This window comes from Gigantopelta aegis, chromosome 3 (assembly GCF_016097555.1).
Source record: "Gigantopelta aegis isolate Gae_Host chromosome 3, Gae_host_genome, whole genome shotgun sequence".
Taxonomy (NCBI): domain Eukaryota; kingdom Metazoa; phylum Mollusca; class Gastropoda; order Neomphalida; family Peltospiridae; genus Gigantopelta; species Gigantopelta aegis.
The window spans coordinates 5,767,910-6,010,692 of NC_054701.1; the positions used below are offsets into that span (position 1 = coordinate 5,767,910).

Below are 242,783 nucleotides of genomic sequence, written 5' to 3' on the forward strand. Positions count from 1 at the left end.
GGTGGGACGTAGCCCAGTGGTAAAGCGCTCACCTGATACAGGACATACACACCATACAAGACGCTTTTAATATAGGGGTGGGACGTAGCCCAGTGGTAAAGCGCTCACCTGATACAGGACATACACACCATACAAGACGCTTTTAATATAGGGGTGGGACGTAGCCCAGTGGTAAAGCACTCACCTGATACAAGACATACACACCATACAAGACGCTTTTCATATAGGGGTGGGACGTAGCCCAGTGGTAAAGCGCTCACCTGATACAAGACATACACACCATACAAGACGCTTTTAATATAGGGGTGGGACGTAGCCCAATGGTAAAGCGCTCACCTGATACAGGACATACACACCATACAAGACGCTTTTAATATAGGGGTGGGACGTAGCCCAGTGGTAAAGCGCTTACCTGATACAGGACATACACACCATACAAGACGCTTTTAATATAGGGGTGGGACGTAGCCCAGTGGTAAAGCGCTCACCTGATACAAGACATACACACCATACAAGACGCTTTTCATATAGGGGTGGGACGTAGCCCAGTGGTAAAGCACTCACCTGATACAAGACATACACACCATATAAGACGCTTTTAATATAGGGGTGGGACGTAGCCCAGTGGTAAAGCGCTCACCTGATACAAGACATACACACCATACAAGACGCTTTTAATATAGGGTGGGACGTAGCCCAGTGGTAAAGCGCTCACCTTATACAAGACATACACACCATACAAGACGCTTTTAATATAGGGGTGGGACGTAGCCCAGTGGTAAAGCGCTCACCTGATACAAGACATACACACCATACAAGACGCTTTTAATATAGGGGTGGGACGTAGCCCAGTGGTAAAGCGCTCACCTGATACAAGACATACACACCATACAAGACGCTTTTAATATAGGGGTGGGACATAGCCCAGTGGTAAAGCGCTCACCTGATACAAGACATACACACCATACAAGACGCTTTTAATATAGGGGTGGGACGTAGCCCAGTGGTAAAGCGCTCACCTGATACAAGACATACACACCATACAAGACGCTTTTAATATAGGGGTGGGACATAGCCCAGTGGTAAAGCGCTCACCTGATACAAGACATACACACCACACAAGACGCTTTTAATATAGGGGTGGGACGTAGCCCAGTGGTAAAGCGCTCACCTGATACAAGACATACACACCACACAAGACGCTTTTAATATAGGGGTGGGACGTAGCCCAGTGGTAAAGCGCTCACCTGATACAAGACATACACACCACACAAGACGCTTTTCATATAGGGGTGGGACGTAGCCCAGTGGTAAAGCGCTCACCTGATACAAGACATACACACCATACAAGACACTTTTAATATAGGGGTGGGACGTAGCCCAGTGGTAAAGCGCTCACCTGATACAAGACATACACACCATACAAGACGCTTTTAATATAGGGGTGGGACGTAGCCCAGTGGTAAAGCGCTCACCTGATACAGGACATACACACCATACAAGACGCTTTTAATATAGGGGTGGGACGTAGCCCAGTGGTAAAGCGCTCACCTGATACAAGACATACACACCATACAAGACGCTTTTAATATAGGGGTGGGACGTAGCCCAGTGGTAAAGCGCTCACCTGATACAAGACATACACACCATACAAGACGCTTTTAATATAGGGGTGGGACGTAGCCCAGTGGTAAAGCACTCACCTGATACAAGACATACACACCATACAAGACGCTTTTAATATAGGGGTGGGACGTAGCCCAGTGGTAAAGCGCTTACCTGATACAAGACATACACACCATACAAGACGCTTTTAATATAGGGGTGGGACGTAGCCCAGTGGTAAAGCGCTCACCTGATACAAGACATACACACCATACAAGACGCTTTTAATATAGGGGTGGGACGTAGCCCAGTGGTAAAGCGCTCACCTGATACAAGACATACACACCATACAAGACGCTTTTAATATAGGGGTGGGACGTAGCCCAGTGGTAAAGCGCTTACCTGATACAAGACATACACACCATACAAGACGCTTTTAATATAGGGGTGGGACGTAGCCCAGTGGTAAAGCACTCACCTGATACAAGACATACACACCATACAAGACGCTTTTAATATAGGGGTGGGACGTAGCCCAGTGGTAAAGCACTCACCTGATACAAGACATACACACCATACAAGACGCTTTTCATATAGGGGTGGGACGTAGCCCAGTGGTAAAGTGCTCACCTGATACAAGATAGTGCAGATAAACACCCCATCTAATACAAGACATACACACCATACAAGACGCTTTTAATATAGGGGTGGGACGTAGCCCAGTGGTAAAGCGCTCACCTGATACAAGATAGTGCAGATAAACACCCCATGTAATACAAGACATACACACCACACAAGACACTTTTCATATAGGGGTGGGACATAGCCCAGTGGTAAAGCGCTCACCTGATACAAGATAGTGCAGATAAACACCCCATCTAATACAAGACATACACACCATACAAGATGCTGTTCATATAGGGGTGGGACGTAGCCCAGTGGTAAAGCGCTCACCTGATACAAGACATACACACCATACAAGACGCTGTTCATATAGGGGTGGGACGTAGCCCAGTGGTAAAGCGCTCACCTGATACAAGACATACACACCATAGAAGACGCTTTTCATATAGGGGTGGGACGTAGCCCAGTGGTAAAGCGCTCACCTGATACAAGACATACACACCATACAAAGACACTTTTCATATAGGGGTGGGACGTAGCCCAGTGGTAAAGCGCTCACCTGATACAAGATAGTGCAGATAAACACCCCATGTAATACAAGACATACACACAACACAACACACTTTTCATATAGGGGTGGGACGTAGCCCAGTGGTAAAGCGCTCACCTGATATGCACAGTCAGAGATTAATCCCACTGGGCTATTTCTCATTCCAGCCAGAGCACGTCTGGTATATCAAGGGTCATGGTATGTGCTATCCTGTCTAAGGGATGGTGCATATAAATGATCTCTTGTTACTAACGAACAAATTTAGCAGGTTTCCTTTCTAAGAATACATACTCTGCTAAAAATGAAATGAATAGGTGATAGGGAAAGAAGAAAAGTGTTTGATTAAAAAAAAATATCAGTTTTTTTACAATGTTGCTGAATGACCATGTTTGTTAATGTTCCTGCAATGGGACAGCATGCCCAAATGCACCCTAAAGCAAATTTAACACATGTTGTGCAACAACTGCAGGAAATTGTCATGAAATGGTCAGATTTTGGCGAATGCACGTGAAACTCGGGGAAAACATTGGGGTAGTGATGGGTATTTATGGGATGCAATGCTTGCAATGATGCCTCATTTCCATTTCGACGTAGATGAGTGACAAGATGCCAAGACTAAGCCTGCTGAGTCATGTTTCCTTCTACAGCGACGTGATGGATAACGTGTTTACAGATGCTGCAATGAACGTTTTGCCAACAACTGCGTCGCCAAAGTTGACAGATTCGGTGGAGGGAGTGTCATGATGTGGGGAGCCATCTCATACACCGGCAGAAGTGAACTTGTGTTCGTACAAGGTAACAACCTGACAGCTGTATGCTACGGGGATGAAATTCTTCGCTGTCACATGCTTCCCATTTTGGATCGACATAGAGAACTCTTTCAGCAAGACAATGCCAGGCCGCATATGGCATGTGTAACAATGAATTTCCTACAGAATGAAAACATTAATGTGCCCCATTGAACATTTATGGGATGAACTGGACAGACGTGTACGCCAGCGTGACCCAGAGCCTCAGATACTTCTGCAACTGTCACATGCACTGCAGGAAGAATGGGCTAGGATTCCACGTACCCGGATTCAGAGACTCATTCAGTCTATACCAAGGAGATGTCGCACAGTGATTGCTGCTGGTGGTGGCCACACAAGGTACTGATTTCAGCGCCATAGTGTTTGGTGACGAAAATGCCTCCACTGCCGTTAGTCCATAGCAAGAACATTGTCACAATGTGAAATTTGATTGTGATCATAAATAACAAAATTATGGCACTTTGTATTAAAGAGATAATTCCATGAATATTTCGCGTATGTGTTTCTCTTTTGACAAAGTATATGTCAAAATTACTAAATGGTTGACATCCAATAGCCTTATGATTAATAAATCAATGTGCTCTAGTGGTATCGTTAAACAAAATAAACTTTAACTTTAAGATGCTTTTGATCAATTAGAAATGTTTTCAAGAATAACAGATAATTTTGTGTAATGAAAATGATGAAATCAAATACATAAACCTGTATATATATCTAATTGTAGAAATATCATCTAAATGTGAGAGATGAAACCTAATGCTGCCACACAGGCTATTCTTTTTTTACACAGCCATAAAGGCCATGTATTCTAACATATCACCATTCTCCAATACCCTCTATTTCTCGTTCCAGCCAGTGCTCCACAACTGGAGTAACAAAGGCTGTGGTATGTACTATCCTGTCTGTGGGATGGTGCATATAAAAGATCCCATGAAGTGGCAACTGCGGGTTTCCTCTCTCAATATCTGTGTGTGGTCCTTAACCATATGTCCGACGCCATATAACCGTAAATAAAATGTGTTGAGTGTGTCGTTAAATAAAACATTTCCTTCCTTCCTTCCAATACCATCCCAGTGTTAAGAGTAATATCAGTGGTGGGCCATTCCATGGTAATGATTTACGCCAGGACGTGACATTCTGACTCTAATGATCTCCTTCACTAAAAATCCTTTTTAAATGGAAATGCAGTTTTATCATTTATAGACTCATTACATATAGTAGTATAAGCATGTCAGGCCTAATTGTGTTTTTTTGTATAAAAAAAAAAAGACTTATAAAGTGAAATGAAAAATGTGCCAGGATGTGACGAAAAATGGACATCACTTTTTTAACACTGCAGAAAATTAGAAAACTCCGCTCTCCTGATAGAATGTTTGCTTATTGAAATACACTGTTTAATACAATATCCAGTCTATTTCTAAATGCTGTATAGCAATTTACTTTAAAAATATTCATTATAATGTAACATTTAATTTTTAAAATTTCAGTAGGAGCCAGGACGTGACGAACCAGGATGTGACTTTTTGTCCACTTCACTTATACAACTAATAAATGATATGTATATCAAATACTAGTAATGAAACACTGTTAATTTATGAAATCAATGATATTTACTAGATTTAAGTGTTTTTAATCATCAAAATAAGTGCATAAAATCCTGATTAATTGAACTGTCGTTGTGCAAAAAAAAGAAGAGTTCTCATACAATATTCATATAATATACTTTTATAACCAGTAACCATACTGTCAACAGCATTGTTTATCCTGATGTTGCTAAGTCTGGTGATTTTTGTCTTACCTTTACATTACAATACATGCACAAACTAAAACGATGAAGTATACATGTAGGTATAACTTTTTCGTTGGCTGCGACATCAACTTGTACAAATGTAGATACATTTCTCATAAATTACATGTCCTGCATCAGTAAAACTTTATTTATAGTTCTATCTATGAATATATTCACCTCAGTGCACATCAAAATTAGTTTTTCAACTTTATTATTTAAATTTTTTTAACATGCATTGAGATAGATATCTACAAATACACTATCAATGACACTGAATAAGTTTGTGGTAGGCCAGACATTTAATTCTGTAGAATTTTTGTTTGCAATTTACCATATATTTTATAATTATTATATTTTGCCTTTTGTTGGTATTTTTATGATGATCTGATTTAATTGGAATTCAAAATATGAACCCCAGTCAGTACAGAAATGATAGTTTTTGGACAGTTTCTTCTTTCTATTCATCATTATCTGATAGGCCAAACTATCAACAATGTACATTAATATAAACTGTTGATGGGTGACAACAGCAAAATCTCAACAACATAATTGATTTGAATCCCCCCAACCCAAGTTTTATCTTCTACATATATCTTTATCAATTACATCCTTCACTGAAGAAATGTGGGTTTAAATATATTCCAATTCATGTTTGGATACCTGTATCTGCCAAGGAATAAACTTAAGATTTTAGCAGCACATTGTATTTGAACAATTATTTGACACAATATTAATTGTATGTGTACACCAGTTTGGATTCACAAAATGGAACATTTCTTTAAATTGGTGGATTATCAATAATTCATTGTTTGGTCAAAACATAGAAGCATAGAATTAACTGATAATAGTATTTTTGCATATACATAAATCCATGTTAAATATTTGAACATGCTCCCCCGAACGTCCAGTTTCTCCATTTCCGATTCTTGATGGTGAGAGGAGGTACATGTGCATTATCTAGTCAGTTTTGCCAATTTCTCTATATAGAGAGATTTAATACATTTTTAATCTTTACTCAATTTAACATGCCATCTTGAATGTTACGTCCTGGCTCAATGTCACGTCCTGGCTCAAAGTTTGAGGTGGTTATTTTAATCATTTAGTACAACCAGTCATCATTATACCTTTTATTTATACTTGGAACATTAAGGAGGAGGAGGATTAAAAAGGATTTTTATTTCTGAAAAATAGTTTTTAAATAAAACTAACTTTTATATGTCAAATCAGCCAGGACGTGACAATATATATTTTGAAAAATAATTTAATATACTCATTATGATATGAAAGAAGGCAAAGTAGTATTTTCATATGTAGTATATTTTAGATATGATGTCCTGATACCTAATTTTTACATTTGACATAACAGTATTGAAATATTACCAAAAAACAAATGTCACGTCCTGGCTTACAAATATTATTTTTTCAAATAAAACCATCATTAAAACCCACAAAACATAAGTAAATTGGCAATAAAAGTATATCTGTATGTGCTTAAGGGTGTTAACTTTGAGCTATAATAAAAACTTAGTTTAACAGATCATTTTGAAATTTTTACACCCATGGACCAAATACCACGGAATGGCCCTGGTATACAAATCCAGGTACAGTAATGTACTATCATTTCCAGCCAAACAAATAAGTAAAGTTAAGACAACTGCTCCCCACTAGACACAGCCCGTAATGTATTTAATTATGAACACCAGCTACTAGTATGCCAATGTGAACAGACTCCAGCTATAATATAAATGCGATATCCTCCCAAATATATAAAACTACCTATGCCAATGATAGAACTCCCAGAATCTTATTAACCCTAACACCATCATACCATCATATATTCCACTCTCCAGTTTAGATTATTGAAGACATATTTTATTAACCCTATCACCACTATACCATCATATATTCCACTCTCCAGGAGAAAGATTTAACATTATTCATGCCATATTTTATTAACCCTATTATCACCATACCATCATATATTCCACTCTCCAGTTTAGACTATTCAAGCCATATTTTATTAACCCTATCTCCACTATACCATCATATATTCCACTCTCCAGTTTAGATTATTGAAGCCATATTTTATTAACCCTATCACCACCATACCATCATATATTCCACTCTCCAGTTTAGATTATTGAAGACATATTTTATTAACCCTATCACCACTATACCATCATATATTCCACTCTCCAGGAGAAAGATTTAACATTATTCATGCCATATTTTATTAACCCTATTATCACCATACCATCATATATTCCACTCTCCAGTTTAGACTATTCAAGCCATATTTTATTAACCCTATCTCCACTATACCATCATATATTCCACTCTCCAGTTTAGATTATTGAAGCCATATTTTATTAACCCTATCACCACCATACCATCATATATTCCACTCTCCAGGAGGTCACCACTCTTCTCAAGGGCAAGGAACTCTTCCATGGACAAGAAGGTGTAATCAACTCCATTTGCCTCCCCTGGCCGTGGTTTTCTGGTGGTACCTAAAAAATATCAGAATATGTAATATATTAATATGAACCCGTATATGTATTTGTTTAGTTTTGAAACTCACTTTTCTCTTTCACTTTCCTATAAAAGAAAATGCTATATAGACTTATTTTTAAAAGGTAGCTGGTTAACAGAGTGGATAGAACCTTCAACAAGTTTGTTAGGATTTACCAATACAGTGAAGCCCCTTTAAACCAGACACTCTGTAAGCTGGTCTGTCTATATGTTAGAACCTCACAGGGCACGGTGTGTGTGTGTACAGGTTAGACAGAACAATACTCACAAGGTACGGTGCGCATGTACAGGTTAGAAAGAACAGTACTCACAGGGCACGGTGCGCATGTACAGGTTAGACAGAACAATATTCACAAGGTACGGTGCGCATGTACAGGTTAGAAAGAACAGTACTCACAGGGCACAGTGTGCATATACAGGTTAGAAAGAACAGTACTCACAGGGCACAGTGTGCATGTACAGGTTAGAAAGAACAGTACTCACAGGGCACGGTGCGCATGTACAGGTTAGAAAGAACAATACTCACAAGGTACGGTGTGCATGTACAGGTTAGAAAGAACAGTACTCACAGGGCACAGTGTGTATGTACAGGTTAGAAAGAACAGTACTCACAGGGCACAGTGCACATGTACAGGTTACAGTGCGCATGTACAGGTTAAACGGAAAAATACTCACAGGGCACGGTGCACATGTACAGGTTAGACAGAACAGTACTCACAGGGTATAGTGTGCATGTACAGGTTAGAACAGTACTCACAGAGCACGGTGCGCATGTACAGATTAGACAGAACAATACTCACAGGGCACGGTGCGCATGTACAGGTTAAACAGAACAGTACTCACAGGGCACGGTGTGCATGTACAGGTTAGACAGAACAGTACTCACAGGGCATGGTGTGCATGTACAGGTTAGACAGAGCAGTACTCACAGGGCACGGTGTGCATGTACAGGTTAGACAGAACAGTACTCACAGGGCATGGTGTGCATGTACAGGTTAGACAGAGCAGTAATCACAGTGCACGGTGTGCATGTACAGGTTAGACTGAACAGTACTCACAGGGCACGGTGTGCATGTACAGGTTAGGACAGTACTCATAGGGCACGGTGCACATGTACAGGTTAGACAGAACAGTACTCACAGGGCACCGTGCGCATGTACAAGTTAGAACAGTACTCACAGGCCATGGTGCGCATGTACAGGTTAGACAGAACAATACTCACAGGACATGGTGTGCATGTACAGGTTAAACAGAACAGTACTCACAGGGCATGGTGTGCATGTACAGGTTAGACAGAGCAGTACTCACAGGGCACGGTGTGCATGTACAGGTTAGACTGAACAGTACTCACAGGGCACGGTGTGCATGTACAGGTTAGGACAGTACTCATAGGGCACGGTGCACATGTACAGGTTAGACAGAACAGTACTCACAGGGCACCGTGCGCATGTACAGGTTAAAGAGAACAATACTCACAGGGCACTGTGTGCATGTACAGGTTAGACAGAGCAATACTCACAGGGCATGGTACGCATGTACAGGTTAAACAGAACAGTACTTACAGGGCACGGTGCGCGTGTACAGGTTAGACAGAACAGTACTCACAGGGCACGGTGCGTATGTACAGGTTAGAAAAGTACTCACAGGGCATGGTGCACATGTACAGGTTAGAACAGTACTCACAGGGCATGGTGTGTGTGTACAGGTTAGAACAGTACTCACAGGGCACAGTGCCTATGTACAGGTTAAACAGAACAGTACTCACAGGGCACAGCGCGCATGTACATGTTAGACAAAACAGTATTCACAGGGCACGGTGCATGTGTACAGGTTAGACAGAACAATACCCACAAGGCATGGTGTGCATGTACAGGTTAGAACAGTACTCACAGGGCACGGTGCACATGTACTGGTTAGACAGAATAGTACTCACAGGGCACGGTGCGCATGTACAGGTTAGAAAAGTACTCACAGGGCATGGTGCACATGTACAGGTTAGAACAGTACTCACAGGGCATGGTGTGTGTGTACAGGTTAGAACAGTACTCACAGGGCACAGTGCCTATGTACAGGTTAAACAGAACAGTACTCACAGGGCACAGCGCGCATGTACATGTTAGACAAAACAGTATTCACAGGGCACGGTGCATGTGTACAGGTTAGACAGAACAATACCCACAAGGCATGGTGTGCATGTACAGGTTAGAACAGTACTCACAGGGCATCGTGCACATGTACAGGTTAGACTGAACAGTACTCACAGGGCACGGTGCACATGTACAGGTTAGACAGAACAGTACTCACAGGATATGGTGCGCATATACAGGTTAAAGAGAACAATACTCACAGGGCACTGTGTGCATGTACAGGTTAGACAGAGCAATACTCAAGGGCATGGTATGCATGTACAGGTTAAACAGAACAGTACTCACAGGGCACGGTGCACATGTACAGGTTTGACAGAACAATAGTCACAGGACACGGTGCGCATGTACAGGTTAGAAAAGTACTCACAGGGCATGGTGCATGTGTACAGGTTAGAACAGTACTCACAAGGCACAGTGCCTATGTACAGGTTAGACAGAACAGTACTCACAGGGCACGGTGCGCATGTACATGTTAGCCAAAACAGTACTCACAGGGCACGGTGTGCATGTACAGGTTAGACAGAACAGTACTCACAGGGCACAGTGCACATGTACAGGTTAGACAGAATAATACTCACAGGGCATGGTGCACATGTACAGGTTAGACAGAACAGTACTCACAAGGTACGGTGCACATGTACAGGTTAGACAGAACAGTACTCACAGGATATTATGCGCATGTACAGGTTAAAGAGAACAATACTCACAGGGCACTGTGTGCATGTACAGGTTAGACAGAGCAATACTCACAGGGCATGGTACGCATGTACAGGTTAAACAGAACAGTACTCACAGGGCATGGTGCGCGTGTACAGGTTAGACAGAACAGTACTCACAGGGCATGGTGCACATGTACAGGTTTGACAGAACAATAGTCACAGGACACAGTGCGCATGTACAGGTTAGAACAGTACTCACAGGGCACAGTGCCTATGTACAGGTTAAACAGAACAGTACTCACAGGGCATGGTGCATGTGTACAGGTTAGAACAGTACTCACAAGGCACAGTGCCTATGTACAGGTTAGACAAAACAGTACTCAAAGGGCATGGTGCATGTGTACAGGTTTGACAGAACAATAGTCACAGGACACGGTGTGCATGTACAGGTCAGAACAGTACTCACAGGGCACAGTGCCTATGTACAGGTTAAACAGAACAGTACTCACAGGGCATGGTGCATGTGTACAGGTTAGACAGAACAGTACTCACAGGGCATGGTGCACATGTACAGGTTTGACAGAACAATAGTCACAGGACACAGTGCGCATGTACAGGTTAGAACAGTACTCACAGGGCACAGTGCCTATGTACAGGTTAAACAGAACAGTACTCACAGGGCATGGTGCATGTGTACAGGTTAGAACAGTACTCACAAGGCACAGTGCCTATGTACAGGTTAGACAAAACAGTACTCAAAGGGCATGGTGCATGTGTACAGGTTTGACAGAACAATAGTCACAGGACACGGTGTGCATGTACAGGTCAGAACAGTACTCACAGGGCACAGTGCCTATGTACAGGTTAAACAGAACAGTACTCACAGGGCATGGTGCATGTGTACAGGTTAGACAAAACAGTACTCACAGGGCACGGTGCATGTGTACAGGTTAGACAGAACAATACTCACAAGGCATGGTGTGTATGTACAGGTTAGACAGAACAGTACTCACAGGGCACGGTGTACATGTACAGGTTAGACAGAACAGTACTCACAGGATATGGTGCACATGTACAGGTTAGACAGAACAATACTCACAGGGCATTATACGCATGTACAGGTTAGACAGAACAGTACTCGCAGGACACAGTGGACATGTACAGGTTAAAGAGAACAATACTCACAGGGCACGGTGCACATGTACAGGTTAGACAGAACAGTACTCACAGGGCACGGTGCATGTGTACAGGTTAGACAGAACAATACTCACAAGGCATGGTGTGCATGTACAGGTTAGACAGAACAGTACTCACAGGGCACAGTGTACATGTACAGGTTAGACAGAACAGTACTCACAGGATATGGTGCACATGTACAGGTTAAAGAGAACAATACTCACAGGGCACTGTGTACATGTACAGGTTAGACAGAACAATACTCACAGGGCATTATACGCATGTACAGGTTAGACAGAACAGTACTCGCAGGGCACAGTGCACATGTACAGGTTAAAGAGAACAATACTCACAGGGCACAATGCACATGTACAGGTTAGACAGAACAATACTCACAGGATATGGTGCACATGTACAGGTTAAAGAGAACAATACTCACAGGGCACTGTGTACATGTACAGGTTAGACAGAACAATACTCACAGGACATGGTACGCATGTACAGGTTAGACAGAACAGTACTCGCAGGGCACAGTGCGCATGTACAGGTTAAAGAGAACAATACTCACAGGGCACGGTGCACATGTACAGGTTAGACAGAACAATACTCACAGGGCACGGTGCGCATGTACAGGTTGTCTCGGATCGTCTGCTGAAGGTCATGGTCTATTGATCCCTTCTGGAACCGCGCGTTCAGAAACACTCGAAGATCCTTCGGTAACAGTCCTGAAATAAACAATTATCAATGTAGTCCTGGGTTGGAATTTAGTTCAGTCTTGAGAGCTCACCTGAGATTCTGTGCCATAAAGTCTCATATTTGAATAACGATATTAACACACAATAGATCATGATTTAAGTGGCATAATTTTAGTTTAAAAATATTTTTTGAAGAACAATGTAATGTTCTTGACTTTCTTGATTTGAAGTAACCTCCTGATATCCTGAATGACTGTTCTTGATTTATTACGATACATGTCAAAGGCTGTGGTATGTGCTGTCTTGTCTGTGGGAAAGTATATACAAAGATATTTTGCTACTACTGGAAAAATGGAGTGGTTTGCCTCTGAAGACTAATACTGTATGTATCAGAATTACCAAATATTTGACACTTAATACACATGATAGCTACATTTGTACATGTACGGTACTAGTGCAAGTATCACGTTATTCTGATGCCCGTCTACAGTCTGTCTATTATCAGCTGATGATGGTCAAGTTAAAAGTTAAATTTTGTTTTGTTTAACAACACCACTAGAGCACACTGATTTATTAATCATTGGCTATTGGATGTCAAATATTTGATAATTCTGACAGGTAGTCTTTAAGCAAACCTGCTACATTTTCCCATTAGTATCAAGGGATCTTTTATATGCACTATCCCAGACAGGACAGCACATACCATGACCTTTGATTATAGCAGTCATGATGCAGAGTCAGAGAATGGGTCCATTGATGTGATTCGATCCTTTGACACCAGCACCTCAAGCAAGCGCTCTACCAACTGAGCTATATCCTGCCCCTTTGTAAGATGGTCAAGAACTCGGTATTTTTATTTCATAATGGCCAACTAACTTCAGGTCTTCTTTAGCCAAACACCAGAGATGTGTGCTTTTCATTACAAAACAAATGGCAAATCTAATCTAAAAGCCACTGATTTTATTTTCAGAGGTACATTTTTTGGTTTACATTAAAAAAACCTTTGAATTACTAGGATGACCAGAAACACACTGGATTTGACAAAGTTGACCATTTAAGCAAGAAATCAATGTGCAAGTTAATGGTGAAAATGGCATCTTCCATTTAATAATCATTGTCTGAAAACGAAGCGATCATGCAATGTTTAGTATTGCTTGGAGGACATAGAATATAATGGGTCTTCACATGCTCCTTACAAAGTGAAACATGCAATGATTTCTCAATTCCAAACTCAGGGATTGAAATAAGTCGATAACGGTCGTTCAGGTTGTCAGGGGTTACCACATATCAAGAAAGTAAAGAATGGTACTTTGTTCTGGACACATTATTATTAACCGAAAACTACACGATTTAAATGTGTATCATTTGAGAGTTGTTCTAACAAACTACACAGACATGTAGTCAGGAATCACTACAAGGACAGTGATGTGAATGAATAAAAACATATCAGTATGGCAAGGGATTTTACAGTAATAACAATGGGTATTGTAAATTTAGAAACAAGTCATAACGTATATATGTTATCAAGCCCTTGACATTTGGTAATCTGCACATGGGTTACCACACACAATGATTATTTTGATGCCTGCAAACTGAAACCAGCTTTTTATCATGATGGTGTGCACAAGGTCCATAAAAACAGAAATATTGGACACTGTCTAATAATTAATCAGGGTTGGTCTTGCTTTAACAAGTACATATTCTACATGTTCTACATACTGGACAAGTTACAAAATTTTAATGTTGAGTATTATTCATGCAATATAAACAAGAAGAATACTTCCAATACTGGTAAAGCGTTTGCTTGATGCACAGTCGGTCTTGGATCGATCCCCATCACTGGACCCATTGGGCTATTTCTCGTTACAGCCAGTGCTCCATAACTGGTGTAACAAAGGCTGTGGTATATACTATCCTGTCTGTGGGATGGTGCATATAAAAGATCCCTTGCTGCTAATCGAAAAGAATAGCCCATGAAGTGGCGACAGCGGGTTTTTTCTCTCAATACCTGTGTGGTCCGTAACCATATGTCTGATGCCATATAACCGTAAATAAAATGTGTTGAGTGCGTCGTTAAATAAAACATTTGCGTCCTTCTTTCCAATATTCTACACATGACACATAACATATACAGGTATGTACTTTAACCACAGACCAAACATCTCATCACCTTATCGTCACGGCTCACTGACTTCCATTTTCAGAAAGCTCATAAATATACTGAGAACATTTCTGCCAGGCTTATTGCTTAAAATAGTAAGTGTGTATTACATGTTCAGGTTCAAGTATTTATTTATTTTCAAATGCTAATGATCCCTTTACATATACCCCACATATTGTTGCATGGGTTACTGCCTCAAAATAGCAAGCACAACCCCTGCAATTGCCCACGGCAATCGGCAATGCCGGGGAGATGGCCATGGAGTTTGTAATTCTCCATGGAACTATATATGGAGTTTTTTTCAGTGGCATGGTTTTTTGGCCATGGACATTTTGTTAATTACAGGGATTTAAGTATAGAGGCATATACATACATATTTATAAATACATATACAAATTAAAAACACAATTATCCTAAACTATCGAATTCTGTCCCCCATCGAATTCCGTCCTATATAACTTAATAAGCACAAACTTTGTCTTTAATAGCACTGCATATGTATCAACTAACCAAGCCTCGATCAATCAACACTGAAAATGAGGGTGGAAAAAGGTAACTTTTGTTTCTCTCCCTTGTACAGTACCGGTGATTCTATTATTGCATACAGGAACCACATCCAAAGGTTATAATATATTACAACCTTTATAAATGAAGAGACTAAGATTTGACAGATCGGTAATGAATGTCATCTACACGAGTTCTGTCTATATTTAGTAACAAGCCACATGACTGACACTCTTAGTGTGTGTATGTGTGTGTGTGTGTGTGTGTGTGTGTGTGTGGGTGGGAGGGGGATGGAAGGTTGTTTGTGTCAGATCCACAACTGTTACTAAGAAACAACATTAGTAGATTTGTTACTGTTTTTTTCAGTCACCTACAAAAGTTGTTAGCACAAACAAACAAAATTCCTATATCATGAAAATTTATTGACTACTTGAAAAAGCTGTTATGAATGGCATAACTGTTTACAAAACATCTAAAAAAAATCTAATTCTAAAGCAAACTCTAAAGAACAAAAAAGCAAGGGGAACTTTCTAATCTCGAACACAGTGGTGTTAGTCGACAACCAATGTTCACCAAAAACGTGTACATATGTTCATAATTCATTTACATTTGCTTTGTTGACAATCTGTTGTGTTGTTGTTCCCTCAATTTTATGATGGGTCTGGTCTTTCATACATTCTGTGTTTGTGACGTTCACATGGGACGGATTTCGATGGTGTTAAAAACATTACAAATATTCACTTCCTAGTGGGAATTTTACATTCGTTGACAACAATGGTAAGTAATTAAAAAATGTTTATTATTATTTGACTTTGTATTGGACAAGGTAAACAATGATGTCATTAAATTTATCCGGTTGTTGGATTGAACATGCGCAGTAGCGTTTTCCTGTTAATGGGATGGAATTTGATAGGTCCAGGATACAGTTCTTTTCACATCAGAGATGTTATTGCCATGGCAAATTTACTTTGGGTTGATAAAGAACTCGATTATGATAAACGTGCTTGGTGCAAAATTAATGGGTTTATTACCAACATTGCTTACAATACATGGTTACATAAAATTGATCATATTATTTCATGCTATTGTCATGGCATGGACCATAATAATGTTATGGCACATTTCCGATACCACTTATCTATACCAATTGCAAACGTCTGGCATATCAAAGGCCGTGGTATGTGCTATCTTGTCTGTGGGATGGTGATGATTCCTTGCTACTAATAGAAAAATGTACCAAGTTTTCTTTCTAAGACTATATGTAAAAATTACAAACTGTTTGATATCCAACAGCTGATGATTAATAAATCAAGGTGCTCTAGTGGTGTCATTAAACAGAACAAACTTTTTATCATGCAAAAAACAAATATTTTCTTCTAATATGAAGTAAACAGTAAAAATAAAGTCTTGCATGGTGACCTAGTAATAGTATGCAACACACCTCATCCCTAGATATACTTGACTGCAAGGTTTGATGGTCTTGCACAACTTAGTAAAGAAGACATGATAGGATTTCCTTTAATGTGCAGTAATATGTAAAAAGTAGGTCACAGTGACCTGGTAATGGTATGCAAATTATGTGTGTATATACTGGAACATGTAATACCTTTAATGTTGTGGATCACAGATCAAGGTCAAGAAAGCATGTCTATTTGTACAACACCAGACAGAGACAATGACACCATCAGCAACTGGCATAGCAAAAGATTATTCTATAAATGAGCAATGATTTCTCAACACCCAATTTTACATTACATGTAGCAGTGCATGTTCTGTGTATAATACGGTATTGCCTTCTCTGTGCTGTGTGTGACAAAGGCTGGGAGTTGGCAATTAGCAGTTTGAAAATAGAACTTTACCAGATTCTCCTCCCCTCTATTACAGTACACAGCTGGTGCGAACTTGTCCCGGGACTGAGTCACCAGAGAGATCTCATTGCATGGGAGGTTAAAAAAACAGCTGTTCTGATATCTGATAGCTTTGTCAGCAGCCAGAACCAACAGCAAAACAAAGTTGAGATCTTCTCATGAAGGATAAGCTTGTTATTTTCTGTTTGTGTTACTAACTATTTGGGAAGTAGTTTGTTATGTCAGTAATTCCTTTTCTTTACACAATTATTGAAATTCTAATAATTCTGTGATGGCAGTTTATTACAAATAACAAGAATGAATAAATGTTTAATGATACCCCAGTATGAAATAAAGAAAAAAACTAAATAAAACAACAACGAAGTAACCTCAACAATGATAAAAGTGTACATTGCAAATTAAACTTTTTGCTGTTTTCACAGTTATCTTCCTACAATCACTGTTGCAAATTCTGAGAACTGTTTATTACCAGATACATTAGTAATACTATTGTTTAATAATGTCTTTTTTAAGAGTAACATCATAAAGTAGTACCTTTGAACATGCATAATACCCCTTGCTGCTTATCGGAAAGAGTAGCCTATGTGGCGGCAGCAGGTTTCCTCTAAAGAAATATGTCAGAATGACCATATGTTTGACGTCCAATAGCCGATGATAAGATAAAAATCAATGTGCTCTAGAGGAGTCGTTAAATAAAACAAACTTTACTTTCATTAAACAAACAAATATTCCAGAATTTCCTTATTTCATTAATTTTTGTCCATTGTACAGACCTGTACATGTCACTTACCTTAAACTACATGTACACAAATGTACATATACATGTCACACAGATATCTGAAAGAATGAGTCGTTTAAAATCACTGAATAGATGCACATTGTTTTACCACTGTCAGTGTGTCAAGTGGTTTGACTTGTGTTACGGACATTACAGTAACACCGACACACGACACACAGGTACATGTACAGGTATGGTCTACGTACAGGTGTCAGTGATCAATCACATACACGGTTCATTGTCCAGGTGTGTGTACCTGTCCACTAATGACACTCAACTTTTGTTACCTAATTAATCTTGTAGGCCTGACCATCGCAAGTATTTACGGTACACCACACACATTGTACATTTGAATACACGTTACGTATAGTACCATGAAATCATATCTTTCATAACAACAGACCACTGACAGCAGTGTTAAATTTGCAGACTGTCATTAACTTCAAGTCAAAGTTTGTTTTAGCAACACCACTATATATATTCATTTATTAATTTTGGATGTCAAACATTTGGTCATTTTTTGACGCGTTACAGGAAACCTACTACATGTTTTTTCCATTACCAGCAAGGGATTCTTTTATATGCTCTTTTCCACATACAGAACAGCACATACCATATTCATCAGAAAAGACCATATAGTTACTAAGCCCTGTTTTTAAAACTCTTGTACTTTTTTACTACCAGTTACTTGAAGCTGTGTGACCGGCCTCAGTGGCGTTGTGGTTAGGCCATCGGTCAACAGGCTGGTAGGTACTGGGTTCGGATCCCAGTCGAGGCATTGGATTTTTAATCCAGATACCGACTCCAAACCCTGAGTGAGTGTTCCGCAAGGCTCAATGGGTAGGTGTAAACCACTTGCACCAACCAGTGATCCATAACTGGTTCAACAAAGGCCATGGTTTGTGCTATCCTGCCTGTTGGAAGCGCAAATAAAAGATACCTTGCTGCTAATCGGAAAGAGTAGCCCATGTAGTGGCAACAGCGGGTTTCCTATCAAAATCTGTGTGGTCCTTAACCATGTGTCTGACGCCATATAACCATAAATAAAATGGGTTGAGTGTGTCATTAAATAAAACACTTTTTTTTTTTTTTTTTGAAGCTGTGTCTACCTGTATCCTTTACATCAACACAGGTCACCACACACTAGTAAATTATGCTTATTTCATTGCCTGTGTAACTACTCGAAACACCCCAACTGCCCAACATGTCCCAACTGGTATATCCTGGATTGCTACATGCATGCCTGTAATACAACTACCAAACAGAAAACACAGCTTGAAATACAGTGGAAAATATTCCACCAACTAAAGTTTGCTTTGTTTACCGACACCTAGAGCACATTGATTTATTAATCATCTGCTATTGGATGTTAGCCAGTTGGTAATTGTGAGATATATACATTTTATTTACCGACACCTAGAGCACACTGATTTATTAATCATCTGCTATTGGATGTTAGCCAGTTGGTAATTGTGAGATATATACATTTTATTTACCGACACCTAGAGCACACTGATTTATTAATCATCTGCTATTGGATGTTAGCCAGTTGGTAATTGTGAGATATATACATTTTATTTACCAACACCTAGAGCACACTGATTTATTAATCATCTGCTATTGGATGTTAGCCAGTTGGTAATTGTGAGATATATACATTTTTCCATCAGTAACAAGGGATCTTTTATATGCACCATCCCACAGACAGGATAGCACATACTACAGTCTTTTGTATGTATACCACATTACCAGTCATGGTGCTATGACTAAAACAAGAAATAGCCCATCTTAAACCAGAGATACATGTAGTGTTTTCCCTATAAAATTGGCAAGTGACTTTTGGGGCATTTTCAGGACACTTTATTTTTCATTAATGAATGAATGTATGTTTAATGACACCCAGTGGTGTAGCGTGAATTGCCAGCACCCGGGGAAAGGCAAGTATTGTGCCCCCTAACCAGTGGACCGTTAGCACTACCCGAGTCCATTCCACCAGTCCAGAATTTTGCGCCCAGGACAACCACCCCGGTGCTACGCCACTGATGACACCCCAGCACACAAATAGAGATCGGCTATTGAGTGTCAAACAAGGTAAGTACATCTATTTTTCATTCAAGATGTAAAATTTATTCAAATAAAAATAAATGTAATTAATTAATAAATGAATGGCAAAATATATAACAGGCATATTTTATTAATAATTAAAAAAATTAGCGTTTTATAAAGACAATATTACAATTAATTATTGAAAATGGCTTTTTTAATCTCAGGGCAGCATGGCATTGGTTAAAGCAAGATGACGCTAGACTATGGTGCTGCACCATGCTAAAACAAGCTAGGGAAAACACTAACGAGAACTGAATTCAATTTATATCGATACATGTGTTCTGCAATTGATTCTCAATTTCTAGCTTTTGCTTCAAGATTAAAACTTTTAAAAGCAAAGATTGCTTCCCACTTCACAGAATTAATTTCAACCTTAAATTGTAGATAAATGTACATTAACTTGAAAACTGTATTTATAAACGCAAAGTTAAACATGAAACAAATAATACATGTAGGTAATGTATGGACAGCGATTGACATTAATTGTTTTGTCCGAGTCAGATAACACCTATATGTATCTCTATTTTTTACGGCGCCAAATAACAAGAGTGGGTACAGCGCTCGTTTGATGTGTGGTCAGTCTGGGATCGATCCCCATCAATGGGCCTATTGAGCTATTTCTCATTCCAGCCAGTGCACCATGACTGGTATATCAAAGGCTGTGGTATGTGCTATCCTGTCTGTGGGATGGTGCATATAAAAGATCCCTTGCTGCTAATCAAAAAGAGTAGCCCATGAAGTGGCTACAGTGGCTTTCTTTCTCAATATTTGTGTGGTCCTTAACCATATGTCCGACGTCATATAACCGTAAATAAAATGTGCTGTGTGCGTTGTTAAATAAAACATTTCCTTCTTCCAAATAACAAATTTATGACCATGTCATTGTTGAAAAGCATGACGTGTATCAGAGAAAAACAATTGTGCAATTGATATATATACTGAACAAAATAAGAAACTTCCGCTAACTTTGCTTGAACATAACTTGATGAAAACAAACCAGGGGAATAATTGTTATATATGTGTTTAAAGAGTGTTCCATGATGCATCGTTTGGTGCAAAAATCATGGTCATAGGTTAACAGAAACTGGGAGAAATTTTGACCAAGTGTGGTAGGGGTTAAAAAAAAAAAAAACCCACTTAATAATGGGTATGACCACCTCTTGAATTGACCACTGCAGTGCATCGCAGGTGCATAGAATTGACTAAAGTGTTGATTTTTGCCTGTGGAATACTGTTCCATTCCTGAATGAGCACTTGACGAAGTTCGTTGACGTTAGCGGGTGGGATGGGATGACGCCTCAATCGTCTGTCCAGACTATCCCAGACATGCTCGATGGGGTTGAGATCAGGACTTTTAGCGGGCCAGTCATCAATGAAATCAATGTTATTTGTCCTAAGAAAATTTACAGTGTCTCTAGCTGTATGAGAGGTGGCATTATCAAGCTCAAAAAGCGAGATGTTAGCGTTGTTATGGAACAGAGGAATGACGTGATGAGCGAGAATGTCATCGCGGTAACGTTGAGCATTTAAATTGCCATCATTGACGAATAGTGGTGAACGATAACCATGGGCAATGGCTGCCCAGACCATGACACAACCCCCGCCCTCGAAACGATCTCGGTCAAGAACACAACAGTCAGCATAGTGTTCATTTCTCCTACGGTAGACGCGCACCCTGCCATCACCATGTTGTAAAGAAAATCTGGATTCATCCGAAAAAAGAACGGTATTCCAGCGTCGCCGTATCCAACAAGTGTGTACACGTGCCCAATTAAGACGATGACGTTGCGTTAAAACGCATCCGACATAAGGACGTCGTGCATGTAAACCGTTCTCCCGCAGACGATTACGAACAGTTTGCCCACTGATTCGGTTATTATGAAGCCCAGGTGTGTTAGCAGCAGTAGCAGTGGCAGTTTGGAATCGATTGCACAAATACGTGTTCATGATATAGTGGTCTTGACCACGCGTTGTAACACGCGGACGTGGCAAGTCGTTGGTGCTTCCTGTCATTCGAAATCTTACGCGAAGATTATGTATCACTCGACTAGAACTCCCAACATACCTGACATTTGTCTTGGTCCCAAGTGTATCTGGTTTAGACAGGTTTCACTGTACTGTGAAACCCCTCCAAACTGGATGCTCATTGGAGCAAGTAAAAAGTCTGGTTTATAGGGTGTTCAGTTTAGAGAGGTTATGTTCTGTACTGATATTAAAAAAGGACCCTGAAAAACATTCGGTTTTTAAGGGAATTCCGGTCTACAGAGGTTTTGGTTTTGAGAGGTTTCACTGTATAGGAAAAAAGCTGTAAGAGATCACAAACTATAAAAGGGTTCAGGAGTCCATGATTGTAATACCGGTACTAATAACAGGGTTCGAATTTCACCACAGCACTGACAGCAATTGCCACAGTTGCCTTCCTTACTTACCGTTGACCCCCGAAAATTGTACGGCGTCAATGACAAGAAAAATGTCACAGTGCCTTACCTGGTTTGCCATCATGCCCTTTGGAAATTTATATATTTTTAAAAAACCCAGCATTTTATTATTTAGTGTAGACTACACAAAATGTAACATAAAATTTTTATTATAAACCACAACATTTACAGTGGTATCCAAATGTAAATAAACAATTAATAATGTATAATGTATAACATAGAATATATATATATATATATATATATAAATGTTGTTACCTGCTGTAAATAACGTTATATCTTGGATTAATTATAATATAAAATCATGTTTGGTACGACAGGTTTTGATTAGGGCCGACAGAATTTGTAACTTGCTGGATGTCCTGCAAGAATTTCAGCCAATTTCGACCATGATGATGATATTTAATTCAATGGCATTTCTAGTAGTTAGTCACAAACATAACATCTCATTCTTGGCCATCAGCACGATGTGTTGTGTGTACAATGTATATAGGCATTTGATGATATCCATTGATATGATCATCCACAAGTTTACTCAAACATCAAGTTCAGTTGCGTTTATTTTACTTTAAAAAATATAGAGGAATAGCGATAATATGTGCACATAGTGTTAGTGATAGAAGAAACTGTCTTCTAGTCAGTGTCAGTCTGTAGTCTCATAAACTGTCTCAGTGGCAGTATTATCAGCCAAGTCTCAGCCTATGTCTACAGTGCACAATTCAGTACATGACTACTCATCCTGTGATTCACTGAAAATGAGGATTATTCACTAAAGTTATGTTGAGTTATCCAGCAACCTGTTTAGGCATTTGTGCTGCTTTTCCACCAACTGAGGGTATTTTGTGTGCATTATCTTCAAAAATGACAAAATAATAGGATCCCCCAAAAATAGAAAATCGACCCCTGTAATAACGTCTTTATGAGAATGTTATGATGGAAAGTGGCAGTCCTCATATCATACCAAACACCTAACAATGTTTCATTGGTACATGCTAGTTTTACCTTGCAAAACATTTCAAGTCTCTGTTTTGCAGAACCAAGGCTAGATCTGGCACTCGCCAAATACAAAGTTTAAAAAAGATTGGAGAATTTTATTGTAATCTCATGAAATATATTCATGTAATAATTGATAGTTTGTTAGAAAATAACTAGGATTGGTGAAATGTTCTACTCACCCTGAGCTGGCCATGAGAACTACAATTCTGAAAATGATACTGGTTTTGTCTAAGTGACTGATAACACTTTTATTTCACTGATATTTTAAGATATTTCACTAAATGTTATATAATAAATTTTAGTTTTATAAATTAATTTAACGCATATACAAATTATTAATATAATTTCAATTATTTTCCAGATTTTTAGTTATTATTTATCAATAATACATTTTGTCAAAAATCAGATTTAAAAAACCATTTGCTCACAGGAATGTTGATTTGTGAAGTGGCTACAACATTACAGTTTTTAGCTAATAAAATATCTTTAAATAAACCACTTTTAACATGCAAATACATGGGCAGGACTTAACCCAGTGGTAAAGTGTTTGCTTGATGCGTCGGTGGATCCATTGGGCTATTTCTCGTTCCATCGACTGCTCCACAACTGGTGTAACAAAGGCCGTAGTATGTTCTATTGTGTCTATGGGATGGTGCAAATAAAAGATCCCTTGATGCTAATCGAAAAGAGTAGCCCATGAAGTGGCGACAGTGGGTTTCCTTTCTTAATATTGGTGTGGTCCTTAACCATATGTCGGACGCCATTTATAACCGTAAATAAAATGTGTTGAGTGCATTGTTAAATAAAACATTTCTTTCTTTCATGCAAATACTCTATATATATATATCTCTCATATTGGCTAACCAAACTTTTTTCCAGTATGAAAATGGGTATTTTAGGTAAAAAAGAACCCCAAAACAAGCACATGCTACAAAAAGTCTAGTAAAAGTAATTACATGTACATTTATTGATGCCTTGATATAATTTTGACAACTGCTAGCTCTTGAAAGCCTATAGTATGTTCATACATAGCTTATACTAGGTCACGAATGTGGGTATTTATACAAACAAGGCAATAAATTATTGCTTTGTAGTGTAAATACCAGAGGCTGACTTGCGATACTTATAGGAGTGAAATGGACCATTAAGTTACAAGTATACAAAATATGCCCAAAAGCATCCCAATTACATACACCTTGCTTCAATAAAAGTGAATGACATTTATAAGAAATTTATCTTATTCAGTTTCAACATCCATTTCTCTACACTTTGATGTGCAGTATTAACTTGTAAGTTAAATATATACATGTGCATATGTGCATGTGTGTGTGCGTGCGTGTTGTGTCGTCTATAAATGATATACTCCAATTCCAATTAAAGAGGATTTTTAGTGAAGGAGATCATAAGAGTCAGAATGTCACTTCCTGGCTTAAATCATTAGGTAGTACCAACCATGAAAGGATACAGGGAACATTTTGTTTTCAAAATCTTGATCAGCGATATTTCTGACAAATTGATTAGCAACTACTGTTTAATGTTTTAAAATTCTTTAGCGATCTCTGAAACTTGTGTACCGAATCATGATGCGCTTTAGAACAAAATGTTCTTTGTGGTATCAAAATTTTAATATCTTAAATGGGTCCCCATCAAGGTCTGCTGTATATAATTGTAACCAACTATGTAATTAAAAAGTAATCGTCTGATGAACAATGATGAAATTTCAAACAGTTGCACACCCTAGCACATAATATATAATGTACATGTATACATGTATGTATTTATGTAAGGACTGTCAACTACACATAAACCTACTAATGTGCATCTGCACCAAAATAGTTCACAGTGACATTCCTGTTATATTTTGAAACTTGTTTAACTTTAGAAATCTCCAACACAATACACATCTATCATAAACACCAATTCAGGGTCAACATCATGTATAGCTGTCATAAATACTAATTTAGGGTCAACATATGTACATTATAAATACTAATTTACGGTCAACACAAGTACATTATAAATACTAATTTAGGGTCAACCCAGTGTTCATCTGTTTAGGACCAAAGTGCCAGGCCCACCCCTTGTCACTTTATTGTAGTGCAGTTTTTATTGTCAGTGTGTAATTAATCTAAGAGCTTGATGCCCAACTGTCAACAGAATGTTAAGACTGGGGTCAGAGGTCAAATTGTTCAGGAAATACCATAGTAAACCAATCATAAAACAAAAGGCTAGTATATCTTGTAAACATACTTCAATAGCAGTTGGTATTTTTAGTTAATAATTATAATAAAATTTTAAACCAAAAGAATACACACTGCAATTACAACAGGAAGCAAATTGTAATAACCAGGTGAAGCAGTTTTAATGAGTTAGAATATGATTTGTTTTAAAGGTTTAATATTCAACAGGAAAATGTGCATGTTGACAAGTTAATAAGTACATACATACATGTACTTTAATTGTATACTGCAGGGAAAGGTCTTTGTATCGGCTATACCTGTTGACTGATCCCATATGTTAATGGGAGAGAGAGAGAGAGAGAGAGAGAGAGAGAGAGAGAGAGAGAGAGAGAGAGAGAGAAAGACAGAGACAGAGACAGAGACAGGCAGACAGACAGACAGACAGACAGACAGACAGACAGACAGACAGACACACACAATGTGTATATGTACAAATGTGTATGACTTTATAATCTTTCCCACCATAATCACTTTTCGGTCAGTCCATATAATTTCTACTTAGGTTTAACTGATGTTCTGGTTATGTGAATTATATTTACAGTGAGTTACCTAACCATAAGGCATTGTGTTATGGTGCTGTACTATGAGCCAGATATTTTTTTAGGAAACTGATAGTGCAATGAGGTACTATATAGTACTTTTAATTTATCCATTGATGCCCTGTGCATCAAGTGTTAAATAATTAGCCTACAACATTTTAAAGAAGCAATCTGAGAACTAGTACTGTTAAAACCATAATACATGTCCTACTGGGACCAACACATTTTCTTATCTGTTAAGTTCAAGAGTTATAACTGTGAAACATGGATATACATTCCTTTTTTTTTCAGTTCTGTTCCATAAATAAATTTCCATGAAAGTTAAACTTGATCTGGTCATTACTCTGTCAAAAATGGATAAATCACAATGAACGTCAAACTTGATCTGTAACTGTACAGAATAAAAGTAAATTTTTATATAAAATTTCAGGTCAATATCTTGAGGCATTGCAAAAAAAAAAACCCCACCAGACTGGAAATCTATGTGTGACAGACAGGAGACAAAAGATATATATTGTTTGATATTGAATATTTATAAGAATAATGTACTTAAAGGAGAACTCAAGTCAAACATGAGCCTCATGCCTTGGAAAGATGCATACCTGGACCACCAACACATACTGACACTTTAAAGGAGAACTCAAGTCAAACATAAACCGTATTTGTTGGAAAGATGCATACCTGGACCACCAACATACTGACACTTTAAAGGAGAACTCAGGTCAAACTATATATATTTATATGACACTTTAAAGGGAACTCAGGTCAAACTATATATATTTAATGGGGGGGGGGGGGGGGGGGGGGGGGGTAGGCTTGCATAAAATAAATATATTGACCAGAAAGGAACACAGTATTACTGTACAATGAGTGTGCTACATTAAATGCATGTACTTGATTTATTAAGTACAACAATGTTCAGATATTTACTAAGAACTAAATATTAAAATATTAACTAAGTTTAACAACTACCATATATATTTAATATGTTTCATTATTTACACACACACATACCCCTCTCCACCCACCACAGTACATATTTTGCCCTGCTAGCACACTCAGTGACACTGGTAGTTAAAGTGTGAAGTAATCTTAAACTTAAAGTAGTGTAACGTGATACTGCAAAGGCAACTGACATTGATTCTAAATTACCCAAGAAAACAATGACTAATTAAAACCAAGGGTGTGAACTGTGTTGCTATTTTTAGCTCACCGACAAGGGGACATTCCCCGTAATTACCTGAGCGGACAGTCTTGATCATCACAGGGGCTCCATTTTGACTGACCTGCTTCAGCCAGAGGCTTGCGTCACGTAGTGTGTATCCCGACACCTTCTGGCCCTGTACCTCCACCACGATATCATCTTTGTGCAGTTTCTCCCCATGATAGGCTATCTTTTCGTGATTAATGTCGCCCAAATAGCAAAACAGCCCACTATCCGCCCCTCCTTTCAGAGTTACGGTCGTTAAACTTTCTTCGTGTTGCGCCGAGGCTATAGTTTCGTGTATTTGTTTACTCCAATGTGAATGTCGCAAATCTTTATCCAGAGCTGGGGGAGGGGCTTTGGGCGGGGGTTGCAGTCTGTTTCGCATCATACTGGACGCCCAAGTAACATTTTCCACTTGTTACCCATTAATTTTTTATTTCTGTATGACACACGTGTGAATAAAAACACATCCTTGATGACATTTCTAGAAGTGGTAACAACACAGGCAAGACATTACGGGGCAGAACTTCCTTGGCAGGTGCCCCCAAGCGCCGACGATCGGCCCTGTCGGACCTATTCCTAGGCGAGTAGCTCTCACATGTTTGCATCATGGAGGGAATACACATGTGGAAAACTGCCACATAATCCAAATAATCCCATAGTTTATACGAATTACTCGGTGGGAATGTTGATATGTCTACAATTCAAACTGCTGCCATTCGATACATCGCTTTCACGCATGCGTGATCCATGGTCGCCACAGCTCCGGATGTCGTAAACACGTTATTGTATGTCGTAAACGGTCAGCTAGAAAAAAAAAAGAGGGTGGAATGCTTTTCAATTTGTTATATAACTAACTGAAACAACGTAACAATGACTGACGTGATTGTAATCACAAGATGTATGCATACTTTATTGTTTTATTTTTGCAAACTGACTAGTTAAGCCATCGGACATAAGTCATAAGGCTGGTAGGTACAGGGTTCGCAGCCCCGTATCGGCTACCACCCAGAGCGAATTTTAACCCAAAAAAAAAGAATAAAAAAAAAAAAAAAAAGTAATTCTTATATCATGAAATGGATGGTTTTAGAATACAAAAAAAAGAAGAAGAAAAAGTAATTCTTATATCATGAAAAGGTATTTTAGAAATGGATGGTTTTGGTTATACTCATAATGCACAGTGGGAGAATACAAACTTGTCCTTCCCCTTCCTCTCTTTTTTTTTTTTTTTTTTTTTCAATTATATATATATATATTTTTCTATTATTATTTTTAATTTGTTTTGTTTTTTAATTTTGTTTTTTGTTTTTTTGGGAGGGGGTGTTTGAATTTGATTTATCTATATATTTTTAAAGAAGTCTTATTTTTATATTACACAACAACAAATTAATTATATTTCATATAGCACAAAGTCAAACAATTGTAAATAATAAATTTTTTAAAAACCTATATACAGCATACAATTCTACAATAATGATTCGAAGCCCCCAACCTTGACATTGCTCTTCTTTCTTGGGACAATAATTTTTTTTTTAATTTACAAAATCTTTCTCACTAACCACTAACAACTAATCATCCTGAACAGACAGCCCTGATAGCTGAGGTGTGTGGCCACTACACCGACGTCTCTCTCACTAACCACCAACAACCCACCCAAGCTGATGTGTGTGGCCACTACACCGACGTCTCTCTCACTAACCACTAACAACCCACCCAAGCTGAGGTGTGTGGCCACTACACCAACGTCTCTCTCACTAACCACTACCACCCACCCAAGCTGATGTGTGTGGCCACTACACCGACGTCTCTCTCACCAACAACCCACCCAAGCTGAGGTGTGTGGCCACTACACTGACATCTCTCACTAACAACCCACCCAAGCTGAGGTGTGTGGCCACTACACTGACATCTCTCTCACCAACAACCCACCCAAGCTGAGGTGTGTGGCCACTACACTGACATCTCTCTCACTAACCACCAACAACCCACCCAAGATGAGGTGTGTGGCCACTACACCAACGTCTCTCTTACTAACCACTAACCACCCAAGCTGAGGTGTGTGGCCACTACACCGACGTCTCTCACTAACCATCCACCCAAGCTGATGTGTGTGGCCACTATACCGACGTCTCTCTCACAAGCTGAGGTGTGTGGCCACTACACCGACGTCTCTCACTAACCATCCACCCAAGCTGATGTGTGTGGCCACTACACCAACGTCTCTCTCACTAACCATCCACCCAAGCTGATGTGTGTGGCCACTACACCAACATCTCTCTCACTAACCACTAACAACCCACCCAAGCTGAGGTGTGTGGCCACTACACTGACATCTCTCTCACCAACAACCCACCCAAGCTGAGGTGTGTGGCCACTACACTGACATCTCTCTCACTAACCACCAACAACCCACCCAAGATGAGGTGTGTGGCCACTACACCGACGTCTCTCTCACTAACCACTAACCACCCAAGCTGAGGTGTGTGGCCACTACACCGACGTCTCTCACTAACCATCCACCCAAGCTGATGTGTGTGGCCACTATACCGACGTCTCTCTCACAAGCTGAGGTGTGTGGCCACTACACCAACGTCTCTCACTAACCATCCACCCAAGCTGATGTGTGTGGCCACTACACCAACGTCTCTCTCACTAACCATCCACCCAAGCTGATGTGTGTGGCCACTACACCAACGTCTCTCTCACTAACCATCCACCCAAGCTGATGTGTGTGGCCACTACACCAATGTCTCTCTCACTAACCATCCACCCAAGCTGATGTGTGTGGCCACTACACCAACGTCTCTCTCACTAACCACCCACCTAAGCTGATGTGTGTGGCCACTACACCAACGTCTCTCTCACTAACCATCCACCCAAGCTGATGTGTGTGGCCACTACACCAACGTCTCTCTCACTAACCATCCACCCAAGCTGATGTGTGTGGCCACTACACCAACGTCTCTCTCACTAACCACCCACCTAAGCTGATGTGTGTGGCCACTACACCAACATCTCTCTCACTAACCACAAACAACCCATCCAAGCTGATGTGTGTGGCCACTACACCAACGTCTCTCTCACTAACCACAAACAACCCATCCAAGCTGATGTGTGTGGCCACTACACCAACGTCTCTCTCACTAACCATCCACCCAAGCTGATGTGTGGCCACTACACGAACGTCTCTCTCACTAACCATCCACCCAAGCTGATGTGTGTGGCCACTACACCAACGTCTCTCTCACTAATCATCCACCCAAGCTGATGTGTGTGGCCACTACACCGACGTCTCTCACTAACCATCCACCCAAGCTGATGTGTGTGGCCACTACACCAACGTCTCTCTCACTAACCATCCACCCAAGCTGAGATGTGCGGATAGCACAGCGTGCTTGAACTTTAATTGACTAAAAGCATGGCAGAGGTAATAAAATGCGTCACTGAATTCTACACACTGTAGCATATATCTCTTCCATGCTGTTTGATGCAGTAGAATAACGGGTTGATAGTGTATTGGAAGTGAACCCTTAGCTATGTACTGGGCCTACTATGGCAGACTTTTTATTGTTATTTTACAACTGAACGTTGATCTGTCATGGTGATGTTTAGTGGCTGCATTATATTTGATTAGAAGCATCAAAGTTGATTGACAAGTGCTTATTTACATATTTTTATTTATTGTTGAACTTATATCATCTACAATCCATGGTTGCCATTCTAGGCACACAGCTTGCTATCTGTGTTGTCTGTCCAAAGTTAAAGTCAGTTTTGTTTAACGACGCCACTGGAGCACATCGATTAATTAATCATCAGCTATTGAACATCAGACATTTGGTAATTCTGACACATAATTTTCAGGATAAAGCCGCTATAATTTTGTCATCAGTTGCAATGGGTCTTCTGTATGCACCATTCCAGTCAGGACAGCACATACCATGACCTTTGACATTGGTTGGCATGGTTGTCTGTCTGCTGGTAAAGCACATGCCTGATGCACGGTCGGTCTTGGATCGATTCCCGTTAGTGGGCCCATTGGGCTATTTCTCGTTCCAGCCAGTGCTCCACAACTGGTATATCAAAGGCCATGATATGTGCTATATAAAAGATTCCTTGCTTTTCTGCAATATTTTAAGCAGTCACATTTTCATACAATTAGCATAAACACAGAAATGGTCAATACTTTAAAAACTCTGGATTAACAGATGCATTAGTCTTTTTCACTCAGAATTTGGTAAGAATACTACACTGTTCTTTATTATGTTTTATCTAATGACACACTCGGCATATTTTAACTTTCAGTTATATGGCGCTGAAATTAATGTTACGGACCACATAGATAATAGAAAGGAAACCCGCTGCCGCCACTCCATGAACTGCTCTATACACATACAGACGAACAGAGGCCGAGATAGTGAGTGTGCGTTCGTATGCGTCCGTATGTTAATGTATGTAAGCATCTCTGTTTAATGTATGTGTATGTGTACAAGTGTGTTTATTTGTACATGCATGTGTGTTAATATATGTATACATGTATGTATGTCTTTGGGTGAATGTGAGTGTGTAATCTATATATGTGTAAATATATGTATGTGCACCTATATGTGAATGTGTGTGCGTGTTCGCGGGTGTATGTACATGACATTGAGTCATTTGTGTACGTACTGTAAAACTTGACTAGTGTTTTCACAATCTCCAACCCCAGGTCAATATCTGTTGGTAACCTGCCTACATTACTCGACACCACTGGCGGATCCCATGACACCGTCCACACTTTTGAAGTGCCCTTTTAAATGACTGTGTTTTGTTGTTAAATTCATCATATTCAATATACAGATCTGGGGGGACTCAGCTCACTTCCCTTCGACAAATCAAACTATCCTTTTTAGAATTTTGTCATCTCCACCTTACGAAGTCATGGCTCCGCCCTGGACGCTACCTAACTAAATTAGTTTGTAAGCATATGGACCATACATTGGTTTAGTAAAAAGTTTGTTTTGTTTAATGACACCACTAGAGCCAATTGATTAATTAATAATCGGCTATTGGATGTCAAACATTTGGTAATTCTGACTTGTAGTCTTGCAAGAATCTTTTATATGCACCATCCTACAGACAGAATAGCACATACCACTGCATTTGATATACTATTTGTAGTGCACTGGCTGGAATGAGAAATAGCCCAATGGGCCCATATCAAGCGAGTGCTTTACCACTGAGTTACATCCCACCCTTGGTTTATTAACACATATACATATATTTCACCTCTTTTGAGAAAGAATACACAATAAGACCAGTTTTCAGATAACTTTATTTTCGAACATAACAAATAATATAAATAATATAAATATGTAATATTTTCGAACATTACAACACTTAAATATAAAAACTAATATACAGGATGGGAAAGAGGGGGAACTCTGCACACAACCCGTGTTGATGCTACCTCCACCATCGGAGATACAGGTGCCTCCGTCGGAGCAGCCTCCCTGAAAGGTAACCGATTCTCTGCTTCAGCCGAAACAGAGAACTTTAGTGAACCAGTGGTGCCAGCCGGCATCACTGAACCACTAGCAACGTCATCCTTTTTCGTACAAACAGTGACCCCGGACTTCTCAGAAGTCGGCGTCTCCTTCGATTGGAGGACAACCCCCAAGGTTGCCTCCTCGCTCTTCTCTCCCTTTCCTTTCCAAACATCCCTCTTCCTGTCTGCCTCCCGGACCTGGTGACGAAATTTCGTCCAAATGGATAAGGGCTATGTCATGCAGACCTCACTCAAAAGAACAGGCCCTACAGGACCCGACACAACAAGTGCGAGTCGAACCAGGGAAGCTGTTTGCCACAGCCGGCTTTGGCACACACGGTTAACCTCGCAGTTGAGCCCGATGAGGCCATGTCAGACATTCCGAAAACATAACCCCAATTATCCCAAAAACAAAGTTTTTCTTGGTAAGGGCTATGGAAAAGAAATAACAAAAATACACTTTAATAAAATGTTTCACGTGGTATAAAAAACGGAAAAAACTAAAGTTTTGCAGAGCTTGTTAAAAGTATGTCCACAATGGAGGACTGCAGAATTGAAAATGATGGTCTGCCCATGCACGGATATGGATATACATCTAGCAAGGGAAGACAATTCTGCAGTGGAGGAGATGACTCAGGTTGTATAGCAATGTTGTGCTAGTACAGTAAGTTGAATAAGACTAATGTAGAAAAATATAATTAGCGGAACAGGTAGTAATTTGTCTTTAAAGTTAGGGTAGTGTAAGCACTGACATCATCAATTAGTCCATATTTTTGAAAAATGAACTTCCCACAGCATTTTGGAAACTCATTTTATTTGACATAATTTGAGGATGCTGATGTAATGAGTATATACTAAAACATGAAATATAAGGTCTAAGCTTCTAATTGGGGTGCATTGATTCATAATATTAATAGTTATTATTATTTTTATATGTCTAACACTGATATGTGTTACCTTTGAAGTGTTTTAGTTTAATATTATACTTTTATATAAAATAAATTCAATATGGCTGCCAATATAACCAACACACTAACGAAATTATACAAAATATTATTTCAGCTTCTAGCTGTCTGGGCGACATTGTTATTTGAAAAGACATAAATCTCTGTTTCATTGGATTGAGATACCATTTAACCTGATTCTAAGAACTATTAAATAAAATTCAAGATGGCCACCATGAACCAACTGAAATAAGAAATGCAATATCTTGGCTTCTAACTGGAATACATTAACAATATTAGTGGCTATAAACCAGACAGAATAAAACACGAAGTTTTAACTCAAAGTTACTCAAATGGTGGCCTTAAAATGCTAAATATTTTGAATTTTATGATAGCTTTAAAATCCACCTGGATTAGCAGACTATTTTCAACTAACGCAAAATGGAAAAAAAAAATTGAAGTTAGTACGAAATTATCTGTGCAAAAACTTATTACGTGTGGGGATTATTTTATCAAAATACAAAAAAAACAAAAAACAACTCTTTCTGGGAAAATGTTTTACATAGTTGGTGGCTAATTCAACAAAAACTAATTCCCGAATGTAAAAGTGAAATAATTAGAATTAATATTTGGTTTAATAGTAAAATAACTACTGACCACAAACCTATATGTTATGAAAACTATATTAAAAATGGAGTTATATTTATTCAAGATTTAATGGATGAACATGGTAGATTTTTAACCTATGAAACATTTAGATTTAAATTTCACATACATTCAAACTTCTTAGAACAGGCATCTTTAATCAAAGCAGTTAAAACCTTTATGCATTGCACATTGTCAAGTATCAACAACCAACAGGTTAACACCTTAAATCCTATATTTCCTTTTAAATTGGAGTTATTTTTTAAAACTACTAAAGGGTGCAAAGAAATGTTTAATATTTTAAACAAATCGACAATAGTGCCAACTTCCCAAAGAAAATATTATAATTTAGGTTTCATACTATCATTACAGGAGTGGGAAAAAGTGTATAATTTACCATTTATATGTTTAAAAGATACAACTTTACAGTGGTTTCAATATAGAATTCTACATCGAATAATCATGACAAACACGTTCTTATATAAAATAAAATACATAGAATCAAATCTTTGCGATTTTTGTCATAGACAACCAGAAATATTGGAGCATTTCTTCTGTGACTGCTCTAAGAAAGAAAGAAAGAAGTGTTTTATTTAATGACGCACTCAACACATTTTATTTACAGTTATATGGCGTCAGACATATGGTTAAGGACCACACAACAGATTTTGAGAGGAAACCCGCTGTCGCTACTACATGGGCTACTCTTCCAATTGGCAGCAAGGGATCTTTTATTTGCGCTTCCCACAGGCAGGATAGCACAAACCATGGCCTTTGTTGAACCAGTTATGGATCACTGGTCGGTGCAAGTGGTTTACACCTACCCATTGAGCCTTGCGGAGCACTCACTCAGGGTTTGGAGTCGGTATCTGAATTAAAAATCCGAACCCAGTACCTACCAGCCTGTAGACCGATGGCCTGCTACGACGCCACAGAGGCCGGTATGACTGCTCTAAAGTCTTTCTTTTATGGAAGGAAATTGAACAATGGATTCAGGACAAAGGTGAACATACACAACTCGATAAACAGACAGTCTTGTTTGGAATCATAAAGAGGGAAAAAAGCAAGATGGTATTTATTAATTGGCTCATTATCAATGTTAATTACAATATATATAGATCTAAAATGCAGAAACATGGACCTAAAATATATGCTTTTTTAAATATTTTAAAAGATAAAATAGAAATTGAAAAATATATACTTCTCAAAAATTGTCAATTTCAAGAATTTGAGGAATATTGGGCACCTTGGTCCAGATACCTAGAAACAAGACATGGCAATACAATGTTCTAGAGGTATTTCAATACAAATATGTTTTCTCTTTCGAAATTAAAGTATTTAATTCACTCTTTCTTTCCTTCTTCCTTCCTTACCTTCTCTTTTCTCCCTTTACTATTTCCTTCAAATCTTTCCTCTACCTCTATCTTCACTGTTAACCCCACATATTAGTGAACTCCATGTTTTCATGTATTCATGCTTATTAATATTATATTGATTCTAATTACACTATATTATATATATAAATAACGTTCATATGTACTTATAACATGGATGTAAGGTAGTGAAATCAGGGCCCCCAACCCTGACACTGTCATACTTGTGTCTGGGGACAATAAATAAAAAAAATAAAAAAATAAAAATATTAGTGGCTATTCCTATGTTTTCTATATGACATGATTTATATATTATTAGTCGGCAATGTTTTAAGCAGTCAAATTTACATAAAATTAGCATAAACACAGAAATGACCAATGTATTAAAAACTCTAGATTAACAGATAATGTTATGGCATTTTGTTTAAATAATTGTGGAATGGGAATTCCATTTATCTTAGTTTCATAGAATATTACATGAAAGTAAGTATTTGGCTATGTTTTCTCCGTTTTATTTGACAACCTGTCATAACGCTGTAGTATACTGGAAATATCTTTATATTTAAAGGAGAAGTATTATCAGCTGTCAACATTTCTTCAGCACCCTCAAATTATTTAAGATCAAATGACTTGCTACTTCAGGCACAAAATGCATCAAGTGTTGTTATAATGCATCTTGAAAGATGTTTTAAGTAATCTTGTACATGCATATAGGAGTTTTTGTTAATAAAGTAATGTAATCAATCTGTTTCACTCAGAATTAGGTAAGAATAATGCATACGATTAATAGTAAAGTTAATAATATGAACATATGAACAACTTCACAATAACCAGTATTTGTTGTTTTGCAAAACAAAGTTTACTAAATAAAGTATAAGATGTAGAATAACAATGCAATATCATCAGCCATAAACATTAATGACTGTACCAAAACGATTTAGAGATCTCTTTGTATTAGCACTGTTATTAATGTGTTACAATGCCGGAATAAAGTACTGCTATTTATAATTGATTTTTGTTTTGATAATTCAGCATTATGAATTTATTTATATATTTATTCACATTAAGTATTAGTTTATATATTTGTTTCCTTGTGATACATTATTCACATTTTTATTTTGTGAGTCGGCTTGTTATCCCAAACCTTAAACAGTAGATGAATTCATATATCCTGGTCTATACCACTTAAACAGTAGATGAATTCATATATCCTGGTCTATACCACTTAAACAGTAGATGAATTCATATATCCTGGTCTATACCACTTAAACAGTAGATGAATTCATATATCCTGGTCTATACCACTTAAACAGTTTTATACATCTATTTTCTAGATATCCCATTATTTATGATTAATCATTATGGGTCAGTATGTTAATAGCAAATGTCATCTATAATTAAAACAAATGAGATGCAGTATTTTCCTTATCACAGTCAACTAAAGCAAGAGCCACATACATCTAAAGGTATAACATGCAAGCCTGTTTAGTATTAAAATATATCAGGATTGCATTTTTGTTCAAGTTTATATGTTCCCTAAATTGCTATGGGTTGTATGACTAATTATTTTAACAATTTCTTTTTCTTTGCTTTTTGGGGATGCCAAGTTAGTCCATCTATAATGGACTGATAACAAAGGGCTTGATGTGCTGGGGGAACATATAATGTTCCATGAATGTGCTAAGTGACAGATTGAAAAGGTACACGTGCAAAATCAGATTCTGACCATCTTATTTTAAAGTCTATAGCACCAAATCAAATCCCATAGATGACAATAGCAAGCTGCTTCACGCAACCTTTCAATCAATCGTTAAATCAGAAAAAAATATAAATGCTAGTTTGAGATATACTAGAATGCATCCTTGACTACCCCGTTCCATACAGAGATTGTGGCACTCTACACATATGTTTCAAATGCACTAGTACCACATGAAGAAACACTTATGACAACAGGTTCTTTCACAGATCTCACGAATGACAGGCGTGACCATATTTAAAACGCTCTTTAAAGTTCGACGCACTTCGAACTTTGTTCGGGTGAGATGCTGTTTAACATTTTACTACCTACAGTGGCTTTAAGGAGGCAAGAAGTCAAATAGCATTTTCAACATTTGCTGATGTTTTTCTCACAGGCCTTAACAGTGTGCATTTGGTTTATACCAAGGCATATTTATTCGTTTCATTCATTTTAACTTGATTTTCGTGCATATATCCAATTAAGGTTCAAGCATGATGTCCTGGACACGGTTCGGCTATCCAGGCTGTCTCTAAAGGACAGTGGATGAAAAATTAATTGTTGGTGAAAGGTCGGTGTAATGGCCCTACACCCCTCCTGGGCTGTTAAACGCTGGGTAGGAGCCATTACTGGGGTGCGTACTCTGTACATACCAGCCTTTAGACCGATGACTTAACCATTATATCATTACATCCAGTACTGTAAGGCACATTGCACGTAAAATACCGTAATAGATATTGAGAATGAAATAGAAATCACAGCAAGTAGGAAGTAGAATACATGACATATTTTTACTGAAAAACACTGCATATTAAAATGGTTTACAATACGTTAATATCATTGAATTTTATATTCACATTAATATTGCAATACTTTTGAAGTGTTAGATAGCTGTTACAGTTATTCTCATAACGTTTAATTCAGATACCGTAACTTATTTTAACGAGTGTATTTTCAACGTTGAATTTACAATTGTTCCACATATTATATTGTTCTATACTTTTTATGTTATTTTGTACTACACACAAAGTTGAATACACTTGAAACTAAAACTTTTGCAATTTGTGATGGGTCTTTCACTATTTTGCCTGGACTATTGGGAACCTAATAATCCCATCAAAAACAATAGGTTTCCAGCCTTGGCTTTGGAACCTAATAATAATCCCATCAAAAACAATAGGTTCCCAGCCTTGGCTTGGAAACCTAATATCAACAATAACAACAAATAATAATAACAAATAATAAATCATACAACTAATAAATCAAGTGTCTTCTAGTCCTACTATAGTTATATTACCCAACATGAATGTTCGAAGTTTGAGCAAGGTGTGTACCCTAGTATGTACCCTAGCGCTGCCCTGGTTCAGCACCTGTGGTTGTGTGTGTTTCTTTGTCTCAGTGTCAGTGACTGTGTGTGTGTGTGTGTGTGTGTGTGTGTGTGTGTGTGTGTGTGTGTGTATCTCTGTGTGTGTGTGTGTTTCTTTGTGAGTGTTTGTTATATGTTTGTGTGTGTCTGTGTTTGTGTATTTCTGTGTGTATGTGTGTTTCTCTGTATGTGCGTTAGTCCAGAGGATTAGCAAAAAATTGTGCACTTTGTGATACAAGTATGAAATTTGGCACACAGTTACTATGGCCCATAACAGTTTATTCCAAAACTGGACCCCAACTGGATTTGACCTGTGGCGGCCATGGTGGCCATTTTTCAAAATGGCCGACATGCGAATTTTCAATGTCTCATATCTCGGCTAATAATACAGATATGAACTTGATTTTTGTGTCTTTACCTATGTTTTCAGGGCCAAAGAATCAAAATGTGACATTATTTTGAAAATATCTTATGTCAGCCATTTTGTTTTCCAATATGGCCACCATTTTGAGTTAAACGTTATAGTTTTCTTAATATCTTTGCTCAAAATAATGATATACATTTCATTTTTGTGTCTATACTTATGTTATGGGGGCCAAGGAATCCAAATATGAAATTATTTTCAAAATATCTTGTGTCAGCCATTTTGTTTTCCAATATGGCCGCCATTTTGAGTTCAAATTGATATCTCGGCTCAAAATTATGATATACCCTTGCTTGTGTCTATACCTATGTTTTCAGGGCAAAGGAATCCAACTAATTATGACAATATTTTGCATGTTGGCACTCAAGATATGTTTGTAGAAACATTGTCAAATGTTCATTCACATCCACGGCACCCGCATAGTGTTGTGCATGGCAAGTCTGCCTTCTTGCATTTACACTGTCCTCTGCATACATATCGCGTGGTACATCCACACTTGATGACTGCACGACATGCTTCACCAGCAGGTGGAAGGTCCATCCATTTGATCTTCCACTGTGCATTGGACGTCTCCCAAGTCCACCCAAAGTCTGCTGGACTTGGTAACTATGGTGCTTTGATCATTGCTTGACCCCATACATGACCTGCCTCATATCCTACTCGCAACAGATGCTGGGCTAGTGCGTCTTTGGTTGGTGGAATGTTTTCAGTGGCTCTGCCTTTCTGAGTGAATAACCTCTGTCTTTCACTATTAACGCTACTTTCAGGGCTCCAACGGTCATACATGATCACCACTAATCTCTCAATTGTGGGAAGAACATTCAGGACATTATATGTGGTTGGCATATTGGCCAGTGTGCACAGAGCTGTTGTGGCATCGTCGAAGACATTCCACGCAGACCAGGCGGTACGTTTTCCTTTCCCAGCAGATGTAATGTCACATCCAGTCACGGTGTGGAATGCAGGAAGTGCCATGCATTTATCGTTACCAAGTGCTTGAGCCATGGTTGTTGCATCGAGATACCGGAATGTGGTGCCTGTACCAAAAGCCAACCATAGACACTCACAACCAATCTTCTGGGCCAGACATATGCTTATGACTACGACATCCGTGTCCACAGTTCTGAGAAGAATCTTCTTCATACCATGTTGAGCTCCGTCTGAGGCATGCACGAACATCCGTGTGTCTGCTTCCTCATATGTACAGGCCATCAACCCTGAAAGATTACAGGGGCAGACGACAACACCTTCTCACCATGGGTAATTATCACCATTCCTGGGAATGCTTCATTCACAACATGTTCACTGATGAGGTGAAAGAGCTTGGCACTTTATTCTTCCCTTCAACACGCCTTCGGGTACCTTTACCCCTCTTCTGTCTTGTGCCAGCTTTCAAGCTGTTCTTTCTGTAGATATCAAACACCATATCAACTCGCAGCACTTTGCCACTAAACTGCTTATGGATATATTCCATGACCTTCGTGGCATAATCATTGAATGACTCCGATGTTCCTGGTTTTATCATGTTGATAATGGCAGCACCATCTAGGATGATCATCTGGGCATCATGTGGTTTGACTGTCATGATCTGGTACAAGATTTTGAACACATTCCAAGAGATTTGCCTTTGTCCCACTCTTCATGTCTTCATAATCAGAGAGGGAAGGTGGATATGACTGGTTTTTATGTGAGAAGAAATCTGCCATGTCTGTTTGCCGTACTTGACAGACAGTGTATAAGGTTGCGATCACGTTTCAGATCTGTCACCTGCTTTTGATGTGGTGATGTCTCTTTATGCACATGTCTTGCAAAGAGCGGGAGTTTTGCTTTTGTGATGGTGTCATGAAGGAGCGTCGTGCGGTCAATCAGGTGGTCTTGGAAGAAGCTGTCACACCTAGATTCCCAGTCTGGAGCTCCACGCGGTAAGACGTGTTTGTTTTGCTGGTGCACATTGCACGTGCTTTCGTGTGCTCGACTTGGGAATCCTTCATTTCGTTGTTTTTGTCAGCGAAATGAAGTTTTCTACTGGGATGTATGCGGCCATTGGAACTGACTGAACGCTGGAACGCTTCTCGTTTCGACAGTCTGCACCACCAGGTTGGATTCTTTTTTAGCGAGATTCCTCACCTCCACATCATTTCTCTGTCTGACTATGTTGACTTGTTTTTTCGTGACTCGTATGACGGCCATTCTGCAGAACGCCACGGTTGTTCGCGTTTAGTCTCTACATGTCCGAGCCTGTCCTAGCAGCACTGGAAGATTGACCGCCCCACTCTAAGAAGAAATAGGAAGCGGGGTCGGCCCCTACTACTCTTTTCTAGACTTTACTTTGCTTTATAGTGATACCATCTCGTATCCTCCGGAGTCGAGTCCGTCCGCACCACTATACCAACCCATGACGACTGGACTATACCCTAGTCTGATACTCTCTCTCGTTCAGACGGATCCGGCTTCTCAAGATCTGTATTTCAGCACAGCACTACACCTTCAACATCTATAGGCTGTCAATCTAGGGGTTTTCTTGACGGGATGCAACCCATCTCGTCCCTATAAGTTGTGCACCCAAACGGCCTTAACGAGGCCACTCAGTGGACATATTGATCGGACTTTAAACTTTTAGATCTGCGTTCAAAAGTTTATGTCGAAATTACTCTCTTTTTTTATTATTAAATAGTCCGATCCTCTCTTCTTTCTCTTATTTAATTTTGGACTGTCCTTCTAAAATGCTCCAAATTATATAAATATTCGGCCGAGCAGTCAATTCTTTTTATTTTTGGCTTGTAACTTTTTTTTTCTTTTTTTTTTAAATTTATTCTATTAACTTTTTTTTACTAATTGCTATTTTCAAAATTCTGCCCATTTTCAACTCTACCCCCCCCCCCCCCCCCTCCATCCCGAGTCAGGTCACCGATCTTATCGGGGGTCAGATTCGGGATGGGCGTGTTCGAAACCCTAGTGGTATATGGGCACGTTAAACAAGTTATCATCATCATCATGTCACACCTTTCCTGTCCTAGATAGTTAATCTTTTGGATGGAATCTACATGGTACAGTCAACCACTCTAGTGTCAAGAACCAGCAGATCTCCACTAGTGTCCATAAATGGGTTACCCATGTCTGACATAGTCTTGTTGCTTGTTTTCCTGTAATATACAACATGAATGGAATATACATAAACACGTTTGTCATGTTTCACAATATAACATATGGTAAAAACTGTAGAAAATATTAGCTAAATAAAATTAACGTTTTATTTCCTAATGTTTTTAAGTTTTACCATTTTAAGGTTACAATATTTTAGTATTTTGTCCCCTTACTCTGTTCCTAACGCATGGATGTATGGTTGACAACGATGCATGGTTGTCGTGGATCAGTATAATAATTATTATAATCAAATTACCTGGTGTATCTTCATGATGATGAGTCTGTGTATCTGCGCCTGTCTTGTGTAATGCACCAGTGAACTCTGTAACAACCCGGGCCATCTCAGGACCTGCTACCATCCATCTTAGTAGGGCTGTCGGTTTCTCAGTCAGGCCGACTGCTCCACCTTCATCCTTGACACAAGCGTTGTTCTGCTCGTGGCTCTCATCTAAGGATATATTTGAGAAAGGACAATTAGATCTGTTCACTTTGAAGTTACCCTTGCAGAACTCTGAGTATATAGTGGGATGCCTGTTGTGTAGTGTCAGCATATCCCGTAGATGAACAGATATTTCCCGTGCGTAATGGTAATGGTCTAGGGCATCAGTCCTGTCTTCGGTGTAGGCATCTTACCGGAGTTTGTAGAGTGCACAAGCGGTCACTTGGTGAGCCCTTGCTGTCTTCTTTACATGGGAAGCCTTGAGAAAGCTATCTGCTGTACCAGGATTAGCTACTTCAGCCTGTGATATAGCTGCTTCGGAGTTGGTCACTGGCGAAGTCAGAGGCTAAATCCGAAGTGGGCGTGCCTGAACCTCTGTGGATAGGGGCACGTTAAACACAGTTTCCTTCCTTCCTATAGCTGATGTCCAGCCACTCCCATCAAGTAGGTCTCCCAAGCATTTCATCAATTTCAACAAAACCATCAAGTCTATGTCATTATTTTGAGCAAAGATATTAAGAAAGCTATAAAGTTTAACTCAAAATGGCAGCCATATTGGAAAAAAAAATGGCTGACACAAGTTATTGCGAAAATAATGTAATATTTGGATTCCTTAGCCCTCATAACATAAGTATAGACACAAAAATCAAGTGTATATAAAAATTTTGAGCCGAGATATTAAGAACACTGTCAATTTTAACTAAAAATGGTGGCGATATTGGAAAACAAAATTGCTGGCACAAGATATTTTGAAAATAATGTCGTATTTGGATTCCTTGGCCCTGAAAACATAGGTATAGACACAAAAATCAAGTTCATATCTGTATTATTAGCCGAGATATGCGACATTGAAGATTTGCGTGTCGGCCATTTTGAAAAATGGCCACCATGGCCATCACAGGTCAAATCCGGTTGGGGTCCAGTTTTGAAATAAACTGTTACGGGACATAGTAACTGTGTGCCAAATTTCATACTTGTATCACAAAGTGCACAATTTGGCTGCAGATGGGACTTAATCCTCTGGACTACGTGTCTCTCTCTATGTATATGTGTGTGTGTGTGTGTGTCTCTCTCTATGTATATGTGTGTGTGTATGTGTCTCTCTCTATGTATGTTTTTGTGTGTGTGTCTCTCTCTGTGTGTGTATGTGTGTTTGTGTATGTGTGTGTCTCTGTGTGTGTGTGTGTATGCGTCTCTCTCTCTCTCTGTCTCTCACTCTCTCTCTCTCTGTCTCTGTCTCTGTCTCTGTGTGTGTGTGGTGTGTGTTTGTGTGTCTGTCTTTCCATCTGTGTGTGTGTGTGGTGTGTCTGTGTCTGTGTGTGGTGTGTGTTTATGTGTGTCTTTCCATCTGTGTGTGTGTGTGGTGTGTCTCTGTGTCTGTGTGTGGTGTGTGTTTGTGTGTGCGTGCGTGAATATATTTGTGTGATGTGTCTGTGTATTTGTAACATCGGTTGACAAATAATAATTGTGTATTAATATATGAAATATTTGTTAGTTATATATAAAATCAGAACATGTATGATATGAATAAAATTAATACTAAGAATGTACAATGTATACTCTTCAAAAAAAGTAGGGGAACCTGAAATATTAAAACATATGTTTTGACCACAGATATCCTAGTAAAGAACGTTCAGGTCTGTTTATCAATACACTGAAACACATTCCATAGTTTGCACATGCATCACGCAGTTTCCCTGTACATGTGCGTGGGGTGTCATTCTCGATTTTGACAATAGGAAAGTCCTTTAATCACTGTGGAACATTATTTCTGTCAATCGTTTTCATTCTGTTGATCATATAGTTGTTATTGTTTTGTTTTTAGTCATTTTTATTGTTTGAATTTGCGATTTACTCATTAAAAAACCCGTCAACTTTCAAATTTCACCTCTGACCCTAATCGTCCTTCAAGATCTTTGGTGGTCATAAAACCTACTGTAATACTGAACTACCGGTTGTAATGTTTGCCTTATTAATTCACTATTATCATATAACCATTCCCCACAGCTAATATACCTTACAATTTTGGCAATTGTAAATTCTTATTAAAGTTTCCCTACTTTTTTTGAAGAGTATATATAAAATTTATTTAAAATGTATCCATGACTTTCACAAATGACTATCGTAGGTGAAAATATTGAAGATTGACAAACACAAAAATCTATGCTTTTCACGTTATCTATTCAACATAAAAGAACCATAGAGAAAACTACAATAACAATATAAACTACAAGCAATTAAAATAATAATAATAATTGAAAAAACAACAACAAACAAAACAAAAACAACAATTAAAAAAAGCAATCATTTAACCCAAAACAACAACACACCCAGAAAAGAGATGTATAAACACGCCAAAGAGTCGTACCAACTCCACACCCACACCCCCCCACCCCCCCCCAACTTGGCCACCACGACTACAACTCACCCACCCACAATTGCTTTTTTTTGCCTAGGTACGGCTCGGTACCAGTTCAAACAAAACACCAAACATATAAAGACTGAACATGTCTGAATGCATTACGGCTTGTTTAGCAGAAAAGTGTATGTCAGTAGTGTTCTGATTGGTCAGACAGTAAGATCAGATATCAGTCAGACTGGTCTTCAGAGTAATCGTTCATTATGTCAGTAAAATGTCATAGCTACGTAAACTGTTGCTATGCCGACAGCACAGAAAAGGAGGCCAATATACAGCTTGAAGTTGGATACCCCGCTGACAACGTGGCAGTCCATTGCTGTGTAGATGACAGATGCTATGGACATGGAAAATTCGTAATCTCTGTCAGTGCCACTGTATGACTTGGGGTCTATTGGCAGTAGGAGGTCCCTGGCCAACAGAAGAAAGATGGCGTGGCTCTGTTTGACCTCACCTACTAACACGTCACTGCTAAACGACTCATCCACATGGTCAGTCATGATGTCATTTTCTTCTTCTATGATGTGGTTGATCATGTAACGGTCGTTGTCGTGTTTATTACCAAAGTCTTTGTTATCATTGTCATCCGCATTGTCAGGGTATACCATATCGACTTCAATATTGTTAGTTTTATAATCGTCATCTACATCGTGGTCCAGTTCTTTCTTGTAGTCATTATCATCATTACTATCATAATCATAATCATAATCATAATCATAATCATAATCATAATCATAATCATAATCATAATCATTATCATCATCAACATCATCATCATCAACAACAACATCATCATCATCATAGTCATTATCAGCATCGTTTTCAACGCCATCATCATTTTCGTGGCCATTGCTATGTTCGTTCTCGATTTGTTCCCCTCTCTTGTCGACATCATGGACGTTGTAACCGACGTCACCCAGGTCGATGCTGTCCCTGTCCTGGAAGTAGAAGTCTGTCCGGGGCTCCCCGCCGGTCGCTGGTGGGACAGGTCCACCCTTGATGCACTTGTCCACCATGTTCTGCAGCATGTTGTTGAGGATGATCTCCCCGAACAGTTGACCGACGTTGAAACCGCACCTGTTAGCAACGAGCACCTTGATGCAGGTCATTAATTCGTGGACAGTCCTGGAACAACATACACTTTGTCAAATAAAATCTTAATTGTAATGATAATTTGCATGACAAAACCATCACAGCCTCGTGTGCAGGGCGAGGGTTCCGAGGGTCAAAATTCCTTCCTCATGGGACGTAGACCCAGTGGTTGATGCACGGTCGGTCTTCGATCGATCCCCATCGGTGAGCCCATTGGACTATTTCTTGTTCCAGCCAGTGCACCACGACTGGTATATCAAAGGTTGTTGAATGTACTACCCTGTCTGAGGGATGGTGCATATAAAAGATCCTTTGCTGCTAATCGAAAAGAGTAGCCCATGAAGTGGCGACAGTGGGTTTCCTTTCTCAATATCTGTGTGGTCCTTAACCATATGTCTGACGCCATATAACCATAAATAAAATGTGTCGAGTGCATCGTTAAATAAAACATTTCTTTCTTTCTTTCTTTCTTCCTGAAGCAATTTTGTTTTTGAAATATATTTTCTGGAGGAGATCCTTTCACCCCCACCCAATAAACTTTGCTCGCCATAGTCTAGACCCTCCCTGCATAAAATACACACGTGCCTGATATCAATAATAATTTGAACAACAAAAACATGAACTCTTTCATAATCGTATCGCTGCACAAGGCAGAGTAAAACGGATGTTTTAACAAAGTCGTGACCACTCTGTGGTACTGTTGTAGCGATTAATCTCGCTATCACAACTGAATTGGTTTTAATTTGTGTCCTTTATTAATGGCTTACAGTTTGGGATCACTTATCTTTATTCATGTTCATAGAAGTTCAAATAACTAAAATTGCAGAACACATTACGCACAATAATGCATTTTAAAAATTCAACTGTTCAGCTTTGTACAAGATAGTTTAAAGTTTGTTTTGTTTAATGACACCACTACAGGACAGTGATTAATTAATTATAGGCTATTGGATGTTAAACAGTTGGTAATTCTCACACGTAGTCATCAGAGGAAACCCACTACATTTGTTTTCTAATGCAGAAAGGGATCTTTTATATGCACTTTCCCAGAGATAGGATAACACATACCATGGCCTTTGACCAGTTGTGGTGCACTGGTTGGAATGAGAAAAACCCCAATCACTTAAATGGATCCACTGAGGTGGTTCGATCCTGCGATGGAAGCACATTAAGCAATCATCTGACTGAATTAACTCCCCCCTTCCCATCTGAATATACTCAACTGTACGTACGTGTTTGTAGTTTGCCATTTTTGTAGGCAGGGAAAAAATAAAACCAGTTTTATTTAAAACACTAAAGTTTGACCATGAGACTGCAGAGGTTGATTTTCAACTCGACTGTATGTACCTGTTTGTAGTTTGACATCTTTGTAAGTGGGGAAAACATAAAACCAGTTTTATTTAAAACACTAAAGTTTGACCATGAGAATATACACGGAGGTTGATTTTCAACTCGACTGTACATACCTGTTTGTAGTTTGTCATATTTGTAGATGGGTTAAACATAAAACCAGTTTTATTTAAAACACTAAAGTTTGACCATGAGACTATACATGAAGGTTGATTTTCAACTTGACTATACACTAAGGTTGATTTTCGACTCGACTTTATGTACCTATCTGTAGTTTCACATTTTTGTAGGCAGGGCCATTGGGAATGACTCAACCATAAAAATATGAAAACGTTTGTTTTGTTTAACGACACCACTAGTGCACATTGATTTGTTAGTCATCGGCTACTGGATGTCAAACATTTGGTAATTCTAACACGGTCATCGGAGGAAACCAGCTACATTTTTTCGAATGTAGCAAGCGATCTTTTATATAAACTTTCCCACAGACAAGAAAGCTGCGCATAAGCGTACAAGATAGGGAGGAGGTAACTACCCCGTAGTTCTGGAGCAAAACCTAAAATTTAGGCAAAAATGACAGAGATATTCGGGCAAAATGACACCTTTTTAACATGTATTTCCATCATTCTACCCTCAAAATTAGTTGTAAACTATGTAAAAATCCATAAAAATTTGCAACGGTATATAGCTGTTTGGTAGTAATGCCAATATGAATAAATGTTGTGTGGTGTGGTGGTATGATAACTAAGGGCCTGTGTGATGTGTCTGGTGCTGTAGTGAAGTAGTTGGCTTGACCTTCTCACTTTCAGCTGCAGCCTCCGGATAGTCTAACGACAAAAAGGTAGGCAGAGGCACATAAGTCCTACTCTTCTGGTACATAACCTCTCTGTAGGCAAGACTCTCTCAGTGCCTCCTGCTAACATAGCTTGGCACAACATGGTAACTGGACCCTTACGGACTCAGACTAGACGATGGGGGATCTCGGAGCAGCTGGAGCCCCAGAGGAGCAGTGTGCATGACCCATCAGTGTATGGACACGCTCTGACACTCGCTAATCCAGCTCCAGCTATGAACAAATAGCACGGACGGACATAGTACTTTAGTCATGAAAGACAATCTGTCTAAGAGATGGAAAACTCTGAAATAAAACCCGGACAGATGCCATTTGTCAGCCTTGGAAAGTAAGACATCTAGGAGACTGACATTCCAAAATCAAACCAACCCACTGGATAGAATGGATTCATCAGCCCTGTAAAGCAACCATTCTAAGAGAAGGGACTCTGAAATCAAACCAATGCTGCCTTGCAGGATGGCTCTAAGGGCCAAAGGCTAAGAGAGGTAACTCTACAAAAATCACAGCTGAAGTCGGAAAGCTCTAGCCAAAGTGGCGCAAACTAGAAATAGGGAGCTTACACAACAACCTTCAAATGAAGGAACAAAAAGAAGAAGAAGAAGAAGAAATGTTGTTATCCAGATTTGGGCATTTTCGTTTAATTCGGGAAAAAGTCAGCCTGCCCCCTACAAAAATGGAAACCCATATGCCATATACCACAGCCTTTGACCAGTTGTGGTTCACTGGTTGGAACGAGAAAACCCCCGATCAGTTGAATGGATCCACCGAGGCGATTCTATCCTGCGATGTAAGCACTTCAAGTGAGCACTCAGCTGACTGAGCTAAAGAAAAAGATGAGTCCAGAAGATGTTTTGTAAAGTTAACAATGGTATTCTCCCGCAGATTGAAGGTGCAGTCTCAAAGTTGAATAATGGCCGTTTCCCTGCCAAAACGATTGATTGACGTCTGCTTTGAAAGGTCAACATTATCTTTAACTACATGTACATGCTCGCAAACATAGGACCAAATATATTAATTTGTGAGAAGAAGAAAAGGTTTTATTGTAGAATCTTCGGAGGATGACGGGGCATGACGTAGCACAAATATTTTGTAAAGCAATTGCCTGGCTTGTGGTCGGACTAGGATTGATCCCCGTCAGTGGCCCATTTGTCTATTTCAGCCAGTGCACCACAACTGGTATATCAAAGGCCATGGTATGTGCTATCCTGTCTGTGTGTTGGTACATATAAACAATCCCTTGCTACTAATAGAAAAATATAGCGGGTTTTCTCTCCATGTCAGAATGACCAAATGTTTGACATCCAATAGCCGATGATAATGCCGATGATTGATAAATCAATGTGTTCTAGTGGTGTCATTAAACAAAACAAACAAACTATAGGGCTCAGTGGCGTAGTGGACGGGGGTAGACCTTTGAAATCAAACACTTTTTCTTAGTTTTTACTGTATTAAATTTTATAAAATCATATGTACTTAATATGGGTTGATCCCCCGATATAAAACCCTGTCTATGCCAATGCTAAGACAATATGTAAAAAGTACCAAATGTTTGACATCCAATAGCTGATGATTAATAAATCAATGTGCTCTAGTGGTGTCTTTAAACAAAACAAACTATGAACGTTAACAGTTTAATTTTGAAAGTGCAAAAGCAAATACCTGCAAAATAGGGCAGCGTGGTTTGTAGTTAATCGAGCCTTTTTCTTCTTGTAGATACGCAGGAAGATGGCGTTTGCTGTTTCTGTGCATTTCGTCAACACATCCCGTGATTGGTAGATACACATGGCATTCTGGACATAGCCTGGAACAGAAGAAAATACAACATGAAGAAAAGAACCAGGTACAAGGGATATGAGATGAATTCAGTACAGTGGGATAGCAATTGGCTACTTTATAATAATAATAATAATAATAATAATAATAAATTCTTTATTTAGTGAGGGTAACACAGTTAGCAAAAGCTAATCTTCCCTGAGGCCCTCGGGTACAAACAATACAGAATTACAATACATACATTTATGAACAAATAGAAAATACATATATGGCAATAAACATATGTACAAATGATATTATTTTAGAAAATATTTCTTGAGTCTATATTTAAAAACAGCAGTATTTGGCAATGATCGGATAGCTTTAGGTAATTGACTCGGGAGTCGGGGCAGGGAATTTGACCTAACAAAAAGGAAGGATAAAAAAAAAAAAAAAAAAAAAAACGAGGGACGACATCTTTTTCTTATAATAATAATAGATGTAATAATAAAAAATGCCTCCTCTCAAAGAACCCCAACAAACAAACATCTCCCCCCAAAAAACCCTCAACAACAACAACACCAAACAAATTATAAACACACACACACACACACACACATACACACACCATTCACACACACACACCACACACCACACACACACACACACACACACATATATATATATATATATATATATACACATGCATACACATGCACACGCACAGGCACATACACACACACACACACACACACATATATATATATATATATATATTATCCCTTCTCCCGTTATAGATAAAAATACAAAAGTCTCGGTGTGAAACTGGAAGAGATTTTTTTCCAGTTGTGAAAGACAGTAACACGCCAGTTTTTTCTTTGTCTTTAGTTTGGGTAACTAGCTATAATCTTGAGTTGGACACCCCAAAAAATTATTAACAGTATTCAGTATAAAACATACATGTATAAGTTAGCAGAAGGGGAGTGGATATCATGGGATGTGTTATAAAACAATTTCATCCTTGGGTATGGAGGAGTTATGGTCAAGCGTTATGTACTTTAAAAACCCCACACAACCCCTCCTCCCCCCAACCCCCCAAAAACAACCCCCCAAAACCCCCAAAACAACAACAACAACAACAAAAATATATATATATATATCTAATTTTTATTCATAAAATAAAACAGCCAGTGTGGCCATTTTGTTTCTAAAACTGTTTGTTTTTCTATATACATGTACATGTATTTATTACCAAAGGGGGGCAAAACGCAGCCCAGTGGTAATGCGCTCACTTAATGTGCGGTCATTTACAGATCAATACCCCTCAGCTATTTCTCGCTCCAGCCAGTGCTCCGCAACTGGTACATCAAAGGCCGTGGTATGTGCTATCCTATCTATGGGGTGGTGCATATAAAAGATCCCTTGCTGCTAATCAAAAAGAGTAGCCCATGAAGTGGTGACAGTGGGCTTCCTCCATCAATATCTGTGTGCTCCTTAACCATGTACCCGACACCATATAACCGTAAATAAAATTGTTGAGTGCGTCGTTAAATAAACCATTTCCTTCCTTCTTATTACCAAAGAGATTAATGATACACATAGCCTATATGAGCCTATGGAATAGGAATGATATCTGGATGGTTAGGGGCGTATGCACAGCCTCTAGTGGGATGGCACAGGCTAGATTGTTTGTCTTTATATAGAGCAGAACAAAAACATTGGCTATTGGATGTCAAAAATTTGGTAATTTTGATATATAAACTATATTATAGTCTTAGACAATGAATGAATGCATGTTTAATTTCACCCCAGCACAGAAATATGCATCGGCTATTGGGTGTCATCCACATCCACACACACGTGTGCACACGCATGCCCACAAATGCACGCACATGCATGCTTACACACATACCCACATGCATCTACAAAACGCACACACACATCAGCCTCATAGGGAAGCACATGCCCCCCTGCCATTCATGGACCAAAATATATCTTTTTTGTCCAACTCTATATCAATAAAGATAAAAACATGGCTTGTGCCCCTCACTAGAGGCTGTGACATTAGATATTGTGAGCCCCCCTACCTCCAGATGATGTTCCTGCGGGAGTAGTATTAAAGCCACTTTACGGTATTGGTGTGCAGGGTTACTGCATATCTTGACGGGAGTAGTATTGAAGCCACTTTACGGTATAGGTGTGCAGGGTTACTGCATATCTTGACGGGAGTAGTATTGAAGCCACTTTACGGTATAGGTGTGTAGGGTTACTGCATATCTTGACGGGAGTAGTATTGAAGCCACTTTACGGTATAGGTGTGTAGGGTTACTGCATATCTTGACGGGAGTAGTATTGAAGCCACTTTACGGTATAGGTGTGTAGGGTTACTGCATATCTTGACGGGAGTAGTATTGAAGCCACTTTACGGTATAGGTGTGCAGGGTTACTGCATATCTTGACGGGAGTAGTATTAAAGCTAGTTTATGGTATAGGTATGCAGGGTTACACATATCTTGACGGGAGTAGTATTAAAGCCACTTTACGGTATAGGTGTGCAGGGTTACTGCATATCTTGACGGGAGTAGTATTAATGCCACTTTACGGTATAGGTGTGCAGGGTTACTGCATATCTTGACGGGAGTAGTATTAAAGCCACTTTACGGTATAGGTGTGCAGGGTTACTGCATACCTTCACGGGAGTAGTATTAATGCCACTTTACGGTATAGGTGTGCAGGGTTACTGCATATCTTGACGGGAGTAGTATTAAAGCCACTTTATGGTATAGGTGTGCAGGGTTACTGCATATCTTGACGGCAGTAGTATTAAAGTAAATTTACGGTATAGGTGCGCTGGGTTACTGCACATCTTGACGACCCAAGTCTTGATGGTGCCGTGGATGTAGACCTTCATGTTGTCCAGTGTGGCACGGTCCAGGTGCTTGCAGCCATTCAGCTTCTTGTCCAGACACACCCAGCCCTCCGTGTACAGCCTGCGGGATACAAACAAAACACACACAGAAGCATACAGAACATGTTTAATGAGTTAGTAGTTAAGTTCAAAGCGACTACACCGACGTCTCTCTCACTAATCACTAACCAACTGTTCTGGGCAGACTGACCAGATAGCTGAGGTGTACACACCCAGGACAGCGTGCTTGAATCTTAATTGTGTATAAGTACAAAACTAACTATAAATGAAATGAAATGACTAAGTGATTAATGCAGATCCGATACTGTTATTAAAGCAGGCTGAAACTGTGATTATCTAGCCAAGGGCAGGATATAGCTCAGTCAGTAGAGCGCTCGCCTCAGGTGCTTACGGCGCAGGGTAAAATCACCTCAGTGGATCAATGCTCCAGTTGGGATTCCTGGCCCGAGTCAGGCCCTCGATCATATCTCAGATCGGACTCAGGATTGGGATTCCTGGCCAGAGTCAGGCCCTCGATCATATCTCAGGTCGGACTCAGGATTGAAAGAGTCAAGCCTTTGATCATATCGTAGGTCGGACTTGGGATTGGGATTCCTGCCCCGAGTCAGGCCCTCGATCATATCTCAGTTCGGACTCTGGATTGGGATTCCTGGCCTGAGTCAGGCCCTCGAGCATATCGCAGGTCGGACTCAGGATTGGGATTCCTGCCCCAAGTCAAGCCTTTGATCATATCGCAGGTCAGACTCAGGATTGGGATTCCTGCCCCAAGTCAAGCCTTGGATCATATCACAGGTTGGACTTGGGATTGGAATTCCTGGCACGAGTCAAGCCTTTGATCATATCACAGGTCGGACTTGGGATTGGGATTCCTGCCCCAAGTCAAGCCTTGGATCATATCACAGGTTGGACTCGGGATTGGAATTCCTGGCACGAGTCAAGCCTTCGATCATATCGCAGGTCGGACTTGGGATTGGGATTCCTGGCCAGAGTCAGGCCCTCGATCATATCACAGGTCGGACTCGGGATTGGGATTCCTGGCCCGAGTCAGGCCCTCGATCATATCACAGGTCGGACTCGTGATTGGGATTCCTGCCCCGAATCAGGCCCTCAATCATATTGCAGGTCGGACTCGGGATTGGGATTCCTGGCCCGAGTCAGGCCCTCAATCATATTGCAGGTCGGACTCGTGATTGGGATTCCTGGCCCGAGTCAGGCCCTCGATCATATCACAGGTCGGACTCGGGATTGGGATTCCTGCCCCGAATCAGGCCCTCAATCATATCGCAGGTCAGACCAATTCTCGGATTGGGATTCCTGCCCCGAGTCAAGCCTTTGATCATATCGCAGGTCGGACCCCTGTGATATATGAGCACGTAAAACTAGTTACCTACCTACCTTGGATTAGGGTTTCCCATCCCAACAAGTGCCTTAGGACTAGTATATCAAAGGCTGTGTTGTCCTGTCTGTGGGAAAGTGCATATAAAATATCCATTGCTAGTACAAATGGAACAAAATTAGCAGGTTTACTCAAAAACTACATTTCAAAAATTACCATTTAACATCCAATAGCCAATGATTAATCAATGTGCTCTAGTGGTGTCATTAAACAAAACAAATATTAACTTTTGATTACTTGTCAAATACCTGCAGATGTCTGAGATCGCTTTGTGTCCCTTGAATAACCAGGGCACCGAGAGTTGTTTGGAGGATCGCTCCACTGCACTGGCAATTCCGTCGAAACTGTTCGAGATGGTCACCAAGTCTACACAGGCTTGTCCAGCTGAGACACTGGCCGCAAGAACGAACCCTGGACGCACGAAAAGAAACATGAATAAACTGAGGTTTGTTTACACTGGCCACAAGAACGAAACCTGGACACGTGAAAACAACATGAATAAACTAGGTGTTTGTTTACAGTAGCCGCAAAAACTAAACCTGAACATAGCTTCACTTGAGGGGGGAGTATGTAGTAGTGTTGTTATAAAGTGCTCCTACTGGCAGTAGCTAGTGGGAATTTCCCTATTAGCTCAGTTGGTAGAGCGCTGAACTCTCGCATTGAGAGTCTGTCGTTCAAATCCCCTCAGTGGAGGTTGATTTTTCGGTTACAGATGCATGAACCGAGACAACCGAAAGTCTTGAACAAATCATTGTCCTAGACTGTATACGTCAAGATTTTGGTCGTTGCCAGTTTCCAATGCATGGACCCGACGTGTGACTACGACAACAAAGTTTGAGACTTTAGCACGATTGTCACAGCATTTGTTGTATCTCTGTTTACATACATACTAGGAAATCCCAAGAAATTTCTTTCAAAACATTCTAATATATAAACATATATAAAAAAAATATATATATATATATATATATCAATAGAAAATGTTTGATTGCAATAAATATTATAAAACTTCATTTGACATTGATACTGTATAAGGGAACTACAGAGAAACTAGTGTTTGCAGCAACATGTGTGTTACTTTTATATATTAGAGGATTATGCACCACGCTATTTAAAAATCTTAGATTTGTGCTTGCCTATTAAACCATACCTAGGAATGGCTTCTTTTTTTCTTCTTTTTTTAAATGTCCCCTTTACATAACATCGAAGACAATCGGATACCCCTCCCAATTAAAACAACACATGCATTATATATACAATAAAGTGTGTAATATTGGCATCACATGTTTTATATATCTATAACTTATAAGAATTATATAACAGATTACCAAACACATTTTGATATTTGTATACATTTTAATAAACATAATTGTATACGTTGCTACAGCAACTGTGATTAAGTAATGTTGTTGTGAAGTGGCCACTACACTGACGTCTCTCTCACTAACCACTAACAACCCACCCAAGCAGAGGTGTGTGGCCACTACACCGACATCTCTCTCACTAACCACTAACCACCCACCCAAGCAGAGGTGTGTGGCCACTACACAGACGTCTCTCTCACTAACAACACACCCAAGCTGAGGTGTGTGGACACTACACCGACGTCTCTCTCACTAACAACCCACCCAAGCTGAGGTGTGTGGCCACTACACCGACGTCTCTCTCACTAACAACCCACCAAAGCTGAGGTGTGTGGCCACTACACTGACGTCTCTGTCACTAATCATCCACCCAAGCTGAGGTGTGTGGCCACTACACCGACGTCTCTCACTAACCATCCACCCAAGCTGAGGTGTGTGGCCACTACACAGACGTCTCTCTCACTAACAACACACCCAAGCTGAGGTGTGTGGACACTACACCGACGTCTCTCTCACTAACAACCCACCCAAGCTGAGGTGTGTGGCCACTACACCGACGTCTCTCTCACTAACAACCCACCAAAGCTGAGGTGTGTGGCCACTACACTGACGTCTCTCTCACTAACCATCCACCCAAGCAACGTATCTCTCACTAACCATCCACCCAAGCTGAGATGTGTGGCCACTACACCAATGTCTCTGTCACTAACCATCCACCCAAGCTGAGGTGTGTGGCCACTACACCGACGTCTCTCTCACTAACAACCCACCCAAGCTGAAATGTGTGGCCACTACACCGACGTCTCTGTCACTAACCATCCACCCAAGTTGAGGTGTGTGGACACTACACCTACGTCTCTGTCACTAATCATCCACCCAAGCTGAGGTGTGTGGCCACTACACCGACGTCTCTCACTAACCATCCACCCAAGCTGAGGTGTGTGGCCACTACACCGACGTCTCTCTCACTAACCACTACCACCCAAGCTGAGGTGTGTGGCCACTACACCAATGTCTCTCTCACTAACAACCCACCCAAGCTGAGGTGTGTGGCCACTACACTGACGTCTCTCGCACTAACCACTACCACCCACCCAAGCTGAGGTGTGTGGTCACTACACCAACGTCTTTCTCACTAACCACTAACCATCCACCCAAGCTGAGGTGTGTGGCCACTACACCGACGTCTTTCTCACTAACCATCCACCCAAGCTGAGGTGTGTGGCCACTACACTGACGTCTCCCTCACTAACCACCAACCCAAGCTGAGGTGTGTGGCCACTACACCAACGTCTTTCTCACTAACCACTAACCATCCACCCAAGCTGAGGTGTGTGGCCACTACACCGACGTCTCTCTCACTAACCATCCACCCAAGCTGAGGTGTGTGGCCACTACACTGACGTCTCCCTCACTAACCACCAACCCAAGCTGAGGTGTGTGGCCACTACACCAACGTCTCTCTCACTAACAACCCACCCAAGCTGATGTGTGTGGTCACTACACCGACGTCTCTCTCACTAACCATCCACCCAAGCTGATGTGTGTGGCCACTACACCGATGTCTCTCTCACTAACCATCCACCCAAGCTGATGTGTGTGGTCACAACACCGATGTCTCTCTCACTAACCACTAACCACCCAAGCTGAGGTGTGTGGCCACTGCACCGATGTCTCTCTCACTAACCATCCACCCAAGCTGAGGTGTGTGGCCACTGCACCGATGTCTCTCTCACTAACCACTAACAACCCACCCAAGCTGAGGTGTGTGGCCACTGCACCGATGTCTCTCTCACTAACCACTAACCACCCACCCAAGCTGATGTGTGTGGCCACTGCACCGATGTCTCTCTCACTAACCACTAACCACCCACCCAAGCTGATGTGTGTGGCCACTGCACCGATGTCTCTCTCACTAACCACTAACAACCCACCCAAGCTGAGGTGTGTGGCCACTGCACCGAGGTATCGGATATACGTGTGTTCCTAATTTGCTCTGTCAGTGTCAAAAGGTGTGAATTCCAATGTAATGAACAGAATATCAATGATGTACATGTACGTTCGTTGCCTACAATGTGTGGTCGGATGTTGTAAATGTCATAGTAACGACGATCGTTGTAACAAGATCTGACTGTAATACATCTTTATTTATTTCTACGTATATGTTTATGTTTTACTATTTAAATGTATTTTTAGTCTCATAAATCCACGAGGAGTGGCCTGTATATTGTTTAATAAGAATGTTTGTTATGTATTTTATTATATATACTAGTATAATATGCCTATATGTTTTACTATTGATTTGATTTTTAAAGTATCTCATAACACCATAAACTGCTAGGGATCTGTTATATGCACTATCCCACAGACAGGGTAGTACATACCACAACCTTTGATATACCAGTTGTGGTGCACTGGCTGGAATGAGAAATAGCTGAATGGGCCCACCAACGGGGATCAATCCCACGCTGACCGCGCATCGAGCAAGCATCTTACCACTGGGCTACGTCCCGCCCCTTGCATAAAGAGGGGCTTTATATTGTTTAATAAGAATATTTGTTATGTATTTTATTGTACTATGTATATGACTGTGTGATGAACTATAGACCTCTTAGTCTCTCGTAACTGCATAAAGAGGGGCTTTATATTGTTTAATAAGAATATTTGTTATGTATTTTATTGTACTATGTATACGACTGTGTGATGAACTATAGACCTCTTAGTCTCTCGTAACTGCATAAAGAGGGGCTTTATATTGTTTAATAAGAATATTTGTTATGTATTTTATTGTACTATGTATACGACTGTGTGATGAACTATAGACCTTTTAGTCTCTCGCAACTGCATAAAGAGGGGCTTTATATTGTTTAATAAGAATATTTGTTATGCATTTTATTGTACTATGTATACGACTGTGTGATGAACTATAGACCTTTTAGTCTCTCGTAACTGCATAAAGAGGGGCTTTATATTGTTTAATAAGAATATTTGTTATGTATTTTATTGTACTATGTATACGACTGTGTGATGAACTATAGACCTTTTAGTCTCTCGTAACTGCATAAAGAGGGGCTTTATATTGTTTAATAAGAATATTTGTTATGTATTTTATTGTACTATGTATACGACTGTGTGATGAACTATAGACCTTTTAGTCTCTCGCAACTGCATAAAGAGGGGCTTTATATTGTTTAATAAGAATATTTGTTATGTATTTTATTGTACTATGTATATGACTGTGTGATGAACTATAGACCTTTTAGTCTCTCGCAACTGCATAAAGAGGGCCTTTATATTGTTTAATAAGAATATTTGTTATGTATTTTATTGTACTATGTATATGACTGTGTGATGAACTATAGACCTTTTAGTCTCTCGCAACTGCATAAAGAGGGCCTTTATATTGTTTAATAAGAATATTTGTTATGTATTTTATTGTACTATGTATACGACTGTGTGATGAACTATAGACCTTTTAGCCTCTCGCAACTGCATAAAGAGGGGCTTTATATTGTTTAATAAGAATATTTGTTATGTATTTTATTGTACTATGTATACGACTGTGTGATGAACTATAGACCTTTTAGTCTCTCGTAACTGCATAAAGAGGGGCTTTATATTGTTTAATAAGAATATTTGTTATGTATTTTATTGTACTATGTATACGACTGTGTCATGAACTATAGACCTTTTAGTCTCTCGCAACTGCATAAAGAGGGGCTTTATATTGTTTAATAAGAATATTTGTTATGTATTTTATTGTACTATGTATACGACTGTGTGATGAACTATAGACCTTTTAGTCTCTCGTAACTGCATAAAGAGGGGCTTTATATTGTTTAATAAGAATATTTGTTATGTATTTTATTGTACTATGTATACGACTGTGTGATGAACTATAGACCTTTTAGTCTCTCGTAACTGCATAAAGAGGGGCTTTATATTGTTTAATAAGAATATTTGTTATGTATTTTATTGTACTATGTATATGACTGTGTGATGAACTATAGACCTTTTAGTCTCTCGCAACTGCATAAAGAGGGGCTTTATATTGTTTAATAAGAATATTTGTTATGTATTTTATTGTACTATGTATATGACTGTGTGATGAACTATAGACCTTTTAGTCTCTCGCAACTGCATAAAGAGGGGCTTTATATTGTTTAATAAGAATATTTGTTATGTATTTTATTGTACTATGTATATGACTGTGTCATGAACTATAGACCTTTTAGTCTCTCGTAACTGCATAAAGAGGGCCTTTATATTGTTTAATAAGAATATTTGTTATGTATTTTATTGTACTATGTATACGACTGTGTGATGAACTATAGACCTTTTAGCCTCTCGTAACTGCATAAAGAGGGGCTTTATATTGTTTAATAAGAATATTTGTTATGTATTTTATTGTACTATGTATACGACTGTGTGATGAACTATAGACCTTTTAGTCTCTCGCAACTGCATAAAGAGGGCCTTTATATTGTTTAATAAGAATATTTGTTATGCATTTTATTGTACTATGTATATGACTGTGTGATGAACTATAGACCTTTTAGTCTCTCGCAACTGCATAAAGAGGGGCTTTATATTGTTTAATAAGAATATTTGTTATGTATTTTATTGTACTATGTATACGACTGTGTGATGAACTATAGACCTTTTAGTCTCTCATAACTACATAATGAGTGGCCTTTATATTGTTTAATAAGAATGTTTATGTATTTTATTGTACTCTATATATGACTGTGTGATGAACTATAGACCTTTTAGTCTCTCATAACTACATATTGAGTGGCCTTTATATTGTTCATTAAGAATGTTTCTCGTGTATTATACTGTGTACATATTGAGTGGCTTTATATTGTTCATTAAGAATGTTTCTCGTGTATTATACTGTGTACATAATGAGTGGCCTTTATATTGTTCATTAAGAATGTTTCTCATGTATTATACTGTGTACATATTGAGTGGCCTTATACTGTTCATTAAGAATGTTTCTTGTGTATTATAATGTGTACATACTGAGTAGCCTTTATACTGTTCATTAAGAATGTTTCTCGTGTATTATACTGTATACACACTGAGTGGCTTTATACTGTTCATTAAGAATGTTTCTCGTGTATTATACTGTTCATTAAGAATGTTTCTCGTGTATTATACTGTGTTCATTAAGAATGTTTCTAAAGTATTATACTGTGTACATATTGAGTGGCTTTATACTGTTCATTAAGAATGTTTCTCGTGTATTATACTGTTCATTAAGAGTGTTTCTCGTGTATTATACTGTGTTCACTAAGAATGTTTCTCGTGTATTATACTGTGTACATATTGAGTGGCTTTATACTGTTCATTAAGAATGTTTCTCGTGTATTATACTGTGTTCATTAAGAATGTTTCTCATGTATTATACTGTGTACATACTGAGTGAGACCATAATCAAATATAGGTCAGTTTGTCTGGGAAATAATAATTATCTTTCAGTTTGTCTGGGAAATAATAATTATCTTTCAGTTTTGATTTTCCACAACTCTCCATGTTCTCATATGTCCGTGACCTGTACGAACCCTGCTAAAATCACAGTCTAAATGCTGGTATGTGCTGCCTTGAGCACATTGATTTATGAATCTTTGGCTATTGGATGTCAACCATTTGGTAATTTTGGCATATAGTGTTAGAGAGGAAACACGCTACATTTTTCCACTAGTATGCACTGTCTGACAGACACATGCCACGGCCTTTGATATACCAGTCATGGTGCAATGGCTGGAACGAGACATGGCTCATTGGGCCCATTGTCTGTTTAGATGATGATGACAACTAGTTTAACGTGCCCATATACCACTAGGGTTTCGAACACGCCCATCCCGAGTCCGACCTCCGATAAGATCGGTGGCCTGACTCGGGATGGAGGGGGGGGGGGGGTTGAAAATGGGCAGAATTTTGAAAATAGCAATTAGTAAAAAAGTTAATGGAATAAAATAAAAAAAGAAAAAGAAAAAGGTTACAAGCCAAAAATAAAAAGAATTGACTGCTCGGCCGAATATTTACATAATTTGGAGCATTTTAGAAGGACAGTCCAAAACTAAATAAGAGAAAGAAGAGAGGATCGGACTATTTAATAATATTAAAAAAAGAAGAAGTAATTTCGACATAAAATTTTGAACGCAGATCTAAAAGTTTAAAGTCCGATCGATATGTCCATGCGAGTGGCCTCGTTAAGGCCGTTTGGGTGCACAGCTTAAAGGGACGAGATGGGTTGCATCCCGTCAAGAAAACCCCTAGATTGACAGTCGATAGACGTTGAATGTTTAGTGCTGTGCTGAAATAGATCTTGAGAAGCCGGATCCGTCTGAACGAGAGAGAGAGTATCAGACTAGGGTATAGTCCAGTCGTCATGGGTTGGTGCGGACAGGCCCGACTCCGGAGGATACGAGATGGTATCACTATAAAGCAAGGTAAAGTCTAGAAAAAGAGTAGTAGGGGCCGACCCCGCTTCCTATTTCTTCTTAGAGTGGGGCGGTCAATCTTCCAGTGCTGCTAGGACAGGCTCGGACATGTAGAGACTAAACGCGAACAACCGTGGCGTTCTGCAGAATGGCTGTCATACAAGTCACGAAAAAAAAACAAGTCGACAGTCAGACGGAGAAATGACGTGGAGGCAAGGAATCTCGCTAAAAAAGAATCCATCCAGGTGGTGCAGACTGTCGAAACGAGAAGCGTTCCAGCATTCAATCAGTTCCAATGGCCGCATACATCCCAGTAGTAAACTTCATTTCGCTGACAAAAACAACGAAATGAAGGACCCCCAAGTCGAGCACACGAAAGCACGTGCAGTGTGCACAAGCGAAACAAACATGTCTTACCGCGTGGAGCTCCAGACTGGGAATGTCTGTTTAGAATAAAATGCATGTACAAGATTATTGTTGTTAATTAGAACAAGCAGCCTGTGGAGGCGAGGACTTTCTTCTCTTGGCTCTGCAATATGTAGTATATATTAACAACTACTGACATGCGACCTCATGTTCAGAAAACATATACTTAAACCCTAAGTATCATACTAATCTAATGATCATACTTAAGTGATATTCATAAAAAAGTATACTTAATTAAGATGGCCTAAATTGATTGCTCTGTGACATGTAAGTTAACCTGAAACTGGTCATTTTGTGATGCATAAAGTAACTGCCGCGCAAATGCCGTACAAAAAAGTTTTAATTGGAAAAGACGTTTTAAAACATTATTTAAACATCGTTTAGAATACTACTTTTGTGTCCATCTTAGAACTTGTTGTATAAAAATGTATCCAATGTGCTTTCTCTCGTTAGATATGTTATTTAAACAACTCGTTGTAAGATACTTGGTATATGGCGACCATTCATATAGTATTCTCTATGTCCAAAACTGTTATGTTAAGTACTACCGACATTACATGCTGTGAAGAGGCATAGGTCTTTCTGGCACTAGTGTCTACAGATACAGTTTTTAACATGCACAAAAATAGGAGAAAGCCAAATGTTTCTGAGGTTGAGAAATGCAAATGTGGATTTTGTATTTATCATTACGTCTGTTTTCCTCAACCATTCCACCCCCACTCCCCTCTGCATCCCCCCAAACCCACCCCCACCCCAAAAAAAATAAAATGCTGAGGGGTTGATTTGCCCGAAATTTTACCCAGATAAAATTTGCCCGAATTTCCCCCGTTTTCCCACTGTTTTGCCCAAATTTGTGGGGGCAATTGCCCCCCTGACCCCCCCACCCCCCGGGTCGTACGCCCATGCGTGCATGTATTATGGATCCGGACGTGGCGTAGCCCAGTCATAAATCACAGTCTAGGATCGATCCCCGTTGATGGGCCCATTGGGATATTTATTGTTCTAGCCAGAGCTGTACAAATGGAGTAACACAGGCCGTTATATACACTATCTTCTGTAGGATGGTGCTGATAAAAGACCCCTTGCTGTTAATCGAAAAGAGTGGCGGGAGCGGGTTTCCTCTCTAATTACCTCTGTGGTATGTCAGACGACATAATATTATGAGAGCGTTGTTAAATAAAGAAACCAATTATTATGTATCCTTCATGTACTTCTGGATATAGTTTTACAGCAGGGCTAATTACTCCTTTCTGAAGTTTGTTTTGTTTAACAACACCACTAGAGCACATTGATTTATGTATCATCGGCTATTGGATGTCAAACATTTTGTAATTTTGACATAATATAGTCTTACAGAGAAAACCCGCTACATTTTTCCATTACTAGCAAGGGATCTGTTATATGTACCTTCCCACAGACAGGATATCACATACCACGGCCTTTGATAGGAGTTGTGGTGCACTGGCTGGAACGAGAAATAGCTGAATAGGCTCACCGGCAGGGATCGATCCCAGTAGCCCAGTAGTAAAGTGCTCACCTAATGTGCGGTTGGTCTATTTCTCGTTCCAGCCAGTGCATCACGACTGATATATCAAATGCTGTGGTATCCCTTGCTACTAATAGAAAAATGTAGCGGGTTTCCTCTCTAAGATAAAAGGATAAAAGATCCCTTGCTACTAATGGAAAAATGTAGCGGGTTTCCTCTCTAAGATAAAAGATCCCATGCTACTAATGGAAAAATGTAGCAGGTTTCCTCTCTAAGATAAAAGATCCCTTGCTACTAATGGAAAAATGTAGCAGGTTTCCTCTCTAAGATAAAAAATTCCTTGTTACTAATGGAAAAATGTAGCAGGTTTCCTCTCTAAGACTATATGTCAGAATTACCCAATGTATTTTGTCCAATAGTTGATGATTACTTAATGAATGTGCTCTAGAGGTGTCGTTAAACAAAACAAACTTAACCTTGTGCACTAATAGAGACTTTCTAATGGCTATTATTGCATATTAGATATCTGCATAATGTATCGGGGATTGTATACTATATATGTTTCTGATCATTCTAGTGTCTGAACTAGGTCAAATTTCTATTTATTTCCTAATATACTTGTTTTTCGTACATCTGAATTTACTGGTGTCCAAATCTAATTTGAACTATTTACAAACAGTGGAACGAGACCACTGTTAATCAATGTGCTCCAGTGGTGGTGTTAAAAAAATTGTTATGTAGGTATGTATGTAGGTAGGTAGGTATGTGTTTGTATATGTCTGTGTTTATACTTAGTTATTTGTAATAACATAGTGAAATTATGCGTTGGTCATAGACCATATTTCACTATGCATACTATCGAAACTATTGATAGTTGAGCAAACAATTGCAATAGTTATTGATTGTTGAATTAACTATTGAGGCACTGACTATTGCAACATATCGATAGTTTAATGTATTGTTACACCACTAATATCTTATATACACATTTTCAGACAGGACAGTACATACCATGACCTTTGATATACCAGTAATGATGCACTGGATGAGACGGGAGAACCACCAATCAGAGAATGGGTCCACTGAGGTTTGATCCTACGATGGAAGCACCTGTCAATTGATTGACCGGCTACATGTCAGCCCTTTCACTTCCAAGAGCCATTTTAAATAGTGATTCTATTTTAGAAACTTAATACTCATAGACTTTCTTTTACACAATATCGATTAAAATAGCTTATGACCAAATTAACTACTACAAACAATACATATATTGTTTTAATAATTAATTATCATTTTAAATAGTGATTCTATTTTAGAAACTTAATACTCATAGACTTTCTTTTACACAGTATCGATTAAAATAGGTTATGACCAAATTAACTACTACAAACAATACATATATTGTTTTAATAATTAATTATCATTTTAAATAGTGATTCTATTTTAGAAACTTAATACTCATAGACTTTCTTTTACACAGTATCGATTAAAATAGGTTATGACCAAATTAACTACTACAAACAATACATATATTGTTTTAATAATTAATTATCATTTTAAATAGTGATTCTATTTTAGAAACTTAATACTCATAGACTTTCTTTTACACAGTATCGATTAAAATAGGTTATGACCAAATTAACTACTACAAACAATACATATATTGTTTTAATAATTAATTATCATTTTAAATAGTGATTCTATTTTAGAAACTTAATACTCATAGACTTTCTTTTACACAGTATTGATTAAAATAGCTTATGACCAAATTAACTACTACAAACAATACATATATTGTTTTAATAATTAATTATCATTTCTGATGATTATTGAATCATATTCTTTAGTGGTGTTGTGAACTATTAATATACTAATATATGACCAAGGAAGAGACGATGTGCAGCACTGGGTAACTGTAATCAGTGTGAAAGCAATTTTAAGCATACAAACACATTTAAAATAAAACAAAAGAAAGAACACAACAAAAGGTACTAACCAATTATCAAAAGAGTCATTTTGAAATAATTGTTTTCTTCCAAAGTCGTCTTCCTCAGGTGTGAGTTTGTAGAAGCAGCTTAGACAGTGTCTTCTGGTCTAGTGTAGGCCTACTCGAAGATTCCATCTTTTATAGAGACGGAAAGACGATGACGTTAGCTCCATATACGTCACAAATGAGGATGGGCACAGCAGCATACTTATTTGCGAAGAAACGCAAAGGTAAAAAATAGCTTTTGAAATACATGTATTACATTTAACAGAGTATCCTGAGTTTATCGCCATTTTAACTTGCTTCTTCTCAGAGCCAGATCATTATTTTTACAACTAAAATACATATTAAATACATTTTCCTGTTTAGAATATTAGTGTCGGTGTATTCAAGGAGTTTTTGATTATATTTACAACTGAAAGTTCATTTTATGTTTCCATATATGCTCTCTCTCTCTCTTTCTCTCTCTCTCTATCTGTGTGTGTGTGTGTCTCTCTCTCTGTCTGTCTCTCTCTGTGTGTTTGTCTCTCTGTGTGTGTGTGTGTGTGTCTCTCTGTCTGTGTGTGTTTGTCTCCGTGTGTGTCTCTCTCCCTCTCCCTGTCTGTCTCTCTGTGTGTTTGTCTCTGTGTGTGTGTGTCTCTCTCTGTCTCTTTCTGTGTGTGTCTCTCTCTCTCTCTCTGTGTGTGTGTTTGTCTCTCTGTCTCTATTTCTGTGTGTGTGTGTTTGTCTGTCTCTCTCTGTGTGTCTCTCTCTCTCTGTGTGTTTGTCTGTGTGTGTGTGTGTGTGTCTCCCTTTCTCTCTCACACACACACACACACTATGACTGCTTGTGTTACCCTGCATCACTGCATCTCAGAGTATGAAATAAAAGCAAACACAACATTCCAGTGCTAAGAGGTATGTTTCCAGAAATTGTCGAATTGTTTCATGGATATTTTACATTTGTAAAAGAAAAAAATCCATCCAAAAACCAACAGAATAAAAAAATCAATGTTAGTACTGTATACTACATCATCCTCAGTGAAACACCCACCCATTTTGTATTCAAGGCAGAGTCTAAAAAACATTTCAAAGAGAAAAATAACTAATTTAACATTGCTTCATTGCTTTCTCTTCAACCAATTATCAGGCATTGGTATCCTTCTTATATGTTTGTATATCCCTCATTTGTGCATTTACTTCTTTTATATAGTTTAGTTAACAGATACTTGTAGTGATCAAATACACGTCAGCATATTTCTACAACATTCTGGTTCCTTCACGTTTCGCAATTTTATCCGATACCTGTCTGTCAACGAGACTGATTGGTCAAGTAATTTCACACTTACCTTTGGATCTTGCTTTTGTTGTAACAATAGGTATTGATATTGGTGGCAATTCATTCTTTATGATCCTTACAATATTAACTTTTTGGCTAGTGTTGTATGCTGTAAGTACTTTGTAGTCTTGTCACGGGTCTAGGAAGGTGCCAAAAAGTGTGTGTGTGTGGGGGGGGGGGGGGGGGGGGGGGGGGGGGGGGGGGGGCAGTGTCTGTGCAATATGTTCATTAAGCTCAAGGGGTGTACCTGATTCTAATTAATTGAATTATCAATTGAACTGAAATAACATTATCATATAAACATTTGTGAAGGATTTCAGGTGGTAATCGATGACCATCCACATGTTAGTACACCAACAACTGTAGTTGATGTGATCACATCTACATGTATTAAACCATAGTACTATGTCCCAGTATGAGTACAGATACTGATCCCAGTGATCATCACCCACTGCCCAAGGTTGTAAACACAACATAGCAACATGTCCCAGTATGAGTACAGATACTGGTCCCAGTGATCATCACCCACTGCCCAAGGTTGTAAACACAACATAGTAACATGTCCCAGTATGAGTACAGATACTGGTCCCAGTGATCATCACCCACTGCCCAAGGTTGTAAACACAACATAGCAACATGTCCCAGTATGAGTACAGATACTGGTCCCAGTGATCATCACCCACTGCCCAAGGTTGTAAAGACAACATAGCAACATGTCCCAGTATGAGTACAGATACTGATCCCAGTGATCATCACCCACTGCCCAAGGTTGTAAACACAACATAGCAACATGTCCCAGTATGAGTACAGATACTGGTCCCAGTGATCATCACCCACTGCCCAAGGTTGTAAACACAACATAGCAACATGTCCCAGTATGAGTACAGATACTGGTCCCAGTGATCATCACCCACTGCCCAAGGTTGTAAAGACAACATAGCAACATGTCCCAGTATGAGTACAGATACTGGTCCCAGTGATCATCACCCACTGCCCAAGGTTGTAAAGACAACATAGCAACATGTCCCAGTATGAGTACAGATACTGGTCCCAGTGATCATCACCCACTGCCCAAGGTTGTAAAGACAACATAGCAACATGTCCCAGTATGAGTACAGATACTGGTCCCAGTGATCATCACCCACTGCCCAAGGTTGTAAACACAACATAGTAACATGTCCCAGTATGAGTACAGATACTGGTCCCAGTGATCATCACCCACTGCCCAAGGTTGTAAAGACAACATAGCAACATGTCCCAGTATGAGTACAGATACTGGTCCCAGTGATCATCACCCACTGCCCAAGGTTGTAAAGACAACATAGCAACATGTCCCAGTATGAGTACAGATACTGGTCCCAGTGATCATCACCCACTGCCCAAGGTTGTAAACACAACATAGCAAAATGTCCCAGTATGAGTACAGATACTGGTCCCAGTGATCATCACCCACTGCCCAAGGTTGTAAACACAACATAGCAACATGTCCCAGTATGAGTACAGATACTGGTCCCAGTGATCATCACCCACTGCCCAAGGTTGTAAACACAACATAGCAAAATGTCCCAGTATGAGTACAGATACTGGTCCCAGTGATCATCACCCACTGCCCAAGGTTGTAAACACAACATAGCAAAATGTCCCAGTATGAGTACAGATACTGGTCCCAGTGATCATCACCCACTGCCCAAGGTTGTAAACACAACATAGTAACATGTCCCAGTATGAGTACAGATACTGGTCCCAGTGATCATCACCCACTGCCCAAGGTTGTAAACACAACATAGCAAAATGTCCCAGTATGAGTACAGATACTGGTCCCAGTGATCATCACCCACTGCCCAAGGTTGTAAACACAACATAGCAACATGTCCCAGTATGAGTACAGATACTGGTCCCAGTGATCATCACCCACTGCCCAAGGTTGTAAACACAACATAGCAAAATGTCCCAGTATGAGTACAGATACTGGTCCCAGTGATCATCACCCACTGCCCAAGGTTGTAAACACAACATAGCAACATGTCCCAGTATGAGTACAGATACTGGTCCCAGTGATCATCACCCACTGCCCAAGGTTGTAAACACAACATAGCAACATGTCCCAGTATGAGTACAGATACTGGTCCCAGTGATCATCACCCACTGCCCAAGGTTGTAAACACAACATAGCAACATGTCCCAGTATGAGTACAGATACTGGTCCCAGTGATCATCACCCACTGCCCAAGGTTGTAAACACAACATAGCAACATGCAACATGTCCCAGTATGAGTACAGATACTGGTCCCAGTGATCATCACCCACTGCCCAAGGTTGTAAAGACAACATAGCAAAATGTCCCAGTATGAGTACAGATACTGGTCCCAGTGATCATCACCCACTGCCCAAGGTTGTAAAGACAACATAGCAACATGTCCCAGTATGAGTACAGATACTGGTCCCAGTGATCATCACCCACTGCCCAAGGTTGTAAAGACAACATAGCAACATGTCCCAGTATGAGTACAGATACTGGTCCCAGTGATCATCACCCACTGCCCAAGGTTGTAAACACAACATAGCAACATGTCCCAGTATGAGTACAGATACTGGTCCCAGTGATCATCACCCACTGCCCAAGGTTGTAAACACAACATAGCAACATGTCCCAGTATGAGTACAGATACTGGTCCCAGTGATCATCACCCACTGCCCAAGGTTGTAAACACAACATAGCAACATGTCCCAGTATGAGTACAGATACTGGTCCCAGTGATCATCACCCACTGCCCAAGGTTGTAAACACAACATAGCAACATGTCCCAGTATGAGTACAGATACTGGTCCCAGTGATCATCACCCACTGCCCAAGGTTGTAAACACAACATAGCAACATGTCCCAGTATGAGTACAGATACTGGTCCCAGTGATCATCACCCACTGCCCAAGGTTGTAAACACAACATAGCAACATGTCCCAGTATGAGTACAGATACTGGTCCCAGTGATCATCACCCACTGCCCAAGGTTGTAAAGACAACATAGCAACATGTCCCAGTATGAGTACAGATACTGGTCCCAGTGATCATCACCCACTGCCCAAGGTTGTAAACACAACATAGCAACATGTCCCAGTATGAGTACAGATACTGGTCCCAGTGATCATCACCCACTGCCCAAGGTTGTAAACACAACATAGCAAAATGTCCCAGTATGAGTACAGATACTGGTCCCAGTGATCATCACCCACTGCCCAAGGTTGTAAAGACAACATAGCAACATGTCCCAGTATGAGTACAGATACTGGTCCCAGTGATCATCACCCACTGCCCAAGGTTGTAAAGACAACATAGCAACATGTCCCAGTATGAGTACAGATACTGGTCCCAGTGATCATCACCCACTGCCCAAGGTTGTAAAGACAACATAGCAACATGTCCCAGTATGAGTACAGATACTGGTCCCAGTGATCATCACCCACTGCCCAAGGTTGTAAAGACAACATAGCAACATGTCCCAGTATGAGTACAGATACTGGTCCCAGTGATCATCACCCACTGCCCAAGGTTGTAAAGACAACATAGCAACATGTCCCAGTATGAGTACAGATACTGGTCCCAGTGATCATCACCCACTGCCCAAGGTTGTAAAGACAACATAGCAACATGTCCCAGTATGAGTACAGATACTGGTCCCAGTGATCATCACCCACTGCCCAAGGTTGTAAACACAACATAGCAACATGTCCCAGTATGAGTACAGATACTGGTCCCAGTGATCATCACCCACTGCCCAAGGTTGTAAACACAACATAGCAACATGTCCCAGTATGAGTACAGATACTGATCCCAGTGATCATCACCCACTGCCCAAGGTTGTAAACACAACATAGCAACATGTCCCAGTATGAGTACAGATACTGGTCCCAGTGATCATCACCCACTGCCCAAGGTTGTAAACACAACATAGCAACATGTCCCAGTATGAGTACAGATACTGGTCCCAGTGATCATCACCCACTGCCCAAGGTTGTAAACACAACATAGCAACATGTCCCAGTATGAGTACAGATACTGGTCCCAGTGATCATCACCCACTGCCCAAGGTTGTAAACACAACATAGCAACATGTCCCAGTATGAGTACAGATACTGGTCCCAGTGATCATCACCCACTGCCCAAGGTTGTAAACACAACATAGCAACATGTCCCAGTATGAGTACAGATACTGGTCCCAGTGATCATCACCCACTGCCCAAGGTTGTAAAGACAACATAGCAAAATGTCCCAGTATGAGTACAGATACTGGTCCCAGTGATCATCACCCACTGCCCAAGGTTGTAAAGACAACATAGCAACATGTCCCAGTATGAGTACAGATACTGGTCCCAGTGATCATCACCCACTGCCCAAGGTTGTAAACACAACATAGCAACATGTCCCAGTATCGGTCTTTTTTTAAGGTTTCTATATTTCTCTTTTATGAAAGTGATGTCAGCGTACGAGCTCTCATTCCTCTTGTCTATTGGTTTCCTGCCAATACCTCATCATCAGCAGCTACAGGGCCAAATATACTGTGAATTTTTTTTTTTGTTGTTGGCTAAAGCAAAAAAATGTGTGGTTTTCCAAAAATACACATTCTGTTGGGTATTTCTATTCGTGGATCAAAAAGGTAGTATCATAAGTTTGTATTACTAGTTGATTGCACCAGTCCACGAATTACACGAGAATTTGACAACCACAAATATAAGTATGAATAAAGCAGATGTAATGTTTAGCTTGCATTATTACCTACAATATGGGGACTAACTGGCGAGTGTAGAGTTAGTAGTTAATTGTGTATGAACGACTGAAGTTTTGTTACAGAATCACAGGAACAATCAACATTTTTACAACACAGCATGAATGACAGGCAAACTCTGCTCTCCACTAATACTAAGGTAGCTTATTGTTTTTCATGTGTGTGTATTAGTTCTGCTAGTGAAATTAATTTTCCAATGTAAGCTAACGGCCAGTCCACATTGAACATTGTGACAGAATCACATATTTAGTGTGACGGAATCACAAGTGCAATTTCTATATTTTCCCATGTCTAGGTGACCTTCATGTGGCAGACATGTACTTTCTATAATTATAACATAGCAAAGTTAGTTTTGTATTTCAGGTCCCATAACTTCTTTTCTTCAGTATATTTCTTTCTGTACTTGGCTTGTGTAGTCAACTTCAAATTGCATGTTTTACCTGTGTGGTGGGTGAATACCTGTGACATCTCTTTGCTTCTTATAAGGACTATTTTCATGTGCTGTCTGTGAAGACAGTGTTTTTAGTTTTGATTGGGCTGCTGACCATGACATGATCAGCTGATGTTAGAAGGTAGCCATTCTGCATTTATTGAGTTATATTAGATGGTGGTTTCTTTTGGACTCCTGATTTTGGTGTCCTGCATCTTGACATAAGAATTTATGTAAAGGTTAGTCTAACTTAATATATTAAACACATATTATATTAATATTTTCTAAATATAATGCAATAAATATAATTAAAGTTATAAACAGTAACATTAGTAATGTTATTAGCAATGTTGAAGATAAATTTATAAGTTGGGTATTCTGCTTAATATTTAAAGTAACTTATTTATTATTAAAATTATTCCCTTTATATTATACATGCTTCTTTTCCTTTTGAGTATTTTGAATTAATAATTGTAAAAGGGTTTATCTTAAAATATGTATTTTATTTATTTCATTTAAAAGAAGTTATTTTAACTTCAGGTTCACAGTATATAGTCTATAAGTGACGGTGGATATGGATGAACAGAACATCTTAAACATCACGGGTTTGGTAATGTTATCTCATTTTATGGTATCAACTAGTAGTAAAAGTGTCTTTACTATAATTATTGTACATTGACCTATTTGTCATTTTTATTGACCAGAATGTTACATATCATTGTATTATCATGTTTATATGTTAATTATGGTAATATTAATTCGTACAGTTTAGATATGCATACAGTTTTGATAGTCGTATGTCATTAATGTTTTAAATGAAGGATTGTATTTATTTTGTATAATTTTTACCTAAAAAATGTATGTATTTTTTTTAAATACATATAATAATAGTATCATTTTGATATGAATTGTTGTAAATACGTACATTTTCAGAATGATAATGGTTATGCTGTATATTTATTATTGTTATTTATTATTGTAGAGATGGATTTCATCTCCGTGATCTACAATAAACTGTGCAAAGCTAAATAAGTGGTTGTTATCATTTCCTGCACTGAGCACCCTGTTACATTCACACAAGTATATGAAGAAAACTGAAAACTATAACTTTATTCCCAAAATGGCTAATTGAAAAAGCAAAACGATTGACCAATCATGCAAACAGAAATAAATCATGTAATAATTAAAATTTATTTCATAAAAGCTGCAAAGTAACGATAAAAGTTATAACCGTACACAAGTATACTTGTAACTGTTAAGATACATTCATACGGTAAATTTCTGAACGCTAATGTTTAACATATTTATTTTAAGGATTGGTGATTGACAAAATGGGCATATATCTGACATTGGTCAACATGGGATCAATAATATGCCTTGCACATAATCTAGTTCATTAACATGCAATGGTATTTAATGTACGTCAGTAACGTTATGTATTGTTTGGGTGCAAGATTTTCTATTCAGGTACAAATCGGGGTTGGGGGAGGGTTCCAAGGTGCATGCGCCCCCTTTTTGCGTTGTAAAACAATACTAAAACCCTATTCAAACACCTATTACCATGCTCGGCGCCCCACCCACCCCCTCCCTTTCACCTACCCCTGGATATGCACCTGTTATTTATAGAAATAATTAAATAACATATTTATTTTTAATACAAAACTATTAAAGATAGTCTTTATTTGATAATTTATAAAACGAAAATGAATATCATAAATGAGAAATATATGAGACATTTGGGGATTCTGTTAATTTTTTGTTAAAAACATGCATTTCTACCCTCACCTTCAATTTTAATACTGATGTTTATCAGAAACAACATTTTCCCTTTTTTTTATTCCCTTTAATGTGGTCATAAATGAAGAAGGAATATAATTATAATATAAATTTGTAAAAAATATCCCAAAAATCCCCTATTTTATTACTCCCCCCCCCCCCCCCCCAATAAGCATGCAGTTTTGAGAGCAGATTTTGAATATGTTATGTAGAATGCATATGTGAATACGAACAAAACCCATCCCCAAGCATTTCTATTCTAATTTGTTTCTTGGGTCAAACCACATATTGTCATGGTGACTTAATAATTGCCATAGTAACCTCAAAGTGTTAATAGAAAAGCCAACAGACTTTGCCGAGTGTATTGCTAAGGCAGCTTGAACATACGGAAACAATTGGTTTTCTGTTTAAATGCGAAAGTTTTTACCTCAATCACTAATGTTGACCTACATGTATGTGGTATAACAATTTGGAAGATTTCCACTCTCCCCCTACCTCACTGAGTTATCTTAAACTCTAGTCAGTGAAGGCTGTCGTATGTGACGTCTGTTATAGAACATAATATTGAGCTTTGCCTCCATCATGTTTCAGACTGGATATGAGTAAGAACATTTTGTTAAACAGTAGAAAAAATAAGATAATAAATTTATCTATATACATGTAAATAATAACAATAATAAGTCCATGAGCCAATAGGCTTTATTGGTATCATTTTGGGGAATAAGGCTCACAGTAATTTTTAGCAAAGTATACATATCTACGGTTGGAAAATATGTGATAGCAATGGAATAGTGGTAGCTTTTGAGTATTATCACTCTTTTCAAGACACTACTCTAAAATAATCATTTTAGAAATATGACCAACGCATAGTAAAACAACCCAATGCAACTTTATCATTAAAGGCATACTGTCACAGATTTAAGGACCTTATTTCTCTAAAAATGGATAATAAATAAAAATGACATTAATTGTTGGAAACCAAATCTATCTATTGCATCACCTTAACTGAACCATGATGGAGTGAAATCCATGTCAACCCTCTCAGCAATTTTAGTTTTTGAATTATGGACCATTGCCATAATTCAATTATTTTTACAAAATATCGTTAATAAATGGAGTATGGTGGTTATGAAGATGGTTGAATAAAGTACATTTAGCGACAAATCAAATTACTTTTGTTCAGGTAATACTTTGTTAGACCATTAAATAGGTCAGTGGTCTGTGACAATATGCCTTTAAATCTGTGACAGTATACCTTTAAATCTGTGACAGTATATCTTTAAGCAGTCCTTGTAAATGATAGGGGCAGGATGTATACCAGTGGTAAAGCATTCACTTGATGCGTGGTCGGTCCAGGATCGATCCCTGCTGGTGGACCCATTGGGCTATTTCATGTTCCAGCCAGTGCTCCACAACTGGTATAACAAAGGCCGTGGTATGTACTATCCTATCTGTGGGATGGTGCATATAAAAGATCCCTTGCTGCTAATCGAAAAGAGTAGCCCATGAAGTGGCGACAGCGGGTTTCCTCTCTCAATATCTGTGTGGTCCTTAACCATACGTCTGACACCACATAACCGTCAATAAAATGTGTTGAGTGTGTCGTTAAATAAAACATTTCTTTCTTTCTTTTTTTTGTAAATGATATTTGTCAAACCTGTGGTAATGTTAAATAGCATTTTAAAAAACATTTGATAAAATACTGAAGTTGAAAATTTTAGCAGTGGTAATACATACATTGCAGTGCCGAAGTTTTGTTTTGTATAATGGAATATTTCAGTTTCAGAATTTTTTTTATATATCATTTAGTTTTAAAGCGTTAATAAACGTTTTGGAATACATACAATTACACGTTTATAACTATTTTATAGATGAATCCAAATAATTGAAAATATTTTATGTAATTTATATATTAAAATCACTAAAGCAGAAAATGTTACCCCCCCCCCCCCCAAATGAAAATATACTTTTTTTTTTTTTTAAATTGTTTTTAGAAATTGTATTTCATTTCCCTATTGCTGTTGAAGAATACTCTCCTAACATCAAATAAATGTGTACAGTAACATGTTGTAATCATTCTAAACCTGCCTCGGCACTGTAGTGGTTAAGTTATAGGACTTGTGGCTGATAGGTACTGAGTTCGAATCCATTTACTGGCTCCAACCCAGAGTGAGTCTGATGATTCAATGGAAAGGTGTAAGGCCACTACATTGAATGATCTCTCGCTAACCACTAACCCACTGTCCAAGACTGACAGCCCAGATAGTTGAGGTGTATGCCCAGGACAGTGTGCTTGAACCTTAATTGAACAGAAGCACATAAATAAATATACTCTTCAAAAGAAGAAACGCAAAACCACATTGTCGTAACATTTGGAGAATTGATTTAATTATTGAATGGTGAGTCCGATAATTACCAAATGTTGCAGGATTGTTCACAATTCACTCTAGTCCATTGTGAGTAAGTGATAGGACACACCACCAAGGTCAAGGTCATCTGGAGTCAATACCGGATGTGGCCTCCGCGTGTGTTGACAACTGCCTGGCACCGCCTGCCCATTGAAGCAACCAGAGTACGGATGACGTCCCGGGGGATGGTGGCCCACTCGGCCTGCAAGGCTGCTGCCAGCTCGGGCAGGGTCTGGGGCTGTGGTTGTCGCTGTCGGAGGCGTCGTTCCAACTCGTCCCATAGATGCTCATTTGGGTTCAAATCCGGTGATGTCGATGGCCAAGGAAGGACATTAATGTTGTTGTTCTGTAGGAAAGCCGTTGTGAGACGTGCTGTGTGAGGCCTGGCGTTGTCATGTTGGAACACTGCGTTGGCGTTGGCCATAACTGGAACGATGTGTGGCCGGAGGATCTGGTCAATGTAGCCCTGTGCATTCAGGTTGCCCTGCACGTGGACCAGGTCAGTTCTGCCAGTGTGTGAGATGGCTGCCCACACCATGACACTACCCCCGCCGAATCTGTCCACTTCCTGCACGCAGTTTGCCGCATAACGTTCACCACGACGCCTATACACGCGACATCTTCCACCATGACGTCGGAGCAGAAATCGGGACTCGTCACTGAACCACACCTGTCTCCATCGCAGTTGAGGCCATTGTCGATGAATCTGGCACCACTGCAGTCGGAGTCGACGGTGTTGTGGTGTTAAGATGACACCTCGAACTGGACGTCTGGCACAAATTCCTACCTCACGTAGGCGGTTCCGTACGGTCTGGTCGGATATCCTGCGCAAACCTGGTATTGCTGTGGCTGTGGAGGTGGCAGTAGTCAATCGTTCCCGAAGGTGGTGTACCCGGATGTAGCGGTCCTGCCCGGGGGTAGTGACCCGTGGTCGACCGGATCTAGGGAGGTCACGTGTTGATCCATGTTGCTGGTAACGGTCCCACAGTCTGGAGATGATGCTTGGGGACACATGGAATGCCCTGGCAACGGCCGTTCTGGATTCGCCTGCGTCTAGTCGGTCGATGGCATTGTTTCTCTGCGGTTCACTGAGACGTGGCATGTCCTGGATTGTCAACTGTCGGCCAGATACAGAGGCCAGGCAAGCGAACACCCTGTACTTTTATACTGTCGGTGTTTATGTTGCACGTGCAGACAACGCACGTGCAGTGGTAACATGGTTTGCACGTGGCTGCATTTTTGCGAATATTCACATTTTGGAACTTTATTGTACAGTAGCTGCGTTTTATCGAATGTAACCATGGGAATGTGTTTGGGACATGCAATGACCTTATATTCACAAAGCATGAACCGGTAGGAAATATAAAATCGGAGTTATAACCCATTTGTACCCTTTTGCGTTTCTTTTTTTGAAGAGTATATAAATGGATGAATTTACAATTTTAAGCAATGTAAAATGTTTAGCAGAAATATGATAATCATATTCATTTTCTTCATCCTCATTTGTACTTTCCCAATAGCCTAGTAGTCTGTACATATCACTGACCTTAGTGTATGATGCACTGAGGACACAGAAGAGACATGTGAATGCCTTTACTTTGGAGTTTTTAGTTCTCGGGGTGGGGTGGGGGTCCATTCCTGACCCAACTAAGAAACATGTCCTGAAGCTGGTCAGCAATTTCAAAGCACTTGGCTTTCCTTTACCGTCAAATTAGTGGCTAAAGTGGCTTTGTTAGTCTTTCTAAGTAATAAATCTGGTGTGGACAGAGCTCATGGTAATGGTTCAAGTGATTGAGATAAAATGCCTCCATTTGGAGCTTGTGTCCTTGTGCCACCACTAGGATGGAATGGAATGGAAACTCGTTTAACGTGCCCATATCCACAGAGGTTCAGGCACGCCTACCACGGATCCGACCTCTGACTTGGCCAGTGGAGGGTTCTGTGGCAGGAGGGACCACTAGGATGCAGCCAAACAAAGACCAATCTGCTTTTATGGTGACCACTGTCCCTCTTGCTTTTACTTCTTTCTCTTGTTAGTTTTCATCAGATTTTGGAATTGGTTTGCTGGTAGGTCTTTTTCTAGTGTCTCACACTTAAAGGCTTTCATGAATCTAACGGTGGTGATATTTCTGGGAGCTACCTTTGCAGCAGAAATGCTAATGAGGTCCAACTTTTCTGTGAATGGACTTATCCTTTGATGACGAAAACAACTGTTGATACTGCTTCCTGGTCTTTTATTTCATTCTTGGTCAGTAAGTATGATTGAAGTTTGATGTGTTGCCTTTTAACTGACCTTGGAATGTATTGCTGGGATCAGCTGTTAATAATACTGTTATCAATACAGAGTAACCTAGATGACCGTCATCAATACGGAGCAGCCTAGATGACCGTCATCAATACGGAGCAGCCTAGATGACCGTCATCAATACGGAGCAGCCTAGATGACCGTCATCAATACGGAGCAGCCTAGATGACCGTCATCAATACGGAGCAGCCTAGATGACCGTCATCAATACGGAGCAGCCTAGATGACCGTCATCAATACGGAGCAGCCTAGATGACTGTCATACAAAAGTATCAGACTGTGTGTCCAGATTTTTGTAGGATTATGTGTATCCAAGAGTTTAAAACTGTATTCCTATTTTTTTTGTAGGATTGTATATGCAAGTTTAAATTGTGTCTCATTTTTGTAGGATTGTATATGCAAGAGTTTAAGACTGTGTGTCCAGATTTCTTGTAGGATTGTGTATCCAAGAGTTTAAGACTGTGTCCAGATTTTTTGTAGGATTATGTGTATGCAAGAGTTTAAACTGTGTTCAGATTTTTGTAGGAATGTGTATCCAAGGGTATAGGATTGTGTGTCCATATTTGTTTTAGGACTGTGTATCCCAGTGATTAGAAGTTTGTTTCACAGACCTTATGGTATTGCTAGAGTAGCTGACATTTTATGTTTTGTATTTATTATATCTCATTTCGGGGACGAAATGAAAGCAAGAAGGGGGGAAGTGTTGTGAAATTAATTGTTTCAAAGAGCATGATCCTTTAAAATTAAATTTCAATGTTTTACCGTGGTCAGCTATGTTAAAACTTGACGTTTACCTTTTGATTTCTTCCATGATTTGAAGTAATTAACATATAGATGGACAGGCCAATGTCCGTGATTAAATTATGTATCATTATAGTTCAGTAAATACTTAACTGAATATTAATATTTGAGTTATTTCATAAAAAACTTAAGTATTTCTTGCTAAATGTCGTCTGCTTTGCGAGCGGAAATGCACGAGACGAACTATTTCCGGTTTGCTGTAAAGGTCTCACTACACAGATCACTTCCGGGTGACAGTTCATTCATCACGGTCCGCTATAGTTCCTAATTGTGACACATGTTATGGTTCACATATTCACTTCTAGGAAATGGGAAGAATTAAAACAATATGTATGTTTAATGGTAAGCCTTCTGGCTGTATTTTGCCCATGTCATTTTGTATTATTGTGCATCGACCTTTTGGGACATGGGTATATAGCGCAAGTGACAGCCGGAGTGAATCGGTTAATGAACCACCTGTTCGGACCGGTACTACAGCCAGATGCGGTCATATAGCAAAACACTGAGACGGAAATGTTCTCAATTTTGGAGTGGAAATAAATGCTTATATAATGTATGTTCGCAATGGTGTATGTTGTTAGTGCCAACGAGAACCCGTTCTATGGGCAATCTTCGCTTGAAGTTGGGCAGTTTAACATGGGTTTCAATGGCAGATGACATCTGTGTAGTGAGACCTAAAGCACTGTTGGTCAATAGACTGGAACCGTAGTGTTATTGCTTAACCTGTGAAAACGATGTTGTTGTTTTGATTAATGTTATGGATTATAAATAACATTGATATTAGAAATATATGCTTAGATATTCGCTGATTTGTGGATCCGTTGTGTATTGTAAGACCATATTGTGTTTTTCTTGAGAGTATATTTGACTTCATACTAGAGATTCAAAAAAGACCAGTGACGTCAATGTTGGGGTATAAATAGAACTGTTACGTCAGTTGTAAACAGTTGGATCCAAATTTTGACAGCAATCAGCTGATCGAGCTTAAGTTATAGTCATCACGTTTTATTGAATATTTTTCTTACGTTTTGGACAGCACTGAGGGGTAAATGGACGATTGTCTTTAGCTTCCTCTGCGATCTTTCAAAATTAATAGGTTATCCAATTTAAATTACTTAAAAGTAGTTTTGGGATCCAACTCAATACCAGTAATTACTCTTTTGTTTATTAAATTTAGGATAGATAATTAATTAACTGGTCATTGAGAGCATCTTGAGATATGAGCGATTGTCTAGTCTCCTGGTGTTGTTAGTCAGTCACCGAGAACACTCAATTGATAATGGGCAATTGCCTAGTCTTTTGGTGGTTTAAATAAATATCTGCAAGTGTATGTAAGTGTATATAAAATGAACTGTAGTTAAATATTGTAGTTCTTTTGTGTAGAACTCTTTAATTAACTGGTCATTGAGAGCATCTTGAGATAATGGGCGATTGTCTAGTCTCCTGGTGTTGTTAGTCGGTCACTGTGAACATTCAATGGATAATGGGCGACTGCCTAGTCTTTTGGCTGTTTAAATAAATATAGATTTTTAACTGTGATACTTGTAATTGACATCTCTGGTTCACTATAATATATGTGTTCATAGTTTAGTGTTAATAGTATTCTTAGTTCACAACTTTGGTTGATATCTGCATAATATTTCATGTATAAAATTCTGTGGTTTTCGATGCAATAACAACCCGTCTTTAAAGTGACATCTTGTTGTCTTGTTCATTTTAACTATTATATATGTGGTAAACGCCTTCATGGTCACGCGTGTGTCGAGCGTGCGGTACGCACTCCTCGTCGCTTACCCAGTACGTAGGTCCAGAGTATAGTTGCACGACACGGCCACACAACTCGCACGCACAAAATTCTACCACATTGGTGGCAGTGGTTAACTTCCAGTAATACTCATAATAAAAAATATACTAGTTAAAGCTAAGTATAAAATAAAATGATGTTAAGAAATAGAGAATTACCTCCAGTTAGTTTCTTAAGTGAAAGATATAGGAGTTCTTTGGGGAGGGAAGATGATGAGTTAGATGAAAGAGGTCCTATATTCACCTGTAATTCAAATACTAGTGATCAAAATGTTCAAGTAACATCTAGCACAAATACACCCATATGTAGTGCACCTGTAGATTTGATGACTGGTAGTAACAGAAATCATATGGGTAGACGTTTCAGTGATAGTATACTAGACACTGTAAACCATTCTGCTAGTTTATATCCAACATTTACTGGTAGTGGTTCCAATTCTGGGGTAAATGTAAGTCCATCTTTACCAAACATGGGTGGTCAGCATAGATATAGTGAAAGCGATTCTGATGCAGTCCGTGGAAGATCATGTGTTTACCCAACAGCAAGTTCAGCTCGTTACAATGTTCGCTCAAATGCTGATTATATTCCTAATTCGTTTGTGCCTGGTGTGAATGGGATTCGGAGCAGATATAACACAAACCCTCACCCAGATGAACCAAAACCACGACTCCCATTTTTCAATGGAAAAGGAGATTTCGAGTCTTTCTGGATTCAGTTTCAAATGCTATCACGTCGATTTCAATGGGATGAAGAGAGGCAGTGTGAGCAGTTGTTTTTCTGTCTTAGCGATGATGCTCTTAGTTTTGCAGCTCAGTTACCCAGGGATACCAGATATGACATTTTCGCATTATATTCGTGTGTGAAATAACACTTTGGTGACAATGTACTACCCGAAACTCACAGGTCAAATCTACATAACATACATAGAAATCAAAGGGAGACAATTCAAGATTTTGCTTCAAGAGTTAGTGCGTTAATGGAAAAAGCCTATCCAGGATTGAAAAATAGCAACACTAAACTATTTACTGAACTGTCTATAGAACACCTGGTGAGAGGACTTTCAGATCACAGTGTAGCCTATGATGTTCTCACCAAGAAACCACAAACTTTGGATGAAGCAATCAACATGATCAACTGGCACGAATGCTGTAAAAATAATATTACAAGGAAAACTAGCGTTAGGGGAGTAGATATTGAGAGAGATACTACAGAACATGACATTGAGGTAAATCGAGTGAACATGAACAAATTTGTTACAGAGGAAAGACTTCTGCAGTTTGGACGCGAGTTGAAAGACTCTATAATTAAGGAAATGAAACAACTTATTTCCGAAAGTTTGAAAAGGAATTTCCAAATAGACTCAAATAATAAGAAACTGTGTTTTTCCTGTAAAGAGGAGGGTCATTTTGCTAAATATTGTCCTTATCTTAGAGAAGAAAACAAAGCCGTGAAGAAGTGGAATAAACATGAAGATGATTCCAGGTCAGAGCAAAACTTAATTCATCTAGATTGACGGCAGCTGAAAATTATACCAGTGGACCATCTTTAAACATGTAAAGTTGAAACAGACGGCCAAGTTTCAACCTCAAACATGAAGTTAATTAATCATGATGATAAACAGTGTAATCATAGAAGTGATATTCTGTGTGACGAAGTAAACTGTGTAGGTGAGTCTAGTGACATACTGTGTAGTTTGCCTTTTGAGTTCAGCAAGGGAGAGAACTTTTGCAGGGAATTTATAGGAGACATTGTAAACCGAATGCTTGCATGGAAGTTATAAGCCCAAAGGTGTTCTGGGATGAGTGTGAAGGTCTTGGTGGAACGAGTAGGGGTAAGGAGCTTCATGGAGATTCAGAGGGTTTAATTTCATTGGAGGATTTCGGCGCAGATATGAAGGATAAGCTGAAAAACAACAATGATAAAGATATAAATTCCAGTGAACAGGGGAAAAGAGAAAATACAACAGAGGTTATAGAAGTGACTCATAGTTTGAAAAATGATAAATGTTGATGAAGAATTTACTGTTGAAATTAATAGTGTGTTTTTGAAATGCCATCGATGTCCACTTTGTGTATTAGGGATCAGGGTTGTACACGATTTATAGAATTGATGCTTTTTGTATAGATATGCTGTTACAATACTAACTTCCTGAGGGTGTTTTAATCCCCACGGTCCTAACTGCCATACATTAACTGTATCGATTAAGGGGTACTAGGGAGTGGCTCAAGATAGGCGCAGGGGTAAGGTGCAGTGTCGCAGGACTATCTGTGAAACCATCGACGACCTCGTCATGTGCAGTTGATTATGGTTTGAAGAGATGTGGCACGACGGATTGGAAAATTGGAAAGGGGTAGAGAAAAAAATAAAATAAAATAAAATAAATAAATAAAATTAACTATCGATTAAGAGGTACTAGGGAGTGGCTCAAGATAGGCACAGGGATAAGGCGCAGTGTCGCACTAGTAAGTCGCAGGACTATCTGTGAAACCACTGACGACCTCGTCACGTGCAGTTGATTTGGGTGTGAAGAGATTTGTTTTGTTGTTGTTGTAATATTGTAGACTATATCCAAGAGTATAGGACTGTGTGTCCAGATTTTTTGTAAGATTGTGTATACAAAAGTATCAGACTGTGTGTCCAGATTTTTGTAGGATTATGTGTATCCAAGAGTACGGAGTAACCTAGATGACCGTCATCAATACGGAGTAACCTAGATGACCGTCATCAATAATGAATGACCTAGATGACCGTCATCAATACGGAGTAACCTAGATGACCATCATCAATACGGAGTAACCTAGATGACCGTCATCAATACGGAGTAACATAGATGACTGTCATCAATACGGAATAACCAAGATGACAGTCGTGAATATGGAGTAACCTAGAAGAAATGTTTTATTTAACGATGCACTCAACACATTTTATTTACGGTTATATGGTGTCAGACATATGGTTAAGGACCACACAGATTTTGAGAGGAAACCCGCTGTCGCCACTACATGGGCTACTCTTCCGATTAGCAGCAAGGGATCTTTTATTCGCGCTTCCCACAGGCAGGATAGCACAAACCATGGCCTTTGTTGAACCAGTTATGGATCACTGGTCGGTGCAAGTGGTTTACACCTACCCATTGAGCCTTGCGGATTGAGTAACCTAGATGACCGTCATCAATACGGAGTAACCTAGATGACCGTCATCAATACGGAGTAACCTAGACGACCGTCATCAATACATAGTACCTAGATGACCGTCATCAATATAGAGCAGCCTAGATGACTGTCATCAATACGGAGTAACCTAGATGACTGTCTTCAATACATAGTACCTAGATGACCGTCATCAATATAGAGCAGCCTAGATGACTGTCATCAATACGGAGTAACCTAGACGACCGTCATCAATACAGAGTACCTAGATGACCGTCATCAATATAGAGCAGCCTAGATGACTGTCATCAATACGGAGTAACCTAGACGACCGTCATCAATACGGAGTAACCTAGACGACCGTCATCAATACAGAGTACCTAGATGACTGTCATCAATACGGAGTAACCTAGATGACTGTCTTCAATACGGAGTAACCTAGATGACCTTCATCAATACGGAGTAACCTAGATGACTGTCTTCAATACGGAGTAACCTAGATGACCTTCATCAATACGGAGTAACCTAGATGACTGTCTTCAATACGGAGTAACCTAGATGACCGTCATCAATACGGAGTAACCTAGATGACCGTCATCAATATAGAGCAGCCTAGATGACTGTCATCAATACGGAGTAACCTAGATGACTGTCTTCAATACGGAGTAACCTAGATGACCTTCATCAATACGGAGTAACCTAGATGACTGTCTTCAATACGGAGTAACCTAGATGACCTTCATCAATACGGAGTAACCTAGATGACTGTCTTCAATACGGAGTAACCTAGATGACCTTCATCAATACGGAGTAACCTAGATGACTGTCTTCAATACGGAGTAACCTAGATGACCTTCATCAATACGGAGTAACCTAGATGACCGTCTTCAATACGGAGTAACCTAGATGACCGTCTTCAATACGGAATAACCTAGATGACCGTCATCAATACGGAGTAACCTAGATGACCGTCATCAATACGGAGTAACCTTGATGACCGTCATAAATATGGAGTAACCTAGATGACGGTCATCAATACGGAGTAACTTATATGACTGTCATCAATACAGAGTAACTTAGATTGTTATCTAGGTGATCCTCTGTGGAGAAAACATCTGCAAGTTTCAAAAACACTGATTATTTCACCATTTTCCCAGTCTTTCCACCAATCTTTAGGGTGGGACATGACCCAGTGGTAAAGCAAGCACTTGCCTGATATGCGGTCAGTCTAGGATCAATTCTCATTGGTGGGTGCATTGAGCTATACCTTCTTCTAGCCAGTACACCACGATTAGTAGGCCAAAGGTCATGGTGTGTACTATTCTATCTGTGAAATGGTTCATATAAAAGATCCCTTGCTACTAATGGAAAAATGTAGCTGGTTACTTCTTAAAACTATATGTCAGAATTACTAAGTTTTATATTCAGTAGCCGATGATTAATAAATAAATGTACTTTAGTGAAAACATTAAACAAAAGAAATTTTAACATTTCACCAGTCTTTATTTAACTTTATACCAAGTTTCAGCTTTCATCTCCAGTTAATGATATTGTCAACTATAACAAACCATTTTAATCAGACTTCAACATGAAAAGCAAACGTTGAGGGGAGTGAATAATTGTTCCGTAACAGATTATAACTAGCCATTTAAGAGAATACTATACTGAACATTGATATTTAATCCCTGTGTAGTTCAAGTTGTTGTTTTAATTCACATTCTAATTGGATCTAAATATGACTCTTCTAACAGCCAGATTTGCTTAATGGTTCCAATCAGAAAGTTGGGCTTTAAGTAGTTGACTTTGTCCACCTTGACAAAGAAGAAGTCATCTTCAACTTTGGTGTTCATTCATTTCACCCTTTGTTTATTCTTTAAATAAACCACAGGGCTTCTAGAATTTTTCTTAAATCCACTAGCCATGGGATCAGTGATTAAAAAAATGTACTAGCCAAGATTAAAAATTCACTAACCCTACTTTACTTTAAGTTAATAAAATTTTACTAAATAATAGTCATAATCAGATATGTCACCTAAAGAGGGAGATAGAGCTTAAAAACATTAACATTGGGGGTTGGGGGTCAAGATATTCATATTTACAAAATAGACTAAACTGCAACATTTGAAAAAAAAAAATTCACTAGCCATCGGGCATAGCAATAGTAGTTATTTATTAGCCCAATATTAAATATCACTAGCCATGGGAGTGAGGCTACCATAATCTAGAAGCCCTAGAAAACGTTACATTGCAACACAGTCCAAAATATGTCATAAAAACCAAGAGTTAGTAATAAAAACAAAAATATCTCTGCCAAACAATAAAACACTTATATACGCATCACCACTGTCTGTCTGTGTGGTCACTAAAACGTGTACTTGTAAACTGCAGGGCTAGGTGCTTTTGGGTCTGTGTACACTTTAGCTGGCTTAATGGGGCGGATTTTGCGTCCATTATATCCCGTTTTTCGATGCCACAATCCACTCTGAGGGCGAACCCCAAACCACCGGGCCCGTCCAGCTGACCCGATGTGTTCCTTATCGTGATCGACGTTGGAAACACGGCCCACGGTCGCCATGCACTCATTGGAGACGTTTATTTCACGTTTCGACGGCATCTTGAGAAAACATCGGTCCCCGATTTTTCGGACAAGCTGAGCGCAGGTGCCGGCAGCCCGCGCTATCTTGCCACCCTCGCCGGGGTACATTTCTACACAATGCACCAGAGTTCCGAGAGGCAGCGAGCCAACAGGGTACGAATCACCTTCTTCAGCTTTCACTGAAATACACAACATAGAGAAATGTCAACTCTAGCAAAAACATTATATTAACAGAAATGTGAACTATATATAGAGAATAATACATGAGTTTCCGTTTGATACCATTTATCTTACGAGTTGTTTAAAAACATATCCAACGAGCAAAGGCAAGTTGGATACGTTTTTAAACAACGAGTTGTAAGATAAGTGGTATCAAACGGACACAAATGTAGTATTCTATTTCTTACATACCTCGAAACAATGAAAATGTAAACAATATAATGAACTAAATTATGTTACAGAACGTAGCCTAACTGGGTCATGGCGTATAATACTTGGCTTTAAACATACATACCACGTCATAACCAAATCACTACTGTACTAAGAGATCCGTTTTCCTTAACAAAAATAGAGCTCTCTAAAACATTTGCCAACCACTTGGAAAATGAAACTGATGAAAAGCAAGCATTTTAATGTGGCGAAGTATTGTAATAATACAGCTAATTTTGCATTTGAATGATGTTAGTATTCCAATGACATCACTTTACATCTCCTTACAATGACACTAAACTGGGTCATGACCTCTTAAAAACGATCTCCAACATACGATTTTGATACACAATGGTGATCTCCTACACGGGTGTGTAAGAAATATTAATAAATTAAGATATTAATACACAACAGACATCAAAGTTAGCAAGACATTATATCAAGACATTAATATATTAATACACACACAAAAAGAAACGTGAATTTAAAAAAAAGATATCATATGAAACAAATGGATCACTCTGATGTACTAAAACTTGGTTATCACATTTTTAAACTCGGTTAAGAAAACCAGTTGAATATAAGAATCAAATTATTGGAAATAAGGAAATGATTGGGTGTATCAGTACAGGTAGGGTGGATGTATCATAATACATATTATTTACTCTTTGAATCATATTATATTGGTATAATGGTGATACGGTGCAACCCAACTAATTAACATGACAGTATTCAAATTGAAAAACCCCAAACAAGTTTGTGTAATGAGTGTCACAAATATATGACTATTAAAATTGTTTACCTGCAATTCTGGTAACTTTTCCAGATGTTCTAATCAAATCTCCAGGCTTCATGTTCTGTGATGCAACAATGTAGCGTTTGTTTTCACCCCCAGCTACCACTGCTATATCGGCGGTCCGACATGGGTCGTACCGCACGGCCATGACACGCTCCACAAGAGGTGGCCCATTGGCAGGAGCTGAGCGCCGGAAGTCAACCATGCGGAATCGTCGTTTGTGACCACCACCAACGCCGTGAGTCCATATCCGACCTACAACATAACATTTCACAATACCATATTGTGGCAATTACATGTACTTGTGTATCAATGTTGACTGACATGCCAAACCCCACATAATGATATATTAAAAAGAAGATTAAAAGTCTAAAAATGTAATACTGGTATGTGAAAAGTACCTATTATAAAGAATAATATTAAAAATAAATTAATATCCAATTTATATACACCTATAATAAAGAAAAAACTGTATCACAGTTAAAAGGTTTGTAGTCAGGGTTGAAAATTCACATGAAAACCATGGTCGCCAGCAGAGCCAGTTGAAGAAAAAGCTTACTGGCCCTTCTCAAATTCAACTAGCCCTCCAATTATCACATTGAAATTTAACTGCAGAGCCAAAATCAAAACTAGAATATTCTTTGTTAACTAATAACCATGTCCTCATCATATATAGTCTGTTTGTTTCAAAAAGAAACCGATGAATTGGCATATAACTTCATAATGAATAGTTAAAGTACTAGTCTGGGTGGCAGTGCTCTATGTTGCAATGCAAGAGGGATGAAATATACTTTGTGGCGATGCAAAAGATGGTAAAATCTCCAGTAAAGGATTTCCTCGGGAGTGGCTGTTCGCCTGTAGACGAAGCATGCATGTGTACATTTAATTTGGATATTGCAAATGCTACAGTAGTAGGCTACTAATAAAATAAACATTGAAAGAAAAATAAATTAAAAAAAAAACCCACCACAAAAAACATGATGTACTTTTTTCTGCTTTTAATTAATTTTTTCTAGTGCCCCAAAATAATATATGATGTACGTAGTTATTGTATTACAAAGCATAAAAAACGTACTTATTGTTTACTACAGTAATATTTGGATGGTCATGTCATTATGTAAGTCTTGGTGTCACTTTAGATCCGGTCTGTTCTTATTTCATAGAAATCGCTTGAACGTAAAACAATACCGACAACAATAATCAATTAACTGACCTATGGAATAAGCCCTGTAGTAATGGAAAATGTCATTATTATTTTTATGTGTGTGCATGCGCTCACATTAGTATGAGTTAATACTACAAGAAAATTTTCGATTTTGTTCCAGAATAATGTAAGCTAATTAAATATGATTCCTTTTTACTACATAATTATGGCGTATCCAATCCATTCCAATAAGCCTACAACTTCCATGCAATGTCTTCAATACGTTTTAAGCTCTATTCTTAAAAAGACCAGGCCCAAGCCACAGAAGCCGAGTCTGGGGCTGTCAAAATAAAGAGCATGTTCTGTTTTCTGCTGCCATATCTGTAGTTCATGCCAACACAGATGTGGGGTGTTTTGTCACATTCGATTCAGTTTCAGTGTCTTTCTGTTTGAACTGGTACCATACTCGCCAGACCCTAAAATCGATGGTGGCCCAACAGACTACCTTTGTAAAATTCTTAGTCGCCCTTACCCAATAAAGGTCGCCACGGGTGACCAGGCAACTGCTAATTTTCAACCTGAGTAGTATACTCCCACCCAAAAATTAGCAATAAAGTGAGAAATAAAGTAGGAATATATGTATAAAAGTGCTTTTTCTTTTACATTTGGCTTATTTCATCATATAATCAACTTGAAAAATAAGTCTTGCAATTTTAATCATCAGTGTTTCTGCCAGAAAGAAATTTTTGGGTATGGTGCTATGGAATTGAATGTAACCACAGTCACCAGGGGGTATGGGGGATTCCACCAGAAAGAAAATGGGTTAGGGTTAGGGTTAAGAAAATCATATAGTAAAGATAAAGAGTAATTAATTTTATCTAAAGATTAAACTAAAAAATAAATAAATCAGTAAACAAATTTAGTTATGTCACTATACCCATTTTACCCTCTGGCAAAAAACCTGATTATGTAATGTTTGAAAAAAACAGAACCCCCCTCGTTCTGACACTTTAAAAGGTTCGCAAACATAAATGGTTACGTGCAACCTTAAAAGACTAGTCAGAGTTTGCATTATTACTCCTGCACTGTAACAGCCGTTTGGGAGCCAGTGAAGGGCTTCTAGAATTTTTGAAAAATCCACCAGCATCAGTAATTTTCAAAATCCACTAGCCATGGTTAAAAATCTACTAGCCCTACTTCTGTATGTTCTGTAAATTTGTACCAAAAATACTAGAAAGTAAAAAAAAAAATCCACACCACCACCTTAATATGTGCACGTCACTTTGTAATCACTATTAACAATTATTAACATGTAATCTGTAATATGTTTATTTACAAGTGTAAATACCATTTAACAATATTCACATTATTTAATTATTTCAAATGCCAAGTGCTATTTTTTGCAGGTAAATAACACACAAGGAACATTTTTTGTATACATACAGCCCAAGAAGATTGATACAATAGTTCATTACAAAATGTTAACATTATCAGCAATGGAAACTAATTTGATGTTTTCTGTTTGCATTATTCCTAAAGTGTGTTACTTAAAATAGCAAATCATTGAGTACCAGTGTAAACAACATGAATAATTTTTGTCTGTTCAGCTTAGATGTGAATAAAATTAAATTGATAAAATAGATTAATTTTTAGATGGTATATGTTGATGATGACTAGATTTTGATATAAGATTGGTGAATAACTGGGAATTTTCTGTGAAATTTGCTTTTGGGAAGGTGCCAATGTTTGGTACGGTACAACGCCTGGGTAAACCCCTTTAGTGGTACTGATATAATAATCCGTGATGAAGCGATCATTTTCGTGGAATCTGAAAGCCTGCTCTATGTGGAATAAACAGATGGAGACAGAAACTATAATCCTGTCCGGTCAGAACGTTAGGGACTAACTATGACAAAATTAAACTTCTTTACAGAAATTTCTTTATCGGACATCACTGATCAATCACGGAGCTTCTGAACTATTCACACCATTCAACATCATTCATGGGTGCAGTCTCTGTCAACCCACCTCGCATCCTCTTCCTCAGCCAGTAATAAAGCTGGTTTAACCAATGGCACTACCTAACAACCGCCTGAGGTGACTGCTTCAGCCCAGACTTACACCTCTCCCCATCTGTAAAATGAGCTACTGTACGAACAGCTGTTTGATGAACGTACCATGTATTTACATGTACTCAGATCACTACTCTGACGAACAGCGCCCTCCTGTCTTGGGACATGGTAAGGGACATAGGGTGTATTTACTCAGATCACTACTCTGACGAACAGCGTCCTCCTGACTTGGAATATGGTAAGGGACGTAGGGTGTATTTACTCAGATCACTACTCTGACGAACAGCGTCCTCCTGACTTGGAATATGGTAAGGGACGTAGGGTGTATTTACTCAGATCACTACTCTGACAAACAGCGTCCTCCTGACTTGGAATATGGTAAGGGACGTAGGGTGTATTTACTCAGATCACTACTCTGACGAACAGCGTCCTCCTGACTTGGAATATGGTAAGGGACGTAGGGTGCATTTACTCAGATCACTACTCTGACGAACTGCACCCTCCTGACTTGGGACATGGTAAGGGACGTAGGGTGTATTTACTCAGATCACTACTCTGACGATCTGCACCCTCCTGACTTGGGACATGGTAAGGGACGTAGGGTGTATTTACTCAGATCACTACTCTGACAAACAGCGCCCTCCTGACTTGGAATATGGTAAGGGATGTAGGGTGTATTTACTCAGATCACTACTCTGATGAACTGCACCCTCCTGTCTTGGGATATGGTAAGGGACATAGGGTGCATTTACTCAGATCAATACTCTGATAAACTTACCATCATGACCACGCCCTCCTGTCTTGGGATATGGTAAGGGACGTAGGGTGTATTTACTCAGATCAATACTCTGATAAATTTACCATCATGACCACGCCCTCCTGTCTTGGGATATGGTAAGGGACGTAGGGTGTATTTACTCAGATCAATACTCTGATAAACTTACCATCATGACCACGCCCTCCTGTCTTGGGATATGGTAAGGGACGTAGGGTGTATTTACTCGGGTCAATTCCCTGCTTGATAAACTTCATCTTTCCACAGGTAGCTGATGAAACACTAAACTGTCTAGAAACAAAAATAAAAGAGCAATGAAAATAAAAATATAGAATTGTATAAGTTTCACACCGCAAACATTATACACCATACAGATCATCAAAATAATTTTTTTTACTGTTGCACACCATTCTTTCTTCAATATCCTTTGACCACATGTGTAGTTGCTAATGTAAGTCAAATAAAACTATTCTTTTTTATTTTAACACCAACTAGTATATGCGCTAACGGGCAATTCCACGCTAAAGTGGACATGGAGTGAAATAATCAAATCATGTTATTCCTGATATATTAAGATTGTTTTTAATGTAAAATTGTCTGGAGAATCCAAATCTGGTAAGTAAAATATTGTAAAATAAATGGATGTGTTAGACTTTAACTATTTTATGAGGATACCGTCACACTAAAAATATGACACTTCCATAATACACACTATGAATTTATGTACAGTAGCCATATAATTGAAGGTAATATTCTTTTTATTAGTGGTTTTGTTTTACCACTAACAAAGTACTACACTTCATAATCCACTTTAATGAAAACTAATTTTTTTCTAGATTTAGGGGAAATTAGAAAACAGAGAATCAGTTTGTAATTCCGTTACCGAAAACAAACAAAAAGTTAGATTGTATTATCCATATATATTTAATCAAGGAATCAACTCATATTCTCTGAGTATATGTTAATGCACATAATCAGACACATTTACTTTCAAATTCATACATTATTAGTAAAATTATATAGCTATAAACATATGTAATTCCATTACCATAGGTTTGTAACTCCGTTACCGTCTTTGGTATATAGTGTCAAGAAACACTTTAATATAAACCTACATAGTACTAAAATGCTACACTCTTATCCATATACACCAATACATCAAGTGATGTAACAATAGGAAGATATACAAAATCTTTTTTTAAAATCCATATGGTAATAGTACTAGTAGTGGCTCCAAATGCATTTGCGGAACACCCATAGCAAATATAAATGTCATCCATTGACAATATAGAAATTAAGGAAATCTGATACACTTTAACCAAACAGTACTACTTCATTATGACTAAACTTCTGCAAATCCATGACAAAATTCAAGTTATAATCGAAACCTACTAGAATTATATTGGGGCTCGAAATATGAAGTAAAATATGGCTTGCCATTATTACTATTTTTAAATAGCAGGCCAAAAGAAATATGGCCCGCTGTGAAACAAAAATGGCCTGCTGGAAATAAGACAGCACAACATGAATGTAGGGTTTGGGACAGTGTGTGGAAACTTAAGACCTCTGATATGTAGTTTAGAGCATTATAAAATTAAAATGTAATAGAATTATGAGCTCGGCCTCAGCTAAATACAAGATGAGATGATCATAGGTACATCTGTTTTTTGAAAAATGAAAAATGATGCAATTTTTAGTTAATTTTAGCAGGTGAATGTTTATTTCACTTGCAAGATTTAAAAATAGACTTCTTTTCACTTTTTACAGGCCACAATTTCAAGCTCTGTATAGATCTTTAAACATATGTTATGTTACATTTCCACTTTCTGGACCCTATATGTTTACTTGAAGCAAACTTTAATTTTACTTTATCCAAAGGCATTTATTGACTGTATATGTATCATCATTCTAATTAAAGTATCATTCTAATTACCAACATTATGCTTTTAAATGTATATAATGGACAAAAAGAAAGCAACCGTTTTATAGTGTTAATGCTGTCTTTACAAGGAATCTGAGTTAAATTCTTAAAATGGAAACATTTACTATGTAATATGTACACAGTTTAGTGCTAGTTTAAATCTCCACTCATATACATGTACGTGTACATGTTACCGATATTGAAACTAGTTATCATTTGAAATATTAATATGAATGCTTAAAACAAGTATACTGAATTATTATTTAACTTATAAAATTATGCAACATATTTGGTAAATCAAATTTAAAGTAAATAAATATTGTTTTTCAAAAGTAAATTCAGAGTGGTAATTCCGTTACCAAACTGTGTAATTCCATTACCGGCATTCAGTGTTGTACAACAAAATTATGAAAAGATAATTTGTAATATAATTTCTATTTTGTTAATCACAAGTCATTAGGAGATCATTCCATCATGGAGATAAATAATTATTTCATCATACTTCACAGAGTTTGTAGATGTTTTGCGGTGCCCGTAAAAATGGTGTCCGTTTTTACATAATTCCGTTACCAAACTTTAATTAAGTACTCATGCACTACACCTTGCAGTAGGGAGTCTCACTTCTGCCCATGACAAGGACTAGTGCAGTACTAGTGTATTACATAGTTACATCATTATGATAATTTTTCTTATGTGGACTAGGTGAGTTTAATGCCTGAAATATCTCTCCAACTCGTAATTCTGTTACCGTGGAATTGCCCTAAACTGAAAAAAATCCAAGTTTGGTCGTTTGGCCCATTATTTTGTAGTGGTTCTATTTTTATAAATTACCATGGTTCCAGTATCTTGGTGCATGTCACAGATTATCCATGTTTAAAGGAAAGAAAGAAAACAATGAACAAAGAAAACAAAACAAAACAAAAAGAAACAAAAAGAAAACAAAAGAAGAAAAAAATATTATAAAGCACATAATGTGAACAATACCTAATAAGATGTAATATTATAAAGCATATAATGTGAACAATACCTAATAAGATGTAATATTATAAAGCATATAATGTGAACAATACCTAATAAGATGTAATATTATAAAGCATATAATGTGAACAATACCTAATAAGATGTAATATTATAAAGCATATAATGTGAACAATACCTAATAAGATGTAATATTATAAAGCATATAATGTTAACAATACCTAATAAGATGTAATATTTATTTGACAAGTGACACCTGTTGCTAGCTGCACAGGTTACCATTTTGGGTGGGTGTTTTTTTTGCTTACCCTCACACATAATCAAGCTGCTATTGCTATTAAGAAAACAATAGCAAAACATTATATTATAGAGTTCTTTTTCTGCTGAACTCAGGGTAAGGCAACAAGTTTAACCCACGCATGCTAACTATAGATAAACTAAAGGAGCTCTGTGATGATCGGATCCTGACTTGGAGCCACATCAAATGTTTAAATCATGACTCTAGGAATGGGAAAAGAAAGTTCACAAAACGTTAGCAGTCATTAGTTTTGAAACTGACAACATATTTTCAAGTTTCCGATGCATTTCCAAGACACTGAAAAAATCACCAAGTACAACAACTTCACAAAATTCAAGGATTTTTAAAGAATTTAAGGACATGTACAAACCCTGTTGAAAACTGCCAAAATAATTATGTCCAATATGATAATATCCTCAACAAAAACATTCATTTAGCCCATTTTGACCGTCTAGTTACAAAATTAATTTTATCATATTTTTTTTTAAACATTTGCGTTTCTTTTACTGTTTAGTATGTATTAGTGTTTTTACTGTTTAGTATAATATATTAGTGTTTTTACTGTTTAGTATAATATATTAGTGTTTTCACTGTTTAGTATAATATATTAGTGTTTTTACTGTTTAGTATAATATATTAGTGTTTTTACTGTTTAGTATAATATATTAGTGTTTTTACTGTTTAGTATGTGTTAGTGTTTTTACTGTTTAGTATAATATATTAGTGTTTTTACTGTTTAGTATATATTAGTGTTTTTACTGTTTAGTATGTATTAGTGTTTTTACTGTTTAGTATGTATTAGTGTTTTTACTGTTTAGTATAATATATTAGTGTTTTCACTGTTTAGTATATATTAGTGTTTTTACTGTTTAGTATATATTAGTGTTTTTACTGTTTAGTATAATATATTAGTGTTTTTACTGTTTAGTATGTATTAGTGTTTTTACTGTTTAGTATATATTAGTGTTTTTACTGTTTAGTATAATATATTAGTGTTTTTACTGTTTAGTATGTATTAGTGTTTTTACTGTTTAGTATGTATTAGTGTTTTTACGGTTTAGTATGTATTAGTGTTTTTACGGTTTAGTATAATATATTAGTGTTTTTACTGTTTAGTATAATATATTAGTGTTTTTACTGTTTAGTATAATATATTAGTGTTTTTACTGTTTAGTATAATATATTAGTGTTTTTACGGTTTAGTATAATATATTAGTGTTTTTACTGTTTAGTATGTATTAGTGTTTTTACTGTTTAGTATAATATATTAGTGTTTTTACTGTTTAGTATATATTAGTGTTTTTACTGTTTAGTATAATATATTAGTGTTTTTACTGTGTAGTATGTATTAGTTTTTTCACTGTTTAGTATAATATATTAGTGTTTTTACTGTTTAGTATAATATATTAGTGTTTTTACTGTTTAGTATGTATTAGTGTTTTCACTGTTTAGTATGCATTAGTGTTTTCACTGTTTAGTATAATATATTAGTGTTTTCACTGTTTAGTATATATTAGTGTTTTCACTGTTTAGTATAATATATTAGTGTTTTCACTGTTTAGTATATATTAGTGTTTTCACTGTTTAGTATAATATATTAGTGTTTTCATTGTTTAGTATAATATATTAGTGTTTTTACTGTTTAGTATGTATTAGTGTTTTTACTGTTTAGTATGTATTAGTGTTTTCACTGTTTAGTATAATATATTAGTGTTTTCACTGTTTAGTATAATATATTAGTGTTTTCACTGTTTAGTATACATTAGTGTTTTCACTGTTTAGTATACATTAGTGTTTTCAATGTTTAGTATACATTAGTGTTTTCACTGTTTAGTATATATTAGTGTTTTTTGTTTCAATTGCTAGAAACTTGCATTTGAAGCCATCCAAATTCCAGGCTCAGAACAGTGTATTAAATGAGTTTATAAATGAACTGAAGCCCTTACCTTGTATGATATTATGATAATATCCTCAACAAAAACATTCATTTAGCCCATTTTGACCGTCTAGTTACAAAATTAATTTTATCATTTTTTTTTTTAAACATTTGCGTTTCTTTTACTGTTTAGTATATATTAGTGTTTTTACTGTTTAGTATAATATATTAGTGTTTTTACTGTTTAGTATGTATTAGTGTTTTTACTGTTTAGTATGTATTAGTGTTTTTACGGTTTAGTATAATATATTAGTGTTTTTACTGTTTAGTATATATTAGTGTTTTTACTGTTTAGTATGTATTAGTGTTTTTACGGTTTAGTATAATATATTAGTGTTTTCACTGTTTAGTATATATTAGTGTTTTTACTGTTTAGTATACATTAGTGTTTTTACTGTTTAGTATAATATATTAGTGTTTTTACTGTTTAGTATGTATTAGTGTTTTTACTGTTTAGTATAATATATTAATGTGTTTACTGTTTAGTATAATATATTAATGTTTTTACTGTTTAGTATAATATATTAGTGTTTTTACTGTGTAGTATGTATTAGTGTTTTCACTGTTTAGTATAATATATTAGTGTTTTTACTGTTTAGTATGTATTAGTGTTTTTACTGTTTAGTATGTATTAGTGTTTTTACGGTTTAGTATAATATATTAGTGTTTTTACTGTTTAGTATATATTAGTGTTTTTACTGTTTAGTATGTATTAGTGTTTTTACGGTTTAGTATAATATATTAGTGTTTTCACTGTTTAGTATATATTAGTGTTTTTACTGTTTAGTATACATTAGTGTTTTTACTGTTTAGTATAATATATTAGTGTTTTTACTGTTTAGTATGTATTAGTGTTTTTACTGTTTAGTATAATATATTAATGTGTTTACTGTTTAGTATAATATATTAATGTTTTTACTGTTTAGTATAATATATTAGTGTTTTTACTGTGTAGTATGTATTAGTGTTTTCACTGTTTAGTATAATATATTAGTGTTTTTACTGTTTAGTATGTATTAGTCTTTTTACTGTTTAGTATGTATTAGTGTTTTCACTGTTTAGTATGATATATTAGTGTTTTCACTGTTTAGTATAATATATTAGTGTTTTCACTGTTTAGTATACATTAGTGTTTTCACTGTTTAGTATACATTAGTGTTTTCAATGTTTAGTATACATTAGTGTTTTCACTGTTTAGTATATATTAGTGTTTTTTGTTTCAATTGCTAGAAACTTGCATTTGAAGCCATCCAAATTCCAGGCTCAGAACAGTGTATTAAATGAGTTTATAAATGAACTGAAGCCCTTACCGTGTACAACTAGCTAGAGTGTCATACTTTGTAGCAGCTAATATATTTCTTAGCACCGTTGAGATAGCTGCGGTGAGATTGCTTAAACTCATATCTATCAGATCAAAGCAACAACTCTGTGTAATTTACGCATTCAGCTTACAGTTGTTTCCTGAAAAGAAAAACATAGAAGAGAACTAACAACTGGATCACCAGGTCATAAGCTAGAACTGATAAAGTAGAAGTGACTTCTCCCTTCCCAAGAGAAAGGGTAAAAGTTTGATAAAAATAGGCCAAAATTATTATTAATACATGGAACAAGGGGAATCCAGTGCTCACCAATTTGCTAATTTGTATCATTACATACAAAGTGGCTCCCTTCCCAGGAGAAAGGGTAAAATTTTGATAAAAATAGGCCAAAATTATTATTAATACACAGAATAAGGGGAATCCAGTGCTCACCAATTTGCTAATTTGTATCATTACATACAAAATGGCTACAACATTTAGAGTTTGGCCAATAAAATATTCCTTAAATAAACCACATTTTAATAATTTTCCAGGAAATTCTGTATGTAAAAGTTGGCGATACCAAAAAGCATTCAGTGTGAGCCCTGGGAATGCCAATTCTATAGGTACTTGTTATGTCAGTAGCCGAATAAGGGAACTCTTCTTTCATACATGTATATTACATTTTTAATACAAACAATTTTAAACAATAAACAAGCATTCTGAGACTATTGTTAAAACAATTTGTTGACCCCTACTGTGGCCAACAAATTTCTGTATCACCTAAGCAGTGCTCATTTTTAAGGATTTTGGTTGCTTGCCCGGAGGGCAAGTATGGGTTCACATTGAGGTTACCCCTCCAAAGATTTGGTTGCCCTGATTTTAGCCGTGTTTTGAAAATAGAGTTATATTTATATTTCAATAAAACAGCAACTAACAGGTTTGGAATTAATATGTTGTCACTGTAAAATGTAATATATACTGTCTGACAATAAAATAATCACTTTTTAATATTTTAAAGGTTTTGTATTAGAAATTTAAAATTTGGAAACGCCACATTTTTGGGGAAAAAAAAGAAAAAAAGAAGAAAGAAATGTTTTATTTAACGACGCACTCAACACATTTTATTTACGGTTATATGGCACCAGACATATGGTTAAGGACCACACAGATTTTGAGAGGAAACCCGCTGTCGCCACTACATGGGCTACTCTTCCAATTAGCAGCAAGGGATCTTTTATTTGCACTTCCCACAGGCAGGATAGCACAAACCATGGCCTTTGTTGAACCAGTTATGGATCACTGGTCGGTGCAAGTGGTTTACACCTACCCATTGAGCCTTGCGGAGCACTCACTCAGGGTTTGGAGTCGGTATCTGGATTAAAAATCCCATGCCTCAACTGGGATCCGAACACAGTACCTACCAGCCTGTAGACCGATGGCCTGCCACGACGCCACCGAGGCCAGTCATTTTTTGGGAATGATAAAGACCAGAATAAAATTGATACACACTTCAGTTGGGTTTTTTCTTCATTTTTTTGTAAGTCGAAATGCGAATTTAAAAAAGGAGAGATAAGAGGTGGATGAATCCAAAATGAAGTCTGATAAAACACAGCACACTGGGTACTGAAACATCAAAAGCAATGTCAACAACACCAGAAACAGTCAACATTAGAAACGGTCAACGTCAGAAGCAGTGATTTGGTGATATGTCGGCTATTTTCCAATCGAATGCACTCTATGTTCCAATCGAACGCACTGGAATGTTTCCTATTCGGAATACTTCAGCCAATTACGATTTTTCATGATGTCTCACAGAATCAGCCGAGGAGTTCCGAGTGGCAAACAAACCCACGTGATTTCGACTGATTGACCGATGCTTTAAATAACGACAGTTTAAAAGCGATTGTGGGCAAGGAAACTGCACATTATTATGGGACATAACTCGCCGTTTAAAAATGTTAGTCGTCCAATGGGCAACTAGTATCATAGAATTAAGTTGCCCGACTGAATATTAGGTCATCACAGTAAAAATTGAGCACTGCCTAAGTCAAGAGCCACAATCAAGAAAAAAATGGGTAAATCGCAAAAAAACGTTAAACCTGATTTGTAATAGTACTTGATAAAGCTATACACAAAATTTCAGCTCAATATCTTGAACCACTGTTCGAAATAAGCACTTGTCCGTTTGTCCCAACAAGTGAAAATCTATTCGGACAAGCAAAATGTGCATTGGTGATTGTCCAGTGGACAAGTAAAAAATTTCCAGTGCAGTTTATTTTTTAGCAATCACAAACATCATCCTGATACATTGTACGTGAATAAAACAAACCATTTATTTGAACAAGTGAAAACATTGGCAGACAAGTAGATTTCTAGATGTATTTGTCCATTAGACTAGTAAACAATTCTGCTTATTTCTATCGCTGTTGAACCATTGATGAAAAAACGTCTGGAAAACTATATGTGGGATGGACAGAAAACCAGACAGACGTAGATGAAACCTATAGTCCCCTCTGGTTTAACTGGTAGGAGACTCATAACATTTACTGATTATACATTCACAACTAATGTAAACAATCATTTCATTAATTCCAAATAAAAAACCCAGCTGACATGATCTACAGGGTTGCAGAAATGGAAAATATTTAAGTAGCCTGACCGACCAGAACCAACTAAAATTTACTAGCCTGCCAGAATTTCTACTAGTCCACCAGTCTATAGAACAATATATTATTAACAATATTATAATATACAGTGTTTTCATTTCAAATGACATATATAGACATATTGACAAAACATTATTAATAATATTTTGTAAGTGATCAACATCACGTGTCAAACGAAATAAAAAAGACTGACTATCAGGCTGGTAGTTGCATTTTTAAAATCGTCCGTAACAATTTTTACAAGCATTTGGCAAGTACTTTTTGCAGCTTTGATCTACACCGAAGCTAGGTCTGAGTCTGAAACTTACATGTTTTCAATATTTATATATTAACTGCGTTCATATCTTTAGATGGGCTATTTTCACAAAAAAGGGGCAAATAACGGTAAAGACATTGCAGCTCCAATACTTTCCACAAAACAGCATATAATGTACATAAACAGGGATGCACATAAAAAGCATCATCGCTTGATACACTGGATATCAGGGCCATACCACCCCTGAGAATCTTGTCCTTTTTTTTTTTTTTTTATATCTCCAGTAATAGCATAGAAATGTCAGGGTTTAATTTATATAGTGTTTAATTCCCTGTATTTTGTATGTCATACACTCAGGTAATATTCTAGAGGTTATAATATGTTATACGGCTACAGGTCTCTGACCGTCCATATTAAATAATAATACTGTATATCGAGACCAACGTGCTAAAAATAGAACAGGAAATGCATAACGGAAACCCTAATAGTTTGATATTTCGAGAATACAAAATCTAAAATGGCAATGTCCAATTCTCCAATTTCTGATGCGCCTAGCGCTAAGAAGGCAAAGAGATACACATAGCAAAGTGTATCGTCTTTTTTTCACAAATCAACAAGGTAAGTTGCTGTCAAGTCTTGAAAAATTACCATTTGCATTAATGTTGACACAATCGATGTCACGGACACGATGTGTTCAGTTGAATAATAAAATTAATGCTGATTGTATATTGCCTAATCATCTTAATAGACCCTACTACTACTGTCCCTACTATTATAAAATAATATAAAAGTGTTGGGGTTTTTTGTGTGGTTTTTTGTTGTTGTTGTAATGAGGTGAGTTAATATAGCTGTATTCCTACAGAATCGTTTCCAGAAACAAAATGCGTGCACATAAGTTGCAGCAAGGCATGCATTGTCAAAGCTGCGTTCACCGACACGTGTTCACGAACGCTAAGGGACTGTCTAAAAATGTCATCACTTCTCCTTAAAGGAATAACCCTCTAATACTTTTCAACACCCCCTGCCCCATCCAAACTAATTTAGTCAGGGAAAAAGCAGGTGTTGAAATGTTTTGTGCCACAACACTTGTAGGACGAAACTGACAAGGTGTATCTTAAATGACAGACTCGGCAAATCTTGAAACAAATCGGAAACAGGACATTTACGTATAATTGCCGAGACTAGTTTACGTGTAGTTCGTGAAAATGTTTGTTAAAGGTGGTTTGTCTGTTTTTCTATATTTTAATATGTTTTACTAAAACAAAATATAAGCAAGACTGCAGTTTAAAACAATTCGTGCAGTTTTTTTTCTATCAACGAATATCGTCCTCTGTCCACACGCAAGGCTCAGATTTTGACGCCATTTCTCTGTTAACCTGCCGTTTGGCTGACCGCTTCCAGAACTAATATATAGGAAAATGGCGTCAAAATGTGAGCGATGTATGTTGACAGTGGACGTTATTCGTTGATTGAAAACGCACACGAGTTTATTAAAACAGCAGTTTTACTTGTATTTTGCATTAGTAAAATATATTAAAAGATAGAAAAACAGGTTTAGAATTTCACTTTATAAATAAATAATAAATTAAAAAAAAACAGTAAAAAAAAAAAAAAACGAACTTTTGGACACTTCCTTTTTCGACTTTTTATTTGCATGGGCGTTTTACCCCTCCTCCCCTCCCCCCCCCCCCCCCCCCCCCCCCTCCCCTCTCTCCCCTTCTGCGGGTTATTCGGTTAGAGAGAAGTGATGAAATTTTGAGACGGTCCCTAACGTTCACGAGCGCTTTGATTGAAGTCGACGACACATGATTGTGAACTTTCTTATTTGCTTGGTACACAATAAATATTGCATATCTTACCATAACTTGATGTTAAATTAATTTTAGGAAAATATAACATTTAAAAACACGCACAAAAAAAACCCACAACACTATAACTGTTAAAATAAAATACATTTGTAATACTCAAAAAAATAATAATAATAATGTCAACTTTAAAAAAAGTCTTTACATTGTAGATTTTCCAGCTTGGTAAAAGCAGAAATGTCTTGGACGAGTTTATTAATTTTTGTAGAAATATGTAAAAGAACATTACTTAAATAGTTGTTGTATAAAGATGACGAATGCGCTAGAAAGCAAAGTGGCCGAAATTTAGTTTTTCTACTTAACAAAAATCACAATAATAAATGTTGAGAAAAAAGACCGTGTTCTTGGTAGCAGATTCTACAGAAAGATGGTCTTAGTTGTATTGCAAAATGACCAAACTATATTAAAAAAGTTATATTATTTGTTAAATGAAACATATCCAATAAATTAAAAGATATGCAATATTTATTTTGTACGAAGCCGTAACGAAGCTTTGTTTCTGTCATTCTGTCATAGGGCCTACCAAGTTGTGTTTTGGAATATTTCTCAATTATATATTAATCAAAAGAGGTTCAATGATGAAATGGTTTCGTCTATATACATCTGTATTACGTACCAAATAAAACAATCCCGCACTCAGTATTGTGTACCCCCTTCCCCCTGTACGCATGGCATATGCAATGGGCAAGATCCACCAACACCACCCCACCCCACCCAACCCTCTGTATGCATACACATCCAATAACAATGAAATACATTGACAATAATATATTTGAAATTTCGTTTCACAACTGCAAATGGCGCTGATCTCGTTTTGCATTGAACACTCGTAATTTTCAAATGAGGCACGAGATATCCAACACGCATGAAAAAATCAAATGCAAATACATGTAGTAAAATGCACTTAGTAACTGTTTTTGTTTGCTGCCCCCACCCACCCCACCCTCCATTACGCACTTTGTATGCATTGGACTGGTCCCCTCCTGCTATCTGTGTACGTAGGCCTACTATATGGACGACTCCTTTCATTGAGCCAATGTGCATTATGACGTCGTTCTAAGCCTAAATTTTGAAGGACTTGTGCAAAATGTAATAAGCTTCCATTTTTCTTTCAGTTCACATAACTGCCACAAGTTCAGACAAGGTTTGCCAGATATCTAACCCAGAATTGTCCACTTCCAATGCAGACACCTGCAATGCTGTTTTGGCTAGTTCCATGCAAATCCATTTACATGACCCTGCAGATTACAGAGTTGAAAATCGCTCTGACGAAGACATCAAAGCTGTGTTTTTATCTGATGACGCAAAATTTACCCCCAGTGAAACGTTTAGCTTCCATGTCACTTCATGTAGAAAGTATAACATTTCATGGGAACATAATCGACCATGGCTTAGATATAGTTTGAAAAATGATGCCGCCTTCTGCTCATATTGTTTGTGTTTCGGGACTGTGGCTGACTCGCCATTTGTAAAGAACGGCTATAAAAACTGGAAGAAAGCGGTTGGAGTGAAATACAGCTATCTGGACAAGCATGCGAAGTCTGTCGATCATGTATCTGCCAGTGAAAAGGTACATAATTTCCTATATTCGAGGCAGAATGTGGGTACTGATATCTACGCCAAAATGGATAAAGCCACGAAAATAGACCAGATACGAACCAAGAGAGGGATTCTGTCTATAATTGACATAATTATTTCATTGGGACAGAGAGGAATTTCGTTAAGAGGAAATTGGTGTAAGGATGAACAAAGAGAAGATGGGAACTTTGCTTTCTTCACCTTCTGGAAAGCAAAATTCGACAAAGATTCGTCAGAACACCTTATGCAAGCGAACAAAGTTGCAAAATATACTTCGCCCAAAATTCAAAATGAAATAATTTTGATAATTGAAAAGAAAATCAGAGATAAAATAATTAATTCAATTCCCCAATACTGGAGCATACTAGCAGATGAAACGCAAGATTGTGCTGCTTGTGAGCAAGTAAGTCTGTGCATTCGGTTCGTCAAGGACAACACAATTCACGAGGAGTTCCTTGGTTTTCAGGCTATTGAAAAAATGGATGCACAAACCATAGCGGATACATTAGTGAACAGCGTTACAGGTTGGGGACTATGCATGGATGATTTAGTAGGGCAAGGATATGACGGGGCTTCAGTGATGAGCTCTTGCAAGAATGGGGTGCAGGCTAAAATTCAACAACAGTTTCCAAACGCTACATACGTTCATTGCCGATCACATGTTTTGGCTTTGGTAATTGCTAAAGGTTGTAAACAAGTTCCAGAAATCCAGAATCTATTTGACAACGTCGAGAAACTGACATGGTTTTTAGGCGGTAGTGCTAAGAGGAAGGCCTTGTTTAAAAGCTCAAGCGACTCTCATGAACTTGGTGATTTTCTTATTGAGCAAGCTGACCATGATGAAGAATTTGACATGTCGAACACGGCACTTATAAGAGGAGTAAACAAAAAATGTGTTCCAAAGTTTTGCTCAACTCGTTGGACTGCAAGGATTGATACTCTCTCGGCTCTTCTTCCAAAGTACAAGACGGTTTTGGAAACACTTGAAAAGATTCAAGAAGCCAGTATTGGAGACTCGAAAAGAGATGCGGGATCTTATGCTCGACTGCTAACCGATCCACAGTTTCTTGTCTCACTTGTAGTGGCTCAGTTCATCTTGAGCTATTTCGCGTCCGTGACCAAAAGTCTACAAGCTGTCAACTGTGATCTAGGCTCAGCCTATCGTGACATCCACTTGTCCAAAGAAACTGTGGCTAAGGCACGCTGTGAATCAACATGGGATAAACTTTATGAACGAATCGAGTCCATCTGCAGTGAAATTGATGTGACTATAGTCAAGCCAAGGACCACAAAAATTCAACGCCACAGATCGAATGCCGGCGCAGATGTTTCACAAAGTGCCAAAGATTACTTCAGGGTGAACGTATTTTATCCGTTTATTGATCATCTTCTTCAAGATCTCGACTCCAGGTTTTCCGACCAGCATAGTAACCTAGTGGCTGCTGAAGCACTCATACCCGTGAATTTGGAACATCTTACACCAACATGCATGGCCAAAATAAATGAATACTATTCAAAATGTCTGAAACGGGGAGAGTATCTTCAAGTTGAAGTAGAGAAGTGGAAACACTTGTTCCAACATACTCCAGTAGAGTCCAGACCAGCGGATGGTTGTACCACTTTGGCAGCCTGCAACAAAGTGTATTTCCCAGCAATTCACCGAATTCTGGTGATATTCCTCACTACTCCTGTTGGCAGTGTGGCATGTGAAAGATCATTTTCAGCACTAAGGCGCTTGAAATTGTGGACCAGAGCAAGTATGGCCCATGATCGCCTTAGTGGACTAGCTATGCTTCTTTGCCATCGGAACACACCATACATTCCTTGCCCAGAACAGATATACTCTACAAAATGTAACTGGAGACAATTAGCTCATTAAATTAATGTACTACAGCTGTAACAAATGTACAATACTGAACTGCAATAAAAACACAATGTGCTTCAATGTCACCTATACCACAAACTCAATATGTGGCATTGCGAAACAAGAGCTGTATCTACCTGACATATCTTACAGGAATGACCTACACATCAGATTCTTCAGGAATGTCCTACATTTACTATACAAATCAAACAAACCTGCAATTATTTGGAGAGGAAAAAACCGATTGCTATATCATGCTATCAGAAATTGAATATAACTTTAGAATTTGAATTCATGACGTCATACGGCCACTTGTCTATTTAGACTTCGAAATAAAAAAAACACTTGTCTGTTTAGCTTGACGGATTGTTGTCACAGTAAGTCTGTTTAGCTTAAGAGTGCAGCTTTAAAAAAAACATCTTAGACTTGACCCACCCAAGTGCTGTCCTAAATTTAATAATGCCCTCCAAAATAATATAGTAATTCAGATCCAACAACATCATGTCCCAACTCATCTAAACCCTTCTTGCATTATAAAATCCTACAAGATAACTAAAGTCACCGTTTGAAAATGGCTAACTTTGCGAGTCCTTTAAATAATAATAATTTTAAAAAATCGGGTTACAATACTCTGCCAAATAATCATTGAAGTTGTTTAAATTTATTGTTGGAAATTGGTCAATTTTGTAATTCATGTCAGGAAATCATGCCCCGGACTTCTAAAAGGTTCCGCGTTCTTGGACAAGTCACAATTTGTTTTATATATAAAAAGTAGTGACCCCCCCCCCCCCCAATTAGGATTTTGATCAGGGTACGGCCCTGAAAAGGTCAAGATTTAATCTTTATAGTATGTTAAAAATTATATATAAAATTTAGTGCCCCCCCCCCATGGATTTTGGTCAGGGTACGGCCCTGGATATGGTATTTGGCAATGTTGATGCATTACAAAAGCTTGTGATTAAAATTATACACCCAAAATGTCCACTCCGTTATTGTGTACAAAAGCACGTTATCGTTCTGGAAATACTATCCCTAAAATACTAAGCAGGGGACAATATTTCGAAATCTGAGGTAACCGGAAGTCGGTTCACATGGTTTTTACCTAGGTAATCAATTGTTCGGTTACGTGAATTATATTTGCATAACCCGTGGGTTACCTGATTGGTTACCTCAAAATTACGTTGCAATTATATTTTAAATACATAGTTTTTAGCTCAAACACAAAGTTAAAACAAATACAAAAGAAAACATTTTATAGGCAATCCAATATTATGTCTACATATATTCCTTTAAGGGACACACCCTAGTTTCAACCCGTGACAATTAACACTAAGTTTAGTTAATCTACAAACGTGTAACACATTTGGATAAAGTTACAATTGAGTGAAACATGAGTCTGTGACTTTGAAATGGTGAAATACCTTCTTAAAATTGATTAAAACTCGTCTCCATAACTGTTACTTCTCAGAAGCATGTGCGTTTTTAAAAATATGTGAAATACATTTTGTGATATTAAAAACACCAGGATGACCAAAAACACTTTGAATGTACGGAAATTGATAATCTAAACAAAATCTAAGTAAAGTATAATTTAATGGTTATAATAGTAAAAAATATGCGTTAGTGTTTAAAAACTAGGGTATGTCCCTTTTAGAGATAAATAGCAGCAGATACTTTAGCCGTCCCTAGAGGTCCGAGCACATTTCTGTAAAACTTTTTTTAAAGTTTAGACTGGTTGCAAGTTACAACTGTTGCAATATAACGTTGTCTACTGGTTTGCTGCGCATCAAGTATAAAAAATTCAGCCTAAAACATTTGTCGGAATACTAGTAGTATGTCTGCGTGAATAAACTTCCTGCAATCGTGAAGTTTGCAAGTTTTAATTTCTGAACGGTTACAGGTCATGACGTAACCAATTTGCGGTTCGCATAAATTTAGTTTTGCGTAACCGACACGTGAACAGAACGGAGGTTCGCGTGAAATATTGTGCCCTGCTAAGTGTTTGCCTTTGAACTGCAAAATTTAAGTGAACCACTCACAAATACATGTTTCTTAAATTTCAATTTAAAATATTAAAATAAAAGTACACTGCATATAACTTTAAGTTGCACCTTCTTTTTTTTTTCATTTTATTAAATACTTATATTATCTACCAAAAAAAGGACAATTTTTTTTTTTTTACAGTGGTATCTTTATTGGGGCGAACTGGTTATGCACATGGGGTTGAACTGACATCCTATTTGGGGGCAAACAGACATGGGGTGAACTGACTTGGGGGCGAAACGTCTCAGGTACCCCTTTCACAAAATCAAACTGTTGACCACAGATGTGTTAGACTACGGTTAGGATCATGATTATGATTATACATGCGTATCTGCTTAAAATGGACGCTGGTACGGAGTTAAGAAGTAGAACGTCCTGAGAACCAAGAGGAAATCGAGTCATTTGACATTCACATTCGATGATTCGTGACATTCACATTGTGACATTGGATGATTGGTCACCGTGGGGTGGTGATGAAATCATTAATGCTTACAACAGTTGCTACTTGATTCGGACATATGCAAATGTTAACGTTGCTGCCAAAAGGAGAGAACTGGTACAGAATAAAAGTAACTAAATACAATAAAATCTAGTAAAAATACAGAAGTTAACTGTCCACTAGGCAAACGTTACATGGAGCGCGCCATTCTTGCTCTGCTTTGTGAGACATTTCCACCGTTGTGATCAGGGATCAGGCTATTAATATAGGACCTAACAGTTCAAAGATCGAAGCTTTGTGCTATGTCCGATCCGTACATTCATTCCGTCCCTGAGATAGGTTCAAGCACGCTGTCCTGGGAACACACACCTCAGTTTTCTAGGCTGTCTGTCCAGGACAGCTGGTTAGTTGGTTAGTGGTTTGTGAGAGAGAAGAGAGTGTAGTGGCCTTAAAAACTCGTTCTGGGTTGAACCCGGTACCGGCCTGCGAACCCTGTACCTACCAGCCTGTAGTCCGATGGCTTAACCACAACACCACCGAGACCGGTTAGACACGTTAATATGTTATCCAATGTATGTAAAGTAATGTCATCTTACAGCTTAATTGCTATAAATAAGATATTATGCCATTTGTTAATTGTTTAAAATTTTCTTACATTTATTTGATCTTAAATCACACTGTCCAGGGGATTTAGTTCAATGAACTGCTTGCTCAGGACAGAGGTCTAGCTGCTATTATTTCTATCTCCCTTACACGGACATAAAAAAATAGCTGCTATTGTCATATCATGTCATGTCATAGGGTTTTACGTGCACATTCAGAATAGCTGCTATTTTAAAAAAAAAAATTTAAAGAGATTTACGTGCACATTCAGAGCAAGCTGTTGTAGCACACGCCTATCCTGGCCACAGGGACCGGCCTTGGCCGGTTCCCTCTGTCCAGGACAGGAAAGGGTTGGGGGAGGGTTGTAGAGAGGGAACGCCTGCACTGGCAAGTGCAAGGGAGCACCAGCAGTCCAATGTTGGTGGCAGGCGGGGGGTATTTGGTGCTATGGAATTTTGAAAGTCCCGTAGGATTATGTCAAAGAGGAAGAGGTGCGCGTTTTACAGGAAGGAAATTTGGCGCAATTTTGATGGTCGTTTTAATTGAAATAGTGAAGAGAGCCAATAGGTTTTGCTTTTAGTATTCCGAAAGTGGCTCTTTATTATGACCGTCTTGGTGCTGTAGGGTGTCTCCCTAGGTTGCCCATAGGGCCCTTAGAAAGGGCCTGATCTCTTCTGGTCGTGGCATGACAACCCAGGGTAGACTCGAGCAATTTGTGCATGTTGGACGAGGTAGAGGCGTTGGTGGAGAGCTTGATGTTGGAAGCTTGTTGCCGTGGAGGTGGAGTAGGTTCGTCCGTTTTGCCCAAAGTCCTGCCAGCGCCAAGGAAAGTTTTGTTTTGGGTTTGGGGGAAGGGGCTGGCATTCTTTTGTCCAGTCCCTTCTGGGTGCAGTGCAGTGGTGTACTCGGAGCCGGTTTCTTTTGTCCGACTTCTTATTGGAGTACGTGCTGGGCCATTATTTGGTTTTGCGTATGGACGGGTGCATTGTTATCATTAGTTAGCTGCTATTACGTCTATCTCCCTTATATGGACATAAAAATAGATGCTATTACTTCTGTCTCCCTTACATGGACATAAAAATAGCTATTACGTCTATCTCCCTTACATGGACATAAAAATAGCTGCTATTACGTCTATCTCTCATATATGGACATAAAAATAAAACAAAGTAGGCCTAATAAATGATTAATATAGCTGTTGCTAATTCCTCTCACTAACCCCCAGAAATGTTTGGGTTTTTGGTGGGGGTTTTTTACATGTTAGTTTCAAAATGGCCTTTCCGTTTTGGCGCAGTTCCGTTTTTGTGTTAACCCGAGAAACCCGTATGAACCACCTATGGAGTGTGGGTGTGGGGGGGGGGGGGGCGGAGCACTGACGGATCGGATACAAACTGTCAGATTTTGTCTAAAACACCCCCCCCCCCCTAAATCTGATGCCACAGAGCATTAGTTTGATTATTCTCGAGTCCAGTCATGACATTAAACTTATGTCTCGTAGGCAGACACTTTGCTCTGCGTCGCCACAAAAAAAAAAAAATACAACGCATGTTCATTTCGCATAGATGGGGGGGGGGGGGGGGCGGAGCACTGACGGATCGGATACAAACTGTCAGATTTTGTCTAAAACACACACACCCCTAAATCTGATGTCACAGAGCATTAGTTTGATTATTCTCGAGTCCAGTCATGACATTAAACTTATGTCACGTAGGCAGACACTTTGCTCTGCGTCGCCACAAAAAAAAAAAAATACAACGCATGTTCATTTCGCATAGAGGCGTAGTTTCTTCAAGTAGCGTTTGTACTGGTTAACAACATGTAAGCTTAATGTCATGACTGAGGCATGAGTTCGACCCGTATCCCCCTTTGGTTTAAACAATATTTATTAGCAGATCAAATCTGGGACTGGCCAACAGGCAAGTGCCTATATTAAGGCCTCTCCCTACATTTAAACAAATATGCATGTTATACATCAAGATGGCTAGAGCAATATTACAATAAAAATAACACGGATAGTTGGGGGGGGGGGGGTAGAAGAGAGGAAGGTGTTAAAGAAACAGAATAAATAGCAAATAGAATGGTTAAATGATTAATTGATCTCGAAACGCTTACTATTAATAAGAAAATTTTGAACATATTTAAATATAGAGATATTATCTTCGACACTTAAATTAGAATTTCCAAATAGTAAAGTATGACACTTGAGATTATAATAGTTCCAGTAAATGGGTATTGCGAGCTGCAGCGTATGTTGGACAAAAACACAATTTTTTTTTAGCATCTTCAACTGGATGGTCACAAATACAAGAAGGGGTATCTGTCACGTGTCGTACAAATTTGTGACCATTCAAGTCACTGGTACCCAAACGGAGTCGGATATGTAGAATCTGTTGCCTATCACCTTTATAGAAATGGGTTGGAACAGCAGAGTCGTGTTTGTTCATTTGTATTTTAAACAATTTTAGTGAAGAAGAATTTCTAATATCAGGCAACAGATTGTTCCATAATTTTACTGCAGAAGGAAAGGAGTTCGAAAACAATTTTGTTCGACAAACATATGTTTGCAGGTTCTCCGCATTATGCGTATGGTATTCATTGCGTTCAGCAGCAGAGCGAGGTTGTTGTAAGGTTGAACAAGTTGGTAACATGTTATTTGAAAGTTTATACATAATACCGAGTTTGTGACGTTTCCTCCTTTCTAGTAAAGGTATGAAACCGGTTTCTCTATATAACAATTGGTGAGATGTTCCTCTAACGGCACCAAAATTGTACGGAGAGCATCGAATTGGAGATTTTTACGAATGTTTGCCTGATAGAGAGTAACAGTTGTCCCAGATGATATCTGCATAGTCAAATATGGGAAGAATGAATGATCTGTATATTTTTTTCTAATGCCCTTCTAGATAATCTAAATTTGAATGAACGAAGACAGTTTATCATTTTACTGGCCTTATCCACAATATCTTTTATGACAGTCCCAATCTTCAGATTTTGGAAACGTTAGACCCAAATGTTTATGAACCTCAACCTCAGATATCTGAACATTGTCTAAGAATAACCTAGGATTATCAGTGCTTACATTTTTACGATTGAAAGTCATTGTTTCAGTTTTATTAGGACAAAATTTTACTAACCATTTTTTCCCCCATCTATTAGTTTCAAATTTTACAACATGCATTAGGATTTTCAACAGTTATATACAGCGAAGTATCATGAGCAAACAGTCGTATATTTGAGGTGATATCACTTACAATATCATTTACAATATCAAAAACAGAATAGGACCGTACCCCCCTTTCAGTGGTTAGGGTAGTTTTGGGGATATGGTTAAGTCTTTAGAGCCTTTGATATAGAGGGTAGGCCTACTGGGCTCGAGAATAATCCAAGTAAAGCTCTTTGGCATCAGATTTAGGGGGAAATGTGTATTTTAGACACAGTAGCTGTCTACCATTTGATCGTCGGCGATTACCGAAGTATTAAATACAGTCCTCTCTAGCCCCCCCCTCCCCCCTACAACATATCAATAAGAGGAGGAGGGAGAGCTAAGGGGTGACCCGAGCTCGATCTCGATTAGTTGAGTCATGCCAAATATTTATTTCCGGTAACCTTCACCTTTATTACAAACAGAAACAAGATGGAGACGGCTGGGCAGGTTTGCATATTTATTTTAATGGCATTTTTGTTATTGTAAATATAATTATTCAGTAACAAAATACATGCATTAAATAAAGTAAATGCCAGTCATTTGATACTTTATGCTGTTTATACTCCAAGTAGGCCTAACTTCACCACAAACCAGTGGACCACGGAAGGACTATCTTTAGTTTAGGAAGGGACTTTCTAAATATGAGAAGAATGATAGCGGTTTTTTGCCGTACTGCTGGAATACCTTTTAAAAGAACTATTTAAAAATAAAAAATTTAAGTTGGCCACAAACCCCTAAAATAAACTTTTTTATTAAGGGGAAATAACTCCATTTAGCAAAAATTGACAGAAGACCTATAGACAGTACATAGGTACTGTACCATCATACGATTTCGATCAACATATGTTTTCGATACTTTGTTTGTAACCGCATGTATCGAGAGATTACGTCAATATCAGCCTGAACATAAACAACTGAGTGTCTTTTTTTCACTCTTTATTGAAAATGCTTAAAGTCAAGCTGCCAACTTTATGTTTTAATTATAATACCATAAATAGTGTGCATGTTGTCAGTTTTTGTAATGCAGTATTTTGGTATTAATGAAATGCCTCACATAGCGAAATCCAGGTATTACAAATCCCTGCAAAGTTATCGTCTGCAACACTGACATCTGACCTGCCAAAGATAGACGATATACCACGTGATCATTACACTAAACAATAAAATTTATGGAAGGCTGTCTGGGTTTCCTCTTATGTCATTTACAACAAAGTTCTTTTCGGTAATTCTGGTGGGGGGCATGTTTACATGTGCATTTACATTTACTACAAATAAAGGTGGTTTGGTGGAATTAGATGTTTTGAAATTTATATATAGTTCTATATCGCCGTCAGAGTACTTAAGGTTACAATCTGAATTTTGGTGCCTTTGATACGTATAACAAGATGATTAGACATTAACCTATTTAATGAAAACCTAATGTAAATATGTTTTCAGTGAACACTGTCTATTGGTCTGAAGATTATTAAATTGTTTTTACGAGTTACAAACATTTTATGAATTTATTTTCAAAAGAAGATTTTGATGTAAATTATTGCACGGAGTATAGACCCTACACTACCATAACAAGGACAAAAATAGACAGCCAATGAAACTATCAAAAACATATGACGTTTGTGAAAATATAGCAGAAACACCTGTACAACTTAGCAGCTAGTTTTTTTTAGGAAAACTCGACGTTCATGGGAAATCACTGTTTTTCACAATAAACTAATGTGACTTGAGAAAGGTAAAGTATTATTGTATACAGGTATGAAGTATTGTTTTTATTATATTTTAATTTTTTGCTTATCGTATTGAAAACACATGACGCCAGGATAAGACTATATCAAATAAAATCCCATAAGCGACCATGTTAACGTTTGTGTTTAAAAACGCTATATGCAATATATCAACCAAACTATGACCCATAAATATCATTACTACAACCCCTACCTCAAAGTATTAACTGAAGAAAATGGTATACTCCTTGCTCACGATATCGCAGCATTTACATTTTTGTGGTTTAGCTTGCACAACACCCCCTGGTGTTAACTTCTCTATCAAAAGTTTGGTGCACCTCAAACTTTGACCCAGCTGGAAGTTATTTGGTTTAGTACAGGGGTGCACAAATGTGAAATTGTGATGGTTGCCCACCGGGCAACCAGTAACTGAGATTTGGTTGCCCACATATTTCATAAAAGTTTTATTAAAATAATTTTAAACTGTCATTAAAAAAACCCTGAGGAACCAGCTAGTTTGGGGACAAATTATCTGGCATATGGCTTTTCCAAACGGTGGATGCTGAGTGGATGGCAGTGTTAGGGTGGATATTTACATCCTGTCAGTCAAGTTGTGGGTGCCGATACTTTTGAATTGCCTGTGACTGTCCAAGTGTCGTGAAGTTTTGTTTTTCATTTTAGTTGCAACTTGCTTTATGATTTTCATGGTTGCACGTTGGGCAACTGTTTGACAAAGAATGGTTGCCCGCAACATATTTTAGTTGTCCCAGGGGCGCGGACAACAGATTTGTGCACCCCTGTTAGTATTATCTATAGTCCATCCCACAGAGAACACTTTTTTTGCATACTATGAAATTTAGTACAAGCAGAATTGAAAAGTACAAGCAGGGTTGAAACCTAACATGGTCGCCAGCAGGGGCAATTGAAGAAAAATCTTAATGGCCCATCTCAAATTCAACTAGCCCTCCAATTATTACATTGAAATTTAAACGCACAGCCAAAATCAAAACTAGAATGTTCTTTGTTGAATAATAACCATGTGTTTACCGTATATAGTCCATTTGTGTCAAAAGGTTATGTCATGTAAGTCTTGGTGTCAGTACTTTAGATCGTATATGTTCTTATTTCATGCAAATCACTTAAACTTAAAACAATACAAATAACGACAATCAATTACTTGGTAACTGTCCTTTGGAATAATCCCTGTAGTTATGGAAAATCACATTGTTATTGTTATATGCGGGTATGCACTCACATTAGTGTGAGTTAAAACTACAGGATAGATTTTGATTTTGTTCCAGAATAATATACCTGTAAGCTAATTAAATATGATTTATTTTTACCATAACACTGAATAACAATAGTCAAAAAGTATGTCTACTTGATAATTATCATGTATCCAGTCCATTCCAATAGGCCAGTGACTTCCAGATTTAAACAAATACTTGCAGTGTCTGCAATATGTTTTTAGCTTTATATTTCCCGGCCCAAAACCACAGAAGCTGAGTCTGGGTCTGGTGAGTCTGCCGCTGTTAAAATATAGAGCATATTCAAGGTCTTTTGCTGCCAGATGTGTAGTTAGCGCCAGCACAGATGCAGTGTGTTTTGTCACATTCAGTTCAGTTTCATTGCATTTCTATTTTAACTGGTTCCATGTTCGCCAGACCCTAAAATTGATGGTCGCCCAACAGACTATCTTTATAAAATTCTTAGTCACCCTTAGCCACTAAAGGTTGCGATGGTGACCGGGTGACTGCTAATTTTCAACCTTGTACAAGTTATTTATTTCTGAGTCAATTGTTTTGCACCTTGCATACAAAAATAGTACTGTTTTGTTATATCCAAAACACATTTACTTTTCTTCTTACGTCAAACCAAACTGAAGTTATTTACAAAAAACATTTTTGTAGGAGGATGGGACAGACTATATGGTTGACGATAGTCACTTTTCACACACTTGTTTTGGCTTCATAGACAAATGTCAATAAATATAATGTATCTAGCAATAATATTTTTATATGATATATATTTGAAGAATGGTACATTTTCTCTTTTTTTTTTTAAATTTAATATTTTATTAGTCTAAAATTATGAGAAACAAAATCAAACCTGGGAAAATTTCCACCTGTTACCCTGGCATGATTCTGCAAGTAAGGTTTTGATTGGTGGACATGAGTTCCAACTGGCTGGTGTTAGATCCACATGTAATAGTGGAGCTAATTTTAATTAGATTGCATCTTGCCTTAATCAGCACCATGATGCTGTTAGATTAAACAAGCCCTTTTCAATAATTAATTCTAAAATTGCCTTTATGAAATACTCACAAAATATATTAGGTATTTCATAAAGTATTGTTTGTTTCTGGTTACCCGACCGACCCTGATTTGAATCTGCTTACCCTAAATCTGTTTATTATGTCCAAAATTGTTTTTAATATAACTGATTTCCACAAAAATGTTCCAAAACTATCACAAGCACTAATTTGGTGTCGTTATAAATCAAATTGTTCTATATTAATTTTGTTTACGAGCCACATTGATTGATGGAGTTACTTCCCTTCAAATTAAAAGGCAAGTTCGGTAACTTTTGTGAGATATCGGGCGAAGAGTTCCAATTGTCGATGTTTTCCGATTTACTCCAGCGACAAACTAGCCTTGTAGAAATTTAGGGACCTTCTGATAAGCTAGGGGAGGGAGTTTTTACCGATACTGATGAAGTTTACTGCCAAATCAAATGATGAAATATGTCGGTAAAATCTCAATTCATTTAATTATTTTTTGTAAATGGTCACTGGGATTCATTGGACCAATTGATTGCATCAAACCAAGTGTGTACTTTAATACTGGATTTAGAAGTACTTATTCTTACAGAATAAAACTAACATTCTAAATTATAAAATGGGTAAGTCTACCATTTCATTCACAAGGAAAGATCATATTCATTTAAACAATTTTTTAAATGTTATTGTTGGACAGATAAATATAGAACCCTTCTTTTTCAATTTTATTTAAAAAATGATTAGTTATAACTTATTTATGTGCTTCTATCCAATTAAGGTTCAAGCATGTCTGTCCTGGACGCGGTCCAGCTGCCTCGACTGCCTATCCAGGGCAGAAATTAATGTTAATATGAGAAGAAACCTGCTTCTTATTACTAAACAGCAAGGGATCTTTTAAAAAGCCCACTCCATGCTAAGCTCTTGAAGAGTAGTTTTGGTGCCCTGGGCTTATTCCAGGTACTTAAATACAGTATTGGCATCTTCCTGGTATCAGGAATAAAACTTCTGAAAAATAGATCAAAATAAACTTTTATTGTGATATTTCAGGTTATGTCGGCCTTCAACCCAAGTGTTTTGAAGGAGCCAAGGGGCTTCATCAAGCCCATAGAATGGGTGAGTAGCATTATTGTCAGTTCCATCATTGAAGCATGTATAAGTGCTGTGTTTAATACATACCATATAGCAGGTGTAGAGATGATGATTTTCCATTTCAGAATTTGGACAAATTCCCAAGTGCTTTTTGTGTAAAATGGGTGTGCTCCGGCCAGGTTTAATGGGTGTGTTTGTTTAAACCAATATCCTGGGAGAAAGAGCTGGACAACAGGGGTTGTCCTTTTCATGGTATGTGTCCCCCAGGCAGGCAAAGGTACATACAAAAATCCATGGACCTGCTGATATTAATAAACATGTTATAGCCACTAAGGCTATATAGAAACATATAGCGTAATGAATTGTGGTCTATGGCCACATCAGGCTTTCTACCAGAAAATAATAATTTGAAACTGGACACTGCATTTCATGTACTTTGACAAATTTTAAATTGCAGGTCTGTCACTATCATCTGTCTAAAAAAAAAAAATATATATATCTATTAATTTGTAAGATTCTAGGGTACGTAATTGTTACCGTCCGTACCCTCTGGCAGAAAGCCTGCCCATTACTTACTAAACACCAAACTAATAATAACACTTTATACCAGAAATTATATTCAAGCATTCTACAGATATATAGCATTGTACACATTGCCTATTGCATACTATAATATACTGGAACACTTAAATTGGTTTTTAATTAAGGACAGGGGAGATAACTACAACAGCCTTACTTTGCATTATCTATGTAGTTATCTGCTATTCATTATGAAAGCACATTTTTAGTGCTTTGCTTTGTTTAAATGGTACTTGTAACTATCTGTTGCTTATTATGATCAACTTCAGTGATCACAATGCTTGATTCAAAATGAATATATGGTACGTTTAGAATCAAATTGTTCTAAGCTAATTAAAGTTGGAATCAAGTAAATATTTGGTTTAAAAATATGTGCCAATAATAGTACAAACAATACAAATAAATAAATTATATTGTAAAAGTGGAAACCTGTATTAAGCAACCACCTGTCTTCACTGTCCGCCTTTGACTACTGCCATAAACTGAACTATTGTGTTAGCATTGGCTATAAAAAGATTAAAGGTCCAGGCTTAACATAATTCACTATTGTTTGGTATCTACATATACCTTTTACAATATATATGAAATATCAATGAATAAAATTCCAAAAAATTTACCCGTTTTTAATATATTTGCAATAAAAAGTTGTGTTTTTCCCATTGCTTGCCAAAACTCCATGAGCTAAGTCACGTGACCCTGTGACTTGCTATGCAGCATACTATGAAAGCGTTATTGTGCACAGCCTTTCACACCTGACCTGACCTTTTCACACGTTCGATTTGGAACACGTTTTTTTAAAATGCAAAATTTTTATTCTAGTGAATTGAATTTTATGGATGGAATATTCTTCTGGAAAATTTTCAAATGTAAAATATGGTGAACCATTGTTTTGTGTTTATAATAATAATTATAATAAATTCTTTATTTAGTGAGGGTAACAGTTAGCAAAAGCTAATTGGATGTATCAAAGCTGCAGTTTTTCCAAACTTTAGACAAACCGACAATCATAGGGTTTGCATGGAAGCAGTTCTTAAACTGAACCTGTGCATAATGGAAAGGACCATCACGATGGGATAGGATCTGCAGTGACCACTTCATCCCTGGGGATTACAACAATTATTTAAGGTGGTTGATAAGTATGACACCTAATTTAAAAAACAACAACACATGCACTGGCACATGTTCTACGATTGCATATTATACAGCAAACAAGAAACCACAACGAGCATCGGCTATTGGACGTCAGGTGTAGGTAGCAAGATAAATCAGATTATTATTTGTATGTGTTCATACCTGTATTGCATCATACCGATCTGTCTAAAACAATAAAACTATAAATTCAGACACCTGTTTAAAATAATATGATGTTATTTATTCTGCTTGTTGTTTTATATGCGTCATGAGCACAACTCGGTTACAAATGAAAACTGATTAGTAGCTGTGGTGTAGGAAGGTGCCAAAAAGTGGGGGCTACACACACACACATAATTATAGTTTTACATAACCCATTTTTCGTTCGTGCATTTTATTTACGACATCATTTACATGGCCGTAATGGGCTATGTAAAAATGACATGGGTTACCTGAATTTGTTTTCGCATAACCCACAAATGTTCAATGTGATGGTTTTGGTTGTTGCTCACCTGGGATGGTCCGCATGTTGCTCACCTGTGATGGTCCGGTTGTTGCTCACCTGTGATGGTTCGGTTGTTGCTCACCTGTGATGGTCCGGTTGTTGCTCACCTGTGATGGTCCGGTTGTTGCTCACCTGTGATGGTCCGGTTGTTGTTCACCTGTGATGGTTCGGTTGTTGCTCACCTGGGATGGTCCGCATGTTGCTCACCTGTGATGGTCCGGTTGTTGCTCACCTGGGATGGTGCGGTTGTTGCTCACCTGTGATGGTGTGGTTGTTGCTCACCTGGGATGGTCGGTTGTTGCTCACCTGGGATGGTCCGCTTGTTGCTCACCTGTGATGGTCCGGTTGTTGCTCACCTGGGATAGTCCGCATGTTGCTCACCTGCGATGGTCCGGTTGTTGCTCACCTGCGATGGTCCAGTTGTTGCTCACCTGCAATGGTCCGCTTGTTGCTCACTGGAGATGGGCTGTCCCGAGTCCATCATTCACGGGTGATCATCATACAGACCAATATCACTTCAGGCGAGTGCTCTATCACTGAGCTACAATCTGCCCCCCACCGTGTGATCTATGGTAGAGACAGTGAGCTAAGTGATGAGTTTGTTAAATCAATCTCTTACACAATTGATGGACAGAGATGCCCTCCATGTGTAATGTGTCTGCAGCTGAATCTATTTCTGGGTGGCACGAAGACTTGTAATGCTGAAACCACTTTCATTTCCTTTGTTAAATGAGTATCAATGTTACTAAGTACAGTAAGAGTTCTTTTTCAGAACTCTCTAGGTCCTTCAGTCTTATGTAGTCTGTTTTGGGTTTTCCCATTCCAACCAAACTTAATAATAAATACTTGAAGGTACATCAGAAACTAGGGTTTGATATTACATGCAGCAAGCAGCTAAAATGCTTCCTAGAATCTGCTATAACATTTAGCAACAAAACATTGTTGATACATTGTTTAATATTTGAGTCGGTATAAAATGCCCCAAAAGTCACTATTAATTTCATTTGGAAAAGATCTCCCCTAATTCCCAGTCTTTTTTTTTTTTTAAATCACATCCATCCTGCTAATGGTGCTGCCCATGACACAGTGTCATTTTATTTTTAAAAATGAAACTGAAAATGTTCAATAGATGGATAAAGGATTTACAAGTAAGTCCAGATGGGGCATGTCTTGATAAGAAAATAACATTAAAATTGGAACAAGTGGTTCAAAATGTTGCTGTCTTGATTAGTAAATTAGTTGTGTTGTAGGCCGTATTTCAGATATTATTAGTGGTAACATTTGTACAAAGTACAGAGATGTAATGTGGAATTGAGTAACGGAAAACACACGCCAAAGTGTGAAGTAATGAAAAAGAATTAACGGGCCCCATAGGGGCAAGCTAATTGTTTTTCACAAATTCACTCTTTGGAATGCATTCTCCAACTTGTCCATTATTCATAAATGAAATTTAACGTGACTGCCAAATTAACTACTATTTAATTTTTTTTTACTTTTAAAATTGGTTAAAATGGCAAAGAATACTAATGAAAGTATTAATACTTTTGGACCTAACCTGAATGATTCAACTGGTAAAATTCACAGAGCATTAAGTGTGTTACACATGCTAAGCATTAAGTGTGTTACACATGCTAAGCATGTAATCTATGATTTCAGATTTAATATTTGACAAACATCATTGTATTTCATCTTTATACATTAGAGACGAGTTGGGTAATTCCCTACTGGTTTGGATGAAAGTTTGTGTACAGCACAATATAGACAGATGGTATGCCTAAACAATACTAATATTGAATGATCTCCCTTTTGTGAAGTGTAAAATGTTGAACATTTTAAGTATGCTCTGTTTACGAATGGTTTGCTGTCTGATATTGGAAGCGGGTAATTAATTTTGTACACCAGGTGGGTAATTTCATACACTATATCGGGTAAGTCGTATATTTGGTCAGCTATGAATAAAATCTCACCAGGCCGATATATTTGGACTGCATTTGATAATGACAGATGTATGGTTTCAGGCTCGGATCCAGGAGTAGATTCGCTGTATACATGACAAAACATTGCACATTAGCACTTTAAAGGCATATTGTCACAGACCACTGACTTATTAAATGGCCTGACAAAGTATTACCTAAACAAATATAAATTTGATTTGTCTCTAAATGTACTTTATTCAACCATCTATGTAACCACCATACTCCACTTACTAATGATATTTTTTTTAAATGATTGAATTATGGCAATGGTCCATAATTCAAAAACTAACATTGCCAAGAGGGTTGATATGGATTTTACTCCATCATGGTTAAATTATGGTGATGCGATAGCTAGATTTTATTACCAAAAATTAATGTAATTATCATTTACTATCAATTTTTAGAGAAATAAGGTCCTTAAACCTGTGACAGTATGCCTTTAAAGGGCCAAATAACTTAGTTTTTAGTCTTTTTTTTTAGATTATAAATTCCTTTCGGGTATTATAAATATAGAAAGTATATATAAAGTTAGGAACTTTCAGCTAATTACACAATTGCAAAGTATTGATAAATCGAAATTTGTTTTAGTAAAAAAAAAAAAAAAAAAAAAAAAAAAAAAACATGTTTGCGGATAGTAATTTGTTTAGTTTATTATTTTTTATTTTTACTAAGACAAACTTAGATGAATTATCTGTATTTTGAAATTGTTTAATTAGCAGAAAGTTCCTAAATTTATATATACTTTCTATAATTATAATGCTCGAAGGGAACTATTACAACCTACTACGTTATTAGGCCCTTTAAAATAACTGATAAAAACAGTTTTGTTGTCAGCTCGTGAGTCCAGACCCCATGGATCTGCACCTTGGTATAGTTTAATCAACAATCTACATTTGACCTTAAAAGTAGTATATTACTACATGGAGAGAAACAACATTTTAACCAAACAAAATAAACAAACAAAACATGCTGAATATAGACTATTCACCTATGTGAGCATAATTTTGGTTTCTGGGTGTGTGTACAGAATTTATCACAGCTGTAAAAGTATCTTCAAATGATGGAGGCTAATTCTGTACACTTTTTATGTGTAAAATTTGTTTGCTTTTATAACAACAATTGAACATGTATAACATTTATTAACTTAAAATATTAATATTTAATATCACAAAAATACCCAATATTCATGATTTATTCAGGATATGTGTATTACACATACTAACTGGTGTAGTGGATATCAACAGTTGGTGCCTTTCTTGTCAAGGGTGGCTTGTTCAGCTGTGTTGTGGGAAGAACTCCATGCCAATCAGTGTGTAACACCTCCAGCTAAGCTTAAATATAGATTTAAATAGCTAGAAATGCCCTGGAAATTATTTCAAGATGACGTATCAATATTCTGGGTAATGAAAACACAAAGTCATAGAAATATTAGAATGTATAACATGTTTTATTTTGGTGTACACAGTTAGCCGACCATACAAAATTACCCGACTTGACTCTACTATGACTAGTATCACATTTATAAAGTTATATTATATGTTCATTTGATGATGCAGTTGTGTGGCTTCATTGCCCTCGGCTGTAGATTCTTGAAAATTAATATACAGTTATAGTGTGACATCACAGGTATGGATTAAATGTCTGTGGTAAGAGTTTGAATGTCAGTGAAAGTGTTAACTTCCTGACACTTTAATTGAGATGTCAATGAAACTGTTAACTTCCTGACACTATGAATGAGATATCAGTGAAACTGTTAACTTCCTGACACTATGAATGAGATGTCAGTGAAACTGTTAACTTCCTGACACTATGAATGAGATGTCAGTGACACTGTTAACGTCCTGATACTATGAATGAGATGTCAGTGAAACTGTTAACTTCCTGACACTATGAATGAGATGTCAATGACACTGTTAACTTCCTGACACTATGAATGAGATGTCAGTGAAACTATTAACTTCCTGACACTATGGATGAAATGTCAATGACACTGTTAACTTCCTGACACTTTGATTGAGATGTCAATGACACTGTTAACTTTCTGACTACTCTCCTGTTACTGTTCATTTCATTTTATTTCAACTTATATTTGTGCTTATATGCAATTAAGGTGCAAGCATGTTATCCTTGACACACACCTCAGCTGTCTGTCTGTACAGGACAATGGGTTAGTGGTTAGTTGTTATGGTTAGTGAAAGAGAAGAGGGTGTGGTGGCGTTCAAACTCACTCTGGCTGGAAGCCTGTATCGGGATACGAACTCATGTACATATGTCCGATGCCGTAAACATGTCACCACCTAGGCCAGTATTAGTGTTTATGTGATGTCTTATTTCTTTCCACCTGATCCTGAATTCTACTTACGTACCCCTTTACCCTTATGGTTTCAGGCACGTCCCTCTCAGATCACAGCTCTGTCATGGTCAGTGGTGTGCTCTTTCCATTGGTAGTCACATATAATACATGTATATGTTACACTCACAATATAACTGGGGGCAGGATGTAGCTCAGTGGTCAAGCACTAGCTTGATGCACAGTCGATATGGGATCGATCCCTGTCAGTGGGCCCATTGGGCTATTTCTCGCTCAAGCCAGTGCATCACGACTGGTGCATCAAAAGCCATGGTATGTGCTATCCTGTCTATGGGATGGTGCATATAAAAGATCCCTTGCTGCTAATCGAAAAGAGTAACCCATGAAGAGGCAACAGTGGGTTTCCTCTCTCATATCTGTATGGTCCTTAACCATATGCCATATAACCGTAAATAAAATGTGTTGAGTGCATCCTTAAATAAAACATTTCCTTCCTTCCTTCCTCACGACATAACCAGTCAGGTGAATACTCTGTTGTGCTTTAAACTTGGTCAGCATTAAACAAAATGTCTATTATTGTTAAGACAAGCTGTTGTTTTCAGTGTCTGAAAGAAGTAAAGTTCACTGTCAGTTGGTCTTTACTTTGCCAGACTGTTTTACTTATCTCATTACCATGTCCACCTAATGCAGTACTTTTCATGGACAGTTAAGACATAAATCTCTTGAATCACTTTGCCAGTTAAGAACAAAGATGTATTATTAACCACTGTGGTGCAGAGGGCAAGTAATTACTTGTCTCGAGTAACAATTGCATTTTAGCGGGTCTTCCCTGGCGACCAATTATAACACAGGCTGTTCATTAGATGTCAAAGCAGGAAGTCCGATTTGGCAAACTCGGGCAAAGCTGGCTGGAGCTTTCTGGGACCATGAACAGTTTGGACTGGTGGTGTTGCTAAGCCTCCAGGCTTAAGGGTTAACTCCATAATAAACTGAACATAAAGCCAGATAAACTGTTTTGGAAAGTTGTTGTCATATTTCATTTCAATTAACAATAAAGGCTGCTTTATAAAAGTTATTAAAAAGCCTGAATTAAATGGGTTTTGTTATAGTGGTGTTTGGGTCATAATTACTGATAATTGTCAAGTAACCATCTAATCTGTCTTGAATGTTGGCCATAAAAAGTAAATTTCTGTTATCTAACTTATGTATAGAACATGTGTTTAACTTAGACAAAACATACTTAAAACATCCCCATGTCCCCCCCCCCCCCCCCCCCCCCAAAAAAAAACAACCCAACAACAACAAAAAACCTGCACCTAAACAAACCCCCAATGAACAAACAAAAACGAAGACAATTTGTTTAGGAACAATCTGTAAATATACATATCGCAAGAAATAATCTGATGCTAAACAATTATAACCCGTGATTGATAATGATTACACTACCAATTTCCAACACACATGTGCTGTGAGAAATAATAAAAGCTTAAATACTTAATAATTTGTCACTTTCAATTTAAGAAAAACACATTTCCAGTGTACACATATTTACAACAGTATATACTTTGACATATGTGGTAACATCTAGTGAGTGTATTGACATTACAGTACATGCAATATTTACATATAAACTGCATCAGCTTTCTTTATCAAGAAAATACAAATCCCACACACCTCTTAAAGTTAAAATATAAATAGCATAATTTTATAGTCTTTCTGCATCAGGAAAATGAGGTTTAAAAAAGATAACTGGCATCATTAGTGAACATGTTTGCACATTAGCTGAGTTACTATGGTTACGTGATCGTACTGAGTGCTTGCACTCTTGAGATACACATGTATAATTATTGATGTTGCATTTGTTCAGTATATTATTACCATACATACCGATCCTGGTCCATCTTTAAAGGTCAACAGGAACATATTAGTGATGATGGCATGATGGCATGGTGGTCATGCCGTCAAGGTGCTTGATTTGTATACAGTACCAGCTCCTTTCAATCACAAGAACTTCAAGAGAATGCGTACCTCACCTCCTTTCAACCACAAGAACTTCAAGAAAACGCGTACCTCACCTCCTTTCAACCACAAGAACTTCAAGAGAACGCGCACCTCACCTCCTTTCAACCACAAGAACTTCAAGAGAACGTGTACCTCACCTCCTTTCAACCACAAGAACTTCAAGAGAATGCGTACCTCACCTCCTTTCAACCACAAGAACTTCAAGAGAACGCGTACCTCACCTCCTTTCAACCACAAGAACTTTCAAGAGAACGCGTACCTCACCTCCTTTCAATCACAAGAACTTCAAGAGAACGCATACCTCACCTTTCAATCACAAGAACTTCAAGAGAACGCATACCTCACCGCCTTTCAATCACAAGAACTTCAAGAGAACGCGTACGTCACCTTTCAATCACAAGAACTTCAAGAGAACACATACCTCACCTCCTTTCGATCACAAGAACTTCAAGAGAATGTGTACCTCACTTCCTTTCCATCAGCATTCTGACTATATTACATACAAATCACAACTATACACCTACACCTATGTAATATATTTTAACTGATGACAGAAAGGAGGTGGTTAATTTGTAAGGTCTAAAAAAAATTGTTTCTGGGAACATTAAAAAAATCCCCCAACACCTAAAGTATGGTTGGTAAGCATTTTTTGTTGTCATTTTGTCATGTCATTCAGAATGTTGCTAAGTGGACGCCCTTTCACCTGAGTTGAAATTAAACTCCATCGGTTTAAGTGATTGTTTGATGACTGACCATCACCAGATCACATCTTCATTTATTCCTTAATTATGGCACAGGTGAAATTAGAATTCACAAAATCTCAAGGCATATACTGTGATAAAAATGGATCATTTATTGGTTTGGGTGACAATACATATGTATGCACATCTTCATTTGTACATTTGCTGTGATAATGTCAAATCAGAGGTCATTAAATGACCATCTATAACAAGCCATTATTAGGTCAGCTCAGGTCATAGGGTTTTACGTGCACATTCAGAACAAGCTGTAGTAGCGCACACCTGTTGTGGGCACAAGAGCAAGCCTTGGCCGGCTCCTCCGTCCATGACAAGAAAGGTGGGGGGTGGGAGAGGAGGGACCGCCTGCACTGGCAGGTGCAAGGGAGCACCAGCAGCCTGACCAAGTCGGTAGCAGGCGGGTATGTGTGTGTGTGTGTGTGTGTGTGTGTGTGTGTGTGTGTGTGTGTGTGTGGTGCTATGGAATTTTGAATGGAGCAATTAATATGCCAAAGAGAAAAGGTGTGCAATTTTGATTGAGGAAATTTGGCGCAATTTTGAACAGTCGGTCAAAAAGGAAATGGCAGAGCACGTATCTTTAATGTATGTGGTATCCATCATATGTTTAATGTATGTGGTATCCATTGTATGTTTAATGTATGTGGTATCCTTCGTATCTTTAATGTATGTGGTATCCACTTAACACTGTTGCTGTAATAGGCTACGTAGTTATCACTATGGTGGAAATGTTCACTATGTGTTAAACATCCAGTAAGCCACTCAGCAATGTGATAGTGGGGTGCGTTCTCTATTTGTTTACTAAGTGTTTAATATCCAGTAAGCCACTCAGCAATGTAATAGTGGGGTGCGTTCTCTATTTGTTTACTAAGTGTTTAACATTCAGTAAGCCACTCAGCAATGTCATGGTGACGGGTATTTTCCATGTGTTTACTGTCTGTTTAACATCCAGTAAGCCACTCAGCAATGTCATGGTGACGGGTATTTTCCATGTGTTTACTGTCTGTTTAACATCCAGTAAGCCACTCAGCAATGTCATGGTGACGGGTATTTTCAGTGTGTTTACTGTCTGTTTAACATCCAGTAAGCCATTAAGCAATGTGATGGTGAGGGTGTTTTCCATGTGTTTACTGTGTGTTTGACATCCAGTAAGCCACTCAGCAATGTGATGGTGAAGGGTATTTTTTATGTGCTTACTATGTGTTTAACATCCAGTAAGCCACTTAGCAATGTGATGGTGAGGGGTGTTTTCCATGTGTTCACTGTGTGTTTAACATCCAGTTAGCCACTCAGCAATGTCATGGTGACGGGTGTTTTCAATGTGTTTACCATCCAGTTAGCCACTCAGCAATGTGATGGTGAGGGGTGTTTTCCATGTGTTCACTGTGTGTTTAACATCCAGTTAGCAACTCAGCAATGACATGGTGACGGGTGTTTTCAATGTGTTTACCATCCAGTTAGCCACTCAGCAATGTCATGGTGACGGGTGTTTTCAATGTGTTTACCATCCAGTTAGCCACTCAGCAATGTCATGGTGACAGGTGTTTTCAATGTGTTTACTGTGTGTTTACCATCCAGTAAGCCACTCAGCAATGTGATGGTGACGGGTGTTTTCCATGTGTTTACTGTGTGTTTAACATCCAGTTAGCCACTCAGCAATGTGATGGTGACAGGTGTTTCATGTGTTTACTATGTGTTTACTATGTGTTTAACATTCAGTAAGCCACTCAGCAATGTGATGGTGACGGGTGTTTTCCATGTGTTCACTGTGTTTTTAACATCCAGTAAGCCACTCAGCAATGTGATGGTGACAGGTGTTTTCCATGTGTTTACTATGTGTTTAACATCCAGTAAGCCACTCAGCAATGTTATGGTGACGGGTGTTTTCAATGTGTTCACTATGTGTTTGACATCCAGTAAGCCACTCAGCAATGTTATGGTGACGGGTGTTTTCAATGTGTTCACTGTGTGTTTAACATCCAGTTAGCCAATCAGCAATGTGATGGTGAGGGTGTTTTCCATGTGTTCACTGTGTGTTTAACATCCAGTTAGCCACTCAGCAATGTCATGGTGACGGGTGTTTTCAGTGTGTTTACCATCCAGTTAGCCACTCAGCAATGTCATGGTGACGGGTATTTTCCATGTGTTCACTGTGTTTATCATCCAGTTAGCCACTCAGCAATGTCATGGTGACGGGTGTTTTCCATGTGTTCACTGTGTGTTTACCATCCAGTAAGCCACTCAGCAATGTAATGGTGACGGGTGTTTTCCATGTGTTCACTGTGTGTTTAACATCCAGTTAGCCACTCAGCAATGTAATGGTGACGGGTGTTTTCAATGTGTTCACTGTGTGTTTAACATCCAGTAAGCCACTCAGCAATGTGATGGTGAGGGTGTTTTCAATGTGTTTACTGTTTGTTTAAGATCCAGTAAGCCACTCAGCAATGTGATGGTGACGGGTGTTTTCCATGTGTTCCACTGTCTGTTTAACATCCAGTTGGCCACTCAGCAATGTGATGGTGAGGGGTGTTTTCCATGTGTTCACTGTGTGTTTAACCTCCAGTTAGCCACTCAGCAATGTGATGGTGAGGGGTTTTTCAATGTGTTTACCATCCAGTAAGCCACTCAGCAATGTGATGGTGACGGGTGTTTTCCATGTGTTCACTGTGTGTTTAACATCCAGTAAGCCACTCAGCAATGTGATGGTGAGGGGTGTTTTCCATGTGTTCACTGTGTGTTTAACATCCAGTTAGCCACTCAGCAATGTGATGGTGAGGGGTTTTTCAATGTGTTTACCATCCAGTAAGCCACTCAGCAATGTGATGGTGAGGGGTGTTTTCCATGTGTTCACTGTGTGTTTAACATCCAGTAAGCCACTCAGCAATGTGATGGTGAGGGGTGTTTTCCATGTGTTCACTGTATGTTTAACATCCAGTTAGACACTCAGCAATGTGATGGTGAAGGGTGTTTTTCATGTTTTCACTGTGTGTTTAACATCCAGTAAGCCACTCAGCAATGTAATGGTGACGGGTGTTTTCCATGTGTTCACTGTGTGTTTAACATCCAGTTAGCCACTCAGCAATGTGATGGTGAGGGGTGTTTTCCATGTGTTTACTGTGTGTTTAACATCCAGTAAGCCACTCAGCAATGTGATGGTGACAGGTGTTTTCCATGTGTTCACTGTGTGTTTAACATCCAGTAAGCCACTCAGCAATGTAATGGTGAGGGTGTTTTCAATGTGTTCACTGTGTGTTTAGCATCCAGTTAGCCACTCAGCAATGTGATGGTGAGGGAGGGGTGTGTGTTTTCTATGTGGTTTACTATGTGTTTAATATCCAGTAAGCCACTCAGCAATGTGATGGTGAGGGGTGTTTTCCACATGGTTTACTATGTGTTTAACATCCACTCTGTAGTGTAATAGAGTTATTATACAAACATTTCTCTCCTTCCATAAATGCCAAACTGTATTAATTTGACTGATGCATTCATTTTGCCTTATTGATTGCCGCTACATAAGCAGTTATTGTGAGTGTTATTCAAAAGGTAGCTAGCTTCTATGGGAATGTAAATCTTCTTTATTGGTTAGTCAGAGATGGAAATGCTGTATAACACGTGAGTGATGAGTCCTTTGTCAGGTGCTTTGGAAAGTCTTATTTCTGTTGGCTGTGAGGGCTATTACATTGACAAATATTACAGACCCTTGGTTCAGGTGCCAGTCCAGCCAGCAAAGTAATCAGCCCATAGTGATGTACAGTCTAATTACTGCCTGGCACAGTCTTCATCTTCTTATAACCATGGTAACTGAAGCAGTAAAACATAATCCAATCAGATGTCTTATGGTCGTGTGTGCAAAATAATAAAATGGTTTGTCTTTTTTGCACTGCTGTCTGTCTGTCTATATCTATGATAGACTATGTCTCTAAAAGACTATTTTATTGCTCAGTTTGGTACACTTGATGTAAGAAAATAAAAATATTGGTATATTATAATGTGATGGCTAGTAACATATAGAAATACTACCAAAATTATAGGTATTGTACAGCCAATGTAACTGTTACCAATATATTTAGCATCTATCTTCATCAGTATCCACAATGTACATGTAGAACGCTGAATGAAAGAAAAGACAATATGTGGGGGTTTTTTTTCCAAAAAGAAAATGAACAAAAGGAGCCATTTTCTCATACTGTGACATTTAATTGGAGTGTCATCTTGACTCTGACTGTTAAATGGTTATTAGTTTGTTATAATCTAAAAAGTGGTAACAAACAAGGGTGAAAATTAAATATTTCATTTGGCCTGGAGACTAGTACTAGTAGTCTAGGCAAGTTAGTCCCCATGAGAAATCACTAGCCCCCCCCCCCCCCCACTATCATTTGTTAGAACAATGTAACTTGCAGATCTGCTGATTTGTAGTCAATCCTAAGACGAACCACAATAATTTATTTATTACTTGATATGCAGATCTGCCATCCTTAAATATTATGAAATGAAGGAAATATAAAATAAACATTGGCAACTATTTTTTTGGCTCAGTGAACTAGCGTCGGTTAAAGGGTGCTCCTATCCAGTGGTGTCTACCTGGGTGGTCAGTGTTCGAGATCAAACATTGTTGACAGTATCCCAGTTGGATACTAAAATTTCAAAATCTGGTATCCCACCTGATATTTTAGTATCCCATTTAAATGAAATTCATAAATAACATCATAACAAACTTGGACGACACTGTTCTCGTTCCCAGTCTAATGCTACACCGCAATCAAAATCGCGAAATTCGTGAAATTCGCAATCAAATGGAATTGGCAAAAAGATTTGCTGCATCTATTTTTGCGTAATACTGACATAAATTAATATTTAGCAGTAATCTATAAGTGTTTCTGACATTACTAATGATAAACCTACCTGTATCAATTTTTTGCAGATGTGGAGTCAATATCTCAAATAAAATTTGAAGGGAGGAAACTTCCAACAAAAACAATAGTGACTTAGCGGTTCCCAGTCCATTGCTATGCCGCTATTGCTCCAGTGTAGCATTAGACTGAGTATGAGTATGGGGAAATACTGTTACTTTACTTCACCAGTAAATTAGGACTTTCATTGTTTCAGCGAAAAATTAAAACGCATGTTTAAAAAGACCCAGCAACAACATTATATGGTATCCCGATGGGATACTGGGTTCTTGAAGTCTGGTATCCAAACTTAAATTCTGGTATCCCCGGGATATCGGGATACCGTTAATCTCGAACACTGGTGGTGCAGGTGAGTGGGTATTAGTTACTTTTGACCCTTGGCAAGCAATGTCAATATTGCCATTAAAGTATCCTTAAATAAATGGCACAGTTTCTTGATGACGGTGATTTGTATATTGTCGATTATCTTTTATTTTAATGTCATTCACCAATCTGCATAATTATGAAAAGAAACTTGTTGAAAGACAACTACATATTATTACATGGCATTATTATAGATAGTCCAATAAATCGTGTTAACATCAGTTTTATGTAACATGTAGAAGTAATGGCCAAGTGGAATAAAAAAAAAAAGTCTATAAATGTTTATTATTCTTGAAATGTCTTGAAATATTTGTTTTTGAGTCTGGTATCAGAAACTGACATTAAGAAATGACCCGATTCTGTCAGCATTAGCTAAATGGTAAGTCTGACTGTCGGCATTGACAGCAGTTTGGTTGGAGTAATTTCCCCTTTGACAGAAAAATGTCAGTACAGGATTACTGTATTGCGACCACAACTTAGGGATGACAGTTGTTTTCAGTAATGATGATGAAAATGCAGTGTGCCGAATTCTGGTTTATCTCTTCCTGAACGCAAAGGAAAAGAAGCCAATTTATTTTCAGGAAATATATTTAAATACTGAATACAGATTTGTACCATGGTTGTGGGGACCGTAACCATATGTCTGATCTTTATAACTAATAAAAATGTGTTGAGTTAGTGTGTCATGAAAAATCCCAAATCCTCCTTTCTTCCTGGGGGCTGGACATAGCTCAGTGGGACATCGCTCGCCTGATGCAAGAGACCGATCTAGGATCGATTCCCATTGGGCTCTTTCTCGTTCCAGCCAGTGCTCCACAACTGTTGTAACAAAGTCCGTGGTATGTACTATCCTGTCTGGGATGGTGCATATAAAAGATACCTTGCTGCCAATCGAAAAGAGTAGCCCACGAAGTGGTGACAGTGGGTTTCCTCTCAATATCTGTGTGGTCCTTAACCATATGTCTGATGCCATATAACTGTAAATAAAATATGTTGAGTGCGTTGTTAAATAAAACATTTCCTTCCTTTCTTGAAATTCTTCCTTGTTCCAAGGTTTCTAAAGTATGACAAAAGTTTGTGAATTTTAAAGGTACATGACCTAATCTCTGTAGCTGTTACATTGACTTACCAGGATTGGCTGACTACAGGTAGATGGAGTGAAACATTCAGTTTGTGTGCTGGGTTTTTATTGGTGGATAAGTTTTGACCTCTTTTTAAATCTGACTTTTTTGTTTGACACTGACATTCATATAATACATTTTGTTTAGATTAATAGAGCTGCTAGAAATATACATATACTAAAAGGCAAAAGTTATTGAAACACACAAAAGACAAAGATAATTGATGATAAGTTTTTACTGCCATGTATGAAACGTTATAACATAGAAAGAGAAATGTCCGAAGTCAGTAGCGAGTGTGTCCACCTTGAGCATTGATACAGGCCTTGCACCATCGTCTCATTGAGGCCATTAAACACTGGAGAAAGGGATGGTACAGGCTGTGAGGGTTGCTGGCTGGAACCTGTTTCACAGATGCTTGGTTCGGATCCATGTGTCTTGGCGAGGGGTTGTCACAGGTGGTTGGCCGCTACGGGGACGGTCCCTGGCCTGGTTGTTTTATTGATATAGTGCCATATGGTGTTTCTGTGGATGTTGAATTGACATGCGACGTCACGCTGTGAGGTCCCATGTTCAAACATCCCTATGACTTGTCATTTGTCATTTTCACTGAGGCATGGCATGACGAAATTGCATCAAACAGTTCACTAATGGTGTTTTTCTGACTTCTGGACTTCTGAAGTCTGCACAGAGTGGCAAAGATTTGTGACTGAATGTCTGGCCTTTTGTGGTGGACACTGGACAGCATTTCTCCCGAATATTCCAAGTTTTTTGCACAAAGCATACAATCGCTGCAACAACTGCTTGGTTGCACTTCTTTGAGCTGTTTCATGCACATTTTCTCTGGTTTACATCCATAAATCCATTCACAAATTTATTACTCCAAACAATCCATGTCACAATAACTTTTGTCTTTGAGTATATATACGCTGGATGTGAACACAAGCAGTGAGTTTTCATTCCACCTTTCTGCATCAAAGATCAAGGTTACTGTTAACAATTAAAAGTAGAAATTACACAAATTATCTTTCAATTTTCAGTTTTAGTATGCTATACAAAATGTAATAAATGGTGATTACTTCTTGTTTGATAAAATAATGGATTGTTTAAAAACAAAATCAGGATGATTTAATTAACATCAGATTTTTCTCATATGTTTCCTGAAAAGTAATGTTTTAGTGATTTTACTAAGGCCAACCAAGGGCAAATAATTTACATTTAATTCACTCAGGGCATTACATTAAGGGGACATAAAACAGACGTTTTTCTAATAATGGAAAGCTGTGTGTAAAATCTCTTGCCAGTCTAGCAATTAATGCACCACAAATTAATCACAAAATAAATTGACCGAAGCTCGGATAATCGTATCAAAACCAGATTACTTGTTAAAAACTTGTACCATGTGACATTTAGTATTCTGACTTGATATTAATGGAGTAATAATTTACTAATAATCTGATAAATGTTCTGTTTTCATCCTATATAAATGATAATGTGTCATATGTACTGTGGTCATCCTATTGAAATATAAACTTTCCTAAATGTTCTGTTGTCATCCTATATAAATGATAATGTGTACTACTAAAATAACAATTTACGAAATATAGTGTGATCATACTACTGAAGTCAGGTGAAATTTAGTTTTTACCTTTGAACATTGGTGAAAAAACAAAGCACATGGTAGTGAGGTGGATCAGAAATTAGAAAATAAAGTGGAATCCCTTCATCTGTTCATACCTATATAGTTAAGACATTAAAAAAAAGTGCCTTAATTGAAACCATTTTTGAGAAGCAAGCGGGAATCATTTTTTTCTTACACCATGTCTTTCATGTTTTATTTACTGATACAGAGTTTTACAGGGTGAGAGTTTTTTACCAATCTGTCTAAGACCATCATGTTTAGTTGTCGTTATAACACTGCTACCATGTTAAAGTCTACCCCTAAAGGACTAATGACATCTCACACAGATGTATCGGACGACACTGCCACCGTGTTAAAGTCTACCCCTAAAGGACTAATGACATCTCACACAGATGTATCCGACCACACTGCCACCGTGTTAAAGTCTACCCCTAAAGGACTAATGACATCTCACACAGATGTATCCGACCACACTGCCACCGTGTTAAAGTCTACCCCTAAAGGACTAATGACATCTCACACAGATGTATCCGACCACACTGCCACCGTGTTAAAGTCTACCCCTAAAGGACTAATGACATCTCACACAGATGTATCCGACCACACTGCCACCGTGTTAAAGTCTACCCCTAAAGGACTAATGACATCTCACACAGATGTATCGGACGACACTGCCACTGTGTTAAAGTCTACCCCTAAAGGACTAATGACATCTCACACAGATGTATCCGACCACACTGTCACCGTGTTAAAGTCTACCCCTAAAGGACTAATGACATCTCACACAGATGTATCCGACCACACTGCCACCGTGTTAAAGTCTACCCCTAAAGGACTAATGACATCTCACACAGATGTATCCGACCACACTGCCACCGTGTTAAAGTCTACCCCTAAAGGACTAATGACATCTCACACAGATGTATCCGACCACACTGCCACCGTGTTAAAGTCTACCCCTAAAGGACTAATGACATCTCACACAGATGTATCCGACCACACTGCCACCGTGTTAAAGTCTACCCCTAAAGGACTAATGACATCTCACACAGATGTATCCGACCACACTGCCACCGTGTTAAAGTCTACCCCTAAAGGACTAATGACATCTCACACAGATGTATCCGACCACACTGCCACCGTGTTAAAGTCTACCCCTAAAGGACTAATGACATCTCACACAGATGTATCCGACCACACTGCCACCGTGTTAAAGTCTACCCCTAAAGGACTAATGACATCTCACACAGATGTATCCGACCACACTGCCACCGTGTTAAAGTCTACCCCTAAAGGACTAATGACATCTCACACAGATGTATCCGACCACACTGCCACCGTGTTAAAGTCTACCCCTAAAGGACTAATGACATCTCACACAGATGTATCCGACCACACTGCCACCGTGTTAAAGTCTACCCCTAAAGGACTAATGACATCTCACACAGATGTATCCGACCACACTGTCACCTGCTTACACTTCACTGTCTGCTGGATCTAGAAATTGAGAATTCCCAGATGACAACAGATACCTCAATTGTTTCAAATTATATACCTTTAGACAGGACTCATTACCGGCTTTTAGTGCCAAAATTATGTGCTATATTGGGCATCCACCTACATGTAGCTACTAGTAGACAGATCAGAGTGAAAAGTATTTTTGTGATTTATATATTCATAAGAACCATAAACCACAATTTCATCTAGTGGTACAAGCAGAATACTTTGTCTTACAGAAAGATGAAAGGGAAAGGAAAGGAATGTTAAACAACACCTTCACATTTTAGACTATGGTTATTTACTGTCTGGCAAATGGCAGCTTTAACACTTTATCAAGTTGGGAAAAAAAGAGGAAACCCACTGCCACCAGATAAGCTAAGTCTGCTGAAAATGCAGCAAGGGATCAGTTATAAGCTCTTTCCCCATAATCCTTTGATGTACCAGTTGTTGAACACTGGTTGGGATGGAAAAAACTTGAGATCATCAAGAGGAATTGATCCTGTAACCCACCACACCATAGGCATGTGCTCTACAGGGAACATTTAGTTTTCAAAATTTTTATTGGCATCATTTCTAGTCCATTGAAAAATGGTTTGTGGCTACTGTCAGGGCACTCACCAAATTCACCAATTGCAAATTTTGAAAGCAGTTGTTTTTTTTTGCAATTTTTCAAGTTTCATAGAAAATTTGGTGAAATTTTCTGTTCACCCAGAGCTAGCCCTGAATTTAATGTTTCAGAATTGTGTAGCGATCTCTGAAACTTGCATAGCGAATTGCGATGCTGTACTGAACAAACTGTTCCCTGCTCTTCTTTTGAGGAACATCCTGCTCCACAAATACATGGATGGACAAGTAATTGGTGCCATTTACAATGTACTCAGTGACACCATCGGTATAATGTGGTGTATTGTCGTGTATTTGATCGGCTTTGCCATGCATCACTCGCAGTGACAGATTACCAGTAACAAGTAGAAAAGTGTTTATCATACACAGGAAATATCTCTCACTTGCAGAGCGGTCATATAGAACTACCACTGATTAAACAGTGTGCTGGGGCGTTATTAAACATTCATCTGCCTGCTGATATTACAGTCTGAGAGAAAGAAGAAACCCACCCAGGTTTTTGTCTCATTGAAAGACTCTCCTTTGAAGAATTTCATTTACTCTGTAGCTGGTTAATATTTATCCTGTCAGTCGGTGTTTGAATGGGTATATTTGTATTTCACAACAATGGGAATTAAGCAATGGAAAAAATCCATATTTCAGTATAGTTTGCATATTTGTTTGGCAAGATTATTGATTTTTTTTGAGAATGTATAAGGAAATTGCAAACTGACAAATGTTCTGCATTATCTATTCTATTTGATATTGGGCGTAACTAATCATCACTGAATATGGAAATTGCAGACTGGCAAAGCTAAAACAGTGTCACACTGTGCACAAATTTCTTTTTTCTAATTTTAATATCCAAGATTTCTTTTTTTTTAAATGGATCCCTTACCAACAACCCCCCAAAACAACCCTTCAAAATCAAGCCTATATCATGCAAGTTGTAGATGATTCAACAGTGCTTATAATTTGAAAATCAATGATGAGCAAGTAACTGATCTCCTGAAATTATGTAGGAGAGCAATAGCTTACAGTGTAACAGTTCACAATAATCTTTAATAAATATATTAACAATATCAGCCTGTGATGAGGCGAGCAGTTTTCCGCCCACGTGGAAATAGTTTTATGCGAGTGTGAGCAATTGCTTGTGTGAGCTGCTCGCGTCAAACCATAAGGACTGGATTCAATATATACTCAACAATGAAAGTTTAGCAAATACTTTTTATGACGTTTAAATTTGCCTTGGTTAAATAAACTTAAAAGAAAACCAGGTCCTCCTGTTGTGTTAAGGCAAAGGTTGATGAGTTTATGTTGTTTGTAAATGGTAAACATTTCAGATGTGAATACTAATTAATAAAAATAGGTTAATGAATAAGTGTTATGCCATTTCTTTTAACATTAGCTAAACTTTCGTTGTTGAGTATACATATAACAAATTCTAACCTTAATTCAGAAAAAAACCAAAAACACTTTATCTTAGCACAAAACAACTGGTATAGAATTTTATTGATGCTGTTCAGTTATTGTGTGAGCTTTCTACCATGCTTTAAATACCAATAACAGAGACAAGTAGGACTAGAATTTATAGTGGACTAAGAGCAGTAACACAGCTTAGTAATTGGGGATTTTTATCTGTGGATGGCCTCAAACTCAGTTTAAATACCAATTAGCGGTACACATGGCCTGTAGGGGCAGTATTTAAAGTGGGGGAAACACAACTTATTATGGGGCAGGTGAGGGAGATTTTATATTTTTTCTTTGGATGGCCTCAAACTCAATTTAAATTCCAGTTAGTGGTACACATGGCCTGTAGGGGCAGTATTTAAAGTGGGGGAAACGCAACTTATTATGGGGCAGGTGAGGGGGATTTTATATTTTTATCTTTGGATAGCCTCCAACTTTATTTGCTAGCATATAGAGAAGAAAATAAGTTTTTGATAACAATATTCATCTTTTGTTTCAATGATATAAAGTAAATGCTATGATCCTCAAGTGAGATGGGTGTGTCAGCATGGACCTCTCGGTCGGTCATTGGGTTTCTATAGATCTGTAAGACCTATCTGATATTTCATCTGTGGACACTGGCAGGTGCTGCTGGGAATGGTGCCTCCTGGACCCATCCATTTATCGGTGGTATGAAATGAAAATAGATGATTAATAGATGGGCATTATTCAATATGACAGAGAATCACACGTTTCTTATCTTCAAATATCTCCAGATAGATGGATTAAAATATACATTATATGGGGGAGGTGAATGGACAGGCAGATATTTTATCATTTCAGTATGAGGTGCCATTGGATACATTCCACACTAATGAACTAACACATCTGTTTTGTTCTGTGTAACCAACATGATGGTGTTTTAGAATTATGTTTCCAAGTAGACAAATAGTTTAATTAAAAATCGGTGTAAACCATTTATGGCTTATGCAAAAACAAATTCAGATAACCATTTTTGTTTTAGTGTAACCTGTCATAATCATTTAAATGATGTCCTCAATTTAATAGGCCAAAGAAAAATGGTTTACTCAAAACTAAACTTGCACAAGTGACGTCTGAACAAAAGTATGATACTTAGGAGATAACCATATGGAGTTTTTAAATTTGCAGGTGTTATTGTGTATTTGATGCCGCAAATGTCATTTTTGACCGAAGGCGTTAGCCTGAGATAAAAAATGAAATATTTGCGGGCATCAAATAGACAATAACACCCGCAAATCTAAAACCTCCATATGGTTATGTCCATTGTAAACTGAATCCTTTTTCTGCTGAATATTTGGTATTTCTTGAAAAAAATACCTGACTACAATCTAACTGTAAACCCTTCGCCTGTCAACTTCGCCTTTTCCAATTGCTAATGATGTCACTTTCTAATGACGTCAATAGCTTTCCGGGTGTTATTTTCATTTGATCCTGGAAAAAGAATGTAATTAACCAATCACAATAAAGAACACACTAGCCATCAGTTTAAAGTATGATACTTAAGATTTTCAGAGGCCTATTCGTAATAAATGTAATTAATCTGTAAGGATGTAAAGAAATCAGTACAGAATTACAATACATAATGAATTTCACCAGTTACAATCTTATTTGGACAATGTCTGCTGTATTTATGACAAAACCAGAAAATCCAACTTTCCAACAAAAAAAAATAATTAAATAATATAAAAAAAAAAAATTCCAAAGCCTATTGATGTATATTTATATCAAAGAAAAATATCCCAAACTATTGATGTATATATTTACACCTCCGGGATGAATTCTGGATGATTGTGTGTGTTCAAAGGATGCACTATGCTCTTTCTTGCTGGTGTCTAGCAGTTCCATTATGTAAGGATTTGGCTGGATTAAGATAAGAATATTTGTGGACATCTAAATGAATCCTATGTCTCTGTGCACAGATTGTCACAGATGGACGAGAGATTGACTATCAGTAAGACATATTGTCCAAGAAACAAGTCAAACAACAAAACATTTCAACAAATTTATATACAAAATATAAATATACACAATGACGATTTCACTCCAAACATCACTACCCCAACCTTAAATTAAACCCCCCCCAAAAAAAAACTGTATTCTGGTGTCCATGGTAAACCAGTCTGAACCAACTAGCTTCTAGTCAATGTTCGAGCCTTAGTTAAATAATCATTTTAAACCAGTTCAGTTTGTATCAGTATAAACTCATCTGAAATTCACTGTCATTGCGAATACTATCAATATCTTGATGACGACCAGACACTTGCACATCTTGGATGGTTGGCTGTTGACATCTCTTGCAGATATCCTAATAACAGTCCGCCACCACGCTAGTCTGTAGACATCTCTTGCAGATGGTTCTCCTACAGTTCCGCTGGTCACATCTGTCATCCCTCACACCCAGTTATAGATCACATAGCTAACCTAGCTATCGTAGCTCGCATAACTCATGGTTCTGGCTCACGCTCAAACCCAAAGGTTCTCGTGGTTCTGGCTCACGCTCAAACCCAAAAAGCTCCTAAGAGCTATTTCCCAGTCAACTTGCCTGCTGGAAACCTTCTTGGCCAATGCACTGATGAACAGACAGGTGACGTTTACCTTTCCCACAGCCTGCATGCTTTTTACCTGCAGCTTAATTTCCCACTGAAGAAACTCAATATACTGCTCATGAAAAGTTATGACAACGTTTTCACAATTTACCCAGTATGCTCATGCTCTACCAGATATGGACAAAATATTGGGCATTTATTATATAAACCCCCTCTAACATCATAAAATACATGAAACTAATCTTTTCTGTGACACAGATAGATGTCTTAGTCTAAACTAAAAAAATTATAATCTTGTGTAACATAGACTATTTTTTACAAATTGTTTTTATCTACTTTCTTCACCATGAGTTGCCCCCTCTCCCAGTTCCATTTATAGATATATATATATATATATATACTACCAAAGCCAGACCAAGTACCTTATATATATATATATATATATACACACTACCAAAGCCAGACCAAGTACCTTATATATATATATATATATATATATATATATATATATATATATATATATATATATATATATATATATAGGTATCCCATACATGTTTCAAGCACAAGGCTACTTGACACAGTGGTATTAGATGGATTTTTTTTTTCTTTTTACAACAAACGCTTGTGGTATTAACTGCTCTGTGGTATTAACTGCTCTGTGGTATTAACTGGTCTGTCAAAAGTGTGGTGCACCTCAAACTTTGACCAAGCGAGATGTTATTTGGTTTAGTACTACCTGTAAGGCCACTACACTGACATTTGCCTCACTAAAGTCTGGTGCACCTCAAACTTTGACCAAGCGAGATGTTATTTGGTTTAGTACTACCTGTAAGGCCACTACACTGACATTTGCCTCACTAAAGTCTGGTGCACCTCAAACTTTGACCAAGCGAGATGTTATTTGGTTTAGTACTACCTGTAAGGCCACTACACTGACATTTGACTCACTAACCATTGTTCTGAAAATATGTTTTTGAACTTTTTATGCCATTCTTGCCGAGTTCGTCAACTTCGTAACCAGGTTAGCTCCCTGCTAAACCAGTCTGACTTGGTTTCAATCTTAGTAATCTTCCACAATTTCATTGTAACTACTGTTCCAGTCAATGCTCTTTAATGAAACATTCACAGTATACTTGTACTTTTGAAGGCCCTGATTGTTTTTTGCACCAGATTTTTCATCTGTTGAGATTTTCTGGTGATCAGTCCCTTGTGTAGCACACTGTTTTGATGCCTTGAGTGAAATGGTGGCTGACCTTACAATAAACTAATATTTTTTAACGGATAGCCTTACCCCAGACAGATTGGTGATCAATGACCAGAAGCCATTTCTTGCATTTCACACAGTAACTGACAAAATATTATCTGACAATTACTTCTTCTCCTATTGCCCTATTGGAATGGGCTTGTGTTTCCATCAGATCAATAACAACAGCTCTGGGTCTGCATGTTTTTCTTAACCAGTAAAGAGATAAGTGCCACTGATACCATTGGTCTTCCAAACATTCATTTAGGCATTTCACATGTTTAATTTAATGACACATTCTTACATTTTCTTCTCTTTTTTTTCCATTTGCAATCAGTTCATTCCATTCATATTCAAATGATGATAACTGCATGGAACAAAATGCAATAATTGTAAATTTACAATTTTTCTTGTGACAAACACATTTGCTAAATCTTTTGCATTCTGGTTTGAATTGATTTGATTTGGTTTCTTAATTATTATTATTTTTTTTATTTTTTTTGGTGGGGGGGGGGGGGGGGTTCAACAGTTACCATGATAATGATACATGCATTTTCCATTTTACTGATATTCTCAATACTATGCAACTAAATTCAGTTTGTGTTAAAAATTTATTGATCATGACTTATTTTGGCCATAATATATATCATGTTTATAAATATGACTATATAATTATAATGTGTAGCTAACTAGCATGAACCATGTCATGTGAGTTAGTGGAAATTCATGTTTGTTTGCGATTTTTGAAAAATTACTGTCAAAATTGTTAAATTGACTCCATCAGAGTTGCATAATGATGGCTTCCCACCAAAAGTACAGTGGACTCTGTCTAAACCAGATTCAGTGGATACTGGTAAAATGTGCTGCTATACAGAGTGCTGCTTTGGCAGATGTTACCCAAGCTATTGTCACTGACAAGCCAGAAATAGTGTTACAAAGATGCCTGTTTTATATTTTGCTCAATGTCTACCAACAAAAATAAAACAAGGAGGGCAAAGTAGGTTACCTAGGAGAGAAAGGATCCTAAAAACCTAGAAGCTAGATAGTGTGTGTGCTTGTACATGTGCCTGCCTTCTATTTTTGGCATTTATTCATTGAGAAACCACTGTTTTGGTATTTGGTTGTACAGGTTTTATTGTTGAATTATGTCCTGTGTTTATACTAAAATGTAATTTAATGCAGTTAAATCTATTTTTGTAAACTATTGAATGATCCAGAATTAAGCATGAAAAGACAACTCGTCCTATCACATGAAACTCATGGTTATGGTTCTTGATCAAAGACTCTAATAGAGGGCGATGATAAGTAAAACAACTGGCCTTGGTGACGTTGTGGTTAAGCCATACAAGGCTGGTTGGTACAGGGTTCACAACCCGGTACTTGCTCCCTCCCAGAGCGAGTTTTATCAACTCATCGGGTAGGTGTAAGACCACTACTCCCTCTTTTCTCTTACTAACCAATTCAATTCATTCAATTTAATTTAATTTATTGTATATTACCAAACAAAGTGGTGTCAGCAAACAGATAAAAACAAACAAAGATACAACATCAATAACAACAACAATAATTAATAATAACAATATTAATGTACAGGCCAAACGGAGAAACAAATTATTTATTATATTATAACCACTAATCACTAACAACTAACCCACTGTTTTGGACAGACAGACCAGATAGCTGAGGTGCGTGCCCAGGACAGCATGCTTGAACCTTACTTGGATATAAGCACGAAAGAAAAATGAATAAAAAATGAGAAAAAAGTAAAACAAATTGGTAATTATAATTAATCAATGAAGATTCCATTAAATAGCCCTCCATCCCACCCAATACACTAAGGTGTATAATTTTAGTATTGACTAGTAAAGATTTAGTATTCCTGCATAATTTGAATATTTAATGGTACATGACATTAATTCTTATGGCGTATAATGTTGCCCACATCTTTGATGACATGGTAATAACATAAATTTATCAGCAGTGTTCTACGCTCGGTTTTATAACTTACTCTTCTTTGGCTAGTGGACAAAAACATTGTACTCGCCAAGCTTAAAATGTTACTAGCCACACTACTCTTTTTGTATCATTTATGCATGTGTTGTAACCATCATAACATTATACATGTCTTATGCTGCTGGATTAAATAAATAGTTTGAAACCGTGGAATTCTTTAGTTTTCACTCATTCATGAATTTGAAATGAGGACCATTTCAGAACTGATCGCATGAGGGAGGTGGGAAGGACTGTAATTATAATTCTATGCCTCATATGACTGCTATTTCTTTTTCCTACGTATCCTACCGCTTAACTAAAATATTATTTTGTGGGTGGTGGGTATATACCCAAAAATCTCTCTCCCTTCATTTGATTTAAATGCCAGCAACATGCTTGTTAATTTTTCTACAATAGATACAATGTATAGTGCATTGTGTCAGTATTGTCGTCATGTTGAAGCTACAGAAACTGAAAGCGAAGTTTCATTAAATTGTCTATGTTTTTTGGCTGGCTCTGTTTCGCTTTCAACTGCAGATTTATCAGATTGGCCTTAAAGTTAAATTCTCTGGTTACCATATTATAACATCATGTACAAATGTGAAATACAAGCTGAAATGCACTTTTAAAAAAGTCGTGTGTGTTCACTATGAACGGATATCGTCAAACGGATACGCTTGATTCATTGCCTGTGCCGCCATAGCTCCGCAAAGCACAAACGACAGCCTGTTGTCAGTTTCAGTTAACACGTGTGTTTGCCGATTTCAAATTGTAGGGTTCGTCTCAAAAAATTAAAAGAGAAATCTTGCGCTGTACGAAGAACGTTCGGTTGAGGATGCGGTACTAGAGTCTTTAGTTGAAACTGGTTTGATCTTGACAACGTATTATCGACAGTTGTACCTTCCTATTTCAGAATTGATATTTTATGAAGTGTTAGTAGAACTTTCAAAGTTTAGTTTGTATACTAGTAACACATTTATAATCATGTATATATTTTTAAAATAAAATATTCTAAAGTAGACAATGAACGTTTTCACTTCTTAATTTTACGTGTTAAAATTGACAAATTCAAATAAATATTATTTTGTTTGGAAAGGGTAAAGTTGGGGAGGGGGGGGGGGTTGTTTAACGACATCAAAGATAAAGCATATTGATTTAATAATCATCTGACCCCATACAACCGTAAATAAAATGTGTTGAGTGCATCGTTAAGTAAAACATATCCTATCCTTCCTTTCATCTGCTGTTGGATGTCTAACATTTGGTAATTTTGACATATAATCTTAGAGAGGAATCGGGTGCATGTGCAGAGGGAGGGTATTGGAGGTCAAAACCCTTACTTGCCCAAGCTTAAAAAAAATTGAAATGTATTTTTTGGGGGAGCATGGCCCCATATAAACTTAACTATAAAAGTCTATAACCTCAACCCCGCTGAAATCCCTGCACACGTGCCTTGGAAACCCGCTACATTTTTTTTTTAGCAAGGCATCGTTTATATGTACCATCCCACAGACAGGATATCACATACATGGTCTTTTTGTATACCCGCCGATGGGGATTGATCCTAGACTGACCGCGCATTTCCAAAAAACACCTTTTTAGGTCTAAGTAATGAATAAAAATAATATATAGTCTTGAAAAATGTTACATAAATCAAACACAGTACCCTCTTCCTCTACCCCTAGAGCGTTACGTAATTAGTAACACCCCCTTACATGTAACGCGTATGCCAACAGCAGGCCACTGTCAAAATTTCAAGGCAAATCCCCCACTCATCGATCCCTGGAAAGGCGTTGTACCATACCTCTATGGATATAAACATGTTTTGGAGATACGAGATGACCCCTCAATCAAGACAGTTAAATTTGTTCAAAAATTGCGAAATCTCACGTGATCTCTTGTTGGGGAATTCTATACTTGTGATAAGCCAATGAAAACCAAGATCGGTACGAGCCCGTCAAAAGTGTCCCACTTTCAAAATACTGGCTTTGTTTTTTACCTGGATAAGCCAGTGTAGTGAAACCAATGCGGAGTGCGGCGTCATATATGCACCAAACATAATTGGATTTTCTGTTCTATATGCTTAAATAATAAAAATATTCCAGGGAATGTAGTTTTAATTCATTTGACTTTTTAGTACTTGTTTCACCTGTCTCGTCTTCTTGATTAGCGTTTGAAGTTTTAGATTTTCGTTTTCTTAAAGAATTGTAATATTTTTACATGTTGTCGCTTTGAAAGTTTTCACCGTGTTTCTACAAGGTGGGCGGAAACAGTGCATACATCTACACAGCAAGAAAAACCCCCCCCCCCCCACCACCACCACCACCCCCCACTAACTGGGGCTGCATTCGATTTGAACGATTGTAGCAACATGTGAAATGGATTAGCAGATCAAACGCAACACTTAATTTGTGTCTGTTCAATAATTACATAGTGGAAATTTTGGCAGGTTTGTTTTTTTACCCTGCTCCACATAACATTTTGTAACGTTAAGACCACCATCCCTTCTAAAATTATGTAACACTTTGTCACCCCCTCCACTTTTCACTGCCACAATTATGCAGTTTAACCAACATTATTCGGTTTGCATTTTTTTCTTTTGAATTTATTATTTTAAATAAATAATTGATTAAAAAATCAGCTAATAGAAAATATGGCCATGTATGGTTGCCGGTAATTAGTTTATGCTTTAAAAAAAAATCACTTTGTTTTAAAGACGTCGATAAGTAAATCTTGACCAACAACCCCTCCCCTCCCCCATAACGTTTGTAATGCATCGTATAGTGCATCAAAGAGCGTTACGTAACTGTTGAAATGCTCATTTTGTAATGCATTATTTAATAATCAGTCTCCAATATACACGTTTGATTACAATGTGTATAGTATGAACAGTGAGTGAGCAACCTTTACTTGATTTTGTACTCGTGTTCTTCAATCGAATGCAACCACCAGTAACGTACCATAGTGAATCGGTTATGTATAGTACAATACAGTATTCGGAACTTCTTTATTACATACGTGATCCAGAAATCGATATCAATTGAGATATTCCAAATGGTTGTCTGCATTAAAATAGCACACCAATTGAAATATCTGGATTGTGTTCACAAGTATCTGGATTGTTTTTGCCAAATCACTAAAATCAACGATGAGTTCCGAACGGTACCAAAAATTAATACGGAATTCACTGATCAATCGGACAACTTCGTAAATAACAAAGTATTCCGACTGCACAATGATGTCAACAAATTTCATTTGTTTTCGCTTTTAGGACTCTGAACTCACATGGCAAATAATTTAATACTTAGACGTTTTTGGAGTCAGTCGTCAGATGGTGACGATAATAAATTCAATCAGTTGCCACGCCAACATTTTGGTCGCATTGGCAACCATTTTTGTCGCAATGTAGAACACTGATCAGTGATAATATTGTGATAATATCAGTGATAATATTGTTAAGTTTAATTTATTACATATATACAGTCAAACCTGTTCTAGCAGCCACCTGTAATCAGTGGTCACCTGCCTTAAGCGGACACCTTTTTCCCTCCCAAACGATTTATAATGTAAATGCACCTGTAATAAGCGGTCACCTGTCTAATGCGACCAGCGGCCACCTAAATCTGATCCCAAAGAGCTAAAATACCTGTATTAAGCGGCCACATTAAATTTGTACTATAAGGTGCAGCAAATAATCGATCTTCACACCTTCAGAAATACTAGTACCCATTCAATCCCGACGTCTCTACTGTGTATCAGTTAAGAAATTATGCCTCTGCAATGCATCTGATTGCCTCTGGGCAGGCTACGCTTGACATTTGTAGTTTCGCTTACTGTGACAATACACCACATGACGTAGGAATTAAATAGAAAACGAAAACAAACTTGTTGAGAACTGTTAATTTAATACATTCCATTTGTATTTTTTCGGAAGGAGACGACATGTCATAAGTTGATTTTATAGTCAACTGTGAAGCACACATCCGTTGATCAGCAGTACAGATGGTAAAATAAGAAACAACAACAAATGTTTTGAAAACTATATATGTGACAACCTGTAGCCAGCAGTCACCTGTCTTAAGCGGCCACTTTTATCTACTCCCTTGTGTGACCGCTTAAGACGGGTTTGACTGTGTATGTGTGCGTCAAAAGAAGGCCAAAAGGCCAAGAGAAACTTTACTATGGTTTTAAATCACTATGGTTTAAAAACAACAAAAAATAAATGCATGCAGTAAAATGTACTGAAAAGATCAATATATCAACACAATCAACACTGAAAATGTCAATCATACAACATCTGATAATGAGGTTAGAGTTGCCTAAAGAGATGTGGGGTACAAAAATCGAGCTTTCAACGTCATGGACAATATGCAGAGCACACAGAAAATCTCTCAAGTTCAATTTAGTTTGCACAACAGAGTTATTCTCCTTTACATTGTTAGAATAGTGGATGTATTAAATGTTTTGTTTTACACTGGATATCATACTGGTATGTTGATAATAAAGTTGTTGTCTTTGCACAATACCTTGATGTCCAGTACTGTAAGGTAACAAGTAGTAAAACAGTCTTTGCCATCTACTAAGGACATATTTTCTTTTGATGCTAAGACATTTGATTGGAAACAGAATACCGATGTGCAAAGCCAAAGTTCCAAAAATAACTTTCTTTTGTTCATATATTGTATATAGAAGAAGCTATTCATGATTACATGTAGTATAATCATTATCCTTTGATGAAAATATGAAATACTTCCAATATTTGTAGCCATTTTTCTTTTGGTTGACTTATAAATGGCTGAGTAAAAAATATGTTTTCAAGACTTGAACTTTGGGACTTGACTTATAGCAAAGATCAATTTACAGGCAAAGGTAATAAGCAAAAAAATCACTATTATTTTGCAAAAAAAACAGCAACCCAAAAACAACTGTTTGAGATGTATCACTTCAGTCAATAGGCTACATATATGAGCTATATAATTATTTTAATTTTCATGTCTCCCCCCCCCCCCCCCCCCCCCCAATGATACATGTACAAAGTTACCAGTGTGACAAAAAAACACAATGGATGTTAAAAATTTATCACAAGCACACACAAATAATCCTTATTTATTTGACACCCATTGTTATAGCCAATGTATTTTTTACACTGAAATGTCATTTATTCATCTTTTTATTTATTTCTTAAATTAAAAAACTGTTATTTGTAAATTACTCTGTGAATAACTGTTGGCAATTTGAAAGACAAAATTAAAGCATCTTACAAAGTGATTTGAAAAGCCTGCTGCATTAAGTAATTGGTTGTATATTTTCATTGTCTTGTCTTGTACATTGTTCTGTGTGTGCCACTTACAGTTGTTTGTAAATGAACCCATGAACCACTGTCCAACACACTCGAAGATGAAGTGTCTTGTAAAGTGTTTGCTGAAAGCTGCAATGAGTGATTGTTGGCTGGAAATGGTGCTGTTAGTTTATTGGGGGTGACTGCTGACTGAAAAACGCTGTCAGTTACACTGCTCTCGAGTTGGTGGATAAATCAAGTTAGTAGACATTGACCAAGCACTTAGGAAGTGCATCGGTGCTAATGAAATCAGACACAGCCCGACTGGCATGAAACAGGATATTAAAGTCCTGCATCTCCACCTCTGATGGGTCTCTGTCACGGGGTGGAGTTGTGTGTGTCAAATTATTGCCAAGTTGTCACCACAGAGCTACATTTGTATTCTTGTCTAGTCATTTATTTCACACTGTATCCTGAATATAGTTTTTTTTTTTAACATTTTCCTTTTATAGGCTAACCTTAAAACCCCCGAAATATTTGAAATTAACATTTTATTTTAAATTTGAGTTCTCCTACAGTAACAAATGTTAAAATGTTGTATTCGTACAAAATATTGTAGCATTATGGTGTGTATACATAGAATAGTCATGCTCAATTTCACTATTGTTAATTATTGGAACTTTCATGACAGAATACAGGAAGATTATTTCACTTACTGTAAAAACATCACTATTGTCTGAATAGCAAAACACAATGTAGCATATATTTTGACCCCTGTAGAACTGTTGCATCTACATATTCCAGTAATTCTTTTCTGTGATATTATTCAGATATGAAAAATACAAATAAGCATTGTTAGAAATGGCTGGTCTATCAATTTACTGTAGAGATCACATGACACATTGAAATTAATCCAATATGATCTAGACAAACTGTATGAAGTGATAAAAGTGTACAGCGCTTTGATATTGATACATGTGTATGAAGTTGATAGTTTTTGTATGAAATAGAAATCTCTTTTAATATGAATGTATAGCAAGTTGGTTACTTTATGTATGAAATACTTTACCCTCTGTTGCTCAGATATTTATTTATTTATTTTTTTGAAACATTGAGAAGATTGGTTTAACTTAATACATTTTCCCCATTAATATGAGTGATGTAGCAAGTGTTATCGTGAGCACCTGATGTATCGGACGACGATCAGCACAAAAATATGTATAATTAAAGCTGAGTTGATCTGTGTTTAGTGAAGCTGAATGATGGTCACAGTATGTTGGTTTTGGCTGGTCAAATTACATACAATAGTTAGGTCCCACTGAGCTGTATTACCATTCATATTTTTAACAATTTAGAAATGAAATAATTAAAATATCAAGTATTGATCAACATTAAAATGCAATCACTGTGCATTTCTATCTGATTTGTTTTTTGTTTGTTTTTTGTTGTTGTTGTTTTTCTTACTGCCCTTTTTCATTCTCGCATTTCATTTCAATCTTATTTCTTCCCACTCTGACAACTGCTGTTATATTTCAACTTCTTTTTGCTATCCACCTTCACAACCTTCACAACCCACTCCTTGTCTTCAACTGAGGTAAGTGCTTGACTCTTGTGGCCACCTGTGCCACACATATGCCATTGTCCATTGATCGCCGTTTGCTGCAGGCTTAATCGGATTACTTTGGAGAGTTTTCAGTGGTTTCTTGTGGCATCATTAACAAGCAGCACTTGTAAGCACCTACTTACTATATAGTATATATATGTACATGTACTCTCCTACCAGTTATATCACCAGTTGGTCATTGCTGTCAGTACTGGTCTATCACAATCTGTCTTTTATATAGTTCTTAACCATTTAACAACACTTTCCAGTGAACAGGATAACACGTTACTCTGTCATTTGATAAATACTGATAATTAGTGCTGAAATAACTGATTACAATAGAAAATATTACTACGGGTCCACTAAAGAGATTTGATTCTGTGACCTAGGGGTGGATATAGCTTAGTGGTAGAATTAACCTGAGGATTAATGTATCATGTGATCACTCGTTCTTGATGTCAAAGGCCATGGTATGTACTGTCCAGTCAATGAGCAAGTCATATAAAAATCCCATGCTCTCTCTCTCTCTCTTCTCTCTCTCTCTCTCTCTCTCTCTCTCTCTCTCTCTCTCTCTCTCTCTCTCTCTCTCTCTCTCTCTCTCTCTCTCTCTCTCCAGAGTGTTTTTCGGTATCGTCAATATCATATATTAGGAATAGAAATTGTATTATGCGAGCCTCTGGCGAGCATAATACATTATTTTTATTCCTAATATATGATATTGACGATACCGAAATACATGAGGGTAATAATCTCTTTATCATATAATCTCAAGCTTAATACATGTTTTTGTAAACTGTACACACAACTTTAATTCCAATCTGCCATTACTAGATATTCAAATGATGTAAGAATATGTGGCGCGGTGTATTTTTGAATGGAAATGGCGTCAAACTCGAATGACGTCATTTTGGATGTCCTTACATCAAAACAAACTAGGGCTTAACGTTTTTTAGCTTTGTGAACGCTGGACAGCTTTCAGTGTCAAATTGCCATTGAAATATTTTTATTCGATGACTATGAATGCATACGTCAATTATGGAGTGTCACATAAGTACGTTTGCTTAACCTTTAGACTACTGGATTAATTTTTAACAAAAACCACGTTGAGTGGGTACAAGTTTATAATTTTTACTCACAAATATTCACTTAAATGTTTTATAAATACATGAAATAAAGTTCATATATGAATTGGTAAGTATTATTTTCGTGTTTTTAAAAAAACAGCTGTCCAGTATTTATGTCCATTATTCCCGATAACAGTAGTTTTCTGACCAGAATTTTTTTTAAGACCCAAACTGTGATTCATATTAATTTTCGTTGTTGGTAAAACGATCAAATTTATTATAAAATTAGCTGTCACAATCAGCTATCGATCCCTGAAAATGGCCGCGATGTGCCGCCATTGTTGTCAAGCGAAAATACTTGCCGAAAACTACTTTTTTAACTAAAAATTTCAAGATATTTTTAGTTGAAAAAATCTAAACAAAAGCCACCATTTTGAAAAAAAATCTTTTTTCTTTCATTATATTTCCGTTTCCGGTGAGTGTCGTATGCAAAATGGCAGGAAATATGAATTGGGGAATGCATTGTATACAGTGTACAATATGTCGACTGACGTGATGTCAGGCGAGATATGTGGCCTGCAGTACTCAGAAGGTTAAATGTCAATAAACCTAGTGCCATGACCTCGATTAATTTACATCTAGTTTGCAAAGTTATCAAATTCTTAAAGTATGTGATCTTAAAAATATCACATATTTTGATTGCACTGAAAATGTAAGATATTATATGATATATATATATATATATATATATATATATATATATATATACTCTTCAAAAGAAGAAACGCAAAACCACATTGTTGTAACATTTGGAGAATTGATTTAATTATTGAATGGTGAGTCCGATAATTACCAAATGTTGCAGGATTGTTCACAATTCACTCTAGTCCATTGTGAGTAAGTGATAGGACACACCACCAAGGTCAAGGTCATCTGGAGTCAATACCGGGTGTGGCCTCCGCGTGTGTTGACAACTGCCTGGCACCGCCTGCCCATTGAAGCAACCAGAGTACGGATGACGTCCCGGGGGATGGTGGCCCACTCGGCCTGCAAGGCTGCTGCCAGCTCGGGCAGGGTCTGGGGCTGTGGTTGTCGCTGTCGGAGGCGTCGGTCCAACTCGTCCCATAGATGCTCAATTGGGTTCAAATCCGGTGATATCGATGGCCAAGGAAGGACATTAATGTTGTTGTTCTGTAGGAAAGCCGTTGTGAGACGTGCTGTGTGAGGCTTGGCGTTGTCATGTTAGAACACTGCGTTGGCGTTGGCCATAACTGGAACGATGTGTGGCCGGAGGATCTGGTCAATGTAGCCTGTACATTCAGGTTGCCCTGCACGTGGACCAGGTCAGTTCTGCCAGTGTGTGAGATGGCTGCCCACACCATGACACTACCCCCGCCGAATCTGTCCACTTCCTGCACGCAGTTTGCCGCATAACGTTCACCACGGCGCCTATACACGCGACATCTTCCATCATGACGTCGGAGCAGAAATCGGGACTCGTCACTGAACCACACCTGTCTCCATCGCAGTTGAGGCCATTGTCGATGAATCTGGCACCACTGCAGTCGGAGTCGACGGTGTTGTGGTGTTAAGATGACACCTCGAACTGGACGTCTGGCACGAATTCCTACCTCACGTAGGCGGTTCCGTACGGTCTGGTCGGATATCCTGCGCAAACCTGGTATTGCTGCGGCTGTGGAGGTGGCAGTAGTCAATCGTTCTCGAAGGTGGCGTACCCGGATGTAGCGGTCCTGCCCGGGGGTAGTGACCCGTGGTCGACCGGATCTAGGGAGGTCACGTGTTGATCCATGTTGCTGGTAACGGTCCCACAGTCTGGAGATGGTGCTTGGGGACACATGGAATGCCCTGGCAACGGCCGTTCTGGATTCGCCTGCGTCTAGTCGGCCGATGGCATTGTTTCTCTGCGGTTCACTGAGACGTGGCATGTCCTGGATTGTCAACTGTCGGCCAGATACAGAGGCCAGGCAAGCGAACACCCTGCACTTTTATACTGTCGGTGTTCATGTTGCACGTGCAGACAACGCACGTACAGTGGTGACATGGTTTGCACGTGGCTGCGTTTTTGCGAATATTCACATTTTGGAACTTTATTGTACAGTAGCTGCGTTTTATCGAATGTAACCGTGGGAATGTGTTTGGGACATGCAATGACCTTATATTCACAAAGCATGAACCGGTAGGAAACATAAAATCGGAGTTATAACCCATTTGTACCCTTTTGCGTTTCTTTTTTTGAAGAGTATATATATATATATATATAGATCTACAGAAATCATAAAAGTGATATACAGTGAGAAGTCGTATTTTCACTGTATTTTAGTTATAGTGAAAATATAGAAATCAGGGGCCTTATTCACAAAGTTCTCTTAGGCTCTGCTAGACAACAAAGCATCCTCTTTACAAGTCTTAGCATTGCATTGCGACATCGCAAAGTTGCGAGAGTTTAGTGAATTAGGCCCCATATTTATATTTTTGTGAACAAGTTCATGATTCAATTATCTCCCTTGTAACTTATTGCAATCTTATTATTGAGGTCAGTGTTACTTCATCATTTTTGCTTTTATGATTATTTAATGAACTGATCATATTTAAAAAATAAAATTAATTAATTTAAACAATAGTACCTATAAAAAATTAATGGGAAGTGTAATATCAGTAAAATATCTGAAACTCATTGGGTACAAAGTCAAATAATGCTATCATGGAGTGCAAGTTAAAAGTTAAATTCGTGTTCGATTCAAGTTTTATTTTTTATTTTTTTTAACAATCAGGTATGTTTTTACAGCAATATGTCTTTTAAAAAGTCTGCTGTCAAGTGAATTTTTATAATAATTTCTACCAGAACAAATAGATCCTATATCATGATGTTATATGTTTTTGATAGCATATAATTAACAGAAAGCTATTGTCAAAAATTAGGAAATAAATAGACCATTTCATGGTGCTTTTTCTAATACAATTTTTATGTCAACTCGTGATGTGTGAAAACCATATTTTCACTCATTGCTTTGCAATTCATGAAAATATGGTTTTCAGACATCACTTGGTGACATAAACATCATATTGGAAAAAGCACCATGAAATAGCCTCTCTATATATTAGACATCAAATAGCCATAAGTTTAAAATGTGCTGAGGTGTGGTTAAACAAATATTCCTGTCATTTCTTCTTTTCTTTTGATCTGTAACACTCAAAGTTGTGCCAGTGTACAGATCTTGGTACCACTCTTGATTTCTCATGATGTGTAACACTCAAAGATGTGCCAGTGTACAGATCTTGGTACCACTCTTGATTTCTCATGATGTGTAACACTCAAAGATGTGCCAGTGTACAGATCTTGGTACCACTCCTGATTTCTCATGATGTGTAACAATCAAAGATGTGCCAGTGTACAGAACTTGGTACCACTCCTGATTTCTCATGATGTGTAACAATCAAAGATGTGCCAGTGTACAGAACTTGGTACCACTCCTGATTTCTCATGATGTGTAACAATCAAAGATATGCCAGTGTACTTAACTTGGTACCACTCCTGATTTCTCATGATGTGTAACAATCAAAGATGTGCCAGTGTACTTAACTTGGTACCACTCCTGATTTCTGATGATGTGTAACACTCAAACATGTGCCAGTGTACAGAACTTGGTACCACTCCTGATTTCTCATGATGTGCAACACTCAAAGATGTGTCAGTGTACTTAACTTGGTACCACTCCTGAATTCTCATGATGTGTAACACTCAAAGATGTGCCAGTGTACAGAACTTGGTACCAGTCCTGATTTCTCATGATGTGTAACACTCAAAGATGTGCCAGTATACAGAACTTGGTACCAGTCCTGATTTCTCAAGAAAGCTCATTCTGTCGATGATAAATGAAAGTAAAATGTCATTTTAAAAAAAGAACTTCTGCTCAACTGAAATCATTATTTTTGAATTAAGAAACTGTAATGACAGGCTTATACAAAGAGACCGCAAATGTTTGTTGGATACAAGAAGAAAGTTTAATCCACGATTGATAACCTGTCATTTTATTTCTGCTTTGAGTACTTGGCTTGTGATTAGGCTCCATTAAATAGAAATAGAAAAAACACTATAACTGTGATGAATTGCTCAAAGTGAAATGAAAAAGCTTGACATCAATTTTATTCAATTATGTTGATAGTGTTTCAAATGTACATTGTTGTTTTTCATTTGTTTTTCATTTTTTTTAATAAAGGTCATTTTATTACTCTGTATCACATATCAGGTAATATTTTTCAATGGTTTTGTGATTATCTCGACATTCTATGGAACTAGGAAATGCTATCTGATACCCAAACTTATTATCTGAACCCGATGGCTTGACTGTATCATGTTAGCAAGTCTAATGATGGCACAATGACGTTACTAGAAGAATTGATGGCTGCATTATAAGAAATGGCCATAACTCAAGTCAAAGACCTCTTACAGCTTAGAAATAAAAAATATGATGATGTGTCATAAACTTAAGTTTTCCCTTATTTTCTTTGTTTTATTATCTTGCCTTGATGAAGTGAAAAGTGAGATATAGCTATTACTTTCCAGCGGAAGGGTGGGGTGGGGGGGGCATCCTGTCAATGTTTATCTTTACATGTGTAGCTGCAATGTTACATTTTCACAGGTGGGGGGGAACCATCCTGTCAACATTTGTGTTTACATGTGTAGCTGCAATGTTACGTTTTCATGGGGGGGGGGTAACCATCCTGTTAACGTTTATGTTTACACGTGTAGCTGCAATGTTAAGTTTAACAAAAAAAAAAAAAAAATGTTAAGTTTTCATTAATTTTGTCAAAGTTGCTGAGGTGGTCAAGAGATTAAACAGACGTTAACAGTAACACCATTCTTGGTGAGAGAGCCATCAAGGTATTACACTCCAATTAAAACAAAGGACCCAGAGTTTGCAACTGGTTACAATCAACACCTGTCAACACCTATGTATGGAGCTCTGTTGGGTTGAGTGTCCTAGTCCAAAGCAAGAGGCTTTTGTGCAATACAAACTGCTTGAAATAGCATAAAATATACTGAAATAATCTATAAATGTATTTATTGTTGACTGTTCAATGTAGTCTGTCCAATAATTATAAAGGATTTTAAAATTAACAAAAGGTTTCCACTTTTTTGTTAACAAGTGGGAGTAAGCAGAACAGCTACATGTACTGGTTATGTCAAGAGCCAGTAGAGGTCAAATTTCGTCCAATCAGTGATGACGTTATATATCTCTTTGTCTAAACATGTGCTAGCTCAGGCTGTCAAATGCTTCAACGGTGCGATCTTTTATTAATTTTCAGGACACAGTACTGAATACTCGTACTTTTTATACATATATGGGATTTAAATTCATAACTTTTATTCCTTTTTTATATTATTTATTCCATTATGTAAAATATATACAATTTGTTTGTTTTTTTGTTTTTTCACTGATGTGATAAAAAAAAGGATTTTTTTTTTATTCCTTTTTTTTTTTTTCCCTCCCCGTTAATGATGACATCAAGTGGGACCGATTGACAATTTTATTTTCCCCACCCCTGCATGCAAGTTAATTTGAGTTTAATTTTTGAAGTTTGATAATGTGAAATGTTATCTAACAATCAGTACATAGATTTTAAATGTTTTAATAGACAACATGTCAGACTAAATTCAACTTATCTACAGTGTTAGTGAAAAATCAACTTGTAAACATTTATGAAAAATAATATGGTTGGTGTTAAAAAATAAAACAATTTTTATTTGCTTAAAAAAACCACAAGCATTTTCTGCTTCAAAAGATACGTTCTAGAGAGAACAGTTGTTAAGCTACATTTTATAGATCTATGTGAGTTTTTAAATGTGGCTAATTGGAATATACTTCTAGAATGAATAGTTTCTTAATTTAAGTGCCTTTCCAGGGTTTCTGCCAGAGGGTAAAACGGGTATGACGCCATACCCAACGTTTTGCAGATTTTTTTTTTTTTTTAAGTTAACCTTTTGACAAAATTAATGACTCTTATCATGACTGTAAGATTTTCTTAACCCTAACCCTAAACTTAATCTATTTTCTTTCTGTGGTTGCATTCAATTCCATAGCACCATACCCAAAAATGTATTTCTTCCACACGTACTAACATCATGCTTTTTTTTAGCTTTGTTATGTTTTATAGAAAAAATATTGTACTTCATGACATGGCAAATTAGACAAATACAGGTACATGTATTTATAGCTTAAACTTTTTCTTTTGGATATAGCAGTTACTGTGGCAACCATGTAATGTAACAATGATTGTGAATTGGAATAATCTTTACATGGTTGAAAATGCTGCAGATTTTTCCTGATTTATGTAGTTTAGTATCATCTAAAAACTGTTATTGCCTGTTTTCTTTGATGTAAAGCTCCTAGTAACCTATACCTTTCAAGAAGCCATAAAGTTTTCTACATTTGTCGTCAAATGTCATCGGCATCCCTGATTTTATACCATGTGTATTTTAGTAGTAAGTCCATTAGAAGTTTAAATACAAATACTAGTATATTCTATTGAAAACCACTGTTTTCATGTGTCATTCAAGATGTTGTTTACTGTAGTAATGATAAAATTAAAAAGTAGTTTATTTCACAGAACTGAATAAGCTACAGATAACTTTTTCTTTTTTTTCTTTCTTTTTTTTATGTTTAATTTGACATGTTCCCAGACTGTTTAATTTTATAAACCTGTACAGGGTGTGAGTTTTATGAATGGGTTAGCCATGATCACACTTTAGTTTTACTGTTTTGTTATAACTTAAACTGGTAAGAAAAATAATAGTCATTATTTTGTTCAGCATAGATATTGTAATTTCAAACTAAGGGAGAAATCATTTTTGTGAAGGCCTCAGTATTTATTTAAAAAAAACAAAAACAAAAACAAACCAAACACCAAAACAAATACACTTTTTTGTCCTTGGATTGGAATTGCCTTATTTGTACCAAAGAGAATGGTGCTTAATTCTAGTAATGTACATAAATCTTATTATTGTAGCATTGCTATTAACTTTGCATCCTGTATTGGCTTAAAAGATATGGAAATGGTGTTTTTAACACAGAAAGCCTTTATCCCATTTGGGTACAGCATTAATAATGCTATACAGCATTTAGCAAGAGCTTTTTGGATTATTTTGTACTCAAAAATACTTTTATTATAGCATTAATATTATGCATGGGTTTCATTATGTTTTCAGTTTGGCAGGCAGATATTATAAGCACCTCTCAAGACAATGTAATTAGTAATGTAATCTGAAAAATGTAGCAAGTGTGCAGGTTGTAACAGCCAATGAGATGAAATTTTCCAGTTGCTGGCTTATTCTCACAAGCCTGGTTATCAGATTTTAAAATATTTAAATAGGGAAATGGTCTAAATATGGAATTTATTCGAAGTTTACAAATCCGATATCAGGCTCATAAACAAATGTCATAGACAATGGTTGTTTGTGATTCTATTATTGGCAATTCACAAATTATTTGTTAATGTCATTTGATAAAACCTTTACTTATATAGCCTATGTTCTCTAAATTATTTTGGAGAGAGAGAGAGAGAGAGAAAGAGAGAGAGAGAGAGAGAGAGAGAGAGGAGGGAGGGAGGGAGGGTGTGAGTGAGTGAGTGAGTGAGTGAGTGAGTGAGTGAGTGAGTTTGTGTGTAAGATATGCATATATGTGACATATTCACTATTATAAAGTAAATTTTATGTGTTCCCTGAATTAGTTTGCGTAGATATACCATAAGTGGGAACTTTTACTTGGAGGAAATTATATCTGTCTCCTTCATCAAGCTTTATGAAGGCAACTGAATAGCAGATTTAATCATACACAAAATGTGTCAGTATGGTAATTAATTCATAACATTCATTGTCCAGATCTCTTGAAGCTACAGACTAATGTATGCAGCATTATGTGGTAATCACACACAAAAAGTGTTGATATGATCAGTAATTTATAACTTTTTATTGCCCTAGATTTTGTAAAGCTACAGAATAATAATGTAGGCAGCATTATGTGGGTTTAATCACACACAAAATGTGACAGTATGATCAGTAATTTATAACTTTTTATTGCCCTAGATTTTGTAAAGCTACAGAATAATAATGTAGGCAGCATTATGTGGGTTTAATCACACACAAAATGTGACAGTATGATAATTAAATCATAACTTTTCATTGTCCTAGGTCCCTTAAAGCTACAGACTAACGTAGGCAGCATTATGTGGGTTTAATCACACACAAAATGTGACAGTATGATAATTAAATCATGACTTTTTATTGTCCTAGGTCCCTTAAAGCTACAGACTAACGTAGGCAGCATTATGTGGGTTTAATCACACACAAAATGTGACAGTATGATAATTAAATCATGACTTTTTATTGTCCTAGGTCCCTTAAAGCTACAGACTAACGTAGGCAGCATTATGTGGGTTTAATCACACACAAAATGTGACAGTATGATAATTAAATCATGACTTTTTATTGTCCTAGGTCCCTTAAAGCTACAGACTAACGTAGGCAGCATTATGTGGGTTTAATCACACACAGAATGTGACAGTATGATAATTAAATCATGACTTTTTATTGTCCTAGGTCCCTTAAAGCTACAGACTAACGTAGGCAGCATTATGTAGGTTTAATCACACACAGAATGTGACAGTATGATAATTAAATCATGACTTTTTATTGTCCTAGGTCCCTTAAAGCTACAGACTAACGTAGGCAGCATTATGTGGGTTTAATCACACACAAAATGTGACAGTATGATAATTAAATCATGACTTTTTATTGTCCTAGGTCCCTTAAAGCTACAGACTAACGTAGGCAGCATTATGTGGGTTTAATCACACACAAAATGTGACAGTATGATAATTAAATCATGACTTTTTATTGTCCTAGGTCCCTTAAAGCTACAGACTAACGTAGGCAGCATTATGTGGGTTTAATCACACACAAAATGTGACAGTATGATAATTAAATCATGACTTTTTATTGTCCTAGGTCCCTTAAAGCTACAGACTAACGTAGGCAGCATTATGTGGGTTTAATCACACACAAAATGTGACAGTATGATAATTAAATCATGACTTTTTATTGTCCTAGGTCCCTTAAAGCTACAGACTAACGTAGGCAGCATTATGTGGGTTTAATCACACACAAAATGTGACAGTATGATAATTAAATCATGACTTTTTATTGTCCTAGGTCCCTTAAAGCTACAGACTAACGTAGGCAGCATTATGTGGGTTTAATCACACACAAAATGTGACAGTATGATAATTAAATCATGACTTTTTATTGTCCTAGGTCCCTTAAAGCTACAGACTAACGTAGGCAGCATTATGTGGGTTTAATCACACACAAAATGTGACAGTATGATAATTAAATCATGACTTTTTATTGTCCTAGGTCCCTTAAAGCTACAGACTAACGTAGGCAGCATTATGTAGGTTTAATCACACACAGAATGTGACAGTATGATAATTAAATCATGACTTTTTATTGTCCTAGGTCCCTTAAAGCTACAGACTAACGTAGGCAGCATTATGTGGGTTTAATCACACACAAAATGTGACAGTATGATAATTAAATCATGACTTTTTATTGTCCTAGGTCCCTTAAAGCTACAGACTAACGTAGGCAGCATTATGTGGGTTTAATCACACACAAAATGTGACAGTATGATAATTAAATCATGACTTTTTATTGTCCTAGGTCCCTTAAAGCTACAGACTAACGTAGGCAGCATTATGTGGGTTTAATCACACACAAAATGTGACAGTATGATAATTAAATCATGACTTTTTATTGTCCTAGGTCCCTTAAAGCTACAGACTAACGTAGGCAGCATTATGTGGGTTTAATCACACACAAAATGTGACAGTATGATAATTAAATCATGACTTTTTATTGTCCTAGGTCCCTTAAAGCTACAGACTAACGTAGGCAGCATTATGTGGGTTTAATCACACACAAAATGTGACAGTATGATAATTAAATCATGACTTTTTATTTCCCTAGATTTTGTAAAGGTACAGACTAATGTGTTCAAATTATAATGTCACATATTAATGAATTATTAAAATGCTTGTCACTATTATTATGGTAATTTCTGAATGTACATATAATGTTTAAGATGTAAACTACAATACTGGTATGTAATAAAGGTTAACTTTACAATAAAACTATTAACTATGAACTATGCAGTTTAAATCTGTTTTACTGTATACTTTGCATTCTCAGTATGAGCTATATGGTTTAAATCATTAAATCTATTTTACTGTGTACTTTCTATTCTCAGTATGAGCTATGCGGTTTAAATCATTAAATCTATTTTACTGTGTACTTTCTATTCTCAGTATGAGCTATGCGGTTTAAATCTATTTTACTGCATACTTTGTATTCTCAGTATGAGCTATGCGGTTTAAATCTATTTTACCCTATACTTTGTATTCTCAGTATGAGCTATGCGGTTTAAATCTATTTTACTCTATACTTTGTATTCTCAGTATGAGCTATGTGGTTTAAATCTATTTTACCCTATACTTTGTATTCTCAGTATGAGCTATGTGGTTTAAATCTATTTTACTCTATACTTTGTATTCTCAGTATGAGCTATGTGGTTTAAATCTATTTTACCCTATACTTTGTATTCTCAGTATGAGCTATGTGGTTTAAATCTATTTTACCCTATACTTTGTATTCTCAGTATGAGCTATGTGGTTTAAATCTATTTTACCCTATACTTTGTATTCTCAGTATGAGCTATGTGGTTTAAATCTATTTTACTCTATACTTTGTATTCTCAGTATGAGCTATGTGGTTTAAATCTATTTTACCCTATACTTTGTATTCTCAGTATGAGCTATGTGGTTTAAATCTATTTTACTCTATACTTTGTATTCTCAGTATGAGCTATGTGGTTTAAATCTATTTTACCCTATACTTTGTATTCTCAGTATGAGCTATGTGGTTTAAATCTATTTTACCCTATACTTTGTATTCTCAGTATGAGCTATGTGGTTTAAATCTATTTTACTCTATACTTTGTATTCTCAGTATGAGCTATGTGGTTTAAATCTATTTTACCCTATACTTTGTATTCTCAGTATGAGCTATGTGGTTTAAATCTATTTTACTCTATACTTTGTATTCTCAGTATGAGCTATGTGGTTTAAATCTATTTTACCCTATACTTTGTATTCTCAGTATGAGCTATGTGGTTTAAATCTATTTTACCCTATACTTTGTATTCTCAGTATGAGCTATGTGGTTTAAATCTATTTTACTCTATACTTTGTATTCTCAGTATGAGCTATGTGGTTTAAATCTATTTTACCCTATACTTTGTATTCTCAGTATGAGCTATGTGGTTTAAATCTATTTTACTCTATACTTTGTATTCTCAGTATGAGCTATGTGGTTTAAATCTATTTTACCCTATACTTTGTATTCTCAGTATGAGCTATATGGTTTAAATCTATTTTACTTTATACTTTATATTTTCAGTAATGAGTAAGAAGTGTTTTTTCTAATTTTGCTTTCACGTAAGCCTGACGAATCGTTTGACAAAATACTTACACTAAAAATTGTAAACTGTATTTGAATTACGTCACAATGCTAGGGTCATTTCTAATTTTTTAATAAAACCCTCGTTTTAATGCAGGATTTCAGATAATATTTATAAAATTGAAATAGCCTTTAATGTCATCTTTTGATACATGACTACAACTTGGCAAAACATTTTGTCTAGCTTTAATATTACTTTACCCGTATTATAAGGTTAACCTTTAAAACACTTTTATTTTAATGTATGTAACAATGTTTACTTTGTAACTGGACGGCTTCTGCCAGAAGGTATCAAGGGTACCATTATGTACCCTAAAAGCTTGGTATACATTTTTGTAATTTTAAAAATATATTACAATAAGAGAACTGTTGTTTAAATTTTGTCTAAGTACATGAAATGCAGTGTCCAATTTTAAAAGATTTCAAACACACTGTACAACCATCTAGTAGGGGCACTATATGGGTTATGTTTAAAAAATTTTTATATACCATCAAATTATTTTCTGGCAGAAAGCCAGCTAGAATATATTGCTTTTTGGTAAATTTATTCTGCCAGAAGGTACCAAGGGTATTATTATGTAACCTAAAATCTTGGATATATATTTTTTAATTTTTTAGATAAATTATAGTAGAGAACTGCTGTTCAAAATTTGTCAAAGTGCACATACTGTAGTGTCCAATTTAAAAAAATTTCAAACCCATAACCACCTTACAATCTGGGTTTTCTGGGGTTTTAAATTTTTTGTTACGTATCCTCAAATTTTTTTTTTTGGCAGAAAGCCTGCAGGAAGGTATTGCTTTTTAGTAAATATATTCTGCAGTGTTATGGTACTGAAACTTACTCCGATTGAGGATTACTCTTTTTCATCTCCATGCTGTTCGTGTGCAGCAGGTTAAAAGAAGGTGTAGCAAAACATGGCTGATATCTGTACTTTATGCTTACAACTGTATGAAATACATTCATCATCAAATTGGCAAATGATGTTAAGCCTGTCGGTAATGGCTAAAAATCCAATTCTGTTTTTTTAGTGCCAAAAGAGTATATTGTGTTAGGCACCTTCCACCGGTTGAGTAGCGTGACAGTAAAGTGCTCATCTGAGGTACAGTAGCTCATAAGATCAGTTGACCTTGACCTATCAGTCACCAGCCCAATGTCAACCAAAGACGCTAGAGCCCTTATTTTTGAAGCTATCTTAGTGCAACGACATCGTAAAACCATCGTAGGCTATGTTACTATGCTGTGTGACGTCATACCCTACGATGGTTTTATAATTCCGTAGCACTAAGATAGCTTTGAAAATATTACTGGTCATTGCTAGTAGACCTGTATCAAAAGCTCTGATGTCCTTGGAAAGATATGTGCTTATAAAAAGTTCCTTGTAGGAATAGCCTGTGTGGCAGTAATGAGTTTACTCTTACTATTTAGACCAGGTGTTAAAATAACCATATTTATGCCAAAGATCAAGAAGCTATAGTTATTACTGTGCAGTGGTGTCTTTAAACAAATGGTCCTTTTCTTGCCTAGCACTATGTTAATTAATTAAATAGCCAGTCTAACCCCTCAAAAAAATGGTTTCCATGCTCCTTCATCAACTTGGAGAATTAATTGATTTTGTAGAATAATATAGTAAATATTTAATGGTTTGCTGTATGGTACACCTTTAAATATTTTTTTTCTGAAACATAATCTATCTTGGCATTTGTGAGTAAAATCCATCTTCGGAAGAATAGAACTAAGCTGAATGACAGGTCATTGTAACGTAGCCAGTTAGTTATGTACAACGCTGGCATGGTTACACATTAAAAAGAGCCAACTGGCTGCAGCCTGCCGATTAAACAACAGTAACCAATATTATGACAGTGAAGCTTGTGTTACATACTTTGACCAAACTATGAAAGAAAGAAAGAAAGAAATGTTTTATTTAACGACGCACTCAACACATTTTATTTACGGTTATATGGCGTCAGACATATGGTTAAGGACCACACAGATTTTGAGAGGAAACCCGCTGTCGCCACTATGTGGGCTACTCTTTCCGATTAGCAGCAAGGGATCTTTTATTTGCGCTTCCCACAGGCAGGATAGCACAAACCATGGCCTTTGTTGAACCAGTTATGGATCACTGGTCGGTGCAAGTGGTTTACATCTACCCATTGAGCCTTGCGGAGCACTCACTCAGGGTTTGGAGTCGGTATCTGGATTAAAAATCCCATGCCTCGAGTGGGATCTGAACCCAGTACCTACCAGCCTGTAGACCGATGGCCTAACCACAACGCCACTGAGGCCGGTCCCAAACTACGAATTTACTCTCTTAAAACTATCAGGGATTTATGTCTCATGTCTGATAGGATTGGGACAGTCAGCACAAGTACATGTAAATCATACTTGGGATATTTATTTTGAGACCACTGTTAAATTCATTTATTACAGCAGACATAATTAAATGAATATATTGGAAATGTTTAGTCCACAAATTGGGAATTTTCAGTGCTACTTTCTTTTGGGAAGGGGCCTATCTTTGGACCAGTAGAATGCCTGAATAAAACCATGATAATATATCAAAATATGTTGGGTTGTTTTAAAGTGTATCAAACAGCTAGATAAATATATATATGTGGATTGTTTGGAACACTAACCGGTTTTGATGTACAAATTGCCAGAGCCTGTATCTGTGGTTGAAGACAACGGCCGGTTAAATACTCCCACGAGCCATACACATGTTAACATGGGATACTTGCAATAGCTCCGACAAGTCTGTTGTTTTGCTTTTATGATGATGATTTCCATTATTAATGAAGTCCAGGACATCCTATTCACGTGCTAGTGAATGGCTAAATCCTGCTTCCCCAGCTAAATAGCCCAGAGTTCATCACTTGAAACAGGCTTCAATGTAATTCTTTTCACCACAGAAACGGGGTTGCCGAGGATCAATTTTCAACCATTAAACAATCGTGGTAACATTCCTAAAGGTTCTAATTTAATTAATTTCGGCCTTCCGCTACAGCGGACCCGTACATTGAATAAAGACTTTCTATACGAAAAATCCCTGGGCCACAAATTAGCTGGGAAATGATCAGATGCTTTTATTAACGGTCTCCAAGGATTAAGGTAACAGTGACGGAGACAGGCAGGTGAATGCTGCCGCTTGCATGCAGTATTCCGTTTTGCCCATCAAATCCTATCAATTGCCTCCCGCGCATTCAGTGCCCGTCTACAGCCGCCAATCTATACGGCATTATCGAGAGGCATCCACCGATATGCAGTGCATTCAAAGGTTTAGTCTTCTGTGTAACTAACTTGTTTGCTTTGCTCCATCTTTCATTGCTCGGGGTTGTCACTTTTTGAGCAACTCTTTCCGCAGGATATGGACTTAGGTTAATAGTTTCTTCTGTGCTTTTAGAAAGCTTAAGAAAACACAGCATTTTTTCTCAACAAGCCGAGAGTCGATTTGGGAATCATTTTAATACACTAAATACGATGACGAAGCCTTCCACAGTGGAATGGATTGAGCATTGTTGAACTAAGTTTTGTGATCAATGCTTATGGAAATGTAGTTCATGAAAGAATTAAACAAATAAAACAAGAACCAACAATGGCAAACCTTAATAGAAGTTTTCTGTTGAAGCGTCTGTATTGATTATAATAATATTGTTTTGTTTGGAAGTAAGAAGAAGTTGAATCTACTGAAAGATTTTGAAAACCTTGCATATATTCCTTTTTCAAATTTGTGTTCATGTGTATATATCTGCTTTGAAAAAGGAACAAAAATCTCTTGCACTAAATATATATATATATATGCAGTTGTTGGAATATCTTCATGAAATTGCCATGGAATAACAGTCTTAATGGATTTGCTCATTAGAAAGCCATTGATTATATGTTTTTGAGGACTGACACAAAGATGAATTAATCTAACTCCAGTTACTTTTGTATTTGGTCTCTGACAAGATAGATCAGTTTGATATTTCCGCTTGAAGGAAGATACTTCCAGTAACTCCGTGTTCTGCAGAGAGTCGGGCCAATGTTCACCCTTGAAACATTGTGGATGTTCTTTGAGTTTTGTTGTTTTGAAAGTGCTGCCTGACACAATGGAAGTACTTGGTGTAGGAAATGGAGTGACACATGGGGTACATGCCATCATTGAAGTAAATGGCTCTTAAGCTTTGTGACACGAAGCGCCGATTCAGCTTCTCCCACCACAATCATGATTGTTATGGTGATCCTTGTCAAAATTCTAAACATGGTAAGTGATGTATATCTGTCTTGTACCTAAATATTGTCGGAAAAATGAGGCACATTCTTATAAAATTACAGGGTTTATAATTATACGAGTCCTGGAAACCCTAGTAATGGCATTTTAAAGAAATTATCGTAAAGAGAAATATGGTCATGGGAAAAATTAATGCAAAATCACGAAATGATTATTAGAGTGCAAATTTAATTCCCCACAAAATAATTCCCTTCACTGAAGATGAAAAAAAGTAAAGTTTGTTTTATTTAATGATGCCACTAGAGCACATTGATTTTTATCTTATCATCGGCTATTGGATGTCAAACATATGGTCATTCTGACACTGTTTTTTAGAGGAAACCCGCTGTTGCCACATAGGCTACTCTTTTATGACAAGCAGCAAGGGATCTTTTATTTGCACTTCCCACAGGCAGGATAGCATAAACCATGGCCTTTATTGAAACAGGTATGGATCACTGGTCAGTGCAAGTGGTTTACACCTACCCATTGAGCCTTGCGGAGCACTCACTCAGGGTTTGGAGTCGGTATCTGGATTAAAAATCCCATGCCTCGACTGGGATCTGAACCCAGTATATACCAGCCTGTAGACCGATGGCCTAACCACGATGCCACCAAGGCCGTTACATGGAAGATGAGTGATGTCAGTGACCCCAATCATCATCCGATACAGGACATAATGTTAGCCACTCACTTTTCCCCACTTCTCCGTTTCCCTCCAAATGAAAGAGCCAGTTACATAACTCTCATTGATTAAAGATCAGTTGGTGAAAACATTAGAATTAATGGCTGATTGCCAAGTAATGAAATTAATATAAATTGTTAATGATATGACAGGGGTCACAATAAACATATCCAGGTGTACATCCATAGTTGAATGATCCTGACTGATCCATGATCATTAATTAATGGTACAAATGAAATTTATTTACATTTTGCATCATTTCACCAGTCATTTGGAAGGCTGGCTCTCTCTCTCTCTCTCTCTCTCTCTCTCTCTATTATATATATGAGTACCTATAAGCACAATCAGTGTTCCTCAATGTTAAACTACCTACTCTATATACAGGACTCTTTCAAACTAATCTTGCCAACTAGTTACAGTGTGGACTATAGCATAACTGATGCACCTACATGTGAGTGTTTTTTTTCCTTTTCACTAATGGTAGTATCGCAAATTTATTTCCCACAAAATCTCTAGTTTGAGGTGCCAATCACTAAATATTAACACATGAAAATATTTCCACCTATGGTAAATTATGTTAATGATAACAAAAAGCTTTAGAGCTCTATAAAAAATTATAGACAATGTCCTTTAAAATAATAAAAAGTGATTGAAAGTTATGGAATTTGGTTCATAACAAAGTGTGTGCATGATGGGCTGTCAGTTTAGGATCGATCCCCACCGGTGGGCCCATTGCACTATTTCTTGTCTAGCCAGTTCGCCAAGACTGGTACATGTATATCAAAGATGTGATATATGCTATCCTATTTGTTGCATGGTGCATATAAATGATCCCTTGCTAGTAATGAAAAAATGTGGCGGGTTTCCTTGCTGAGACTAATGTCAAAATTACCAAATGTTTGACATCCAACAGCCGATGATTATTAAATCAATGTGCTCTAGTGTCATTAAACAAAACAAACTTTAACTGAACTAGAATTTAGAAGTGGACCTATGAGGTGGCAGGACTTTATATGATGGCATTATGAATTGTTTCATATTGAATATGGTGAGAAGAGTCTAAATTCCAACTTTTATCATTACCAGGCTGGTGTCAGCTTGATTTTTCATTTACTTCGTAATTTATTTTACATAAAATTGTGATTTTTCAATCTTATTCTTAATTAAATCTGGAATAAACATAGTCTGAATTTCAATGGCATGTACATGCAGATCAATATGGGGGTGATATTTTAGCACTGGCTTTGTTGTAGATTTGTGTATACACATCTCTGCATTCATAACTTAAAATAAACTTAAAATACAACTTTGCATATGTTAATGTTTTAGTCAGTGTTATTTAAGAATTAAAATAGCAGGAGCACTGTCAAAATCATATAAACTACCGTATATTGCTGTGTATTATCCGACTCCTTGGATAAGCCGACCTCTTAGTTTGACCCTAAATATCTAGTACAAAATCATTGGCCTTGTGTATAAGCTGAAGTCATCTTTTGTCCATGCAGCTGTATGTTGTATCGATTTCAATAATACTGTCAACAAATAGACTTGTGCTTTTCTTGTTCATTATATTTGTTTTCCCTTTAATTATTACAAACCCGGTAATCGCGATCACAATCAATGCGGCAATGCTAACATCTACCAAGCCGTGAAAAATAATTTAGAACTGATAAAGCATAACAGAAAAATAAATAATTCAAGCTGTAACAACATATCACTGCACACAAGTACTTAATTTATTCATTGGACAGCAAAAAGTTAAATCATTGAGGCATGTTTAATCCCCCACCACACACACAGAAACAAAAGATCATGCGGTCCGTGACTGCAGCTGTTCACTGTATATGGTATGGTCATGTGACAATAGTGGGAGTAATTATCGTCCTGAAATTCATGTTATGTTTTTTCAGTCGATAATGTTAATAATGAGCTTAATTTATTTATGGCATTATACTTTACAGTTTAATGCACCCTCCCAACAAAACAATAATATTAGAAATACAATACTTGTTTGAAGAAAAAACAGCGTTTTGTATCTTAAATTTGCTATATGAAAGACTGGTCCCAGCACAGGTCAAACAAAGATGGCTGACAGTTGGAAAGAATATGTTTTTACCATTGAAATGACAATAAAACAAGTAATTTTTTATTATTATTCATCAAATTTATAATGCATTCAAGAACAAAAAACTGCATAATATTGCATGATGGGGTGTTTTATTTATACTGTGCACAAATTATTGTTACATAATCTGTGAAAGGCTAAGGGTCTGATCAAAATTTATAAGTCACGGTCGGGAGTATTTTCGATCAGAATTTTATGCTCCAATTTGTTGCCTCCATGTATAAGCCGACTCTCTTCTTTTGGAAAGTGTTTCTAGACTTCAAAAGTCGGCTAATACACAGCAATATACGGTAGCCCACATTTAACCTTGACTGGTGAGTTAATAGAAGGGAACTGAATGTGTGGGTAATGGCTGATTTCTGACACTTGATGGCATCTGTTAACACCAGAGATGTGTCATTTTCCTAGCTCTGTTATACAGGCCAGATGTGGTCCTGAAAGTAAGTGGTTCAGAATTCATGTGATGAGCCAGATACAGAGAGAACCTGTGGACAAATCTAATTTGATTGCCAGCCATTGTTCTACAGCTGTCACAGACTTCACATGTTCTTTGAGGCAATGCAGGCCTTTTTTGTTAAAGGCTTTTTCAAATTTCAGTTTTAATTGAATCAACTGAGACACATCTGGAAGAAACTGTAAGAGCGTATTTACTGTTATGATTTTTTAATGCTGGGATACAGCCCAGTGGTAGATCAATTAGTCCTATTCCAAACATTGCCCTATGACTTGTACATAAAAAGATCTTGGTATATAAAATATTACTGCTGTTTGGTGTTTTTTTAGAAATAGCATGTATGGCAGCTTCTAGTTTTGTGTCTCTTTTTCAACCAACTGTCAAAATAACCATATGTTAAACATAAAAGAACCATAGTTCAAATGTGTTCAGGTGTTCAACAAATAGTGCTTCGTTCCTTCCCTTTTCTTTCATGACAAATCCCTTCTCTCTAATGCTGGTTTTTATTTCTTCTTCTCAGAATATTTTGGGGGTTTTCAAAACTAATAGGATAAACACATTTCTGGACAGCTGAATCGCAATGAAAGGTATATTGGCACAAAGCTAATCAGAGTAATATTTGTGTGGAATACTTAGTTTGATGCTTGAGATATTATTCTGTGCACCTCTGTGTGTGCGTTAAGAGGTCCCTTTACTTACAGAAGCTGGAGAATAGTTTTTGGCACCTTTACTGTCGCATGTTATAAAGTGCCAGTCATGCAATAGTTAAAGTTTAAAGTTTGTTTTCTTTAACGACACCACATTGATTTATTAACCATTGGCTATTAGAATGAATGAATGAATATTTAACGACACCCCAGCACAAAAATACACATCAGCTATTGGGTGTCACAAATGGTAAGTGGCTATTAGATGTCAAACATTTGGTAGAGGAAACCTACATATTTCCATAAGCTGCAAGGGATCTTTTATATGCACCATTCCACAGACAGGATAGCACATACTAGGATATACCACACATTACCAGCCATGATGCACTGGCTGGGACAAGAAATAACTCTGTGGCCCACTGATGGGAATAGATCCCAGACTGACCACCACATTCTCCTCCGTAGATGAAGCAATTACCAACACTGAGTCACGGCTACATACCCTCACGATATTCACAGCTTCTTTTGGAACCAGTCTTATGCAGATAATAATAGTTCTAAAGAAGAATCTTCATTAAAGGCTATCATCAAAGTAGAATCGTAATAATTGTAGGCAAACTTTACACAATTTTTTTTTTTTTTTAATGTACAGCATTAATTAATTTTTTTAACTGATGTTCTCATTTGATTAAAAAAATGTGTTCACCAATTTAAAAAACAAAACAGGAAATCCAATTTTTTTGAAAGAATATTTGATTAATTCTAGGCAAGCACTTCTTAATATCTAGGTGATGAGCTTAGTTTTAACAATTTACAGCTATTTTTTATTATTTTATTTAATTTTTTTATAAACTAAACCTGTTTGACGGACGTTTTCAGATATTTTCTGATACATGTACTTAGCTTCATCTTAGGTACAGATTTGGTTTTCATCAAACCCCTGCTTGGAATGTCATAGCATTAACACAGCTTAATTCATTCCCGTGCTGCATTTGCCATGAAATATAATTCTCATTTTCTTCTTTAATGATTTTCTTTGAACGCACATTACAGATGCATCACCTTCAGGACGTGGATTGATGCAGATCTCTTGGACATTATCTTTTTTCATTTCGAAAACACACTGCATGATATAATCCTTAGTCAGTGCCTAAATTCTTTTCTAAACTTTTACGTCTCTTCTATAGTGATGATACATTTGAAGTTATGGCCTTGCCTTGATGAAGCTCTGTGTGGGCGATAGCTCCCCTTTGATTAAACTTTATTTGGAAGAAAGCCCCAATGCACAGTGTCAACATGTAGGCCTCTGAGAATTAATAAAATTGTGTAATACATGTATGGGTCATGCAATGATGTTTCAGGCAATCTCTTACATACTGAGTAATCTGTTAAGCCATTTCCTAAATCTAATTTGTATGAAAATTGATGCAAAACTAGAACTGTCCATGTGAAAAGGCAAACGAAATGATTGCTCATGCAATTGTAAAAGTCTGCAACACAGTTACAGCTTTCAGAGACGTGAGTTCTCATATCAACAGATATCACTATCACTGATCGTGCTATATGACAATTCTTATAGTTGTTTTTATTACATTATATCACTAAACTTGTCAGAAGAGTTTCATTACAAGAGAGACAATATGGCATGTACCACATTAACACAAGGTCAAGGTCATACAGCAATCGACAGAATTTCAAGAATGACATGTTACAGGAAGAAAACAAAACCTGATCTTGGGACTTTATATTTATTTGAACTAGTTGTAAAAACTTAGTTATGCATTGCTCAGCACATTATTGCATAAAACTAGAAGTAGCTTTGATCATTCTATTATTTATTTAGACTTTATTTGTCTAAAATTGTTTAGAGATTTCACAGATTTATTCATAATGCAGTCAGTATGACCTCTTTTTTTTGGTCAAAATGAAGAAGACCTTCACTTTCCAGTCCACCATTATAAAATGTTTGTATTTCTCTAAGATGTTTAATCATTGGCACTAGTATTAGCGGTGGATAAATTTTTTCCTATCAGTTGTGTTTATAAAGAAATAGGGAACTTGGCCTAGTTGGATTTCATTGAGGTCTCGTTGAAGTACCTGTTTTGTTATTTCTCACTCTGTTAAGCTGCGTTTGCTTTGATATTGGGACTACCAGTAAAACTGAGGGATCAGTTTGCTTGTCCCTACAATAAGAGATTGTTTGATGAGTTCTCCTCAGTAGATGTGTTTATTCCCATCAGTAATCTTTAACAGGTATCTCAAGACTCATGCTGAACGCTGTCTCTTCTGTTGGGAAGGGAATATAAAAGACATCTTGCTGCTAAAAACCCCAGCTTGTTTTGTAACCTATGTCTGACAGTGTTGAAAACGGCAGTCCTACAGATGACATACAATGTATCAATTGTCCGGGAGAGTGGCTGACCTATAATGTATCGAGACGGGGAGACGAAACATCAGAAATTTCACGAGAGCATGCTGTCATGACCTCATTACATGTTTTCAACTCTTGTGTACAGATATATGCATTTTAATGTGTTGACAGTTTAGTGGGTAATATGTGACCGCTAATTAATATGTGGAATGTTTTTATTCATTTAAAAAAAAAAAAATTAAATGCAAAAGACAATGAACAAGTTTTAATGAATCTTCCTGCTGTTGACCGGGAAGTGCTATATATCAGTTGCAGGCCAGTAAAGATGACTTTCGGAGAAAAAGTCAGTAAGTGGAATGGTCTTGGAGCCAATTACCATATGATTAGGCAGGCGAGAACATATGACAGCTTTTGAAAAACTGGCTGATTAGAATGTGTTAGAATATGGCGAAATAAAGCCCAGATGAAGTGATGTATGGAAATCCACCAACTGATAAATTCTGCCCTGATGCCCTGCTACTTAGTGGCTTCCCATTCTGTCGCTATGTCACGTTCAATACAACTGTTATTAGCCTAATTTATCCTCATTTAAAGGTCACGTTCATATTTTTTGTTTTACCTATTTAATTGGTACAAAAATAACCAGACAGTCTGGAATTTAAGTGTTGTTGGTTTTTAGAGTCTGACTTGTAAGTGTGCCGTGTCACAGCTTATTGTTTATATCTGACTTGCAAGTTGCAGCTTTAACTCCCGAGAGTTTACCAGCCAATAACAATGACTTGTTTTGTTGCTGATTGCCTTATTTTTTTACCAGTTCCATCTCAATGGGAGCCCTGCGAATACAGTACACATCTGCCTCAGGTGTAATGATGTCATTAAGACTGGATCTAGCAGGTGCAAATGAAATGAAACCAGCTGTTGTCATCTCTTACAAATATCATGTGACACAGTCAGCTTGATACTGATGAAAATGAAATTAAACCAGCTGTTGTCATCTCTTATAAATATCATGTGCCACAGTCAGCTTGATACTGAGGCCTAAAGTCCTGGGGCCATTTCACAAAACATCATATGGTTACATATGCGACTAGCATTTATAATGGGCATACATTTACAAGTGTTTGGTATCTATTTCATGAAGAAAATTACATCATTAAGGAAAATGGAGCATTTTAAGGACAAAAGGAAATGAAATATGTGTATTTCTAACTATATTTGTTGTACTATAATTTTATTATTTTCATCCATCAAATGAGCATCCATAACTGTTGCCTGCAACCAAGTGAACCAGTGAGCCAGTTTCCAGTGAACCAGTTTCTTCTTGACCTGGCTTGCAATATATTACTGCTGATATAAAATTCAAATTACTTGTAGGTTTTTTAAAAATGTTATCCCCTGTGTCAGGAATAAAGGTAAAAAAATAAATAACATTTGTCTGCATTGTTAATGCAGTACTTAGCCCTTTGGAGAATATACATACTTCTTGTTCACAAATTGGTAAATGGTGTTACCAGATATATCTTCTTGTTTTTTTCAATACATTAATCACAGACTCGAGATGTGTCGCTTTTGCATGAGTGATGACAATATAAAGTTAAGCAGCTTTACCTTCTTAGAATTACGGTTCTCAATTTAATGGTCCTGTTGCAGTTTTCATCATCGTGCATGTTGACAGTCATCAATGTTTCATGTAAGTTTACCATTTTGGTGTGTTTTAATTGAAACGTACTGTTTATGACAGCTGCGGAATGAAATATTAATTTCTTGCGATGTACCAGTTAGTAGTTTTACACTCTACATCATGCAACCACTTGCAAGGAGCCATCATTGCTTTCTTAGTTTCTTTGCCTCCCTTTACCGTGGTGTTAATAACTCAGTGGTGGGGCATCTGCCTTTTATTCCATGTGTCTGACAGATCATGGCACTTATAAAAGACACATTGCTGCTTGATACACGGTTGGTTTAGGATCCATCCCCATTGGTTGGCCCATCAAGCTATTTCTCATTCCATTCTCCTGACCCTTGTAGCAGTAGCAGCTAAGTTTCTCCTTTCATATTTTATAGCTATGTGAGTTCTTGCCAAGTTGTCTAATGTCTATAAATGGTCATAAATTCACTGGTGTATTAATTGGTGTTGTATACTTTTCAAAAAGAGTAGGGGAACTCTAATAAGAATTTACAATTGCCAAAATTGTAAGGTATATTAGCTGTGGGGAATGGTTATATGATAATAGTGAATTAATTGGGCAAACATTACAACCGGTTTTATGACCACCAAAGATCTTGAAGGACGATTGGGGTCAGAAGTGAAATTTGAAAGTTGACATTTTTTTTATCAGTAGTCGGTGATACCGCCACGATGTGTCAGACATTCATTCATTTGACAAGGCATACTACGTATGAGTCTCCCAATGGCCATTTGAGGGAGTCTGTTCCACTCCTCTTGCAGCGCCTGACCAAGTTCCACTAACGTGGTCGGCGGTCTTTGACGTTGATGCACACGTCTCCCTATCATGTCCCAGACGTGTTCAATGGGGAAAAGGTCTGGGCTCATTGCTGGCCATGGCATTCGATAGATGTTGTGCTGCTGAAGATGAGCATTGATGATTCGTGCATGGTGAGCACAGGCATTGTCGTCCTGAAAAACAAAACTTCGACCCACACGCCTAGCAAATGGGATGACAAAGGGTGTCAGTATGTTGTCACGGTAGTACTGCCCAGTGACCCTTCCTTGTGCCAAATCTGTCATGAAATCGCATTGTGATGTTGGCGTACCATTCATTTCGTCATCGCCAGACCCGACTACACCTGTCGAAGTCCAAAATGAATAGGGATTCATCTGAAAACATGACACGTGACAAGCAACGAATACCCCAGTTCTGATGCTCCCTACACCATTGACGTCTGTGGGCAATGTGAAGATTTGTCAAGATGGGCTGCATGAAGACTATTTCTAATCATCTGACCCGTAACTCGGACACCAGTAGCCTGATGAAGGTTTGCAACAATTTGATTTGCCGTTTGAGCTCGATTTCTTAGAGCCTGGTTATGGATGAATCAATCCTGTACTCCTGTCGTTGCCCTGGGATGCAGCATGCCCGTAGACACTCATCGCATTGCATACGACGCATTGCAAATTCAAACAATAAAAATTTCTAAAAACAAAACAATAACAACTGTATGATCAACAGAATGAAAAAGATTGACAAAAATAATGTTCCACAGTGATTAATCGACCTTCCTTGAAATTGTCAAAATCGAGAATGACAACCCACGCACGTGTATGGGGCAACTGCGTGATGCACGTGAAAACTATGGCATGAGTTTCGGTGTGTTGATAAACAGACCTGAACATTCTTTACTAGGATGTCTGTGGTCAAAACATATGTTCGGTTTAATAGTTGATATTAATATTAATATTTCAGGTTCCCCTACTTTTTTTGAAGAGTATATTATATCACTTGCAATTCGCCGAAAGGGTATTAAAAACAACCCCAAAATCCCCCCTGGATCCGTTACTGGCTTATTAAGCATTCCTTTCCATTCATTGTACCTGCAATGATGAGGCTCTCAGACACCAGTTGCCAGAACTAATAGAGTAACAGCGGCCCACTTCATAACCAGTCGTGTGTTACTTGTCAGTTAGGGCTTTTTTTTTGTCCTGCACGATTTTCTGTTTTTTTATCAAAGAGGCCTTAACATTACATGTCATCAGATTTTTTTTTTCCATTTTACTTAAGATTAATATTGATTGATGTCCTTTTTAAAAAAAAATTAGTTTGAGTTTTTTGTTTATTTTATGCTTGAAATTATATTACCTGCAAATGATTTGTTAATATTTAAGCATCTGAGAATTAGGAGTATACATTGTATTTTAGTTAATATTTTATATTCAATTTTTATTAAGAAAAATTGATATCATCTTAGAATAGAGGGATATGGAAATGATAAACATTTAAACCATATGGTAATTAAGATTTTTAATTCAGTTATTGTTTTCGTAGCCCAGTGGTAAAGTGCTCACTTGATGCGTGGTCGGTTGGGGATCGATCCCGTCGGTAGGCCCATTGGGCTATTTCTCGCTCCAGCCAGTGCACCACGACTGGTACATCAAAGGCTGTGGTATGTGCTATCCTGTCTATGGGATGGTGCATATAAAAGATCCCTTGCTGCCAATCGAAAAGAGTAGCCCATGAAGTGGTGACAGTGAGTTTCCTCCTTCAATATCTGTGTGATCCTTAACCATATGTCTGACGCCATATAACCGTAAATAAAATGTGTTGAGTGCGTCGTTAAATAAAACATTTCCTTCCCTCAGTTATTGTTTTGTTGGCTTTCTTTTTTCATTGCAGTTCATTGAGAAATATTCAATTGCAAGCAACCCCAAAAACTAAAAGGAAATGAAATAAATCTTAATATACCAAATGAAACAGATTGCTTGATGTAAAAAAACATGCCAGTCATTGGGTCTATAGTCAATTGCTCTTAAGTTTATGCGTGATAATAAGTGCATGAAGCCTGCGGGGCCAACCCAGGTCATCAAATCACCATCAACAACTAATTGCTTCATGAATACTGCATTCACCGCATTAGAACAAAAAAGTCAAGCAAAAAACACAAAGCAAAAAAAATAAAACATGTGACTGAAAATGCGAAAAACCTGACAAAAAGCACACTTTGTGATATAAAAAACCTGCCAACAAACTATGAATTTAGCTTTTTTTAGTTTGTGAACATTGTAATGCTGTACCAATACGGTTATGTACTTTACGTATTAAAAAAACAAACCTTTCCAAGAGTGATGATGAGGGTTGCAGGGATTGAATACTGAGCACAGATCTCTGGCTGATTAGAAACATTCTGTTGGAGTATAGTAACAAGGGTTCTGCTATGAGTACTGAGCACAGATCTCTGGCTGATTATAAACATTCTGATGGAGTATAGTAACAAGGGTTCTGCTATGAGTACTGACCACAGATCTCTGGCTGATTAGAAACATTCTGTTGGAGTATAGTAACAAGGGTTCTGCTATGAGTACTGACCACAGATCTCTGGCTGATTAGAAACATTCTGTTGGAGTATAGTAACAAGGGTTCTGCTATGAGTACTGAGCACAGATCTCTGGCTGATTAGAAACATTCTGTTGGGGTATAGTAACAAGGGTTCTGCTATGAGTACTGAGCACAGATCTCTGGCTGATTAGAAACATTCTGTTGGAGTATAGTAACAAGGGTTCTGCTATGAGTACTGAGCACAGATCTCTGGCTGATTAGAAACATTCTGTTGGAATATAGTAACAAGGGTTCTGCTATGAGTATGTTCCTGACACAGAATACAACATGGCCTGTGCTATACAAATATGGAGTCCTTGTAACGGTCTACAGACACTGCACATCGCTCAGTCAAAATTGGCAGTGTCCTCAACTTAATAAAGTCTTCAATACTACCCAGTCTGCCATTGAAATATGAGACAGGACTTGTCATAAAGTGTTCTTTTAAATTTAAGATTCAGAAAAGTTTTTTTGTTTTGCTTTGTTTTGGGACGATATCTTTTTGCGAGTCATCTCTAGGTCAAAGATCATGTCAAACTTTAATTTCCCAGTGGTTTACTTTTTAATGTTTGTTATGTAATAAAATTTATTTGTATTTTCAATATCTTTAAATGGGCATTTGACTTTTTCCCTACTTCACTCAGTAATAACAATACAGCCTTTTAAAAATGGATGGTACCCCGAATGAAGTCAGAAGTTCAGTGACTTATATTTCAAAGACTGGTCCATAGAGAACTTTAAAAGTTTTGTTGAGAGATTTTCCCATCAACTATTTAAGTGTATCAGATTTGATTTATATTTGAAAGTGTGTGTCATGCAAGTAATTGATTTGCAATCTATAACATTGTCTCTTTTTTTCTTGATTTAATATTGATCTTGTTATTATTCATTATTGGGTTTTTTACAATTCAGTTTGTACTAAATTTACATTCCATGTGCATATGCTTTTTAGAATATTTTACCGCAGCCAAAATATATAATCTGTCAAAAATGAAAAGCATAGGCGAAATATTCATGGCATTATCTCTTTATTACAAAGTGGCATAATTTCGTTATTTATGATCGTATCATAGTCAAATTTGACATGAGTATGTGACAGTGTTCTTGCTATGGACTGACGGCAGTGGAAGCGTTTTCGTCACCAAATAGCATCGCACTAGGGCGCTGAAATCAGTACCGTGTGTGGCCACCAGCAGCAGCAATCACTGCGCAACATCTCCTTGGCATAGACTGAATGAGTCTCTGAATCCGAGCACGTGGAATCCTAGTCCATTCTTCCTGCAGTGCATTTGACAGTTGCGGAAGCGTCTGAGGCTCCGGGTCACCCTGGCGTACACGTCTGTCCAGTTCGTCCCATAGATGTTCAATGGGGTTGAGATCTGGTGATCTTGATGGCCATGGCAGCACATTAATGTACTAATTCTGTAGGAAATCCATTGTTACATGTGCCGTATGTGGCCTGGTATTGTCCTGCTGAAAGAGTTCTCTCTGTCGATCCAAAATGGAAAGCATGTGACGGCAAAGAATTTCATCCCCGTAGCGTACAGCTGTCAGGTTGCCGTGTATGAACACAAGTTCACTTCTGGCAGTGTATGTAATGGCTCCCCACATCATGACACTCCCTCCACTGAATCTGCCAACTTGGGTCACACAGTTGTTGGCAAAACGTTCATTGCGACATCTGTAAACACGTTGTCGTCCATCATGTCGCTGTAGAAGGAAACATGACTCGTCGCTGAACCATACTCACCCCCTGTACATTCGTGCACCAGCGAACACGTACATGTCAATGTTGACGTCGCAGGATGGGGCCAATATATGGTCTCCTAGCCCGTAAACCAGCTTCTCGAAGTTAGTTCCGAATGGTTTGTGCAGACACCCTTCTCAAACCAGCAGTGTTCGTTGCTGTGGCAGTTCAGTGACTCAAGTGCAGAACCCGGATGTAGTGGTCTTGTGCTGCAGTTGTTATGTGAGGTCTTCCACTTCTGGGCCGGTCTTCAGCTGATTAAAACTGCTGGTACCTGTCCCAGAGACTTGAAATGGTGCTCTGATGGATGTCCACCTAACTGGAGGCGGCCTATTGCAATGTTTCGATTCGGCAGCCTTAGTCTTGGAATCTTATAACTCGTCTACATCGAAATGGAAATGAGGTATCATTGCGAGCATTGCAGCTTTATATACCCATCACTACCCCAATCTTTTCTCCGAGTTTCACGTGCATTCGCCAAAATCTGACCATTTCACGCCAATTTCCTGCAATTGTCGCACAACGTGCGTTAAATTTGTTTTAGGGTGCATTTGACCATGCTGTCCCATTCCAGGAACATTAACAAACAGAGACATTCAGCAACATTGTATAAAAAACCCCAATATTTTGTAAAATCAAACACTTTTCTTCTTTCCTTATCACTTTTTTGACAGTATATTTCCTAATTTTCCTAAATTTTGTTAATAAAAAAAAATCTCAAAAACGTCTTTGCAAAATAAATTATTGACATGCTTTGGGCAATTGTGTTAGTGATGTTTGCAATATCAAATTCCTTTATTAAAATTATTTAATTATTTTTTATTATTATACCAGAACAGGTAGTCATCCCTATTAAACAACCATAAGTCACATTTTTACTTAAAACTTAAAACTTTTTTTTATAATGATCCCTAGTATTACATGTACATAATAATATAATTATCTGCATTTCTTGAAAAGTTGATGGCTTCCTTTTTTTCAGACAGAACATCACCATTTGCCAATGTAATTACTTGCTGTAGCAGCTCAATAACTTTAGTCTGGTTTAGGAAATATAATTTTTCAATTAAAAAAACAACAAAGATCCCAATCAACTATAATGCCTTTTTGAAAAAATGTCTTTGATGATTTAAATAACCAATTCGTTTGAAGTTACTATTACATTTTTATAACTAAATAATAACAACTGTGCGTGTGGTATACTGTCACATATATAACACCAACATGAGGCAGTGCTCTGGTATACGGGTACCGTATACGCAAAAATGTTTGCATATAAAATATACCGCGAAAATCACGAACACGTTGACAGTACCACGAATTTAATTAAGCACAATTTCTGATTTGGTATAATTTTCATGGATATAAAAGACAAGCAGTCAGAGGTACCTGTTAAATTTACACCGAGTTTCGTATGTACTTTGTCTTTACTGCCAAATTATCAATAAGGTCACATGGTTCTGTAAACCTGCATGGTCACGTGGATTTGATCGAAGTGACACACAAGTGGGTGTAAGTCTGTTGTTACGTAATATCAGTTTCGTTTGTTTTCTGTGTAACATTGAATGGAAGTTTATGGGTACCATAATTAAAAGTTTTTTCTTCTGATATTTGCGTTTTTCAATTTTCTGTATCGCATGTGCGTGTTCCATCGATAACATGTCTTATTAGACATACATGCAACATTGATGTCTCGCTGACAGCATGGTAACATGTCCAAGTGAATCGTCATTGAAAAGAGTGTGGCAAATGAAATATGGATAATTTTGATTTTATTATCAGTGGACACAGTTGCGAAAATAATTCCTCGCGAAAATATAAAATGAAAGCCTGATCGCGAATTATTTTAGCCGCGAAAATATTTGCATATACGGTAGATAACTCAAAATGTTCATGGTCAATCTTACGTTGATTTTTTGTATTGTAGTTATCAAGGGAGCGTACTTCCTAAAACAAATAGTCACATATCCCTCTCGATATTGTATTTGTCACAAAATACTTTCTAAAATAAGTGATATATTGAAATGCTTACAAAAGTAAATGATGGTGTGCAACCTTAGGTGATGTCATTCATTGAAAATGCAGTAAACTACATAAGAGCAGAACATTGGTAATTATTGTCTCATTGTTGTCTGTAACCTGTTACGTGTACATTGATTGGATTTAATGTCGAAACGAAAATAACGAAGCAATGCACTGATATTTAATAAACAGCTAATGCACACTGACTCAGCATCATTGCAAACTCAATCGACTTCAGTCTGCAAATGAGCCTAATTGTTAGAATTATTTGCCCCAGGGGATGAGATACTAACTACCATCATAATAAGGCACACCAACATGGGTCTCCACAGAAAAAACCCAACTATGTGCAAAAGGTTTGGCATCAACATATTGGATAGATTTTTAAAGAATAGAATAGATTTTACAAAATAACTTTCAAGAAGATATACCATGTGGGTTTTTAATAGTGATCTTATATAATGATCATTGCTATGGATATACAACAGTTTCAGTTGTACATTTCTTTAACTATGGCTATATAGAATGATACCACTAGGTCAACCTGTCTTGAACTGAACTCTCTGGCAGAGACAGAGCTTGTGCCCATGACAGGCATGCTTGAACAGTTTTCTGATGGAAGCCCACCAACAATTTCCTATACCCTTACCCACTAGGTCAAATGAAATGAAAAGATCATGATGTATAGGCAAAATGCTTGAACAGTTTACACCTAAAAAAAATTTTGTTGTCAACTTGTTTGTTCACACACAAATATTCCTTATACTTGAATTATTTTATTCAAAAAGCATTGGCACAAATGTATGCTGGGGATGTCGCTAAACATTCACACATTCATTCATTTATTCATTCATTCATTCATTCATTTTTTGTTAAACTCATTGTACTGCACTCGTCCAGTAGCAGTAGTATTATTGAGATATTGGGGGGGGGGGGGGTCTTTTTTAAAACAAGTTTTTAGAAAGAAAGTTATTCAGATAACTGTTACATAACTTTAAAATATGTTTTTGTTAAACTCCTACTACACTGTGTTCATCAAGTAGTGAAATTGAGATATTTGTTGTGCGTTATTGATTGATTTTCCTCGAATTGAGACAGCAGCGACTGGGCTGGCATCTGAGACGGCTTGTTTTATGATGAGTGGTCTCGGACCTGTCAACAACGCAGATAACCACACGTCGCGGACAGCAGAATTATGCGTTGATAATCCTGTTAAAGGGTCTTCGTAAAACACCTCACACAAAGGCTGCGTTCCGTTGACTGCCGAAACACCACGCAGACGAACCTGTCCTGTCATCCCACGTCGCCACAAATCATTAATGTGAAGCTTATGGAGTCCAGTAATTTCACCACACAATGCTTCGAGTCTATTGTTAAGGCAAATGCTGTGTGATTGTTGGACATTATTAGTGTTTAACTTGGCAGAGTAATGTGAAGAAAGTTTGGAGTAATGGGTTATAATTCCTGGTCATTTTATGAATTGCAGTACTTAATCATAATAATGGCATTAATTATCAGTTGATTTTGTCCAGTCAGTCAAGTGTTTTTTTTAATTCATCTGATTAACAAGTCATTTTGAGAATGCATAGTCAAAGCTAGATACTGAAAAGCATTACCCTCTACTGGTACAAAATATAATATATAGTTTAGTTCTTAATAATATTTAATATTAAAATTTGTTTGGATTGTTGAAAAATAGTATTTTGGCACTAAAAGCCGGTAATGATCGAGTCCTGTCTAAAGGTATATAATTTGAAACAATTGAAGTATCTGTTGTCATCTGGGAATTCTCACTTCCTAGATCCAGCAGACAGGAACCTATAAGACGCAGGTGCAATGTCATCAGTCCTGTGGATGCAGATGTGAAAATCAAGACATTTATGAGTCACATACCACTCGGTCATGAAATATTTAAAATTAATATAAAAAAAAAATAATGACCTTTTTTTTTTAATTTGAAATTTTTCCTATGAGTAATTCCTATAAACTGCAATAGAAATCACTTAAAATAACATTCCAAAACATTTAACTATAAATAAACGACTAATCTATGGTAGGCTAATAATTAAGTACACCTTTAAACTTGTTAGCTACTTCATGATACCAGTATACGCTTTCCAGAAGTAGGTTTTCAATATTAACCTTTAGACTACTGGATTAATTTTGGACAAAAACCACATTCAGTGGGTACAAGTTTATAATTTTTACTGACTTAAATGTTTTATAAATACATAAAATAAAGTTCATATATGAATCGGTAAGTATTATTTTCATGGGTTTTTGTAATTTTTATAATGTTTTAAGTTGGTGGTGATTAAAATTAAGTAAAAAATAAAAAAGTCACGTTTACTTATGAGCATATGTGGCCAAGCTGGCCAGTATTTATGTCCATTATTCCCGATAATTTTCTGACCAGAATTGTTTTTTTAAAAAAACAAACTACGATTCATATTGCAATATTTGGTGATTTTTGTTGTTGGTAAAAAGATCAAATTTATTATCAAATTAGCTGTCACAATCAGCTATTGATCCCTGAAAATTACCGCGACATGCCGCCATTGTTGTCAAGCGAAAATACTTGCCGAAAACCAAATTATTTTCCATAGAAAAACAACAAACAAAAGCTAGCATACTGTAGAATAAACTGTTTCCTTTTAAGAAAAAACGTTACTAGTGAGTGTTGTGTGCAAAACGGCGGGAAATATGAATTGGAGAATGCACTGTACAGTATGTCGACTGGCGTGACGTAATTGGAAGGTTAAAACTATTGAATAATAATTAAGAGTTGATTTATTTGTAACGGGTTTGATAAAACATTCATTGAAATAAGTGAAGTGTGGTCATTCAGTTTATCAGGAGGTTACCACAAGTCACGAACATCTAAAACTTTCTACTTTGTTCTACACAACATGTTACAAGTCCCCTACTGGTCCAAACTTAGGAGATACAAACATTTGTTAGGCCTCGTTGAGGACATATATTGCTTTAGCAGTACTCTCAGAATACTTGTCAGGGGTGCACAAATCGGTTGTCCACGTGCCCGGGACAACCAAAATATGTTGCGGGCAACCATTCTTTGTCAAACAGTTACCCCGACGGGCAACCAAGAAAATCATAAAACAAGTAAAATGAAAAACAAAACTTCCCGACACTCGGACAGTCACGGGCAATTCAAAAGTATCGAAACTGATAACTTGACTGACAGGCAATATAAATATCCACCCTAACGCTGCCATCCACTCAGCGTTCACCATGCATGCTTTTGACGAGTTCAATGCAGACAGATACGTTTCAGAATGGTGGCTATTAGCAAAGGGCACAAGACATGTGAAAGGCCACAAACTACACCAACAAGCATCCAGTTCTGAGATAAAAAGTTGGCTAGGCCATTTTCTATCTTCTGATGTGAACAATCGGTTACATAATCTACCTGACACCTAACATATAATAATAATACCAAATATTAACAGGGATCTTGCGACTGGTAACGAGAAGTGGTGTCATCAAGAATTCAGCATAACAATGTTTGCTTATTTTAATAATCACAGTTATTAATTTTAACGGCAACATGTATGCAAGAAAAATCTGTAGCGTGTTAGTTTAAGTCTGTAAAGTCTTTGAGCCAAAGTAATAAAAACGGACCGAAATCGCGTGTCAGTTTCAATACACATGCTAGTTCAGGGCCAAAGACAAGTAGGCTAGGGCCGATTTCAGGTAGACCGAGCAAAACAAAAATGTCCGCTAAACTGGTTTATGCTCTTCACGTTAAACCGAATGTCCACGTCAGGAACCAATCGCATAGGTTGCGAACGTTTGGAAAACGTTCGTTGGCTGTTCTCAGTGTGCATATAGGTCACGCTTGACAGTCAGCAGAGACTTGCACGTGTCAAAAGACATTGTTGCAGACATTAAACAATACGATTACACACAAGTAAATCTTGATGTAAATTTGTGAGAAAAAACCCCACCACCAAATAGTTGTTCGCATTAATGAATATTTAATTGCTGTTTCGTTTGTTTATTTCCGTTGTCTTTGTTAATTTCTCACTCATGCATTTCGCACCGGCCTCGGTGGCGTCGTGGCAGGCCATCGGTCTACAGGCTGGTAGGTACTGGGTTCGGATCCCAGTCGAGGCATGGGATTTTTAATCCAGATACCGACTCCAAACCCTGAGTGAGTGCTCCGCAAGGCTCAATGGGTAGGTGTAAACCACTTGCACCGACCAGTGATCCATAACTGGTTCAACAAAGGCCATGGTTTGTGCTATCCTGCCTGTGGGGAGCGCAAATAAAAGATCCCTTGCTGCCTGTCGTAAAAAAAATGTGTGTGGTCCTTAACCATATGTCTGACGCCATATATCCGTAAATAAAATGTGTTGAGTGCGTCGTTAAATAAAACACTTCTTTCTTTCTTTCATGCATTTCGCGATCACGGGAAAGGAACATGCAGTATTTATACAACTTGCGGTTAAACGTACACTGAATACAATTGGTTTACAATAATCATGATATTTGTTAGATAAAATATTATATAAATTTGTTGACTGTGAGGTGACATCTCAAAAGTTAGCTACATTTTAAAAAGACTGTAAAATTTGAATTCATTATCTTTTTAATCAAAACCTTTTGACGTAAATGGATAGTTGTCATAACGTGAAGTCAGCATTCTTAGGCTACATATTTTACAAGCTGAAATCAACAACAAGCATTTAACACGACGCCGAAATCAATAAAATGGCGCAAATTACGAAATTTTTGGGGTATGGAATAGATGGGTTATTTTAAAATACAATTAAAAGCAGTTCAAACCAAAATAAAGGCTGTGGTATGTGCCTTCCTGTCTGTGGGAAAGTGCATATAAAAGATCCCTTGCTGCATTAGGAAAAATGTAGCGGGTTTCCTCTGATGACTACGAGTCAGAATTACTAAATGTTTGACATCCAATAGCTGATGATTAATTAATCAGTGTGCTCTAGTGGTGTCGTTAAACAAAACAAACTTTTTTTCAACCTAAGCGAAGATGAGCTGTAGTTAAATAATGTTAAAAAAGAAATAAAACTAAACTGATAAGTAATGATAATAATAAAAACATTTTAAATTTCAGTTTCATTTTAAAGACGGTTCAAAATTATATTCATAAAACGTTTTATGAAATATGTGGGCAACCAAGAGATGATGTTGGGCAACCAAACTTCAGCTACTGGTTGCCCACCAGGCAACTGTCACAATTTCACATTTGTGCACCCCTGCTTGTTTCAACAAAAAAAAAAACAATCTTTTCATCAATTATGTGTTTTATTCAAATACAAAACCCCCCATGAGTATCAGTACAATGAGAACATTGATATGACTGAATATCAGAGTATCAGTGTAATTGTGAAGGGACCTTTAAAGCAGATATAATGGGAATTGTCAACTTGATAAATGTGTCGTAACCCATAGGTTACCAGGTCTGTGATTTGTGGTAACCTGTACCTGGGTTGCCAGACACATTGCTTATTTTGATGCCTGATAAACCTCGATCTTAAGTAACTATTTTTGAAAGGTTTTTTTTTTCTCCTTTTCTGTTTTTTTTATATTTTTTTATCTGTGGTGCAAAAGTACTGGGATGTTGATATGTGGGATGCATTGCAGAATCAATGTAATGCATCTCAAGAATATTGAACTTCATTAGATGTTCCAGTTTTTAAACATATTAGCATTTCTTGCCCTAAGCTTCGATCATCTTCAAGTCTACTTTGGGAATATGAAGTGCTTTGTATTGATTCTCTGTGTAGGACTGAAATTTTGTCATTTTTCTCATATGTCTGAGGTACATTGATCTCTGTGGGCAATGACATTTATTCTACAGTGAATCCATGATTAACCAGACACTTACTGGAACAGCAAAAAGTGACCTAGTAAGAATTCTTTTTGTCTTGCAGATCAATTTTGCATTAAAAGTTTTTCATGTTTAGCTTCACTTCTCCAAAATTATACATGTATATCCTAAATACCCCCCCCCCCAAAAAAAAAACTACAAAAAACCCCCCAAAAACCGACAACAACCCAAACAACCCCAAAACAAAACAGGAGTCATAGTTATATTTTGACTTTCTTCACAAACCATTAAAAAAAAAACCCTCCCCAAAACCATTAATTTTTAATTACATTTATTTATTTATTTATTAATATTATTAGTATTAGCATTTACATAGAACTAGATTAAATCAGAATTATAGATTACAAATATTTTTTACTAGAAAGAAATATATATATATTGATGGCTAAAATGTTTGAAGTTTAATAAAATGTTAATTTTGCATAATTAGTAAACTATCTTATCAGATGGGTAGGCAATTTTCTGGCTTTTTTTGTTCTAATATATATTTTTCATTTTAGAAATGTGCAAAATTTTTATTTCTTAATTTTATCTGTACTTTGAGAAGTGTACCTAATTCTGAAACCTTAATTTCATCTGTGTTTGGCTTTAGTAACATGCGATGGTTGAAAATGGACATGACACATTTTCACAGTCTCCATCTATGAGAGATTGGCTTTCCTTATCAAATTCAGTCAACTCCGTACCTTTATTTGGTAAACAAGTGACTAAATCAATAAACTGGAATTTAGTTTGGGTTTTTTTTCTAGAAAAGGACCCATAACGGGTTAGATTTTATCTGCGTTAAGCTGACGGCCTTTCAGGGGTTTCAGTTCTCACAAGTTGTTTAATAAGAGTTTAATTTATTGGCCGTGATTTGATTAGATCTTGTGGTCCGTACAGCCAGGTGGCGGTGATTGGCTGTGTCAGATAATCGATTAATTAATAGGAGACTATCCTGTGTAGCAGGAATGTGTCTGATGCAAGGAAGGAAGTGGGGTGAGGGGGGCTGCACAAATGACAGTAAAATCAATGTCAAACAGTCTGTATGAGCTCCAAATTGTTCCATTCTGCTTAATTTACTTCTCCAGGGGAAGGCAAATTGCACAACTCTTCCTAATCCACTAAGACATTTGTCCTGTTTGATGTCGCTTGTTTGATGCACATGGGAAGCAGTGAAATTGGATGTGATGTAAAAATGGCTTCCTAACCTTGTTTATCTTCACTTTTTGCCAATGTGCTTTGATTGTCCATAATAAATTGCAACATGGATGAAAAATAAAATTGGTCAAAATAAAGAAATACATTAAATAAAAAATAAAAAAATCCAATATTGTTATTATTCTTATTTTATTATTATTATTATTTTATTTTTTGTTAATGGTTCATTTATTTCAAAAAACTTTTCAGAATAGAATAGTTTTAAATAATGTATAATCAAAATGCTTCATTTTAAAAGTCAATTTTTTTAGAAGAAGTCAAAACATGCTATAAAGTTTGGGCTTTAATTGTAAAAACCAAGTATCCAAAGGTACAATATATTGTCTTAGTTTAGCATGAAACTATTCAGGAATAAAGATTGGTTAAACAGTTCAATATGTAGAACCATGACCAGATTTTGGCTTTGTGGTAACAGCCACTGTGGAAAAACCATTAGAAGGAATTTGTATTTGATATCAAAACCAAATGTGGAAAACACCCATGAAAAGTTTGTATTTGTATTGTTGTTTTGAGTACACATTGAGTACTGTGTCCAGTCATGTGAAAATGAAATCTACAGATTCCCTTGAAGAAACATTGGTCTGTACTTCTGATGAAGTGAAAGAATCCATGTGTTTATCCTGAAGTGGGTGTCCTCTTGTAGATGAAGCACCTGATAGTGATTCATACACATGTATAAATATCCATTGGACTCTTGCTTGTGCAGAAGTAAGAACTTAAATGTGTCAGTTATAGTTTTGTCATTCACGTTAGCAAATTCACACTGGAAAGTGTATTAGAATTTGTACAATGAACATTTGTATTTAATAACATATAATCTAGATCCATCTGGATGCACTACTAGCACTTTTTAACTGACTGCTTGGTTTTATCTTTCATCTGAGCATGTAATCCTGCAAGCCCACAGAGACTGAGAAATGAAAGCAACCACTTTTAGTGGAAGTGCAGGTCTTCACGCCACAAATGAATCGCTTATTGATATTCCACCAGTCTAATGCCAATGGTGTCATTGCACAGGAAGCCTTTGGCTTCACAATTGTTAGTTGGTTTTTTAAAAACAAAAATTATTGCTTTCCCCATGTCATTATTGCCTATTCTAGCCCCTCCAGCCATTAATTTGTTGTGTATGGGTGTAATTGTTCACAGTTAATCAGTGTGCAGTTGTGCCAGTTTCCTTATCTGTTTGTAATACATCATTTGACAAAATCAAATTGATCTGGCTGAGTGCGGTAAATTGGGAGTATGGGCTTTCAGGAACTCGTGTGTTTAATGGCTGCTACCAAATCGAATTGTACAGACTGTGCTGACCAACTAAATATTAAGGGGATATGTGTTTGTCTTATACAATTAAATATCTACAAGTTCAACAATACAATCGACAGAGTTTACTGTTGTGGCAAATCTCTCATGAGATATTTTGTGACTTAGAAAAAATTGTTTTGTTAAGATGAAACAGATAGTCTTACTATTTTTAATATATACTCTTCAAAAGAAGAAACGCAAAACCACATTGTCGTAACATTTGGAGAATTGATTTAATTATTGAATGGTGAGTCCGATAATTACCAAATGTTGCAGGATTGTTCACAATTCACTCTAGTCCATTGTGAGTAAGTGATAGGACACACCACCAAGGTCAAGGTCATCTGGAGTCAATACCGGGTGTGGCCTCCGCGTGTGTTGACAACTGCCTGGCACCGCCTGCCCATTGAAGCAACCAGAGTACGGATGACGTCCCGGGGGATGGTGGCCCACTCGGCCTGCAAGGCTGCTGCCAGCTCGGGCAGGGTCTGGGGCTGTGGTTGTCACTGTCGGAGGCGTCGGTCCAACTCGTCCCATAGATGCTCAATTGGGTTCAAATCCGGTGATATCGATGGCCAAGGAAGGACATTAATGTTGTTGTTCTGTAGGAAAGCCGTTGTGAGACGTGCTGTGTGAGGCCTGGCGTTGTCATGTTAGAACACTGCGTTGGCGTTGGCCATAACTGGAACGATGTGTGGCCGGAGGATCTGGTCAATGTAGCCCTGTGCATTCAGGTTGCCCTGCACGTGGACCAGGTCAGTTCTGCCAGTGTGTGAGATGGCTGCCCACACCATGACACTACCCCCGCCGAATCTGTCCACTTCCTGCACGCAGTTTGCCGCATAACGTTCACCATGACGCCTATACACGCGACATCTTCCATCATGACGTCGGAGCAGAAATCGGGACTCGTCACTGAACCACACCTGTCTCCATCGCAGTTGAGGCCATTGTCGATGAATCTGGCACCACTGCAGTCGGAGTCGACGGTGTTGTGGTGTTAAGATGACACCTCGAACTGGATGTCTGGCACGAATTCCTACCTCACGTAGGCGGTTCCGTACGGTCTGGTCGGATATCCTGCGCAAACCTGGTATTGCTGCGGCTGTGGAGGTGGCAGTAGTCAATCGTTCCCGAAGGTGGCGTACCCGGATGTAGCGGTCCTGCCCGGGGGTAGTGACCCGTGGTCGACCGGATCTAGGGAGGTCACGTGTTGATCCATGTTGCTGGCAACGGTCCCACAGTCTGGAGATGGTGCTTGGGGACACATGGAATGCCCTGGCAACGGCCGTTCTGGATTCGCCTGCGTCTAGTCGGCCGATGGCATTGTTTCTCTGCGGTTCACTGAGACGTGGCATGTCCTGGATTGTCAACTGTCGGCCAGATACAGAGGCCAGGCAAGCGAACACCCTGCACTTTTATACTGTCGGTGTTCATGTTGCACGTGCAGTGGTGACATGGTTTGCACGTGGCTGCGTTTTTGCGAATATTCACATTTTGGAACTTTATTGTACAGTAGCTGCATTTTATCGAATGTAACCGTGGGAATGTGTTTGGGACATGCAATGACCTTATATTCACAAAGCATGAACCGGTAGGAAACATAAAATCGGAGTTATAACCCATTTGTACCCTTTTGCGTTTCTTTTTTTGAAGAGTATATTTAATGTTTTAAAAAATAAATTGGAAGCATGTAAGGTACACTGTTTAGTTTTGTAAAATAAAAAAAAGAAAGAAAGAAAGAAAAACAAGTTAAAAGTAAATAATGTTAGATATTAATTTAATTTAGTTTTTTTATTATTAGTAGTAGTAATAAATTACTTAAAGTAGCAGGCAGCTGTTTATTCAAACCGGTCTCGGTGGCGTCATGGTTAGGCCATCGGTCTACAGGCTGGTAGGTACTGGGTTCGGATCCCAGTCGAGGCATGGGATTTTTAATCCAGATACCGACTCCAAACCCTGAGTGTGTTTAGGTCACTTATGTGGGCCGCAATCTACAGATTTGTATTCTTTATTGCCTTTCGTAATTACACAGTGATAATAGCTTCAACGATAATTCCAAACGATTGTAATAAATTGTGTTACTATGGCTTGTTTGAAGGCAGTAATTGTATTTTTCATCCAACCTGGACCGTGTGCATGAAGAATTTGGTTCAGCTAAAGTGTGGGGAGAATGAACAACTTGCCAATGCAATTATAAAAAAAGGCTGAAAGTCTTCCAGTAGGCACTTTCAATTCATTGCATAACAATTCTAGTAGATTAGTTTTTCCCTTTTCCATATCCGTTTGTTTTCAATATGCCCTGAATATAACACTGGAATGTCGGGAATTCATAGTGCCATGAAATGATGCAAAAGATTTACATGTAGAAGAATTTTAGAAAGAAGAGTTATGCTTCCTTGTATTAATAGTGTCCTGAATTTATATTACTCTTACGGTATGTTTAAGGGATGTATCCAAGATGTTTTGCCATGGTCCTCTTTCTGATAGGATTGGGAATATTAGCACAAATAAATCATATTTTATTTGGGATATGTTTTCAGGTCACTGAATGATGCAGTAATTTATTAGAACATATATATATATATATATATATATATATATATATATATATATATATATATATATATATATATTGGGAATTTTTAGCTTAGAAATTGAGAATTTTCGGTGCCACTTTCTTTTGGGAAGGGGCCTGTGTTCAGACACACAGAATGCCTGTATAAATCTCTGTGTTTTTTTGTGAAAAATACTATTTGATCTTACCTCAGGTAGGTGTTAATGCAACAAATATTTTTTCTAACAGCAGGGACAGTGTCAGAGGCAGTGATGGTGTCAACTTTGTCTTGAGATGGATATCTGTAGTGGCAACACCAAATCACTCTGTGATATACCGTATTTTCCCGTGTTCCAGAAAATACGGGTTAAAAATGGGGGTGCGCATTATACATAGCAATCGAAAAAATATCTTTTAAAAATGTCCAGCGATCACCCATGAAAAATCGCCGATCGGTAGTTTACGGTACTTTACAGGTTATTGACAGTGTTCATTACAACGAAACGCCAAAACCCTCTTAAAAATCGCTTTTCACTTGTGATGGTTGTAATAAATGCAAAATAAATCTACAAAAGTATCCATACCTCGCCAAAAAGTGCACAAAAATGACAAAACTGGACCGTAAATATTTTAAATTTCCATGAGATTTAATTCGGCCATTTCCGGCAAACCGGAAATATACCACACTATTATAAATTTAGAAACGTTAGCCACGAGAACGAAATGTAATATGCTATATTTTTGATTTCATATATTTATTAGTCATTTACAGTGTATGGGGTATATAACTTTGTTTTTATTTATGCACGTGTGAGTCTGTGACATGTAAGTACGCAAGTACTAGCCTTTGTTTAATGTGACATGTAGGTCTATGTACTCAAATACCTAACTTAAGTTTTGTTTCTTGGTTTCTTGAATATACCGCTTCTTTCGCTTTTCGTTAATTTTGGTGACGGGGGGAAAGCGGTACATCTTGCATTCACTGTCGATTTTGTGGTTTAAAAAAACCGTGCGCATTATATTGTGGTTCATGTTTTTTTTCTTGGAATAAACGTTCAAAGTGGGGGGTGCGCATTATACACCGGTGCGCATAATACATGGGAAAATACGGTAGCTAGACAGACATTCATTTGTGTGCAATTCCTGTTTAATTATTAAAACTGTAGTATCCTTGCTCTGAGTTGCTTAACTATGAATATATGTCTATACTAGTATTGAATCCACTTTGGTCATCCTAATATCTGTTGTAACTCTGTATAGATTTTTGCTTACAATAATTTCGAAGGTAACAATTTGTTTTATCCAAACTGTGAAACACAATTTAAAGTAATTGGATCAAAGGGAATCTCATGTATTTGTCAGTATAATGCTTTACATTTCAAACTGTGAAACACAATTTAAAGTAATTGGATCAAAGGGAATCTCATGTATTTATCAGTATAATGCTTTACATTTCAAACTGTGAAACACAATTTAAAGTAATTGGATCAAAGGGAATCTCATGTATTTATCAGTATAATGCTTTACATTTCAAACTGTGAAACACAATTTAAAGTAATTGGATCAAAGGGAATCTCATGTATTTATCAGTATAATGCTTTACATTTCAAACAGTGAAACACAATTTAAAGTAATTGGATCAAAGGGAATCTCATGTATTTATCAGTATAATGCTTTACATTTCAAACATTTGAAAGGTTTTATTACCCAGATGTATTACACATGAGTAGATCATTCGGCAGTTTGTTTTAATGGCTTCAAACTCCATTTATTCCCCTCATTTTGGTACATCTATTAGAAGATGAATATGCTAATTCTGATACTAATGTATACACTTACATATGTAATGTATACATGAATATTCATTTAGGCAAAAGCATAACCTATACTTGAAGTTCAGGTCTGCCAGACCAGGGCACAACTACTGGCAATATTGGGATATGTGTCTGCTAGAAAAAGTTAATGTTTCTACGTGTTGTCCTCTAAACACATTGTGTGGCTCCTGTGGCTGAAACCTACAGTTCCTTAGTTACAGTTGTCGTTTCTGTACATCTGGTATATTCTTGTCTGTTTAATGGCTATCTATAGGCCAGTTGTACACATATTAATGAATTAATAAATAAAGTCAATGCATATAACCTCCAAACTTTTGGATGTTTCACAATTGAGAACATTTACTTGTCTCCTGATCATCAGATTTAAACATTTTGGTTTTTTAGACCTGAGAAATAAATTACACATGGCACCCAACCAAATGTGTGTTGTTTTTTAGACCTGAGAAATAAATTACACATGGCACCCAACCAAATGTGTGTTGTTTTTTAGACCTGAGAAAGAAATTACACATGGCACCCAACCAAATGTGTGTTGTTTTTCAGACCTGAGAAATAAATTACACATGGCACCCAACCAAATGTGTGTTGTTTTTCAGACCTGAGAAATAAATTACACATGGCACCCAACCAAATGTGTGTTGTTTTGCCAAACTATGAACATTTAACCCACTAAAAATGTAGGATTTCCCAGTATTATCACTATGCTGACTGCTTATGAAATGTACAATGTACTCTTAACCGAGTACTTGATAGTCAAGATAATAACTCTAACATTAGGCTCATCCTAATTGTCGGCACATATTTTTAAAAAGGTTTTGCATTATTATTCGTATCATGTCAAACTGCAGGCTACTAGCTGAGATACACCCAAGAGGTGGGAGGAAATTAAAACTTGATTTAGACCTATCTCCCTGTACCACATTACACTAGACTGGTGGATTAACATATGCCTTGTAGGCAGCCGGGAAATTACTCATGGAATTGTGTTCAGAATCTAATGCACATAAACGTAGCTTCTAGGTCCAAGAAAACTGTTTGAAGATGGTGAATATCAATTTTGTGCAAGATCCACTTTTCTACTTTTCTATAATAAGATTTTTTTTTTTTTTTGAGAACCCTTTCATATCTTTGTAAGATAATTGATTACATTTCCTGGCAGCACTAATTTAACTTGTAAGGGTGAAGTTAGTAATGATGTTGGTAACCAAAAGATAATAAATGTGTAAATCATACAGTCTTAACTGCATGTATGAAGAGGTAATGAAATCAGTGTTTAAAATGTTATGTAGATAGAGCCATATGTGTTACACAGTGGTAGAACACTTGCATGAGGTGGTCACATGATCAACTCGACAGGTTTTTCCCCTTACAGTCGGTTCCCAATGTCTGGTAGAGCACTGCATGAGGTGGTCACCTGATCAACTTGATAGGTTTTCCCCTTTACAGCCAGTTCCCAATGTGTGTTATATTACACAGTGGTAGAGCACTTGCATGAAGTGGTCACCTGATCAACTTGATAGGTTTTCCCCCTTACAGCCAGTTCCCAATGTGTGTTATATTACACAGTGGTAGAGCACTTGCATGAAGTGGTCACCTGATCAACTTGATAGGTTTTCCCCTTTACAGCCAGTTCCCAATGTGTGTTATATTACACAATGGTAGAGCACTTGCATGAGGTGGTCACCTGATCAACTTGATAGGTTTTCCCCTTTACAGCCAGTTCCCAATGTGTGGTATATCACACAGTGGTAGAGCACTGCATGAAGTGGTCACCTGATCAACTTGATAGGTTTTCCCTTTTACAGCCAGTTCCCAATGTGTGTTATATCACACAGTGGTAGAGCACTTGCATGAGGTGGTCACCTGATCAACTTGATAGGTTTTCCCCTTTACAGCCAGTTCCCAATGTGTGTTATATTACACAGTGGTAGAGCACTTGCATGAGGTGGTCACCTGATCAACTTGATAGGTTTTCCCCTTTACAGCCAGTTCCCAATGTGTGTTATATCACACAGTGGTAGAGCACTGCATGAAGTGGTCACCTGATCAACTTGATAGGTTTTCCCCTTTACAGCCAGTTCCCAATGTGTGTTATATTACACAGTGGTAGAGCACTTGCATGAGGTGGTCACCTGATCAACTTGATAGGTTTTCCCCTTTACAGCCAGTTCCCAATGTGTGTTATATTACACAGTGGTAGAGCACTTGCATGAAGTGGTCACCTGATCAACTTGATAGGTTTTCCCCCTTACAGCCAGTTCCCAATGTGTGTTATATTACACAGTGGTAGAGCACTTGCATGAAGTGGTCACCTGATCAACTTGATAGGTTTTCCCCTTTACAGCCAGTTCCCAATGTGTGTTATATTACACAGTGGTAGAGCACTTGCATGAAGTGGTCACCTGATCAACTTGATAGGTTTTCCCCCTTACAGCCAGTTCCCAATGTGTGTTATATTACACAGTGGTAGAGCACTTGCATGAAGTGGTCACCTGATCAACTTGATAGGTTTTCCCCTTTACAGCCAGTTCCCAATGTGTGTTATATTACACAGTGGTAGAGCACTTGCATGAGGTGGTCACCTGATCAACTTGATAGGTTTTCCCCCTTACAGCCAGTTCCCAATGTGTGTTATATTACACAGTGGTAGAGCACTTGCATGAAGTGGTCACCTGATCAACTTGATAGGTTTTCCCCCTTACAGCCAGTTCCCAATGTGTGGTGTATCACACAGTGGTAGAGCACTGCATGAGGTGGTCACCTGATCAACTTGATAGGTTTTCCCCTTTACAGCCAGTTCCCAATATGTGTTGTATCACAATCTCTGATGTAACTGTCTATATCTTGTGTCCTTTGCAGCTTTCTGGTAGAATATCTGGCGACAGCAGGTTTACTCTTATCTTCAGAACATTTTCAATCAGATATACAAATATATAACCTGCCAATAACATGTTGCTGAAGTAGGGATCATCATACTCTTTGAAAATTACAACCTCCAGTATTGGACAGTGGTCAGGACATTTCCCCAATTTGTTTTTATTGTATTGTTTTTTTCATACAGTCATGAATGGTATGTTTGAAGAAAGAATGTACATGGAATGAGTAAGTCTGTTTACTGTACAGATTTCAAATTGCCAGTGAAAGGTTTCATCACGGAGTGGAAGTTTAATCAGCTTGCAGCAATTTACCACTGATGCCCCACTCGCATCAACCTCATTGTGAAAACTAACAGCTCTCAGACCTAACGTCCAAGTATGTTATGTGGTGTGGATTGAAAAAAATACGCAATTTATTTTTTTGTGTTTTTCCACCACATTAGTCCATCCCTACAGAACAGTGAACAAGGATTTCTGTCAAGTCGGTCGGAACTAATATAGTTGGGGGAAGCCAAGGTCTGGACAACATTAAGAGATTCCCCCGGTATAATTATGGATGCAGGCAGCTAGATACTGCAGTAAATGATCATAAATCTGTTGTGTGCGGAGTACAAAAGACGTGTCTGCGGCAGAATACTCACACTGATGACATCCTCAACATTCAGTCAGAGGGGAATTTACTTCAGTCAAAATGGAAAATCCTCTTTATGGTACCACGGTTAATTACAATTCGGCTGGGGAGGTATTCAGTCGGTAGAGTGCTCGTCTGAGGTGCTTGAATCACAGAATTGAACCTCCTTGCAGACTCGTCTCTTCTCTCTCTCCCCCCCCCCCCCCCCAAATCTCAACCAACTGCACCATGACTATTCTGTCTGTGAGAAAACACATATAATAGTTCCCTTGCTGATGATGAAAATGTACTGAGTTTTCCTCTGAAGATTTGGGGGGGGGGGGGGGGGGGCAAAAAGGATAAAAATTCATCCTTAAAGGAACTAATATTTCTCAAACATTTATTAAAAAACACATGCTAGTATTAAAATTTCCATTTTAATTAATTACCAGTGCAGTTTATCCAATACTCGCTATAAATTAATAGTATAAAGTAATTTGCATATACTTGTAAATTGTACTGTTCATGCAAAATTATTTTATCAATCAAAGCAATTTTATTTGCTTAAAGGTAGAGTAAACTCAAACAAGAGCTTTATGTGTTGGAAAGATGCATTCCCGGACCACCAACACATACTGACACTTTAACAAATGAAAAACATATAATTTTAAAGTTAATAAAAAACTATGATTATTCCTGCTAACGGGGCAGCCATTTTGTTTAATTTTTGTGACGTCCGGTGGTATAGCTTGGGACGAAGTGACATCGGCTCCGTCCATCTCCTCTATGCACAGTGTAAACAAATGCTCTGATTTACGACAAGGCGCTTCGCTTTCATCAACCTGACTTGTAAAACAACATAAATGACTTGATAGTATAATAAACTATTTAACTAAATATATTTCAATTTGCATCAATAGAACGAAATGGAGTTAGAGTATTTTTCTTTTTAAAAAAATCCAAATAAAAAAAAAGCATATTATTAGGCCTATTGGTATGCTACGTTCAAGCAAAAACGACCACTCACGATACCCAAGTGATAGTTTTCTTTTCTCTTGGGCTACGTAATTGGTCAGTTTTGTGATTTTAGATGGGAAAGTCTACTTAATCAAGGGTTTTACAGAATTACTTACAGTAATAAAGCAGGACGGCTGATCGATTACGATTAGAGGGGTGTCCGTGCAGTTAACACACAATACCCTGTGATCTTAATAAAAGAGGCACGTCTTTTTAGTGTGTCTAGACACAGTGTCTGGGGACCGTCTAAATATACATCTGCCAATCAGGAACCACAGGTACAGGCCACGGAAAGAAAAGACCAATTAACTAAGAAAACACTCCGATTATTATTTCAGTACGTGGGTTAATTTATGTACAAAACATAATACAGTTATTTCAACACTTTGACAATGGTGGTTTATTTTGTATTAAAAATAATATATAATTGTTGCTGGCTTACTGGGAAGACTATTATTACAGAATATTGCGATGCATCCGCAAAAATCAGGTATGTTTTGTTTCTTCGGTTCGAAGACTAATTCCTGATGTTACATAACCACCAGCTCGCCAGAGGGCGTATTCACTGGGATGATACAAAATGGCTGCGCCCGTTATATATAATAGCCATCACATTTAACCGTTTTATTAATTAGCTATATGATTATACTTATTGATATTAAGCAATAATGTGCATTATATATTGTTGAATATGCATACCAGGTCAAATGCCTTAATTGTCCCTCCCTTTAACAATTCAAATGCAAAACCAATTCTTATTCAGCCAGTATAAAATTGATTGCTTGGTTGATTTTAATATTATATACTTCAGACTGCAGATTTAGCTGGATTGCATGCTTCCTCAGGATGGAATCATAAGATTATGAGGTTGAATCCTGAAATATCTATTTTACTTAATTTTTACGATTGCAGCAGAATCCTAAATTAAAAAATGCCCAAATTCATTGCATGTACCGTATATCTTCGCCTGTAAGTCGATCTCGACTATAAGTCGAGTCCCTAATTTCAAGCCCTGAAAACATATTTTTTTATTGACCCGTTTATAAGTCGACCCATGAAAAACTACTTATAAATATTGAAATATTTCTTATTTTCAGCACATGAGAACAATAATATTTGAACAAAAGAAAATTATTTTACAAACTTCGGTTTTCACGTTTTGTACATCGCAATATAATCAGACTATTCCAATCAAACTATCATTATTACATAGCATCAAAACGAAATATTCCCTTAGTAGAGAGTGAAAGCTGTTTGACTGTTACTGTATAGTACCGTACAGATGGTTTTGTGCACAGACAACAACTTTATTTATAAACACTGACAACAGATCACTACGATAAAACTGAAAGTATCACGTTTTGCCGCCATATTAATACATGTAAGGAGGATAACTCTGGAAAGTACACTGGTTTTTGTACCAAATGATGTGTGTCCCTATTGCTCTAGATGGTGAACTGCAGAGATCAGTCTATTTTAGGGTGTATACTACCAAATGAAATCCCATAGACGACAATAGTAACATATACGGCTAAAACTCCTACCTGCAACGTATCAACCGACATAAACGCCACGGATATAAATACTACCACCCCTTACACTTAAAGTGAATCAGAAAAAAATGGGGGTCAAGCTGCTCGTTTCTGAGATAACGGGTAGCGTCTATGACTACCCTAGTTTCGCAAAAAATTTGAGTACTTTTTTTTACAGGTACCCCATACATGTTTCAAGCACAAGGCTACTTGACACATTGGTACTAGATGAAATAAAATTGCACATTTATTTTACCCAGATGAAACTATTATTTTTTACAACCAACACACTCACATTTATAACCAATCACAGGACTTGTGGTGTTCACTTCTCTATCAAAAGTTCGGTGCACCTCGAACTTTGACCCAGCCGGAAGTTATTTGGTATAGTACTACCTATAAGGGAAAGCTCAGTAATATTCATGAAGTTAATCACCGCCAAAACATTGTTTGAACAACCATTAATGCCAGTGACCAGATTTCAAAATAAACTCAGGCAACAGGTAGTTAGTATTGTTTACATTTTTACTATTAGAGATGACTGTTAAAAATAACCAATTGACTGTTGTCTTGGCATGTGAGTGAGATCGTACGCCTTTTCGCATAACCAAAACCATTCTAATGCAAAAAAAAATAGGTTATAAAAAATAAATGTGTCAAATTAACATATTTGAGTATAAATACATGGCATACTTCAACAATAAAACTTGTAAAATAATCCCCAAAACAGTAATATTTTTTGGTGAAATTTTTTACCCTCTTGTAAGTCGACCTCCCAAGTTATAAAATAATTTTTGGGTGAAAAAAATTCTACTTATAGGCGAAGATATACAGTACTTGATGTGATAAGAGGCATGTATTTGCATGTTGGGAATGTCCCATCAGGGAAAAGCTTTCAGTTGAATAAAATATCACTTGTTTTTACTTCAGTTCCTCGAGAAAAAATTAGGATTAGTCTGTTTGCTTACAAGCATATAAATCAGGAGAAATTTAGCAACTTGACAACAGTGGAAAAAAGAATAAAAACGTGAATGTGTGTTGGTGTTAGAAAGAAAGAAATGTTTTATTTAATGACGCACTCAACACATTTTTGTTTATGGTTATATGGCGTTGGACATATGGTTATGAGAGGAAACCCATTGGCACCAAGTCTTGGGCTATTCTTTTTCAGTTAGGGATCTTTTATATGCACCATCTCACAGACAGAACAGTACAAATCACTGGCTTTGTTACATCGGTTGTGGAGCACTGGCTGGAACGTGAAATAACCCAAAGGGTCCACCAATAGAAGCCAATCGTGGACTGACTGCATCAGGTGAAAGTTTACCACTGGACTACATCAGGCCTGACCTATTGGTGTCAGATGACTTGTATGTTGAATCCATCACAGGTGTCAGGTACTTAACTCTGTAGGACAGGGGTCATCAGAGGTCACCTGACCAGTGCTCTACAGCTGATGTATCAGGTGAAAGTTTACCACTGGACTACATCAGGCCCGACCTATTGGTGTCAGATGACTTGTATGTTGAATCCATCACAGGTGTCAGGTACTTAACTCTGTAGGACAGGGGTCATCAGAGGTCACCTGACCAGTGCTCTACAGCTGATGTATCAAAATCATGGCATGTGCTGTCCTGTCTTTTGGAAAGATCCCTTGATGCTCTTAGTATGTCTGTAGCAAGTGTCATATTTTCAATAGGTTAGATGGCCATGGGCTGCAGGTCATGCTTTAATTAAATGCTGGTTTTCTCTAAACAAAAATGTTTGATGATCTTAACAGTGGACTTACAAATTGAGATGTCATGCACAAGAACACTGATCATTTAACCAAATACTAGCTACATGTTTGATATGAGGTCCACTTGTCATGGTTGTCGACTTTTCATCAGTGGGTTTTGAAATTATTGTTTCTCATGTACGTGTATAATCCATTTTTCAAGATATTTAGGTGTTTTTTAAAAAACAAACCAAAAAACAAAACAAAAACAATCAGGCATTTCAAATAGATTAATTGTCTCAAGATTTTGCTTTGAAAAATAGTCATGAGTTAAAAACAAAAATCACAGGGTTGGAGATTTATGACATGTGGCAGCTGCTGATTTTCTTGTCTAAGTTTTAAAATAATCATATTATATTACAGCAACCAATTAACCATTGTTTTAGAATGTTCTGAGGTGTAACTGAACAAAAAATTTCTTTCTTTTCTTTCTAAACCTGCTCATTACTGGTATCAGAAATGAACTTTCTTGGAATCCATCCTTCACCCGTCTATAAGACGTCAAGAACAATGTACCGTGTTCTGTAAGCGATATGGAAGGCCACTTCTTCAATTAGCCCCCATTGATCTGGCGAAGAAAATGTTTGATGAACATGGGCTAGAAGTGTACGTTAGATAATACGGGCACAATAATTGATGTGTATTGGCGGGCCTGGTCAAACACGATCAGTGTTTCGGAGCAGTTGAGCCGGACAATTTATTTGTTGTCCATTTGTATGATCAATGGTTTGTGTGATTGCTGGGTAAATCCATCCCTTTTGGTGCTCCTGTTTACAAATTGTTTGATTTATGGAACCATTTTCCTGCCAGTGTTTTTGTCCGAGCAAAACACGAAAGCAGTGATTCGATCTTAATTGTGAATATATTTCCTGTCCCTGGTGATGGATCTGCCTAGGGCAGATGCAGAGGATAATGTGGGGGTCCTAGCTGACCGGGTAATCAAGATGGACATGCAATTAAGACCAAAGTATTTTACTGAGCTTACTCTTTGTTTGCATTGTCATCCAGAGATACATGGCTGTAGTATGGAATCCCTTGATGTTTGTTTATCCTGCAGCCACTGTTTCTATTGGGCAATTATAATGCAAAGTCATAAACATATACTAGCAGAGTATCCTGATCAGGCGAAATGAATTTTTTTCCCATTCTTACTTTCACAGTATAAAGCCGATATTTTATGTCATTAACTACTACACTGACTTTTCTCTCACCAACAACTAACAACTAGCAACTAACAACTAGCAACTAGCAATTAGCCGTTAACCTGTCTTGAACATGATATAGATAGCTGGGGTGTGTGTCAACAGAGTGTTTGAATGTGGATATTGTTAAACTGAAATGGTTAATACATCTCAATCACCAAGACCCATATTCACAAAACATTGTAAGTCTAGTTTTACACGTAAACGTAAATCTATGACTGAAGAGATATTCACAAAACAACGTTGGATGTAAATGTAAGAGTGCCTCTGGTTACAACTAATGCTGCACGTAAGTCATGTACATATAATAAATCAAGCAGAATCCCCGTTATATACTATTATTTGCGGAAAATGGCAGCATTTCCACGGATTTAACTTTTTTTTTTTTTTTGTGATCGAACGGATGTTTTAAACTCGACCACATTTCTCCTGAGTTATCTTTTCCTTTTTAAGAATATCCTAAAGTTCGTACAAAAATGCGGATCCTCATCAATACCAAAATGCTATGGTTCGCCGTTCGAAATTGTGTTTTGCGCATTTGTTATTTACCCGGAAACCATAGTTTGTAATGGGTTTTTTAATTTCTCCGGTGAGAGAGTTAAATCATAGATTTACGTCCAGCTAAGTTACGTTTACCTTTACGACTGTCTTTGAGAATAAGGTGCTTCTTGCACGTAAACGTAAATTTACGGCAGACGTAAGTGCTAGTCGTAGATGTAACTTTACATCTTTTCGTGAATACGTCTCCAGCTGTTCAGTGTCTTCAAAAGTACATGGTAGTTGTGACATTTGTCTCCACAATTAGAAAAAAAAACCTTCTGCAATGAACAGTTACACATGATTGGTCCCTATTATAGAAATAAACGCCTTTTACCATCCCTTTCTGAAATGTTTTCAGTATTAACTATGTCCAAGTAATCAATAGTTGCATGTGATTGGTCTGTATGACAGTAAACCAAGCCCTTTAACATTCATTTCAATCGTCGGACTGTTCATTAAGTTTTGAAGTAAAATTTATTCAAATTAGACATCTATGCTAGGCCCTTTTGTAATTAATCTGTCAAATGTAATTTGCTGATCATGAAATTTGCTTGTTACCTTTTTATATCCATAAACCTGACGTATTGGTTCGAGTTAAAAGAGTAAACAAGATAACCACCAAATAAAAGCATCATTCTGTTCTTTTATTATGAGAATATTATAGATGTATAAAATCCTACTTTGTTCTTTCTATTAATGCTTCCTTTTTGTGACTCCACACACAAATCCCATCATTATCAAGTGATTGTTTAGTTTTGATTAATATAGTGAAGGCAGGTCCGTGATTATCTGTCTTTATTTCCAGGGTTTTTTTTCTCATTAGCTTTACATAAACTGCTCCTACCAGATGTAATTTCTGTGTCTAAACACATTTGTTCTAAGCCAGTACACACATACGTGTTATGGATATGCTGTCAGACGGAAATTAAGGCAATATTTCGAGCTTGGTTAAACCGATATTGCCACATGTATCTGGTAGAATGGGAGATACAGTCGAGCACTCGGTGAATAACTGTCAGTTTGAGAAATATTTGACGGACACTAATTGAAAAGCAGTTTGATGGAGTGGGAGGCCGCGTTGCTGTATAACCTGTCAGTTATCTCCGGTGTGACGCCAGAATACTGCAGTAGAGCTGTATTTAATTGTCTGGGTCTCATAAACATCTGATAAAAAAGAATTGAATTGGACACTGAGTAAGAATTGTGGAACCCTGTATGATGTGGTATTGATTTCGAGTGAGCATTTGATGGGACGGCTGTCAAAGGCTTCATTCATTTTGTGATACGGAATATAATGTATCGCCGTTCATCCAGCCGGCATTAAGAAGCTTCCTAAAACACGTGTTGACAGTGACACCTGACACTACAGCACTCGCTAATTAGTGTGCTGAGGTGTCGTAGAACAAGTTTAGTTTTGTTTAATGACACCACTAGAACACATTGATTTATTAATTTCCGGCCGTTGGATGTCAAACATTTGGTAATTATGACATATAGTCTTAGAAAAGAAACACGCTACATTTGTCCATTAGTAGCAAGGGGTCTTTTATAGACACCATCCCACAGACAGAATAGCACATACCACAACCGTGTCATTTTACACTGGCTGGAATGAGAAATAGCCCAATGGGCCCACCAAAGGGGATCGATCCCACACAGACCTGTCAACCTTTAGTCAAGAGCAAGCAGGAGGTGTGTGAGAAATAGCCCAATGGGCCCACCAAAGGGGATCGTTCCCACACAGACCTGTCAACCTTTAGTCAAGAGCAAGCAGGAGGTGTGTGAGAAATAGCCCAATGGGCCCACCAAAGGGGATCGATCCCACACAGACCTGTCAACCTTTAGTCAAGAGCAAGCAGGAGGTGTGTGTTGAAAAAGCAGGAGATTTTTTTTAAATTAACACAATTTAACCCAAAATCGCAAGATTTAAAAAAAATATATATTACAATAAGTTATATGAACACTACATAATGTCATATATACTTGTTAACCTTAGATCTTGGCATTTAAAAAAAAAAAAAAAAAAAAAATATATATATATTATTAATTTTTAAAAGTTTAAATATTATTATGATTTAATACATATATTTTTTTTTTAAATAACTCTTTTATCCAAAAAAATTAAGAACAGGAACAAGAAATTAAAAAATTATTTAGTACATTTACGGTATTACACTTACAGCCTTACAGATTACGTTACATCATCATTTGTGGTTAGTGTAGCTAAGTACCTAAGACAAATTTATATAAATCTTATAAATTAATATAATACAAAAATAATTTCTTAAAGTGTACCCTTGTTACCAACATTTTACTGCGCAAACATACAAAATTAACTGACACAAGTATGTTTATATAGCTAATTGGTCTTTTCGTTGTCTTTCTGTGACATGTGATTTTAACATGCATCGTGTGTATTGGCGCTGTCAACTCTGGGCCAGAGTCTGGCACTTAGGATTCCTTATAGTTGCATTATGTAATCTAGTGGGAAGACATTTTACAATTCAGAGGTGTTATTAGAACTAAATTGGATAGTTTTATATATGGCAACACTGAATGTCAATACACAGCCTGTTGAATTATCGGCAACACGCTTCGTAGCCATTACGATGACAACAAACATTATAACACGTCATTTTATAAACTCCATGTGCTTTTTTAACAATATAAATATCCCACAAGTCCTACTTCGGCAAAGGTTAAACATTCGGGACAATTCGGCCTGTTACATTCTCGGAAACCGAAAGTAGTCGACATTTTCCAAATGAGAATGAGTTACTTCCCTTATGTTATTTTGGCAAAACGGGATCCATTTTTTTTTTTTATGCTTACAAAAATGTCATTTAACAGAAGAAATTGTCTCCTGCGCAGGTGAGGGGAGATTTGATCAAATACCGGGAGACTCCCACGGAATCCGGGAGGGTTGACAGGTCTGATCCCACACCGACCGTGCATCAAGCGACCGCTTTATCACTGGGCTATATCCCGCCCCCCGAGATGTCATAGAACAAACAAACAAACAAACAAACAAACAAACCTGTCTGTTTAGAAAGTGAGATGTAGCTCAGTGGTACAGTCAAGTGCAGGGTGGGGGTGTCGGGGTTTCAACCACCTCTTCTTGCTGAATAATTAATCATTGGCTATTGGATGTCAAACATTTGGTCATTGTGACTCGTTTTTAGAGGTAACCTGCTACATTTGTTCTAATGGAACAAGGTTCTTTTATATGCACTTTCCCACAGATAGAAAAGCACATACCACAGCCTTTGACCACTGGTTGGAATGAGAGAAAAAAAACCCAAGCGAGCACTCAACAGATTGAGCTAAATCCTGCACCCAATATATATCAAAGGCCATGATATTAGCTTTGTTCTGTCATTTAAGAAGTTCCACTAACTGTATTACACAAAATGTTTATCTTTTTAATTTAAAAAAAAAAAATAAAAAAAAAATAATAAAAAAATTAAATGTGAATGATTTTTTTTTTTTAATTTGAGTAATACATATTTCTTGACAAATTACTTTGAGGATTTATTAATGCTCTTACCATACAGCTGCTGTGTTAGAAGACGAGCAATATAATAAATAATCTTTGGGCACAGCAAGTCTTAGCTTGCGATTCACCGCCAACAGAGTGTTATGGGCTTCCCTTTCAAACAAATTTCCCTCAGGTCTAAAAGGCTCCTGCCAATTGGCCAGATTTGATTGCCGTTCCGTTCGCTGATACTCCAGCTAAACGTTAGGCACAAACAATGCTCAATTAATGTCTCACTTGACTGCTTAATGAAGTGGGTCACTAATGAAATTGTGGCATGGAGGTTATACCTGGTTATTTGGACATACTACCGGTCTCGGTGGTGTCGTGGTTAAGCCATCAGACTAAGGCTGGTAGGTACAGGGTTCACAGCCCAGTACTGGGTCCCACCCAAATCAAGTTTTAATGACTCAGTGGGTAGGTGTAAAACCACTACACCGCCTTGTCTCTCACTAACCACTAACAACTAACCACTAACTTGCTGTCCTGGACAGACAGCACAGAAAGCTGAGGTGTGTGCCCAGGACAGTGTGTACTGGATATAAGCATGAAAGCATAAGTTGAAATGATAAAAATGGACAGACTATAGGTTGCCTAATGTGCAGGGATCAAAATAAGTTGAGAACAGTCGATATCAGGAGGTTTCCGTATATGAAGAAAGTTCAGAGCTGTACTTGTCATTTTATTAAAAACTATGCTGGCACATGCATGGCTTATTCAAATGTATAATACACGTATATGTACACAGGAGCATCGGAAGCAATTAAAAGTTGGTACGCCATGATATCAACTTATAATAATATACATTGGTAGAACTACAAAAATGCAGACTTTAAATTGATTGTACTTCAGATTTTACATGGGCCGTACTGAATGCTGATGATGCAAATTACGAAAGTTGGCTATATAAATCTGTGTAGAATGTTTCAAGGATGTGATATAGGTTGGTGGTAGAGTGCTTCTGTGAGGTGTGATGAATTCTGCTGTCACTCCTTTCCTCCCTCCTATTAGGTTATTGTCTATCCCAACCTGTTGTATCAAAACATGTTGTGTGTGCTGTCTTTGTAAGAAAGAACTTCTAAATTCAGTATGTTCTCTGTCCATAACCAAATAAAAATGAAAGCCAAACTGTGAAGCACCTCCAAACACATCATCCTGTCTGTGATTGTAAATTATGTAATTCCACTAAACAGACATTTCAAATCATGGCAGGTGCTGGACGTAGCCCAGTGTTAAGTGCTCGTTAGATCCGTGGTCAGTCTAGGATCAATCCCCATTGGGCTATTTCTCATTCCAGCCAGTGCACCACTACTGGTATATCAAAAGCTGTGGTATGTGCTGTTCTGTCCTGTATGTGGGATGATGCATAAAAAAAGATCCCTTGTTACTAATGGTAAAATGTAGTGGGTTTCCTCTCTAAGACTGTGTCAAAATGACCATATGTTTGACACCCAATAGCCGATGATTAATAATCAATGTGCTCTAGTGGTGTCATTGAACAAAACACAGATTAACTAACTTTCCACTGAACAGTCATTTGAAATCATGGCATTACTAAACATAAACTCACACTGAGTGCAGGCAGTTGGGAAAAGGATCAAGATTGTTGGTACAGTAATAAAGGTTTTGATTACTTCTAGTTAAACAGAAAGGAAACTTAAAAACTAATGAGGTGTTTTTTATTAAATATTTGTGAAAACGGGCTAACTAGCCCCTCATGCTGCCCTGCATTAGTTAGGACTCTGTTAGAAGATCTGTGTGAGCGATGTATTAAAATGTTTTTTCTTGTTTTTCAGATTATCTCAATCTTTGCGTTTGCCACGACTACCAGCTTCAGTACCAATGTGGACTTCACAGTACCCTGCAACATTACGAAGGGCGAAGTCAGCTACACCTTCTCTTATCCTTTTGAGTGAGTCCTTTCTTCATAGGGCAGTAGTTAGGTCATCATAGGTCATCATGTTTAAGAATGATAGGTTCTGGGTTCAGATCCCAGTATCTGTTTCAACCCAAAGGAGTTTTAATACATTGGGAGGGGGGAAGGTATGGCCCAGTGGTAAAGCACTCGCCTGATGCGTGGTCAGTCTAGGATCGATCCCCGTCAGTGGCCCATTGGGCTGTTTCCAGTTAGTGCACCACAACTGGTATATCAAAGGCTGTGGTATGTGCTATCTTGTCTGTTGGATGGTGCATATAAAAGATCCCTTGCTACTAATGAGCAGGTTTCCATTCTAAGACTATACATGTATATAATCAGAATTACCACATTTTTTATATCCAATAGCCGATGATTAATAAATGAATGTGCTGTATAGTGGTGTGGTTAAAACAAAACTAACCTTAATACCAGGGGAAAAGGTTTACACCAATATACATATATTCCAAATACTGATTTATTTCACTGTTATTCAACAAAACTAACCTTAATACCAGGGGAAAAGGTTTACACCAATATACATATATTCCAAATACTGATTTATTTCACTGTTATTCAACAAAACTAACCTTAATACCAGGGGAAAAGGTTTACACCAATATACATATATTCCAAATACTGATTTATTTCACTGTTATTCAACAAAACTAACCATAATACCAGGGGAAAAGGTTTACACCAATATACATATATTCCAAATACTGATTTATTTCACTGTTATTCAACAAAACTAACTTTAATACAAGGGGAAAACAGGGTTCGCACGGGTCATGGAAAGCATGGAAAGTCATGGAAAATGAAATTTTATTTTCCATGCCTGGAAAACCTGGAAAAACGTGGGTTTTACGGGAAGGTCATGGAAAATCAGTAAAATTGTGACTTTTCAACCTCGGCTGGGATAAAATAGGCGTTTTACGTGTGAAAGTTAACAGATTCCAGTTTTAACTGCCCGATCCGGTTTTTAGCACAGTCGATTGTACGACTGGTATTGTTAATTCCGTTACGCTTTTACTTGCTTTGCTTAATACAAACAACTGAGATACGGTTGAAAAGGTGGTCTTCTTTTGAATTTTTTTTACAATAAAAACGAAAGAACAGGTTAGTCAGGTTTTCGTTATTACAGTGAATCACAACAATTATCATGCCTGGAAAATGTCATTTCAATGACAATTGGACTACAAATCCTTCTTACGAAAACTTTTCAAGCATATTTTCTAGATTATAAGTAATGCTTGTTGATTTTGCAATGGTCATGGAATTTTTATAATTTAGTCATGGAAAGTCACGAAAAAGTCATGGAAAATCAAGTCCAAAAAGGTGTACGAACCCTGTGAAAAGGTTTACACCAATATACATATGTGCTAAATACTGATTTATTTCATTGTTATTCAACAAAATAACACTCCACATAACACACCACTATGACGTTGGTTGAAGGCCTCGAAGACATTTTCTAGATGAAGTGGTGTAATAACTATTCAGGTATTTTAGATACCCGACAGCTATACTTATAATGGGCTATGAATTTTTATTTTTTATTTTCAATTACTTCCTTTTCCTTTCCTATTTCTGAAAGTGGTATGGTGGAGGGAGGGTGGGGTGGGGAGGGCAGGGAGTTATATCCAAGGGCAAATAGCCTTCAACGGAGTGCTGGTCTCTCAGATTCAAGAATTCCATTTTTAGAATTTTCATTTCCTGTCCCCAGTAGATTCATCCTTGAGTATAAATGATCTAATTTGATGATGAATATTATACTCTGTCAAAAAAGAAACGCATAGGTGATAGGGAAAGAAGAAAAGTGTTTGATTTTACAAAATATCGTTGTTTTTTTGTACAATGTTGCTGAATGACCATGTTTGTTAATGTTCCTGGAATGGGACAGCATGCCCAAATGCACCCTAAAACAAATCTAACGCATGTTGTGGCACGTTGTGCGACAATTGCAGGAAATCGGCGATTGGGGTAGTGATGGGTATTTAAAGCTGTAATGCTCGCAATGATGCCTCATTTCCATTTCAACATAAACGAGTTACAAGATGCCAAGACTAAGCCTGCCGAATTGAAACATTGCAATGGGCTGCCTCCATGCAGTTAGGTGAATCGCAGTCAGCAGTCGCATGCCACATGAACATCTCTAGGACAGGTACCAGCAGTTTCAATCGGCTGAAGACCGGCCCAGAAGTGGAAGATCTCATAACAACTGCAGCACAAGATCGCTACATCCGGGTACTGCACTTGCGTCACCGAACTGCCACAGCAACGAACACTGCTGGACGCATACCTGGTTTGAGAAGGGTGTCTGCACAAACCATTCGGAACCGACTTTGAGAAGCTGGTTTATGGGCTAGAAGACCGTATGTTGGCCCTGTCCTGCGATGTCAACATCGACATTTACGTGTTCGCTGGTGTACGAATGTACAGGGGTGGAACTTGGGAAACTGACGGCGAGTATGGTTCCGCAATGAGTCACGTTTCCTTCTACAGCGACGTGATAGACGACAACGTGTTTACAGACGCCGCAATGTATGTTTTGCCAACAACTGTGTCGCCAGAGTTGACAGATTCGATGGAGGGAGTGTCATGATGTGGGGAGCCATCTCATACACCAGCAGAAATGAACTTGCGTTTGTACAAGGCAACCTGACAGCTGTACGCTTCTGGGATGAATTCTTCGCCGTCACATGCTTCCCATTTTGGATCGACAGAAAGAACTCTTTCAGCAAGACAATGCCAGGCCACATACGACACGTGTAACAATGGATTTCCTACAGAATGAGAACATTAATGTGCTGCCATGGCCATCAAGATGGCCAGATCTCAACCCCATTGAACATCTATGGGACGAACTGGACAGACGTGTACGCCAGCATGACCCGGAGCATCAGACGCTTCCGCAACTGTCACATGCGCTGCAGGACGAATGGGCTAGGTTTCCACTTGCCCGGATTCAGTGACTCATTCAGTCTATGCCAAGGAGATGTCGCGCAGTGATTGCTGCTGCTGGTGGCCACACAAGGTACTGATTTCAGCGCCCCCATGCGACGCCTCCACTGCTGTCAGTCCATAGCAAGAACGTTGTCACATACTCATGTCAAATTTGACTGTGATACGATCATAAATAACAAAATTATGACACTTTGTATTAAAGAGATAATTCCATGAATATTTTGCCTATGCGTTTCTTTTTTGACAGTATATATTTTCATGCTAATATCATTGTTGAATTTTTTTTCTTTCGTGTTTCTAGTCTGCAGAACATTGGGTTTAAAATCCCTGTATGTCCGACCAACGTGACGACATCCACTGTTCACCTGTTACAGGGGGCGGAAAGCCCTGCCCAGTTCTACGTGTTTGTTGGGGTGATGGCCTTCCTCTACTGCCTCGTCGCACTCATACTCTACATCTTCTTCGATGATCTGTACCGCAAAAACACCAAAATTGTTGCAGCGGTATGTTTTGCATGTTGATTTCAGTTTCGAATTTTATATTTTTAATTTTTAAAACAACAGAATTGTTGCGGGGGTAGGACATCTTGCAAGCTGATTTCAGTTTAGAATTTAATGTTTATAGTTTTTAAAACACAAGAATTGTAGCAGTAGGACGTTTTGCAAGTTGATTTCATGTTAGAATTTAATATTTAAAATGATTTTTAAAACTTCAAAATTGTTACAGTGGTTTAGAAATTGACTCCTGTGTAGAAGGTAATATTTAAAATAATTTGTGTGTGTGTATATGGGTGTTGGAGTATATTTGAGTGTAGGTGTTAGGTAAATAGGTGTAAGTGACTACTGTATATGTGTGCAAATTTGTTTTTCACAGTACACAATTTAATTTCATCTACATGAAATTTAACATTCAAAATGTGTGGCCGTTTTTTTCTAGAAATTATTATCCAAATTTGCTACTGTAGTGATTTTCCCGAGTATTTAGATTATAATTAAATGTTACTTACGGTTTGGCAGATTAACGGTATTCTGTGATGCGTCTGTCCTTCTCTCTAGATTCCAGTCGCAAGAGAGCGGGCTTGGCCTTTTTTTCGAATCGTCTGCTCTCGTTTTGTGCCATGTGACGCTCCTCGTCCAATGGGTGGGTCCCTTTTTCCCGCCAATCCCTACATGGTAAGGCACCAGTAGATTATTTGTCTCCAGGGGTGTCAGGCGGCGGACCAGTTCCAACTTTGACATCCGGTCGACGACTGGTCGCGAGTCACCACACTCTCCCCCGTTTTATAGAAGAGAAGATCACCTCCCGAATTTCCAGGGAACATCAAAACACTTCACCAGCAGGTTACTGGCTCGGATTCATCCGGGCCAGGATTCGATGACCATCCATGAATAAACAGGTTCTTTGGAAGCAACCAGGGTTTCCTATTGTTATAGGTTAAGACTACCCCCCAAAAGAAACAGTTATATCATGTTTGAAAAAAAAGATACTGACTTATCTGGCGGTGGCATCCAGAAAAGCCATTAAAGTTATATCCACGAATATTATCCATTGAGCATAGTTAAAGTCAAAACCATGAATATTCAGATTATGCATTAAGCACAGTTAAAGTCACATCCAGGAATATCAAAGTTATGCATTAAGCACAGTTAAAGTCACATCCAGGAATATTAAAGTTATGCATTAAGCACAGTTAAAGTCACATCCATGAATATTAATAATGAAACACCAAGAACTACTCCTTGAATAACACTTAAAGTTGAACACTTGAAAGTTAAACACTTAAACACTTAAAAGTTAAATAAATTCCAACTCAGCCTTTTGTGCAAATGTCAGTCAAGGCAACTATATTACATTATATTACACAAACCTAACAAAAAACTGGTCCATCATATTTTGCCCTATATGATGTTGGCCTCCTAATTACATCCTTACTAAAAAAGAGTCATAATTCAAATAATTATCCCTCAAATTGGCAATAGTTAATGAGAATTAACTATTATTCCCCCACAAAATAATTTGGGACCCTCTCCCTAAGGAAAACAAAATAAAACAGGATTTTTCATGGCAGATACCTTCCCTCCCCCTCACAAAAGATGGAAAAGGTCCGCATCATCCAGGAAAAATATAATTTTATGTCCTGTTTTATCTTCTCAGTATTACATACTTACTGAGAAGAGACCCCTTAAAAATAAGGTCTGTTCCCAGTTACCCAAAATCCAACCCCTCTTCCTGGGACATCTTCTATTATTGCTTACCCACAGGTCTCCCATACCCAATTAACTGTTCCCCAAGTGGATGCTGAACACCAACCACAACAATCAAGCACAGTAAAGCGTGGTTAAGCAGTGCATAGAGACAACAACCAAGGAGAACGGAACTACAGAAGAGGGGCGACTATAAGTGAAAGTGCAACTAGTCCTAAGAAGCACAACATGGAACACACCGTACTCACCACCCCTCTGACGGTACTCACTGCGGTGAGTCTGCTCCACACACGGGACAAATGTACAAGTCCATCAATCTACCCTCCTCCAGGGTTACCTCCACACACACACACCATGATACCATTCTTTACACCGGTCGCACTGTATCATGAATTCACCTGTGTAAGGCCCCATACAAAAACAATAAGTTTGTTGGCTCTTTGTTTTTCCCCTAGTTTGTCTACCCTGTTCTGTTGTTTCCTTCTTTTGGCCCAGTAACTCCCCTTTTGCCCGATCTAACCATGGTGGTACCCTCCGATCATTACACAATTTTAATCGGTCATGGTTGATCACGGACACTCCTTTACGGAGTTGTACTTTGTACAAATAAGGGGAAATGCATTCCCTTATCAGTCCAGGACCTTTCCATGGTGTGCTAAGTTTTTTGTTTTCCCCTTTAAGAACAGCCGTGTCCAACACATACACATAGTCCCCTTTGGAATACTTGTGTTCTGCTGTTCTCAGGTCATAGTCCCTTTTCATTCTTTTCTGGGACTCACCCAACGTATCCCTAGCCAATTCATGTGCACTCCTGATGGATTCTTCAAGCTGGGCCACATACTCATCAACATGTGCAGGCGGGGGGGGGGGGGTGGGGGTGGGGGGGGTGGGGGGTGGGGGGGGGGAGGGGGGGGGGGGGGGGGGGGGGGGGGGGGGGGGGGGGGGGGGGGGGGGGGGGTGCTTCCCTACAGGGGGCCTGAACATGAGATCTGCAGGTTGATTGACCTCTCTACCCAGCATAAGGTGATTAGGAGTGTAACCTGTGTGGCGGTTTACCGCAGAGCGTAAAGCCCCTGCCAACTGAGCTAGGTTATCATCCCACCGGGTTTGAGATTTGTCAATATAGCATCGAACAGCATCCATGAGTGTACGGTTGTACCGTTCGACCTGTCCGTTAGCAGATGGACGATAAGGTGTGATTCGGGCTTTATGAATATGGAGCAATTTACACACTTCTTGAAATAGCTCCGATTTAAAATTTCTCCCCTGATCAGTGAATACCTCAAAAGGGTAGCCAAATCTCGAGAAAAACTCATTGATAGCTGCCCTTGCTGTCACCTCAGCTGTCTGGGATGGCAATGGTACGCACACTACCCACTTTGTAAACTGGTCTACCATCATGAGTGCATACTCATTACCATTTTCAGTCTTGGGTAATGGTCCCAGGAAATCGAGATGTACCCTTTCCATAGGGACCCCCGCATGAAACTGTTTCATGGGGCACTTCGCCTTCCTATTACCCTTCTTACAACGGTTACACTGTACACAGGTAAACACAAAGTTTTTTACAGCCCTAGACATACCATACCAATAATACCTGGCACGCATTCTGCATTTGGTACGTTCCACGCCCTGGTGTCCTGATGCTGGAATGTCGTGATTTACCCTGAGCCACTCCCGTCGCAAGGAATGGGGTACAACTAGCAGTTCTCTGCTCCCCGAATCATCCTCAATCCGTTTGTACAGGACCCCACGTTCCATCTAAATGAAACATGTCCCGGTTAATCCAATAGCACTTGGATTCACGGTCGCCCAGAAACAATTCTGCCTCACTGGGTACTATCTGCGTTTCCAACCATTGGATAACCTGTCTCAAATCCCGATCCTCACGCTGCTTTTCCTTCATCTGGTCAGCCGAGTACCCCACAAAGGAGTTATCACCCGAACTGTCCTCAGTAGTATTTACTGACAGCACTTTGTTAGGGACCACACCTACCTCTATATGTGTACACAATGGCCCCGTACTCTGGGGCTGGGGGTCGAACTCAATACCCCCAGTGAGCAACTGCTGGAACTCAGTATTCTGCACCACTGATGCACTCTCAGTCACAGCGGAAACCACCTGCCATACCAGTGTCGGTTGATCCACCCTGGTGGCTAAAGGTACTGCATCATCTACGTTGTCAAAAAACGAGCCCCAATTATCATTGGCTCGTACACAATACTTGCAGCCCCCACAAGGCAAGTCTTGTAGTCTGACACCTGCCTTAAATTCTGGGCATGGTTGTGATAAAGGCAGTCGTGATAAGGCATCAGCGTCCATGTGCTGCTTACCGGGTCGGTGTTGAATCTGCATGTTATATTGACCCAGTTCCTCTAACCATCTGGCTAATTGACCTTGCGGTTGCTTAAAGTTTAACAACCAGGTTAAACTGTTGTGATCAGTTCGCACTAAGAACCTCCTACCCAGCAGATAGTGGCGGAACTGACGGGTAAACTTTACAACCGCCAACAATTCTTTCCGGGTAGTGCAGTACTTTTTCTGTTCTGAGGTGAGGCTACAGCTGGCATAAGCAACCGTTCTTTCGGTGCCCTTCTGCAGCTGAGACAACTCTGCCCCTATTGCCTTGTCCGATGCATCCGTATCAAGTATGAATGGGTCATCTTTGTTGGGCAATGTTAGCACCGGAGTGGATACCAGTGCCTCTTTTAGCTTAACTCAAGCTGCCTCCTGAGCAGGTCCCCACATAATTGCTTTTTTACGCGTGATCTCGTACAAAGGGACTGCAATTTCCGCAAAGTTAGCTATGAAATTGCGATGGTAGTTGGCAATGCCCAAAAAACTTTCTACCTCCCTTGTGCACCAGGGAATAGGCCACTCCCGAACACTGTCGGCATATCCAGTGCCCATCTCTACCCCGTTGGGACCTATCACTCTACCCAGAAATTCCACCTTTGTTTGAAACAGTTCACATTTCTTGGGTTTGAACTTCAAACCATATTCGCGAAATCTGTTAAAGACTGACCGCAAATTAGTCGAATGATCACCCTGGTCCTTACCCATGACCAAAATATCATCCAAGAATGCTAACGCCACATTCCACGTTAACCCTCTCAAAACCAAGTTCATGGCTCGAGCAAACGTTGCCGGAGCGTTGCACAACCCAAAACCCATGCGTACGAACTCAAAAAGGCCATACTTTGTGACAAAAGCTGTTTTTTTCCAGTCCTCTGCTTTAACACCAATCTGGTAATCTGCTGAATTAGCATCCAGTTTAGAAAACCAGATATTTCCAGACAGGGTGTCTAAACACTCATCTATCAGTGGTAGTCAATACACCACCGTACCCTTCCATCCCGTTTACGAATCAGTACGGGAGCAGAAGCCCACTCCGACGCAGATGGCTGAATTATTTCTGCATCTAGCATTTTCTGTAAATGAGCTTCTTCCTCATTGACAAAACATTGGGGTGTTCGCCTCATTCTTGCCTTGACAGGCCGGGCATTACCCGTATCTATCTCGTGCTCTATCGTGGTAAATGAGCCAAAGTCAAAATCACTCTGGGCAAACACACCCTGGTACTCAACCAGTAAAGTGGCCAGGTTTTCCGCTTGCTCAGAGTTCAACTCTTTACAGGAGTTGTCGTACATGTTTTTCAAAAATTCAGGTACCACCTGTTTTTCACCCTGAGATTCTTTCAACCTTTTTACCGTAGCAAAAGGCGGCAATTTGTGATTTACCACCGGTGCTGCTTCCATAGCATGCCCCACAACCTGCTGTGCCTGGAGTGTTACTGGTCTATCACCCAAATTCACCAGACACACACTACCCTTGTTGCCTGCTGCCTGGAACGTATATGGCATCATTGCTAAGGGCTACATACATTTTGGACTGAAAATTGGTATCTCCCAGTGTCACGGTCACAGGACCTACAACAATCCCTTCCATTTTCATTTCTCGGCCTGCGGTATTCAAAGATACAGCCTGAATAACGTTAGGCTTAGTCACCATGCTATCATAAATTCGGTCAGCAATGATATTCACCTCAACCCCAGTATCTACTGTGGCATTTACAGAATACCCATTTACAATAACAGGTACAGAGAACATAGGCCCAGTGCTTACAGGTTTAAGTCTGATGACTGGTGTTGCCTCCCCTTTCTCTGTCCCTACCGCCTCCACTGTTATCTGCCCTTCCATTGGACAGCTCTCTGGAGGTACGATTACCTTCCTTTCTTCTACTACCAGTTTCTTATCCGGAACATCACCCACCCCTGGGCTGTCCCTAACATTGTCATCTACACCCCCAGAATGTGCCGTCACCCCCTCGACCACCACTGTCGAAACTGACCCCTCTTTTTGAGCCGCCATTCCCGTCGCCCCAACTGCCACATCCGTGGTTCCTGCAGCCACCCCCTTTTCAGGTGCTACCGCCACTACGTCCACAGTCTCTACGACTACATCCTTCCCCTGGTTACCCCCTATCGTAACCCTATCTCGGCTACTCTCCAAGGTCACCCCATTTTCGACAGTCCGATCTACATGTGACTCGTTCGATGCTAACCCTTCCTGTTCAGCCACCCCACCCGTTGCCCCCACTGTCACGCCCGCATTTTCTACAGCCACCCCCTTTCCAGGTGCTCCCCCTGCGACGTCGACAGTCTTTGCAACCACCTCCTCCGAGGTCATACTCGTCTCCTGGTCACACCATGTAACTTTATCCTGGCTACTTTCTCCCAAGGCTGCATCGATTTTCATGTTTTGACACATATCCCCTCCCCCAGGGGTCTGGTCTTCGGGCATGATGATGATACAATGATCACTCTGTAAAGTTGGCTTCTGGATGGACGCCAAATTCTGACGTGTACATATCTCTACACCCCCCCAACTTACAGATTTCTTCCCTACAGAACTGTCAGCCACCCCCTTGGTGCCGACAGCCCTGCACCCGGTACCCAACGGTACCATACCTGCTAGAGGCCGTCTACCACTACTGACCCAGCCCTTTCCCGTTTAACGACTTCGTTCCTTTCCACTGTGGATACTCCCTTCGAAAGTGTCCCACCTCATTGCAAAGATAACATCTAGGAGGCACCCTTTCCCTTCCTGGTGGTGAAGGAGACCCCTCCCTTCTACCCACTGAAGGTGACCTATCCCTAGGTTGGAACTGCCCCCTGTTGTTGTTACCAAAATGCGACCTGTCCCCCCCCTGGGCTACTCGCTCTCCGCCCCTTTAACTCTGCCACTTCCGTCATCAGATGTTCCACCATTTTTTCTAGTCTCCCCATAGCAGAGTGGGGGGCGTTAGACGTTTCCTGCCCAAGGCTACCAGTGTTTCTACTAACACTCATTTGAACGACCCGCTGTCCACCGATTGACAGTTCATCCACCCGACTAGACAAAAAATCCAATCTATCTCTGAAACTGTCTCCCACCGGATTAAGCTCCCTATTGATTGTACTCCTATCACTGTGTCCCCATCCATCTATGTGGGACACACGAGCCTCTAACGGTGTACTACCCGGTATTCTACCAATAGATCGAGCATTCAGCGCCGCATTGGTGCACTGCCACCGTAACAACGTATCCATAGCATCGTCAAGAGTCCGGGGATTTGCATTGCACAAATGATGTGCCGCCGCTACATCTTCACAACCCTGACAAAATCTGGTCGTTACCTGAGAAGACATAAAGTCGTCGGGCAGACCCTGAAACGCTCTATTTGCTAGAACTACCACCCGGTCCGCCCAATCTCTGATATCCTCCCCTGGTTTTTGTTTAGCCGTGAAAAACTCCATCTGAGCCGAACTCGACATATCATACGACCCAAATCGTTTTGCCAGCTTGTGCATAATCTCTGTATACCGGAGGTTCTGTGGAGCCAATATAAGGGCATAATATTCACTAGTCTTACCCTGTAATGAAAAACAAAGTTCATCTTTACACCGCTGTGGGGGCCAGTTTGCACACTCGGCCATGTATTGAAATTTGGTTTCAAAAGCCTTCCAACTACTTTTGCCATCATATTCCACTTTCTTGTTGAAATGAAATAACCTTTCCTCCGGCGCACCCCCTCTGACTGGGAACCTCCCCTCCAGATGAAAATTAAATCCATCCCTGTCTACATCACCCCCTCCTTGGCGATATGGGACACGACCCTGATACATCGACCTCCCCTGTGGATGAAGGGTAGACCCACCCCTTTGGGGATTAAATCCTTCCTCATAAGAAATGGGACTACTCCTGTGCCGAGTACCCCCCTCTGGGTATGACAGTGGACCACTCCTGTGTGAGTAACCACCCTCCGATGACGGACCGAAATCACCCCCGTTTGGGTTATCCCCCTCTGGGCGTGAAATGGTACCAACCCTGTTCGGGTAACTACCCTCTGGGTAAGACTCATGACTAACCCTGGCCGGTTTACCCCCCTCTGGGCATGGGTAATTACCACCCCCTTTCGGGTAACTCCCCTCTGGATAGGAAGCAATGTCACCCCTGGGTGGATTACCCCCCTCTGGGATGAAAACCAAACTGCCCCTATTGGCATTTGTCCCCTCCCCCGAATGAATACAAAGACCACCCGTCAACGGTGTCCCCCCTTCTACGGTACCGGACCCCGTACTGACTGAACGGTGATACCTAGAATTTCTGTCTACGTACCCAGAACTAGGAGGTGTCAGAATAGAAATGTGGCCTACTTCGTGCGGGCTAACCTGCAAATCCGGGGATTGACTTTCCCCCATAGCCCCATCATTGTCACAAAATTACATACCGGGAACTGTTCCCAGAAAAACACAATAAATAAACGCAAAGTATGTCGGACTTTCAAAAAAAACTTTATTTCTCTGCACTGGAGCCGAACCGTAAATTTGAAATCCTCCCCCACACAAACAAAATTATTACGTCATTTAGTCAGAAAAACTTCAAGAATGCAATATCCTATAAAAATATCAATAAAAACACTGTGAAAAACTTCCTATTACTTTGAGAAAATTAATTCGCGAAAAAATTCAATATGGCGGCCAATTAAAAAAATTCCCTTTTTTCCTGAAAACAATTAAACCCAAAGACAAAAGACAATTAATTTAAAACTATTTGTAATGAATAGATTAGCAGATGCGTTCAAATGCTCGCAGTGCCATTGTAGTGATTTTCCTGAGTATTTAGATTATAATTAACGGTTACTTACGGTTTGGCAGATTAACGGTATTCTGTGATGCGTCTGTCCTTCTCTCTAGATTCCAGTCGCAAGAGAGCGGGCTTGGCCTTTTTCGAATCGTCTGCTCTCGTTTTGTGCCATGTGACGCTCCTCGTCCAATGGGTGGGTCCCTTTTTCCCGCCAATCCCTACATGGTAAGGCACCCGTAGATTATTTGTCTCCAGGGGTGTCAGGCGGCGGACCAGTTCCAACTTTGACATCCGGTCGTCGACTGGTCGCGAGTCACCACACTACACTATTCAGAAGTACTGTTACAGCTCTAAATACTTGGTATATTGTCCAGGAGAATTTGAAGAATTTATTTTATTAAAAGATATTGATTTGGGCCTCTGTTAGTCATCTAAACAATGAAAGTGTTCTAAGACTGGGCACATTTCATATTGATATGTTCATAAACCATAATAGGCCTTCTCTGTAGTGTAAAACAATCCTGTCACATTTCTGGTCATCTATCAAACCAAGTAATAAATTTTGATTATCTGAAAAAGGATACTTTTATTCTTTTACTGGTGTAATGGGAAAAATGTTAAATGTCTGTAACACTGTAATTGATGCCAAGTTCTATCGAATATGTTAAATGTCTGTAACACTGTAATTAATGCCAAGTTCTATCGAATATGTTAAATGTCTGTAACACTGTAATTGATGCCAAGTTCTATCGAATATGTTAAATGTCTGTAACACTGTAATTGATGCCAAGTTCTATCGAATATGTTAAATGTCTGTAACACTGTAATTGATGCCAAGTTCTATCGAATATGATCACTGACAGAGAATACTAAACGAGTTCCCATGTGAGACTGTTTATAGTACAAGTATGTTTTCAACCAGACATCATGAGTGAAAGTGAGTGATGTACAATTAAAAACACAGGAATGAGTATAGTATTTTATTTATTACAATGTACATAAGTGACAAAAAATAGCACATAATGACTAAATAACTAAACACGAAAATGCACAGATTAAAGACCAGATAAAATGGCATCATATCGTGGTCACTTTCATTTAGCTATTTATTAATGAAACTTTGCATTTCTATCAATCAATCATTTACACAAACAATATTATAAACATATTCAAGGCCAAACAAAATTATTAAAAAATATATTTAGTTAAATTATGCTAACATTAATTATACAAATTGACAGCAGGTATTTATCCAATATAAAATATATATCGAAAGAATCATGCAAACACTTTTTGTATGAACATCTGTTTGGAGTTGTACAGTGTGACACCTGATCAGAGGTCATGACATCTCAAAAGACGTATTGCACAATGTGAAGAGATGATAAATATCACATGTGTATCTTCCACTGCGGAGTAATAAATTGTTGTCTTTGTTGTTTCAGGATTTCATAGTGTCTGTGGTGATTACTGCTCTCTGGCTGATTTCCTCGTCGGCGTGGGCACAGGGTGTTTCCGATGTCAAGCTCTACACTGATCCCCAAGAAAGTGGGCTCTTTGAAAACAAAATCTTTCCCGAATGTGTCCAACCCGATGCGTGCAAAGTGACATTCTTGGGAAACTTTGCAGGGCTCAATGTGTCGATTGTGAGTGTCACTAAATAATATTTATTCCAAGGGAAGGCAGTTTGCTTGCTTGTCTATTTCATCTTTTGTTTTTATTATTCTGAATGCTTTGAGCTGTTAGCAATACTGTGCCAGTAGGGTTTTTTTTATTGGTCAAGATAAATGTCACTTGAACACGAATTTGTTGGATTAACTTAGATCACCTGATAGATAAACAAAATCAAACACATCTGATAATGACACCTTATCAGTCTTAAACTGCAACTAAATATTGGTATCTAGCATGTGGTTATTTCCATATATGGACTAAACACAGGAAACTAAATATTGGTATCTAGCATGTGGTTATTTCCATATATGGACTAAACACAGGAAACTAAATATTGGTATCTAGCATGTGGTTATTTCCATATATGGACTAAACACAGGAAACTAAATATTGGTATCTAGCATGTGGTTATTTCGATATATGGACTAAACACAGGAAACTAATTAAGTTACAATTACCTCATAGTAGCAAGGATCTTTTATATGCACTTAATTATATACATACATCAAAGGCCATGGTATGTGTTATCCTGTCTGTGGGTTGGTGCATATAAAAGATCCCTTGCTACTGATGGGAAAATGTAACAAGTTTCCTCTCCATGACTCAGAATGACCATGTGTTTGACATCCAATAGCCGATGATTAATACACTCAACAACAAAAGTTTAGCTAATGTTAAAAGAAATGGCATAACATTTATAAATTAACCTATTTTTATTAATTAGTATTCACATCTGAAATGTTTACCATTTACAAACAACATAAACTCATCAATCTTTGCCGTAAAACAACAGGAGGACCTGGGTTTTTTTAAAGTTTATTCAACCATGGCAAATTTAGACGTCATAAGAGATATTTGCTAAACTTTCGTTGTTGAGTATAAATCAATGTGCTCTAGTGGTGTCGTTAAACAAAACAAACTTACCCACCCCTAATATACAGGACAGTACAATCCACATCCTTTGATATACAAGTTGTGGTGCATAATTTAGATGGGTGAAAAACTCGAATGTGTTGAGAATAATTGATCCAATGACACATTGTACCTGGGGTGAATGCTCCAACACCAGGAGACCGGCAGAATAGACAGATGGATTTCAGTTGCACTTAGAGAATACTAAATGAGCTACGAGGCAATACCGTTTATCTAGGGGAGGGAAGGACAACATCAATTTATGAGTGCAAGATAAACAGTATTGGTATTCGTATTCTATTTATTTACCCATTATCAATCTTTATCATTTTATGGAAGATTTTCTAACAATATTGTTACTGAAACGTTTGCAAGTTGAGAACAAGAGGCAGCGTTGCATCATAGCTGTGATGTAGGTATCGCTGATGATGCAAGTTAGTTGTTGACATGACTGCCACCATGGACAACCTGATTGAATGGATAAAAAAAATAGTTACGGTTGTTTGCTGTTGCCTAACAGTTGTGAAGCACTGATTATGACATCAAAACATATCTAGGGGAGGAAATGTTTTTTTCTTTTCCTAGGGAAATATAATTTTTATTTCCCCACTTCTCTCTGCCCATATGGGTAATAATGTATCTTACACAAGACACATAATGTTGGGTTTTCAAATTAATTTTTGTATCCTAACATCACAATCTGGTTATAATAGTTTTTTGGGGGTAGGGGCGAGATGTAGCGAATGGTAAAATGCTCCTCTTATGTGTCTTTGAGCTATTTCTCGGTTCAACTGTGTTCCACCACTGGTGTAACATAGGCTGTGGTATGTACTGTCCCATCCTATCTGTGGGATGGCACATCTAAAAGATCCCTTAAAATTTAAAAGAGTAGACCATGGTGTGCGGGTTTCCACTCTCATTATCTGTGTCATCTCTTACCTTATGTCTGACATCATACAACCATAAATAAAATATGTTGAGTGTGTTAATACAGGGATTTTATCCAGACATTCTGTGGTACCCTTTTCCAAAGAGCAAGTCGTGCCGAAAATACCTAATTTAATATTTAAATATCTTTCTAATTAATGTCTGTTCTGATAAATTAGTTTAACAATGATGTGTTGCGTCATTCAAGAACCTAAAAACATACTAATTATGATTAAATTGTGCTAATTTTCCCAATCCCATCAGATAAGCATGCTGAAAAAAATTCTTCGATAAATCCATGCATTAATTAAACACTTTTTTCTTTCTTGATGGTGTTTGTTGTCGTAAATCATTATTCGTTTTTAAAAAAAACACTACCTGGTACATTTGTACGTTTTCAGTAAAAAAACACCTTATTAATAAAACCAAAATAAAGATGCTTGTAAAGTTGGGTCACTGTCTGATACAAGTACAGTTAGTAATTAATTCTGTGTTCCTCTGTTGCAGATCTTTGGTTTCCTCAACTTTGGTGTCTGGGTTGGTAACCTGTGGTTCCTGTACAAGGAGACGCCATGGTTCAAGGTGAAGTCGAAACCACCCAGCTCGCCAGGTACGCAGGCCGAAACAGACCCACAGAAGGTCTAAGCTCTGTCTTGTGTCCTTAATCGAGTCTTTCTTTGGGATTCCAACCACAGCTTATCCTCGTTCGATGCAGCGTCTGGTGCTATTGTATTTTGGGGGACAAACAGTCACTTAGGCCTCGTAAAGCCTTTTGATTCTAAAATGTTTTGTACATTTTTTTTTTTTTATCATTGAAAATTTGTTTGTGTGAATTTCATTGATTATGTTGCATTGTATTGTTGAAAGTGTTTTATGTGGTAAGATGGTTCATACTTCGATGTCATCAGGCTAGCTCTTTATGTTGGCTACATTTCAAATTCGATCTCAGTGTCTGTTCTTGTTCAATTGGATATTTTGGAAATGGTCATTTCTACAAACAGGATTGGCTTACTCAGAAATTGGCAGAAGTTAAATAAAAAAGATAGAGAGAGAGAGAGAAAATTAAACTAAGGCCAACAACAAGTGTGTACACAACCAGATTGGAGAGTGGTCAAAATATTTGGAATTTAACTAAATTTTTGTTTTAATTAATTCAAAACCTTCAGAGAAATGTTTTCAAAAGGAGAATGATGTTTGAAATTTCTCAAAGCTGATTATGTCGATTGCATTCAAGGAAGTCTGGTATAGGTTATTTGTTAATAATCCATCAACTGTTTATCTCTACAGTCTTTTTGAATGAAAAATTTATATTTTATCTATGGTAAGATATAGTATACTGTTCAAGGGTACAATGCTTTGATAAAATGTTGAATTTCAGACGTTCAATTTATGCCTTCTGAGCACAATAACAGTTAAAAGTGGCAGTGGGGCTGTGGACTCAACTATAGCCTATACATATGTATTTATTTTAGGTGTACTCGGGCACAAAGGAAGCATAGCTAGAACAGGTGTTACTTGTAGCTTTTCTTTCAGATATGTAATGTGAACATCACACCCATGGTATGAACACAGTTACATTCTACAAGGCTATGCTTACTATAATCATCTCCTTACCGTAATATTAACATAAACAAATAATTTATATATATATATATATATACATACACATATATATATACATATACATATATATATATATATATATATATATATATATATATATATATACACACACACATATATATATATATATATATATATATATATATATATATATATATATATATATATATATATATATATATATATATATATACACACACACACACACACACACATACATATATATACATATATATATATATATATATATATATATATATATATATATATATATATATATACATAAATATATATATACATACATATATATATACATACATATATATATATATATATATACATATATACATATACATACATATATATACATACATATATACACAAAGAAACAAGTTAAGCACCCTCTGTATTTTTCACAATGACTTGTCTTACGAGGTTTGGCGTTGAAAGCCTAATAACATAACCTCGGAAAAACAAATGTGTTTTGCAAGAATACATCTTTGACAGTAAGAAAACATAAGAAGTGTATCCAATTTTGAAATTTTAATCATGATTCTGAGAAGAATTCCAATATGCTGTATTTGAGCCAAAAACTGAGGCACAATAAGTATGGAGGTGCAGAGTCAGAAACACAAGTCAACATCATGATTGATGATGAAAAATGTCATTTGAAGTTTACAGATGACATTCATGACACAAATCATCAATAACGGGTAAACCCACCACGTGCCCGGATGACAGCTTCCACCCTTTGTCTCATCCCTCCAGTAAGTCGTCTGATCTGCTGCATGGGCAACTTCTGCCATTCTCAATGAAGAGCTGCCTCTAATTGTGCCAGAGTCTGTACAGGTGGGGTCAGTGCCTGTACTCAACGCCCCAAGATGTCCCAAACATGCTCTAGTGGGTTTAGGTCACGACTCATGGCCGACCAGGGCAGGGTCGTCACAGCTTCAGTTTGGAGTAAAACTGTTACTACTCGTGAACGATGTGGCCTAGCTTTGTCATCCATGTACAAAGGTCTGGTGGGGAGTGGATGGTTGTCAAAATGCGGCACAACAATTGGTTGCAGGACATTACGAATGTACCGATCACCATTGAGGTTGCCTTGGATGGTGACAAGATCCAGCTTACAATCATGTGATAGGTAACCCCACACCATTACTGAACCTCCACCATGCAAGGTCATAGGTCGTATGTTCCTGGGTGTGTAGGCAGCATTTTTATGCCTCCAAACTCTCAATCGGCCATCTGTGACATGGAGCAGGAACCGGCTTTCGTCGGACCAATGGACTCTTCGCCAGGATCTCAGATTCCAACATCTCCGGGCCAAACACCACACTAAATTGCGTCTCTCATGATGATCAGCAAAAAAGGGACGCTTGATGACCCTTCTGGCCTTCAATCCCACAAATTTCAGACGATTCCTCACTGTTCTGGCTGACATCCGTCTATTTGGGTAACCATTGGCTCTTCAGAACAGGAGACGTAGCAAAGGGTTGACGACGTATGAGCCGAAGCAGGGCCCTGTCCTCGTGTTGTGACATCAGCCGCGGTCTCCCTGACCGTGGGAGATCCTTAACAGCATTGGTATTACCGTGTTTTCATATCAGTCTGCTGATTATGGTGTAATGATACCCCAGTTGACGTCCTATACTTTTGAAGGTCATGCCGGTCGCATGCATACCAATAATACACCATCTTTGGGCCTCTGATAACCGTCGACGTGCCATATTCAACAATTAAACTTCAACAATGCAAGACAGTGATGTTAAATGGCAACAATTGCAGTGTATTGATACTGCATTTTGAGCAAAGCATGGGTGGCATGATGGATGTGCATGTCGATCTGTTGTGGGACGTCACAGTTGTCATTGTACTCTCCTATTATTTCGATGGAACACCATTCTTGACATACTCGTCACGTAATTTGCAGTTTTTATGAATGGGGCTATTTCAGTACTAATTACATCTAGGGGTGCTTAACTTTTTTCTTTGTGTGTGTGTATATATATATATATATACATACATACACCCACATATATATATATTAATCTTCCATTTTTTATTTTTGTTTAATATGTGTTAAATACTATATACATGGTTAAACTATTCGGTTATGAAGTATATTATTGCACAAGTTTACTATGAATATTTTGCATTAATGGGTATTGCTGCACTTGTATAATACACAGCTTCATGTAGTTTATGCTTTATGTCCTGCCTATGGCTGATACACCCAGGTAGTTTTGCATTTGTTGCATGGCTGAGCATAATCTCTTCTGCTATTTATCTTACTGTTTTATCAAACTGATATGTTTGTCTTGCTGTGGGCAGTCATTTCACAACCAGTTTTATTATAATCAGTTTATTTTAACCAATTTTATGAGTTAAAATAAGGGCGGGGCGTAGCCCAGTGGTAAAGTGCTCACTCAGTGCGTGGTCAGTCTGGGATCGATCCCTGTTGGTGGGCCCATTGGGCTATTTCTCGTTCCAGCCAGTGCACCACAACTGGTATATCAAAGGCTGTGGTATGTACTACCCTGTCTATGGGATGGTGCATATAAAAGATACCTTGCTGTTAATTGAAAAAAGTAGCTTATTGAGTTCATATTAAAATGAGCAAAACCATTATTTTTCAGTATCATTGGTAAAACTACCTTTAGGTAAATTAGGAATATTGATTTGTGCAGCCCATATTTAAGGCGCTATATAATTTTTAAGTACCATATATTTATCACCATTTTTACATTTGTGATAAATAATTTAATTAGACGATCTCACATAATTGTTACACAAATAACTCAGGAATGTCAAACTGTAATGTGCCTCCATGCCATGTAAACAAAGAACCCCATTCAGTACTACAGGGTGTATACTACCAAATCAAATCCCATAGACGACAATAGTAACATATGCGGCTAAAACTCCTACCTGCAACATATCAATCGACATAAACGCCACGGATATAAATACTACCACCCCTTACACTTAAAGTGAATCAGAAAAAAATGGGGGTCAAGCTGCTCATTTCTGAGATAACGGGTAGCGTCTATGACTACCTTAGTTTCGCACAAAATTCGAGTACTTTTTTTTACAGGTACCCCATACATGTTTCAAGCACAAGGCTACTTAACACATTGGTACTAGATGAAATAAAATTGCACATTTATTTTACCCAGATGAAACTATTATTTTTTATAACCAACACACTCACATTTATAACCAATCACAGGACTTGTGGTGTTCACTTCTCTATCAAAAGTTGGGTGCGCCTCGAACTTTGACCCAGCCGGAAGTTATTTGGTATAGTACTACCTACAAGATCCCTGCCTTATCAAATCTTGTGAAATTGGAGAATTCACAAAATTCACCAAGTTGACTGTCGGTGCCTAGACAGGGCCATCAAAGACAGATGAGTTGCACAAAACAGCAAACTTGTCGGTAACATTCTATTGGTATAACGTTTTGAAATGTTAACCTTAACTGAACATGCTCAATTCCATTGGTCGTACTCTAAATGTTCTCCAACAAAACATCTTTTTTCTACTAGTAAATTAAATTACTTGGTTGTAATTTTCTATATGCATATAGTTGAAGGTTCAGTGTTTACACTTCACAGCAGATGTTGATGAATAATTCTGTTGGAAAACCATCATCATGCAAATTTGAGATAGCACCTTTAAGTAAAAATTAATAATATAATTATAGGACTAGAAAAACACACTTTTGTTTTGTGTTTACTGTCAAAATTACCTGAAATCATATCACTTTTATAAGCTATAAATTGATTGTATTATTAAAAAAAATAATAATAATAATTAAAAAAATTATACAAGTTATTTTAATACCGAACAACCCCAAAAAGATTTTTTTAAACAGAATTATCTCCCCTTAATTTAATTGAAAATACTAGTAGTAAATTGAATGATAAATATATTCTTTAAAGAAGACAACTTGTATATAATTAACATGATTCTATTTCTTCTGGTTTCTTAACTGTTAATGCTGCATGCAGTAGTTCCAAGTGTTATTAATGCCATAGAATTTAAACAAATGCTATTTAAATATATTAAAAGGTCGGGACCGACTATACATGCATATTAGTTGTTGGTGATATATACTTAGTATAGCAGAATAAGTTGAGTTTGAGCTAGTAGTGCATAATTTAATTATCTTTGTCTAGTTTACTTATTAAAATTTCATCATTAAGTCAACATTTTTCATTTTCATTTATTTAAATTATATTTTACTTCTACATTATATAGCAATACGATTATTTTCACATGCAAGTAATTTATATGATTCACTTTTGCTTGCATGTCTATTTGAAAATGTATTTCTCTTTTTCATGCACTTTAATGAGCTGTTTTATATTTTACCCAGGTTCATTTGAAATCCCAACAACCCAATATTAGGAGTGTGACTGTAGTAAGTTTGGGATGATTCTGCTGCTTGGCTACCTTCGTAACACCTTGCGAGCCTGTCTCCAAAATATATACATAATTAGTTCATGTGCTCTTTGTATGGTTTAACACTTTTATGTAACAAAATAAAATAAAAAGTAAAAACTTCTTTAGTTCAAATACCGGTACATGTATTTGAACAATGTGTTATTTTTTTAATTTGTTTTTATTTAGTAAATATAATATCAGTTGAAAAAATATCTGTTTGAAAGTTATTTCACTAATTTGCAGAATGAATACAAGTCGCAGATGTGACAAATGAAAATTGATTTTTATTTTGGCAACAGGCAGGTTGTTACTCGTTCTTTTATTTACTCATTCTCAAAATCTTGTCATGTGCTTTACAACTTGTTTGCATGCTGCCATAATATAATAAGAATGTATTAGACATTTCAACTTAATTTCTGAAGCAGATTTGGAATATACTACATTATGGTAATATTTAAAATTTACTTTTTTCTTCTTTTTTTTTGGAATGAAGTCTGTCTTGGCCGTTTTATTATTCAAAAATATAAAATAATAACTCATTGACTAATTAACCTCAGACATGTAGTAAACAGGTTGTGAATTCGAGTTGACTTATTTACATGGATTTTATATTCTGGATGTCATAACTGATGCTAAATTTGTCAATCCTAGGTGGGTTGGGTTTTTTAAGGTTTATGTCAATAATTACACCAGTCATTTTGAGGATGAGTATATATTTTAGTTGCATATTTGTGTTTGATGGGTGTTGGTACACCGTTTGTGATTGTATGTCTTAATTTTGAATAATGTTTAAAATCAGAAATGGTTGAAAAGTTCATAATTTTTACCACAGAAAGAAAACATTTTAAAAATCAGTGGTATGAAATTAGATGCTGACACCTATCATGAAGGTTTCGTTTTTGTTTGAAATTAACTCTTCACCAACGTAGTTAGTGGGTAGAGTTATGACAGACATGTTTTAAAGAATTGTTTTTATTTTAATGACATTGTTTGGGTTGCCTCAACAAAATTGCTTTAAAAAACAGTATGTTTTGTGCTTCCTCAATAACTTGCTGAAGAAGACTATGTTATATAAAGGCAGAATGATGTTGTCATGTTAACGCACATATAACATGACTAACAATGTTGATGTATTACAGCTTTTCCATTTTCTGTTATTCAAAAGTTAACTATTAATCCACATTTTTACAAGAGCATGCTGTTTTACAGAATATGATATCCTATTTGGCATTACTGTCCATCTGGAAAACATTCTTGTGTTGTCCTCCATTTAAATATGGAAGTAAGATGAATCAATAACACAAACATACAAAGAGTTAATTTCCAAAATGCAGTATAAACTAATTTCCAGATTTTGGAGATTGCGAAAGTTTACTGTTAGTATAACTTAGCAATACGACCACAGAGTTTCTGTCAAAATGTGATCATAGATTGAACAGAATCTTTAAACTGCTTTGTGTGATATAGGCCACGTCGTTCTCAACGTGACATAAATGTATATACCACATCATGGTAGGTACTATAAACAAGTGTTTTGTTTAATCCTGAAAGTTAAAAATCACTTGTAATCAGTTCATTGTTGTTTCAGGTAGTTTGTCCATGTGGCAAAACCTAAACTATATCAGGAGTTTGTTGTTTCATTGCTGCTTGCTATCATGTTTGGAAGGCAAACAACTGCTCCCCAAATGTGCATGTTCATCATTGTAAATTGTAAATAAAGTCAGTGAGGTTAACTGGGGATTTCAGCTTTCTTGTAATTCAATATAGACACCAAACTTTTACACAGACTTGCACAAATTGGACCGGCGTTGTGGCAGTCCATCGGTCTACAGGCTGGTAGGTACTGGGTTCGGATCCCAGTCGAGGCATGGGATTTTCAATCCAGATACCGACTCCAAACCCTGAGTGAGTGCTCCGCAAGGCTCAATGGGTAGGTGTAAACCACTTGCACCGACCAGTGATCCATAACTGGTTCAACAAAGGCCATGGTTTGTGCTATCCTGCCTGTGGGAAGTGCAAATAAAAGATCCCTTGCTGCCTATCGTAAAAAGAGTAGCCTATGTGGCGACAGCTGGTTTCCTCTAAAAACAGTGTCAGAATGACCATATGTTTGACGTCCAATAGCCGATGATAAGATACAAAAATCAGTGTGCTTTAGTGGCGTCGTTAAATAAAACAAACTTTACTTTGCACAAATTGAGTTTGTCAGTATTAATAGCTTTTGCACATGCAACATTGGTGGTCTTAAAGTTGTTTGACTATTAATCTTTTTTAATTTTGTGTTGTGGGTGAATGGGCTTTGTTGTTATGTTTGTTATTTTTGTTTGTTGGAGTGGGTGTTGGCGGGAGACCATTGTTAGTTAATAACTGCTAGGATAAGAGATCCATTGTTTTATTTGATGCATCTACATTTAAATTCATAAAATATAAATACCTTAAACGTTAAATATGCATTTGTCTTTTTCTACAAAAGAAAATAAAGAAATATATGGCCTTTGTGTTATTATTTATTACCTGCACTATGGTTGTGTTTGTCATTTTATTTGTTTTTTGTCAACAAGACCGTATTGTTATGGTAGAGTAATGATGGTTGGTCTTTGTTGAAATCTTTTATACGTTTCTGCATGTGTTCAGGGTACTACTGGGCTGTTCTTGGACAACAATTCTCAAGTGTAGTTCAGAGTAATGCATCTAATCACCAAGTGTAAGAAATGTAAGAAAATATACACGATTACAGCCGTGAAATTTCTCAAATTATTTATCACTTTATTCCAATAGTTATTTAAAAACCATTCAAATTTTTGCAATAGACACCATTTTGTGATGTCATGTACTGTGTTGGTTGATGTGTGGTGTATGATCTGAAAATCAAAGTCACACTTGAGAAGCTGGACCAAGGACAGTCAGGGGCTGTGAACATCAGTTTATAGTTTGTCGTACTGTGTGCAGGGTATTCCTTGCATGATGCATATTGTCACTAGCCCACTGGCTGAGAGAAGTCACTGTTGGTAGGGTATCTTACAGGCAAATATAAAGGTGGTGGTGGTGGTGAGGAAATGACTACATATATGAATAGACACTTTTAATCCAATTAATGTTCAAGCATGTCTGCCTGGGAACAATGTCTGACCTATGTCAGATCACACCCAGGGCAGAATATAAATAAAATAGTAACCTGGTGGCTTGAAATGTCGGTAAGAAAAACATTTTGTTTGATGTCAGTGTTAAAATGCAAACAAAGTGGCATAACAAATTTGATGTAATGTTATAGTTAAAAGTTTAGCAAAATGTTGTCCAAGCTAGAACTTCCAGAAATAGAAGTAACTAGCAATGTGTTTTGAAATTTGACTAGGATCAGTAAGTAATTAACATTGGTTACAAAATGCAATACTTTATGTAGGCCTACAGCTTCTTGTTGGGCTCATAAAGTTAGTGGGCATTTTTATTGTTCATAATAAAAAGAAATATGTTTATGTGATGTTCATATCTCTTCCAGTCTGGACACCATCATCTTGTTTTGAGTTCTTTAAAAGTTCAGAATTAATTTAGTGATCTAAAATGTCATTGGTCTTGTGCTTTGAGTTTAAGAAATAAAGAAAACGATGTACAGTGACAGAAATCCAAATGTTTGTGAACCTACAAGTTCACTCGTCTTCCAAAGCCAACTATAAGGAGTAAAACATTATTTTCAAAGCCGATATTTTTTGTACATGTTTAGCATTTGGAAGGCCATTGTTGCATATTTTTGTGTGCTTTACGTAAGCAATGTTTCTTCTCATATGGCTTAAGTATTTTTCTAATGAATTATTTTCTACATGTACAGATAAAAGGAAATTAAGAATGTAACATGTTATCTAATGAATAAGATGTGCTCTTCTCGATGCAAGACTATTTCCATAATACATAATTTTGTTTTATTTTATAAGATAAGATAAGATTTTTGACAGACATGGCTAGTCAGTTATTGTTGCAATTAACATTGCTTAGCGTTGTCGTCGATGTTTATTTATAGAACTCAGGTTGAATGTTTGATCTTTGATGATGCTTTGACATTCAGTTTTCATCATTTCTCACAGATATTAGTATTTTACTTTTATCCTGCAATCATCGTTTCTATTGACAGAATATGATGACGGATAAAGCAAAGTGATATCCTGTTACTAGCAGAATACGACTTCGGATGTCACACACACAGCCTACATTACAAAATTGTTCATTTCACCTCTAGGTCATCGTACAATGTGGCTGAAATAACACAAATAAGAGCTTTTCACCGTAATCTTTATGATCTGCAGGATAAAGATAATATTAACTAGTTAATGATGTCGGATATCTGCTTTATCTTGTTCAGGCCGAATGAGAATTTCCCATTCTTACCTTCACAGGATAAAGCAGATATCTGACGTCATTAACGGTTTATTCTCTATAGTAGCCAGTTCTGTTCTGTGACTTATCCAGATTTGAATAACCGAGTAGAGAAAAGACCATTTGGAAAACAAAGATATATGTTTGTCATCCTCATCTTGAACATTTTCATCTCTTCTGGAGTTGTGTGCTGCTGTATACATTTTCATTTGTGCTTGTATTATCGGAATACATGTAAATAATAATCGAAATGTCTGGATTGTTGTTTTTGTTACATTCCATTTGATGCTTTTTCTTGTCAAGTATACTTTGCTGATACTTGTGTTTATTGAATGAAATTCCGATGTTATGGATCTGTTACAGTGTTCATGTAATAACAAACTTGTGTTAGTCTCATTGTTTTCCATCCTAAATGTGTAAATATACATGAATTAAAAACCAAAATTGCAAAAATATACTCTGCTTAAAAACACTGATTTTATTTTTATCATAAAAATGAGTACTCGGTATCTGTATTATAAATACATCATCTGGCAGGCATGCTAGAAATTATTTAATGAATTGTTGCTTTAAGAGTACACCCCCATCCTCAGATCAGTACTGACGACATTGGCTGGTATGTTCAAAACTGCCTTGTTAAACCTTCATTGAGGGAGTGGTAACATTTATCTACCAAAGGGAGTACATTCATACATTGTTGACAGTTGACATGTGATCTTTTTGGAGACACACCATTGTCATCTCTAAAAACAAAATTGGGATTCTCTCTGCAAACTATTGGGACAACAGGGTGTAAGATTATATCAATGTACTGGCAACACATCCATTTGTACTAACAACTCATCCGGTTGCCATGAACGACAACCAGTAGGGTTTTTTTTAGAATGCAATTCTACCCCACAATACCATAAGTTACGAGTATTCAACTCTGGATTCCTTTAAACATTGTGCTTAGTACAGGTATATTTTAGGGGTTTATTACAAATACTTCTTTATAAAGCTATATGGGGCAGATGTTCGGTTTTTTTAATTTAAGATGTTCATCTTCTCCATTGTAAGTGTATAACTGGCTTAATTTTGTGTACCATCAGGCTCAAATGTTATTTGTTCATGTACATATGATTCAGTCGTTTTGTATACATGTTATCAGTCATATTCTAATAAAAAACTAAAAATATTTATGCACTGCAATACAAAACATTATCCTTGTATTTTTGTATTACAAAGTACTTGTAATAAATACACTTCTGAATTATTGGACCAGTAGACTGTATTTATCATATTTTTTTGTATGTACTTTAAGGCATCAGTTACTTGTTACAAGTTACAGTTAAAACTAACAATTATAGATACATGTATAATGACCAGTGACACACACACACACACACTCCAACAAATATTCATATGCTGAAAGTAAAAAATTGATTTTTGATCTTAGACAGGTAATTAAATATGATTATATTTAATATGCTAATAAATTAACAAAGTAAGATTTGACTGATTAAGTGAATAAGCATGTATATAAGAACTGTATTCTATTAAACAGTTAAATAATGAACGGAGAATGTTTCCAACATTATTTTCTTTTTGTTAATATTAAATTAAATTTTGCAGTAAATTAATATAAAAGGAAATGATAATGTCCATTAATTTTTAATCCTTTTGATGCCAAGACCTGTTTCTGAATTTATCACATGGTGTGGGTAAGCAGGTTTTTTTTTAAATACCTATTTAAACCAAGTGTGCATATGTGAAAAATGTGGAAAACCTGCCTGTCGAAAAATAATAATTATATTCCCTCTCCCCTCCCCATATGTTCAATTAAGAAACGGCCATTAGGAAAATACTTTCACTTTGACCCAAATATCCAACCACATTTAAAGAAGCGTTCTCAAAGTCGAACACATTTCCCTAATGAAACGTGTATTATACAACTGACAATGCCACGGCCATGCAGCCATCTGTTGTACATTCTGAGTACCAACTACCATTATGTGTCAAACTGAGCCACCTTTCTAGTTACTGTCAAATTATTATGCCAACTCTTTATCATTAATGGTCATATGATATATTTAGTTTTTAGAATTTCATTAAAAGTTTGCTGAATAAATTATTTAATACAAACATTTGTTTTTCTTTTTATTTATATAAACCGATTGTTCATTTAATGTAGATGTGCTGCTTAATGAAGACAATCTGTATCAAAGAGAAAACTTGTACTCTTCTAAATTGTTTCAGAGAAATACAGGTATAAATCTCATTCGTTTTACTTAGTCGTGAAATATAGGACACTACTCTACCTATCACTCTTGAAAGTATAGGTTTAATTAGGAATATAGTCTATGAAGTTACTGAGTAAAGCAGGGTTGTGCATAGACAATTCTGAATGCTGGACAATTGAAAGCCGCGAAGACCACGGGATTCTTAGAGAAACTGCTTCTTCCTCTTGGGGGAAATTTTTGTGTATTTGAAAATGAACTTGTTACATCAAAGGTAATAGGAAATGGCAGGTGTGGCACGGATAGCCACAACAGACAAGCACCTGTTGAGGTTGGAGAGACAAGGACTGGGATGTGAAGGTGGACAACAAAAGAAGTTAAAATATAGGAGGAGCTGCCAGATTGGGAAGTAATCAAATGGAAATCAAAGATGAGGAGGACGTGGGATAAAATAAAACAATTAAAAAAACCTTGTTACTACCAAAATATAAAGATGTAATTTCCTGGAAGTGATTTGAAGAAGTTGGTACCTGTGCTCACAAGAGCCCAATGTAATGGGTGTATGCTTTGTTTGACCTTTTTGGCAAAGATGCCGTACCATAATATATACAGAACTCTACCTATTAGACGTTTAATATGATGTTACACAAATAAATCCTTAAAGCGGCAGTATCCGGAATAAACAGAAAATCCAATTACGTTTGGTGCATATATGACGCAGCACTCCGCATTGGTTTCACTATGCTGGCTTATCCAGGTAAAAAACAAAGCCAGTATTTTGAAAGTGGGACACTTTTGACAGGCTTGTACCGATCTCGGTTTTCACTGGCATATCACAAGTATAGAATTCCCCAACAAGAGATCACGTGAGATTTCGCAATTTTTTAACAAATTTAACTGTCTTGATTGAGGGGTCATCTCATATCTCCAAAACATATTTATATCCATAGAGGTATGGTACAACGCCTTTCCAGGGGTCGGTGAGTGGGGGATTTGCCTTGAAATTTTGACAGTGGCCAGCTGTTGGCATACGCGTTACATGTAAGGGGGTGTTACTAATTACGTAACGCTCTAGCGGTAGAGGAAGAGGGTACTGTGTTCGATTTACGTAACAAGACTATATGTTATTTTTATTCATTACTTATACCTAAAAAGGTGTTTTTTGGAAATGCGCAGTCAGTCTAGGATCGATCCCCATCGGCGGGTATATAAAAGACCATGGTATGTGATATCCTGTCTGTGGGATGGTACATATAAACGATCCTTTGGTAAAAAACAAATGTAGCGGGTTTCCCAGGTGCGTGTGCAGGGATTTCAGCGGGGTTGAGGTTATAGACCGTCTTGAGCGAACTTTATATGGGGTCATGCTCCCCAAAAAAAATACATTACAATTTTTTTTGAGCTTGGGCAAGTAATGGTTTTGACCTCCAATACCCTCCCCTGCACATGCACCCGATTCCTCTCTAAGATTATATGTCAAAATTACCAAATGTTAGACATCCAACAGCAGATGGAAGGAAGGATAGGATATGTTTTATTTAACGATGCACTCAACACATTTTATTTACGGTTGTATGGGGTCAGATGATTATTAAATCAATATGCTTTATCTTTGATGTCGTTATACCCCCCCCCCTAACTTTACCCTTTCCAAACGAAATAATATTTATTTGAATTTGTTGATTTTAACACGTAAAATTAAGAAGTGAAAACGTTCATTGTCTACTTTAGTATATTTTATTTAAAAAATATATACATGATTAATGTGTTACTAGTGTACAAACTAAACTTTGAAAGTTCTACTAACA

The 242,783-nt window shown here is 37.6% G+C and overlaps 4 protein-coding genes across 9 annotated transcripts in view; 2 read left to right on the forward strand and 2 right to left on the reverse strand.

Moving 5' to 3' along the window:
- The window catches only part of LOC121367437 (membrane-associated guanylate kinase, WW and PDZ domain-containing protein 1-like), a 160,357-nt gene extending 132,226 nt beyond the window's left edge, over positions 1–28,131 (reverse strand). For all 3 annotated transcript variants that reach the window (XM_041491608.1, XM_041491609.1, XM_041491607.1), the window contains exons 1-3: positions 27,457–28,131; positions 12,503–12,616; positions 7,768–7,887 (exon numbers count right to left, since the gene is read on the reverse strand). In XM_041491608.1, the coding sequence (XP_041347542.1) occupies positions 7,768–7,887; positions 12,503–12,616; positions 27,457–27,811 (589 nt within the window). In that variant the 5' untranslated portion in view covers positions 27,812–28,131. The remainder of the gene's footprint in view (positions 1–7,767; positions 7,888–12,502; positions 12,617–27,456) is intronic.
- Positions 28,132–87,409: 59,278 nt separating this feature from the next.
- Positions 87,410–110,491, reverse strand: LOC121367440 (39S ribosomal protein L2, mitochondrial-like). 3 transcript variants are annotated; one of them, XM_041491615.1, is made up of 5 exons: positions 110,441–110,491; positions 99,545–99,695; positions 93,271–93,392; positions 89,117–89,365; positions 87,410–88,064 (listed from the first exon to the last, which is right to left on the reverse strand). In XM_041491615.1, the coding sequence occupies exons 2-5, from the start codon at positions 99,634–99,636 to the stop codon at positions 87,652–87,654; spliced, it is 876 nt and encodes a 291-aa protein (XP_041347549.1). In that variant the 5' UTR covers positions 99,637–99,695; positions 110,441–110,491; the 3' UTR covers positions 87,410–87,651. The 3 variants fall into 3 exon arrangements, with proteins under 3 accessions (XP_041347549.1, XP_041347548.1, XP_041347550.1); XM_041491614.1 differs by having other exon boundaries at positions 110,301–110,462; XM_041491616.1 differs by lacking the exon at positions 110,441–110,491 and adding an exon at positions 110,410–110,426.
- On the forward strand, positions 103,876–108,487 carry LOC121367276 (zinc finger MYM-type protein 1-like). The gene is made up of 4 exons (XM_041491390.1): positions 103,876–103,897; positions 105,438–105,892; positions 106,367–107,657; positions 108,465–108,487. Exons 1-4 carry the CDS (start codon positions 103,876–103,878, stop codon positions 108,485–108,487), a joined length of 1,791 nt encoding a protein of 596 aa, XP_041347324.1.
- Positions 110,492–114,461: 3,970 nt separating the features above from the next.
- On the forward strand, positions 114,462–236,129 carry LOC121367441 (synaptophysin-like). Of its 2 annotated transcripts, XM_041491618.1 has the most exons (8): positions 114,462–114,501; positions 119,101–119,166; positions 212,386–212,501; positions 215,773–215,974; positions 226,250–226,450; positions 228,825–228,927; positions 229,851–229,877; positions 234,324–236,129. In XM_041491618.1, the coding sequence occupies exons 1-7, from the start codon at positions 114,484–114,486 to the stop codon at positions 229,856–229,858; spliced, it is 714 nt and encodes a 237-aa protein (XP_041347552.1). In that variant the 5' UTR covers positions 114,462–114,483; the 3' UTR covers positions 229,859–229,877; positions 234,324–236,129. The 2 variants fall into 2 exon arrangements, with proteins under 2 accessions (XP_041347552.1, XP_041347551.1); XM_041491617.1 differs by lacking the exon at positions 229,851–229,877.
- Positions 236,130–242,783: the final 6,654 nt, after the last annotated feature.

Coding starts and splice junctions, on each gene's coding strand:
- LOC121367441 (XM_041491617.1), top strand. Junction 119,167..212,385: donor TCATCAAGCCCATAGAATGG/GTGAGTAGCATT, acceptor CTTGTTTTTCAG/ATTATCTCAATCTTTGCGTT. Junction 212,502..215,772: donor ACCTTCTCTTATCCTTTTGA/GTGAGTCCTTTC, acceptor TCGTGTTTCTAG/TCTGCAGAACATTGGGTTTA.
- LOC121367276 (XM_041491390.1), top strand. CDS start 103,876: ATGGCGTCAAAATGTGAGCGAT. Junction 103,898..105,437: donor GGCGTCAAAATGTGAGCGAT/GTATGTTGACAG, acceptor TTTTTCTTTCAG/TTCACATAACTGCCACAAGT. Junction 105,893..106,366: donor ATGTATCTGCCAGTGAAAAG/GTACATAATTTC, acceptor CTTGGTTTTCAG/GCTATTGAAAAAATGGATGC.
- LOC121367440 (XM_041491615.1), bottom strand. CDS start 99,636: ATGAGTTTAAGCAATCTCACCGCAGCTATCTCAACGGTGCTAAGAAAT. Junction 93,393..99,544: donor ACTCTAGCTAGTTGTACACG/GTAAGGGCTTCA, acceptor TTTTGTTTCTAG/ACAGTTTAGTGTTTCATCAG. Junction 88,065..89,116: donor AAAAGTTACCAGAATTGCAG/GTAAACAATTTT, acceptor TGTGTATTTCAG/TGAAAGCTGAAGAAGGTGAT.